Source organism: Blennius ocellaris (assembly GCF_963422515.1).
Source record: "Blennius ocellaris genome assembly, chromosome: 13".
Classification (NCBI taxonomy): Eukaryota; Metazoa; Chordata; class Actinopteri; order Blenniiformes; family Blenniidae; genus Blennius; species Blennius ocellaris.
This window is the reverse complement of record NC_137662.1, coordinates 20707108-20995465: the sequence shown is the minus strand read 5'-3', so window position 1 is coordinate 20995465 and position 288358 is coordinate 20707108. Positions and strand designations below refer to the sequence as shown.

Here is a 288358-nt window from a genome sequence, read left to right as displayed (position 1 = left end):
TGATTATGATTGTCTCCTCCTGGAGTTTGCATGTTCTCTGGGTATTCCAGTTTTGTCTCGCTGTCCACAAACATGCAATTGGGACCAATTGGTGACTGTAATTTTCTTGGTGTGAATGTGTGTGAGTGTCTTGCCTGCTGAGCTGTCCAGGGTGTTCTCTAACTTCCTTGCTGGGATCAGGGCCAGCATCCTGCGAGTCTAAATTGGATGAAGCAGTGTAGAAGATGGATGGATGGGATCAGAAGCCTTGTAAACTGAGCCATAGCCTCATCGTGTGTGAAGCTGTGACTCATCCAACCACTGCCATATTTCTCCAAATGCAACTTCATCTTCTTCTTTCTTTCTTCTTTCAAAGAAAGAAAGACGCATGGCTGAAACAAAACAGTTTTGCATGTTTTTTTTTTTCTTGCTTTGTCTTTGTTCTTTTGTGTTCAGCATGCTGCTAGTGGTGGATTCTACCTGCTTAAAACACTGAAAACTGCCTCTTGATGTGCAAAGAAACACCATGAGTGATAAAGACACTCAATCACAACACCGCCAAACCACAACAATCCGGCAAAACAGGATATTTTTAAAGTCTGTTTTACGCCTCACATTAGAATATGTGAAAAGAGGCTGTGTTAATGAACCAATATATAATTCCTAAATCTTAATTATTGGGTGCACTGACCACTTTCTTAATTAATCATTCCTAATTGGTGTTGAGTCAGCTGCTAAATGGCACATAAAGGATGATCAATCATGACATCCTTATTATGCATATGTAATTTCTATTTTTGTGCCTCTTTAAATACGGCCATGTATCATGCTATTTTTTTGACTTTACATTTTCCTCACTGCTAAAAAAAAATCTCTGCATCCACCAAATAGTGCTTCATCCAATCAAACTGACAAATTACTTGTTTTTGTTTGTTTTTTTTCTTCTTTTTTAATTTCCTGTTACAGTTTAGGGTTCTGTGCACTTCATTCCTACGATACTGCTGCTTCTTTCTTCTCGAGCTAACGGACTCGCAATCAAGATGTATTGTTAAATTTGTCTTTGTCATTGTTATTTTTGGCTGCATTCCTTTTCTTCTCCCTTGTTCATGATTTAATTTTAAACCACTCATTAATTTTCTTTTCATTCCTCCCTCTCCCTCCCCTCTCTTACCCTCCCCTCCCCTGTCTCCTCATGCTTTATTGGTGTTCTGTCACTCAGTATGCCGATCACACCAGCACTCACTGAGGCTGGGCTTCACCTGGATCTGTCGCGCACTAAGACCAAAATAGTATTCAACCTCACAGGCTCTTTGAAATATATTGCTCGCAGCAACGAAATTCAATGGCCATCAAGTGATGGGAGAAAATCAACTTTCATGCTGACGCTTGAGATGCGCTGATGATGGCACCCGCCCTGCAGTAAATTGGGACCTGATTGAGAAAACAGAGAGAAAGCAACGCCGATATGTTCACTTCATGTCAGAGCGGAGGATAAGGGTTTGGGAACCACGCAGTGATCAAGAAGCTTTAGGATGCTCAGTCAAACACGCAGATGCTGCTCAGACGAGTCTGTCATGAAGCCGACCTTGATAGGTGAGATTCTTTGATCTCACGATAGCAGCCAATCGGTATGTAATGAAGTCTCACTGCTATTTGCAGCCACCATGCAGCAACAGGGAAGTATATTGTGCCAATGTGCATGAGCCTAACATTGTTTTTTCAAAAATCTTGACTGATGGGTCCAACAGAAGGACACCATTATATTGTACATCAGTGCAGGACCAGCACAAAGACAATCAGCCACACACATGCCCAGGAAATCACAGAACGCATTCAGAGCATTCCTATTTTAGGAGGAAATGGAAACTTCACATACATTTATTAGCTGTGAATAAGGAGCATTCACTCAGATGCAGCAGCGTTAACCATTGATCCACAGGTCCTTGTGGCTCTATGTAATTGAATCTCCAGGTTTAGTTTTTCTGGAGTTTCTGTTCGCCCCTGCTGAGCCTTTAGTGCAGGAGAGCCCAACCTCAGTCCTCGAGGGCCCCTATCCTGCATGTTGTAACTCTCTTCCAGTTGCAGCACACCTGATTGCAATGAGGGGCTCGTTATTGGGCTTTTTCACAACCTTGGGGATGACATCATCATTGGATTCAGGTATGCTGAAGCAGGGAGAGAGCTAAAAACATGCAGGACAGGGACCCTCGAGGACTGAGGTAGGGCTCCCCGGCTTTAGTGGAAACATCTGTGTGGTCTGAGCATGAACACTCAGGCTTTGAAAGAAGCAAAATGTGGTGCGTAACCTGTTTTATTCAACAATTTTCTCTTGTTAGGATAAATGTGGAGGATAATCCATAATAACGGATTGGGAACAAAAGTTTAAGTTGAGGCATGCGGGTGCCTGCTGATTGTATCTGTAGCCTGAACAGAGCTGCCACAGCAAAGTCTCACTGGCTCCCCGGTATTGTGGCAGCTGCTTCTGCTGAGCGCTCTCTGCAATGGTTGTCTTAGCGGGATTTCCCCCCCAAAACATTTATTTTGATTAGACGGGATAGGTGATCTCCTGTTTACCTCCCAACATCCCAGCGAACCCACTTACTGGCAATCCCAGACATCATTTGCAAGTATGATTTTCAGAGGGGCCTATACAACTCGTGTGAATTGCAAATTGGTAGAAGCAGAGAAACACTTCTGAAGCCCCCCTGAATTTAGCTTCATGTGGAAAATACATTTAGTTGCAGCTGAAAGGAGGCGGGATGGAGTTCAAAATGCTGTGTTGTGTTGCTCCTAATGTTGAATACACATCAGGGGTTAGCGAGACATGGAAGCAGCCATCTGTATCTTGTGCGAAAACATCTGTTTGTTTTACCTTTTATTTCAAAGGCGCCGCGGCTTCGTCCTTCCACCCTCGGATCCCGAGCTCCCAAAGTGAAAGCGGCACAGCAATCTCTAGGCTCATTGACTGCGGGGCCTGAGGGGCTTTGTGGTAAAAGTCGAGGCACGTATTTAGTTCTGCAGGTCTGGCTGACCCAGGCTGGTCCCTGGCCATATCACCGCCGTCTTATGCCTCCTCAAAGGGGCCTCTGTGTTGGAATGTGTCGGCACGGAGCCCGGCCTCTCCGGATTATCATCCCTGGGATGTGCAGAGCTGGCAAGCTGGCTGTCAGGTATGTAGGCACAAGATGGCTGGAGTGTGGCCCTGCTGCCGTGTCTTGAATTACGCAAGGCCTTCGAATGTTAAGTATCATTCCCTCAATCCGGTTTTACACTTGGTCTTTTTATTTGAATCCATCCAATAAGCGAATCCCCACAGACTTCACACTTCCTCTTTGAGTGTCTGTCCTCCTGCTTCTTCTCCTGTCGGAGTGGTCCTTTCCCCACATGATATTGCTATGACTGTCTCTCGCTGCCGTTGTGTGTATAATTAATGTCCCCAGTCCTCCTGTCATCTTCCACTGTTCGACTCCTTCCGTCTTCCCTCTCTTCCCATCTCTCCTGTTATTTCCTTCCGCTCTTTTCATTCCCCACTCATCCCTCCTCTCCCAGCTTCCTTCACTATCCTCCCGCTCGTCCCGTCTTCCACTCGCAGAGTTGTGCCGTTTCCTTACCTAATTAGATATACCCTGTAGGTTTTAGTCACAAAGCAGAATATTTACTGTGAGCGGTTCAGTCATGGGTTTCTGGGTCATGTGAGGGGAAAGTGAGACTGATCAGCCCGAAGACTGAGGCTCAACATGACAAATTCATGACTCAATAAACATGTAGTTAAAGCAAATTGCTCGTCTTGCTTGTACAGACGTGTTTTACATTGTCATCGCATTACAGCGCAAAACAAGCATGACTTGTCTTACGTGTACATTTTCAACAAAACTATTCTATACAACTGCAGTTTGATTTGGTTTCGTCTCCAGTTTAATGCAGTTCTGATTTAAACTTGATATGCGCACACAGGCACGGACCGTTGCCTAGCAACAGCTGGCGCTAAGTGAGATGATGAGTGCCGTAGATGATGCTGAGGGGACAGATGTTGGTGTTAGAAAAGTTTTAGAATGGCGAGAGGGATCGGATGCTTCCAAGTCTGGAGAGATACTCGCCATTTGGATTGACTTCCCAGAAGAGATCAGCTGTAAGTGCTGTATTAAGTTATTAGTAACCACCTCCAAGTCAAAGTGTATGTTTTTGTAGAGCAGGATGAACTTTGCTGTGATATTTACTTTGTACAGATACCCGTCTCGACTTGCTGAGTTCTGTACAAGGGCATCAAATGTACTATTTATGCTATCTGACTTTCTACAGACTTTGCAATACTTCACTTCCTCAAAAAGCACCGAGTTATTTTGATTCTGGTACATATTTCAATATTTCAGTGGCTTTCCTTTAAACCTTTCTTTACCACAGAAACAACAGTGGATGAAATGGCCTCACCTCAAGGTCCATCCAATCGATGGAGTTTGCGGTTTCTGTGAACTGAGAAAAAAAGGAAAGTTTCAACTTTTTTTTTTTTCTTTACTTTTAGGACTTTCCATACAGAATTACAGGCTGTAAATGCAACTTTTAATTCATTTTTTCTGCATTAGGAAATATATAGAGCCCACACATAAAGGGGGGAAAAAACTTCATAAACCTCATTTAAATCTCATTTCGTTACACAACTGTGGGTTAATTTTTTCCTCCTCACAGCAGAAGAAGAAACTACACAGCCTAAACCGTGGCAATGCTCAGAGTCATACATTTTCTGATGAGCTCCCTTTATGCAGTTGCCAGCTGCAATTGTGTGAGCTACTCAATATAGCATATATCTAATCACATGGCAGAAAACAATGGGCAGACTGGTTAAATATGACTGCAACACTCGTTATGGGCAAAATAGAATCTCTGTGTGCATCACTCGTAAAATGTTAAAGCGGGTGAGTAACTGCAGCCCAAGGCTACACAGAAAACTAGGGGTACAATTCACTTGTACTCACCAGAATGGAACAGTAGGAAATGGGGCCTCAATTTGTGAATAATTCCTTGGCTGATCATGTTAAATCTGTTACGAACATGATGTACTGCACCCATCTTCTGGAGGTTATTTCCAGTAGGACAACACACAATCGTAAGAAGGACGAAACCAGTTGCAACGAGTTTCTTAGGAAGGACATTGTACAAATGTGCGCAGCACAGCTTTACGTCATGGCTAACAAGTCTGCAGCCAGTCTGATTCAAGCCAAAATCTTAAGAATATTGAGAAATCACCTTGTTAAATCAATGCACAGGGATTGCACTTTGCGCTTAGCAAAGAGTATTGATATAGTGTTTATAGAGTATTGATTGACTTACTGATACAAAATAGTGTTCCTCTAGCTGCATTCATTGTGATCACACCCATTTTCTTTATTCCCTTCTTGAGTTTAATTACTGTTTAAAAAAATATATTTTGTTATGTTTTGTGCAACTACAGTATTAATGACAAAAGTAGTCACATCCTTAATTCCATATATGTAAAAACTGGTGAAATGTACATAAATGTATGCTGGTACACACAGTTTTATGTTTTTTTTTTCGCAAAGAGGAAATATTGCCATTGAGCCATTACACAGTCTTAACATGGCCTCAGTCTTGGTAACTGTTACTGTTGGTCACTTCACTGTAATTCTGAATATTCCATGCAGAAGCTTAAACTATTTAGTTTTAAGACTGTAAAGAGGATAAAGTACAGATATTTGAGGTTTTTTTTAATTTCTATTTTTAATTGGACAGATTATACAGTCCAGTTTTCTTAACAAATCCAAATCATTCAAATATTACACATCTGTATATATCATCTATAATATCATTCAATAGTCCAAGACATATTTAAATGATATTGAGCTTTCAACTATTGCTCTCCCTTTCATTTTCATGTACTTTCTGATCCAGTATATACATTTCTGAACCTTAAGCAAAAGCAAACAGATGAACGAAAAAGGCTGTCAATGTTGCGCATCTATTTATAAGAGTATACTCAAAGCACCATCGACTTTGTAAGCCTGTAGAGTCGATATTTTATAGAAGAGAAATAAAGGAAAATCTGGTCTCCGTAATATATACGACCCATCTCAATATTTGAGTTGAAAATAAGGATGTGAGTATTTTAACTGTTTTTGTGCTGGAACAGCTTGCGATACATGACTATATAGCAGCTGTGCTCACCAGTTTGGCAAACATTAGCACCAGCTTGTAAACGAACATATCACATCCAAACACGTATATTCCGTATAATAGAGTGAATTCAATCAAAATGATGTGAAATTGTGCCTGTCGGTGTATGTAGTGAAGAAAACATCCTCATCAAGTGGTTATGATTGACTGACAAAACTTCCTGAGTAATCATGTGCATGATGGTTGTCTGCGTCAAACGTTCTGCAAATTTAGTAATGCCGTATATAATTAGCAATCTTACTGTAAACTGCCGTACCCTGCGGCAGATCCACAAACGGCATTCCTCATTACTGCCAGTTTTTTTTTTCAGAAGAGTGACAGGTGAGAGAGGTTGAGCACAGCAAACCTGATTGACACAAATGAAAAGACACAGTCATTTTTTCCCAAGGGGATCAGATTGTGTCATGATTGCCAAGTGATGCAATTAAAGAATTCCCAGTAAAGGATTTTCTGCGAAGCTGGAGGCATTTTATAGGAACCGCTTCAGGAGCCGCACTGAGCTATACACACAATTGTAGTTTAAAGATGGTTAATTTTTTAGATCATTGACGTTTTGCCTCAATGCTTGTTATACCTAGAGATCACTTCCAAGCATGCACAGTGATCATTGTGGATTCAAATAATCCAGTGGCAGGCGTTAAAGCTGCAATATGCTGCTTTAATACAGATCGACTTGCACAGTTGATATTGTCAAAACACACCTTTATCTGAATCTGCCATTAAAAGATAACATTCACAGTGATTTAATTTTCCACTCCTCTTTTCATCAAATCCCTCCACTGAGGAACTGAAGTTTTTATTTTATTAATTCCAGAACTGGAGACAATTTTTCCACTGATCAAGCTGGATTTGTGGATGACACAAATACTTTTGTCAATGAGGAGAGACTAAAACATGGGTAATAAGGGTGCTTATCTCAAGGAGATGGTGCTTTTTTTATTTGTGAAAAGTGATTAGTTTATACAGTAATAACAAGGGGGAAAAAAAGATCTTAAAAGATATGTATAGACTCTGCTTTGTTTCAGTTTATCTCTCCATTATGTCCTTATTCAGTCATCATAATGTGGATAGTTGCACACAACCTGACTATTTCAGACATCTGGAACAGGTTGAGGGTGGATCTTGTTGGATTATTGAACCCATCACTTGCCAAGCATGGGCAAGAAATACAGTGTTTGTAATCAGTGTTTGTTGTTGTGGTTTGATTTTCCAGCTCATTCCTCAATTTTACTGCATGACATTGAACCCCAGGCACACACCTTACATTGCAGTTCCTCTCCTATTGTTCTGAGAGTGAAGCAACATGTGTGAGGGGAACGGAGAAATGCTTTAAGTGATGAAATCACTGTCGGAATGAATTCCATGTACCGTGCCATAGTGGTATTTCTTGTAACTGTGCTTGTGTGTTTTATTGTAAAAAACGGTTGCAAACAGTTTATCGTGGATTTACGTTTGTTACATCTCTAGGAACCTTGACATTGTGTTCAAGATTCCAGGATATAAAAATACAAATGTCCTCTGGTCGTATACCTGTTCTTTTGTTTGGTTTTTTTATTGTATTTTTTTAATAAAAGCATAGATCTCCTCTTGCTATAAAGCCTGCCAAGTCAAATGCAATGGGTGTGATTTATGACAAAATGTTGGCTTTTCTTTACATTTTTCAGTGTATTACATCAGACACACAATTGTTATCTTGTGTTTTTCACTTCTGAACACCATGGATTGCTCTGTTTGCATGCACAAAAGCATATTTATTGATTTCAGTAGCTTTATTTTAATGGTCATGCGTGAATGTGAATACCTGCCTAGATTATTGGGTGCACAAACATGTTTTTCTTTGTGTAAAGAGTGATAGGTGGAGGTGTATCATGTCAGATTTATGCCTTATCTGTAAGATGTGTGTGTGTGTGTGTGGGGGGTTGTTCTTGCGGTTCACCAAAATCCAAAGCAGACTATCTTGTGAATAATGCAGTGCCTTAGGTAGAAATACAGCCTTGGGCATTTTTTATTTTTTATTTTTTTCATTCCTTGCAGTGCGAATGCCCCGGGAATTTGCATACTGAGCAGGTATTTTCACGTGAATTGTGAGTACACTACAAAATCGTGTACTTGAGTGTGTCTAAAATAGCCTTATATTCTAGTAAACAGCAAGCTTTATCATAGCATTACCCTCACATTGCAGAACAGATTGATAATAGTAAACCTGAGACACAGGTGCAACAGACTGAAACTTCAGTCAAGGTAGGACCTCTCTCGGCCCTGCGTGTAAAGAGGCATCGGCCCTGCCTGAGAACGTTCAATTACACGTCTCACAATGGGAGACTGGATTCAAATCAAAGAGCCTTGAAGGCCTCTCATCTTTTGTGTACTGGTCGGCTGAATATGAAGTTGCATTAAAAAAAAACCCCAACCCTTTTTGCTCCCCCTCCTCTTCTGATGCAGTGAAGAACATGCCTTCAGCAGTTCCTCAGAATTCAGAGGAGATTTCCGCTGAGTAGCTCGACCTCACAGCCTAATCACCAGATCTAAAACTCTAGCAGAGCTCTAGGCCGCACCAAGAGGAATAAAGCCCCCTCCTGCTGTTGCTTCCTCCGGCCCCACATGCTAGGACACAATTAATTCATACTGCTGGCAGTTGTAGAACGTCCCAGAAGTATAACTCCCCATCCCTTGCGCTTATTTTCTGTTCATATTTGCATAATATCAATTTGGTTTGTAATGGCCTATTAGGGAACACAGTCTGCAAGTTTGCATAAATAAGACCGAAAGAAACCGCAAACACCTGGCCTAAGTGATGCTTGAGGACTGAGCACAAAGTGACAACTTTCGTTGTTCATTGTGGAGGTGAGGGAGTTTTAAGTGGCAAACTTTCATTGAACTTGGTACAAAAGAAGTTTTCTGTGTCTGCAGCTCTATCTAACGGAGCAGGACCTCTGAAGGCACCACTGCGAGGAGGATCATGTGTTTGTGTGCAAAAGACAGAGAAAATGTTGATAAATTTAATCACAGATAGGCAAACTGGAGGTGTGCTGAGTGAGCGAGCGAGCAAACAAGCAAGCATGTAAGCAGAAAAAAAGAGAAAAAAAACCCCCACTGCATCTTTCCCCTGGATGAATAATCATACAGTCCTGCCACTCTGCTCCTTCGTGAGTTGCTTCTAAGGAACACGCACATAGAAAATACGAAAAGCGAGTCGAGAGTCAGAAACGCAGACAGACAGACAGAAATGGAGAGATGAGGAGAAATAGAGCGAGAATGATGAGATGGGAAGAAACAGAGCAACAGCGCCAAGGAGAAGATTAGGTGAGGGCCAAACTAAATCAAGACAGCAATCCCAAGGCAGGCAGTCACTTACAGTGGCGCCAGAATCTGTATTAACAAAGCTTGTAGAGCTGAGTACAGATAGGCTCACAGTACGTTGCATGACTAAATATAAACCGGCTGCTCTGTTCGGATTTAATCTATACCAATAGCAGAGAGATGGGAGCCAGTGTGAGAAAAGGAGATGTTCGATTCTCTTCATTTATCTTGTTTTTAGAACCAGAACCAGTGCATTTGCATGCCAAGTTGAGTGAATTGGAAGTGTGTGTGTGTTTGTAGGTGTCGTGATGAAACTGATCTCCCTTGGGACTCTCTCGCAAGGAAGAATAATAAACTGAGTAGGGTGTGACTGATGCATGCTCCTGTGCAGAGCACATTTACAGACTGGGAGTATTTCTGGAAATGCGAGTTGACGCCCAAAAGGGAGTAATCCTCTTTCCTCTTGTACCTCCTCCAAGGGGAGGTCAGAGATCAAGCCCTTCACTCTCGGGATGATTGCTCCAGCCAGGAGAAATTCAGCTTCCTGTGCACAAAACACTTGAGCTGTTTGTTGATTTATTTCCCCTCAGCCCAAATGAGCAGCAATACTTTCTCATCAACAACTCCTGTATACAAATACAGTCTTAATAGACTGACTACAACCAAACCAAAGTAGATGTTTGTTTTGATTCAAAACACTGAGATCTGTCTGTGTATGCCGGGTATTTTTTCCCTCTTGTGTGGAGGTTTGGGCACGTTTTTATTTCTCCTTCAGCTTCTCCTACCACTTGAATAGCAGCTGGCAGTTTCCATCACCTATCCATCAGTATTTGCCAGTATGTTTCAACCCCTCAGCTCTTTCTATTTTACTACTTTCTCTTCAATGTATTCTCGGTCTTCACGAATCTGTTTATGTCCACTGAAGTTCTGCCTTCATGCTGTGGTTTTGTTTGAAAGACATGTATTCCTATCATGAGTCCTATTTGTGGTTATGCCTGACAGTAAATGGACTTTGTTTAAGCTTAAGGAAAGATTACAACTTTGTTCACGTGCTACAAGTCATTTTTGCCTGTTATTCCTTTTTCCCCCCCGGTATTTTTTCTCTCATAAAATGATTGAATTGGTACTAATAATGAACTATAATAGTGATCCAGAATCAGCTAAAGTTGCACTAAGAATGAATGGATGGAATAAAGCCACTTATAAAAATGCTTCATTATACTGTTCTTAGAGTACAGAGGGGTGTTACTGTTTCCTTTCAAAATGTGTTTGGAGGAGTTAAGTATGGCATTGTTTAAAAAAATGCATTGAAAAAACATTTATAATTAATGAATGTATCACAAATTAACACGGACATTAATTGATTAGTCCTTAGAAAGTGGTGAAGTGGTTATCACTGTCACTGACGCTATGAGTGAACATCCCTGGGTAGTACCTGCTGGGTGACAAGGTTTCAGTGTGTGGGCTGTGCATGCTCTGCTGGTGTTTGTGGGGGTGTTTCTCCAGGAAGTCTGGCTTCCTGCCACAGTCTGAAGACAAGCTTGTTAGGCTGATTGGAGACTCTAAATTGGATGCAAATGTGAGTGTGAATGAGAGAGTGGCTGCCCGTTTAAGTGTCATTATCATTCTTGTTTTCTACTGTTCCCAGACTTGACTGAGTTTGATTCCACCCTTCTGTGACCAACCATTCATTGATTGCCTATATCTACTTTATCCAGGTGGGGGGGAACTGATGCACAGCCCAACTGACTTTTGTGGCACGTGGAACGGGTGAAAACCCGACAGTCACACATCGGAGAGGCACCAGGAAAGTTTTGCATGGCTGATCAATACACCAGCATGTTGTTAGGGGCCTAAAGTGACCTCTTGAAACCTGAACATTGTACAGTTCACAATCTGCACACAACACATTTGCAGTCCTTGAGTGGCCTACAATGGGTCAATAAGACATTAGGATTGGGCTATTAGTGTCGATGATACATGCAATATCACTGCATCGCTTATATTCGTATCCACTGGAGGTTGCCCACGCTTGTAGCGCACCTCTATCTGAAGATAAGAATTCAAATCACTTTTATCAGACAATACACACGAGGAGGTGGGGGGGGGGGGGGGGGGGGGGGGGGGGGGGGGGGGAGGAGGTTATCATACGCACACTGACTTTGAATGAAGCATATCTTGAATGGAGTTGAATAAGTGTAATGGTTTGGAAGGGAAAAATGACCAAACCTGATCGAAAAAAAATCCCCACAATTTTTCATGAATACGTTTTCTGATGATCTGAAGCACTCGGTGTGTGACCACTGCCCATGTCCTCCCAGAGCGTAATTAAGTTTCATGTACTTCACTTCACCAGGTCACCTTTGATCCACCTTGTTTGCGGATGGTTTACTATAAACAACTTCGCAGATGTTTGACCTCGAAGCTGAATGAGTGTTTGTAACTTTTCTGTGGAGCTGTTGGATAAGCTTCCTCAAATCCCTCTTGTATATTTGACAGTCGCTGCCAATATCCTGACTAAACACTGGTAGCCGCTTACTGATGCAGTTACAGGAAGATCAGATCAAAGCTCTGCTTGCATATTCAAATTATGTAAATGGCCACAGTGTGGTGGTGCATTTTCATATGAGAAATTACCTATGCTAATTAAATTACTCTGGTCTTTGTACTAGAATTGCAAGCTGAATGAACACAAAACATTCACAGACTCTAACAGAAAAATCTCTTTTTCAATTTTCCCGTTTTAGATGATTTAAGAAACTTTATATATTTTTTCCAAGTAATGTTGGAATACACCAGAGAAACTGTACATTTGGTCACCCATTGTTTTGGAGATTTGTGTTTAGAGTCTATTCTTTTTGTATTTCAGAGTTACCAAAGCACCATCATTTTATGGGGATCATGGACTCTGTGCAGTCACCTCAGTTTGAGCTTGAAAACTCAAGTCACACACACTTATATAAGAAACTGCTGCTTTTACGTTTTTGGGACGTCAAATCAAAACAGGATTGTTGTTCGGAAGATCAGAGGGCAGAATCTGGTTTGGTGACTCACCTTGGATACAGACAGAAATAAGAAGTAATGAGTCTCATCAGCACAAGGGATGTTGTGCTGATGTGTCCAAAATGGAAGAAAAATGTCAAAAGACTGCAGTACATATAAAGTTGCTTTTATAAGCTGAGATATAGCTATGTGAGGTTTTAGAAAACTGATGGCTGAATATTGATGGTGTCCAAAACCGACTCTCCATGGTTAGAGACATCCCTGATTTCTGAGTAAAGATTACATGTTCACCCTCTGAATGCATATATTTTCTCCAAATTCACAGTGCAAAAAACATGTATGGTAACTTCACTGGGAACTATGTTGGATGTAGTGTAGTGATCAGCATCTTTAGCCAATAGCAAGAGGATAGTGGTTTGATTTCTGATCCAGCGCTTGTTCATGTGGCGTCTGAGGTGTCAGTGTTTTGGTTACACTCTTGACTCAGTAAGAATTTCCCCTTCAACCTTTCGAAAACAATATCTGTTGACATGGAAATGGCAGAAATGGTGAAAATGATGTCGATTTCATTTACGACCAATAGCAGATGATAGTGGCTGCAATTGGTTGTCTTGGTAATGAAACCAGACCAATGAAGACCCACCCAGGAGAATATGGACTGGGAGTCATGACACCTCTGGAGGCAAACATTGTTATTGTCCATCTACTCATTTCAACTCATGCAGCATTTTTTCCCGTTTCCACAGAGATGGAGTCTGAGCATTTTCAAAAAGTTCCACCTTTGTTGTTGTTCAGTGTTTTCGAGCACCGTTGTCGCATAAATGGACACCCAGAATGCAATATCAGTTAGCATCATTATCAAGGAACAGATGATGGAAGGATAGATTTTGCAACAAAATTAAGACCGGCCAAAAGTATTGGAAATTTTTTTTTTACTATTGACAGCTGGGTGGCTTAAAGTTTGGCACAGATGTTCTTATTGCTGCTTACTATTTTAATTTCTGCCCAAGTATACACATCCCCATCTGTGCTGTATTTAGCTTACAGGAAAATGTTAAAAGATGAAGAACATGGTAAACATCAATATGTCAGTATTGGCACCCAGCATGTTTGTTGGTGGTATTTAACTCAAAGTACAAGTAAACTTCTTGCTGGGACCTTGGATAAACCCTGTATTGAATCATTAACTCAGTGACTTTTCAATGACCTTTAACTTAACTTCCCCATATCTTTTCGGCTTCTGAGATTTAGTTAGCAACCAAACTACGGGGCTAACGTTTCTCCAGTTAGTTTTGCAGACGTCGTATTTTTGGTGCTAGCCATGTGGAAGTGAGGAAAATGGCAACGGAGAGCCACTCAACGAGAGAAGGACACACGAGGACTTCATTGTTTTATTCAGTGCAGATTTTTGTCCCGTGGCACCTCTTTCGTCAAATCCTCTTGTCATAGCATCGCTTTTAAAGATCTCATTTCTGCGCAGGAGTTACTATGATGTTAATAATAACCCTGTGTATTGTTATCATAACCCCGGATACTGGAGGCCACAGATTTCCTCACCTCCTGTCCCATTTCTTTGGTGTTTTTAAGCAAATTGCTGCTGGGATTCTGCAAGGCAGCACAGAAGAGAAGACAGGCGACAAAATGGGCATAATGACTGGCCTTAGGGGGGAGACAGAGACAAAGAGCGCTCAAACTGTTAAGACAGTTTTAACCTCATCAACAGCAAGGCTACATCCGAGGGCAGCAAAGTGACTCGCAGGCTGATTAAAAGACAAAGGTCACCAACAACTTGAGTCCTGTATCACACAGAAATACAAACAAAAGCAAGACATTGCAGTTTAATTGGGATAACAGAAGTATCTGGATGCCAAGAATGAAAAAGGAATAGTTTCAAGCGACTTTTTCCAGTGTTTTGATAACAGCATGATATACAGCAGTCATATACACAGACCCCTACCCCGGAGGGTTGCAACATTATGCCCTTTTTGATAAACTGCATGTGTCCTATATTCCTCCGACGCATGAAGCACTTTATAGGTGATATGAGTCCCCCGCATCCTGCGATATGCATAAATGTCATGACAGTGATGAAACGTGGATATAGGAGGGTTTTAGAACATGGAGCTATATACCTACCCACTCAATCACACAGTGTTAAAAGGATTATACTTGACATTTTAAAAAAATATAAAAACATTGTAGCCAATAGTGATGATTAAGCATTTGTGTCCATGCCATTTAGTCTAATTTGTTTTCATACAGAAAATGATTTAATACAATTCAAATGTTGTAAAACCTAAAAGTGTAAAACTAAATATTGCTCTTCATCAAATGCAGTCACAGTGGTATTTGCTTTCACTCCTGGATCACTTCTGTTGGCTTACATTCCCCCCATGATTCATACAACGTATAAGTGCATATAATACAAACATACAGATAGACAATACTCCTAATATATGTGTCAAGGTAAATGTGTTTGTATGTATAAATAAATATGTATATATGCTGGATATGCAGATAAAGAAGTGCGTACATAACATATAGCTGCCATTAGAAATAGTCTTTTGATGGTCTTTTGTCCAAAGCAAATATATATGTACAATTACCACAGGTTTTTTTTTTTTTTTTTCATTCAATTATGGTTAAACTCACAATGAGGCTACAAGAATGCTGATATTGTGTGCACATCAGACCAAATCGCAACACCTTATAGGTGTATAGCGGTACAAGCAAGCTGATGCACCCAATGTATTCGCACATTTCTGCATGAATAAATGAATATATAAAGAAACGTCGGGTGAATTATTCACACGAACACATGCATTCAGCGAGACAGAAAGCACGCTTTCAGCCTGTTTTGCACATGAACTTATTAATACAAGCACAATTCTTCCCTCGTTCGCATACACGCGTGCCCGTGCAAACAAATGCTTTGTGAAGTGGAGATAAGATGTGACAGAATGTCTCTGGGTTTGTAGCAGCAGCTTAAACTTCCAAAGGCAGCAGGTGATGACAGAAGGAAACAAGACCAGAGACGTCACACACTTACTGTATTTTTTCTCACAGTTCCAGCTACCTGCTGCTTCTCCACTAGTGACTCGGACATATGGACGTAGAGAAATGTGTGAAAGCAATTGAAGGCTGCTCAAGACTACAAGATTGGTCAGTGAACTTTAAGTCCAGCAGAATAGAATAGCTGTGAAGGTGAAAGGATGTTAAAAGTAAAAAATGATGTGTGAGGTGTGCTTCAGGGTTTCATGCACTTTTTTTCTCCAACATTATTTATTAATATCATGGGTGTGCATGTCCAACTGCTTGTATGCGTGGCATCCTCGAAAAAGATATCCAGTTTCACCAATGCTTTCTGTGCACAGCATTTTAAAAACATTCAGGTGCAAACTGCCCCTCTTGACTGAGCGCCTGATCCAACGTTTTTGCTCCCCTTGACAAAAAGTGTCACACAAATTTGTCCAAAAATAGCATTGATGCCAGCTTGATCTTTTCATATTTGTGTAAGGAAATTAAAAAAAAGAATAAATAAGGTATTTAAATAGCCTTTTCCATCTATGTGTGGTGCCTCAACATCCTCCTTCATCAAGAATGTAATCATATATAAAAATGTAGATCATGACATCATGTTGACATGCAAGGCTTATGATTGCTTCTTTTTTGTATACACTACTTGGAGGAATAGCGAACAACGACAATTTAAAATCTCTTTTAACATTTCACTGAAACATCTTCCAGAAAAGACAAGCATTTTCTCCCCCCCCCCCCCCCCCCCACTTAAACCCACACTTTCCAATATCTTTATTTTGCCCTAAAAGACTAATATATACAGTGTTAATGGCAATTTCTACAACTCCAGGACTTCTGCCGCAATAATGTGAGCAAATGAACTAACTGGCAATTTAACGATGTGGCCCAGTCCAGCAGAATGTACTGTAAGCACAGTCCATGAGGGAATGAGCTAATGGATTCTCTCGGACGGCTAAAAAAAGGAAGGGTGATGTGAAGGTTATTGGCTCTGGCTTCCTTTTTTAGTTATAGTCGCAATAAATATCACCTAAACAGAAATATATATGAGCAGGAGCAGCTCAATAATTCTGGTTAGTCTCCGGGGACGCATTGTCTCAGCCAGGTTTAGCTTCAGGCGTTATACTTGTCATGGGAAAAGGGATAACATATGCAAAACTGGGGACCCCATCAGTCGACTCTTCTGCACTCCCTCCCCTGGGGCAATACACATCAGGCAGAGATGAACTACAGTGATACTTAGATCAAGAGTCACTCGACCCTACAAAACAGACTTGATCATCAAACCTACAAGTGAGGTTTCACACTTTCAGACTTTACGTCGTGTGGATTCATTATCATTATTGCAGTTGGTAAAATCATAGTTCTTCATATCTTTAAACTATTTGGAATTAACAAACCATATGTAGTGGTGGAAGAGGTTTCCAGTGGTCACACACCTGCAGAAAAGTTCATTGTTTGGAGGTTAAATACCACTGTATTGTAACGATGGAGCACAGAACAGCAGGCAGACACTGTTATTTTCTCAACGCTGATTATTGCAGAGCATTCAGCAGCTAAACAGCCAGATACGTCCCTCCGGAGTTGGCACACATTAGAAATAGACCTAAAAGGCTGAGTATTGTTGTCAGGTGATCCAACCTCCAAGTAAATGACAATGCGCCTCGACATCTGCCAGATACACAACCGTTTAGCAGAATGCGGGGTGAAAGAAAATAAAATCTAATTTCTTATTTCCTAAATCAACACGAGTGGTGTTCATAATCAAGAAGAATCTATTTTTGACAAAACAATGCAGGGTGAGCTGATGTGATTTATCAGAGACATAAAAATGGGCGTGTGGACAGTGTTGAATATTTAATATTTTGGTATGCAGTGTTCGCACAGGGGGATGTGATGTTGCAGTGTGGATCACTGTGCCTGCCTGCAAGGAGAATTGTGGTTTAAAACTGGCTGATGGGACTTTTCAGAGAGGAGTTTGCATGTTTTGTCTGAGACTGTAGAAAAGGGTGTCAAACAAAATGTTGTTAATTTAGTTCATGCAGCCCAATTTCATCTTGAGTGAGTCAGACTGGTAAAGAAATGCCATAATAGCCTTTAAATTTAAACTTGAATGGTTTTTCTTTGTTGAGATTCAGAATTTGCATGATGAAAATAATGCTCCCAAAAATAATGCCAATATCAACATAAATCCAATCTTAATGCAACTTTCTGGTGCAAAATACATTGGAATGGCCAATAAAAACTTCTCTTAAAGCTGCTGCATCTTAGGTCTTTTTACAAACTCATACTAGTTTGGATTTTCACTACAAGCTTTCTGCAAGCACTGATATCTCAGCTCAAGTCTCATCTCTCTCTACTCTCAAGAGATTTGTTTAAATAAAAAAGAAAAAGATCTTTTCTTTGATATTTCCCAATTAGCTTGGTGATTAAGCTGGCTTGGAGACTTTTGCGGGGCATTTTGGCCCACAGACCTTATGTGTAACACCCATGCTGTAGAGGACTTGTACGGGCTTGTGGACACAAGTAGTGACTTGTTGTTGTTGTTGTTATGATGATGATAATGATGATGTTTTAAATATTGTCTGGAGAGTTCAGAGGTGAGGTTGTTACTTTGCTTAATATTTTTTTTTTCAAATCTGCACTGAAGTATTTATTTTACTGATGACATTTGAACGGCTTACATTCTTTAAACTGGCTGGTTACTTGTTCTGATCCATGACGACAACTTGATCAAAGAGACGTGACAGCACTGGGAGGAAAAGGTCAATATAGAAGAGAAAGTGCAGACTCAATCTGTAATACAAAGAAAGAACGCCAATTGTGATATGAACAGGCTTCCTGTTGACCAAGATCCACTTTAAATGAAAAGTACCAAAAGTTCGCTGCAACTTTCTAATGGCTGGTCCTGAGGGCTTTTATATACACTTTTTTTGTTTATCATATAGCTTAGATTTTTCCTCATTACATTTATTATTTAACGTTTGACCTAAACTCTTTTGCTTTAACACTTCATCTATCAGTGGGCTGGGAGTATGTGTTTGCCCTGTGTCTGCACCCTGCAATCGCACAGAGAGGGGAAATTCATATTCACCAAATAACCTCAACACACGTTCTTAGACTTTGTGAGCAAACTGAAGTTTCCCACAAAAGCCAATTTTCTCATTCAGTTTAATTTCATCTGAAAAATTCAAAGAAGGCTTTCTGAATTCTGGTAATTTATTTTCTACAATAATTGTTTTTCTTCATCTCAATCCACACATGCGTGTCTTCTTCTTACTCAAATACCACAACTCGTACTTTGTCCTCTCCCCTTGATGCTCGATTATTTTAGCAAAAAAAATTCGTGCTTAATGTGAAGCTGCTTGGAAAGTCTATCGTGGATCATTTCGGAGCAGGGTTTTGGATGTGGATGCATCCAGAAGGGGTTCAGTCACCTCTGCCAACATTACATGAAGCACACTGTTGTACTTTGTTGGCAGATTGTTTTTGCGAAAAACTTATTTTACTTGATTCTGGCAGTTCGAGACACAAGTGCAACTATAAATGAAGTGGGCCTTATAGTTTACATGTCTTCTCGAGGCGTAATAAACACACAATTCCCATTAATCTAATAATAGCACCCTGAGATCTGTGTCAGGCGTTTGTGAGAACGGCTATTTTTAAACTTCAACATGATATCAAGTCTGCTTAGATTAGTTTCTATTCAAAAATAGTTTCCATTTTAGGAAATCTGTTTGTGAAAGCTTGTTCCTCCATGTCCGGCAGAGGTTGTGCACCTGTCATCCCTGCACTGGTTCCTTCTGCTCTGTGGCATCAGCTGGCCTGTGTGATTCCTCCAGCATCTCTCCTGTCACAGGAACAAAGAGTTTTAGTGATTTTCCTCTGGGAAAGGCTGGGGTCCTCAGAACATCCTGTTTTCTCTCTAAACTAGAAGGTGACCCGGGTCACTGCTTTTCACGGGTTCATTCTGTGACTCTGTTGGACTTGTATTGAACCTGTCCCTCTTTCTAATGCATGCAAAGACAGTTTCCTCTCCACCACTGTTTTATTGGAGGGTTTTTACCATAGCGAGCACGCTAAGACAGGAGCGGACTGACTTCCAGTTCCGGATGCTCGTGGGGCCTGTAGTGTTTATAGGACATTTGGATACTCATGCTGGCTGTGCCGGACAGACTCCATCCAAATAGTTCTGCAACGCCAGACTTTCTGCTTTGAGACAGGTGGTGGACCTGAACGCGTCCCAGCTGGACGAATCCTGCCGGTCTGGCTGCTCGTCTGGGACTCAGATTCACATGGATCATAAATCAGTTACTGAAACACGGAGAACATGAGCCGACATGATCTGATTGTTGTTTGCTGTAGGATATTACCAATCTATAGAGCTGGCCGTCACAGTGTTTTCTCACTTTGGAGAGAGTTTTTAGCCCGTTGAACTTCATAAAATGATCCCTCACGTCCTGTATGATCTGAGGCTGAAGACTTAAATGGAAGCCGATGAGGTAGAAGTACATTGAGGGTTATGTGTGTGAGGGGGGTTGTTACACAATGTTACCATGATAAATGTGATAGTTGTGAACAAAATGTTGTCTTTAATTTGTTATCTTTAATTTGTTTTTACTGAATTATACCATCCCGTAGCTTTTAGTTTTTGTAATTATAATTATATATTACAAAATAAGATATAATGATACTTTTTAAGATGGAGATTGTATAAACACCTCGCCACAATTTTTTTCTTTTTTTTTTTATAGCTATAACAGTAATGCTAAGCTAATTTGAAATTATGTTTCAAGGATATTTGTGTTTAAGGAAAAAAAATAGACATGTCAGTAATTGTAATTATGTTACAAACTGTGCAAGAATTCATGTTGTCAATGAGATGATTTTTAAAAATTTCTATCAAGGCTACCAATCAGGGACGACTGGAAATCAATAGGATATTAGCCTTTATGCACTGCAGCTTTGCAATAATGTAAAATATTTAAGTGTGCACTCGTGCATTTGTGTGACAGCTTTTTAAGTGCAGGACACATCGTGGATCCAAAATAAAGTTCAATCACTTGTGATTTTTACTTGAATTAAAGGCTGAGGCTTACAGCCTTTAATGAGCTTGTGGTATCTGGTTGTCCTAATGGCCTCTTCTTTTTTCCCCCCGTCATATGAGCATCAATCAAGTTGGCAATAAGAGAGAGAGAGAGAGATGCCTTAAAACACATTGTGTGCATCTGGTCTGAATATAGATGAGACTGAGCGAGTGACAGTAATCATTTGTGGCTGTAATTAATTCCTGTGTTCTCAGATTATGGTAGCCCCATTTGAATACATGTTTCCGTAATTTGGTGCACTCTGGTTTTTACGCCGTTGGGGGCGGTTGCCATGGAGATGGGTCACAACAGTTCAACTAGCCAATAGACCCCAATTACACCAAAACAAAGCAAACCTGAAGGTCATAACAGCCTGGTACTTGGTGTCACTGCTCACTGTAGATGATTAAAAAAAAAAAAAAATGGAATGGGAGAATGGAGCGGCATGTGTGCATGAGTCACATTATAGAGTACAGTACAACTTACGACAATCTCCAGAGAATTGGACAAAATTATCTTCACAAATTATTCAATAGCGTTTATAATAGCCACCGCAGAAACGGGTTCAAAAGCTTCACGTCATACACAAAACATGTATTCAAGGTTAATTATTCAGCTCCTCAACTCAATGAAAAAAATGGAGTGCAGGTGGACAGTGTAATGTAAATGAAGCTTTATTCATGTGATTCACAGAGTAGCTGCTAATCACTGGAGCAATTGATGCAGCAAATGATTTCAGAATGTGACTTAGAAACAAGTTGCATTGAACCTGAAATTGTGGTCCTGTCTTTTCTTTATGCCACACCAACGTTAATCTATACTGCAAGCTTGTGAGCAAGTTATTGACACATTTTTCACATTCCTTGCCGTTACAAAGCGACATCCTCATTCATTTATGCAGCATTGCCGACGGGTAAACGAAAGACCAATACTTATTGACTTTTAGCTGGAGCTGTTCAAATCCCCACCAGCTCCTAGTTGGGATAGCCAGGGTCTTAGCCATTCAATGCGAGACAATGTTCACCAGCTTGTTCTCAATGCTGTGTGTCCAGTCGGTGTTTGGACATTTAAAATGATTTCCTAGCTGCTGGAGACATTCGAGAATAATGCGACAAACTAATAATACAAATTGACCTTAAAAACTTTGATTGTTGAAGGTGAGATATTTGCTCACAGGTCACATACTCTACAACATATTTAGACTGAGTGTAGGGGACCGAAAACTGCAAGACTGCTTTCAAAAACTGATGCGTTAATAGATAGGTTGTTTTTTTTAATCACCCCAATGCTAATTACAGTGGTATTAAGGAGATAAATCAGTATTTGGTGTGACCACCGTTTGAATACAAAACAGTTCTTATCGGCACATTTGCGCAGGGTTGTTGAAGGAACTTGCACAAGGGTTGTTTAAAAAGTAATATGGACATAGGCTCAGACCCTGCCGCCTCTTCACATGAGCTCAAACACTCATAAGTTAAGATCAGAACTCTGCGGGGGGACAACACCATCCAGGACCCCTTGTTCTTTTTCATGTTGAGGGTAATAAACATTAACTGGATGGGATTTTCATACATTTCCCTATATACTTGCTTAGTATCACATTAAAATACAGTATTGAATGCTGTCATGTCATTTGTTTGCCAACCGGTAAAATTAAAAGTATTAAAATCGATAAAGATATGTATCAGAAATTTAGATTTAGATGTGGGGTTTTTTTTGTATCTAGTGGGATTAATATCATAACCACCACTTTTTCAGATGTTCTTGTATTGCATTGTTTTGAAAATAGAATTTGTAATTTGTAATTTTGTAATAATTTGACTTACAGCAGTTTCCTCCAACCTAACCCAAAAACTATCACTAGTTTTTGTGTATGTTACTATTTTTCGGGGGGTTGCTAAAAAGGGTGGAAAATATGCTTTTTTCTTGGATTTATTGAGTGTTTGTGACAGTCACATGTGTCTGTGGTGCAGAGAAGTAGCAAGGTTTGACTACACAGACTTTGATCAGTTATTTTTAGTGCATATATACATCTTTTTTCTAGATGTAGGATTTTTCAACAACAGGAAAATAACCGTGTCCCTGCATGAAATGCGGTGTATGTGGATTTTTCTTATACTCTACAAGGTTTCTCTAACATTTGTTCTCCTCTATTTGATATTTTCTGTCTCCATGCTTCTTTTCAGCTCTGTTTTTATGTCTCAATTCATCTGTAGCCCTAGAAGCAACAGGATTTTTTTTTTTATGTTAAAAAGACTGCTTGAAAGGCAGAAAAAACATTTTTCTAAAATGCTTTTTGCCTTTTTTGATATCCTTTTGTGTGACACGGCTTGTTCGCATCCTTCAGGTGCTTCCCACCTGCTCCTGACATCCCACATTCAAGTTATGCTCACACCGCTGCAAAACAAATTGAAAAACTGGTATTCACATCTTAAATCTGACCTTTCTATTACCCTGGTTCAAAATACTTTCAATTCCGCAAACCTCAGAACTCGCACAGAAACCATAAATTAACAAGAAAAACTGTTAAGCCTCTCATCAAACCTTTTCTTTAGTGGTTCACAAAGACTCACATGGCTGTGAAATGTGACAGATGTCATACACGGTAACAAGCCACAAAATTATTTTTCCCAACTTAGCAGCTTTTCACAACTTTGCAGAGCATTTTATCTGTAGTCAGTGACCTCTTTTCAGCTGCAGCCAGCGGCGGTTTTCTGCTAAAAAGACCTGATAAACCCTTTGTGTGACACCTGCTTCACATCAAACTGCAGACAAAGTCAGTGATCACAGTGGAGCTTTCAGCAGTCGCGGATCCTCACAGTTCCATTGGAACGGGCAACATTTGGACTTGGATTTTCAGAGAAAAAAACTAAACAAAAACATCTTCATATGAGTGGAGATATTAGATCATGTTTTCTGAAGGTGCAAATATTTGCAAACACATAACAGCTTAAGGTGTAGAGGAAGTGTCGGCATGCCAATGTTATGTTTGAAACTTTTCCCAGTCTCCCCACGAGACTTCATGTCTGTGTGTAAAGCCAAAGCAGCTGAGCATTTTTTTTTTGTGCCAAGTGTTTTGCACTGTTTTCTAATCGGCTCACAGGACAAGAAGGCATCAATATTAGTTCATGTACTAATGGATTCAAAAATCTTTTTAGACACAACTGTCAATAGTATCAGTGTATGTATTAAAAACATGTTTTCGCACATGGTTAATGTGGTCAAATCTATTCAAATATGTCATTATTTTGTCTGTATATCATTTATATGCTGTTTTATTAAACTTGAAGGCAATTTGAGGCGTGTGGAGTTGATCCAAGCTGACGATTGAGTGACGGAGTCAGTGTGTCCACCCTGTGATGGACTGAACAGACCTGGCCTTCGTCTCTCATTCATCCATCCATTCGCAATACTGGTTTATCCAATTCAAGGTCATGTCGGGCTGGAGCCAATCCCAGGTGACGAGGGGCATGCGTAGATAGTCCATATCCAGGGAAGGTCACCAGGGCAGAAACAACCACACCACTCAAAACCATAGCTATTGACAAGTAACAGTTTGTTTTGGGGTAAAAAAAAAAACATAGCACAAAGCTCGAAGCCCTGGCTCAAACCTGGAATATTCTCACCGTGCAAACCACTACGTCACCATGCAGCCTCGAGTTTTTGGATCAAAGGGTCACAGCATTTAATTCACTTGCTTCTTTTCTACATGTGTTGAAACGTTTAAACCTGCAACATGTTTGATGACTTCTGCACAAGTGTAGCTTATTATGGCTTGTGGGGGTGTTGTATGCACGGTTTATCTGACTGATGAAGACCTAACCCATCACATTTGATCTGAGGAGAGACTTTGTAGTATGAAAAGCCCCGGGCAACACTTTTAAGAAGAACAGTTGTCTCGCTCTCTGCTTTTTCATATCTGCCACACACACACACACACACACACACACACACACACACACACACACACACACACACACACACACACACACACACACACACACACACACACACACACGTACATTCATCTGCTCCAACGGAGGACCTTTCTTCAAAGGTTCAAAGTTTATTGCAGAGACTGTTTGATCACATTTTGATCTGCCTCGTGAAAATGGAACGAGGGAACATATAATTTTCACTTCACTTGCTTTGACGGTACGAGCGTAAAACCTCAACGCATCAACAGGAGACAAAAGTTTATTTTATATTTTCTCCATTGGAACTCACCACAGCCCATAAAGTTATTCAGGTTTGAGGTTGTGAAATGGAATGAAACCAGTCACTTGTTTATGAGTTTATTATTTCAAGGCATCACAAATTGCGTACGAAATCTACGATCTGATAAAAGACTTGTCATTAAAAGCAAATCAAACACATAAAGACAATGAAGGATATACATCTATGTAAGGAATAGAAGAAACTGTTCAAAGAAATATGGGATGTTGATTAATTAATTGAACTGAATGGGTGAATTAAAGTGAATAAAAACAGCCCGGCCATCTGTTTACAGTTTTAACACAACAAGCCTGTCAGTCTGCTGGCTGTGGTGTGATTGAGGGCGATGCAACCTGAACCATCTCCACATGTTATTGTGTGTAATTAAGTGTTGTGATCTACCAGGGAGAATATCTCTTCACAGCAGCCTGTAATGACTGACTAACTGGGAAAGATGAGTTGAAGTCTCCTGGCTGTGTGGGTGTTGGTGGTGAATATTTTCACACTTGCAGACATTATAAATTAATGAATTTTGTTGATAATTCATGTGTAGTCAGAGCACAATTAAACCAACGTAACAACCAGCCCACTGGGTAATATGGTACAAAAGCATAAGATGCCTTTCCACACTTTAAAATTAAATATAAAAGTAAATGATGGACATCAAGCAACTGTTGTTACTGCTCCCTGCAGCAGGTGAACTAATCTGTTTCTGGAAATTAACATCACAATGCTCGTCTTGTGGAGCGTTGGATGCATTTTGATCAAGTCTTGTTATTCTATCCTTTTAATATTTTGTGGAATTTTGGAAATAATATGATGTGAAAAGTAATGAAGGCATAAAATATATTTTATTGATGGACATAACTAATCCATTTATTAATCTCAACAGGCATTAATGAACCTGATCCCCTGACAAGAACGTCGATATAATTCTGTCCAAATCATGGAAAACGCTCCAACCCACTGGCTTAATCCATAGCCAGAGGCAGATTGTGGGGGATTTCATAAAAAAATTGACACTACACTACTTAAAACCAGTTGATGAATCCACTTAAATGAGTGTATCCATTCAAGACCTCATAATTTGATGTCTGCTGCATGTAATTCCACCATTGTGCCATATATATAGAATCGTGATGTGAGAAGTAATTTGCAATAAAGTTCACCTCTAGATAAAAATATATGAGTTGGACGAAAGGTCATGCATGCAATGCAAAGGTGTGGAGTAATGACTTGACTGTTGAGTGTTGATTTGAATAAAAAAAACAGTAGATCAGACAATGTATTAGATATATTCAAAAAAAGGGGAACTTTGTTCAGGTTGTGGGATTTAGATCCTCATCAGGTATTGAAAAGAAGCTACTAGTTAGGAGAAGTTAAGCCAATTATTTTGTGTTGAAACTATATCATTCTTAAAAAAAACAAAAACAAAACTAAATTACATATTGTGTAAATAATAGCTGTACCTTCAAGACCCACCTGACATCTTGTTGGTCCTCCTTTTTCTTCACGTACGGCACAAATTGCAATGCATTATGTTTTCTGACATGTTTTTAAAAGAAAATCTGAATTGCAGCTGCATGAGCTTGTCTGTAAGATCGGGGCAGTCGTGTTGCCATTCCAGTTTTGGCCTTTTTCATACTCACTCAAAAACTGATGTTTGCTCATTCTTCCTGTGTTTAATACTTGAAAGGAAACATTTTCACTTTTGATGTTGTTCATGCAATTTATCAGTCGTCATAATGTTTGAATTGATCGATCTCTACTAGAAAAATTTTAATTATGTCATTTGTACTTTAAAATGGTCTCCAGCACAAGGTGCATGTGGACCTACTCTTACTCGATCCAATCCAATCCAAAGTATATGTATATTGTATGTGTATTAATGTAAATTGACAATCTCTGGTGTTTTGGAAGTATTACCGGTACATGATTGTGATGAAGGAGAAATTTCCTGAATACTATATTTTTGACTTACCTGATCATGAACCAACTGCAACCTCTGACAAATCAGGAGAAACCACACAGGATAGGATGATTTAGATTGGGAAACTTACTTACCTTTCACAAAAAAAGAACCTTAAAAGCTATGCATTGGTGGTTTATTGTGGGCATCAATGTAATACATTGTAGTATATACCAAAGAAACCTGTGCTGAATCACAAGTAAACAAAACTTCTTACCTCTTGCCTGAAGGAGAGACAAGCAGACTGATGCATTCGGCCCTCATACAGTATCAAGTGTGAAAGAGAAACCAGGTTCATCCTTTCATCTCATCTGCCAGACTCACCTGTAACACTCGGGAAGAGAATTGAAGGCATGCGGCTTCACTCAGAGTCTGAGGGATAGCCATAGTGTTTAACACACCACAATGGTGCAGGACTGCTTCCTCACAGGGAGAGAAAGCCGATACCGAAGACTCTAAACTATGTGCAAGTCATGATCAAGGTTCTAATCTGCCTCTTGACCTTGTGTAAGCTCGTTTGATAAAGCATGCGGACGGTCGACAGATGGACACCTCTACATCTGTTCATTATCACTTCCCTGATGGATTGTGGGGCAAAAATGGTCTACGATTCTTAGTCTGAGGTGTATTTTCACCACCCTCGTCACATTCCAGCACCTCGGGCACGACCTGACTGGAATGTGCCTTGCTTGTCATGAATGCAGCCAAAAGCCACAATGGAAACCAGGCGGTGTAAGAACGAGTGATTCTCCCACCCATCACGCTGATCTTCACACCCTTACTTTCCGCCTTAACACACGGAGAGCGTGCTGCTTCCCACAGTAGAACCCAAAACTGCATTCTTTTCTCACCCTTGGAGTCATATTTGCATCAGCTGGGTAATATCAGTTGCTTTATTTATTCTTCACCAGAGGCATGTTTTTTTTTTTTTTGTTGCTTCACAGTATCCTGACATGTAGCAGAGGGAAAAGGACAGATGTGAATATAGTCATGAGTGACTGCTGAATTCCCTTCGGCTGCTTTGGTGTGACCCGTTTGTATGGAAACTATAATGAAACTTTTACTGTGAAATGGACATGAATTGTTATTTGACATCCAGTTGGCAGGGAATTTGAAAAAGAATTCTTTCTGAGGCAGTCTTGTATTAAGCCACGCCTCCTCCTTGTCTATATGTGCTGAGCTTTAGGTATTGTTGATTCGATTATGATTTCATTTTCATGCACGTTGGCCTGGATTTCTGCTTTCCCCAATGATCTTACCTAAAGGTCCCCATGTGTGTAGCCTGTGATAAAGCTTAGTTGGTTGTGTCCTCTTACCTCAAAGAGTGCTGGAAGGAGCTCCAGACCCGTGGGTACAAATTTATGATAAAATGGACAGATGAGTTGACTTAGCGGAGCAGTGCAGGGATTGTGTAAAGAGAGGTCACTTCAGCCAGGAAGCAGGTGGCTCCTCACCTAACAGAGAGTGGACACTTGGGTTGGCAAAAAAAAAAAAAAAAAAGCCTTTTAGCTACTGCGTATTAATGAAACAATTTCCCACATCTCTTTTTTGGGGGGGGAATAACATAGGCAAATAAATTATGTCTGCACATACAGTCACGGTGACACACTTGGGCGCAAAGATAGACAACCGCTGCAGCCAAAAGGGAGGCTCTGTCGGCGGCTGGCGGGTGGGTGGCAGTGCAAGTCTGTCAAGTCACCCGCAGCCCAGGGTGCAGAGCTGCACAGCAGAGATAGCAGCACGCACGCACACACACACACACAGTCACACTCTTAAATAAATGCGTATATACAGATCCCACTGAGTGGCTGACCTCAGCTGAGGCTCTTGCTGAACTTGAATGGGGTTGAAACACAGACGGCAAAGGGAGGCATATTTAGTGGGCCTCCCTGGGCCACTCTTTTTTTTTTTTTTTTTTTTTTTTTACAAGGTTGTTGTAAATGTTTTTGCTCCACCCCAGGTGGTGCTACAACTTAAACAGCAGAGACTGTATTTGTGCACATTAGAGTGAAACAAGAAATTGTTCAACTCGGTAAAGTGCACCATTTGGCAACGATTTGGTGGAGGCACTTGAAAAAGCCACTCTCGTGGTTGCCTGTCATATAACTGCACCTTGAAAGCAAACGTTTAGAAAAAGAAAAAAAAAAGGGAATGTTTTTCTAAATGTTCTTCATTTTGATTTATAAACAATTTTTCAACATTGTAGAAGATTTTGAAATACAATTATCATCAATCTGGAATCATGCCTAAAGTTTTCCCTAACTAGCAGATTATTTAGACACTTTAATCTCTCAAAATTGGTAGAAATACACTTTTTAAAATGGCATCTTTGGTGATTACGCTTTTGACTGCTGCAGTCACTTTCATCTTTTTTATTCAACTCTCAAAATATCTCTTGTATGTAGGTTTGGCAGGGGGGGGGGGTTGTCACTTCTTGCAATCTTGAATTTAGGCTCATTTTACTGATGTGAATGTGCTTTTGTTTGTCTTTTTCCCCCCCCACTTAAGGCACATTTGTACAGCTTTCCTTTTGTTTCACACAGTTTTGTACTTGTCATTCATTCTTCGCCTAAAATGCGAGTCGCAGTCTTGGTTGTTTGCTGAGGGAAGGATGAAGGCTTGCAGGATACTACATTTTTGTTTTTGTCTGAGAAAAATCCTATGAATAAGATGAAACCTGAGAACCACGAGTTCATCACCAAAAAGGTTCGTATTCCCTCAGGATCTATATTTTGTTCTCAGGTCTAAGTTGTATGTTTTACAATCCTGTTCTTTTCCGCAAATGCTTCTGAAACAGAATTGATAACTGCAGTGATAACAATAAATATGGTGCTGTTAAGAGACTTTATAACACTTTTTATTTTTTTTTCAACCTATGTAACAACATGGACCCAAACCATTGAAATGATGGCTCTGTTGACGTGAAAATTATTATTGGCCACATTTCCACTCCAACAAATTGGCATATAAAAAGCATCATTACAACAGACCTACCAAAGAGTGGTTGGATATGCTGTACAGGTAATACATTATTGATTCCCATAGGGATGTTATCAGCAGGTCGAGGTTAGCCAAGGAGCAGCAGCTGTCTGAGGAGAGGCACCATTCGGCTCAAGGACACCAGCACACATGGACATTTACTAAATCTGTGATTGAACATATACGGAGGAACAGATCAACAATGCTCATCTCTGCGAGTTACTGTCACACTGAATGTACATGTGCTGTTGTATGAACATCATCCTGTAGGGACCCTCCTTTTTTTTTTTTTTTTTTAGCTTTTATTGTTTTCTTATATCAAGGTTATATTTCAGCCTTTCTGCCACGATCTCAGTGGAGCTGGAGCTCAGCTCGGCTGTGTTAATACCCCCAAGTGAAAATCAGATCTTCCTTTTCCCCTATGATTCATTGACAGATTTCCTGATGCATTTGGTTCATAGTGTTTAATCAGTAGTCCCAAGCTGCATATCAAGCCACAGATGGTAGAATAAAAAAAAAAAAGAAAAAGAAGAAGGAAAAAAAATCACACATTTCTTCCTCTAACTGTTCTTAACTTTTTGACTGATGTTCAAGCAAGCATGTCATGAACTGGATCAGTTGATTCTCTGCGGTCTGCAGAGACATTTCTAAAAACATGGAGGCTCGGAGGAGACTGGCTTGCTCCCTCGCGCAACATCTGTTACTCCTGTTTTGCCAGCGTGAGGCTTTTACAGTATTACGGCATGTTCAAGAGTGACTCCATCAATTAACCAAGTCGACATGAATCCTTCTGATGCATTTTGAGCTCGTATGAATTCTAAAACGATGTTTCCACTCAACCTATTACTTCAAAGGACCAGTGACGTCTCTACTCATGCGCGGCTCCTTCATACCTGCACCCTGTAGAATCCACTGACCCCCTCCCCTCTTCTTACATCGCCTCTTCTCCTTGTGGGTTTTTTTTCCATCAAAAATGTGAATGAGCAATTAATGGGTGGAGATGCATTCAGAGGTAAATGCTCACCTCCTCTGCTCATACCCCAATGACTGATGCTGCATTGACTTTGCTTCTGTAATGTAGCATTACTTGATTGATTTGGGTTATGTTTCATGTTTATTTTAGAAGCCGCAGTGGTTTGCTAGTGTGAGACAAACATGGAAGATACATTTCGAGATGGACTAATAGAGATTCTCATTACAGCTGATAGGAGAATTTTTCTCTCAATGCTCCGTCTTTCCCTCTTGCTCGGGGTGTACTGCAGAAAATCATAATCAATTTAACCTTGATTCAGCTGAGAGACCTGTGAGCACTAAATCAGTCTGTCGTAAGCTGTAAAATGTAAAAAAAAAAAAACATCTCTCATTTTCGTACAATATGTCTTTACTGAAGTAAAATGCTCTTATCATATTCAACCCATCTCAGGTGTTACTGTATTGTTTTACTGAAATCCACATTTATAACTCCCGTCCTTTATCATCCAATGTTTCCTCATTACATTTTATGAGCTATTAAGCAGGGTAGCAGGTTTGAAAAAAACCCAAAACAAATTAAAAAAACAAAAAAACACATCAGCACATTTCTTTCCAGTCACTGCCTTTATGTTTCTCAAATGAAGTTAGAAATTAGTTAAAAAAAACAAAAAACAAAAAACAAAATTCAAAAAAAAGTTACAGATATTTGTTATCATGCAGCGCTCCTCATCCTAAAGGTTTAGTCAAATTCATATTTCTATTGGTGGTGAATTATATTGCATCTTTGATGGTAAAGAAAGAGGATCTTTCAATTTTACATCATACATAATTTCCATGTGCGTCATTAGAATCTGAAAATGCGATTTATTTAAAAAAAAAAAAAAAAAACAACATACAACACTGTATTGAAACCCCACCAATTGTTCGAAGGCAGAGGTGTCAAACATGCAATCAAGTCAAGTCAAGCTTGCAATTTTTGGCATTTTTTTGGGCATTTCACGGTATTTTTCACAAGGAGATTTCATTAAAACTGGCTCTATTTTGAGATTGTAGCCATTTTTGAAAGTAATAATTTGGTTTTGTGAAAATATAAACATAGTTTTAATCAGGTATATTCTGTGCCACAGTGAAGAAGAACTTTAAAGCATCAATTTAAAGGTTATTATTGCACAATTTTACCCATTCAACCCACTCAAGATGAAATTGGACTGCATGTGTCCCTGAACTAATGTGTTTAGACACCCTTGCTCTAAGTGTCGTAGGGCGCTGGAGTCTATTTGAACGGATCATGCAGGAGGACACACAGAAACTCAGACACAATCAGTTACATCTATGACTAATTACAGTCTCCAGCGAATATCATATGTGTGGTTGGAACCAAATTACCTCTAGAAAACTCACACACACAGGACATGTCTCTGCAGAAAGACCACAAAACCGAGACTCGAACCAGAGATATTGGCCTCGTAAAGCAAAAATAACCCTGAAAATGAAGTGTGCGCTCTTACGAGGCACAGGTTAAAACTGAACAGTTAACATTTGTCTGAATCTAATTCACTTGTATCGACTGCTTCGTCCACATTAAAAGTTATTGCTGCTGGATGAAGAAAGCCATGCACGGCCAAGTATTCTGCTTGGCTGCTCCACAGGTCACGAAACAGCAGTTATTGAAACAACAAGAACAACTAGCTTATTTAAGCCTTTCTAACTCACTTAGGATGAAATTGTTAACGAGGCAAAAAATCAAATTACTCTGAGAAAATCATATCATATGAGACTGTGGCAGATGGTGGGGTGTGTGTAGTTTTTTTTGCGTATGTGCAAATTCATTGTGTGTTTAAGTTTGCTGTCTGTGCAGGCTACATAAAAAGTATAAAAGCCTCATCATTTTTAAATACATATTGAGCTTGTTTAGCAGTAAGCACCAAACAGTAATTCATATTTAAATGATCAATTTAAGCATAACAGTTGTGCGGGTCAGTGCGCCACTCTGATCCAGACTGAAACAAGCTTGTTCCGACAATTATTGAGTAGATGACCATTATATTTGGTCCAGACAGTTGTAACCATTGTTCCCCTGTGTTGGCTTTTCAATAACTGAAACTCTTCAGGCTGTGATTATAAAACAAAGAAGTTGGAAATAATCAGATTCACTGCTCTTCCATCCAAAACGAGCACCTAAGTATGTCTGGGTGTGTAATTGAAAGAGCCGTTATCACAGGAGCTTTTATTGTATCAACAATTATCGTCATGATTCCATTAAAAGAGTTAATTTTAGGGCCCACAATCATGATGCTTTGTTGATTCTTAATTTTACAATCAAAATAGTCATGCAACAGAAATAATGCTATTTATAAATAAGTGTAATTCTGTGAGTGAGGATTAAAAAGGGGTAACTCTATGGCCAGTATCCATTTGCAGCATTATTTCCTAACAGTTGAATGAGATGTGTGAGTTTGTGTATAAATTAGTGCACGTTAATTAGAATATGGAGAGTCTGGGTGGAGATTTGTATGCTAGTGTTTGCATGTGCATGACGGGCGACACCAGATTATTAGACCTCCATGTAACCGCGGAAGCCATGAAATCCTGCTTTATGGCCACTTGTCAGAAGCAGTGAGACGCTGGTGGTGGCGGTGGGGTGTCTTATGGCCTGTAGTCACTTTAACAGAAATTGAGGATACAGTAGCTGTCTCCTCTCAGGGTGGGAACAGTATATAAGAATATGCATGAGTTCTTTCATAATCTGTCGTGTCCTTTGGCAGAAAGGCAAGTCTGTGCTTATCTCCTCTATGTTCTGTCGGCTGCCCACAGGACACCTGGTAGCTAATTTGTTTCTGCCAGAATGGCCTTGACAGGTGAAGCCAGATTTGAAATGGATGCAGAGTTAATCATACGACCGGACAATATTCCATGCAGACTTATACTCTGTGGGTTTCTTTTTCATTCATAATTAAGAATGCTGAGCAAAATCTCCCTTAGGGAAATAACACTCAGGATCCATCAGCATTGAATGGATGTAATAAGGCATATGTCTGTTGTAAATACACAGAACAGCATCATAGACTATATAAGCTGCTTCCTATCATTTCATAGTCAAAATATTCCCGGGTAATATAGTGATCATTAAACGCTGTAGTTTCTAAAGGTTTATGACATATGCAATATTGCATGTAATGATTTGACGTATCCAAATAAACAGAGACAATAAAATGCCAAACAAGCTTGTAAATAGTTATTGGCTAACAATGGCAGTGTTGTAAAGAAAACATCTGTCACAGACAGTATGTCATAACTTATCGTCTTGGTGTTTTCATAACGTTGCTCATAATTAACAACATATTTGTCCGGCGGTGTTTGGAAATTGCTTCTCCAAATGGTGTTGAAAGTGATACACAAGCTGCAGGAAATATTTTGTGCGTGACTTCCATCGAGAGCTGGCCTGTTAGGCACCTGACCTCAACGTCTTTGCTCTATTGTCCCGCCATTCAAGGGCTCTAAAAACACCAAATACGCTCCACTGCACTGAATGATCGCCTCTAAAGCAAAAATCAATGAGCTTTGTCTCGTTTGTCACTTTTCTTCCTCCTCCCTCCTCTAAGCGTCTCCCCATTTACCTCTCTGTTTCTCTGTCACCTAATGGAGTGATGATTTGGAAACTATTATGAGGCTCAAAATCGGCTCAGTGCGCTGCGCACAACTGCACGGCCCGCTCTCTGATGGATAACCCTTGTTCTGATTGCCTGAGCTTAGTCCTGTATGCGGAATCACTTGCCTGTGCCCCAGCTTGAGAGACTGACGCTGAAATCAGGCCATCTGTCTACTGTAGCGATCAACAACTGGATAATGAAACTCCATCGACACACATGTACCTGCAATGCACTTGTATTACACTCAAGACACACATTCATCTGTTCCATGACAAATCGGCTTCTCCGTGTCTTTATATTGCTCGGTTTAGAGGTGCTATGGTCATATGGCGCTATGTCAGAGGGGAGAAAAATTTACATCAGGGTTGCTTTTTTTTTGTACATTTCATGATCAGAATTTTCCAGAGTGTTTGGCTTTTATGGTGTTGTTCTTATACTTTAAATAAGGTGGGTGGGATCAGGAACAGCTGTGACATGAGTTACCTTTAACACTTGAAATTCCACCAACGAGGAACAAGGAGAGCACATTCCGAGCATGCTAACCTTTTAGCTCACCAGCCATGCGGCTCGTGACCCCAAAAAAACCTCCCACGCAACATTTACACTGTCCACAACCTTTTCACTGACATAATAGGTTATTATGTCATGGAGATCTATCTTATCAAGTGAATGCTGCCCCTGATAGCAGTCTTGCCTGCCTCACCTTCAATTATATATTTTTTTCATTTTTCATTTATCCACCCAGGATGTTCATTATTACAACTGACCATTGTGTCTCACTTGCTGTGTGTAAATAAATTCCATTTGATTTACCCCAGTATGTTAGTATTTGATTTTTGGATCTGAAGTTTGAATTATTATTCTGGTCATTACTCATGATTAATAGTTTGAATCAGTACTGTCGATTCTCCCCCCCACAAAAATATCTTTCCTTTAACAAAAATTAAAAATCTGAGATCTTTTGGAAACTTGTGTTTGTCTAAGAATTGTGCTTTGAATGCAGATATTTTATGGATTGAATCAAAATACATATGGTTGACAGTGCAAGTAAACACTGGATAGTTTGCAGGAATCTCACACTTTGAGTAGTTTTGGAGAAGAAGATTTTATACTTTCACTAAAGTACAATTGTTCATCTCTTGTTCCACATCTAGAGCGTTATTAATACCAGACGCACATACTCTCTGTCTTCACCCCTTTGTTGGCTGGGATTGGCTACAGCACCTGGTGACCCTGAATTGGATGAAGCTGAGGGACAGATGGTTTTAGCATAAGAGGTTTGGCAAATAGTTTGGAATGTAAAAAAACCCCCCATCAAAATAGAATTACCTTCTGTCCAGACATAGGTTTCTTTAAATTTCAGTGTTTCAGTGTTGTCATATACTCACTATGTTGAGTATATGACTAAATGCCTTAGTTTTCTTTTAATCAGCTGAGATAAAGGGATAATGGACATCCCTTATATTGGCTTTTATTCAAAATCTACATGCTTCAAACTGATCTGGTACGAGTTGGATAAGATATCCTTTTTTCTTTATTTTATACAGCTGCGTCAACCCAAAGGGATTTCCCCCATTAAATACACTTTCATGCCCTTTCACATATACAGAAAGCAGCGGTCATACTAATGTCTTTAACACCCTAAAATTGGTAGTCTTGCCTTAAACACCCCAGCAGCTCGGCAGAGTGATGGGTAAACTTTTGAGCAAAGAACATGATGTCTTTCAAAAAGTCAGTTAATTTGCATTTTATCTCAAGGGGAATTTTCAAGAAAGAAAGCAAATGAAGCTCGGCGAATACTAAAAACAAAAGAGCAATGGGTGAGAATACGTGCACACACACACACACACACACAACAAATCACACAATAGTAGAAAATTAACAGGCAGTCTTCTTAGTCTTGTGCACTTTTAAAGCCATAGAGGCTTTTTTTCAGTAACATTTAAAAGCACCATTCGCAGCAGGATAGTGACTGACATGAGTCGGTCTATTTTCTTTGTAGTCATAGTAGCACAGTTGGTATTTTTCTGCGTAATCAGAAATCAGACAAAGAACCGTAATCGATCTTCAATCTCGCTGTAAGTCATTCGGTGCACTGATGCACAGTTTGAGTCAACCGGCAGTGTGAAGTGACTTCAGTCCTTTTTTTGTAGCTTAATAATATTATTCATACACTGGTAGTAAAAATGTTATTTGAAGATGGATGAGGATTTTTTTTTTATTGTGATGTATTTTCTTTGTAACTTCAGTTTCACAATTTTCAGTTTGTTGAGATATAAGGGAACTTTTATTTGTGCTCATTTTACAAGAAGGCCTGTCTAGACTTTAATCAAAGTAGTTAAAACACATCAGAATATGTCTTGGCCTACTTTATATATTTTAGATATTCTGCAAGTCTCATCTGGGCATTCATAATTATTATTGGTTTGCTGATATTCAACTTTCCTGTGCATATTTCCGCTTAAAAGCAAAGCCATATGCATTATCTGATTCAGGGCTTGTGTGTGAGTAGAAGATGGCAAATGAAGGCTTGAGAAGTAGGAGTGGTGTATTTACATCTCCATAAGTAGCAATTACAGGTGTGTAGGGAATTGACGGTTTGAACTTATAGTTGAAGGCAGAGATAATGCATGACATGAAGGCAGATATTATTCATGTCTCATACCGTGGCAGAGGAATGCAACAGAAGGTGAAGCAATCAGCTTGTGATAGAGATGAAGGTGATGTCAGCAAACTGGATGTTGGTTTTGGATTTTGTCTTGCTGGATCGTACGTCATGTAGAGTCAATAGATATCAGTATATCAATCCAACTTCACTACCTGCATGCAACGGACAAGGGTTATGGAGATTATCTGTGACAAAGGTCAGCGAGCACACAAGAGGCCAGAGAGCACACTGGACATTTCACAGATCTATCACAGATTTGACAAATAAACAAGCACAACACGAAATATTGAAACTCACCCAAGAAAAGAAAACATGGCAGCTCCATAAAGAGAAGCCCTGTCAGGCAGCAGGTTCAAACCAAAGGTGTCCTGCTGTGAGGCAACAGTGCAAATCACCGATCTACTGTGTCGCTGTGTGTAGCTCCATGAAGTTAAAATATGCAAATACTTTCTTTTCTCAGTGTGTGAGGTCATTGCAGCAAAGCCATCCCCATGTTAGTTGGCCTATGGGTATTCGTTTTCCCCCCTTGATATCTTATTCAGCTGTGGCAATTAGGCTCTGCAATGTGTTCGGGTGATTTCTGTGTTGGCTTGACCTGGAGAGAGGGAGAGAACAACCTAATAACTAGTCAGAGTTTGAAACTGTAGATTATGTGTTTGGATTATATATTATGGAGGATCAAGTTCAATTCAAGAAACAATAATGCCAGTGACCGTGTACTAAACCAGATGCAAACAATGTCACAGTTCTACAGGGTGTCATCCTCTCTCCACCACATCAGAGATTACACCCAGATCACACCTTTACTGATTTTTAAATGCAGATATCATGAGAGATGTGAATAGCTGTTCCCTTCAGCCTCCTGACCCCTGGTGCCAGTCGTGGTAGTTGTATTACATTTTTCACATGGACCTGATCCGTATTAATAATCAACAACTGCCCCAGATGGGTCTTTCACATATTGATTTCACTAACAGGGAAAACTTCCTTTACAGTTTTCTTTTTCATTATAAAAATCAACAACGATCAAATATTCAAACTGACAGTTCTAATCCAGCAGAGCGTTAAGAACAGAAGCTCAGTAATATAGATTGATAGGGATTTAATACATTACAGCGGCTAATCACCAATTCAAATATCAAGGCTCGCTATTCCCATCAGTCTCTGAATGAGTGAAGTGCCCCAAAAATAATGATTACACCCGACACAAGAGAGTCCAGTTATGGCTCCGATGGAGTTCTTGAATTCCTTATTCGGTACCAAACACCAACAGCTTGCTCTGACGAGGAAGCACCTGAGACACGTCAAAAACATACAGACAAATAATCTCACACACTTCTCAGAGAGACCCAGAGCCATCTTATTTTTCAGAACATTATTCTTAAGAACATTCAATTCTCCCTTGTATAAGCAAATACAAGAAGTTCTGTTCATGTGTCCTTTAAGTTGAATACGTTCCACTCACAAGCCATTCCTATGGCGGGAACATAATGAAACACTTGATTGCCACTGACCATATGCTCGTGCTCCACTATTGCATACTTATTCCCGTCATTGGAAATGGAAACTACCGTTTTTGAGCAAACACACGTTTCTTGGAGTATCCTTCTTCTGCATGAAAACAGACACGGTGACTAACTTAATGGGTTTCAGGGATTGAAAGTGTTGGTTTTGAACAATCTCTGTTTACTGGCCTAATAGAGATTCTGGATGTGGTACAGTTATGCCCAGTCTATGATGGATGTATTATTTTAAAAGATTTTAATCAAAGCTTATCGCAGCATGCCTGCTTTAAGCCAAACTGATGCTGTGTTTGGTAGAAAATTAAAGAATTGAATTTCCCTCAGACAGTGTGAAATTCCTCTTTTTTCTGTTCATAGTAATGTCTTGCTTGCACAGACACCAGTGCATTTATTCATATAACAGAGAAAATGAATTAAATACAGAAAATTACAATTTGATCTGTATTAAACTCTAAACATTCAACAGTGGATCATTGACTGGAATCATTACTGTAACATGTCAGACACTGAAAAGCTGCCATGTTGTAAAAGGCAGGAAATAAATAGCACAGATGGTATTAATGACCGTAAGGCTCCAATTTGTAAACGCAAGTAAAATATGAGTAAACTATAAAATAATGATGAAAAATGTGCATTTTACTGTTGATAGCACAGCAATAATCAATTTCACCCTCATGTGCAAACAAGCCTTAAAGATATTTGACATTGGATTTTAATTTCCAGCTTGGAAAGAGAGCGCTGCCATTTTATCATCAGAGGACCATGGCTTTAGATGTTTTGGTGCCGACTCCCATCCATCCTGCTTCACACTCCGCCACAAATTCCTCCATTGCATGGTGGATATCATGACTTGATAAAGCCGATACGACCACATTTTCAAACCGCAGCGAAGGCACGTCTGCCGTCTCCGGAACCATACTTTTCTCACATCTGTGGCTGCGCCTTGAAATCCTATTGATAAAGATCAGGAGCAGGATCAGAAAATTGGGCCGGCCCTTGAGGCGCCAAACTCCCACTGCTGGACTTCAAGCTACGAATGTGACAAAGGTCTGACTCCTGTTACATAATAACTCACCGGCTCAGAGCAGCGGCTCCAGTGCAGCGCGTCCGTGAGGAGCATAGTCAAGATCTATGTTAAATGAATTCACATGTGGTGAAATATATGGTTTACTGAGCTTTGGCGTACAGGATTCATTTAGCAAAATCACTCTATTTTGCTCTGTCTGTGGTTAGATTACATTTGATTCCATGTGTTGGGCTGATATTTCTTTCAAGCCTTGCATGCACGTATAAAATTTTTAAGAAGAAAAAGAAAGGGCTTTGATGTTGTACCTTGACATTCATTACCGAGTCTATTTAATAGGATTTGAAAGGCTTTGTGCCTTTCTGTTTTCATTGTTAATACTCTCCCCCACAGAGGAGTTGGTGCTTATAATCTTTCAACTGCAACATAAAAAATTACTGAATCCAGTCAGATTTTCTTATGCAACACTAATAAGAAACTTATCTTCATGCAGCTGTCATCAAACCTTTATTCCTCAGTGTACCAATTAAACACAACAAGGTGTGTGTGTGTGTGTGTGTGTGTGTGTGTGTGTGTGTGTGTGTGTGTGTGTGTGTGTGTGTGTGTGTGTGTGTGTGTGTGTGTGTGTGTGCGTGCGTGCGTGCGTGCGTGCGTGCGTGCGTGCGTGCGTGCGTGCGTGCGTGCGTGCGTGCGTGCGTGTGTGTGTGTATGTTCTGCCAATAATTCATCCTATTTGTATTATTGGCCACTGCAGACTGGTTATGATTTAGCTGCGGCTTAGACTGTGTGTGTTTGTCAACCTGCACACAAAGTTGTGTTTCCAGCTCTTCAGAGGACATCATGCTGACCCACATCCATTACCTCGACCTTAAATCATGTCCTCATCCTAAAATTTAATGATTCACACTGTGGGGATTTGCTTTTTTGTCCCTGACAGGGAGGCGAGTCTCCACAATGTGGATGTGTAAACAGATTTATGTTCCCACAGCATGGGCAATACACACACCGCAAAAAATATTGAAGGTGGTTCATCATCTCCTCAAGAATAAATTTAAAAAGAGTAGAAGGTGTGGAGCATGACGGTGGCTTGGCACCAGTTAGAGATGCTGCAACGCTCTCGTCCTCTCACTCTGACACACACACACACACACACACGCACACATTCATTGACTCAGGAAGAAGCCCTCATACAGCTGATTAAGGGTTAAAAATTCAGCAGGTCGCAAAAGAGTGGAACATTTGGATAGATCCTGTTGTGGCTTAGCAATGCTCACACTTTTTTCTTTTTGATATGTGTCCTTCTACATACCTTCTCACTCCTATTAAATGAAATGTATTAGTCTCCAGGTTTATATTGGATATAATCGGTAATAAACATGTTTTCGATCAGGCCTTTGCAGCACGCTTCAGGTCAAGTTTAATTTGGCCATTTTCAAGGCAATTGAAAACAGATTTATACTATTGATTAAGTGCCACCTTGTTACTTGAACTGAATTCTCACATATTGCCAATATATTTCCTGAAAATGGTGATCAAACTGTTGTCACAGCAGAGTTAAAGCAAATTAGAGAGTTACAGAAGGCCCCTTCCATCAAACATTGACAAGTCGAGGTCAAAGTGTAGCCCCGCCCCCTTTCCCCTCCAGGTTCTCGAAAGATTACTGTGGAACTTTAGCCGCAGAGAACCACCATCACCAGTCATTTTCAATAAATACTGTCATCATCCGTCAGCAAGAAGCGAGTTGCCTGCAGCTGAGGCCGACATGGAGACAAAATAAAATATGATCCTCCCACAAAAGGCCCGGGGCAGGCCTAAAACACAAGACACCTCTGGTCAATTATTACGTTTTAAACTGGTATTTATTAACAGCAAAGCATTCCAAATCATGACCATACTATACTAGGACACACACGAGTAGTCTTATGTTTCATAAAAGTAGGATTAAAAAAAATTGGATAAACAGTTTATCTGCCAAACTGTATGTTCTTACAATAATGGCATTATCGTGGTCTCAATACATTTGCCTCGTAGTTCTTTCTCTTCTTGCCTCTATACTTTTATCTTGGGCTGCAGTGTTATATAGAATATAGTAAATAAAGTATGGAGGGGCTTAACAAAGATGTTGAAATACAGGTATTAAAGTACAGATACATAATTCTTAAATATGACTATTATACTACAGCACAAGATTGTAGCTATCAGCATTTATATGAAGACGTAATGGCTTTGAGCTGAATGGAGTGTGTGATAAACTCACTTTCAGAACTTTGCAGAGTCTTGGACTTTCTGTGGCGAGTTTGCATGTTCTTTCTGTGCATGCCTCAGTTTACTCCACTTTATTCTTTCCATACCTCAAAAACATGCATGTTATGTTATTTATTGACTCTACATTGCTTGTGGGTGTCAGATTCTTGATATTTGGTTTGCAGATTTGGCTCTCTTGGTAGAGCGGGTCATCTTCCAGTCCTCCCACGTGTGTTCTCGGCCATGACTCTAAACTCAAAATTGCAACCATTTATGCTGCTCTGATGAAGCTGGTTCAGAAGGCTAATGGATTGTTTTATGTTTCCAAACTTTTGTGGAAGTTAAACAGTCATTTCAGTGTTCGTTCCACCATTGTAGTGAAATGAAAATCTGATCTGAGAACTCCTCAGAGTGAAGGTGGACTTAATTGTTCAGAATGTCAGGATTTATCCATGGCTTACAAGTAGAAGTGAGTTCCCTTCACAGCCTTAGGGGCCGAGACCAGAGGTTTAAAACTGCTGCAACAACGAGGCAGCTCAGTGGTATGGGAAATCTCAACTTCCACTGCTGCCATGTTTGCTGAGAGGATCGGTAATGATGGCTCCCACTGCTCAGATGAACTTTTCCCCCTGACAGAATAAAAAACTCAGTCTCGTACAACATGGGCTTTATAATGCCAAGCACGAGAACACAATTTGGTTAGGAGCAGATGAGTGCATAACCAAAGCTCCATGTTATAGACTAGAGGTGTGAAATTGAAGAGACATTGGCATTTACTCAGTCAGGATTGTCGAACACTCTTGAATCACATCATGGTGAGAAGAAAATGTAGCATTTTAAGGGATCATATACTCAGGCTTACATTCTGGCAGATGTCCAAATGCGTCGTCCTTCAGCGTTGTGGTATGTGCAATACGACTGTGCAAGAATATCTCTTTAAATACCTCGTGGCCACAAAAGGTCCACCTACCAGTGGTCTCATTATGTGGTTCATAGATGGACATGTTAAGTAAAGACAAGGTAATTATATGCTAATAAAGGAAAGGACATACACTGCACCTATGTACAGAGGGACCAACCTTCCATCTGAGTGACAGCTGCATCAGGTCATTTACATTTATCAAAGTTTTCATGACTTTAACATCACTGTTCACTCTCCACAGCCTGTATTAATTATGAGCGAAGGATTTCTCAGTGGCACAATGACCTGTTCCAATCCTGTTTGTGCCACAGAATGGATCTCTTGGCTCCTTGTCATCAAATGTAGGTTGACAGTTAATGTATTATCTGCAAAACACTAGACTGTATCATATGCCAATTAATTAATCCAGTTGAGCCTAGATAGGCCTATTAAATCCAATTCTAATTAATCAGATGTGACCAGGATACTCTGTTATATACCCAAAATATGAAGGATAATCACCCAAGTGGGAGCCAGTAATATAACTGCATTTCAAATAAGTATAATATCTGCTTTTAAATAAGGAAATGAGGCTTATTGCTGCTTGATTTTAATATTAAAGAGACAGATTCACTGTGGTAGCAATAAATCAAAGCGTTAACTGGATGAAAGGAAACATCTGCACAGGAACTAAGGTAACTACCAGGTTAAGTTTCATAAGTAAATAGAGTGGGAAGCAACTGTTTGGATCTCCAGCAAGGAAATCTAATTTGGTTACATATCAAATGATGCTTATTGTGTTACATTTTGTCATTAGGCTTCAGGCTTCAAGTTTTTTAAACCAGCATCATGTGCAGATTTGAAGAGGGAAACCCCATTGAGTTGAAAGAGGAGCAGAAACTGAGCTGAATACTGAGACACTTGTCATATCTGGACTTCATAAATGCAGTTTGAGAAAGAGGAAAAGACCTTTTAGATATATCTGCGAAGACTTCTGGGAGAGGAATTTGAAAGAAAAATGGGATGTTGGAACTTTGAAAGTGTTCAAAAGCAGAGAGGAAAATTGCAGGAATAGATGGACACTTCATTAGTTCATGACATGGGGGCAACTTTCCAGTGCTGAAATTCATCCCGATTGACTTTTTATCTGAATACAAATTAACCTATTAACACATTCAGACAAAAGGCAAAACTTCAGGTTAGTTTCCAATTAAGGAAAGGTACACTGTATGGAGGTTTTACATATGTATCTTTCATAGACAGTATAGTGTCTTTTTCACTTGACACTGCCTGCTTGTTTGCTTGTTTGCTTGTTTGCTTGTTTACTTGTCTGCTTGTTGCTCTTTGTCTCTGTCCTGTCCTTTTCTCTCTTTCTATTCTGTAACTGTTCTAAACTGGAACAGCAGAAAGTCTCTACCTCTGAGTCTGGTTATACACGTTTCTTTTTACCGGAGTTCTTACTTTCCACTTTTCAGGTTTCTGTCTGTAAAAGTGCCTTTGGATGAGTCCGTTCTATTTGCAGCTATATAAATAGAATAGAATAGAATTTATAGTGTATCATTGGAATTAATGCCAGAGGATTTTTTCAAAATCATTTTAATGGGTTTTTTATTTCTGGCTCCTAACTAAATCAAGTTGATACAAACTGAATCATAAATTGATTAATCTGTAATGTTTAACTTGATCTATCCCCACTAAAAAAAAACATAGTGTTAGACCTGTAAGTGAGTTTGACCTCCATCACTTAAAAAAGGGATAAACTAACATTGTGCTTGAATTAATCAAACATTGCCTGTCCTTTCTTGCTTGAATGTAATAGTTTTACCTGGTACTTTTACTTTAGCCAAACTCTTTTCTTACCCAAACACAGTATTTGCACTCATAACTAAGAATGTGAGTACTTTTGCCAACTGAATAATTGTGGCAAAGAGTGGACGTCGTCCACTGTAGAGCTGCCGCTGGATGGGAAATACTGGTTTGTGATGATATTTTACATGTATGGATGGAAGAGTGTAGCATGCTGTTGTCAAAGCAATTTGTACAACACTTGTACACTGTTTTGTTTTGCATAACAGACAAATAAAGAACTTTCATAAGCTTTCTGCCCATAAATATGGTTTAAAATTCCATTTACCTTGGCATGAGCCAAAAAAAATTAAATGTGGATAATTGGAATAATAGATGTTTGCTGGGCAGTAGCATGCTTTTTAAATTGGAGACAGAGCTTCTCGGTGTATCACATTACGTGTGCTCTCCAGTTACCTTTGGTAGTTTTTTTTTTAATGTCAAGTTCCTCAGTAAATCACACCAACCTGTTCTTAAAATCTAAAATGCTCGAAGGATTTTGTTGTTCTAATTTGCAAAGGATACCTCATCACAGGTAGATTTCTACATGTGCTTCTGCTAATTGGCTCCCCTTTAAATAACCCCATCTACTAATGACTGTCTTCCAGGCACAGCTGGAGTGAAATGTAGCTGACACAGGCGTTGGGTTCAATAACACTGCTCAGGGCACACAAAACAAATGGCTGAACGGTCGCTATTAGCTGTATAAATTGTAAACATCTCTGCAGGCGAAATTAATGTTGAGCAGATTCTGTTATTGCTCGATAATAAGGAGTCTGTTGGCTACAATAACAAGTATTTTTCTAAAATTATGAATTCATGAGCAGATTTTGCTGGAACGTTCAGATCCTCAGATTTGTAGGTGGTTTAATTTATTTATTTTTTTTCATTTTTTGACACTTCAGTAAAGTAAAAAAAACAAATATATGGATATTACAAGTACATACTTTAATTTAGTTGCATCCTCAGTAACTGGATAACAGAGAACACTCACCTTATGGCGAATATGTAATTTTCTTCTATTTTCTCACAGGAGGTACCGTCATGTATCCGCTGTCTTATACTGACATGAAGCTGATGGTAATTAATATTAAGAACTGTCTACTTTGTTTAATTTTGAATATTTGTGCTTTACAGTTTTGTTTCTGTTATATTATTTTCTTCATATGGTCCTTCATGAATAGGAAAGCATCCATATTGTATGAGCTATGGAAAGCTTTGAAAACAATAGCTTTAGTTGTGACTAATACAAACTACAGATCAAATCCAAAACAAGATTCGACCTTGTGTGTAACAGGCTTTAAATTCATGAGCGAGTCCATGTCTGAAAGCTGACTGACTCCGGAGTTATTTTTCAGCTGGGAAAACTTACAAAACCTAAACCCATGGCAGCTGTCAAAGTTCTTGACTTGACACGGGCATAGATCGACTTTCTTTTCCCACCCCTTCAAAACTCCTGTCCACCGGTACATATATATTTTCACCCAATATAATCATTTATATATTTATTATAGCGTACATTTTTCACTCTGGCTTAGAGCGGTGTGATGTTAAATTTTTGCTCATAGTCAACAATTCACTCATTGAAATTCTGAGTCTGTGATGGAGGTTGTGCTTATTCTCCCATAACATGATTAATCTATAATGTTACCTCAGGCTGTGTATTTGGAAGAGAGAGCCTTGCTTATTCACCTCTACTGCTGCAGACACTTATTGCTATTCCCCGCACATTTCTGCTTGACATGAATGGATTTTCAACTTGTCTGGGATTTAACCCTCCTCCAAATTGGTGCAGGGGTTTCACATAACTACATCCAGGATCACAAAGGGATGGACGGTGCCAGCTGCCTGGTGACAAACCCTTCAGTCAACTTGTCATTTTAAAGAGTCGTCTCCAGCTATTAATCTTGCACAGCCACATAGTAAATATGTGAATGTACTTCTGTTGTTCTGAAGCTTTGATGCAGCTCACTGTAGATTCCTTATTGGCACTACCATAAATATTAACATGCTACATGCATGCCAGCCGCAAAAGTAACAAGCCTAATTATGTTGACGTTCAGCATACTTGATTGCATGCTGCAGCCACTGTCCTGCTCCCGCTCCACAACGTAGATATGTTTAGATACAGACTAATGAAGCGATTAAGCTCCAAGTTGTTTAACAGCACGATAGTGATGAAACTACTCCAAGTACAAGCATGAATAAAACTACCGGCACCATAAGAAAACTCCATTCACAGTGTTTAAACACAACAATTTCAAATAGACTTCTGTTCTTGGATTCAAAACCTAATGGAGTGGGTTTACATAGTCATGAATACCAATCAATGAAGGCGGATACCATCTACACATGAGAGGTCGTTTCATATTTATACTGTAAATAGCAATTATTGTGCAGGCACAGTGTCCAAGTCAAGCATATGAAAATAATTTGAGATTAAACTGAGAGATGAGACTCAAAAGGACGATTTCCAATGCAAATACGCTGTTGTGTGTGAAAAAAAAATTGTGATTAAAAAAAGTTGTGCTGTAGAGTCTTTTTTCGATGGTAAGTCTATTATTATGGGTAAAGGAAAATAAAGTTTTTCATAGTGTTTGATATGCGTGAGGGGTCACTGTGCAGCTGTGGTACTTATCTATTCATGACAGTCTTTTTTTTTTTTGGTTTTGATACTCCTCAATGTGACAGCCTTTATTCACCAAATTCAGAGTTTGGCCTTGCTCCAAAAAGGAGGAGGAAAAGTCTGTCTTTCTTTTTCATTTCATTGCTCATAGCCATAAACATTAATGACTCAGGTTTGTGTGACAATGAAATTCCACCTTCATTGCTTAGAGCAGGCATGACCTGCGCGCCAATGTCTCGGTGACTGTTTGAGGCACTTTTGAGAGTAACTTATGTTGACACCCTTGGAGATGCATGAGGTGCACTCGTGTACTCCACACCGAGGAATGAAACGCCCAATAAACAATGACTTTTCAAATTCCCAGCCTGATAGTTCAAGGGGGTTTTTGGACGAAGCGCGACACAGGTATGAAAAAAAAAAATTGAATAATGAATCCGCAAAATTGGCGATTATTCATTGCATGGCCTACTTTCTATGAAAAAGAGATTCTGTTTATCTCTTCAGTCTTCTTACCAATGCATGGAACCCACCATTCTACAATCCTGCTCTACTCAAATATCAGACCTTATGTAAGGAATACATATTACCAGACTTACATTATTTTAAACTTTCCTGTCTCATATGATAATGTGTAACATCCTTTTTTATTTTTTAGAAATTGCACTGTCAGCTAGAGCCGCTAAACATTTTCTCAATGTTTCTTAAATAATGATAATGACAGTCAGAATGTTCTGTTCTGATCCAGAATTTGGTTCATGCATGCAAACTGACAGCAAGACTTCCCACTTTAATTACATATCCCTTTCAAAAGAAATACTCCAAGACGGCTAACCTGCAAATCAGAAGCAAAACATCACTTGATAAAATATTTATTTTTCATGCTACACCACAAAATCATGATCTTATTTTTTTTTTTTACATTATCCATCTTCAACTACATGTGCCTGCTCTTACTCAGTATTACTCCACCGTGCTGTTATTTGGCAGCTGGAGCACGTCCTTATTATTCTCATTCAGATTCTACACAAGTTGCACAACATGTATTTACTTTCCTCAGTGGGAGTAAAGAGATAATAGAAACAAATTTACAGCGGTGATAAACACAATATATGAAACCTGTGTGAAATGCCAGTTAAGCCACTATTGAAAGTGAATGATTTATTTATGAAATCGCTGCAACATATTGCTTCATAGATCAGAGAAATTAGGAGATTTATTCCTCTGCCGGGATGTGATGAATTTTTGATGGTGTTTTGGATGTCTGTCAGCTTAAATCCCAAATCTCTGGGTTAATCTTTCTGCTTTGATCCCCATTGAAAAGGAACAGGTTGATCTACCGTGGTGTAGGGACTATAGCTGGACAATGATTCCTCCATACTGTAGGTTTCACCTCTTGTTGTCAATTCGATAAATTGAATTCGTTGTCAATAAATTCGGCCGGATGCCTGTAATATATGGGTTGTATTAACCAAATATTCACAAATACATATCAGATGTTTTCCCCACGTCTGAGATATTTGGAGTGTAATTGGCACAGTTTGTAATCAAAGACAGTGTGTTGTAGAAAGGCTTTTCAGCTTTCATCTCCGATGGTTTATACAAATGACGCAGAAAATGATGAGAGTAATTTAACTGAACACACCACGCATGAAAAACAACATGAACGGTGATGGGGGGGTGGGGGGGGGGGGGGGGGGGTCTTTTGCGCTAAAACAGCTGCAGTATCCACGAATGACCAGTGGGGGTAGTGTGTGATTAAAAAAAAAAAAAAAACTTTGGTGGCATTTGAGTTTTATTTCTCGGCTTCAGAAATCCAGAGAGCGATACAGAACATGTGAAGGCGAATGTGCCGGGGAGCTGCGAGGTGTGTCAGGCATTATTATTATTTTTTTTTTTTGGTTTTCATTTCCAAAATGCAGACTGTAGTGTCACTCCAGAACACTACAGCACAAAGACATGAAGTTGGATTGCTGACTGCTGGCTCTACAGTTGTCTGCTCTGTTTGGAGGAGCTGTCCACTCCCCGTGGTGCTGAAAGTTTTGGCTCTGCGCTTCCGACAGACGTAACCAAACAATTAAGAGACATTTCCGTTTTCATTCCAGCCACGAGAAATATCCTTTAATTGTAAGATTAAGCCCATCTAGAAACTCCTCCTTTGATTCTTCTTTACAGCTCTGCATACACCATTGGCATGGTACCCAATAGGAATTACTTGCGCCCTTGGGATTTTATTTACCAACATGCATGCTCTTGATATTGGCCGCAATATCATATTTCCGTTATAAAAAAACCCCCCCAAAAAACAAAACAATGAATCGAGTACAGAAATCACACAAATAAAAACGCATTTCAGTGTTTATTCCGCTGAAAAAAAACAACAAAAAAAACAAAAAACCCCGGTAACTCCGTCCAGCTGTTCCCGGTTCAGTGAGGCGTTGTGGCTCCTGTCACGTCTGTTCCTCATCCATCAACCCTCGCCGAGCATCACGGCGTGTAAATCCTTTTCTCCGCCACATCAGCCGCGCTCCGTCGCTACTGAAGTGCGCCTCAGTCGTTCCGCTCCTCCACGTCTTTTCCCCGAAAACGGAAACTTCTCCAAAAAGTAAACTGCCGGTCGACTCGTACGTTGGATTTTTTTTTTTCTCTTGAACGTTTTTCCTCGTCGCCTTTTCGTCTTTCTGTGCAAGATTTTTTTTCATTTTTTTTTTTTTTTTTTTATTATTTTTGTTTTCTTCCTAAGAAACCACCCCCCCGGATCGTCTGTTTAATTATCGGGCTCTCCGTGCGTCTTTCTCCGGCTCGTGCGAATCATTTCTACCCGGCTTGTCGGGACAGCAGCGGAGTCGTGAAGTCTCTGCAGTCACGTGATTGAGACAGGACTGAAGAGTGCGCTTTTTTTTTTCCCCTTCCAGGAGTGTGTATGTGAGCGTCTCTCTGTGTGTAGTTAGAGGGGTGTCCCTCCTCCGCATTTCTTTTTTTTCCTTTCTTTTTTTTTTTGCCGCTTGCCATGCTTTAGACGCCGGAGCGCAGGGAGAGAGGCGAGAGTGAGAGAGGTAACGCCGGTCTCTCTCACCGGGATACCTGTCTTTTCAGTCTTACCTCGGGTCCCCGTCGGTTCTTTTTGAGCCCACCTTCCTGCAGTCGGCTTGTGTTGTTGGTTTGAAAAAAAAAAAAAAAAAAAAAAGAGTGGTCATTTCTGTAGGGCTTCACGTCTGCCAGGAGGAGCTTCGTGGTTCTGCTTGGCTCTGGGTTTTGATAATCTTTTTCCCCTTCTTTTTTTTCTTTTTTCTTTGGGTGCTCCATTTGGACAGTATAGGACAGTCAAGCAGAGCTTGGATGAGCTGCCTCACTGAAATCCCGAGATGGAGTTGCTGCTGATCTGCCTTTCCCTGTGGATATTGCAATCCAATTCGGCCAAAGCGGACTCAATCATTCATATTGGTAAGCGTCCGATGGAACGACACGCTGTTTGGGTTAGGCAGGTTTAAAAAGGGGGTGCGGGAATGGAGCTCAGCCTGCTCATACTGCCTTGATCGCAGGATTTTTTAGTGAGAGGGCGGGATAAATAGTGTATTCAGCTTGCATCCTGTGTTTAAGTAACACATTGACTCTCAAATGACTTGGAAAGTTGGTGTTTTGTAAACGTCCATGGCCCTGACCTGTGTTTGCAGGGCTATTCTGTTCTTATTCACGATTGTTATTTATTCTTAGCTGTTTTTCTTGCAGACATTTCCTTCACTTTTCGATGGCAGATCACTGCATTCAAATTGTCTTCAGATGTGAACCATCCACTGCCCGTGGCCTGGAAATTGCGGTCTTCTTTTAAATGAATGCATATATATATATATATATATATATATATATATATATATATATATATATATATATATATAAAACAGATTGCAGTGAGGAGTAAGCCTCCGACTAAATAATGTCCGATAATCAGATTGCAGAAGCTTTTTTCCACACCAAGCTGCCTCTTGTGTACCCGACAAGCCTCAACTTTCACCGGAACGTGACTGCAATGGCAATACGCAGACAGAGGGAATGTCAGTGGAGTTTCGTTTTAGAGATGCAAACTGCATAGAGCCTCTTTGTACTCAAACTTCAAAACCAGAGCTGCAGAAGTGAGGGGAATGCTTTAAAGCCTCTCTGATGTTCAAACAATCTACTGTTTGTCCTTAAAACGTCTCGTTACGTTTAATTTTCGATTGCAAGTTTTGCCACACGGTTCACCCCCCCCCCCCCCCCCCGCGCTCTTTTTGTGCACCCTGAATAATCGCCTTGATTTGCGCGCACCCCTCCTCCCCTCCACTCACACCACCACCACCACCACCACCACCACCACCACCACCTCCACCTCCACCTCCCTATTTCGCAGGCAGCCGCGCACAACGACTGTCCCTTCTAATCTCAGATAAAAATGTCAATGTCACAGTGAGCAAATTTCGTCTCGGTGCTCTTCCGCTGCTGCTGCTGCACAGTTTACCGCAACAGTCTGGCAAGCAGCAGGTGCTCTGTCACTGGCTTAATACAGCGGTGGGACTCCTTCCAGATAATATTCGCTGATGCTCCGCATAGCGTTAGGGTACCCCAATTATACGTCTCGGTTCCGGAAACCTTCTTTTCCGTTGATGTATGTGTTCTCCCGATAGCAGCTGATGCCATTTTGATAAAGAGGGGAGGGAAACTGAGAAAAGGGAGAGTCAGTGGAGAGTCAGTTCAGCCTTCAAGCATGGCTCCTATACAAGGCCTGTAAAGCTTAGTGACTTAGGTGCAATTGATCTTGTTGACAGCGGAGACATTTAGATTCCACGTATGCCTGAAGAGATCAAGTAAAAGCGTTTTGTGTGGCGATGCCAGGTCGCTCTCCATGGTGCTGAAATCCTACCGAGACACACTTGCAATCATTTCAGGAAAAAAAAAAAATACATGCAAACACAATCCACTCTGAAAGAACCTATTATAGACTATTTTACCTATTGCTCAGTAGTGAATCCATTCACTCTGATCGACTTCTTCCACTTCCAACTCCAATGCGAAGTATCATTCCTCCAGAGTTTCCCTCCTGGGGCGACTCTCCAAATGACTTTTTGTTTTATTCAACAGGAGCCATATTCGAGCAAAACGATGGGCGAGATGACGAGATTTTCCAACTTGCGATCTCAGACTTGAGTCTGAACGACGACATTCTGCAGAGTGAAAAAATCACACACTCGGTGAAACTTATTGAACCCAACAACCCTTTCCAGGCTGTGCAGGAAGGTAAGAGCGACCCCCTCCTTATTTGATTACACGAGGAAGGCGGTATGCTTACCCCAGTCGGTTCTCTTTGCAATCAGACAAGAAGTTTGACTGTAATGATCTTTGAAGCCATGAGAGAATACCACTCTTGCAGTGCTTCAGCCAGTGGAGCTGCCGGTGGCGATGCTTCACGTGTCTATGTGAATGAGGGAAATGGGAAATGGCTGTGTGTGCATGCACGCGAGAGTGTGTATGTGCGTGCAAAGTGCCACCTGCAAAGCTCTACACCTCTTGCATCGAAGCAAGGTGTCATCTGTGGTTGAAAAGCTAGGTGGAAGCATTGAGTTAGAGCTCAGCTGCTGAAGATAAGATGTTATGTTAAATAAAAAAATAAAAAAATCACTGGAGATGATCAAATGTAGTTCCAGCACTGATTTTCCACTTACATAATGGCAGGAAGGAGAAGTATTTTCAGCTTTTTAATGTTCTGCTGAATGTTTTTGTTTATGCAAATGTATTATCCCACAACTTTTTTTTTTTTGTCTGGCTCATTTGGATTCCCCACTGTAAGTGCACACCTCTACACGTCAGAGGGAAGAGTGGTAATGAAATTATTTCAGCCAAGGTTATCTCCGTCAGACTTTTAAAGGTAGTCCCATATACTATTGACTGCAAAAAGTGATTAAAGAGTCTTCAGCTGAAATGAATCATTAAGACTTTAATAGGTTTCCCAGAGACCTTCAAATGCTGTTTATGTCCCCTGCACTTAGTTACCAGCCTGTACTTTTGTCCCTAGTTACACAGAGGCCTTGATGACTCATTGCTATTCATAGTGCCCCTGACAGGCACAGAAAGAGGATAATATGTCTTGCCTTTTGCTATAATTATCCCGTGTCGTTTAGCTCTGATCCTTAACAATGTCACACATATCCAGTATTCCATTTCATGTTTTGTGTCTGTAAACTCAATTCCTGATGAAGGCCTACATGGAGCTGGGCACTTGTATGGGTGCTCTAAATAGATCCAAAGTGCAGAGATATTCTGGCAGCTGCAAATATAAGACACAGAATGCCCCAGAGACATGCATGAATTGATGAATGTATCAGTCACTGATGCTTGAGATGTAAAAGTGGAGTAATTAAACTGATTGGCTACCAAATTATTTGTCATTTGATGAGGATGGATGACCGACCACAACTTGAGTTAATCACAGTGGTACAGTAAAGGAGTTCTGCAGCTGCACTTGATGAATACACATACATGGACTCAAACAAAGGCTTCAACAATGCTCTTGACAATGTTTTTACACAGTGCCATTTCTGTACAAAAGCTCATGGACTCAGAGGGTGTTGATGATGCCCAGCTTGTTATTTCTTATTCAAAATGATCCACTTGTTTTTTTTTTGTGTGTGTGTGTTTTTTTCCCTTCCTCATAATGAAAAGCCTTTTGTTAGATTTGGTCGTGTATCATTTCACATCGCTTAATTATTGTTTGCAGCAAAGTTCCTGATAATCAAATATTCATAGAAGTGGGTGATTAGGGGGCTCTCAGTTTGTGAGGAGAGCGGGGGAATGATGTGCCGTCGATGTCGTGGCAATCGATGGGTGGCCTCAGATTCCTGCACTCGACTCAAGGCAGGGTGGTAAGTGTTGAGTGACAACTGGGATAAGTTAACCTTTTGCTTTGCTCTTTTGTTCACTGCCATCCCACTGTGAGTGGCAGTCGGGACCTTGCCATGGCATGTCGAAGAGGGAGGAGAGCGTAGACATAAACAGGGAGGGAATGGGAGGGTGAGTGAGGGGAATGAGGATGAGATGTTGGAGGTAGACAATGCTGCGGTAGAGCAAAGGGAATGCGAAAGAGGTTGAGGGTGAGAAGAGAAAAGCGGAAAAGATTATCCATGACTACCAGTGACAGGAGTGACAACAGTGAGGCAAAAAAAAAAGATGAATGTGCAATTAAGGTCAACATGACTCGCCAAAAAGGGAGGAAGAGTTAAGATAGCAATGATGTGATAGATAGGAGTTGCAGTGTCATTTTTGTCTTCATTTACTTCTTTTGTCCTTGTGCTAGTGGAATATATACTAGCAAGGATGTCACACAGATATGATGTACGTGGAAACACTCAACTATTCAGCTCTCCCACGCTCTTATCGTTTAAAGATGACAGCTCAAGGCTTACTAGATATACCGCCTGACCACACAACTGGCAGATGCTGTCCTATTTATAGGTCGGAGCAACGGACGAGAATTTACAGGACAATTTCAAGACCCGGAGCCAAAACTTAGAAGAATGTCTGTCTCGCAAGTATTGATATCTGTCACCTGTGGTTTTTTACAAGATCAAAAGTAAAAATAGCTACTGTACTTTCAGGGATCTGGGCAAAGAAATAGGGCCAAATCTATGTGCTTTAAGTTACATATAAAACACCCTATGGGTAAGTTGAGTTAATTTTTGGAACCAGAGAAATACATTATTAATTTAAGTCCTGAACATACAGTGCTGAATATCTCATGTATGTAGTATTTCTGGAAAACAGCATGGAGCAAGCCACTAAAATTAGTACTTGAGTACAGTGACTATTAATTAAATTAATAATATTAATTCACTGAAACAGTTCTGATTGAGTAACATCACTGAGGTGGAACTCAAAGATTGAGGTTCACATGCTATTCTGGCCTGTTTGACTTGACCAGTCATCACTAACAGCTTGTATTTTTAGCTACTGTATATGAACTCCCACAGAGGACGATCTCATTTTCAGCAGTGATGCAGAACTTGGCAAAACACCTGTTCTCAAAACAATTTGATTCATAAATGCAGCAACAAAACACCTGGGAAAACTACCAAAATGTAGACAGAAGCAGGCAGCACTTAGAAAGGTAAAAAAAAAAAAAAGTTTAATTGGGATTCTTAATCCTTTGGTGGCATGGTTCGTCTGTAGCTAATATTGAACCTTATAGCTGCTGGACAGAAAGGCAGCAAACAGTTTTAGTCTACTGCAAAAGAACAAAAACTAATTTCAATTGAATTCAATTCATAATAATTACTTATTGTCTCATTAATACCAAACATAGTCGTGTTACAGTCAATTTATAACTTCTTCGTCACAAGTCTCTGAGGAATGACATTCATGAATTAAGTTGGGCTGTGAAAAGTAATGTGCATTTTAACTGGTATCTTTCACTTTGAGATTTGCGTCCTCAGATTTTCCGCTTTGATTTAAAAGTCGAAGCTTGCCCTCAAAGACATAAGTATATACATAAGAAACAGAGCTTTGAAAACTTTTTTTTTTCTATCTTGCATTTCATTCAGAGGAACTGGCAGAAAGGTGACGACAAAGTTGCCGCCTTGCTGTGCCATTATGCAAATCCCAGCATTTACATATTTCAAGAAAAGTTTTGCTTGTAAGGTAGATTTCCTTTCCCCTGTAGTTGCTGCGTGAGCATCGAGTGGATATGCAAAATAATCTAAACATGTCGTAAAAAAGGCCATAATGTCTGAAATCACCATTGCAGCAGATGTACGGTTAAACCTGCATGCTTGACAAAAAGTGAAGTCACACTAGCAGGCTGACTTTCGGCACCATGGTAATCTGAAACAATCTGAAACAGACTTTACTTTACATGGCGGTATATGGCACATTACGCCACTTCAGCAGTCTCAGTATGTTTCAAATGATCATTCACATTCATCCGTTCACACGAAATCTTTCACACACTCACATGCTGACTGTTGGCACACCAACTGGGGAAAACTTAGAAACTTCATTGTCATGTCCTAATTGGAGGAAAAGTTCAACTATGACTAAGGTGAATAAGCTCATTTTGCAAAGTATCTGCCTTTAAAGCACTTGCAATCTGGTCTGCACCAAATCATACGATGTTGAAATGATATGATATGGTTTGCCTTTGAGCTTAAAAATAGCAGCACAGTCTGGAAGAATAATGATACCCCACAACAACTTGAAACTAATCAAAATGGATTTCTTTGACACAAGAGGTTATGATTTCAGTTCAGTTGACATTTAGTGCACCATCTTTGTGGCTGTAGTTTGGAAATAATTATTTTGTGAGCGTCTTATGTTAGTTTTGTAGAGACCCTGCAGCTTTCAAGCACCTTTTAAAGAAACCATTTGGAACAAAGTTGGGAGAAAAGAGTTTCCTGACCCTCTAATGTGCTGTAATTTGTTGAGTGTTTAGTTCCACTGAGTCCTTGTAACGCTCCACACCATGAGTGACCCTCCATTTTTATTCCAGCTTCTGCCAAGTTAATGGCAAGGAGGACTTAATCCTTTGCTGTTTAAATGCCCGTGAGCCAACAGATATTGAAGAACATGCAGTGGAGCACTGTCTTCCCTTTTCTCCATTCCCTTGCCTCAATCTGCAGTGACAAAAGTAAAAATAATCCCTCCTTTGAAAGTGTTGGTGGTGTGTATTTAAATATCTTCCATCTGATTTTCTGTGCATGACAACTAATTACTCTCTGTGCTCTAAATATGATCTAACACTGCCCTTTCACTATTATTGTCCCGGTGAATTTAATAATGCTGTATAAATCTTAGTAATGGAGTTGTTTGTGTTTTTATGTCTTTTCGCCAGCCCCACACAGTGGGAGGATGATCAGGACATTTTACCAGCCCTGTTAATTACCCAACAGTTATTTTAATCTGTCATAAGCTCTTCATTGGGCTGTAGAAAGGCTGCTGGTCCCTTAATCAGCTAAGTGATGTTGTGGCAGTGGTATACCTTTCACTTAATCCCTTCACAATGTGAGGGTCACTTCTCTGCAAGCATGTAAGGCCGAACTTAAATTGATTGCCCGTGTTTGCATGAAATCTACACAAGTGCTTCACTTCATGGTGCAGAAAGTGATTAGTAGGACAGAGTTTTGCTAATTTCAGTCGGTGCACTTTATTAATTGAAAAAAATCCAGTAATGCCCAAATACACTTTATAATTAACAAGGCAGTTACACCGCAAGCAATTTATGACCCTTTTGCCCCAAAATACTAAATCAGACCAGCCAACTGAAGCAGTTTATGTATATCTGGTGATGCTATGGCTCAGCTGTTAAAGTAGGTCCTTCCCAAATCTCGAGATTGGTGGTCTCCATATCTGCACGTCCATGTGTTGAAATGTCCTTGAACAAAGATTCCAGGCTTTTCCCCAATGGTGTACAAGTTCCTTACGTAGCAGCGTGTCCAAGATTGGTCACATAAAGCACAGCCGCGAGAGAAATGTACTGCACGAGTGAAGTGAACTTTCATTCATAAGCTTGAGCTGACAGTTTACTCAAGAGTGAGCATCAATATCATCAGTCAACTTCTCTGTCACTCAGATGACCAAGCTACTATTCCAAGTATAGTTATTTTCAGTAGTTTGTAGAACCTGAAATTGTTAATCCTGGTACATTCAACTTTGGCAGTGGCATTAGATAAAACAAAAGGTTGAAGTTGCTATTTTCTTGAATTATTTTCTTGTTTTCTCTTCATCTGTAGTGATTGTGTTAGGTTGATATGCAGTCAGTACATCAGGGGAATTTTACATCAGGAAAACTGAGTTTTACTACTTCTTTTTTTTTTTTTTTTTTTAACTTTTCCTGAACGTGTAGTGTCTTCAAAACCTCTGTAATAAAAATACTGCATGTCTGCCCTGAATGTCAGTTCATTGTTTGATTCCACAGATTTACAAAGGTGTCTGTCCCAACAGTTGTCAGCGATGAGACAAACTGATTGTGATGAGTGTCTGTGTGTTCACAGATGGAGGATACCACTAAGCCTTTACTTAGTGAGCAGTGAATGAGTGAACAAAGCAGTGTTTTTTGGATTGGACATTATATTTTGCCACCAGGAGTTGGCTTCAGTCGAACTTTTGGTTGCTAGTAGAAACCACTGCTGGCTGGGATCCACAGCAGCTTGATTGACATTGTTACATCCACCATTTTGTCAGTTCTGTGTTCAGGCAAATATTGACAGGCATCCACTGAGGTAGTGATTTTTTTGGTTTGGGAAACTTTGTATAACTGACTTAGCGTGAACAGTGATGCCTCCTGTAGTGAGTGAGCAAATGTTGAATTAAGCTACTTACCAGATGGATTACGTTGTATTGTCTTGAAACTGTTTGATTTTCTTTGTCCAATTTGAAGTCTCTGTCACTGAAATATTTTTTGTACTTTTGCATTTTCACCATGTCACTCATAATTGTTTAAACCTTTCTAAAAGACACCATTGCATCGTATTCAAATGGCACTGCTAAAGCATACTTCATTTGCCAAATAAAACCTACAGCGAATACAGTTTTGAAGAGGTGGTTTAGATTTAAGTCCATGCACATTATGACACATCCACACGCATTCAGAATGAGCGCTCTCCCTACTGATGTATATACCTGAGAAATTTTTATCTTGAATTCATGTCATCCAGCTTGTTTTAAGCTGAAAATCATGCAGCGAGCGATGCATACGTTCCCGCTGGGTTCTTGTGGAGTTTGCATAACTGATGGCATAGCAATAAAGAATGTGCAATTAACAGCGGATCAGAGAACTGCGATACACTGGTGTTTTTAGAGATTTGCGTCGTGGAGAAGTATGTTCCTTGCTGTGCTTGTCTCATTCCCGGCTCACTGCTGCTAATCTACACTCATTTCATTAAGGTTCTTTTCAACTCATTTTTACCTTCTAATATAGATTTCAAAGGTGATGTACTACTTTTCTGGCAGAAGTCATTATTTCCACAATACAGCTGTTATATAACTGACCACACACAGCCCTGTTGATTATACACACTTGTACATCCATACCTGGTCCATTCACAGGACACAGTGTGGACGGCACAGAACAGGTCCTGTGGGAAACTGCAGGCTCACAGTCACGCTAAAGAATATGCATTCCTGAGGCTTTTCTTTAGAATGACTAGAGTCAGCAATGTCTGGCAACTGCTGAGCAGCACCTGCCAGAGAGACAGAGCAGAATACAGAAAAGGAGAGACACGGAGAGGTCAAGGCTGTTAAATGTTGGATCTACTCAGTAGGCCTACAGGTTTTCTCCTCACTGGTGGTGAGGAACAGCTGGCCAGTAGTGCCCTCCGACTGTAGGTTACTTATATGTTGCATAACCTCAACATCTGTAACAGATGCCTCATTTGGCAGATCACAGACTCTTCCTGAAATGAGCTCGGAGACCTTTTTAAGTAGCCAATTATAGAAAACAAAAAACCTTGAGGAATTTGGTAGTCATTTCGGCTTTATGGATAAAGAACCCAGCTGATTAACCTCAGGAAAAGCTTCAATTCACTTTAAATGCCACATCTTATCTGTATTCAAGGAACTCATCTGCGGCATTCTAAATGTCACCACGAGCAGGGATTTTGGTAATCTTTTAATTTACGTAAACAGAAATACATTTTTGCAGTGTCACAGAAAATACATATTATATAGACTAAGAGATGTTGAGAGAAATGCACAGCAGACTTTATGGCATGTTTTTCAGTAAATGGGGGAAGTTGTGTTTCATCTGCAGTGCAATCAAAATGACTGTGTTGCTGTAATTAGAGAGAGTGGCGCTTGTGGTTGGTCTTTGTTCGGATTTTTTATATTCATCAACACTCCCCGTGTTTTGTCATTGGCAGACAGCTGAGGGCTGACTTCAAAGTATTCTCGATGCTTTTCACACTGGCACGTTTGATTGAGGATGTTCTCTGGGGTCATTGTGCATCAGGCTGACTAATGGGTTCTGGGTGGTATGATAGCTGTCGCTCTACGAAGGACAAATACAAGGAAAAAACACATTTGAGGCTCGGTACTTTTCATAGGAGAAGTACATGAAAGTCATAATCGATATCTGACAGTTTAATCCTCCTTGAATATTGCTAAATTCTGAATTATATGACATTATTCGGGTCATTTTGCACTGTCAAGAGGACGACTCCGAACTGGCAGGTAGCATTTATCCAGGATAGCATCTGTAATTGCTTGAAAGTAATTCAGCATCCACATGAATTTTCCAATATGACATCGGCATCAGATGTATGATGGATGGTTGAAAATTCCAAAAAACGTGTGTGGTTTGGAACACCTGCACATGTGCCACGCATAACTCATGGACTCGCCTGTTATACATGCACATTTACACACAACATATGTTTTCCCGACCACAGGTCTCTTGGCCCCATTTCTTATTCATGTTCCTACCTTCTCTGGTGTGACAGATTTATAACAAGCTGCAGAGAACACTGTGACAGATGTTAGTGCTTTGCCACGACCCCAAACAGCCCCCAACCACCACTGGGGAATTGCCATCAATACTACTCTACCTGTTAGAATGAGAGAGAATGAGTGAGAGTCAGACACAGAGAAAGAGGAGGGAAGGAGGGGCCGGGTGGCCTGGAGGAGATGTCCTGTCCAATCAGATTGATGCTGATGAGGCTCTCGGCCTCCGTCTGTTGTAATACATCTCTGTCTCGCATGTTACCAGCATCATTTCTCTTTGTACACGGTGTTATGTTTTGACGCTACTGAGCAGCCTAAAGTATGCTGAGATGACAGAGATAGGATGTAGGGGGGCAGTAGAGTGGGAGTACAAATGCTGGGGGAGGATTTGTTTGTTTGTGCATCGTGGCATGAATACGTGGCTTTATGTGGTCTTGTAATGTGAGAGTGTCTGCACTGGTCTCATAGATGCCAATTTGTGTATGTGGATATGTTTGAAATGTGGTTTCCGTGGTTTGGTGTGAGCTTGTGTTGGTTAGGAAAACAGTTTGGTGATGAGGAGCTTGTAGCTCTCCCTTTCACTCGCTTCTGACGCTGACTAGCTTAGAGGGAAGCATGTATAATTTACTACCCACCACCTGCACCATTGGCTGCGAGAAGACTTCATTCCAGCATGGAAGACAAAGAGCAGAAAATCAGTCGCTGAGTAAATCCTATTAGAAGCTAAACGGGAGTCAGCCAAAGAAGTGTTGTGCGGCTATCTGCGACGCCGCTCTTTCTTTGCAGACAGAAGGAGGAAAAAGATGGTTGATTGGGGGAGTGGGGCGTTAGGGTTTGGCAATGGGAGCCTTGGTGAACGTGAAGGGGTGACGCAGAGTGAACTTGTGAGCCGGCATGACGATGAGGGGCAAAAAAAAAAAAACGGAGCCTGATGGAAACGACTGAATACAGAAGCAAATGATTATATGGGGGGAAAAACACCAGCAGAGGCTGTGAAGTCTCCATATGGAAGACAAGAGGGCTGCAGTCATTTGAAACTGCAGACTCGGCTCACTAGCCTCATCGATGAAGAGATGCCAGAATGTATTTGGGAGCCATTGTTTGCATTACTGCCCCACAGACACGAATACCAAGTGGGGCCATCTGTCATAAGAAGCCCTCCTCAGTCTTCCTCCGACTCACAGTCTCTCTCACTTTGCCATGGGTCCTCTACGATGCCCAGGCAACATGGATTTTATCCAAAGATGAGGCTAAGCTAGTGTGTAAGCTCTCTCTCAGTGAAAGAAAAACCCAGCTTATACCTCATGAGTGAAAGCCTAAGAGAGTTTAGAAGGCAAAACATGCAAATATCACTCAAAAGTGGGTCAAATATACATTTATACAAGTATACATCAATCCGACTGATGAATACAATGTTTATCCTGCAGTTAGTCGCACAAGGTTTACTATGTAGACTTACTCTTGGTTGATTATTATTTGTTGTTCATTCATCAATTTTCACATTACTTGATCCAACATGTCAGCTGAGAGTAAGTGCTTCTCTCATGCATGAAGTGGTGAATAAATGAGTGCATGTGTTCAGTGAAAAAGAACCTCTTTGTCTAATTGGCCTTATGGCACAGGGGCACAAAAAAAGCACTTTCTGACTGCCTGAAGATAATAGATAGGTCTCATATGCTGTAAATAATGCTCCTTTTTTGCAAAAGGACCTTAGCATGCATTTCAGTTTTAAGTAGTCCACATTTTATGTTATCTAATTATTTTGTCTTATCACAATCATTGTGGAAGTGCACATAGGATGCATCGGCCTAAATTCTGCTGTACCTAACATAACCCTCACATAAGTGCTATGTAGGTGGAATCAAAGCAAGTTTTCATTGTGAGGATTTAATCACTGCTTGAACAAGCTTGTGAAAACTTGTGCCAGAGAATTTATTGAATGCCCCTTTTTATTTCTTTAATTATCTCAATGTAAAGCTCAATTAAATAGATGCACCTATCATATCCAAAACCTGCACTAACAGGCACTGTTTGGTTTTTTTAAGCTCTCGTGCTCTAATAAAAAATCCCAAAAGCTTGGGGTTCTTCCAACGGATTACAAGCATCAAGACAGTTTTAAACAATTCAAAACTGTGGCATCCTTCCATTGGATAATATAGCTGTAAACATCTGTAGAGGAAGTATGGCCAAAAAGCATGGAATGGAATACAACATATTTACGTGTGAATTCATGTTGTTTGTTTGGCTTTTCCCCAGCATTACAATTATATATCTACTATATATCACTGTAATGTACCAGTTTGATTTATATTTGTAATACTTTGTTGTTGACTAAAAGTCTCTCAGTTCAGAAACAAACTGTGACGACAGTATAGAGCGGAGGTCAGTAGCCTTAATGACCAAAAGAACCCATAGTTGTGACTTTCCACCAATTCATATTAAACAGGGGCCGCAAAATACTTTTAACCTTTAACATGGGGGCGAACACAGCTTATAAAGTTTCATATACAGTTTCGATACACAAACTGTATGTTATGTTGCAATTATAAAGTTTCAGTTATGATTCAGGATGGTAACCGTCTTATTACATTTCCAGCTGCTTTTGTACCTGATTTAAGCAGACTCACCCTTTTTTCGGGATATAACCTCTCTTTTCAAAGAAGTCCCAACTCATTTTAAGCTGTTTTAAGCTTTTCTTTTTCTTTTCAAACTTCAAGTCATTTTATGCTTCTTAGAGTTGTTTTAGCCCCCCCCCCCCCATTTTAGTCCTGCCATTTTTTTAAAAACTTTTCAGCCAAGAAACAAAAGTCCTTTGAAAATGACTCTGATGTGTAAATTTCAGATTTTGTGAAAGCTTCAGGGAGCCACTACAGACTGGCGAAAGAGCCGCAAGTTGCAGACTCCTGGCAAAGAGTAGTATTGAAGTATTTCTAGTTGTGTAGTTGATTATTGAGGTGAACCTAGTTGTTCAATTCAACCTTTCAAGCACACTTGGTTGTGTTTACGAAAGTTTGAACTTGTCGTCACAGCATCAATGGAGAGGTTTTTAGCAGTCTCAGATGCCATTGACTTTTTAAACTTCACCCACATGACAGTTCAACAAGTTAAGTAGGATATCATTATCTAGAGAAAGAGATGCAGAAGAGAGCAATGTTAATGTGCCGTTTGTGTACTTAAGTTTCTTTAAAGCCAAGGAAACGTAAATGATTCATTCTTTCACTTGATCGAGACAGAAATGGAACATTATCTCACATAATCATGTCACCTCAAGATACAGTCAATTTGCTTTAAAAGCCTTTCACTCTCCAACCAACATTTCAGTCTTTTCATGTTTACTTTTCTTGCAAAGAAGGAAAAACACATCTTTAGATGGGGTCAGTAATTAAACTGCTCATCTCATTGAGTATGTACTGAATGTATCTGTGTCAGTGTGTCCTTGCAGGTTTTGTACATCAATGTATACTTGGACGTGAATCTATTTGTTTTTGGGGCGATGATGTGGATAAAAGCCCACAGCACCTTTTGCCGTGAGCCAGGTTCAACCCCCGACAGTATTGGTGCTTGAATAAACTCAACCTCCAAAGGTCGAGAAGGCCAGGTAGATGCACAAAAAGCGATGGTGCAGCTGGAAGTTACCTATTGTGTATGAGGTGGTGTGATCAGGGTCAACAACAAGTGCAGTGAGCACAAACAGGGCGCCTGACAGGCAGGATGGTGACACAGCTGCTTTGTATTTACAATAGCCATGCTGTTTATATTGCTTGAAGGACACCAGAGCTTGACCATGTGTCCACCACTTTGACCCAAACCTAAATAGCAATGATGCATTCCTGTGACATTTTATAGGATTGTATGACTCCTAAGGGTGAGACATATTGGCCTGTGCCATCTGATGACATTTATAGTTTGAATATGACACGTATTTGAAATCGCAGCTTTACTTCCAGGTTGGGATGGTGCAGGGAAATAATGCCTAAGTAAGTTACAGAGATTTGTGATCTCCATAGTTTTCAAAACCGAGGGTATCTTTCTTGATGTGTGATGGTCATTCAATTGGCAGTAATGCAACCACATGCCATCAGAGATGCTGGCTTTTTGAACTGTGCCATGATAACAGGCTGGATGGTCCCTCTCCTCTTCACAGGACACGGCTTCCTTGGATTTAAAAAATAATTTCAAATTCTGATTTATCTGACTACAGAACAGTTTTCTATTTTGCCTGTGGCCATTTTGAATAATCTGTGGCCAAAAGACAACCTTGGTGGTTTTGGATCAGGTTCACATGTGTCCTCTTCCTTGCCTGATGCCATTTTAACTCAGCACAATGAATTGAACAGCAAACTGTACTCAGACAAAATTGATTTGTTGAAGTGTTTGTGAGGTCATGTAGGTGTTTCCACCACATAATCATATCTATTCTTCATGCAGTGTGGGACGTTTGTTATCATCATGGCATTGATGATACATGTGGATAAGATGGTAGCGTCTTCAAAATCTTCAAAATTGTACATGTACTGAACGTGTTCTATAAATTTGTGATGACCTGAATTATGATGGAAATTATGTTGACTATAGTGCATTAACACCATTGGGGGAACAGCTGGGGTGGGAGCAATTCCCAATAGTCATCACTTACCATTATAATGTCTTCCAGGAAACTGCAAACTATGTATTTATGAGTCCAGGATGTGAAGACACACGATGATTGGATTTACATATTTTAAAAATGTTCTAAACTCCCACATGAAAGGGGCTGCATAATGCATTCTTTCACACATAGTGTGGATTGCATGTATATAGTGATACCTCCACACTGTTACCACTCTTTATAGTGGTCCTTAAAAAGAATAGTGTATCGATCGTTGCAGCATGTGATCATTGGTAGTTTTTGGTGAGACAGAGAAAAAAAAAGCAAGTCTTGATGTTGCTAAAATATGAAAATCAAGCATTTACTTTGAAAAACAGCTATTATATTCTTCATTTTTTGCCAATTTGATACAGCCTTTTTGCAGATAGATAAAAGCAAAGACTGTAGAAGAGAAAATTTCACATGTAACTTCAAATGATGATGTGGTCAGCCCGGTGTGTGGTGCATTCAGGAATGAGGTGATCGAAACTGCATTCAAGCACATTAAAAATAGACTTGGTGCAAGTGGTTTTTGAGCCACTTAGTTGTTATAGAATCTTCACCACTGGCAACAAGAGCAAATATCGTGTCCCGTTCAACAAGAAGAAAATGTAATGAAATGCTTAAATGAGCTGCATTTCCAAAAGGTCATACAAGGGGAACACAAGAATAAGTTTCAGCATGTCGAAGCTCATCTTTCCCCACATACAGCAGTATTGCAATCGGAAAAAGATGCCTCAAGGCGCCATGGAAATATACAAAGTATTAAAAAAAAGAGTAGGAAGAGAAGAGAAGCAGATTGCCTCCAGGGGGAAAGGAGAAGAAGAGTGTTGGAGGAGGAGGAGGTGGCAACATTTCAGATCATGTCTCTTTTTTTCTCTTTTCTCTCAGACAGCAGGAGGATGTCTATCAAGTCGATGTCATAATTTCTGGCAGCGCTAGCTTCCACCTAACAACGTCCGTGCAACCAGGAAGGGATGGTGGAAAAATGAGGCATATCCCCATTGAATAGTTGTGCCTCACTGTCTCACCGCATGCCCACTCACTGTCATGACAAAGCCTCCATTTAAACTGCACAAAAACGGAAAGTGTTGGCCAGGGTCGCATCTATTCTGGCACAGCGTGCATGCATTTGCCACAAGCTCAGTGAAAGTTCACCACACGTGTGTTTGTGCATGAGCAACAGCAACAAAGCTTGTGCCTACATGTTAATGAGCTGCAATCCTTCAAAACCTTATAACAAGATGTTAAGATGCCGCCACTGTATGCTGCTAAGAACTGCTCTTGCATTTTTCCTTTATACATTGCATTGGTTGATATGGCAACCGGTCCATACATTAGAAAACACATTTTCCCTTTTTCTACCTGTTGACAACCAAAAAGTGGGATACTAATGTGAATGCTTGTGACATGAAAGGGAATATGTGAGAGATTGCATTTTGAGAGCAGAGAAAAACGTATCCAACTGTCATCCAGCCATTATTGATCTCTTTTCTTCTTCTAAATAACAGCCTTCTTATATTTTTTTGTTTTCAAATGTAGTTCCATTAATGCCCGTTGATGTGTATCTGCGTCAGTTATTGTGTTGAGATTGAAAACACACATAATCCCTTAGTTCTGTTTCACTCATAGAGAGTTCCATTCATTGTGCACCAAGGAAGTAAAACAGTCCTCATTGTTTCTTTCACAATGATAGATTATTGTCTGGTTTTGGATTCTGTTTGTGTATCCAGTTAGATTATCACTGTATGAAGAGGTTAGTTGTGCACTGCTCTGTTGATAATGATTTGGGGCTTCAACAGTGGGAGACACCTGTGTTTCCTCATACAGTACAAACTATTGAACAATACAGCTGTCCGTGTCTTCATCAGGCCTCTCTTTTACTACTATTTCTCCTGCTAATCTGTGACGTCTTTTGGCTTCTTGTAAAACATTAAAATACATTTGTGCCAAGGGCTTAAAACACGTTATCGTACAAGTTCGATTATCCTTGAAATTAGTCTCAAAAAGTGGGGTCACACTATATTAGGGGTCCAATATTCACCTCCCGGTGTTACGCAGAGTTTTGCTGGATATGATACACGGACGCCTGACTGAGCCAGAAAAAACCTCAGGTACATTCAAGGAACGGTGCCTTTGTGATCATAATGAGGGGATGAAAAGCCTGCTGCAGGCTCGTGGATGTTGGTTCAGGCAAACTGTTCAAAGGATCTAAAATTCCATGTCTTGGATGCTTTCAATGGCAGGGAGAAGGATACAGTATGGGAGGACCAGAGAGTGATGGTAGCTTGAGAGAAACTAGTGTGGGAGGAGATGTGTGTGAGGAATAAGCTGAGGGAAGTGTGTATCAGGCTGTGTGTAACCATTGAGTTTGGTAGTTTTGCTCTGTTAAGGGTGTCTATGTGGATGCCATGTTAAAAAAAAAACCTGGTCATCTTATAATCAGTCTCATATTTAGAATAATATGGTACATAAATCAAGTACACATTTTTCTGAGAGGTTTAGTAGAATATTTTCTTCTCCTCTCAAAAGGAATGGGTTTGAATTCAGGCTGATTTTTCTGAGTGGAGTATACATGTTCCCTCTGTCTGTGCGTGGGTTTCTTCTGGTTTGCACCCACAGCCCAGAGACATGCATGGGATGACTCAAAATTGCCCCGAGGTGTGAATTGAGTTTGTGAGACTGTCTTTCTGTTTTTTTATTTCCCCTGTTATGACCTGGCAACCTGTCGAGGGCTGGACCCTTCCTTTGCAGCTAGTCAGCTTCGATCGGCTCCAGCTCGCTGGGACCATGAACAGGATAAAGTGGTTTGGAAGATGGCTGCATGCAGCACTTCAGTATCTTAAAATCACGACTAATCCCTTGTGTATTGATACACCAAAGCAGCATGCAATTGGAGCAGAAGGACTTTTAAAACATCTGCCATGAGAGAAATGATTTTCCCTCTTAGTAACTCAAAAAGCCCAAGATAAACGCCGGCCTCTTGAACGGGAAGCTTGAACATAGTTTCTAAGTGCTGTGGCAGAATCACAGGGAATTAACATTCTGCATGTCGATATGACAGCACAATGAGCAGCAGTCCACACTTCACATTAGCCTTCTCTTCTCACAAAGGCTTGACATGGCTGAATGCTGTTCTGTGGTGGTGTGCGCAACAGAGGGGATTGGTGGAGTGGTGGAAGGAATATTCACTTTAAATCTGTGTCACAAAAAAGCAAGAGAGCGAGCGCTAATGACCACACTCAGTTCTCTAACCCTCTGAGCCCAGAGGAGAGAAAATGCATCAGCCTGAAAGTCAAAGTTGCTGCATGGTTGTGGGCAGCTGGGATTTTCTTTGTTTTTGCCGGCTCTCCTGGGATGAATGGTGATGGAATCATTTCATTCTGTGCTTATGTACTTTCTTCTCATTTCACCGTGTCAAGGGCCCTGCTCCGATTGGTCTTGTTTTCCATTAATTTTGGAGAGTTTGAAATGCATATCTCCTGAGACTGCGCATCTATTTGGGTTTTTCTGGCTAGTTAAGTGGAATTAAGTGCTTAAGCTAAATTAGTTTTTTATGGTGGCGGTCTTTTCTGGGTTTGTTATGAACAATATTAACATGATTTCTCCTGGAGCAGAGTGAACCTTAACACCACTTGCCAATAGCTGCACCTCCATCCACCCACTCTAAAATTGAAAAACACAACAATAAAGAAAAACATATCTACATTCAATAGTTTTGAGAACAGATTGTCATATTTTGTGTACCTGATCTTACTATTTTTGTAACATTTTACAGGCTTTTGCATTATGTGCATTTTTGTAAAGATTGTTAATCCCTGTTTGGCATCAAGTCGATTCTTTAGAGCTAATAGCAACTTTAGCGATGAGCCAAATCAGGATTGTGCCACTGTTTATATTCATTAATGTGTACACAAATGTTAATACGTTTGTCTGGTGGCGCTTCACAGAGGCTCAATGTCATCCCCTAAGTGAGGGACGGGCTCATGGCTTTTAGGATTTTGCTTTAAACTGTGCAAATCTCTGATTAAGTGTTCCTCTAACAGAGGACAAGGTCTCAATAGGACAGGATCTTGAAATGTGTCATCAATAATCTCAGTAGTCCTGTAATGCCTCTCAATCCTCCATTTTCTGTGCGTCAATGCCAGTCCTGGTATCGCAATTCCCCTTTAAACTAACCCATACCACAGCCTTTATAACCGTTTTTAATCTAACGGCCTATCTTCGTTTTTTTATTGCTTCGTAATGTCGCCCTGTTCCCGTTTTGCTCTCTGTGCGTGCAGCATAAATAGTTTACCCTGCTGCTGAAGGGGAAAAGACTCAAACTTAAAAGGGTGCTGCTCTCAGCAGTAATGGTTACCTCTAGTGCCGGTTCTGGTGCCAATCAATGTTGTGCTTGAGAGGAAGCAAACTGCGGTTCGAGGGTGCACCAGTGTCACTCGATGCTGTTTGACCCTGGATGAGCTGGACAGTGGCAACTATTGATTAAAGTTGATTGTTGCTTAACCACAGACCTTGAATTTAAACTGAGGTATTAAATATAAAGTATTAAGGTCTCCTGCAACGTGGCACTGCTGGTCGAATATGGCCCAGTGGATGTGTCGAATGTGCATTGTTTGCTTTGGATACACGCCACATTTTCCACAATCCTCTTTGTTTTCGGAGCATTAATTTCCACCAGGGCCAGGGAATCGTTGTTTTTATTATCTGAGTTTCAGTGGAATGATTTGACCATTTTTTGTTGTACCTGTTATCACTGCACATATTTTTTGTCTAAATCAATGATTCATTGGTAGGTTTCACCATTATTTTCTAGCCTGAAGATACAGTAGATTACAGCTGTTTTATTGACTATATCGAGACCAACATTAAAGCTGTGTTTAAAAAGCCCTGATGCCTATCAGTGCTTATAGGGAAGGTCAATGTTCAAGAAGCTGGTTTGTAACCCGAAAGACAAAATACCAGGTCGGTTCTTGTGGATTTGTCTTCTTTTGGTAGGCAATAAAGAGTCACACCACCGCTGGCAAGACCAATCCTTTTCCATTTGTAGTTTATATATGACACTCGGTTGCTAAAGCCACAAATTTACTTTAGCTTCATTGTAGGTGTAGTGGCCAACAAAGCTAATTTAGTTTGTCTCTACTGCTGAGAGATTAAAAGTGTCCTTGGATAGTGGATAGTCCACGACTGGTTTAATGTGTTGCAAGCTGCACATCTTTAAATTTCAGCTCCAAGAAAATGGAGCAAACCTGTTCCTGCTTGCAGCGCTGCAGTCAGTTGTACTCATTCATGGGCTGCTGTGCAGGAAGACTGTAAATTCAACTTTTTATTTTTTACATTTTTGTTAAACAGTATAGCACAGAGTTTCCGTATATTCCTCTGGGGATCGGATATCTCTCGGATAATTCTGCACTCACTGTTCCCCAGACTTTTTGCTTTACAAAACACTCACTTTTCAGACCTCAGTACTAAAAGTCATATCAGCAGCCGCCTCAGTGTGAAGGAGATCCTCTTTCATCTACTTTCTCTGCCTGAGGATTTCATCTCAAGAGCTCAGTTCTTGAACCTTGAGGCTACCACGGACTCTCTAATGATGTGTGCGTTTGCTCTTTGTACACAGACTAGGTTAAGGCTGGTAGGTCTCGGTTCACGCAGCCTGGAGAGCAGTTAGTGCCTGTTGGGAATAAAGTTTGTCTCCTTCTCACCTCGGGTTCTCATCATCATCATCATCATCATCATCATCATCATCATCATCATCATCATCATCATCATCATCAGGATGAACTGTCATTGGCTCACAGCATAACAATGCTGTGATTAAGTCTGATCAGCAGTGTTTGACCGAAAGGATTTGACCGTGCTGTTGGAATTGATGATTCCCTCATTTTGTTCTCAATGGGGATCTGGCTTCTAAACGACCTCACCTCCTTCTCCTAAGAGCAAGTAATGATCAAAGGAAGCCATGTCTTTGAATCCACTCAGCAAAAATCGCTGGAGTCCAGAGTTCAGGCCACACAATTAATAAAGATCCTTTGAAGTTCCCTTTTATTACGTATATCTGGTATTTGAGGAACACATTATAGTTATCCATGATCATGAAAAGAGAACACAGTTCATGTGGAGATTGGAACAGAAAACATTCACATTCTTAGCCCTGTGTGGCTATCGATGCTTTTAACAATATTAGGCAAAACGTTTTTGTCTTTGACTTTAAAGAGGGAGAAAAGCCTTTGAGGTGGTGCTTTATGAGCTTTAGAAGGAAGTAGTTTCATATTATAGATGTTGGAGAAATTATTCTATCTTATAGGATGGTACCCTCATGTAATTAAAATGTAATCAAGATTCTTTGGAACATTATTGGAAATAGCTGCAATAAGAAACTTGAATCGAGCTCATCCTTATTTTGAATCACTCTGATTATTGCCAGTGACCAATAATAATACAGTGACCTTAAATGGTTAATGCTTTGCTTTGGTTAATGCTTTGCCCTTTTATAAAAGCAGAAGTGTAGTATACTGATTTTCACTCTGGGAGCCTTTCTCAACATGTTACAATATGGAAGAAAATATATAAAAGGATTAAAAAAAAAAAATAGAATCACAGGGTATGTATTTTAGGCCATTGTTGTGACAATGGTTGGAAGTATACTTGATGAATGGACGAGACACATTGTTCAACAAAATTAAAAAGGGACATTTATTTCTAAATGTTTAACTTCATATTCAATTCAGTTTGAATTTGAACTTCTCATTTTTAATAACAGTTATATTTTTCGGAGGTAAATCAAGTAGTCCGTCATGCTTGAATAGAAATCAGCAGGTGGTCTCCTTCTCGGTATCATATCTTTAGAAACGCACTAGTTACATATTCATTATTCTGTTTTCACAGTCTGAATTTAATGTTACTATCATTTAAATGACAGCCTATTCTTTGTATTAAAATACTCTTTCATGTGGATAAGTAAAAAAGTTACCTTAGTGTGACAGCCTGTTCATTAACTGCAAATATAATAAAAAAAATTTAGGTACCCTGTAAACTTTCCTTGTTTGTGCTGCCAATAATTGATTTGAATTGCTCATGTTGCATGAGACAATAATTCTGAGCATTAATTTATTCTGTATATTTTTTATATTTGTTTTATAGCGACTTGTTTTTATGAAGCTGCTTTTCTAATATTGCTTTGAAGCCAAGAATCCAATTGTATTTTTCATATTGGGGAAATTTTAATGCTAAAAACAAAACAAAAAAAAAACCAAATAAAACTTTCCACCCACACTTTATTGGAATGAAGCAGCTTTAGTTTCTCACTCATGATGATCCATTCACATTTCGTCGATGGAGATACAGCCCTTTTGATATTTACCTCACATTCTTCATTACAAAGGACAAGATATAACCTGATGAGTGTGACCTTTCCATCACACGTGGTAATTGTGCCAAAAAGGGGAGAATGACATTTTACTTTCGTCATCAGGAGAGTGGAGTAGCTGCCCAGCGGCCCCTTCTGGTTTTCACACGTACAGAACAAACTTGGTTGAGGCTCCAACCACCAATTTGTAATTCTTCATCTCTGTTGCTGAACACTGCTGACCCCGTCAGGAACAGAAAAAGAAAAGAAAAAAAAAAGCGATGTTCCTGCTGAGGTGTTCATGATCATTTTTTACATTTCCTACTCCTTCGTCCATGTTCAGCCTCATGAAGCAATCTCATTATAAAGCAAATGTTAAGATTCAGCTTCTCTTGTTTTCTCATCGTAGTCGTTGTTGTTTGTAGTTGTTTTTAACTCTTTGTCTGATGGTGTGTGTTCTCAGTTTCTATTTCCTGTGCAATAATGTGCTCCGTTTCTGCATTTTCTCTCATCATGTACCACTTTGCTCATATGGATTAGTTCTAGGGTCGATTTCCCCAAGGATTGAGGGTAATGCTAAAGACTGCAAGAGGCCTTACCCAGATGATAGCTCTGCCGGTATCACATACATCACAACATGGGTTGATGCTAATTAATTTAACAGTGGATGAACGTCTTCTATTTCACAAGATTTCTTCTTCTTTTTTTTTTTTTTGTCTATTGCAGATATACAGCCTGTGTAAATACCTGAGCCTCTTTCTGCTTACAAGGGAAAATAAAGCACTGGTGTTGTGCCACAAGCTTTTCTAATGTGATTAGACCTTCATTAAGCGATATATACACCCAGAATCTTACAGTTTATGTCCAACAAATCTGTTCAGTTCCCCACACTCAGCCTATATGTTGGGCACAGAGGCAAACACACTCACATTAGCTGAACTCTACATGCTTTTACACACTTTTATAGCACTGTTTTCAGTGTAAAGGGGGTTTTAATAAAGCGATTTTACAACATTTTATCCTCTCACTCAGCCCCTCTCATTTAGTCATTATTGTGCTGTTTGAAGCCGTGCTAATATTTTCCCTGGGTTATTAACCTCAGTGTAACGTTCATGAGGTCTCAACCTTGCTCTGTGTGCTCCAGTTTCCTCCTTTTTATCTGACATTGAAGACATACCATCACACCAATTTAAAAAGAATGATCTGTTTAGAAAATACTGGGAAGTTGACACTTAGTGGACCAGATTTATTAGATTTGCTTTTTATATTACAAAGCGGCCATGAAATCATCTAATCCAGGGCACATGGGGGTTAAAAAATATCAGATTGTTCCTACGTAAATCCTGCCAAAGGGTAAAACCATGTCCTTTAGGGTGGGAAATCGGTAGTGATTTATGTACAGATCATGCAGCCATTTGGTATGGGCTATTATCCTGCATATGATTATCATTATTCTCTTTTGCCTGTTAATCATGGCAATCTCCCAGGGTATGTTGGCAAGGTGATCACATTTAATCTGGCTGTGTAAAGACCACTCCACAGAGGTTGTTTTATCACTTAGAAGAGGAGGCTTGCATTATCCAAATGAAAAACAAGCTGGAGAAGAGGCTGATTTGTCACAGGCTGATTAGACCTCTCTCCGGCACTCCTCTTCGCTCCTACTGGAGCCCTTCAAGGGCATGGCGAGACACACAGGGATTCTGTGTACAACCCACTGCTGTTTATTTCCACATTCAAGCAGATAAAGCGGAACATCTCCCACCCACTGAAGTCTTCATGTCCTCTATGATGGCATGCAACATCGCCTATTACAATATGCTTCTTTGCGTTGATATTAAGTACACAAAATTGTGTTTCAAGTATCATTATGTCAACATGAACTAAGGTATTCATTTTGAGATGAATAATACTTTCATAGAAGCTTTTAAATGGAGAGGCTTGAGGCAGCAGACAGAAATATATCAAATAAACAGCACAGTGGGTGTCAGACATCAAAATTCAAAACAGGCACAAAACAAATGGCAAACAAGAGTGGAAAGAAACATCCATTCTTCTTCACTTATTTATGAATTGCACAGACCTGTCAACATGTCCATGCTGTTCCTCCGTTTTTCTTAGACGCTGTGTTGTGAAAACTATTGTCATGGCACACATATCATTTCATCTACGTTCTATAAGAACATGACCCCAAAAATTGACATTGTTTATCATAGATAAGAAGGGATGTGGCTGTGTATGAGTCACAGACAATGTTTGTATGTCTGAGTATGTGTTTTCAGATGAGCTCACCTAGTAGGATGAGGACATGATCTCACGGTATAACAGGACAAATTACCAGGTTGCATTCTGCATGAAAGGGCATCTCTGTCCTCCTTCCCTCAGGGCTTGATGCTTGCATAATCCATGAAATATATTATGTTGGAGGGGGTCATTTTTCTCCCTGGAGCAATCACAAAGCTCAGCAGCGCTAATTACTCCTCACCCTTTTCCCTCATCATTCGCCAACAGGTTGAGGAAATGAAGCGCCCCCATTCTTCCCAGCCTCCTTTGCAAAATGGCTCACTGGAGGCTGAGGAGTGAGAAAACCACTACTCGTTTAGAGGTCTATGCTTTTTGTCGTCACATGAGCAAACATCTGTCTCATCCACTTGAACATCCTCGAACAGACGCTGAGAGACTTCAAGTTTATCATACATTAGACTGGAGCTGATGAGCAAGCTCTACCACTCTAGTTTGAAGTATTTTACAAAGTACCAACTGTAATTCACAGTTTCTGTTGAGATAACATGTGAATACAGTGACATATATCGAGATATAAACATTCAACCCCTCTTGACATCTACAGATGATTTTTAAAAGTGTTGTCATGCAGGCTAATATTGTGTCAACCAGGATTTTCTTTTTTTCCAGAACCGCTATTAAGCAAATGTTTTTCTAATGAACTAATTACTTTTAGAAAATAAATAATGATGTCTGTCTTTTTTTTGTTCTACCAAGACAAAAAAATCACTGTGTGCTTTCATTAGAGATGAAACAATTATTCGATTGATTGAATCACACAGTGATGAGTCAAAACTTAAAATAATTGTTCAGCCATTTTCAGTCAGAAGTTTTTACGTTCGTCATGTGACCTTCTACCCACCATAACTACATCGGCCTCAGAAAATAATGGTCGAGGGACGACAATAACCTCCCTCCGGGGAACCTTGGACTCTGAGGATGTGGGTCAATGCTGGCAGGGTGTAAGAGCTTATGAAACTCTTTATGCAGCATCTGCAGTGGTGCTTTCGGATGAGCAGTGCAGTAACAAGCAAAGCAGAGCTATTGAGCACAACACTGAGTGTCTTTTTTTTTGCAAAGGATGTGTTGTTCACTGAGCTGAAGTGAATAGAAGCTGTCTACCTATATATATAAGGTATGACTCATCTGACTGATCTGAGTAAGGGATTACAGTTACAAAGTGAAACGCTAAGAGTGAATAATAGCCAAATGGGCATCACCTAATCAAGATCCAATGTTATCCAATGTGCACAACTTCATTAAATTGGAAAAAAGGCATTTGCAGCAATATGACAGACTGCTGCTGAATCTTTGGACTTTTCTTCAGATCTGACTTACATTTTTAGTAAGACATCAGTTTCTCTTCTTGTAAGGAAACCACTTCCTTCCATCAAAGTGAGTTGAAGAGAGTGCCTGTTGAGTTCGGGTCTGCCTTCAGCAGCTGTGAGATGGAAAATGCATAACTGTGTGCCACTTGTGCTTTTTCCCTGGAGTGTTTCTGCTGAAGCAGTAGTTAGCACAGTGTCTTCACAGTAGTAGGGTGAAAATCTGGCCTGGATCCTTTTCTGTGTATTTACATATTCTCCCCATGGCTCGTTTTCTCCAAGTGCTTCTTTCTATAGTCAAAAGACCTGCATGTCACCCCATTTGAAGCCTCAGTATAGTCGCAGGTGTAAATGCATGTGAAAATATGTGCTCATTGTCAGATAGGGGAGGCTTTAGCTACTCATCAGCTACTGCTTCTTTGACTAAGGATGGTGGTGATGGAATATTGTGTATATGCAAAAAGGTTTTTATGAAATGATGATGAAATCCTTCAGTTAATTTATTAATCTATTAGTGATTGAAAATGACTTATTTTGCCCCTAATGCTGATTATCTACAAGCAGTTAATAGATTTTGGCAATAAGGTATTGTGTGCAAAATCAGTTAGTTTGATAAAACAAAGCGATGAGGGGGACTGAACAGTAGAAAGATCAACCAACATGAATCCACTGTGTGTCAAGCAGGGAGGAGGGCAGTGCCATAGCTTTGTTTCCTAGAGCGATGGGCACTCAGGTGAGTTTTAGTATGCAGTGGGTTGTTAGTAGGTGGTCAGAGAGAAAGAAAAAGATAGAGAGAGGTGACCTGAGGGTATCCACACTTGAGAAATATGTTTCACTGATTTGCTATGTACCGATTCCTCTCTACTGTTTTCATTCAGTTCCCCCGTGTCATGCTGTTTTTCCTCTAGTTTGTTGTCATCCCTCTCCCGGGAGGTGTGCTTTTTAGCTTTCATTTTGCTATCGAGCTTCTTCTGCAGACCCCCACAAGCTTACTTTCTCCCATTGAGAAGATGAGGGCTTCTATCTGTCATCCTGGGTCAGTTGTACAGGTGGCAACGAGCTTTTTGCCATCACGCATTTAACAATAAATGTTCTCTCCACTTGTAAATTGACATACTTAATTTTCTCACTTCGTAGTGTTTGCATTCCTGTAGAGCCTCATGTTTTTTTTTTGTTTGTTTTGGGTTTTTTTTTAGCAGCAATGGACTGATGGTATATAGTGAACTTGTTCCTGGGTTGCATTCACAAAACATCTGATGACTAAAAGTAGCGCCAAACTCTTAGACTATTTTTAAGAAAGCAGTTTGACTATATAAAATGCAAAAATGCATTATCAAAAGGCGAAACTGACCTGTCTCAAATCACAAATCTTATTCTGTATGAGATGGCCCCGTTCACAAGACAACATTTTTAATGGAAACCATTGTTGTGTTTTGGGTTCCTGGTTTCATGAAAACAATGCTCTGAGCCAGTGAAAATGCAACTTTGTAAGCAGTCTTATATTTGAGTCACTCGTAATAACAATTCAACTTCATAATCTGTCCTCCATGCGCATATCTGTGTCGTTTCATCACAAAAACAAACAACAGCACCCACTAAATTGTTTTCAGTGTTTCTGCCTTTTCCGTGTAAAAAATTCCGTCTTCAAAATGTTGTGTAAACGCAAACATTTTCTGCAAAATGCATTGTCACTTGAAACGAAAATAGGACCTTAGTCAACAATGAGACACCTGCTTCACAATGACCTGAGGCGCTGAATTCAAAGGCTCATAAGGGTACATCGCTATAAGTGCGAATGCTTTCAGTGCAATGAGAAACCAGTTCAGAAGTAAAATAGAGCAATCCCATAGCAGTGTTAATGAGTCTATTAAACTTGATAAATAAATCAAAAAAAGCTCTTCAAAGCACAGTTTCATTGGCAGTGGGTATAACGTACAGCTACATCAAACGAGTAAAAAGAGTTCTGTGGCCACTGATGGAATGCCAGATAAACGTGCTTCTATTTGAAGCTCGACTCAATTAAAGCAGAAATATTTGTTTGGTAAGTCCTGAAGCATCCTGGGCATTGATACATTTATGACGCACTAATTCACTGACACAGCCTTGTCAAGCCATCGCTGTGGACCACTTCATTCACAAACCATCATTTCATCCACTAAACCGGGACTCGTCCCCAACCCTCCTCCAAGTGTGTCAGTTCTCTGCCTTCTTTACCAAAAATGTCTCTCGGCTCATACTATGTGGGAAGCTCTTAAAAAGAAATCTCTCAGCTGGGAAATTTTACTGTCAATTAGTCTTCCAGTGCTGAGATAAGATCTGCTGTGGATATGACCCAGGGCTATTGTGAATTGTCAATCTGGTACCATCTTTGCTGTGATTTCTCAAAAACTGGAGAGGCTGATGCAGAGGAGGGCAGTGGGTTAGAAGGTCTGAAGAGATTAGAATTGATGGAGCACAGGGACAACAGCCATGCGGTCATGAGTGTCAAAGCCATTAGCCAGCTTATCGCCCCTGCTCTGGTGTGATTAGCTCCATTGCTTTTCCACCATTGTTTGTGGAGATCTTCAGAAGCACTTGTTGCCCTGCACTCCACTCATGTCTTCCTTGTCGTTCTTCATTCTGTCTAAACTGAAAGTGAAGAGACAGCTGGGGTTGTTTGTCTATGAGTTGGCGCTTAAAGGGTGGTTCTTGGTTCTGATTCCATTTATTGATATTGTGGCTCTAACTGCTGCTTTCAGAGTGGTGCTTACAGTATGTTCTTGATCTTCCATGGGCCTACTTTATGTAACATAACGGCATACATTACAATCCCATGATCCCACCAACCACATTGTAAAAATTGCAAAAATAACGGCTTTATGTAAAGATTGCATAAATTTTTGGTACATATTGTTCAGATTAGGAAAATTATAGATTTCTTTTTTTCAAAATGTATATGTTCCCCAAACACTTAAGAGTGTAAATGTAAAAGTTATTATGCTACTATGTCACCGACTTTGACTTTCATTGTTTTTGTTTTTAAACAAGTCAGTTATTTAATTGCTGATTTTAATGGTGCACACACAGATATACACATGCTCAGATTGATAATTTTGAGAAATGTAATAAGAATGATTTATTATGTGAATAATAGTGGAATATGCATCTGCTGCAGGGCTGATTAGATAATGAACAATGATGAGTAATTGTGTATTAAAAGCATTTGTGTGCATGCCAAGGATTCACTTACATATTTCTTTGTTGGCCTGTAATGTCAGTTCGTGTATTTATTTGTGTGGCATGTGGCTGTGCACGTGTATGTGTGTGTGTGTGTGTGTGTGCGTGCGTGTGTGCGTGTGTGACTGTGTTATGCTGCCGAATAAGCAACTGACAACTTTAAAGCCTTTGACTGTGAATCACCAATTGGCTTTCCCTTGACACAATGATAAGGCTGTTTATAAAAAAAAAAAAAAAAAAAATGCTGCAGTCCCTTTTCCTCATTTCGGCTTCTGTTCCTCCCCATTCACTGGACTCCACTCTGACTTAGCTGAAAGCAACAAGATCTGAGGAGCCGACTGCTTATGGCTCATCTCGTCCTCCAGCTCTGTATTGATCACTTTGCTGCATGAGACCCCCAATCATTTAGATGGCTGGATTTATTGGGATTAAAGTGTCAACAGCCAATCCCTGTGGTGCACAAGCAAGAGTGTGGAGATGTGCGCGCGCGCGCACACACACACACACACACACAGACACACACACACACGTATAAAGGCATTGATGCAGTTCTTGAAAAAAACAAAAAACAAAACCCTGATATTCACTCTTGATGTCAGCAGCAGGATAACTGCACAACACCGCACAATACTCCCGTCTTCTGAGAACTGACAGATTAGATGTCTATCAAGGCAGAAATACTTGTGCAGATATATGGCACAGTAATATAGTTTACTACCAGTCTCCAGGTGGTTAAAAAGAAGACACCAGCAAGAAACTTTACTGTTCCATCTGTCGACACAGAGGCTGTAAAATGAAGCTCAACTCGAGTCAAAACAAATTTTATCCATCCACATTTCTTTTTTTTTTTTTTTTTTTTTTGTCAGGACATCGCAAGGTGTCCTGGCTACACTTGTCCTCTACTGTAATGTACTGCAGAAGATAAAACAATAACACCTAACGTTAATTTTCACTGCAGTTGGCAAGTAAGTCACCTCGTAAAAATCACACTCATAAGTTGCTTAAGCGAGTCTCCCATCCAGACTATGCGGTTATGTTTTATAGCCAGGTGACCTCCAGCGGTGTGCCAATCAATCCAAGCAATTACTAAACAAAACAAACCTCTGCTGTACTATTGTGACGTTATAAAATGATTTGTTAATGATTTGTTTGAGTTCTATCTGCTTGTACTGGGGTGCGCCTCTATCAGAAGCGAGAATAAAATGGCTCTTTAACTAAGTTGACTGTTGTAGATTTCACAATCATCAGGGAAATTATTTCCTGAAATACCTTGTCTGACCTAAAATAAATATGAACAATCTTTTTTTTCCTTCTAAACTGTGTCCTAAATCATTGTCTGTCTTATATATTTCTCTCTTTTTTTGTATTTCTCACAGAGCTTGTGGACTTGTTTTCTGTAAAAATATAATAAAGAAAAAAAAAACTATTAATGATTGAAAGTCTAATTAGCTTCTATAGTTGAATTGTTCTGCTTTTGCATGCCGGTTCATACATACTGATACGTTCAATAATTGAAGGAACTGTTTGACATTTTGAGGGGAAAAAAAGCTTAATTTGCTCAGTGTGTATATGAAAAACACGCGCGCCTTTCTCAAAATGTCAAACACTGTTTGACATCTTTTTAAAAGTCAAAGAGTTGGCTGTACAACTGAATATACATACTCAAAGTTTTAATGACAGCAACACTGCAGCATTAGTTTGGAACAAATAAAATATGAGAAGCATAAAGTGGTGATATTTTCTCACCTGCAAGCAACAACAAAGGCGACCACAGACTTAATCAATTACATTCTGTAAATGCCCACGCAGTCGTCAGTGAAACTCTATTTAGGCTACTTAAATGAAAATACCAGTGTGGATTTAACATGAGTGCAAATTAATTTTTAAAACATTAAATCAGAATGTTGTTGCCTTGCTCCTGCAACATCTCATTTTTTAATTAATCCACTTCTTATAATGCTATATCCAACTTCGGGCCGTGATTTTAGGGGCACCAGTAAACGTAAGAATTTTAATTATGGAAACTCAGCACAGAAAATCCCCTGTATCAATCAATAATACAATGATGGGAATTAACATATTAACATAATAACTGACAATGTAAAAAAAAATGGGCCATTTTTAATGTACTAAAACCAGTAAATTGCCAATAATGTAATATTGCAGTTAACATAGTTACAACCTTCAAGTATGTATCCGCAATGAATGAATATGACATATTACTGTTTGTGCACTATAGCAATAGACTTAGCCTATTGCAGTTTATTGACAGCTACTCCTTTATTTACTAAACTTTTTGATTATTAGCAAAATGTTATTAACATAATAGATCAGATATTCTGTTACACTACTGGACAGTCATCACATTATTGGGCTTATCACATTTAAAAAGGTCAAAATTATTTCATTATTGCCAAGTTATTGCATTATTGTTACATATTAATTGTGACAATGCCCTGGTACAAGGTCTAACTCATATTGTTGTTGTTGTTTTTTTTCCACTTTGATGAGTGCTAACCAAAACACCATCACACTAGCACTTGATATAACCTAAAAATGTCTTGGTGTAATTGTTTTGAGACCCTTTTTTTTTTTTTTTTTTTTTAATACCCATGATTATGAAGCCTATCCCACATCCTGAAGCTAAACCACTTCTGTATGCATTCTTTAGGTCATATGTTATATACGTGAGACATTAAAAAGTCAGGTGACAATCCTTCATGGAGCTTTTAATAAAAGAGCACCAAAAGGGTTTTTTTGCATGTATTATTTATAAAGCATGAAACTGGTGTCATGTGGATCAAACATCTCTGAAGTGGAGTGCAGGAAACGGGATTAAAACCGGCTCCCATGCAGGGTGATACTGAAGCAAAGCGCTGTCTCTCTCTGCCCACACAGGCACAAGTCTGTTTGCAGTCTGTTTCATAACGTCCCCGAAATGTCAGAGAGCAGCTGATGATGGTGATGATGGCCGTGATGCGATTGTCGTGGTGACGATAAAGTGACCGCTTATTGTGTTGTACCTATTGTCTACTTAATGTTTAGAGGCTGAACCTCCTTTTTAAGAGTTTGGAGCTGTTATTGAATATCATAGCTTTAAGGTCATAATCCTGAAGTCATTCTCACTTTCATAAACTATGTCGATCTCTTCTGTTTTACTGCATATTGTTTTGTTGTATGCTTATTGTTTTTTAACGTGTTCCTCGTGCCCATTGCTTTGCCTTCCTTGTCAAAATAAAACACTGTCATGGGACAAATACAGCTTGACAGAAACAATGCATTACTTAATAGGCACTGTGGCATAAATGTTATTGGCCACTCCGGTGGAAGAATGATCTGTCAGAGGGATCCTTGTTAACAATATGTGTCAGTACAAACTACTATAACAAAGTGGGGGAAATGTGTCATGTGTAAACAACATCCAGCACTGCAAGACACTAATTAAAATTAATTAACAAGTTACATGAAAGCCTGAATGTCAGCCGGTCAAAATAAGATTTGGTTGAATTTATTTATTTATCTATTATTTTTTGGACGTAAAACATCCATCATTGTAAATGTGCTCCAGTTCTTATAACCATCTGCCTCTTTTCCTCTATGCTTTCCATCTCTGCCTTTGACCAACTTCTTGTGAGTCATCTCCTTCTTCCTGGCACAAAGTCAAGCCTTTAAGGTACTGCATCACCCACTGTCAGTGTGGGTGGGGGGCCGAGATCAATCACTGTGCTTCTAACGCAGTGCTTTAGCATACAACCAGTGCTTTAAGGTTGATACGGTCCATAGGGAAATCATGGAATGCACTATTTATAATGGAGGTACCTGTCGCCCATTTCCCAGCAGTTCTTTTATTTAACTTATCTTTTGTGATTGCTTCCATGACTGGTGTAGTATTATTTTCAATTGCACAGTGTGCATTCAACTGAGCAGAAGGAATGCAAGTTAACCTTTTAAATGTCTTTATTATTAACTGTCAATGGCCAGTAGATTCAAATCACTGGGGGGGGGGGGGGGGGGGGGTCCTCAGCGCACCGCCCGTCAATACCTGTCTTGTGTTTATTTCTGAAGCCCTGCAACTCCCCTGAATTTACCAGTGATGACGTTCATCTTAGTTTTGACCTTTCACAACATGGTCAGTGAATCAGATCATTACACCTCCAATCCCTTGTGCCTGCACACTGATAAATTACGAGCCCAAAATGAAATTGTCATCCTCCTCAACGCCCCTGCCTGTGTTTTGTTTGAGCGAGTGAACGAGATCGGCTGTATACCATTCCTCTGGGAATTCCGGCCCTCCCGAGTAACAAGGCTGTCTGACCAGGAGAAATGAACACTTTCTTTTTTCTTGGCGATGGGGGACATTATCTTAGTTTTAAGTCTTTCTCAATCAAGATCACTCTGACAGATATTGGATATATTTGGTGTTTACATTATAAGTGCCAGCTTCATACTACATACAGGCCTCTCTGGCAGGATGAACTTCTAACTTGTCAATTATACAATGGATTGGATAGAAGGCTGTCTTTTCTCTATGGATTTTCTGTTGCCTGGTGGAGCTCGGATTGATCACATCCAGCAGTTACTTGGAAACGGAAGCAGGAACACCGGCGCTGACGGGCAAACAGCCTTTAACAAACATACCCACGTTTGCAACAAGAATAAAAAAAAATACCCTGCATGCATGCACACACAAACAATTCTGTCAATTGGCATTAAGTGGATTTTAAAGGTTATATTTCAATGAAAGGATTGTATGTTTTGGATTCACGTCCACTTTCTGCACAAGCAGCTGCAACATAGACTCATAAGAGAGCTCTAACTTGTTGCTCCTGCTTCAACGGTTGATTTATTGTTCCTAATCTTCAGGCATTGCCTTAAATGGAATATCACACCCTCGCCATGCCTGTGTTTACTGGAGATATGTCCTGCATTTGTTTGCTGGTCCATTGATTATGTTCATGTATGGGCTTGCATATATAGATAATCCTAAGTGTCAGGCAATTACCCAGTTATCCAGGAGGTGAAAGGCAGGGCACACCAACCCACTGTGACACACACACAGTCAGCAGTGACTGCAAGCGATTTCACTCAGTCATTAAGCTCATCACTGGGTTGGATTTTGTCAGTATTTTTTTTCTCAATTATTATTTCCTGACACTCCACACATTCAAAATATATGATACATGCCTCCATTATCAGCTGACACCGTGAAGGAAAGGTTATTTTAATTTCAAATTGAATCCAAAGGCAAATTCATCCAAACAAGGCCGACTTCACTTATTTATTTATTTACGATTTGGGTAATATATTTGTCTCTTGAATAAAACTCCATGATTTAGATGAATGGTTGTTGGGAAGGTTTCATAAAGCAACAGCAACAGAATCAGCTGCTAATCAAACCTCTTGACAGGAAAGTGGCAATCAACATGTCTGTCTTCAGGAGTGTATTGCATTCACAGCAGAAAATAAATGTTGTTTTCTGAATTAACAAGTTACTGCGGAGGTGTGGTAGCTGCAAGGGGCTCGGGTGGTTAGCACACTTGTCTCACAATGAACGTGTTCTCAATTTGGGCCAGTGTATGGAAATCCTCAATTGAATAATATTGATATTGAAGAAAAATGTGCCTCTACTTTTCTGAATCTACTAATTTAACAATGCCAGTTAACCTATAGTATCTGTATACATGTTAATAAGGAAATAACAGTCCAAACAGAGTTAGTGACTTCAGGCTACTCAGAAGAAACGAGAAGTTCTGATACAATTTTAAGGCTTTTAATCTTTAACTGAGGCAAACCTTTCTAAAACAAATCTTGAATATGGATATCACTCATATAACACTTTTCCTTTGCTGGAGCGTGTCACATGCACTCATTGACACACCAATGGAGGTGGCTGACATGCAAGGCACCCAGTCTATCCATTGGGAGCTATTTAACAACAACAACGACAATGACACCAACAAAAACGACAATATTACATTTAATTTGTGAAGAACTTTACATTTGGAGGTGCGACAAATTGAGGTTAAGAAAAAAAAGCGTACTAATGAAATTAAAGTTGAAATTAGATCAAAGAGTGAGAGATTAGGAAATAAAAGCTGGGTGAAAATACGAGTAAAAATTAAATATAATCTGATAAAAGGAGGTATCAACAGCACTGGTAAAAACCATTAAAAGGAAAAGACGGAAAGTTAATTTGTGGTTCAGTGTCGTGCTCAAGGATATTTCCATATGTGGACGGGGGGAGCTGAATCCCGGGAATTAAACCTGCAGCCTTTCTACCAACCGACCATTCTACCAACCGGGCCGCAGCAGGTCACAGTTTTCCGTATCAGGAATGTTCTCTCAAACAATGACATCAATCAGCTACAAGTTCATATTAATACCTTTTGTGAGGGTTTCATTGATCACTCTTGACATTTTGGAATGCTGAAGATTCATCATATCTGTATGAATGCGAATTTATTCATGTGTTTGTGTTTCCATGTTTGAAATGTACAAATCTATTTTCCAAAGTGAGACTTACATCGCACCTGCTGTCTGAAGGTGACTTTGCATAAAGAGGAGTTACCACCCACTCCGTCAGTGTGTTGCTCTTTGAAGTGATTTGAGCGTCTGGTTATCCCCCCTTAGCCCAGCATGACTTCTCACCGTATCTGATGAAAAAGCTACACTCCAGCAGGTAATAGCGAGAGAGAAAGAGAGATGTTTAATCACCTTCCCAAACATCACTACTTAATTATTCAGCCCAAGATGACTTTGTGGGAAGCGGGATGTTGTCTGACGCTCGCTGACATAAACAACAGGCAGATATGATGAAAAGGGATTTGTTTGAGATACTTATGATCAAAATACTCAGGCACACTGGATGCGTAGGTTGTCCAATTATAAACAAAGCAACATATGACATGTTTCAGATTTAAAATGGACATTAATTGGACAGTCTGAATAGAATTGTTTGCCATTTCTAATCAAATGACAAACCTTAGCAATGAGATGTAAATAGACATCTGTTTTAAATGTTAATGAAAGAAAAACAAGCATGTAATTCTCAGCTCCAAGAAAGAAACCCTATCTCTGGTGAAGCAATTTGATAGTGAATGTAGGATCAATAAAGCCAATCAACTGACGGAAGAAGTATTAATGACATTCAACAAACTAATCAGTAACAAACTTGCATCAGCGTTAAATAGACCTGCAAAAGTTTCTCATAATATATGCATATATTTGTTAGTTTGCAATTATTGATAGATCCATTTATGGATATAATAATCAATATTTATTCAGAATTGTTGTGAACCTGCTACAAAATGATTGAGAGGTGCAGATAGGGATTAAAAATACAATGCTTTCATATGCAAACAAAATATTCTTGTCTGTAAATAAAAAAAAAACAAAGACAACACTATATCAGCCAAAGCTATTTGACTGATTTTAGATCACATTTACATGACGTAATGGCAAACAGGCCCAAGAGTGGAGTTACTTGAATCTAAAAACCATTAAAGAGTGTTAAGAACCTGTAAAAAAAGAAAAATTCATAGTTGTGTATTGGTTAAGAATCTTTTACACAACTCCACACATGTTTATTGTGGTAATTTTCTGAAGTAATTGTGGAAATGTGAATCTTTTCTTCATGTGTCCTCCAGTCCACAATAGAAAGAAAAACTTGCAAGTTTCAAAATGTAAGGTTATCATGGCCCTATTTTACCAGTTTGGCCCACTCAAGATGAACATGAGCTCTATGTGGCTCCTGAACTTAAGTGTGTTTGACACCGCTGATTTAAAATGTCCCTGTGTATAAATGTGGATGTAGTTGTTTGTCTCTCTGTGATGGGCTAGAGCTCTGTCCAGATGTGCCCTGCCTTTACCTACAGTTATGTGGGATCAGCTCCAGTGCCCAGAGGTCTTAGGCTGGATCAATTACTATAGAAAATAGAAGGTTGTAAAAACGTGTACAAAAGCACCACCAGCTTAATGGAAAAATGTCTGTCACTGTGCCATTAATGGATAAAATACGTTGATGAAAACCATAACGAAAGGTGATATTACATGCATTGTCTCTAGTACGTGTAATAAAAGAACAACCTCAGCAGAATACATCCTATATGTGCTACTTTCTTTCCAGGGGCCAACGTTACCAAGCAGTGTTGATCGAGTTACTTAGAAATAGTCATTTGTTTTGGATTACCGATTGCTTCTCTGCGAAAGTAATCCAGTTATTTTACTGATTACCTATTTTCAAAAGTAATTAATTACTTTGCTTTAGTTACTTTTAGATACCTTTCAAAAACATCATGCACAACCTGAATATGCTGTGAAGCAATAGACCTCTCAGTGTCATTCTATTTGTTCTGCTCATTCTGCCATATAAAAATGAATCAAATAAAACATTGTTATTTTTTAAACCTGTTCTGTCCATTTCAACCTTTTAACTTCATGCACGTTGCATCAAGCAGAAGTTAAAATAAATGCAATAAATTCCTTACTTTACTTGTAACCTTTTTAAAAACAGTTATCAGATTACGGTCTATCAGTGTTCGCAAGCTAGTTTTATTTAATTTGTGAAAAAAACCCCATTAAAAATTGTTTGTATTATCCTCAAACTTATTTTTGTTTCTACTTCTGTATAAAAATACTTTGTTGGCAGGGCCAGTACTGCTTTGCAGTGAGACCTGTGTGTGCAACGGCCTGCCTTTGTTTTTCATTGACCTATGCTTCTAATTACAGTGTGAAAATATCAGCTGTCCTCTCACGTAAATGCCGTCCCAGAGCAAGCAAAGTTTAATCGAAACAGAAGCCCTTGCCTGATCTGACACAGAGGTTATGAATGCTGATGGCAGTGATGGGCTGGGAGGAGAACGTGTCCACATCATTTCGTCCTCCCACTCCGGAGAGAATCTACATTAAAACATTATTCATGAATCTTTAACAAAAAATAACATTAAGATATGTTGAATTTCAATGAATTTTGTGTCATTCAAATGCTTTTAAGTGACTTCAAGATTGAGCTTAATTTACTGTTACGCCAATCCATGCAGAAACCCGGGGATTCCCACAATGTGCTTTTCCTGGTGTGGAACGTATTGACAGTCTAAATAAAAACCCTGGATGCTGCTGCGTGTGACTCCGCGTTCAACACTATGCTGTGGAGCACAAATTGCTTGTCACAATTGCATAAGAAAGCTGAAGGTTATACATCAAATAGGGTGTCTTGTCAGAATTTACATTTAGAGAGATTTTCAGCAAGTCTCACGTTGAGATTTTTTTTTTTTTTCACTGACGAAATCTCAGAATATGAAATATGCAGACTGCTCTGTATTCCCGCATGGCGCTTTTGCACTTGCACACTTAGCAGGATTATCCTCTGATGTTGCAACTCAATCAGAGCAGTCATCCTGATAACAACGCATAAAGGCCCAGGTTTCTCGACATTTGACAGCTCACAAATCAGCAGCTAAACAAGCCTTCTACTCTGAAAGGTATTCACTTAACATGAAAGCAGCTGGGATTTTCTGTTTAGGTTGAGCACATGAAGAGATTGCTGTGATACATGAGATATATGCAGTGTCGAGTGTGCATGGACATTTTATTCTAAAATAATTGTGAAAGTCTAGAAATAACAGTTCCTTGTCACAGGTTTCAAAATGTTTCTTTGCATATTAGCTCCTATTTCTTCTCTCCATTTCAAACCCTGCGAACCCAGCATTTTTCATACATGTCGACAGATTTTTTTTTTCTCTTTTTTTGAGGAGGTTCTCATGCATATCAATGATATTACAAGCTGAATTACGAGATCGATAGTGTCTGTCATTGTTTGAATATGCTTAAACAAATGCCACCTACCTTAGTGTGCACTCACTTGTAAAGATCAGGGGGCTTAGTCGTGAAGTAGTTGGAGCACCAAATTCCTCTGTCGTCGCTGTGTGGGAGTTTGTGCGGTGATTCTTTGCATGAGCTGAAATAGTATGGTTTATATATAATAAAAACCAAAGTGCATAAATCTCTCCAATCACTGCTTCTGCTATCACCAAAAGCCCTCCTTCACCCCTGGATGGCCCGCTGAATCTGTTGAAATGCTTCTTCGTGATAAAACTACAGCATGTCCGATGCACGCGGGGAAGGTTTCCCATGTAAATTGAGAAAAATATCTGATGCTGCACAGGAGCCATCATGGAAACTGATGAATTTCCATACAGAAGCATTAGTTACAGCTGCAGTCCTGCTCAGAGTGTGATGAAAATCTTCATCTCTCCAACAGCAGTGTGCTTATTGATAATGTACCATCGTGCTTCAGTGGCTCCCACTCAAACACCCAATTAATTCCTCAAACAGGCTCCATGGCATTTTGAGCATAGCATTTTCTCAATACAATGTAATTCATCAAAGCTGTAACTGGTTATGCATTTACAGCTGAAAGGGGGAAAAAAAGAAGCAATTATACCAAGTATGGATTTTAGTAATATCAGCTGTTTACTTTGCATATTCATTGTGACGAAAAAATAAATACAATTCCGGCATCGTTGACTATCCTTCCATCTCGTTCTCCTCTCATCTCTGTCCTCCTCCCACCATCACGCTCTTATCACTCCCTCCCTGGCTTTCCTTCCAGGGAAGCATGGCCTCACCTGGGGGCTATGATAACACAAGGCAGAGTCACAAATGGCTGCAGAGTGGAGAGGGAAATCAGTAATGGTCAAGCGCTTCGCTAGAGAAAATGCAGCGGTGTGTGTCGCCTGCCACTGCGGCCGGTGGAGGTCTTACTGGTTGATTTCACTCAAGCTCGACCTTTCTCGCGAGGGAGCACGGACTACCGAGTGTCTACTAACCAACTAACACAGCTAATCCCCAAGATCCGCAAACACCATCCTGAGAGGGAGAGAATCACTCATATGAAAAATGTCTCATGCTGAGTTGACACAGGCACATTCACACTTTAGTGAGTCGGACACTGTATGTATTTCTTCCTTACACAAACATTGCACACAAGATATCGTGGGTATTTCCAGCTTCCACATTTTCATGCAATCCTCTTTTCCTTCTCTCATCCATTTGTGGGTTTTCTTGTTTTTCCGGGTGTTTTTTTTCTCTCTCCCAATTTGGGGTACCAGATTGTGTGACTGCTGCAGTCCTGCATTACTACAAACCCTACTGTCAGCCCGAGGTGGGCTTCAGACAGACATCTGCTACTTCTGTGACACATGGCGCTGCCAGCTGCTTCTTTTCACCTGCAAGTGATGAGCAGAGCTGGGAGGATGCCCCAACCATCTAGTGGGCGCCAGTAGTGCAGTGACAAAAAAAAAAAAAAAGAGAGAGAGAGAACCCGTGGCGTTTGCCAGGAAGGATCCTCGGGTCTTGGCAATGGTGGACAGGAACTTTACTCTAGTGCCACCTGTAAGCTGATCACAGCAATTTCCTATTCATCTCCCTCATTTAGGCTCGTCAAACATCTCTTCTCATCACATTGTGACACTCACAAGTACAGCTCCTTCTAAAGCAGTGTAAATTCATCCATAATCACAGTGATGACCAAAGAATTCAATATGTGCTGCTGCCTGATGGTTCAGGCTACGAAGTTGGAAAATGGTGGTTGTGAATAAAGTATGATGATAACAATAATAATGATAAAGTGTATTCAAAAGTCACTTACCAAAGTTATAGAGGGCTTTATAAGACACATGGAAATAGCAAGAATCAAAGAGGCATGTTAAAAACCAGAATGAAAAACGAAATACTATCAACATCTGCATATAGTTTAAATAACGAGTGTACACTCACGGGCCAGTTAAAAAAAACAACTATATGAAATAGCCCTTTGGATGAAAAAAAAAAAATCGTTTTAAATAAACCTCAAAATGCATCACAGTTATAGTGCTCTTAGAGTATTTAATGACATGAGGTGACTCAAAATTATCTTACATGCTGATCACAAAACCTTGAATATTATTCAAGCAGGAGAAAGGGCAGAAATGACGGAGTGCTCTGCAAATGTTGGCAATAGAAATATTTACATTATTCTCTATTTGCTGAGCAACAAGACAAGAATGCGGCAGTGAAGAGCAAACTGTGCTGACAAAAAGGTTTTTTTTTCTGTTTGGTGGTGCTTGTGAGGGTTTTTCAGCTACTCTGCCTTCAGCAGGGTGATTTTATTTCACTTTTTTGTTCTTTGTTGAAAAATCTTCAGATGTTCGTCAGGTTTTTGGTATATTTATTCCCGCATGTTGTCAGTGTACTAACCTACTGTATGCTAACTATGCCGGATAACAGATCACATCGTCATCATATTCCAGGTGCAGTTCAGGTTCATTGTGTCATGATTTTTGTCACAGCACAGATATGTGTTGAGTATGCTTTCCTGTTTCTTTACCTAATCACATATTTGCATCGGAAATAAAAATGTGTTCACACAAAGAAAACGTGTGCAATTACACAGAGACACACTCAGCCAAACACCATCTTGCATGTATATTGTATAATATCTCAGTGACACTGCTACAAGTAGGACAGTCCCTGTAGAGTAAAAACTCACTGATGTTATGTAAAACAAGCTGATGAGAGCTACACAGAAAAAGACAGGAAAAGAGTGGAGGAGACATTAGAAAAATGAGATTCAATTCCCGGCTGGCGACGACACTCGGGTTTCTGGTTAATGCGGCTTTCTTTTCAGTCTTTAAAAGGAGGAAGATGCTGTCTGTTGTGCATGTGGCTTTAGAAGAAAGTGTGATACTGGAGATGGCCTTATTTCAGTTGATGAAGAAAAGTTGACTTAACAGTTGAGTTTTTCTCTTCTCTTCTCTTCTCTTCTCTTCTCTTCTCTTCTCTTCGTTTCCCTCCTCTTCTCTGCTTTCTGTCACAGCTTTGGCTCCTGCTAAAGACAGATAACAGGAACCGGAGGTTTATATTTGCTTTATTGAGCGTTGGATTCACAAGTGTGTATACAGTGCTGATGGATGTTCCTTATGAGCCGTGGCCAGTTTGTGCGAATCTGTGTATGTGCGAGTTGGCGTGTGTGTCATAATGTGTGTAGGTTGTTGAAAGTGATCTGCTTGGAGTATAGAAAGTGGAGGGTGGAAGGCAAAAATAAAAGCAACTGGGGATATGTTAGTGTGTGCTATACATAGGCAAATGTTTTCACAGAGATACATGTGACAGCAGACTGGCTCGGCTCGCGTGTTGTGTAACACGGAGATAACAATGACATCATCGGAGGAAATTCAATTTTGATCCCATTTTACCATTTTCCCTACGGTGTCCGCTGGCTTGTCTTGTTCTCATATGTCTTCATTTTTCTGAGATTAGATAATAGATGGCCTTCCATCTCATTTCTAGGTACAGCTTGACACATTTACACAGCACTTCATTTAACAAGATATCCTTTCTTTTATATTTGACTCAATCTCCCTTCTGCATGGGCAGTGGCTGACTTCGAGAAATTATTAATTTTCTATACGAAAACCATTTTCTCAGAATATGTTCTGTCAACAAAATAGCATTTGATTTTGAAAACTCCTGTGGCTGATACGACGTAAGTCAAATGCAGTCATCCATACCACACATCATGGCTGCCATATGCTTGGACATGCCTGCTTGTTTTAGTGCCTCTCCAGAGAGGCTACCATCACTCTACTTGGCACAGGTCCTTAGTGGTGTAAGGGCTTAAAATGGTAATATAATATGCAATGTGCGCTCAATAGCATAACACACAAGGCCCATAAGAGAGTCAGTTCAGGGCTATCCATCATTTGCATCGTTCATGGAGCTCCAAGAAAAAAAGAAAAAAAGCTCAATATTCTTATGCGCAGGTAATTGCCTCAAACCAGTGCTGCATACACATCTGAGAATCAACATTTGGATCTGAACACTGATACCAATACAACACTGACAGGGTATAGTGGGAAGTAAGCAAGCAGAGCATCAGATGGCTTCCCATTATGCACCATTGGATGTCTCCATAAACCAACATTCAACTGCATGGTTATGGTACCCTGCCGGATATATACCTGAATAAGAGCCACTGCCAGTCATTTAGATGGGCTTTGAGTTTTGTCAGCTTTGCAAAGCCTTATTGCAGTTGTACAAAATGAAGTAGCATTACACATATTTACTGAATATAGTGAGTACTCACAGATATGTAAATGCAGCTCTAATCTCTCCTCTGCATTTCATGCTTACTTTTATGGCCCGTCATCAATACCTGGAGGTGGTCATCACTGGATGAAACGACAAGATCTGCCTTTTACAACTTGGAAGTGGAGGGGGTACACACAATCTATGCTTCCATAAGGAGAGTGATTCATGGTACTTCTCCACCAAATCATAAAATGATATGAAATCATTAAAAAAAAAGTACAATGCTGCATCATCAGTTCTGTTCATTTCTCTATAAAGCTTTCTTCAATTTTTGGCTGCTGGAACCAATGTTTGAACCTTTTTTTTTAAAAGACTTTTTCATGTTGCAGTTGAGTATATTTGTTAGGTCTCTTTTTGTATCTTTGTAAAGTCTCTGTGCATCTGATTTTGACTATGTGTCTCAGACTGGCAGCTGGCCAATAGAGGGCACGGGGGCACCCTCCCTCCCAGGACCCAGGAGAAAAATTAATTATAAAATAAATTGATAAACAGTAATAATGTCCAACATGCCAACAAATGAACAATGGGAAATGAACTATATGCACTTCATTTTCTATAGCTAATCTACAATAAAACAGCAGATATATTGATTTCTTCCTCCTGTGTGTGTGTGTGTGTGTGTGTGTGTGTGTGTGTGTGTGTGTGTGTGTGTGTGTGTGTGAGCAGCTTAGACGCTCAGAAATAGCTCTGAGGAGGCGGGGTTTGCTCGCGGTTTCACCAATTACTGATCAACAATATGATGCCGACATAAAATCAAACCAATCAGCATTGTTTGTCCAAGACTTGGGGCGCTTTTTAAATTGCCCATCGCCAGACATGCTTGATGATTGGCTTATAGTCAGTTGTGGTTTGTTCTTGTGTGTTTCTATGAGATGTCGAAATGTGGCGGTGGCGATAACGAGCAGAGAGTCTCTGTTTATTAACTCTGTCACATCTCTTCTAATTTACCTGTTTGAAATGAGGAATTTGGCTGAAAAGCTGCAGGTCAGGTTGAACCTTCTCCATTATAATTATTTTTACATGCAGACAAACAGAGTTTTGCAAACGTGTACAGGTTTGCTGAAGGTTTATAAATGTTTCGGTACGCTCATATTTTTAAATAAATGAAAAATCTCAGCGCTTCTATTTACTCTCTGTTACAATAATTTCCATCACTGGGGGCCTTTCTCAATCTAAAAAAGGCAAGATTGTTTTAATGTGGTTTATAAGCTCACTGTATTGAAATAAAGTTCAAGTTAGATGAAATTGAAGAATAATGAAGAGCCCCAATCTAAGAAATTTACCACCAGCCACCACTGGTGTCTCACCTGCGTCTCATGGTACCTTTGTGTTCTGGTATTCTGCAAATGTCTTGTGTTCCCTGGTGTTCTCTTGTGCTTTTGACCTTTCGTGTTTTTGGGTTCCACCTTGATCTGTGACGATATTAACAACCGCAGCTCCCATGCCTTGGTGAAGTAATGGGAACTCCTCATCAAAACTTACATTCACAGTCAGTGAGTAATTAACATTCTAGAAAGAAAAAAAAAAAACCCACAGTAATTAACTTTTTAAAGCTACTTTGATCGTAGCTAGTTCATATAAATTTAATTTTTCTCACAAACAAGTATAGACAGTTCAAAGCTGCCTGGTGATTTGCACAACGTGGCACTAATAAAATCAATCTGAAACACTGGAGAACTGGAGCCATCTGTCAACGTGATTGATTAAAACAAAATGCATTGCTTAGTGTTCAGTTTACCTGACAGCATATGAAGTGTGGACCACCACCGGGGCAGTTATGTCAGTTTGTGCTGCTAAAAATGGCTGACCATTCAGCTGCGTGTGCACGGTCACTTTTTTGTTGGTCAATATGAATTCTTTCAGATTGAAGGACCAGATTGATGTGCAGGTTTATACATACTGAGTTCAATCTCAGTGACTCAATCTCAGAATACTTTGCACTGTGACCTTCCCCATTTCTGACATGAGCAGAACTGCACATGATCTCACATCTAATCAATTTGTTGGGGTTTTTTTTAATTACTTTTTTTCAATGATCAGGAAAAGACCAACAGGTACTGCTTTTATTACATGGTGTGGATGACTTGTTTTATAATGTGTCACATGCTGAAATTGTGTAAAGCTCTGTCAGTTTTCTTCTGATTGAAACGTAATTTTTTAATAAACGGGGCAATCTTCTTCTTCTTCTTCTTCTTCTTCTTCTGGATTCAACGACATCTACCGCCATCTGCTGGAGGTAAACTAATCAGATAGAAATGTTTTTATACATAATTGAGTTGTGTTTGAATTGGCGTTTAATCCAATTGTCTGTAGTCATTATTGCATTTTCGGGTCTGAAAAGTTTCATGTTTACACAGCCATGTCTTTAAACTGATGCTCATTTATACAGAAATAGTAGAAACCCTGAAAATGATGTAATTGGTGTGCCAAGCCAGTTAGTGCTGTTGATTGTTTTTGTAATCAAACCACACACACACAACTTTTACAATGGCCAGTAAGTGGACATGCGTATGGACAAATGACCGAGTTGGATTGCTATTTCAGGTGACTTTCAATGATAAAACTCCGAAAAATATGGACAGGGGAGTCATGTTGCCATTGTTGTTGATGTCCATCTACTCCTGGAGGAACTATTTTCTACAGCCAACAGAGTTGGAGTGTTTACAAAAATGTGTTTTACTCTATTTTCCATGTGGCGGAAAATGCAACTTTATTTTCCGTGGCTCCAAGCACCATTGATGTGTGATCGGGCACCCAAATCGCAACAAAGATTTTCCATTTTACTTGTGTAAATAGGAACACTGATAAAATATCATGAGATAAGATCGACTGATAATCATGAAAAAAGATGATTTTTGTGGCCACTACCACCAAAATGTCCTCATCCACAAACATAACCTCATTTATAATTAATTAGTTTTCCCCTTTGTGCTGTTAGGTCTTTGGTAGATGTAAGGAGTATAAAACTCAGGGGGCTCATTCGGAGTCAGTCTGGATGAGACTGAGCAACCGTGAAGTGATGGAGATAAACACTGCACTGAAGAAAAACATAACAGAAGAGAGAAGCACACAAATACTTCTTGATTGGAGCTGACATACTCTTTGTGTTATCCTGTGCTCTGTCATTATCAATTGTATATTTCCAGTTGTTCGCCTAACATTGACTTTTGTGGGCATGCTTGATTTCATAAATGAGTTTGGAGAAGTTTCATGCATAGCTGTTCGGCAGTGCTGGCAAGAAGAAGAAAGATATGAAGAGACAAAGACTCAGACGACGTTTAGACTGTGGTAATCCAACTTTGTGGATCTGCTTCCCATCTCTGGTGGGTTTCTCTGGGATAATCTTTTAATAATTACTTTGACACAGATGCTGGGATCTCCGAGGGCCACATGGAAACACATTTGAACTCCCTGCTCTCATTTTTGAAGCAGCTTACATGTTAGGCAGAGACATGCACTATACAATTAACATGCCAAAACCCTGGTGTGACAGAAGCCCTCATTTTCAATTTTAAATCCATCTCATTCGTTCTGCCAGCCCTCTTAATGGTCATGTGTGAATGTGCACAATGTCAGATTCTTTTGATGAACGTTTTTAAATATCTATGAAAGGTACAGGCAGTAATCATTGTACATGTCTATTTTTTAATGTTTCTAAATACGAGGTCACAGTTGCTCTTAAAATTGTAAGGTGCTTAGTATTTATCTATAATAGAAGGGACGGGGCTTGATAAAGTGTTTAAAATGTATATCTCATGAAGCTGTGTCATGAAAATGAGAACCTATAAGTAAGCACAATTGGAAACACTGAAGTCCTACTCTGGATTAAAGCATTTTAAAATGCATGAACATTTTGAAACCTGTGCAATGACTCGTAATTTTAATTTGGCATTTGGTAAACTCAAAACAATTTTCTGCTGACACCCATCTTGCTATCGGCACTCAGTCCTAAATGACGTTCCTGCGACCGTATAGTATGGACAGCTTTCATTTCTAGTCTCTTTCAGAGAGAATTTACTGTAGAAGAATCCAGGTGAATCACTGGCTATCTAATTTAATATGACCTGGGACTGTTGAGCTGCAGACAAGAAGGCGACAACAGGCTTCTTCCCACTAAACTCCAATACCTTTTCTTGTCAGTTCATTAAGATTTACAGACTGTTGTTACAGAAAGAACAACTGGTACTCAATGATAAGCATGGATCTCACCAACTTATTTGACTGGTGTTGCTTCCCTCAAACAAAAAAATTTACTGATATTTCTCAGTCATTATTAAGTCATTTCTCGGGTCAATGAAAACAATCGAGGGGAATGTGTGTCTTCATCTTCAGTATTTACATGTACCCCCCCATACAAAAATAAACAAATACATAAATACATAGATAAATAAAACATCTTGCTGAGGGACATAAACCATTCAAAAATATACTATTTATTTAACAGTATAACACAAGTGGGATCATCCACATTTCCTTATTCATTATTTGTTTTCATGCCGCTTGTCTTCATTGTTATTTTTGTTGTTCCAGAACTTCAAACCAACATTTTTTTTTTTTTGCAAGATTTCCATTCCCTTTTTCTCAGCATGAAAGAAATGCCGTAAGAAGTTACTCAAGCTTGGGCTTTCAGACAAATGTCAGAAACAGTGTAACAGGGACAGCAGAAGATCACATTTTAGAATAATTGCAACCCCAGAAATAGACAATATTACACACAATCTGAGTTAGAAGGAGCATTAAGTATTGCGCAGTTGCAGCCTGCAACTACTAGTGTTTCCAAGCAACTTTACAGAGACAATCCCAATGAGGTTAATAACAAGTAGATTGGCAACAGTGCCATTCGGAATGAATGTTATCCAGCATTAAGAAAAATGTGCCTATGTTTACTGCTTTTCAGTTTCAACTTTATTCGGCAGGTTATTCTCTCTGTTTACATTTTATTACATTCTTAATTGAAGTTTTGTGGAAGTCATTATCTTAAAAATACAATGAAATTGATAAGTAATGGTTTTGTTTTTGTTTTCTGACTCATTGGGGACATGCTTATGTTCAACATTATAGCTTATTTTTCCACTTCACAATTCTGAGTATTAGGTTTTTTTCTGCTAAATCACTGTCTGATCTCCATTTAAGTGTATTAGAGGATAAAGAAATTAAAATAAGTTTGATTATCGGCTTAAATAATTACTATGAAATGACAGAAAAGCTAATACTAAAGTGAGAAACTACAATGTTGGCAGGAATGCGCCACAATTTGTGACGAATTTTGTTCATTTTGTTCTATGGCAAAATACGGATGAAAAAGCTTCTGGCACTCAACAAAAACAGGAGAAACTAACAAGTTGAAGACAGAGAGACAAAAGAACAGCACTTCAAGTCTCACATCTGCATCATTCTGCAGGCTTTTCTTATCTCTGAGTGTATTTCATCTTGTAAAGTCAACGCCAATGTTCACTCTCCTTTTTGCTCATAGGCAGCCACTTTCCATTTTAAGCCTACGGCTTTCTTGTGTTGCTGAATTTCCTCTTGATATAACAGTTCCTGATCCCCTTTCTCTGTTTGCTGAGTTTTGCCAAATGCTCTTGCAAGTTTTTTGTTAAATTAGTGATGATACAACCACTAAAGTCCTTCATTCACGGTTAAATCATGAACCTCATAAAAATAACGAAACAGACTATAGATCAGTCATTTAATAAATTATGTAATAAAGGTAGTTTCTGTCACAGTTGTTGGAAATCATGTGAAACAAAATTTCTGCTTTGAAATGCAACGCTATATTTATTGAGGACACTTCACATGGAACCATAGAGACTTAAGCACACCATAAAAAGAAACTTCAAGGAAATTAAAGTGTTTCAGCAGGACAGCACGAAGGCTTGAATCAGAATCTGAGGAAACTTAATAATGTACCTAAAAGCCCGCATGTCCTCGCTGCACGAGCTATTGCCATGGTTACGCAGCGGGGAGCAGCCACCCAGTGACGAGGTCTAAACGTTTTCTTAGCTTAAAGGCCACCTGTTGTTCCTCAATTCTTCAAGTGCAACAAAAAAAGGAAGCCAGAGCAGCTGTCTATCTGCCTTACTTCATTCCAATGTACATCCCAAATGTATGATTTCAGTAGAATTTTATGAAACAATGCTATTTCAAAAATGTATAAAGATGAAAATTCAAAAGGACTTTTGCTTGTATATGAAACATAGTGCAATCATACTACTGTAAACATCTACATATCAAGTCACAAGCAGCCTTCATGGTGACCTATTGGTGGTGGACTCTTGTAACGTTCTTCCAAACAATGACATCTTTCTCTCTGTTTGTCTTTATCGTAGGTTTACACTGTTGCAACGCATCATTTGGCTGTTGCATTGCTGTTTGCCCTTCTAACGGGCTCTCCAAATCATGCAGACCACTCAGTGTTCATTGAAGAGGGTGCAGGTGGAGTTTGTCTCTAGAGCAGACATTAGCATGCAGCCCTTTCTATTTAAAAATAATTAAAAAAAAGCAAACATTTTTACAGGTTTTAAATGTCGCAAATTCTATTTTAAGCTAAATCATGGGAGTTTGATTTTTTCATTTTATAAAATGATTTTATTAAATTAATTGCTTGCTTCATATAAGCGACAACTGTTTGAATAATCCACATACATTTTAATTAAATTAACAGTTTCTTCAGTGTCTCTCTTCATAAAACGGAGCAGAATGTGAGCCACGTGTAGCTCGATAACAGGTGCTATTTTTAAGACATTTTCAATTCTACAAGCTATATATACTACTGTTGATATGACTATAAAGCATAGGTTGATGTTGATGTCAGTAATATTTCCTTTTCCCTTCATTTCATCATCTGATTTTAATCTAATGTCACTGTGAAAATTGTTGAAGGCCAAACTGCTGTCCAGTTTCCTATTTGGCATTTCAATTTCGCCAAAGTTGGTGGCTCATGCTGCACAAGTCTGTGTAAGAAAAAAATAAGCAAATCACACAAAAAAAAACAGGGTTAGAAGAAAAGGACGTGTTACAGTTGATCGAGTTTTAGCAAATTTCACTTGAATGTTTCACACAATTACTCATGGCCAATGTTTCCTGCCAAACACACGGAGGATCTAAAAATGACTTGACTTTCGTTAATGTTTTCATCACGGCAAATAAACTGAATTTACCTTATAAATATATAAGCTGCCAGAATCATTTAATAATTTAGTAACAGTAATGATTACCAGTCATAGCCTATGGAATTAAATGGAGCATGTGAACTGATGTCATCACTGAAGGTAATAAATAATTCTTGAGCGGAGCAATCCTGAGTTTTAAAACATGCATGGGAGCAACTTTGTTCTTTTAGGTTTGATTGTGTAACACGGTGCTAAAATTACGGCCCACGCTCTGCAAAACTTTCTCGTCAGTTTATAAGTTGGCAGAGTTGAACAAATATGAACAGCAAGTGGCATCACTGCTTGAAGATCACACCTCACCAGAAAAGTAGTGTGTCCGCCATTTCAGAGCATCATTTTCCATATCAGGTGCGTCTCTGTACCTCAGTCTGCGTGCAGAAATGCCCCCATGCTGTGTAATGCAGTGCTTTTATACCACGATTATACACTCCTCATTGTCCAGTCTGTGAACGACTCTCAGTTCTTCTGATTCAGGAGGAATGTGGCACAGCAGCTAAAATGCTCCCAAAGACACAGGCAACAGCTTGTAGAGTGAACATCATCCAAAGGTAGATTTAAAGTATCATACTGCTTGATTCTTATATTTTTTTCTACTTTCTGTTTTTGTTCAGATATTTATTATTAGTACTCATATTTGGACATTTAGCGAGCAATCATTTAGCTTCTTTTTAGGCAGAAAACAAACAAACAAAAGAAATGTGTTGGTGGATTTACTAATAAAACAGATGTAACACAAACTGAACCATGACACTATGAAGGCTGAGTCTCGGCATTTTTCTTCCACAAAATGCCTTTAATGATTGAATGGAGAATATGAGCCAAATAATGGAGTTTCCAGGTTACTAATGGTGAGTAAAATTATATTTTTAATGTAGCCTTGCTGTGAAATGGAATGCATCCCCTGCTGCTTTTGCTATGTATTCACACCCCCCCCCCCCAAAAAAAAACAGATTACACACTTTTGATTGTTTGTGGTGCATGAGGAAATTGAGTTCACTGAATGATTAAATGAGTAAATGTGAAGATAAACTTTTTTTTAATGTATTGAACTGCCTTTTTTTCCAGTCCATAGTCCGGATTCGCTGAGATAAATGATATCAAGTAAAGTCCATATTATTTGTAGCCATCGTGTAAAATCTCCCGAAACTTAAGAATATGTGTACTATTACACCCTTTCCACTCTTTGGTTCTCACAAAATGTAAAGGAGGCACTTCGGTCCCACTGGATGTGCTCCAGCAATCTTTCACATGCCAAATATAAGACAATGTCATCGTGCTGTAAAGTGCACGACACCCTCCAAACATCGCTTGTTTATTTCTGGGTATTTGACAGCTCATTATTTTTAATCAGCCCGACCTTGTCCATTATCACCGGCTTTACTGAGTTTGTGCTCGTTTCGGTATCCGTTTGTGCTGCCAGTGACATTTAACACGACCCGCCCACGTGGTCTGAATATGAGCTGTTTTAGCAACAAACGGAGGTTTGAAAAACCTTGTGGGCAACGTACGATGAAGGAACCTGTGAAGGCCCGAAATTCCTGCAGGCTTGTCATAGGTGGTCACTAGAGGACAAAGAGCATTTTTCTTGGCGATGAAACAATCCGTGCGCTGTGTGTTGAGCTCAGTAACTGCAGCTTTCTTGCCTTTGTTGCAAAACCTCTCCAGAGATGCAACCGGTGTCCGATTTTAGCGCCTCTATTACTTCTAGGCCATATGAGAACACCAGATTGATGTGTGTGAATGTGTGTTTGTCGTGATTGGTGTTAAGCTTCCTTCACCACACAAACTCTCCTGTGGTCCATTTGGGCCTGACGGTTGCTGATTGGGTTCAAGTGCTCCTCGACTGCAGATGCCATTTTAAGATTGCTTTTATCCCCCCTTGAAACACAAGGACATATAAGAAACAGACTTTTCATCTCTGGAGATTCAAAACGGAGAAAAACACCTTCTCACGTAAACAGAAATACATGTACACAACACTTTACACAACTTTTCTTTACCTCTTTCCCTCCTCTCCTGTGCCATCTGTCAGGCACCGAGACACAAACACATACACGCGCGCAGAGAAAGAAAATACAACAAATTGTATTTGCTTGCTCGAAGGCAGTTCATTTTAGAAAAAAGAAAGAGATGTTGAGAACGATTGGTCTTGAAAACCCTTTTAACTCCACCACTCCTCCATGGCATCTTATCTTCCCCATACAGCAGCATGCTAATCAAAAGCGGTCGCGCCCCGCTATCTCTCGCCGGGATCGCCAGCTTTGTCTAAGCCCATGCCATGAATTAAAAGCAACACCTTATAAATTAGCCCAGGTGTTGTGTTGGCTTTGAAATCTATGTGGCGTGCATCAGAAGATTAGCCATGCTGCCAAAAAAAAATCTTGAAAGTGACAAAACAAATCCTTTGCCTCGGTTTGAGAATGGTGGCCATTATGCCGAGCAGGTTGCCCACTATAAAGCTTTCATCCCCATGAACAATGTGCATCTGTTAAGGCTGTTCACTGAGCCACAAATCTGGCACTACATTGTAATAGGAATCACCTCGTGGTAGCTTGGGGAAAAAATCAAGGCTTACCTGGAAAAGCTTTTCTTGAATGAGTTACATGATAAAACAAAACGCATTTTTTAAGAATAAGATCACTTGGAATCAAGTCACCTTTAAGATGTGTTCATTTGTGACTCAGGAGAAGAAAGAAAGCAACTAAAACCAATCCCAGCAATGCTCAATAGAGCAGAAACGTTCTTATGTAAACTAAGCTGCAAAGAATGATTTATACTCAAAGTGCTCCTTTGAATGATGAGGTGATGCTGTGTTATGACTATCAATCAGATTTATCCTTGTGATTCAGCCTCACATTGACGTTTTTATTTCACTTAAAATGTTCAAGTAGCCTCAAATGACTGACATGTCTGGATATCTTTTGTATTCATAACATCCTAACTGCTTTCAGGATTGTTGAATTTTGAACATTTGACTTTGAATCAGTGTAGAAACCTGTTTTAATTGGTTTTTTGTGATAACATTGTATTCACTTTCAAAAAGACTATTACTTTAGAAAGTGAGAAGGGAACTTGGCGGACCAGACAATGTGTGCTACATCATGTCAAATTAATTTTCATTGGCAGTGGGATTGAGTCCTAAAACCAGCAAATAAGCATGGTTCCACATATTGTGACTTGTGAATATAATAGTTTTATATTTTCTTTTGGAACCATCTTTAATCAAACCTTTCTTGGAATTTAGATTTTTGAAATTTTTTTTTTAAATTATACTGCAAATATGTTATTTCATCATTTTAGACCACCAAAAAATGATCCTGCCTTGAAAGCACTGGGCTCGTATTATAGAGATCTGGGTAAGTAATTTATCACAGTATATTAGGGGAATACAGAATCTTGTATGGTGGTCCAACTTTGGTAGCAGACGATGTGAGCTTGTTACACTGATTTCCATATGACACAGTGCCATAAAACAGCATTTTTTCTTCATATGGTAACCATAGAAAAGTTGCATTTGGAGGAATAACATGGATAATCTGATCTGAGCTGATCTGATTCACAATATTTAAAATCACGTTTAACAACACAGAAACCAATGAAAAATTTGGGGCTTTACCTAAGTGGATAGTTATAAAAACAATTACTATTTATTCGTCTTTTGAACAAGTAAAGACACTGCACAGTGCTGATCGTGATCACGCTACACAAATGTGGTTTGATCTGAAAGCTTTTCCCATTTCTGTTGGCTTTTTCTGACGTGAATACTGCCATGCTGCATGGATGCCGTTTGATGAAGCCCTACTTTCCTCTGTCTGCGTAGACTAAGAAAGAAAACTTTCGACTTCCTGCAACTTTGAAATCCCACGATGTTCTTAGAGTGGATGCTCGTCAAAGAGAAACAGACCACCCATGACACTCCTGGGATTTGTCGATGAGCGTTCAACAAGGTACTGGCAGGCGCTGCAGCATTGTGTGTACATCACACTATTTTATTTTAATAAAATCCGATATGCTTTTCAGGGAACTCTCAACAATTCCCAACTCTGAAGCCTCAAAGCAATAAAGATGTCCACAGGTGGGTGTGTGGAGATGTTGGTTAACACACCAGTTGGAAAGAAAAGGAACAAAAAAACAAAAAACATGTTTCAAAACTGTGCACTTCGAATTCAAGAAGGAGTTGGAAATATATCTCTCCGCGCTCAAAAACAGCTTGTCAAGTTGCATGACTTTGTGATAATGCAGTATTTTGTGGCTTCAAAAGCAGCGAAGCCTGATAATGGGTGACATGTAGAGAGCAGGGAGTGTGGAGATGTGTTGACTGGATTTCAGAACATTTGTCATGTCAGAAGTCAGATATTTATGAGGAACACATTTCAAATGAGCCACGCACACTTTCTCTGAGCGCCCCTGTACACTTGTATCTGGTCCCCTTTTTACATATTTATTTTCCCGCTCCCATCGAGCATAATACCATGCATGTCTTGAATTTCCTTTCTCTCGTTCTATTTTCTTAGACTGTTTTGCATATGTTTGTTCTTTACCGGCCTCTATCTCTCATCTTCATGTCTTTGTTTCTCCTGTTGCCGTCCTATCCAGTTATTTATACCTCTTATTGTTCCACTGTATTATCCCATCATTTCTCTTTACAAGTCCATCTCACCCTTTCCTGCCTATTTTATCTTCCCTTTCTCTTTTTAATAGCCCCTGGATGTCAACCGCCTCTTATGGCTATCGTTTTCCACTCCTTCCTCTAATTTTTTTTTTCTATTCTGTTCTTTGCCCGTGCTCTATACTTCCGTCAATGAGGATTTATACTACTGCTGGGAGCAGCAGGAAGGAGATAGCTGGGAGAGGGCAGGGTGAAAGCGAGAGAAGAGATCAGAGTGACCATCAGATGCATGAAGTGCAAGAATGCAAGGGTGAATAGTAAACAAGAGAGGGCTCCCAAGGCTGAGCTAATTGAATTCCACTCTGCCCTCTGTGTTCGGTTAACGGCGGCAGTCATAGGGAAATAAGAGAGCGAGGAAGATAGCGGGAGAACAAGTGGGAGGGTGGGTTGAGAGATTGGATAATGAAAGAAAGAAAGAAGCAAAGAAGGAAAAGAAGAGCAGGAGAGAAAGGGAAAGAAAGGGAGAGATAGCTCCTCTGGCCAGACTAATTGAATTCCGATTTTCCCTCTGAGATTGGTTAGCAGCAGCAGGCAGGCAGACAGGCTGCCCCCAGCATGGATCAACTCTATCCAACCAATCACACTAATACAGTGTTTATGTCCAATCCAGTGCAGTCCGGTCAATAGCTTCTTCTCCAGTGCAAAGCCAAGAGGGAGTTTACAGGAGCCAAGGCCAACTTAAAAAGTGATACATAATTGAAAAGCCCCACATGTCAGGCGGAGCTACAATTTCACTTCCAAATCATCTCCCCTGAAAACAAGGTGTGGAGGGAATTGCAAGCGCATTCATTTATCTTGGAGATTGCTCAGGTATCAAACAGTGGTTGGGAGCAGCAGTTTAAACCACAGCGAGAAGGTGAAATATCTTCATCGAGGTCAGTGTCGGTCGACTCTCTCCCTGGAGGCTGTGGCCAGTAAGAATCCAATCTCTTGAAGATGTATATAAAACTATTTCACCATGATCTTAAAGGATAAGTGTGAGGATTTCCTCTATTTTATTTAGGGTCACCAGATCCCACACAAAGGCTGAAGTTGAACTCACTGTGCTAACATTTACAGTATGTTGCCAAAGGGTGATAATATTAATAATAGAAATCTGCTCTATAGCACTCCATCCATCCATCCATCCATTGGCTACCGCTTTATCCGGGGCCGGGTCGCGGAGGCAGCAGTCTGAGCAGAGTAGCCCAGACTTCCCTCGCCCCAGACACTTCCTCCAGCTCCTCCGGTGGCACCCCAAGGCGTTCCCAGGCCAGCCGAGAGACATAGTCCCTCCAGCGTGTCCTGGGTCTGCCCCGAGGCCTCCTACCGGAGGGACATGCCCGAAACACCTCCCTCGGGAGGCGTCCGGGGGGCATCCGAAATAGATGCCCGAGCCACCTCAGCTGGCTCCTCTCGATGTGGAGGAGCAGCGGCTCTACTCCGAGCTCCTCCCTGGTGACTGAGCTCCTCACCCTATCTCTAAGGGTACGCCCAGCCACCCTACGGAGGAAGCTCATTTCAGCCGCTTGTATCCGGGATCTCGTTCTTTCGGCCATGACCCATAGTTCATGACCATAGGTGAGGGTAGGAACGAAGATCGACCGGTAAATCGAGAGCTTCGCTTTTTGGCTCAGCTCCTTCTTCACCACGACGGACCGATACAACGTCCGCATAACTGCAGACGCTGCACCGATCCGCCTGTCGATCTCACGCTCCATCTTTCCCCCACTCGTGAACAAGACCCCAAGATACTTAAACTCCTCCACTTGGGACAAGGGCACTCCACCGACCTGGAGGGGGCAAGCCACCTTTTTCCGGTCGAGAACCATGGCCTCGGATTTAGAGGTGCTGATCCTCATCCCAGCTGCTTCACACTCGGCTGCGAACCGTGTCAGTGCACGCTGGAGATCCAGGCTTGATGGGGCCAACAGAACCACATCATCCGCAAATAGCAGAGATGAGATTCTGTGGTCCCCAAGCCGGACCCCCTCCGGCCCCCGGCTGTGCCTAGAAATTCTGTCCATATATATGATGAACAGAACCGGTGACAAAGGACACCCCTGCCGGAGGCCAACGTGCACAGGGAACAGGTCCGACTTACTGCCGGCAATGCGAACCAGACTCCTGCTCCGGGAATACAAGGACCGAACAGCCCTCAACAAGGGACCCCGGACTCCGTACTCCCGGAGCACCCCCCACAGGACATCTCGGGGGACGCGGTCGAACGCCTTCTCCAGATCCACAAAACACATGTGGACTGGTTGGGCGAACTCCCACGAACCCTCAAGCACCTGGCGGAGGGTATAGAGCTGGTCCAGTGTTCCACGACCAGGACGAAAACCGCATTGTTCCTCTTGGATCCGAGGTTCGACTAACGGCCGGACCCTCCTCTCCAGTACCCTGGAATAGACTTTCCCGGGGAGGCTGAGGAGTGTGATCCCTCTGTAGTTGGAACACACCCTCCGATCCCCCTTCTTAAAGAGAGGGACCACCACCCCGGTCTGCCAGTCCAGAGGTACTGTCCCCGCCCGCCACGCGATGTTGCAGAGACGAGTCAGCCACGACAGTCCCTGCACATCCAGAGATTTAAGGAACTCTGGGCGAATCTCATCCACTCCCGGTGCCTTGCCACCGAGGAGCTTCACAACAACCTCGGTGACTTCAGCTTGGGAGATGGACGAGTCCACCTCTGAGAACCCAGTCTCTGCTTCCTCAATGGAAGACGTGGTGGTGGGATTGAGGAGGTCCTCGAAGTATTCCTTCCACCGCCCAACAATGTCCCCAGTTGAGGTCAACAGCTCCCCACTTCCACTGTAAACAGTGTTGGTGGAGAACTGCTTCCCCCGCCTGAGGCGCCGGACGGTTTGCCAGAATTTCCTCGAGGCCGACCGAAAGTCCTCCTCCATGGCCTCTCCGAACTCCTCCCAGACCCGAGTTTTTGCCTCCACCACAGCCCGGGCTGCGGCTCGCTTGGCCTGCCGGTACCTGTCGATTGCCTCGGGAGTCCTATGAGCTAACAGTGCCCGGTAGGACTCCTTCTTCAGCTTGACGGCATAGCACTCCATTGTTTTTTAAAAGCCTCAACTATTATATCATCGAGTTGCACAGTGACACAGATAAATTATTTTTCTTAGACAGTAAACTTTTTCACTTGATTGACTAAGGACTGCAAAACACTTTTTTCTCTTGGGAAAAAGCCATTGTTAAGAAAAGGATAGTAAATGACGGTATTAATGTTCTTGGTATATACTTTGCAAACCTTTAACCGTTTGAACAAGAGCCAATTTTTTTGCTTTAAAATGATGTGTCCAGAAATTAAAAAAAAATAAAAAAGTATACATATCTTCAACCACCAGGTATTGTAGTTTTACAATAAAGTGGCAGGGCGCTGGCATCCAAAATGATGCTATTTCTGTCATTTCTTTTAAACCTTTAATGTGTTTATTTTATTAATATATTTGTTTATTTCTTTGTAAAGTAATCTGTATTTCTTTTATTTCTTTGTAAAGCACTGTGAATTGCTCTGTGTTTGAATTGTGCTCTATAAAATATTTGCTTTGCTTTACAGGATCTTTGGTTTTAGGTCATTCAGATGGTTTGTTTTGGAGTGGTAAAAATAGCTTTGAGATATTCCTACAGTTGAGGTTTTAAAAGTTTGTCTATTACATGTTTAGAGTGAACCTAACTTTTCCTGTGCCGATGTGAAGAATCCATCTGTGTTGTGTGTGGGTAATGCATAAGTTCGCTGGCACGCGTGTGTGTTTGCCTTTTCATAATTGTGCATTTGTATTTGGGAGTCTTGTCTGCACCTCCGCTGCCTGTGTGCCTCCAGCTGTGTCGTAAAGCATGAGGGTGTCGCTCTCTGTGCTCATTATTTGCTTCTTTCTCCTCGGACTCCTCCATCTCCCTCACTGCTCTACGTCACTACCCATCCCCACTCAGGCTTTATGAATATTTAACTTGTCCTCAAGCCTCTCTGCTCTGCTCCCTTCTCATTTTATTTCCTTGCCTTTTTTGGTCTTATCCTCCACCATACCTTTTTGTTGCTGCTCAATACCTTTGTCGCTCTTTACCTCTTGCTGAAACTCTTGTACGTCACATCTTCCTTCCTCTCTTTTATTCCTACTTTTTTTCCTGTCTATCTTTCTTGCCTGTCTCTATTCCAGCACATCATTTGCTCCTCTGTACAGTGAGGAAGGAAACTACTGCGATACACCCTGCCCCTTAACGCCCAGTCGTTGTTTCTTATTTAATCTGTTCCGCTTTATTGAATTTAATTATTTCTAAATGATTAACTCAGAGTTCAGGGTAGGGTGGGGGTCCGGAAGGACATATGTTGGGAGATAGGGTGGAAGGGCTACTGGAAGAGTGATAGTGAGGATTGTGGCTTTTTGTTTTGGAGCCAGGCAGAGTAAATAGCCTGGTATGCACACTCATCAGTCTTTGATTCCATTACTGCGGCGTGACTGCAAATGCATGCCCCTCTCCCACCCGCCAGCCCTGCTCACCCTCAAATGCGCCAAACACAATAGTGAACTGTATGATTACGTGTGGTCACGAGAAAGAAAAAAACTGCATTTGCATATTTATTTATTTTCCCCAAGAAATGTCATCTTGCGTGTCAAAAAGTGTACAGCTTCCCAATAAGTCTATTTCTCAAGGTGTCAATGCATGTGTTTGTTTGTGTGTTTCTATGTGACAAGTGTAAAGGAGAGGCAGCTACTGTTTACCTTCACATTGCTATACCTCAAAAAGAGGTATTCATTACAGTGCCAGGAGGCACGGAAAGCATATCTGTAATGGTGTTCAGTCGGCTGTCAGCTCTTTATATGAAAATGTGACTGGTGGAGAAGCAAAAACCAGAGTGATGGGCTTTCACACTGCAGCAGCACCCCTCCAATCAGAGTGGAAATACACATATTGAGTTGCATCGAGCATACATAGTCAGAGAAATGCATCAACATTCTGTATTTGGGCAGGCTAATATGTACAATGCACACCTTTCTGGAATTACATTCATAATTTCAGCCATAACATTTACCCAAAAAATAAATGGAAAATCAGTTTGCGTGTGTGAGACACATGCAAAATGTTGAGATATTAGCTATTTCTGATAAAACAAAGGTAATTGTGGCCACATTTTTGCTCATACCATAATATTTGTGGTGTGATGTTGTATAGTTAGAGGGGTTTACATACCGCTGTTGTTACAGAAGACAATTCTATTCTATTCTAGATTTGACAGGCCAATGCCAATGACAATATTTTAATATATGAGTTATCTCCCCTGATATTTCCTGTCAAGTACTCTTGCTGCAGCAGTTTGAATCAATTGAAGACTCTGTAGGCAGTTATTGGTCAAAAATAACTCCCAGTTTCTTCAAGCTGAGATCATCTTCTGTCAGAGTCAGAAATTTCATACCCAAGTTCATAAAATCCTCACTACATAGTGTATCAAGATATCTACCCTCAGGACTAGACGCAGGTCTTTTGGAGCCTTTAACCAAAATAAGAAACACTGTTACTTCGGGTTGAGAAACACATTTTGTGGCTCTCATTGATTCATGGATACATTCTTCATGCTCCTGATAGCCACTTAGCCACTTTACGTTTGGATTAAAGGTTAGATTGAAGTACCATTACCACCAAGCCCTGTTGCTCTAACTGAGAAAAATTTCATAAAAGATTAAATAAAAAAAATGAAACTGAAGTGATATTTTGCGATGATAACACAAGTGGGAGGAACTCCACTTGTTCAACAGGTGCGGCACATTTTGTAAATGAGTGGGCTTATGGCTGCTCGGGAGGGAAAGGTGTTGTTTTAGCCTGCCAGACTCGGTGGCTGAAGCAGAAGGTACTGTGCTGTAAAACTGTAAGCTTGAGAAGGTAACAGAGGGAAATTGAGAAAATTAATAGCTAACAGGTGTGGCTTAAACAAGGTAATGATAAATGAGGGAATAGTGGAAATGATGACGTGTTCTTCCTCACTGTCTTTTCATAAAGTGCATCTATTTATTTCCCCCTTGTGGCTCTGCAGTGATTTCACATGCTGCTTCGGTCCCGGACATACACTTGGCTTCCTCAAGGAACAGATCGGCCAGTTGATGATGACCAATGCCTGTTGCTTGCTATTATGCTGAAAAAGACTCGTACAAATGTGGATTTTCAACTTAGTTGCAAGGTTCGATGGAAATTATATAGAGCAACTGTCACCTTGTCGCAGTTGTCGACTTCACAGTGTCACTAAGCAATGCAAAGAGGAGATCCTATAGAGGAAGTGGTTTTATTATGACCATCTTAGGAAATATTTTCTGCTTCAAGTGGAACGTTAAGAAATATCAATTTGCACTGACAAGTTCTCACTTGTTAGTATTTTGGACTGTTTCTTTGACACGTTCCTGTAATATACTGTATATACAACTAATCCCCATCATCTCACAAACGAAAAAAAGAAAACGTACTGATTGTGGTGTCGGTGGGAGCAGAGTCTGTGTTAGGTGACTCCTGCAGCGAGCGCTTCAGTTTCCCTATCAAAGACTTTTGGTTTGGATTATTTGGTCAGGTGAAATCAAGTGAACTCGGGTCGCACCAAATAACTGCCCTGCAATGTCAGAATAGTCTGGTCTCGTTTATCTTCTCGAGTCTTGTAAATAAACCCCTGAAACTCCTTTGATTGCTGTGATGTAAACAGACGGCTGTTGACATCTTGCAGCCTGCGGCTACTCATGCTGGCACGTCAGCAGCATGTGGACTCGGAACAAAACAAGAAGCTTGTAAAAATATGACAATTCACAGATTCCTTTTTATTATCACACTTTCACCATAGGAATGCTTCGCTGCATGATGTCTTGTTTCTCTTTTCCTACAGCGATGTACAGTATTTTTATTGATGTCTGCAGCTGTCGGCTGCCACTGAACATTCAAAGTATGAAAGCTAAAACCTGAGTACATGTGGCATTTCAGTAAAGATACTTGATAGCAGCGGGTGGCTCACATTTCTCTCATAGTGAGTTGACTATGGCCTTGATGTATTTTTCAAGTTTTACAGGACAAATACAAATCTGCATTATGTTTAGCTGCCTAAATCATATCATCGCCTGAAGTTACACTAAAAAAGCTAGGTGCCATGGTGAATAAATGTGCAATGTTCACTTTACATGGGTGGGATATGATGGTAACATTTTGCTGTTAAAGTTGAACTGTTACAATTATTAAAAAAAAAAAAGTCAAGCATAACATTTTAAGCAAATTTAGCATTGTGAAAGCAAGATAACATCTCTAAAACTATAACATCGGTGTGATTAGTCACAAAGAATTGTGGCCAAAGTGTATTACTAGGGTAGCACGTGTGCCCTACCATGATTAGATGGATGAAAGTGAAGTCCATGTCTTGGCAGCACAAGGACAGTCTACACCAGCAGTCTGCAAACTGTGGCTTTTTAGCTCTGGAGTGGTTCTCCAAAGCTTTCAGAATAATATATGTTGAACAATTTTCATCCTATTATTTTTTTCTTTTATTTACATGCCTGGCCTATTTTCAAGAACACTCGCCTGGTGAAAATGATTAAAAGATGAAAGGATAATACTAAAATTGCTCAGAAATAGAAGAACATCGTAAAAGGATGGCAATGAATGAATGAAACTAAATGTTTGAAATGTTTCAAATTGCCAATAATGGGGCAAAAACAGGTGAAATTGTTAAAATGGCCAACATGACTGGAAAAAAAAAGATCAAAAGTCAAAATGGCTAAAACAACCAAACTAACTGAATCAGTTAAAATCAGATGAAAAAATTAAAACTTGCCAAAAAATGAATACAAACGCTAAAACAGAAAATGCATTTTAAATCGTAAAACGTCAGGCATGTGTGTTTAGCAAAACTACATAAATAACTTCATAATATCTCTTTTGATGAGAAAAGTTGCAGAACCCTGGCCTACACCATATTAAACACGTGGTCGTAATGATTTGGCTGATGGATGATGCATGAACATCAACACTGTGTTTGTGTGCACACGGGTGACTGTTGATTTTCCGTAGCATCCTGAAGATGGAGACTCAAAGATAATGTCACAGGAAGCAGGTTTATCGTTGGTGCGCTATATCTCTAAATCAGCCCAGTTAGTGGCTTATATGCCGCTGTTAGTGTTGAATCGGGATTTGAAGGAGTTTGAACACCTAAAAGAGCTGCAGACACGCAGGGCTAGGGCTGCAGTACTGCGGGTGAGAGATTAAACAAAGGCCATGTCAACTCTGTGTGCTGATTACACTCTTAAGCAGAAAGCACCGAGGTCAGTGCCCCTGTTTCAGATGAGCACAGTGTTTATTATATCCTCCTCCAAACGGAAAGAGGCCACAGCATGCTCCTCTGTATTTCTGTCGAACTGAATTTGCTGAGACCAAAAAAAAACAACCCCAAAACCTCTTGTCGTTGTGATAAGCTTTTATTACATTGTGTCAGGAAGCATTGATTTATCTACATCGGTTTATGTGACTTGGAGATGCTAAGTAAAATAAATAAATAAATAAGAGACGTGAGACATTGTGAGAACGACGGGATTTCACTCCTTAAGACGATAACCCATTGTGAGAGCTCAGTGTCTCCACACAAGCCCATACATTATAGATTGTTATTGAGCTGAAGATCATTTTTCACCTGGGATGACACAGCAAGGATTTCTCAAAATGTCAACAGCTCAGCGTGATTGCTCAGTGTGACACCCCCCTCATTTCATAAGGAACCTGGACTTACAGTGGGTAACCGAGCCAACACTTCCGTTTTAAAGTCTGGCCGATTTATGGAACGAAGATTTACTTTTGATAGCGCTAATGGAATGGAGGCACATTTGAAGTTTAGCATGTTTTTTTTCTGCACCTCCTCGCCCTGCCAGAAGATGCAGCCACTTACACAGCGCTCTGCTGGCTGATATATCCACTAGCAAGTCTGCAGTGAACTTGAAAACCCCATGGCACTCAGTGAACCTCCTTAATGCAGTTTCCTCCCCGACCATCACTGCTTTTAATCTCTGTGCTTGATCACAAATAAAATTCAGGAACATGTAGTTAATCACCACAGCAGGGCCGGCGTGCTCTCCCCTCACAGAGCCTGCTTATTGACTGAGGCAGCACCAACAATCATCGAACTAAGCTTTTAATCTAAAACACAATTACCACCTATGACTCAATGGTTCCAGGCAATAATGTTTTCTGTTACTCCATGGAAATGCTTCTATAGCTCTAATTTGCACACTCCATTGGCCAGTTAGGCAAACAGGCCGAAGGACAGTGGAAATATTTATGCAATCATTTATTAGTGCATGTATACATAATGGAACCATTCCTCTATGAGCAGCACTGCTGTGATTATGCACTAAGATAGCCAAAGCTATATTAATAGATAATAGTGCAGTCCAATTGCCCAGGGAACAATGTAACACAATACAAGTGTTCAAAGCAGAGTGGCTTCAGTCATTGGTGATGGGACAGAACAACACGACATCTACAATAAAAAAGAATAAATAATGAAAATAAATAAATGATAATAATAATAAAGCAACCCAAGGCCTGTAATACATCGAATTATCTTTTTATGGCATTTTTTTTTTATCTCTGGCCTCGGAAGGTTTTACTCATGTGGCTGCCATGACGGCAGCGTTTTGCAGAGGTCTTGTAGTTATCTGTGAGAGGTTGCAGGGCAGATGGGAAGTCCGATAGTGTCACAGGTAGCTCCTTCATCCTTCCTGCTCTCTCCTTGATCCATCTTCCACACATTTTATCTTCTTCTCTCTGTGGGAACTGGCCCCCTGCCCCATCTACGTTGCTCCATTTTTTTTTTTTTATATTTGTAGTGAGACCTCATCATACATTAAAGCTACTGTTCAACGATTAGCACAGTGGCCCTCCAGACTCCAAAAACCGTATTAAACCTCACTAAGTGTACAAATGTAAAAAAAAAAAAAAAAATCATGTGGGATACAGTCACAGGCACTTTGTACAGAAAGCAGAAAGTTCTTGTCAGGACTCTTGCTGTGGCATTTGGAATCATTTGAAGACTTTTTTAGCAGTTGTTTGCACTCCTTCATAATCGTGACTGTTATTGATGAATACTGAGGATAAATAAGCAGCAGTTTTACAAATGAATTTCAGAATAAAATAAAAATGATTACACCTATATATAATTTATAACAATACGGTATTTGAATTTAAATAGGGCTTTGACATTAACATGTTCATTTCAAATCATTACTTGAAAAAATACATAAAATTATTAGCACAATAGTATCACGATAATCAATTTTATTTCACTACTGGCAAGTCATTATGGTATGGGTTTATTACAATGAAATAGGCCAGAATTAGAACATTATTGGTTGTTACACACCTGAACTTAAGTTAATGTCAGTTCATTATATTCAAACATGATGCAATCACCAGCATTAGATATTTTAAAGAACTGAATACATCAACATTATTTAGTTGTGTAAACATATGTGCACATAGGACTATTTATTGATTCATTCTTCTATGAAAATGAGTATGAACTGTGAAATGTTGGTTCTTGTCTCGAACATTCAAAGATGGTAAAAATGCAAATAAATATCACAATGCTTTTTAAAAACTTATTTTAAGAAACCACTAATTTTAAGAAATAACCTATGATATATGTGTCAAAGATAAAAGTTGATTTGTAGCCAACTGAAAGTCAGATACTTGATCATCTCAAGTATAGGAGAACGGAGGGTACAAGTAGATTTCTTTCCTAATTCCTCTGCGCTTGACATGCATCAAAACTGGACTGCATTTGAGCAAAATGAAGGTGCACACAGTGGAAATTATTGAACAGCATGTTTTCAAATGACATAATGTGATCATCAAGTCCACCCTTCACATTCCCCCCGGAGGGATACCTGGGTCCACAGGTGTTCTTTGAGAGCAGCAAAGTTGTTTTCGACATCCGGATAAACATGAGTAATCGACTCCCGGTGAATACAGCAGGTCATGTGTTTTTGTCAAGACTTTATCTTCCACAAATAAGTCAAGGAGAAACCCCCTGAAAACAGGAAATAGCTGGGGGGCAACAAAGGATGCATCATGGTCACAGTCACAAGCTGAGTTGAAAAGCAAGGCGCCTGCACACATTCACACAAATAAACGCTTCACTTACTCATATTTTCACAGGCACTCACGTCAACATAAATACAAACCTCTGAAACCAGGGCAAAACTAAACAAGTGAGCTGGAGAGAGCAAGTTACAAAGGAATGATGGTACTTTTCTTTTTTTAGAAGCAAAGTACGCAGGTAAGCTTAAACACACAATTTGCAGTGAATGCAAAGAGAAAAAGCTGGTTTGAGGAACAGATCATCTTGTCAATATATGTGCTGAAATTTTCATTTATTTTTTTTAATCTTTAATACAAAAAGGGACAAGGCAAGCAGGAAAAGAAATACGGTATATGTGTGAGGAGAGATGAAAGGAGTCTAACCAATAACCACAAGCAATATTCTTAGCTGATGTTTACAAGAACACGTCTTTAATCCCCCTGAGACAATACATAGGCTCAATCTCTGATAAAAAGATTAATCAATTAGCTGATCTATCAGCGTTTGTTAGTTTATGAAGTAGGTGTTTTGCAACAGCTGCATGGATCCATCAAAGAAAGACGAGAAAGCAGTGCTCACACTGTTCTCATGGGAGATGTTCAACAGGAAGAGGTCACATGGAGGTGTTTGCATCATCTGGCTCTTCCAACTCATCAGGTATACCTGCAACACTTCATGAATACAAAAAAAAAAAAATACACAACTCAGTGTATTACTTTTTGAAAGGGTGTTTCACGGAATTGTATTACGTTGAAAAAGGCAATTGTTCTCACCTTCTGTAAATCCTGTTTAATGTGCTTCTAATTTCACGTTCAACATTTGCTTTGACAAAAAAGCTACTTTGAAGACGAGCACTGAAATGTTCCATTACTCAACATTAATCAGCAACACCCTTTTTCTGTCCAAGCAAAATTCAATTCGCTTTTTCGCTAATAGTGAAATCTTTCCAAAACGTGGAAAACACGGACTTCTCTGTGTTAGTAGATAAAGACGTATTTAAGCTGCTCCTTTTTAGACTAAGCTTTACAATGGATGTTCAAAAGGTAATTTACGCCATTTGGGAAGAACTCTTTTATTAATTTTTTTTTACCCATGATGTGCCAGTGAGCTTACGGCTTAGCCCTGGAGAGCAGTTGCTTTGAGCCCTAATGAAGAGCAGTATGTCACTGGCCATATGGCAGCGGTCATGGTGTCGGTACAAACACCCGGTGCCAGCTCAGACGTGTTGTTGTGACAATTGTACACGTATGTGTGCTACCACGTATGTGCACCATGCACAAGTTCCTGCTTGTGTCCGTATTTGTGTCTAGTTTAAGTGTGCACATAAATGCGTATCCATTGGTGGCAGTGGGCTGCGCCATGTGCCAACAGGCCTGGCTTGATAAAGCCAACAGACGGCCTGGTTTTTTATCAGCATGGGTCAGTGGCCGAAAGTAAAACCTTAGAGGGCCTGCTGGGTAGACAGACTGTCAGCCACATCGAGTAGACAAATGGGGCTGCCAGCCGCCTCGGGGCATCCAGCAAGGTTAAGGGTCATTAACTGTACATAGATGCATGCGAAGGGGAAAACTCTCATCGATGTGTTTGCTCTTCTTTATTGTGAAGCTGCAGCTACAACTTGAGGCTTCTTTCATTATTGATGATCGTTTCAAGAACTCAAGGTGACATCTTAAATCTTAAAAGTGATTTTATCTCACCATTAAGACCTTTTGGAGCTAGCTTACCGGTGGTGTTCAGTATTGTGATTTTTGTACGCTATATGTCAGGGATAAATGAGATGAGAGAGAAGAATGTTATTTAGATATTTAGAGGAATAAAAATTGACAGAATATGTAAACAAGCTCATCTCCATCTCTTTTTAGTACTGACTTTATCTGCATCAGAGTCACATCGGTCTAAAGTAAAGAAAGAAAATGACACAAAGAACAAAGCTGTTTGTTATATATTCAAGTGTTGCACATTACACTTGAGCCTTCGTGTCATAATCCAGGCATTGCCTGCGTGTATAAAGGACATAACAAATAGACTGTAATGCCCTAAAAGACATTAACAGTAATGACCTTATTCATTTGACACCATTACAATTACTTAGCCGGGAGGATCAGCGGCTCACTTTTTCTCTTTTTCTTCTCCTACTCACTCCATCTCTCTGTCTCTCTGTTGTTTTCTCTCTGGTGCTGCATTTGAACTCTCAGTTTGATTCACGGTGGCTTATCGAGCATGCATCATTCCCGGCAAGATGTGTCTTCATCAGGCGGAGCGCACCGACAAGCATAAACACACACAAATGGACGACAATAGCGCCGACACATTCATCTTTAAACACCTTTTGAGATTTGAGGATGAACGTGAAAGCACTGCAGTAAATGAGTACAAAACTGGGTAGAACTAATTAGCCACTGTTTTGCTGAGGGAGGATGGAGGAGAAAGAGCATGAGAGATGAGATGTGTTTAACAGATGATCTATACGCGGGGTGCTTTGCAGTGATAACCCCCGCTGAGAGAAATTATTGCTGTAAACAGAAGCTTGCATCTCATAAATGTATCTACATTCATTTGACTTGACGGCAGGCCTCATGATGCCATCTTTGGCAGTAGACAATATCTCTCTCAGTAAGAATGGAGTTAGCATTGATTGGCAGCCATGATGAAACCGGGGAAAAATGAGTGCGGAGACCAGAAGAAGGAGGTGAGAATGAGTTTGCCATCTGGCGTGAAGACGGAGAGCCTTGATGACCTCAGTGTCTGCGTTCGCTTATTTGTCCAAAATGCTGCGTCACCCACGGTATAGTCGTAGAGAAACAGGAGGGAGGAAATGACCATAAAAGTTGATGCCAGGCATGCAGTGATTATAATCCGTCCTGTGAGAGTGATTCTTCTATAATGTTCACACTGCTCCAGGATAAGTTTTCCAACCATATGTCGAGGTCGAAAGTCAGCTTCCTGGCAAGAGATTTTCTGCTATTCCAGTGTGGATATGTTCAGTACAAGTTATTAATGCGCTTCCTTTACTTTCTTTGGTAACACGATCATTAACTGCAAGAATTTGCTCTAATAAGTAACCCCTGTGTCTCAAACAATAGATGCTTTCATACAGATGTGTGAATTCCTCGACTGTCAAACATTCGAATGGTCAGCTGATGATGGCAACGGGAGGAGAAGGTGGTTTTAATGCTTCAGTAATATGAAAATGCAGCTTTCTGTGACAGGAGGTTGTAAGTTTGTAAGAGCAATAAATGATGAGAGATTTTTTTTCTCTGGATTGTTTTATTACTTGAAATGTCAGGATATGTAAAGTCAGTTTGAGTTGGGACACATTTATGTTTGCAGGAACCCAAAAAAGAAGGTACAGAATTAAAACAGTTCTAGGCCTCAGATACAGAAAAAAAATAATTACAAAGCACTGAATTTTGTGTTGCACCTGAGTGTTTTCCATTGAAAGAGACAAGAACCAATTGTAAACTGTGTTGATCGGTCTTTTGCTACTAAAACCATCCCGGCCCGTTCAGGTGTGGATACCACAAGACCTGTGGAGGCACAAAGATCTTAGCAGCAGATGCTTTATGTTCTGCAAGTTGTATTGCACATTTTTGCATTCCTTTCTTTTTTTGTGTGTTTTCACTTTGAAGCTGCAAAAACCAAAGAAATGTTCTCCTTGTTCAGAATATCAGTGCACGTCTCCTGCATCAACCAGCTGTGGTCTGCCATCACCATGTTTCATTTCGATTGTCCCAATCCAATCAAGTGTTTACATTACAACAGTGAACTATTGTGTTTAATTGAATGACTTACGGTTCATTTAAGCACAGCTATTTTCAGTTCACTTCCTGTGGTCATAATTGTATGGTTGATGTTTTAAAACAAGTGTTTTACAAAACAACATTTTCGTGCTGGGAAATAACACATCCACCATACTATGAAACCAGATTCCTTTATACAATATAATGATTTATTGCTTAGATTTTTTTAATCTCAAACTGTAATTCAGTATTTCTTGTAAATAACCCACTTATAATAAAACTATCATTTCGTGTATAACATACTATATGTTCACTTCACACTCGAATACTTTCAAGGTCAAATATAATTGCATTTGTTTTCAGAAATCAACCAGTACTTATATACTTTATATTTTATACATTATGTTATTATACTTTATTTTCTATTGTAAACACATGGACAAAATAAGGTAATTCTCATTTAAACAAATTGCTACATGGCTGACTGCAGCAGCGTAATCAAACGCTGACCACGACAGTCATTAATTGCCTCTAATTATGACGGACACTCATCTCACATGTGACATAAACAGACATGCGGTATAAGAAAGGCTAACAATGCTCTTTTATATCGGGCCCACAGAAACAACAAAGGCCCCGCTGCTTCCATTCCACAGAGCTTTAATCGAGTCTATTACCGTTCCGACTGTGGGATTTTTCGCTGGCATAGCAACCTGGGCTTCAGGGAGAAGAATGATCCCACAAAATTGTGAAGCTGGCCTGGAGGAAAGTGGGATCACAGTTTTGTAGTTGCAGGGGATTGACAAAGTGTGCCATTATCTCTTTGGATCCCCCTTACTGGTTTCTGGTTTAGTCTTGTCAGCATTATAAGTAGAAACAACTCCTTCATACAGATTGTCATGCGGACTAAAGAACTGAATGAGAGGATAAAACATTTACTGCTGATGTCAGTGGTGATGAAAGTGATGCTGTTACTCGAGCCAAGAAAATAGCGAATGCACGTTGGCCAGTCTGGCTGATGATTAATTTTGTTTTACTGTTCTGTCTGTGGGGCATTTAAGCTGGTGTCCAAGGTAACATCTCGCCTGATGCACATGTCTAATGTTACTTGTTGCTTCGTAATCTGTGGAGGAATTGGCCCACGAGGGAGTTCAATCTGGCTCTCAAAATGAAATTTGCCAGCTGTGAGACATTATTTTACCTGCAAGACATTTATTTGACCACCAGGGGCGTGCAGAAGGGGTATTCCTTAATCTCTTCCCAGTCTATAAATTGTATTATGTGGTGAGTCACTTGAGGTTATCAGGATTACTACGCATATGTAGAAATGTGTCTATATCAAAGATAATGTGTACAACTTGAGCTATTCTGATCATAATATGGAGTAGTGTACTATATTGTTGACTTCTAGCTACATGTGGCCAAATGTGTTATGTCTTTGAAGATGTAAAGTGTAAACAAATCCACTGTGATTTATAAGTTCTATGCAGATGGTGAACTGAGGCTTACTGCTGTTAAAATTACAATACTTTTAAGTCAAATTTCAGGTCTGTCATGTATTCTAAAAGGATAGTTCATTAAAGCTGAACTCCTTGATGATATTGTTAATGAAGACTTCTAGTTATTTATCTATTATGATGTAATTATTAACTGGACCGGCCTACTTGACATGACATTTTGACATATTTCAAGTTTGACACCCCTGTCATAATTATTAACATTACCAAAAAATATCAAAACAATTCTAACAGCAATTCTGAACTACCAAGGTTTGTTTTTACTCCGTCTCTCCCCAAACAAAATGTGCAATCATCAGTCATCCATCACTCCTTGCCTTCAATCTTCGATCTTGCCATGAATCGAAAGCTTCATTTAGCAGCTCTTGCCATTTAAAATATTTACTTTAATCATTGAGTACAGTGTCATTTATCACTGAGCTACACAAAGAAAGAGATAACCCGGAGGCTTATAATGAGTAGGCAAACAAGCATGATGTGAGCCTAACTGTGTAACTGTTTGAGTACAATCCTCAGAAAGAGCAGCCATTATGAAAACTTTTGTTTTCGTCCCAATTCATTCGTAATTTTACATTTTAGATAGCGATCATTAATATTTTGATCATAAAATGGAAGTGTAAGGCTTGTGTATTTATTGCCCTTGCAAATCTCAAAAGCTTTCTACACAAATACATCCCCACGTATCCGATGACACAATATACCATGCTGTTCTGTTTCTGAAGAGCAACAATGGAAGCAGGAAAAAAAAAAAAAAACTGAAACGCACACAGATTATTGACAATACCCTAATTGCCTGTGTCATCTCCAAAAATTAGTCTTGACTCATTTCTCGTTCCATTTCAATTGTGAGATAACTTTGCGGTCTCAAATGCAAACGAGATAATCAGACTAAATATGACATTGGAGATCATTTGGGAGTCACTCACTTCCATCCACCATATAATACAGTGGGCGGGCTTTGAATCCAGAGCATACAGACTTGCCGCAACAGACTTGCACTTAAGGAAAAGAAATGCTTGAAGCTCTTACAAGTCAACACATTAAAGTAACATTTAAATGTGATACTTCAAAACCTTGGTTTTAGTCTAACTACTGCAAAGCACACTTTGACAGATTGTTAAAAATGACACTGAGTTTTAGCAGATGTGTGGGAAAACAGCTGTTCCGCAGAGATTTGATCTTTCTTTTATTCTCTTCCTTTGCCTGCTCAAAAACATATGTACAAAGAACCAAGAAGGGCTTTCAGAGTATCTTTACCCTATCTGCAAACAGCTGGCCAGCAGCTGAACAGGCACTTGAAACTCAGAGATGGTTTTCTGAAATTTAAGATACAAAATCCCAAGAAGAAAAAGACATGGTACCCCTGAAAATGGATATTGCTCCTGAAAAACCATAAAAAATCAACATGGAGAATAACTATAATTACATGAATAACTCATAATGTTCAGTTTCCACAGAGATAATGGCTTGACTAACTGTACATGAGGTGTTGTCACAACTATAGCAGACTGCAGCATAAACATTTGAGTAGTTTGACTTACTTTCTGGCAGTATTGGGCCGTTTAATCTAAAACCAACTGATACATGAGTCAAACACGCTCTGCACACATGCTTTATTCTAAGAATCTAATTCTAAGAATTCTATTTTAAGCTCTGTGCAAACGCATGCAGTGCTGCCAACACAACATTAATGCATCATTTTAAACAAGATGATTATAGTAATTTTTCCTAATATGGCTAGCAGTAACTAAATCACAATGCTTGAACTGAATACGCAGAAATCCTTTGCAGATCTAAGTTTTGTTTTGCAGTGTGACTGCTTGCTAAGTACCACAGCAGCACACCTTAATAGAGAGTGGTCATTTTCCAAGCAAAAGGGGCAATTACCTGCAAAGGACAATCGTGTCAGGAGGAATAATCACAGCTGTCAGCTCTGATATTGTTGCATTGCGGTCACAGTAAATTAGTAATTGGGTTTAAGAGGGGATTGTCTGAATACGAATGGCAACTAGTATTAGATTTTATTGTTAAAATAATTTCAGGTGGAGCTGATGAGGTTATTTGCTTCTTGTGGGATATTCATTCTGTGTGTGTGTGTGTGTGTGTGTGTGTGTGTGTGTGTGTGTGTGTGTGTGTGTGTGTGTGTGTGTGTGTGTGTGTGTGTGTGTGTGTGTGTGTGTGTGTGTGTGTGTGTGTGTGTGTGTGTGTGTGTGTGTGTGTGTGTGTGTGTGTGTGTGTGAGCAAGTGAAGGAGTATTGAGTGCCTTCTGCGTGTCTTTTCAAATTGGTGAACACAAAATGGACTGGCCTGAAAGTGAAACAAAACAACATTCATGGCTTATGCTAATGTGATAATTTACTGTTTATGTGGGCACATGAATAGTGCAGTTTGCATCATATGTGTTTGTGTGGACGTCGCATTTTTGTCCATGCGGCTGTGTCGTGCACAAGCATTTTTATGCATCTGTGTAGGTGGCTCCATGTGTCTGCTTGAGATTAATCTGATGGTGGGAAATTCAATCAGACCCTGCTGTTGAATGCACCCTGTGAAGATTCATCAGGCAAGCAGGGGACATTTACTCAGCAGCGGCGAGGGGACATTCTTTACAGCACAGACAAAGGGGAGGAGGAACATGCTGGCACTCTGGACTCATTTCAGAAGCCCCCATTTGTGCAGCCATGGTGCTGTGAGTGGAGAGCGGCAAGAAAATGACAAAGTTAACAAAAACAGTGAAAGTCACAGCACATCCATGTGAAATAATGCATGTCATTTATTCATAGCGCTCATAGTGGCTTTGGTCATGCTTTGGTCCTGGTAAATTAAAAAGACCTCACTTGTGCTGTCATGTGGTATTTTTTTCTATTTTATCTCTGGTGCTTCTTTTGCCTCTTTCTCTGCTCCACCATCAGTGGGGAATGGATAGTCCAGTGAAGTCAAAGAAAGACTGATAGAAAGAGAAAACGGTTAAAAGAGACGCAGTCATGAGAGCCTGTAGCTCTATCACCTTTCCAAATACCAGCGGATAATCTTAGTCAAAGACATGCAACATTATTGAATAACGCCTTCATATTCTCTGAAATGCCCCTCTGTTATCTTTTAAGTTTGCTGGGCACAATGGAATGCACTCAACCAACAAGCCATCTCTGTGCCTGATGGCAAAACCTTTCGGCTGTGATCGACTCCAACTTGAGCAAACCGAGAATGTGATGAAGGAATATTGGCTCGTCATTATTTCAGTTAATGGAGTAGTGTGTTATTTCATTTGTGTATGTGAATTTCAAAGCCATTGTTATCTTCCCCCCCCCATCTGTGTTCTGTGGTTTCTTTTTAAAAATTAAACTTGCCAATGATGGTTCCAGTTGAGATCTCGCTGTATGAATACCTCCTCAGCTCCTACACACGAAAGTACTTAATGTGAAGTAGCTATATGTTAATGCGATTTTTTTATTTTTTTAATCACTGTTCTGCTCAGCAATTGGATATTTAATTCATCATTTACGTCGAGCTTATCTGGTAGGTTTCTCCAGAATTGACCTGTGACTTGTTTTCACAGTTGTCACTATGTTTTACTGACTCTATTCCAAGCTGTAGCATCAAATATAAGTTAATTCATTGTCATTCCTTATGCAGCTACATTGCTTTTACCACCTAATTGTTCTTCGCTTTTTAAAAAATACATCGCAAAGCTTCCTCAGTTTTTTTTTTTCCCCCTTGCAAAAGTTATCGGGTCATCTTCGTACAAGTTCCTGCAGCAGATAATTAGCTTGCTTGTCAAGTGAATATAACTAGATGAACATGCGGCTCCCTGCAAATGAAATGAAAGTGTAACCATGGCTATCACTCAATGAAATCAACTTCTCGGCCAATCAGTCAGCGCTGCCTTTTAGGAGCGGCTGCTGGAGACTGCGTCGCTTCAGCACTTAGTGATTTGGGACCACATCCTATCTGGTGTACAAGGGCCACAATTAAATCCCAATGTCAATGTCATTAATGATGCTAATTTATTCATCTATCAGGAAATCTCCTGGCCTCGTCCAATTGAGGGTTAGCCAGCGCTTCGATCAGGCTGCGATACTGAGGGCTCTGCATATGAAGGTAGCATAAGTCAAAAGCGTTGGATGTAATATAATGTACATTGGGGCAGACATAAGCAAAGAGTAATAAAAATCCCCAAATAATCTTTATCTTAAAGCAATAATCCCACGTTTTTACTGAAAATGTGACTTTTAGCCACTGTGTGGAGATGACACAAAGCCTATAGATTTCCAAAGAGACCAGTGCCTTGAGTAGAATCCAGATAATGCTTATGTAAATGTTTCCTTCCACCACTATATAGGATTAGGATTATTCAAATGAGCTTGTTTAAGACCCTGCTACTTTTGTCTGAGACATTTGTACAAGTCAGTGAAGGAAATAATTGAATTAACAATGCGATAATCATTAAGCTATCCCACAGTAATGTATAGCGTGACGTGCCGTCATCAGTGTGTGGGAAACATTTACAAGCGAACATTGGCTGAGAGAGAGAGAGAGAGAGAGAGAGAGAGAGAGAGAGAGAGAGAGAGAGAGAGAGAGAGAGAGAGAGAGAGAGAGAGAGAGAGAGAGAGAGAGAGAGAGAGAGAGAGAGAGAGAGAGAGAGAGAGAGAGAGAGAGAGAGAGAGAGAGAGAGAGAAGGAGAAACAATAGGAAGCATCTGAGTGCCCGTTCCTATTCTTTTCAGTCTGAAGGTAAGGAAGTCTATGAATTAAAAAGGACTGAGAAAGACAAGTAGACACAGATGATGAGAGGGTTTAGGTAACGCTTGTCTCATTAGTCTTCCCCTTGTCTCTCCTCACCTTCTTCATGCTCAACCCGTCCTCTGTTTCTGTGGCCAGTTTTACAAAACAAGCATGCCAGGTACATCTGAAGATGCTTAATTGCATTTGTTTTCATTTGTCTCACATGAAGGCAGAGTCCTTTTGCTCCCCACCCCGGTTCTCTCATAGACTTCACAGAAGACTGGTCACAGAGGGTTTTGAGGTCTGCTCTGGACGAGCTATAAAGTCTCTAGCGGTCAAACCAAACTGCCCCGTGAGACACGGGTATTTGTCAGACATTTCTTTGATTAGAGAGCCTGTTTGATCACGGATTTCCAAATAAGGCAGGAGAAAGGGAGATTTGAGGTTCAAACAGACGCCTGTTGGATTGAGACATTACAACTCTGTAAACACATTTTCATTGGATTTTTTTTTTTTTCTGTTTCATCTCCACACAGTAGAGTGCCAGTTTATCTGTTTTAAGCTTCATGCAGGCACTAGTATTAGTATTAGTAGTATTAGGTGTATGGCAATACAACACTGTTACGCTAAACTCCAAGGTGGTAAATGCAGTTTTTTTCTTGTTGAATTACAGGTTATGGCTAATTATAGTTATACTATTGCCATCCAATTTTAACAGATTTTAAGCTACTTAAAAAAACTTGAAAAAAACAAATCAATGATTTTTGGCATATGCATCCATCTTGTATACCATTTTATCTAATTCAGGGTCATGGAGGGCTGGGGCCAATCTGGCTGACAAGTCACCAGTACAATGCCAGGTAGGCTCAGACACAATAATACTCAAAGCTACCAGCCATTTAAAGAGAGCTGTTATCCGTGAAACATGGGATTTTGGACTGTCGAAGGAAACCAGAATACTTGGGGAAAACCAATGCAAGCACAGAAGTACCTGCACATAAATTTAATCAGGCGAGCTGGACTCGGTCAGATGTTTCACTCAATGGGCTTCATCAGCTCATGCTATTCTCTTGACTAAGCTGCCCATATTCCAGCACAGATATTCCCTCCGGCTGGGCTCGGACAGTGAGGAGAGAGTGAAAGATCAATGTCTGCAAATCCACCAAAGCGCAGATGATATTGATCTCGGATGCATAAGATGGTTTGTTTAATTTTTTTTTTTTTGAAGGAAAGGTTTAAAAAATATTTGTATGTCAAGACCAGGCCTTGAGAGAGTTGGAGTGTTTACCACATTTCCCAATGCACATTATGCAAATTCATCTTCACTCAGAAGCAGAAGAAGTGTTCTTTTCATGCTTTTTCTGCTTGTCTACATTTCTGCCTTTAACTTTGAAAATCTCATAATTTTCCTTCAAGTTTTCTTTTCAGTCTGATAACCTCTCTCCAGTTTATATCCTCTGAACAAATAGGTTTGAAGTTGAATGCGGATGCAAACACATGGTCGCATTTAATGAAAGGTAGTTGTGCTTTGAAATTCCAAGTATTCTTTTCTTCTTCTATTCTCTTTTTGATGGCATCATATTTTTGCACATTTGGCACAAAGCAGACAGAAGCCTATATGTTAATGTTCTATGCCACTTTTCTTGTGAATGACAGCAAATAACTACATTGATATGCCATTTATTCTTTGTCGCTCCTTTGAATCCCATTCTTTGCCGTTATTTTTACTTTTTGAACGTACAGATTGAGATTAATTTACAAATGTTTGAAAATAATTTGCAGTGCAAGTTCAATCACATGGGTGCTAATGCACCTGCATTGTTGTGCTTTTTTTTGTTTTTTAAATCAGACTCAGAGGTCATTCATGCAACAAAGCGTTTTTTTCCTATTCTTACTTATCACTATTGAAAGATAGTTTTTGTTCTGATATTCATTGTCTTTTTAACCTTTCTAGCCTCAATATAATAAAATGGGATTAGGTGGTAGAGGGATATTAAAAGCAGGTATTTCAAATATGCCAACACTTAAAAGGAAGTCTGTAAATGTACATTTTTAAAACCCTTTCAGGGATCACGCTTATTCTGCCAGCCCTTTCTAAATAGGCAAGTTTTTCCAAAGTTGAGGGGCCTTGATGGAAAAGGCTCGGTCACCTTTGGTTATCAACCCCACATTTGTGACAGCCAGTAAGGCCACGTCCAGTGATCTGACGTAGCACACGGGCTCATATGGGTCAGTATCTCAGTGCTGTAGATAGCATATAGATCCAGACTTGATTTTAAAGTTGTACAATTTTTAAATAAGTTCTATAATGGGCCAGAAGCCAGTGTAATGAAGGTATGATTGGGGAGATGTGATAGTAAAATCCCCAATTTATATGGTACATGAACCACATTAATAATAAAAAAAATCGATACAATTTTTAAAACTTAAATGGCCATAGTATGGCTGGTAAAAAAAAAAATATTGCTTGTACACGGTATTCCTTCGTGACACCACTGCCACATTTTGCGAAACGACCTGGACTAGTAAAAAAAAAGCTGTTTTGCTTTTAATCAAATGTGCTCACTGAAGGTCAAAATAATGCTGTGCTGGATCATTTACTGCAAAGTTCCCTCTGCTGTCTCTTCACCGTATAAAGTTATGTGTCATTGCAGAGCCACGGACTGAACAGCTCTACTATGGCCTGAGATCAGCACAACCTGTATAAATGCATGCATGTGCCTTTGATCTTGGAAGAAGGGGTCAGTCTCAGGTTGAGCATTACATCAAGTGGCTCTTGACCCTCAAAATCCAACATCATCACCACAAATGGAAACCGCAACTGCAGCAGCATTCAAAATGTGCTTTTTTTTTTCACTCTCCCTTCCTTTGTTCAGCCTTGTAGATAGATATACAGTGTGTGAGTGACTGAAGAACTCATTACTGTTGACATTGTCACCGCTATAAAACTCATATAAGATTGTTTTTTCCTGGGACCGACAGCTCTTTTACAGCTTCTAAGAGTGATGGCACAGATTATTTATCATCTTGAGAACATTTATGAAATTCATATACCGTCAAATTAATTCCACCTCACTTATAAACTACAAGTGCTTTCTGTTCATTCAAGCAGATTCAAAATAAGCCAGTAGTCCAGTGCAGACTTTCTCTGGTATGTCATTAATCTAAAGGAAAGGAAAGCGCCGCATGGAGACAATGTCATCTCTGCTATTTGAAAGGGAAGTTGGCACTCTTGAATTTCAAATGGCCAAAGGGTAGCACCAGGGATGGCAATTAAAGGGGGGACATATTAATAAAAACAAAGCACTTAATAGTGCTCTCTCTCTCTCTCTCTCTCTCTCTCTCTCTCTCTCTCTCTCTCTCTCTCTCTCTCTCTCTTCTCTCTCTCTCTCTCTCTCTCTCTCTCTCTCTCTCTCTCTCTCTCTCTCTCTCTCTCTCTCTCTCTCTCTCTCTCTCTCTCTCTCTCTCTCTCTCTCTCTCTCTCTCTCTCTCTCTCTCTCTCTCTCTCTCTCTCTCTCTCTCTCTCTCTCTCTCTCTCTCCTCTCTCTCTCTCTCTCTCTCTATATATATATATATATAAAACCTGTGACTCTGACTAATATCAAGCCAATAAAAGCTGCTTTTCATTTCCACATTTTAGCAAGAACAATGCTTGTTTTTGGCAGTAAGAGTATGCCTTGTACTTTTAGGCAGTTTCTTTCTTTTCAGCTTGTCAAGCCCATCAAAAATATTAAATCAAGCAAAAATAGCACAGCAATCATGTCCTGCTTCGATAATGATATGAACAAACAGTGAAAAGCATAATAATCCATTCCCATTCATTATTTTCGTCTTTTAATGCACATGACAGTTCAGCGAGGCAAGTCTTAAGAATATTTGGACGGGACGAAGTAAAGGTGTTTTTTTTTCCCCCCCCTTTGGGTAATATATGGGTTTTCTTTTTAAACAGCAGCAAAAATGTCAAGTGCTAACCTAGAGAGCTGTGACACTGGAGATCTCGCGGCAAACTCCAAGGAATCTGCTGGTTGTCACATGCAATTACACATCATTGTGTGACAGTTACTGTAAAATTAGCAACGGGCAGCTGCTTCCGCTCCATGTGCACTTATGCCGTGTACTAACCTTCCTGGAGTTCGCTGATGAGACAGTGCAGCCATAACTAGACTTGCGAGTGTCTTTTTTAGATACTCCCACAGACAGGTAACATCCTGGAATCTGGGACCAGAAAACGTGTCGAGTGACACGATTATACATTGTGCAAGTGAGAAAGTCAAACTAATTGTCAGGTATTCACATTATGAATACCTGACTTTGAGATAGAATGGCAAGCTAAGTAGTAGAAGAAATGGTGCATTGCTGGAAATTATAATCGCTCCTTTTGTTATTTTCTCTGCACACATCTTTACACTTTACACAACCACGATGAATCGCCGCCGATTTCCCGGAAGCTGTCTCCCAACAGTATTGTAAGGTTTCTACATGGACTGTCACAGGCTGGCAGTCAGCCAGACTGGAAGGAATCTGTTCCTTTATTTCCCTTGTTCATTTGCTTGTTCATGCCCTTTTCCCCTCTACACTGGGATAATCTGGCCTGACAGAGTGGGTGTAAGATTACATAAACCCTTGAGCCATTCTGCCACTTGCTAATTAACTCTGCTCATCAGCCATATTGCTGTATGAGGAGCTGCATTCAGTGCCATGCCAGCGATCACGATCAAGAATGCAAGATGGTTCTACATGAGACGCATTTCGTGGTCGCTTCAATCACACTTGTGGCTGATTCAGAAATGTTATGCAGATAACTGCATCTTAATCATGTGCTTGACCTCAGGCCAAGCATAGGCAATGTTTTTAAGTGAAAATGCAAAACCTTCCTTGTGCTTTTGGGTGTCAATTTACACAACAATGGTGATTGAAGCCATTGAAAATGCACATTTTTGAAAATGCTCTGAATCTGCCTCCATGTTGATGCTCATGGTAAATATACATGTGAAAGTTACCCCCCCCAAACAAAAAAAAACAAAACACAATGACAACGACAGACTCCAAAGTGTCATAACTCCCAGTCTATATTACCCTAGGAGTTAGCGATCCAACTTGGGCGTCTGTCTATACGATTGTCCTTGTACTTGTCATTTTTAACAGCATATTTTTCTCTACATGCATGTGTGTGTGTGTGTGTGGTTTCTTTACAAAAAAACTAAAACAGCACCAACTTGTGGCCCTACAGAAAAAACATCATTTTCAGTCTGTCTGCCACTTCATGCAAATATACTTTGAAAATGATGCATTTTCAATTGAAATGTTGTTGTGTAAACGAGGTCTAAGCTCTTAATGTAACAGACCCTAAAACTATGCAGAAAACACATCATTTTGTTGCTTTGTTTTTCAGACATTCTCAACTTTGCCTTGCGTATTTCTGAAGCACAGGCCTCACCTTCCTCAGTGGGGTTTGATTAGGGCATTTATGAATTCACAAACACAAACTTCAAACCAGCCTCACTGTCACACAGCTCTTAAACTTTACACTTACTCTGCACCTCCCGTTATTTGGGACCCACTTACAGTAAAATGTCTCTCACACACATACTAATCCAGCCTCGTAACACTCCAGTGAGGGTGTGTGATGAACAATGCTATTGTTGCCGTCTGTCTCCATTGTGAAGAGAGCGATCACGAAAGTATTAGTACGCATTCACAACCTCAAGCATCATTCAGGAGACTCATCATAATTAGTGGGAGTGTTGCGGGGGTGCTAGTTTACTGAAATCTATTTTTTAAGGTCTAGAATGTTTGCGTAGGTCGAGGCATACTCACAGCAGAGAACTCTGGGGTGTCGGTCATTAAGGTTCACTCTACAGAGGAGCTGTAACAATCAGCTAATTAAACATTAAGTTGAAGAAAAACAAATACAAAGAAAAGACTGAGCTCCCAGCTGTTTGGATACTTGTTTAATTGTTAGGAGAGGAATATATAGTTATACTTGGTTTTCTGGCTGTATCTCAAAATAAATTATTCATTGATTGCAGCTTTTAACTATGGTTGACAAATTGTATTTGATGAGATGTGCATTTACATGTCATTTTTACACTCTGTTATTTAGAGAAAGATCCACATAATTCACATTAGTTCAGCTTTGTTCAGTGATATAAAAGTATCCTACTGCAGGTGAAAAAAAGTTATTTTTTAGGTTTTTTTTGTGGTGTGTCCTTCTTGTGCCTCTGGTTGTGCTTATTTTGTTTATGCGCTGAACCAGACTTTTTATCACATCCAAGTGTTATACATGTGTGATGTTTTTTTTGTTTTCTTTTGTAAAGAGTCAACACTTTTATCCCACCACACTTTTGCTTCTCAATCTGTGTCCAACATCATCAAAAAGAAATTGGACGACATCACATGCCACAAAAATATGAAGAGCCAAGCCAATTAATTACGTCATGCATTTCAGATCCCTTAGATTTAATGCGCTTGCCAATTACAGCAACTCAGTTTAGGGCTTTCGGGAAAAGTTTGGGAATGCGATCAAAAACACCCTCAATAGTGATCCACTTAATATCATTTGAATAGACAGTATTTACAGAAGCTACCGGTTTTGGGACTGATTCAAACATGACAGCATCATTAAAGAGCACGTCATAAAAAACCCCAGCAACAAAAGCACGGGGGCTTCAACAGAAAAGAGGACACTTGTACTGGAATGAGCTGAGTCAGCAGCGAAGTATTGGCTTCTGTCCAAGTGCCTCAACTGGGGTTGCTTCACAGGTAAAAAGTGGTGAAAGCTGCCATGCCCATGTCTCCATCTCTTTGGAAACACTCAGGAAGAGTGTGACTCAATCCGCCTCAGTTTGACATGCACAGACAGATACCCTGAGGCCTTGTCCTGTGCTCAGCACTTCCTGAGACACTGCTTACCCTGGTAAACACCTTACAGTAGATATAAATAGCATAGCAACCAATAAATATGTGTTTCTTGTTTAAGCGTTACATTGCGATGAATGCAATTGTATTTGTGAAACAAAAGGTGTGGAACTTTTCTTGGAAATATGGAAATGGATCAGCAAAGCATTATCTAATTGGAAAATGGGTCAGAAATGTTTTTTTTTTTTTTTTTTTTACTCTATTGAATAAACAAATGAGGAATTTAATGAGTAGAAATATACAAATATGCAATTTCAGTTCGGATAACACCACATAACTGTCTGTATTTTTTAAATTGTATTGTTTTTGTAATTGAAGTGCTTTCCTTTCACCCCCGAAGAGAATGGTGCTACTATACTTTTTTGGCAATAGGTATATTTGTGATTCACATACATCTTTATGCTCTAAAATACAGAATCATTTGACTTGCATTTTATGTGCTTATATAAATTTACTGAAACAACAGGTTGTGCATGCACAGTTTTTTTTTCTTGTTACCTTTGCGTATCATCTTCCTTTTCCAGGAAACTAGATCCCAGCATACAAGGAAATTGCCTGACACACAATCAATTAGGGTTACCAATACAATTAACAATGAATCCCTTTTAGTTAATTTATAATGATTGGATAATGTCTCTACATGAATATCTGAACAGAGGCAATGCTGATGGGCAACAACAAGGTGACTGTGGCCACAATTGCTATTACCTTGTCTCATCTCGCTTTAGGGGACTCACAAAGCACAATTATAATGTGCTTTTCAGGTTAATTTCACAATTAAAAGCAATGGGACGGTCAGGTTGAGATAAACACTTAGTTGTTATATTAAAGGTTATGGTGTGTGTGTGTGGGGGGGGTCACAAAATTCACCATGTCAATGAGACAATCCCACAAGGATAATACAGTTTGAATCACTGGGTAATGTTAAGAAGCTTGTCCCTGTTGTAGAGAAGGGAAGAGTAGACCTTGTGAGCCTGGAACATGGATCAGCTTTTCTTGAAGTCAGAGGTCTCAAGTTTGACAGTGGTAGTGTTAAACATTATTGGCATCTCCAATGGCTGTTGGCACACCGTGGCAGTTTTAGTAAAGTTGGCAGCATTAGAGGTGAGGCAGCTTAAAAATAATGAGCTGCATGAAATGTAAAACGTCCACTATGTGTACCGTCACATTTATTCCCTCCCAGGCTTTCCTTTTGCTGAGTGCTTTTTGGGTTTTTGGTCCAATTCTGTTTACCCTTGTCATGAACGCTCAGGAAGGAAGATTAAGTGAATTATTAAGTGAAGACTGAATCCAAGATATTGAATGGCTCTAAAAGTAGCAGTAGTTTGTACAAATGGCTTATAAATGGTAATATGGACTTTGCTTATATTAACTTCACTTACTGTATATAGGGCTTTTCAACAGTGTGAGCCGTACCAAAGTGCTTCACATTGTTAATCACATCAACCCATTCACACACCAATGGAGGCTGCGGCCATGCAAGGCGCTGTTACTCCATTGAGAGCAATTTGGGGTTCAGTGTCTTGCCCAAGGACACTTCAGCACGTGGACAAGTGGAGATCGAATCGAATCGAATCTGTAACATTCAGATTGGTAGATGACCACTCTACCAAGCCATGTTGCCCTCATAAACATTAATTGAGATAGTATTATTTGCCTTGAAAGTTTGAGGTTTGGTGAGGGTGACATTGATGTGCCATCAACATCGACAGTAGAATGAAAACATCTTGTACCTTCAGATTTGTGCCCTTTGAAAGGCACAGTCCTCAGCGACTGATCACTTAAAAAAAACAAACAAAAAATAAAAACAACAGCAATCTGTCTTGTACTTGTTGTTTGTCAAATTATGGAAAACGTTAAATGCATGTTGATGTGTGCCTTAAACCTGACAACATCAGGCAGTAGTATTAAAAAAAAAAAAAAAAACTAGCTTGTCATATCTAAGCAGGCTTTTGTTGTGCTTTCAGCCAGCCATCGCTACAACCAGCATAATTGAGGAAAATAGGAAAACTCTGTGAATCATATTGTGATGATCCAGGGCTGAGGCCGCAGCAGTATTACATTTTATAGTATGTGTCTAAGCTGCCTATGAACCATGGTCAATCCACATATTTGGAGCGCCTGTGTACAAAGCTTCCTTTGAGGCTGGGGGCGCTTTTTTGTTCTCAACTTCACGCTTCAGCTCTGCCAGGGTCGCACCTACTTCGGTTTTGTTTGGTATTTTGCATCTCAACACAGCATGCATCATTTACACGTATCCATCTCTTTCACTACTGATAATACTGATGACCATTTATCATTCATTTACACTTTTTGCTTTCATTTTGGAGATATTGAGTTAAATATAACAGGTTTTGATTCCAATATCCAGTGTAGTTTCCATTTTTGTCATGGCCCTGAGCCTGGTCATAACAAAATGTCATTATAATGATGAAATCATGCATAGTGAATTAGTCAAAGTGAAAGCTTCTAATCAGCACATTCACAAAATGCTTTTTTAATATTGCCTATCGATCTTAACAGCTATCAACATTTATATCTTATCATTTTAAAGAACAAGAGTATACCTGTTCATGTGGGAGAGTTGAACAGCCCTGCATTTTTAAGATTTTTTATTATTTGGTGTAATTTAGAGAGGGAATCAGTTGTCTGGCCAAATTAAAACATTAAAACAAGAAGGGGAATATGCAGACTAATGAATTGGGTTTATGTTGAACATGCGAATCTCAATAAATTCTGCTACTATACTGAAAAATGGCAAATAACTGTTTGCATTATTTGACGATTTTAATATACTGCAGATTAAAATAATTGTAACCTTCAGAAATCTTCAGAAAAAACAGAAACATGACATCCTTAGGGTGGAAATACTGCACAGAAAGCTACAGTTTAAGAAGTCACTCTTGTCAGTTGGCATATGAATCTCGTCTCTTTCTTTACTGTATCTGCAGTCAAAACGACAGAGCTCACAGTCGACAATTTGAAGCCTACAGGACATAATCATATTCTCCAGTATGAGTGAACACCTGTGAGACAGACTGAAGATAATGATCAAAGACTTTATAAAAAGCCCAACTTTAAACTCCCAAATGAGACGCTGAACCAAATCTGTTCATAGTCTGGGATCGTGTTCAAACACACCACCCTGGCCCATCACTGCCAAGGTCCAGCCACTTAAAACACAAGAAACTTTTCAAAAGCAAAGTAATGTAGGGCAATCATTGCAGATATGGGCGACTCTGAATGTCTACTGTATTTAGCTGAATATTATAGGTGATAAAGTAACAAGAACATTTAATGACGAGTGGGTAAAAATACTTTATAATAGGATTCTTACACGTCAGCTCACTCTTCGTAACCATGCCGTCAGTTTAGGAGAGAGTGTGGTCTGCGATATTAAAACATTTTGAACCAAACATACACAGTCGCCGGATGTAGTAATGAATGTGGGTAATACTTTCCAAATTGCTTTGCAGAGAGAGAGAGAGAGAGAGAGAGAGAGAGAGAGAAACATCCAAACATCCTTTCACTGCTGAAAACTTAACAGATCTTCTATTCATCAGAATCCAATCATCATGTAGTGCATAAACCTTTTTTTCCATTCTAAATCGCACTTAATGTAATTTTATTTATTTATTTTTTGACTAATAAAAGCAAGATTGTCCATTTGAGTTTTTAACTTGTCATCTTCTCAAGTGTTAATTCTTGCCACACAACTTGCTAATATATTCACAGTGTCTTTTCACATAACAGATGAAATATGTGCATGTTCAAAAATGCTCACTTGTCACATTGGGAAACACCCTCTCTGTTCTTTTTCCATCATTCTCCTCTGATGCGTTCCCTGATCAGTATATTGACACTTCATTTTTAGCCTTTCTGGTTGGCGGCGCCGACAGTGTCGTGTCTATTCAGACCGAGGCAGACTGGCATTACGGGGGTGGTTACAGCCCACCCCGATGCCTCTTATGACAACCTAAATTAGACTGAATGAGCATAATCGGGGAAGTCTGCAAATGGACAAGTAGATTTTTCAGCTTGAATTAAACACTGAACTGGCTGTAGTCCATTTAGTGCATGTGGTAAATACCTTCCGTTCTTTCCCAATGGAAGTATTGATGGTGCCACTTGTTTAAAGTTAATTCCTCTTGGTTAAACACCAAACATGCAAGCAATTACTGGAAAGCACAGACAGTTTGACTGGAAATCTAAAGTTCAGGTTGTTTATAATGTGTGAGAAGCTGCACCATAAAAGCTGTCAAAATGATCCCCGTTTCCTGGTATTTGTTTCACTTTTGTCGTCATTTAAAGAGCTCATCTAATTATTATTATATACAGTATCATGCAATGTGTTACATGACATTTAAGCATCATTTGTGAGTATCCTCTTTGTTGTTCTCTCTCAAATAATGGCACAAGGCTACATAGATGTCATTGAAAGATGTTACAGAAAAGCTCGTCCTTAAATAAAAAACATACACACTTGAACTAGCTTGTCACATTTTAAAAACCATTACGTGTTCTTATAAAACCACATTTGTTTATTGTTTGTTTCATCTGATGTGGCAACTACTTAGGATATACTGATTGGTTGTGTTCAGAAGTTAAGTATTGTTAAAATCTATTAATCAGACTTTTCCCTTAGTACTGCAGTGATGGAGAAAATTACGAGCCGTTTTTTTTTTTTTTTTTTTATTTGTTGTTTGACCAGCATGAAGAAAAAATAAAGAATATCACATATATTTCCACATGCGCACACATTATGCCTTAAGATAAGGAATCTCTGTGATCTTTTTGTGACATGAAAAGAGCCGTGTTGTCATTTTCCATCAAAGACTTCCTGCCTGTAATCATCTGAAAACATCACAGATAATTACCTATAACAGCCAGATGATTACACACAGGAAGGCAGATGGCATATCTGCTCAGAATATGCTAATCTATTTCTACAATGCCACTGAAAAGTATTTGCACATGTAGGACACACCTTAAATATATATTTTACATGAGCTTTATCTACCGTTTCTATTCCCTGGAGAAGTTTGTCCTTTCTGAATCGTATTAGATAAAGTGTTGCATTATGCTTCTTCTATTCACACCAACTGTGGCTCATCATTGTCCTGTCCACCCTCCAATATGATACATGACTATCCTCCTCTGGCTGGCATTAGTGAATCTCTGACAGGTATTGTGCTGCTTTATTGCTGATGATGAATGTATAGGAAGTGGAAAACTTTTTTTTTTTTTTTTTAAGTATTTGGCTTCGGTTGCACTTCTTTTTTTGATGGACATGCTTGTATTTCTGTTACTCTGTGTGTCTGTCATATTGCCCGTGCTCGCTCGTATTGTCTTTTCTGTCATTTTGATAATTATAAAGGAGGCACAATGAGAGAGTGAAGTCGCCCACAACTACAAATATCTAATAGCTGTCCTTCGCTGAGGCTTGTGGCCACGTTATTCATTCAAATTGGCACTTTGTATTGGGCCTGACTTTAATCATCTGCTTTATCTGAAAGCTACTTTGTCCACAGATAAACCCAGTATTGATTGTTTACTTTGTATTCCGCCACTATGGAACTACCTGCTGGAGAAAACTATTCACAATTTCGTAATTATTTTTTGTATTGTCATCATTAGTCATCTAAAACGGTAGTGTAAATACCAAGTGTCACTTTATTCTGCCAGACTTTTTTGAAAATCTTGTACAAACAGACTGAAGTTTTCATGGTAATGATCAGACTGTGAGAGCTTGCAGAGAAGGTGTCAGAGGTGAGAGCAGCCATAGAACAAAATCACACCGAAACACCGACAGGCTCAAAGAACCACACACACACACACACAACGAGCTTGATGCAGAGCCCACCAAGACAGATGCTCACGTGCTATTAGCACGTCATTATGTGCTAATTGTGATTAATCATGTATGTATCTCAGTGCATGTACATACAACGGTGTGTGTGTGTGCGTGCGTGCGTGTGTGTTTGTGTGTTTTCTTTCATTTCCTCAGCCTAGACAGCCGAAAGCGAAGGTCACAGTCAAGGTGTTTAGAAAGGCCCAATGAAGGTAAGGTAAGGGAGGTGAAGGAAAGGCTTAAAAGGGGCTGGATCTAGGCCCCATAGGACCTAATTGAACAATGCAATGACAGGGCAAGTGGGGAGGGAGCAAAGAGCGCTTACTCTCAGGCCACCACTTTTAAAAGTGGTGCTATCAGATGTGCTGATAAGAGCAAACAGAATAGCGTGGCTCAAATAGGAAGAGTGTCTTATCACCTCTCAGAGGGAAAGAGCGAAGGCAGACGAGAAGAGGGGAGGGAATTCTGTTCAAACCAATTTACTTTATTATTCACAGAGGGAAATTCAGCTAGCCCACAATGTCTACAAAATCCTTTCCAATGAGTTATGCATACTACAAAGTGTGCATGCTGTGCTCATGGCAATTTTTCAATATATTTAAAAATGTAGGTTTTTTTTTTTTTTTTTCTTTCTTTATGTTAACATTTATAGCAGTTTGGGAGCCACATGAAACTATTTCCATCTCATGTGTGCCCTATGATGGGATTTCCACAAATTGTGAGAGGGGAAAAGGCTATTCAACCAGATTTGATCGAGACACATATTTTTAGGCAGCCAGCCATCCAGCCATCATTTGGACGGTCATTGTTCGGAAAAGACGGCCCAAAAAAATAATGGGCGTGTTGCTCAAAGCCTTTAAACTATGTTTATAATGTCCATCACTACTTGTCACCCTCTAATTTTGCTTAAATGTATCTTTTTATAGATATATTTTTATAAAATATAGCAAATTATTGGCTCGAGCAAACAACTCGCGACTGACAGAGGAGACGGATTTTGGACATATTTTCATTCCAAAATGCTGAGGAATTATATCTGCAGAATATCTATGATCGATCAAATTTTTTAAATTCTAAAATGTTGTCACGTTTGGATAACTGCACATCGTTCATGCTTTTCATTGAAGAGTAAGTATTCCTTGCTGTGAAAATGCTAATTTTGATATATGTATTGACAATCATGAGCTACAGGAGGCCAGCAGACAACAAATATGCATCTAATATTGAATCAAAACTAATAACAGGATAATAGAAACTGTTTCAGAGTTTAAAGTTTACAGGTGTATAGTATATGGGTGCAGATAGAAGCAATGTGAAACGACAGGGGGCACATGTACAAGTGAAAACCATCAACAATGTAAAGAAGTTATTACCTTACAATAAAAAATAAAACTTTTTAACAAAGCAAAAACATATTATTGGATGCTTACCAAAAATGGAAGAGGAAAAGGACATTTTAAGAGGCACAATCTACCTGTCACAATGTAGTATTTAGTAGCCCAGATTGCATTTTAATGCACCATTTAAGGTCTATCTCTATCATCTATCTTTTTTTTTTTTTACATATACACCCAACATTCAACGTTAAACATATGTGTTGCTGGTGGATTTCAAGCTTTTTCAGTGTGTTTGCAAACTATGACCTGAAATGCCATTCTCTCAACTGGACTGAGATTGCACACAGGCTAAACCCAGTATTTTCTGGAAGGTAAACAAATACACAGAAGCGAAGGAATCAACAAGAACAGTATACAAAGAATGAGTACAGAGACAAGTGGAGAAGCTGAATCTGCTCTGAGGTGAAAATCCAGAGGGAAAGAAGAGCTATGAAGTGCAAGCAAGAGAAGACAGAAGTGATATTGTCTGGCACAATTAACCCATGTTAGGAAGTAACATATGGAGAATATTTGTATTAAAAGTGTTCAGAAAGACATAAGATGTGCATATTTGTGAATGAGGGAAAAGTACAAATGCACAGCAGGCTGTAATTGAAGAGCTAATCTTTAAAATATTGATACAGTAAATTAAGTGCTTGGCGCATTGGTAGTAAATATGAGGTTGCAAGAAGACAGTAGGGTTTATAGTCAGGATTTCTATGATCTCAGCAAGACGATGGCATGCAACCGGCTGGTATGGAGAGGGCCATCCATCTTCTATGCCTACTTATCCAATTCAAGGTCCTCGCGGTGGAACTGATCCCAGCGAACAGGGTCCAACCTGGACAGGTTGTCGGCCCATCACAAGATCATGGGGCAAACACACAAATTCACATTTACACTGCATGTTGATGGACTGACGGAGGAAAACAGTCTCACCACAGAAAACATAAGTACCGGTATACACAGGGAGAACATGCAAATCCCACACAGATGGGACTCGGCAAATATTAAAATCCACTACTGCTATGAGCTGAAAATTCTAACCACTATATATATGAAGTTCAAAGAAGCATCAAGAAAAATGTGTACAAGGTTTCTAGCAGTCCAAGGTGTAACCCTGAACAGAAAGGGCGGTATAGTAGAAAGTAATACAATATATACTATTGATGTGGTTCATCATAACAAATTTGACCTGATCAGTAGATGTATATCAATGACATCATCATAGTGCATTAAGACTAAAATATATAATAATAGTACACCAGTTTCATAAGCAGTGTGAATGAACATTGGCCAAAACATTGGTGGTGGTAACATCAAGGTGTCACACATTGAAACTCGTTTGATTTCTATTTGTATTATAAAGGGCTTCATTCAATCATAACAAAATGTTTCCTGATGGTATTATGATTACATTAAATATTCTGGTTGACAATATTTTCATACTTTGTAAGAACATTTCACTTTGCATTGGAAAGGATGGTAATTCGATTTTTTTTTTTTGTAGAAGCCAAATACAAGACTTAAGAAAATGGCAAAGGACGGATATGTTGTCTGTGTTGCAGACCAGGCTATCAGTCTGGCAATTTGCACTGTGATGATTCCCCAGGTTGATCATAATGATGTAGTTTGCACACTCCAAATGTTCACCTCCTATAAACCGAACCGGTTCTCCAATCACCTGCATCCTACTGAGCTCTAACTCATTAGATCCTAAAAATATTTGTTACCTGTTGTCGCAGTAGTTTGCAGCATTTTTCTTTTCAACAAGAGCGTGGGAGGGTTTTGCACTACCTATTTGTCCTATTGCCTTCAAAAAAAAAGATATAAAAAAGTCAAAAGATGGTTGAGGGTCCCTTTATTATGATGCAGACAAAGAAATGGTGCAAAACGCCTGCAAGCAGGTGCATCATCTCGTGTGAAAAAAAAAAGCAGTTTAGCTGCACTCTGCACCTTGTTATTTTCTGGTATCCTCATGAGTCAGGCACAGTGAAGCAGCAAACAGGCGTCATATCAGCTGAGACTGCCAGATTTTCTGTGATGTGTGCCTCTTCCCAGATGTGCTGTGCACCTGAGGAAGAGAAAGCACCTGTCATTTTTTTTTTTTTTTTTTTTAAACAAAAAGCCTCTTCTTCTGCAATTTGCATGCACTTGCAAGTAATCAGTGAGGTGCTTATTTCACATTCATGCATGATAATTTGAAAAATGATTGTGCTGAAAATGTGTTATACACATTTTTACTCGGGCTTTAATGTTCTGTACAGTCAGCTGGCAGTAATTGTGTGCAACCATGGCAGTTTAGAAATGTTCTCTACAGAGTTTAGAGTGATGGAGTTGTCTCAACACATTGACCTTAGATGGTATTTTTATGCCACTAATATTGCAACTCCCCACTGGTTTCAGTGCTCTGGCTCAGACTGCCAGACGGGCTATTGTACCTGTTCACAGTACCTACAGATTCAATAAAACCCAGTAGTTGCAGAGCACTGTTTGGAACTTGGAAAAACGATTTCTACTCCACTGCCCAGGGTAAAGATTGTTTGGTTTTGAAACCTTGTTTATTGAAATTGTAAACGTGTTAACAAACCAATGCTTTGAATTATTCACAAAACATGTTTGCTGAACATTTCATCACTTTGTAATTTCATATGTGACACACTGTAGTGTTTTTTTCTTTAACTTTAATGTTGTACAAAGCTTGAGAATCCTTTGGGTTGTTCTATTAACGGTGAATGACAGAGACATGACTGAAGGAAATTGTGTTTTCACAAACTGATTTGTAATTTTAACATTTAACCTACCGCAGGGGGGAAAAAAAAGGAGCCATTGTATTACTGAAAAGTTTAAACATTGTATGAAGGTTTGCAAAAGACAAAATTGGTACCAACCTTTGATTTTTTTTCAACCACTTTCTTGAACACAGAAAGCTTCTTCGCTGCCTTAGATATATTATACAACTGAAAAGCAGTGTTAAATCAGTTTAGAAAGGACCTTATTCAGACTCATCATTGTATGAAATTAATTTTCTGAGATGATAAACCCTTAGGCATTTAAACTCACTTCCACATGCCTGTGATTCAGTTTCCATCAGAGGGAATTCTAACATCTGTGTGAGTGAGACTTATGCTGAAGTAGTAGTACTTGTTTTGTTATGGGCAGACGCCCCTTAAAATAGTTCACACTTAACAAATATTCAATATTATACACACTGTGGGTCTTCTGCATGGCAATAAGGGAAATTAGAATTTTGAAATATTCACTTGACCTTTCCAACTTGAGTTGTACAAAGCAGACTGGGTAAGAACGCATAAGAAGATGTACAATAATTCCAGCTGAAACCATAAATTGCTTTTCAGCTAACTTAAATGAAAATTACTGCTGTAACTCTATGAAGTTCTAAGCCTGAGGTGATTAGGTAAGTGAGGGTTTTCACAAGTTTTGGCTGGTAGTATGAGATTAAAAGAAGGATGTTTTTTCTTTCCCCAACAAGGTGTTCATACCAATTATAATCAAGGCTTGGGACTACAATGTGCCATTATGGCTGACATCAGCCAAGACTGAATGATTAATGGCAGTTCAAATATGAATGTGGGAACACCGACATTGATAGATGTCACTTTGCCAGTAATGGTTTTAACTCGAAATAGATTTGGTACAGTGCTTGACTAACTGTGCGTCTCTGTTTTCTCTCCTTTTCTCTCCTTGTCCCATAATCTTCCCTTACACTTCTCCCTTCTGAATTGTTGACATTACTCTACACCAGGTAAGACGATTTTAAAGTTCTACACACACACACACACACACACACACACACACACACACACACACACACACACACACACACACACACACACACACACACACACACACACACACACACACACACACACACACACACACACACACACACACACACACACACACACACACACACACACACACACACACACACACACACACACACACACACTTTATGAGACTGGCCTTTATGCGGTGTAAAAAAAAAAAAAAAAAAAAAGAGAATGGCATTGGTTTTCCAGTACTGCTGCAGAAAAAGACATCATTTCTACTCTTGGACCTTTTGTTTGCCCGTCCGCCTGCAAAAGTCCACACACTCACCAAGATGGCACTGCTGTTTTCCCTGCTGATATGGTTTCAATGGTGAATGGAATCACATTGGCCCACTTTGTCATAATCCCACACTAAGCCACAACACTGGGAGGGTGTGTGGGAAGGAGGAGGGACTCAAGGCTCTCCCCATATGTGCACATAATTACATTTTTTGTATGCCTAAAAAACAGTGTAGGTTGTTTTCCGTTGCTTAATGAGATGCACAGCCTTGGAAGCAGGTGGGGATTGAAAAACAGATGCCGCTATATATTATGGAGGTTTGAAAACATACCAGCATGAGTGAATTTCGGCAAGCTACTTTCTGTTTTACCCCCCCCCTGTGGTACAGAAAAGCAGCCGCCTATCTGCCTTTGGTTTAAGACGGCATGTCATGTGGTTCAGTAAAGAATCAAGGGCGTAAGCAAAAAGTACGATCCACAGGAGATCTGATCTGGTACATGGGGACTGTTTGCGCTGGTTTGCAGAGAAATTGATGTTTTTCACTTGAGCACACAGTGGCATCCCACTCCGGTGGGGACAGAGTTTGAGCCCATATTAGGAGGAGCATATTCTGGGGGAAAATGTGCTCATGTGTCTCTTCACTACGGATTAAGGGCTCATTGAATAAGCCGTGGACTCTTAATTGAGATGGCAAAGCTAGAGGGACTGCTAAGTCTTGCTTAAGCTAACAAGCATTTAGAGATAGTGGCTAAGAGGGAAATGAGGTGAGCGATAGTGATGGACAGTGAGACACGGTAATATGCTAGGTAGAAGAATCTGAAATGGATTAGATAAAGAAGTATTTACGTGTGGGGATGTTGACCAAGGAGGGAAACTGCAATTCTAGAAATGAAGCATTTTGAGAGTGCATGAATCCAAATGAGAGAAAATGCCTGAAATGGGGATGGGTAGATCAGGGTTAGAGCACAGAGCAGGGGTTGCAGATAGAGAGATAGGAGCCATTGGAGTGTGAAGAATCTGGATTTCTCTATCAGTATTCTGTCTATGTGACTGGGCTCGAGGGGCCTCGAGCAGCCATGCTTCCACTTCTACTCAGTCTCTTTCATACATACACATGTGCACATAAGTATGGCTGCAAACACACCAAGGGGACACACTGTGTTGCAAACACAATCACACACAGCCACACACTTAATACACACCCTTGTGTAGCTTTTCCCCTTACAACTTAACTCAAGCCACCAGAGTATAGTATCCACTTCATATTCTACATACAGTAAGTGTACATATACTCTGAACTATACTTCAATATTTTATTTCTATTTTTAGGATCATGCCATAGTAAGAGGCTGTTAGCTAAAAGCCTAAATAATCCCATGGAGGAAGATGTACTGCTGAAAGTTTGCACCTAATGGATTTTAATGGAAATCAGTTTTTGTGCTTTATGTGGACAATCATTTTTAAGTGTACACCATTTGGCTGTTTCGTAGCTTGCTTTTAAAAGTCCTCAGATGCAGAAAATCATGTCCAAATTCTCCAGTGGGTCCAAGTATAGTGCGATTTACTTTGAAACTTTTCAAGGCAACAACTCTGACACTTAAATGCCAACCAGAAATTGGCTATTCCGTGTATCTTCTATAGTCAAGTATAATCAATTTAGGATCACCAGTCCCAGCTGGACATTTCACCAGTCTATCAGATAAGACAGACACTAATCAACCGAATAAGCATTTCTTTGCATGTGAGACTCCCAGAATCAAAATGGGGATTTTCTGAGAGAAATGAGTGCACACCACTATACAGCTCCCATTCATAGAATTTACTTTGCCCATTTTTTTTGTTCTTTTTTTTTTTTGCATACGGACACTGGCAATGCATGGCTGCAGTGTTTTTATTGCTTGTCTTCATTTCTTATTTTGATTAATGTACCATGACTTTACTATTAAACCAATATAAATTGCGTAAGGTTTATGTCGGAGTAAACACTTGTACTCCTCCGTGGTTTTATTCCGGATTTAAAGTTTTAAAATATGAACACGACTTTCTTGAAAAGCCAGCTCTGATAGGACACACATTCAATTAAAACCTCTGATTGATTGTTTTTGATCCCTTCCTCTCTCTTTATAGTGATACATTGGCACAACTTAAAAACAAATCCCTGTTGTTGTGGATGTATGGTGGTTAGTTTTTCTGTATTTTTCCTGCGATAAACCTTTCCTGGGTGTTCCCCCATCTTTGTCACCTGGAATTGGCGCAAGCACCCAACGGCCATACGTTGGATGAATGGGTATAGAGGATGGATGTTTGGCTGAAACGTAGTGGAAAAGCAAAGAGTGTATGGTCATCTACTCTTTCTTTAAATCGCCGGGAGAAAACCTGAATCCTCTGCCAGGTATAAAAAACTGTGCTGTCTCAGTGGTTATGTTGTTTTATTGTGTATCGTGAAAGTATGTACTTGGTGTGACACCCAGCTTGTCCAGAAAGCCAGCTCTGCTTTTAATAGAACAAGTGGTATTGTGAGTCAGGGCAGCTACAGCCTGAAAACCCGCACTTGTCAGCAGTCGAATGTGGACAATATCATTCAATGTAGGCAATTGTGCCGGGCTTGGTTTCATATTTTGTTATGTTTACTTCACGTCATTTCTTTTCATGTGGTGCGATGGCTATGATTTGGATGCTGTGCATCTCTGAAATACAGGCTACTTTAGTTTTCAGCCCAGTGCAAAGCGAGTGGCCACTCACTTTTGGTAAAAGCTATCTTCTGAGATGATTTTATATTTATTTTTTTCCTGAACCTTTCCCCCTGAACATCAAGCAAACTCACTGATACAGGTTGAACCAATGAGGCTGGAGAAACATTTTTAGACAGGTTTAAATTATAATCTCTCATGGGTATATCTTTCAGACATCTTTCAGCTGTGAGTTCAGTATAACGAAGGTGTCATTTGCTGTGAGTGATGGAGCGATATACAGCTCTCTGTAATCAATGCATCCCTCCTGAATCTGAGTTACCTTTTTTAGGACAGGGTGTAATAAACCGTGGCGGACCTCTCAACATTAAAGTCACCAAGATGTTTTCCTTGGTCATCGCTAAAACAACAAAATACAAATGCATATATGTTATTCCATTTAAAAATATGCTTCAAGTGTATTCATTTGTATATTAAACTATAATTTAGGCATTGTTTCACTGTCCAACATCAGCTTTCAGCAGCAGGTATGCTAACAGTGAATCATTCAATCAAACTGCTTAAATTCAGAGCGTATCGACACACAGATGATTAATTGTTGTTGGGTCAGGGAAAATCGGTATAACAAGCTCCATTTACCATCCAATCTGAATTACCCACAGTCATGTGTGGCCCGATGAACATTGACAAAATTCAAGACATATGACTGAATTTATGAGCATAAATTGATTATAATGATAGATAACTGAGGTATTTTACTGGATGTAAGTATACATGATGTGTAGGGGAAATATGTATAATTGGCCTGCCTTGTACTGTAATTACCCACTCTCTGTAGAGGTGTGAAAACAGCACAAAATGTTCCAGTTAATCTCAGTGACTGAGAAAAACACGTCTCATTTAACTACTATTGGTATATAAAATATAGAATTATGAAAGGCTGCACTGTGGCACAATAGTTAGTGCTCTCACCTCACAGCAAGAAGGTCGTGGATTCAAATACCAGCCAGGCCTTTCTGTGTGAAGTGTGCATGTTCTCCCCGTGTGCGTTTGGGTTTCCTCCAGGTACTCAGGTTTTCTTCCCAAAACCAAAAAAAATGCATGTGGTTAATTGATGACCCAAAATCACCCCAAGGTGTGAATATGTATGTGTGGTGGGTGTTTGTCTGTCTCTATGTGTTTGCTTTGTGATGACCTAGTGTCCTGTCCAGGGTGCATCTCACCCTCACCGAGTGACCAGCAAACCCGCGCAGGATTAATTGGTATTGAAGATAGATGGATAGACAGTCTAAAGCACTATAAGACTGCTGAAGCTCTGAATATATGCTATATAAATCAAGCTCATTTACTGTTGTTGAAAGTAGATGCTATAGTAAGCCTTGACTTCAAGTAATTATTTTACCAAAACTGAAACACTTTACAAGCTTTGTCTTCATATTGCTTACATTCTATACACTTTTATACTTATATACTGTCATTTCACCCACATATTGTTAGCTTTTAGAGTTATTCTTGGAGCACACTTCAGCTAAATGTATGTGTATTACACCATTTTGTATTGATCTAAAGACACATTGCAGTAGTTGTAGTTTTTCTGGGAAAAAGCAAAACAAAAAACAAAAGATTACATAGTTATGTGGGCATAATAATTACTAGATTCATTGCTGAGGAACTGGGACCAATCCTCAAAACTGTTTCAACCCGCAACCTTTTCAGCATGCAGGGTCTCTTGAAACAAGTTTCAGTTTTGACTTGGTAAACGATGGAGTTTATCATGAGAACGATTACAAAGAAGGAAGAAGAAGGGTGAGATTCAACACATTTTTATGTTTTGAACGAAGGCGCAGAACAGGAAAACAAAGATGAAAAAAGATGAGAACAGAATAAAAAAAAAATGTTTTTCTCATTCTGTGCCTTCTGTTTTAGGTCAAAGGAAGTGATGACCTTATTGCACCTGAATCTGTAAAAGGACTCGCATACCAAAAATACCCCTGATCTACTTTCCACCCAAACACCGTGTGATTGACATATCTTTCACTGTCAGCTTCTAATACGTGCTAATTGGAGTGTGAAACGCTTCCAGCGTATCCGCAGTTATTTACATGATTGTTACTTTGACGTACCGGCGTGCAATAATAAATCAGGTGCGTTTCTCAGTGACCTACCGCAATGTTCACTCAATCTTTGGGATGCATGAAGCAGAAGAAAAGCATTTAGATGGAGCCATTTTTATTCAGCACACCATGCGTGTAATTGACCTCTTCCTCACTTATTCTTTATTTTCTTCTTTTTCCATTTGCTTCAATTCTTACTTTCTCCTTGCCATATCTAATGAAAACACTTGACTTTGCTGACTGGAATTCAATATATTTTTAATACTTTGCACATTCAAAAAAGCATACGGAAATTTAAAGTATTTTGATTGATATTGACATTAACTGGATTGAGTTTGAATAGTCTAGATTTTTACAGAGTGATTTTGCAGCTTACTATGAGGATCATGAGGGCAGAAGCAAGGTTTCTTTCTTGTTTTACTTGAATTATATTTCTGATTGCAACTCAGATTTGATTCCTATTTTGTACACCAGCAGATCTCACCCCTTGCCATGGCTCGACTTCATTTTCCAGCAACTTATTTCTTTCCCCCCACCCCCTGAGAGAGGACGTATGTCATGATATCAGCAGACTTGGGTGACCTCTGAAGTTCCTTGGTCATGAGAGTCAGAGGTCTGCTGAGCTCTTCTTCCCTGCCCTGGGTTTGCTTCTCAGTTTCCCACACTGACAGCCACACATGGCAGAGGTTGTCACATACTTTAATGATTTATGTTTTCTCTCAGAAACCTCCGGCCAAAAGACAAAACCACACAGTTTTCACAGGTCAGAGGAAAGACTTGGTCAGTCGCTCTTATAGACACAGCAAATAGAGTGAGGTAAAATGAAGAGATGTAAAAAAAAAAAAGATATATATATATTAAAAAGAGTTTGACTATTTGTTATTGTGATTGAATACAACCCTATTTACTCTTTCTAACCTCAGTTTAAATCCCAGTTTAATATTAACCCTCATCTCTCTCTGTAGTTTAGTAAATGCCGTCAAGCTACTCAACATGTCAACAGCGTCTCTCATCTGCTGCAGGAGCTTGCGTGCAAATATTCATTGTGTGTGCTCTGCTAGTGACACCCGTCCTGTTGGGGTAAATGAGGCGTTGAAAAAGGGGTGCCGCTGACTCGCTGCCATCTCACCCACTAGATGAGACGACTCCAGGAGATGCTGATGGTATAATGAGCACTTGATGGCTTGCTATCTGTGTGCGTCAGGATGTGTTTGTTCGTTTTTCTTGTTTACCCAAGCCACTGAGTATTTTTGGGAGGCTGTTTTTGAAGCAGCCGAACATCCTCTGTGCAAATCCTTTGCAGGGATTTTTAAAAATTTTATTTTAAAGTGTGGGGTCCATTAGCACAGTAGGATGCAGTCATGCCCCCACAAGGCTCGACAGGTGCAGCTGAGGGTTAGGTGTGGAGATGTGCAGAACTCCCATTGACTGCTCATTATACTTGTGGCGTTGACAAAATACAAATCTGTCTCTTATGACCACTTCATTTGTGTTTGAAAGACCATTCAGAATTGTTGACCCTGTGAGTCCGGGTCTTTCCACCATGGCCGATGAGGGACGTGTGTGTGACTGTTCTTCTGCTGTGCAGCTTGTTATCCTCTCTGCTTTGCTGGATACCTCGTTAATGGTGGTATACAAAGTTTGTTTATAATGTAAGGCGGCGGTGCTCATCCAGACTGCAGTGTGTGTTGGGTGCAGGGTGGAGTTTTGTGGCCAACTTCCCCCGAGATTCAAATAAATTCAGTTTTGTTGCTGGTGAAAGCCTTGAGAAAGGAGTATGTTTCCAAACAACAATTACATGTCTGGGATTTGAATTATTTAAATTTCCAAATTGTTTTTTTGTGTGTTTTTTCTATAGCTCAAATTAAATCATCACAGTGACAATTTAGGCTTAAATCTCGATATATATGGAGTTGGTACAATAAAAGAAACATTGCAGCGCAACATTTATGTTTTTGTTGCAGAGATATAATACATAATACTGAATTTTTTCATATGTGTTGAACATGAAAAAAAAACTTTTAACTGTCTTTGAATTTATTGACTAAAATCATATACAATTCTTATTCTGGACAGCTATATAAAATCTAACCGTTTAGACTGAGAAGCTTCTTAGAAAAAACCCAAAACCCTTACAATTGAATTAACCAGAGAAATTAGTGTCCATTGAGCATGCTTGTATGTGTAGGGTAATGCATGTTGTCTGTTGTATTTTTTGGCAAAGTGGTTAAAACTAGTTCTGATACTGTGACTGTGACTACAAAGTGGTGATTGTTATATAAACCAAGTAAGATTTTGTTGGCTTTCACTTCACAAGTGCCTTGATTTGCAAAGAAGTTGAGTCTCACTGTTCATTTATTTCCTTTAACCTGTTCGGTTTGTACAGGGCTGTGAAACTATAAAACATAATGATTATGTTTCTTTGTATAGAATTGAGATCACACCCCTGCTTTTCTTTCACGATATATACATAGATTCATTCTACTTGTTTGCTTAAAGTTGATGCAATTAAAGATAAGATTGTGTTTGCTATAGGAGCAGAAAATAAAGAATAATGAATGAGACCTGACACATAACAAGTAATCAACCTCTCGCATTGAAATGTTGCATCATCTTTCAATCAATTAAAGAAACAATTTTGCATGTGCTTCTAGGCATATAAAGACCATTTTTTAATTCCATATTATGTGTTGCTGGGCTTATTCCAGTTATGTTCAGTTTCTGCTGTATTGCATCACATGGTCCTACTCTGCATTGTAATTACTGGAAGGAAGGGAAAGTGCTATGTTAAATGAATCTTGTGTACCAAATGTGAATGTTGCAGAATCACTGTTAATTACCGTTAAGATCAAATCAAGGTATGAACTTGAGCTTCATTGTCAAATATGTACTTTGCACCTTATTTCTCCAGGGTTGTTTGCTGGACCAGTGTAAAACACTTTCTTCACTTTCCTCAAGACCTGATCCCACAGTTCAATACAAATCAAATCTTTTCCAGAGTGACCTGATATCACTATTTATTGCAGTTTTTTCTGCGTCACATAACCATAATTGACACTGCTCATTTTGTTCTGACCTTTTTATTTCCAAAGTCATTTAGATAAGTTAAATTGAGTTTTCTACGTCCTCTGTGACCCTTTTTTCTTATTTTTGCCTAATACCAAGCAAGCAAGCAAAGTGGTGTATGCAAACGCTGGTAGAAAAAACAAAATCCATCACTTGGAGAAAACCTCAGTCAGACTTTTGCAGAAGGTGATTTGAGATACAGAAGCTGGATCATAAAATAACCGCGTCCATATTCCAATGTGGGCTAATTTTTTGTTGCCACATTTTCAAAACAACAAGCATGAGAACCATTTAGTTTAAATGTTTGATGACTAAAATGGCACGCATATTAAAGTATTGCAGATTAATATTAGGATCATTATTTCTTTTCTTTCCTCTGTGACAATTTTGTCATTGTTCTTTCAACTCTTTGACAATTTCCAACATACTAATCACAATAAACTTAGGGGTTTGTATTTACTGATGATACAGCTAGAATACACTTGTTGATGCTTCATACACTTTATCATTTATTTTTTTTAATATAATAAATAACCCTATAAATCAGTCATCAAAAGGGCAGAACTATGTGAAACCTCATCGCAGCATCACTCTTTCTCTATAACCTTCTGACATTGGTCCTCAGCTGAGTCCCAGAATGACTGTTTTAATCTAATCTAAAAGTCATCTCGCAAATGAAGAAATTCTAAGTAAGTGGCTCTTCTCCACAGATTACAATTTGATAAACAATCATGCTCTCTCTTCAATTCAGTCTCTCTTAACAACAGGTGGTTCCTCTTGTTTGTGATGATGCAAAAGTTCTGCAGACAGAACTCTTGCACTCTTGAGAGTTTTGACAGTTTCATAACTTGCAGCCTTTTTTTTAAAAACCCCTATAGGTTTGTCCGCACACTCAGGTGCTTTGGTGTCATTTACACTGTCATCTAGTCATTGATTGCTTACTGGAACTTTTTGCACTGCTGTGAAGTGACGTTTATCCAGCTGAGTGATGTTGAGGTCTGATAATGAACCACTTATTAAAGCACTTGCTGGGGGCAAGGCAGCCCCCACCCCACTGTCTCCATTTTTCACAATCTCCAAAGCAACTTGTAAAAGATTATTCTCTGTATTGTTTTGTCACGTTTCACTGCCACGGTTTACTACTGCAAAATCATATCTCTGCTTAAAGTTGTGCCCACTGGACCGCACAACCAGCTTAAAGGGTATTGGCCCACATGGGATTCACCCGGAGCAGCAAGTGATGGCTGCTTGGATCCAGAGATTCCCATTCTTAAGGTTGGTCTCACTCCTGTTGGATCAGTGATGGATCATTTTGAATCAACATTCTGTAGTAAAGGCACATAACTGTGACTGTTGTATAGAAGCTTCAATGGGAATTTGGCTGTAACACACAAACAGGTATTCTGCAATAGTAATTCAAATGAACATATATACATATATACATATATATATATATATATATATATATATATATATAGCGCTGATTCACAAGACAACTATCTCAGAGGATAGAGTTCAAGACTGTATAGCAAAATAAAAGGAAAGTTATTGATTTCATATGTAACAATTCTGAACAAAGGCCCCGAGACGAAGCCTCTGAAAAAAGTCATTGCAGAGGTGGGTGGGCATTTGCCTCAGCTGGGTGTGGAGAGGGGAAAGGAAGTGACAAGGGAACAGAGCCACAAAGAGCAACAACAAACAATAACTAGTCCAAAGAGAACAACAGTACCTGCCAATGGCTGACATTACAAGCGCTCATTATTAACCACAGGCTGTCCCGACACTGTTGATTTCTTTTTGTTTATTTCCAAACAGGCCCATTGGTTTCCTCATTGGTGATTTTACTTTAAGATTTAAAAAAGAAAAAAAGAAAAGGCAGCCTTCCCATCAGAACCACCGTGGGAGTTTCATTGCTTTGAAATATGAGGATATTACTCGAGATGGGATTTCAGTTATAGGATCATATAATCACTTAAGTTTACTTAATCCTTGTCACTCCCATCCTGTCACCACTGACAGACGTTGGCATATTTATTTCTCAGAGCCATAACTCCCAGACTGTGATCTTGATAAATTCAAAAAACTGCCAGAAAGAAGAGAATTACAGCTGTTGCCCAGATACTAATCATCATAGTGGCTTCCAGGCTTTCTGCAGTATCATGTCTGATCACGCATAAAATTCACCAGCATTTCCTATATCTGTAAAACCATCTTCATCATCATCCTTTTCTCAAGATATCTTGAGAAAAAGAACAACCACTGTTTCATTTTCATTGTATTTCTACCACAATTCTACAGCAATGAACCAAATAAATCTGTGCAGCATCAGGGGTGTCAAACTTATTTACCACAAATGCCCTGGTTTGAGCTAATTGGGGCCAAGGCAGCAAAAACATAATATAATGTAATATTAACAAGGGCTGCATGATGGATAACAAATTTAGTACGATCATAATATCACCATCACAATATTGAATATTCTAAAATAATTAAAGCAATTTAATGTTTTCAAGTAATGTCTATCCATGCTCTGCATGTCAACATATGTGTTTAATCAGATCTACTGAACCAGATTGTGTTGGCAACATAAAATATTTTGGCTAATTATTTCAAAATACCCTGCGATAACAAGCCAGAAGTCACAAGCACAAAAATAAAAGGAAAAAAAATACATAAAATTAATACATTCAACAATAGTTTTTCTGATGGAAGCTGCAAATGTTCAGGTCTTTAAAGCACAAAAAGAAAACCAAACCTGTGGCTGTGTCCCAAAGCACAAACACATTAACCTTGTATACTTTTGTAATATTCATTTATCCTTATATCACAATTGCAATACTCAACATTATTGCATTTCACCGATTTGACTCATATTGTACAGTGATAATATAAAACAATCTGAGATGCCTGGAATCCAGCTTGTGGGTTTATATGTGACCCTTTGTGCTATCATTACAAGCACTAAGACAGCCATCGTTATTTCTGCTTTACAGACTTTTCTGCTATGGAAAATTTCAGAATAGAAGTTTCTTTTGTTCAAATAATTTAACACTTCATGTATTCTCTGTCATTTTCACACCATGTAAGGTCAGTCCGTGGGCTGGATTGGACCAGCATGCTGCTCAATGTTAGTCCAATGAGACGCATGCAAATTTAGATAGAATGGTTTGAGAGTCAGTCCAGTCCAAAGGCAATCTAACTCACACTGTTACAACTTCATCAATTCCAGTCAGAGCAATTCAGCAGTAAGATTCATTTGAGACAAAAACCTCAGAGAGTGGAGCCTTATTTATTTGAAAGTATAACTGATTGTGGAATATTAGTCCGAAAAGACAAGAACTACTTATCAGAGGACTGTATTTGGATTATTTTAAGTGTAGGGATGATGATTGATTTGTGAGGCAGCAGCTCTGTCTTTAAATAAAGTCTTTCTCTCTCCTGATTCCACACTTAACTAGAGTGGGCTGCTTAAGAGAGGATGCCAAAGGTCAGCTTAAAAAGTGATTTCAGTTTGTGAATCAACAACACAACCTGGTTCTGAGATGATTTATCTAGACTGACACTTTCTGCCAAAAAATTGGATTTATATTTGGAGTAGTTTGGTGAAATGCCACTTTCTAAACACCATGGAATCATCATATAAGTTATGTCATGCTAATACAAACGTACAAACATTTTGCGCTGGCTTTGGAGAAGTGGGAAATTAAGAGAGCGAGTGTTTATTCTCCCGATAGTGAATTTAATTAAGAAATGTGAACAAAACAACATTAAGAAACTAAAAAGAGTTCTGTGAAACATCAAGGTGACTGAAAATGAAACTTTCCCCTTTTGTGACGGCAATTATGAACTTCCACATTAAGAAATTCCTAATGCACTGCAGAGCTTAACTTTGCCTTGCCTTTCACACTGTGCAGCGAAGGCTAACCTGTGTTGGCAAGGTGCTATGGTTTTACTCTTCACTGCGCTTGGTGGGCAGCCCTCCACATGCATTTTTTTTTCCCGCTCCTTTTTCACAAACAAGGCTGACACTGCCTCAACACCCGGCTATTCATCTTTGCTAATTAAGTCGGACAACACGTTAGTCACAGTTATGCTGACTATCAATCACGGCAGAACCCCATGAAACTGGGGGGCGGGAGGAAAGGCACATGATGAATGTTATGTCCTGAGTGTCTCTTGGTTGGTGAGGATGGTTGCGCCTTTATCTGGTCCTTGTTTTGCATGCAGCATGCTTTTGAATAATGACACTTTTTTTTTTTTACATGAACTTAAAGTTGCTGTAAACTCTATATTTAAAACTTTCATATTGTATATCTTAAGTGTGTTCAAAACTACAAATAGAAATAAGTGCATGTGAGCGTGCATGTGAGCGTGCGTGTCTACAGATGTAGAACTTTGACGAAATGATAAAGTGATTGATGTTGCTTGCGTTTGCATCAATTTGAAACTACAGCTCCCTCTTTGAAGAACAAAGGCAAAAAATATATATTTAGAACAGGTTTCATAAATATTACTTGTGTTCATTACTCATGCTGTCCATTAGGCTTGTCTGTGCTCCAAATCCCCTTTGAGAGGAAAAATTCTTCAAGTAAATCACATAGAAATACATATTCAAAGTGCAGGACAATACAAGTTTATATTTTGTTGGGTTGTTAAATGCTTATTAAAGCAGTGTGGAAGGGAAACAGTGCAATACATAGATGCACAGAAGACCCCAAAATACACAGAGAGAACACACAGACACAAACGGAAAATGATCTTTGAGAAAACCTAGATTTTATTATACTTTAGAGACTTTCATTGTCATCATTTGCTATTGATATTGATTATTTCCACTGAATTGCCCAATAATTTATCTAATCAACCTAGTTTATTTGGGTGAAAGACACCAAATTATTAATGTTGATTAGAAGCATTACACAAAGTTATAATTCATGACAAAAAACAAAGTACACAATTGAAGTGTCCAAAGTCCCACACTTGTAATGAATGGATAACAGTGCAGGGACAATGAAAAGCTCTTTAACAAACAGTCATATTCCTCAATACTGCCTGTATATAACTTCTCTTTGATGAGTGTAGTGCTTACAGCATATCTAAATATGCTTGGATTTAGGTATTGATTATTTAACAATGGTTGGGGCATATTTATTTTGCGTGTTTATGTTGACCTGAGTCGCACTGTTGTGCAGATGTTTTTTTTTAAACAATTGCTTGTATTTCATCTGTTATGTTGCTTCTGTGTATTTTCTTATTCATTTTTGGTTTTGTTTTGTTTTTGTGTCAGTAGAGCTGTGTGATGTTTCTTCAGTTTGGCCTGAAAACAAGGTCTCATAGCACATTGCAGCCTTAATGGCTCAGTTGGCTCAAAGCCTCAACGGCGAGGAGAAACAACACTCTGATGTCAAGGCACAGAAAAGTTGTGCATTTTCCATAAAACATTAGAGACAAGCCTCTGGTGTTTTCCCTCTCAACCACTGCACACTGTCTCATCACAACTGTTGCGTTTCTTCCGGTAGAGACTCAGTGAGAGAACCTGCATATGCAGCGTTCACCTTTCAACAGTGGCTGCATCCCCTTGGAGTGTTCGATTCCTGTCTGGATGTTGAGTGGATGTGTATAAAACTATTTAAAAAATAAGTAGTCGAATTGAGAAAGAAATACTGAGGCATATAAGCCAAGTAAATCTTCCATCTGACATAGTCTGAAAATACCATCTGTATGTTTGCAATGAATATTTTTTATTTCCCTTTTAATGGTAACGTTGTATAACATATGCCATCTTGGCATATCTCGCTATAGATATGTTTTTAAATTGTTTTTACATTCACCACCCACAACCTAGATAATTAGTGAATATTTTACACTTGATGAAAGCAAGAGTGTGCATATGCACTTCTGCAGAAGGGAATATAATAAGACCTTGCTCTTGTTATTCACACGGCGGCACTCAAGCCAGATGGAGGCAGTTAAGGTGAAGTCAGCTGGGAAAGTAAAGGGTCAAAGACTGTCATGGATCATGTGCCCTTCGGCAACCTTGGAAGACCCGCAGAGAAGCCAATATACAGTTTATTGTATGGCCAATTCAGTTATTTAAAAGCAGGATTTTTGCATGTGCTTTCACTTCAGTTCCATTTACAATGTTTTTTGACAGACACCAATATGCAATATGAGGCTTGCTTGCTTATTATGGACTCCATTTATAGAATTTTATATATTAATACTTTACATCTTGATATAACTTGTATCATGGCTATGTGTGCATGCACCATTTCAAAATACAAAACTTAAAAATAACTGTGTTACACCTGTGACCACATTATGGCCCTGCTAGCAAATCGTTAGCCTCAAAGCAATATTGTCACGGTGAGTTTGTAAAAACATGCAACAGACATTTTCTTGACATTTCACTGAACTTTGTACCAGAATATGTCATTAAAATTGACTTGATGTTGACGTTGTAGTCATTTCTGGTAGCGATGGTTTGGTTTTGTGAAACCTCCTCATTCCCATCTCATATTCTCTGCACCACATCAAAGAAAACTTTAAAGTTTAAACCTAAAGGTTGTTATGACATTGGGCTATATAAGGCCCCTGAACTGAGATGTGTTTCACACCTCTGGGTTATATAAAGACCAACGTCATTATCACATACATGTACGGTGATATAGAAATAATGGTGCCTATGAACTGGAAGGCATTGCATTAAATGTGTGGTGTGCAGCTAAAAGGTCCAAAACGCCACACGAGTAGTACTGAAAGAAAAGATAATTACTAGCATCTAACAGTGCTAAAAGAGAGCCATCATCGCCAGAGTCACACAGAGTGGTTATATGGAAAGTCGAGTGTCCTCCTACTCTAATTCTTTGGTCTGCAGGTCCTGCTTTCATTTATATCTCTTCCTCTCTTTCCATTTGAGCAGCAATCCATCTTCCCCAATCGGCTCAAGGTCAGTCCATCAACATAGTGTGGAGGGGCCAAAAAAATGGAAAGTGAGATTGGACTGAGGTGGAATAAAAGAATCAAAGATGTGTACTCATAAATGCAAGTGTGGCGGGGGTCAAGCAACGATAATATTAACAGGAAAAAAGTGAAACTCATAAAGTGACAATCAGGTCACAAAGTGATGTCACTAGTTTCTCCTTGTCCCTTTAACAGTGGGATCAACGTGATGGCAGGTTACTGCCACCCCCCCCCTGCTGGTCTAAATTGTAGGAGAGGAACCTTCACTTACATTGCATCACCTCTCCAATCCTACCGCAGGCCAGATGATCTTTACTCCCCTTCATTTCAGCTTTCAGCAGGTTGGCGAGGGCAGGTCGCTGTTGTGACATCACAGGAGGTGGGACAGTTCCACATCATCCATCAAAGCTAAAGTGCCTATGAGAGGCCTTTAATATTTTACTAATTAAGATTGCTGAGTGCTCAACTATCATTTACTCTTGCTAAAGTGGGTCAGATTTACTGGAAAGTGTGAAGTGACATTGATTGGCCCACCACGACCTCCCCTCTGGAATGTGTTTCAGGTGATTCGCCCTTCTTCTCGACTGTCTTGCTGTGCTTGATAGGCAAAACCATAGTCGTCTATTGAATATGTAATTGATGTAGTTTGTTTCGATCTGCCTCCAGTCTGACTCTGACCTTTGGCCTCGCATTGCGGCAAAGATGGATCCTGTCCTCTGCCGGTTGCCTCTAAAGCAGGATTTTTCCTTGACATTATCCATTGGATAATTGATTTGGAACAGCCTCAGGTGGTCCAACCATGCAGCCTGTCTCTGGGGCTGTTAATTTTGAGGCTAACAAGCTCTGAGATTTGACATCGCAGGACCGTCCGGTCTCCTCTCTGATGACTAAGCAGTTTCTAATACAGAGGCCTCCCTCTTGGAAAGAGTCAAAATGCGATCACACACTGAAAGCGCTAAGCCAGCTTGGCTCAGCTAAGCATGGCATTTTTCTTCTTTTTTTCTTCCAAAGGATTGACAGTTCATACACTCGTTTTTTTACGCTCAAATCCTCAGCTTAGTTTTCACCTCTCAGCCTTGACACAAATAACAGAACAAGCCAAGATAATGCAGCTCTCTAGTGAAGGGGGGGGGGGGGGGGATTGCTTGGCAAACCAACAAATGCATAATTACAAATTCTGTAGTGATTGAAGGGGGAAACAAAGGAGTTTTTGGTAGACCAGTCCTTTGGTGTTTTATTCATTTAGTTAAAGTGAGCTGAATGTAAAATTTCACTTTAAAAAAGTATATGTCAAACTTCATCTGATGAGTCAAAGCTGGCAGCATTTTATATGTTTAATTATTTAGAAGTGAAGACAGTGCGAGGGGAGTACTTGCTGATGCATCATTCAGGATTTCTGACTCGTTGAATATTTAGCCAATATTAGTTACTGATGTCTGTGTGAGATATCGTGTTATAACCCCCACGCGCTTTTTGTGACGGTCTTCCATTAAGACTGTGTGGCGACGGCATTAGCTTGTTTGCCCTCATGATGTAGTAGCAATTCAGTCATGTTTAGTCACAGTTTTCAAATGTGAACATCATTACGGGGCATAATTGAAAAGAAGCTCAAGGTAAACATGAGTGTGGAGTAAAGGTAATGAAAATGTACAATTTACATTTAAAACCCCTCATTTAGGATGATGAACGTATCTCATATGCTTTTCACTACACGTTTCATCAATACTTGATTTCATAATAGGGCTATGAAAATGGGGTAACTTCACGTTGTGGGCAACAGGAGACTATTTGAGATGGCTGTTTAGTTGTGGGTGCATGAAAGGGGGATAATCCTGGCAACTCCTGCAGTGGAGCCAATGGATTTACTTCATATCTGTGAGCACAGTTGCAGTGGAATTATGCCAGTGATATAAGTCTGTCAGCATATTTGCACAGTTCAGGAGGAAAAATCTTTACAATTTAGAAAAAAAATAAAATCAAGAACATGGAACACTTTTGGAACTGTGCAGTTAGTTAGTTACTACTGAGAACCAATTAAAACGGAATAATTGCAAGAGGCTGATTTTGGTTGTAATAGCCAGACTTCTGATTCTCCTCTAATTATTGCATCTTTGTAATTTGAAGAACAGATAACCGGCAGCTTCTTTGTTCCCATTGGCCTGTTTAACTTGGTGAAAAAGGTGCCGAAAATGGCAGGAAAGCAAAGAACGAGAAAGTGGAGGATTAAAAAGGAAAAGAAGGATTAATTGTCCGTCGTCCTAAGATTGGCTTTCAGCGAGCAGCTCCGTGTTGCACAATTTCACAATGTGGAGATGAAAAGGATCCTTCGTGTCCCACATTCCCAGGCTGATGGAAATGACCCCCGCGCTCAGAAAACTTGAAAGATGTGCAGACCTGCAGTGACGCTGACATGAAAAACACAACGTATGATGGAAGCTCACACTTGAGTTAAAAAAGAAGTGAAATAAAGCTGGAACAGGATTACAAAATGGACATGTCTATTTCGACACTCTTTGTATTAATTCAGTCCCCACTTGACCTGTTCAATGAACAAGAAAAAAGGAATTCTGATCATATTATAAGGACTTACATACTGTATAGTTTTTGAAACCTTTCCATTAATCCCTTCAGCTCTTCAAACTGTTACAAGCTCAAATGCAGTTTTTTGTTATTTTAAATTATTGTAATCCTTCTGGTAAGAGTGGTAGTACAATGTGTGATAAGTGGCAGTCAACTAAACCCCCCGCCAATTGTGTGACTTTGAAATTACAATTGAAAACACAGAACTACTTGAGTGAGGAAACATGTCTGTTAAATCCTATTCGCATTAATTCCCACTAGGTACCCTGGTCCAACCAACCAGCCAGTAGTTTTTGTTTATAGTGATTCTCAAACATTTTCTGGACAGATTTTATTTCAAGACACTAAACAGATTTTTGTTTCTGTGGTTCATATGCCATGGATTTTATATCTATCTATCTATCTATCTATCTATCTATCTATCTATCTATCTATCTATCTATCTATCTATCTATCTATATATATATATATATATATATATATATATATATATCTCAGGAGGCAACATCTAATAACACATCAAACATTTCTTAATATTATTGAAATAAAATCAACAGCAGAGAAAACCTGGTCTGCTCTGAAAATGTCAGAGGAACTGTGAACGTGCATGTGGCAGTGGTGGGAAGCAGTCATAAATGCACCTTATCAGAATTCTACCGTCATTTAAAATTTGAATGGCAGTGACATGAACATATAAATAGCCAGAGGTGAGAGCTTCTCACCGATTACTCTGAAAAATAGGAGAAATTCAATTATAGCTGTGCATGCATGTGTGAAGGGATTTGGAGGTGAGGCATTCTTGAGTTGTTTCAATGGCAGCAGTGGGCTTAAAAATCCAAGCTAAATTCACCTTAAACATGAAAATGATAAAAGAATTAAGACAAAACTGCACGTATTTAACAATTCTTGTTTACACACAGAGTATGAATTTCATGTCCAATCCAGCCTTCCTCGAGCGCACTCATTTCTACTTTTTTTTTTTTTACTTGCTACATTTCAGCATTGTATTATGCACAATAAGATTTGAGACAAATTCTTCCACTTTTGAGAGATTCATTTGTGAGCAGATCTCTTGTTGCTAATAGCCTGCTGAAGTGTATAATCAGGGACTGGGTGACCTTTATGAGAAATTCCCAACTCCCTCTTCCTATATATTCACACACACACACACACACACACACACACACACACACACACACACACACACACACACACACACACACACACACACACACACACACACACACACACACACACACACACACACACACACACACACACACACACACACACACACACACACACAGTAAAGGACTATAAATCCAGTTGAGCTACCATGTGATCATCTTACCATACGGCACTTTGATCAGATGTGTCATCTTCAGGTTCCACTGAAAATGTCAGAAATGACACTGACATTTGCTGTTGAGGAATACTTTGCTTTAATGAAACCTTTTACTTTACTTGTTAGAATCAAATCATTTGAGCATGATGATCTCGTCAACATTGGTTCCTGCAGAAATTGTAAGACAAAAGAGAATCCAAAAACTCAAAATAAATCAAAATAAATATTAATCTTTTACACAATCTGTACCACGTCTTGAGTGTGGCTCTCTTCTGCAGGCCATTGTATTGAGTTGCATTGAAATGAAAACGCCTCGATCTATCCTAATTGACTGGGAGGCTTCTTACAGGTCAGAGAATCCTCACAATAAGTTGGTCTGAGTGGAAAAATGCTTAAAAATGTGAATGACTTTTCATAACTTCACTCTTTCTGTGTGCAAAATTACTCTTCATGAGCGAGTCTGAAAGTGGCCTATTGAGCCCACCTTTCCAAATAGTGGATCATAACATTTTCCATAAATAGTTTAATTAACTCAACTTTTATAACTCCAACAGTATTATTAGAATGTGTCGATTCACTCACAACAGTTTCCTAACTTTTTAAAGACCTAATTTCCGTGTGTATGTGGACAAATCAGAAAAGCGGACTATGACCAAGAGGTACTTTCACCCATGCTGCTTGTCATACCTGTTGATATTAACTAATTTAAGTGGGCACTTGAGGAGCATTTTACTCCTGCAAAGAACAGGCATTATGAAAGCAAAATCCAGCTATAGCATTTTGCTCTTGGAGAGCGGAAAATAATCCAGTACAGTAAGTTTGATTAGTTTCTGTGATGTTCACTATATTTCAGACTAATTTGGTGTCCTCACAATGTGGCACTACTTTGTAACACATTGCAATTTATATCTTATATGGACTTCAGTTGTGTTGTTTCTCAAACTCTACGTCTTAATGTAAACTAATCTGTCCCAAACTTGATTCTCTAAAAAAAAAAATCACTATTTGTGTACAAATGCAGATACACCCAATCAAGAAACCCTCCTAAATTAATAATCCTGGCAGCATTACAATACACCATCATTTACCAAGCAGATACAAAATGATATACAAAATCTTGCAACAAGATACCTGAAATGTCCTGCTTACATCTCATCCATTATATAGACCGGAGGGTTTGGAGCCTTTGTGAGACAACAATACTGAACAACAAAAAGTAGGAAACAGTCTATAAATTCTGCTAGTTCACAGAATGACTCCACAAGAGTGCCAACTGTAATTATGACTTTTGTCCGCATCCACTAAAATGCTGCTGTGTTTCCGTGATCAGACCTAAACGTACCTGTGTGTCAGATATCCCGGTATCTGTTCCGTAGCAAATTTTTGTTTGCACTTCTGAGTTATTTCAGATGGCTTCTGGCCACAACTTCAAAGGAGCTCCATGTGTGAACTTCTGCTTCCCTGAAAGAACGGCACTGACTTTGAATTAAGCCTCGCTCTGTGTGTGCTCTTTTAGAGTTAGAGCCTCTTCCGCACCCACACAATCCTTCTGCTTCCCCCCTGCGTGTCCATTGTTGCTTCTTTATAGTTAGAGCTATATTGGTTCACTTGCATGCATTCGCAAATATACACAGACAGAGACATGCACATTTACATATACACACATTACTGAACTATGTCACTGCTTTTCTTGCCTGTATGACTGTGTAATTGAGTTTTGGGGATGCAGTCTGGCGCTTCCTCCTTGTGTGCAGCTACCCTCATTACAGAAGCCTAATTGGGATTAGTGCAGCATTTTGTTTTGGCATTGTTAACGAGGCCTGTGGTCAATGCCAGTATCTCGCTTGTTCCTCCCCTAACTCCAGGACCAGAACCCCTTTGTATGTTCATGCGTTTCTTTTTTGTTTTGTTCTTTTAGTGTGCATATTGTAGCACGTTTTCCAATTTCAATGTTAAATATGACTTTCACATTGAATGAAATGTGTGTGTGTGGGGGGGGGGGGGGGGGGGGGGGGTTTCTAAAGAAGTGAATGTCTGCCAATATATGTAGATCAGTGGAAGAAACATTCATTTTGCACATAGCAATCCATCCCCACTGTGACTTTTCTTGAAACCGCAGCATGAAATCTTCCATTATATAAAGGCAGTAGTGTCATTCATAAGGCCTGTGGGCAAAAACCGGCATGCAAGAGGCTCTGATCAGGCCTGTCAAACCGCAAAGCAATTTCTAAAATTTTGAAAAAAAGAAATATAAACAGATTTCTTAGGAGTAGCAAACACAACACATTGAGACCAGAGTGGAGATATCAGTGATGCTGCCATAAAAACTAGCTACCTCATCGCTATCAAACAATTGAGTATGTAAAAACATGCATAATGCAATAGCTATAGGACTTTATTTATTTATTTATTTATATTCTTTCTATTTTTGTGGGGGGGGGTCCCACTTTATAGCCAGAAGATATCAATATAATTGACTTTATGTTCAGATTGTAGTAATTGTTGATAATAATTGTTTAGTCTTGCGGTTATATAGACATTTTTATCACATATACTCTGCATCACAGCAAAGCCAGCTTTTAAAGTATAAAGGTTATTATTGCACTGTTTTAGTGGTCGAGCCAACTCAAGATGAAATTGGGCTGCATGTGGCCCCTGAATTAAAATGTGTTTGGCAATGCTAAAATAAGGGGGGGGGGGGGGGGATTGACTGTATGTTTATAAAACGATAACATATTTTACATGGAAACAGATAATAGATTGGTATGCCCCTGCTCTCTCATGGAAGCAAATTATTAAGGCTGGCCATAACGCTTAGTGCTTCAAAAAATGATGTCTGGTTACGCCAATGTTTAACTTTGCTAAGTTTAAAGAAAAAAAAGGTCACATAACCGAACTAATCACAAAGAATGAGATGTCATTAGAACGTTGCTGAGGGGGAGGCACATCCACTTCATTTAACCATCATAAAAATATCCAGGGAAGAGTTGTCATCTTAATGAAGGGCCTATCATCTCTGTCACATTACTCTTCTTAGCCTGTTAAAGTTAGCTTTCTTTATTCACCTCTGAAGCTAATAAGTACTTCCAGATGTGTCATGGGCCTTATCATGCATGAATGCGCAATGTAGAAGACCTATTTCCCATTTTGTGTTCAGGTCAATGTATGATATGGGAAGCCTACATAAAACCAGCTGCTAAAGAAATGTTTAGTTTTGACAAGGGTATCTTTGAATACTCACAGTTTTAGTAATATGGAAAATGTATCCCTTTTTGATGCATTGAGGCCAGATATTGAAAATGGTTGTCACAGCCACAGGAATGCAGTGCCCAGAGTTCAGCCCTGGCCAAGGGGCTTTGTGCCGTAGCTCTCATCTTTCACCCTGTATCTCTTGTCAGCTTTTGTACCATCCACTGTCAAGTAAAAAAAACTCTGAAAGAAAAAAAACTGCCCCTCCCCACCCAAAAAAAAAAAATACTATATATGCTAACTAATGAGGTTGTGTGCAAACCTTTCACTGGGTGACAATTCTTACTATACTACCAGTTGAGTTACATCATTGTAACTCAACTGGTTACATCATTGTAACTCAACTACCAGTTGAGTTACATTGATGTGCAGTTTTTTCTTTCTTCCTTTCACGTGTGTGCATCGATAGATAAATAGAGCAGATGAAGCTTGTTTTTGGCATTACTTTGATCCATCGCGGCAGCAGAAGTGCCGCCTTCCAAACGAACCCCTCCAACGAGTGACAACTCTTTGCTAAAAATTATAATAATAAATAAATTAAAAAAAACATCTGCTCATTACATCTCATGAATCAGGTATCATCTTTTACAGTAATGAAGAATATAGCTGATGGATCAATTATAGATTTTTGCAATCTAATATCGATATTCACACACTGAAGAAGAGAACGTATTCTGAGTGATGCTTTTCTTGATAAGTGTCCTGTCAATCAGACCAATCGCGCACAACCACCCTGGCTTAAAACTACATTGTGTGTCAGTCTGACCCCATTAGGGGGAAAAAAAAAATAGGATGATTTCCAACAGCTTCATCAATAACTACTTGTTTATCTAAACCTCTTGAAATGACTAGGTAATTGGATTTGAAGATATTAGGATGTCCCGGGATCAATTGTCACCTCAGCGTTATATTGTGTTGGACAGAAATCAATGGTTGTTAGCCACTTAAAGTTGGATGAAGATCAATGTGCAAAACACTGACAACTGATATCTCTAATACCCACATAGAGTGTGAAATTCAGGAAGAAAAAAAACCCCAAAAAACAAAGTTTATGCTCGTCCGTTGCCAAGGTCTGTGCTTGTAGCTGATCAGCTCTTGCTTTTTCATTTTAAATCCTCCACACACACACATACACACACACACACAAAAAAAAAGTTGGGATTTTTCTCCTTGTCAGTCTTGTTATTTCTGAAAATGAGTCACCGAGACTTCACCTTTCTCTGCACCTCCACGACATCCTGAGCCAAGCAAGATTTTTAAAGCTCACTGATGAGAGAAAGAAAGACCTTGAACCTGCTCATTACTGAAGAATCTCACCAACCAGGGAGAGCATCAAAGAATGCTCCAAATTGACTCCATAATACCTCAGAATCAACACCGGCATGCCGTGCTGCCCTGATATGACATATTTACACCATCTTGGAATAAAAGTTGGTTTGCAAATCTTAATGACAGTGTGGCACATGATGTAAAGTCATGGCCATGTCCACGTATACACTTTTTCTCCTTGTCTTTCTGGAAATAAATGATCTTATTTTTTTTTTTTTTTAGAAATAACAGTTTACTCTTGTTGGATTCAATTTGTGTGTTTTCATGATGTGTATATTCCCTGGCAACAGACAGAGTGACAACATAGTTGAGAGCAAATGTCTTCTCAAAATTTGCTAAAACCACTCCTCACTGTGCCAAAAATAGCATATCATCACAGTGCTAAAGCCTCGTCAAAGTAGCACAGTGGGTACGATTCCTTGCAAACAGCTCACATGTATGTTTTGTTAACAGCAAGATGGTTTTATAAGAGCACCAGATTTTGTTTGCAGATTTGTTTTCTCATTAAATATTCCCATGTCCACAGCATATGAGCTCACTTGAGGCTTGAACAGATCTCTTCTCCCTCCCCCTGAAATCATTTACTTCACATGATGCTTCTTCTATTGTCTTTTGAACTACGTGATATCTTTTTGGCATTGGTTCATGCTATAAAAAATACGCTGTGGAAAATAACCCTCTAAATCCTGAACAAGAACCAAATATGTTTACTTGGCATAGGGGGAGTATACCATGTTGACGGCACAATGTCACTGTTGTTTACTCTGGTACTCTGAGCACTTCTCTGATCATTTTAGAAGCCATTTCCAGAACGGTTACCCCTAATGAGTTCTAAAATAGCTCATTTTGTCAACAAGAAGACAATAAGAACCAGAGCAAAGTACATGGTTAAGACATTTTAGCAGGCAGATCTGTTCTACCACTTGATTCCTGCAGAACTGAACATCATGGAGAAAGTACTCAGTGTTTGACGAGGTTGTCATAGAAGATATAATGGAGCAGTACCGTTCAGCAGACCAGTACAGGGTCATTTTTGATAAACATTTTAGCTTTGTCAAACTCTTATATGAGAGATATTGCTTTTGGAGTTGAAGTGGGTTGAAAGCACTTATTTAGACCCACTAAAAGTAATATGTTGCACCGCTGAGCAGAAGACACTATTTGAGGAGTAGGAGGTGGAAAACGAGTGATGTCTTTAGATTACTCAACCAAGTCCATTCTGACTTTGGGAATCCAGAATCATCCAGATCTAATGAAAGTAGGGACAATTTATATAATTTTCACACTATTGAGGAGATTTTAAAAGAAAGCAGAGTGGACTCACGCACCTTTTTGAACAGTCACTTACTGGGACTGTTTTATCCATCACTGTTTAGTTGTGTTGTGACTGCATAAGTTGGAGTCGTTGCTTTGGCTGCTATGTTAATCATGAACATTTCATCATGATTAACATATAACCAGTCCCTTTGACCATCAAGTGGTGTCAAACATTTACACACATACAACTGAGCCACCAGATGATAAAAGCAAGCCTCATAGTAAACATTCCTCCTTGGACACTATTTTCAACGAGAAGTATGTGAGATGTCAGCCTGCCAACGTTTACCTATTTGCCAGAACTCCACCAATAGCTACTTGACTTCTCCCTGATTGAAACAGTCTATATATTTGAGTTCCTGAGGAGTTTGAGTGTCGCAAGGTTGGAAGGTTCTGCAGACGTGAAACATCTTTGCCAGTTTGGTGCAGGACCACTATGTTTACAAGCCGGTTTGAGGGGCTGTTTGTAACAGAGAGCACTTCCTTCCTATGAAAGTGAATGCAATGGACTTAAATGTTTAAAAAAAATGTTTAAGTAAAAGTATGTCCATGTACAGTATATAAATACCTGATAACATCATGGTCAAATAGTATAATGAAGGTGTAGCTAAGGGGTGACTCACACCAGAAGCATGGTCTACAACAGTCATGATAATCACATTTTGTTGTAAATTAGTGGTTAACTTTGCAATCATCGCAATTTCTAGTCTCATTTCCAGGGAAAAAAAGATAATTGTTATTCATCCTCTTAATTGCCAATGTGCGATCTAATCCCCTTCGCACGTTCACATTTACCTCTACGGACCATTTCCATGTAAAATTACAAGCTTGATTCCTATTTGTGAAAGGAAGCCCACTATTCACCATACTTGTTACTCCTTTTTAATACACATTTATATAAATCTGTTCTCAGGGTCAAATTAGCAACAGCATTTATGTTATATGTGATTTTTTTTTTTTTTTTTACTATTTGTTAAATATATTCATATTAGAAATACTTATTCTATTTGTCAACAAGAGGTCAGAAAGGAGTTCTGTTATGTCTACCATTTATCTTGATACAACTTGGTTAAACAGACAAAGTACAAATAACCACATGTCTCAAAATATCAATCTGTCACAATTAGGTGTAATCCACCAAGAATTTGTAAATAGTCCACTTAATCTTATGGGACAATAATTACATGGAACATTTTCTGTTTTAGTTCAGTAAATCTTTTTGGCGAAGAACCCAGTAGAAAATGATGACCACAAGAAACTGCAATAAATTAATGTACTCGCATTGAGTTACTCACGTTGTGTTCTTTTAGCCAGCTCAGTCCTCAAGAGCCCATTAGGGTTTTGTTTTTTTCCTGGCCCTGCCAGTAGAGTCTTGAAGCATTTGTTTTGACCGAGCAAATTAAAATGTCTTCTCTTATCAATGCCCACGGGTCTAGAGGGAAGGTAGAGGGAGATGTCGTTGTCCGTCCTTGTCAGGTCAGTGGTCTGTCGCACATCACTCGAGTTACCACAAACCTGCTGTCAGACAAAATAGCGTTTTTATTTTGCCATCACTGTGTGTGTGTGTGTGTGTGTGTGTGTGTGTGTGTGTGTGTGTGTGTGTGTGTGTGTGTGTGTGTGTGTGTGTGTGTGTGTGTGTGTGTGCTTGCAGGTGTGTGGGAGAGAGATACACTTTAAAAGATGACAGAGAAGGCAATGTTTATGATAGAAAATCATTTTCCCCATACAAACATATGAGCTTTTTTTATAGCTTTTTTTATAGAACTACAATTAATGAATGACAAGTAGATTATGTCAAACTCACAGAAAGACATGAAAGATCCACAGTTTCTCTTATGTTCTGCTTCTTTACATCTTTAGATTCTTTCATGAGTCTGTCACAATCACTGGAGTCGTTCTCTGGGTTTTGGACTGTCCTTTCCATTTTTTTTCCCAGCATTAACCTTGTCTCTGGGCAGTGTTGGACAAGAATCTGAAACAGCGACGTCTGCATGCTATTTTAGGTTCAATATATTCTGGCTAACACTGTTATTTTTAGTCTCTTTTGTGGGTTTTTGCCTACTTGCGTGCACTTTTCGTGCCAGCAAACGGGCATGCCACTGTGAGTGTAACTCCTCCCAACATTTTGTGTGTGTTTTTTCGTACGCGGTTCTGCTGATGTATGTTTGGGGCGGCAGCAGGGCTCCTAATGAGGATGCATGGCCCTCGGTGCAGAGTGCCATCCGGCTGCACGGCTGCAGAAATGCATACAATTTCAGTCACAGTTCTCTCTCTCTCTCTCTCTCTTTCTCATTACCCCGTCTTCCATCTGCCATTCCTTTAACTCTGTCGTTTTCTCTTTCCTCTGTAAGGTAACTTCCTATGATTTTCTTTTTCTCTTACTCCAATGCTTTTTCTTCATGTTGCACTCACAATCGTCCTCTTGTTAGTACGTGCCTTAGTAGTCAGTTCATGTGGGTGGAAAATGTGCTAGAGGTCGGTCAAAGGTGAAATACTCACGCGGCATATTAATAGACTGGCTGCTGCTGGCAGCTTGACTACCTCATTGTGAAAAGCAACTCACACATGTGTTGATTTCTTCCTTTTGGGTTCATCTTTTAATTTCTCCCATTATTTCATGGTTTTCCTTTCGCCAAGCAGCCATATGTGAGATTCCCCTCATTTCCACTATCCTTCAACCTTTTTATTTTAAAGCCCTGTCAGGTCGGATTAGTCTACTTGGTCCTCAGCATCACCCAGTAACTCTCTTCCTGGTGGGATATTGTTGCTCTCCCTCTCATCCTTGGTCTCTTTTATTTTAGTTCTTTCTTCATGCGTCTCCCAGGATCGATTTGACAAAAATCTGGAGTTCTGCTATTACCCTACGGGGACGGCCATTTGACAGATCCAGTTCCTGGCAGCATGAGCCCGCCAACACAATGGAGCAGGGATGAAGGTAGATAGTCACTGACAGCTAACAAATAGGCCCACGGGATTCAACAGGATAAGATGGCCACATTCTACACGCATTAAACTCCTGATGTGTTCACTGATAGTGAATGAACAGAAGTGGCAGTGAATGAAACAGATATGAGCCTGATAAAGGATGAATGTGTTGTGTTAACCAGCTGTGTGCAGTGCACTTCTCCTCAGCACATCAAACAAGTCAGAAGTATATTTTTGTTTCATTTTTATTAAAAAAAATTAATAAATAAATAAATTTAATGATACATTTATCAATTCATTTTCTTCATATTAACAAAAGATCTCATTCAAAGCCCCGGGAACAATGCCTAGAGCGATCAATGTTTCGAAAAGGTAGGCAAAATACAAGTCAAGAAGATGTAAAACGAAACCCCAGGCAGTGGATCAGAGGGAGTCTGAAATAATCGTAAATGTAATCCTCTGAAAACCTCCCGTGTCAACACAAAGGAGCTGGAAATTGACTTAAAGACGTGAAATGCACATGGAGGAAATGCAGAGGGAGATGATCACTTTTGTTTACACTTTCAAATAAAGTTAGAGGTGTTGTTAATAATACTGCACTGTACACATATTACCATTTCAATGAGGCAGAAATATTCCACAATTAGCTGAAGTAAAAGTTCCAAGTAGTCATCTGGTCTAACATGTTCTTCTGCATGTGCAGAAGAACTGTTTGCTACTGCTGTGATGCAGTACACGCAGTAGTGGCATTTCAGATAATTTGCATTCACCCGTTTCCATGGAGATAGAGTTAAAAGCATTTTCCAAATATTTCACCCTCAGTGCCATTTTGAAAAAAGCTCTGAAAGTTTTCACCTTTCACTCATCTAAAGAGGGCCTAAACCAATAATCTGTGGAGTTGAGCCAAAACGTTTCCTCTAAGTTCTAAACTTTTTGAAGTAATAATTTGGGTAACGGTATTGTTATTGCTTTGTACAAATGAGGGTCACAGGGCACTGGAGCTGATCTTATCTGGCAATGTACAAATTCAGTGTAAACCCTTATCAGTTCCCCACAGGGCAAACTTAGAGCATCACAAATCAGCCTTTAAAAACACGTTTTTGGACTGTGAAAATAAACCTTGGTTCCCAGAGAAATGTACACGCAAACTTCAGACAAAAAAGCCCCAAAGCCCAACCTGAAATCAAACCTTCTCAATTTGAGGCCAAAATACTAACAACTACAACACAATGAATATATGCCATGTCATAAGAACAGTGTGTGTTGATACCTCCAAACCTTGACATTATTCATTAATGGATTATTTCACACTGAGTCGTAAAATCAGCTAAATCAATTTAACTGATCTTGAAGAAAATTGAACGGGCACTCTCTAAACTGGAAACACAAGACTCAGCAGTTTATTCAGGATTGACTGAAAGACTCTTTTATGCACCAGTTAATCACAAAATTTAGCACGCAAGCCCAGATCAGTTGCTTGCAAACAGACCTGCCTGTCTCTGTCAACGAAAAAATAAATAAATAGACCCAGCTAACCATTAGGTAACATCATAATCATCATCATTATCATCACAATCATCATCAGCAGCTCATCTGATCCACACATCGACTATATGTTTCAATATAACTTCAGATAAAAGAACATTAGTTGTTCTTAGATGATTGATTCTGGCAGGTAGCTGTATATACTGTCAAGTCAGCACGTCTTTGCTGCCGAGTTTATTCGACAGCGCTCAGGTGGTGTCAGACGTCCCTCCTGGTTTCCTTAAACCAAATGCCTCGTGGTGGGAATGTAAGAAAGCTGTTCTCCCCCCAAGGCGGGGGGAGGGGGGTGTTTAATTTTCACATATTAGTCATGGCTGAGTTGTCCACCAACAGGTGCCCGACATGTTGGACTGTGCATACAAATGCTTAGTTTTCGGTGACCCTGCAGACAAGAACGAGTCAATCATTTCCAATCCATTAATGGTGCCGATGGAGCACAGATCTTGCTCGCAGTGTCATCAGCAGCTTGTTAATCCAGGCCAGCCACTTCACATTGCATCAAGGCCTAATGCATTGTTTTATCTATTTTCAAACAGAATAGAGGACAAGTTCAAAGATGTGAAGTATCAGTATTCCGTACGAATACAAGGCACAATTTTACACTAAGATTTTATACATGAGTCAAATATAGTGGTGGAAAATACACATTCCTACAGATTTGTACTCTCGTCTGCTGAGAATTCAGGAGGGATCAAATGAAATAACACACACATATGATGTACAGTTCATCATAGACGATCCCATTCAGGGCGCACGCACTACCTGTGAGAGGATTTCAGTAGAACATACTATGGGATTGGAAAATCACAAAGCCTATACAACAACGGCATGGGGCTTGCAAATATAATAACGTGCGGACAAACAAATAGGTGAGCAGCTGTTTGATGGATACTGAAGAATAGGAATTTATGGTGGTCCAGCATACCCTTAACCTAGTTAACATCAGAATTCCTTGTTAAACATTTATTGTGTGGAATTGTGTGCATGCACTGCAATACAGTGAGAAGATATATTGATTAAATAAATTCACTTATATTTTCAATGTTTTTACCCAGTTTGAGGGTAACAACAGACAAAAACAGTGAGTTCAGATCTGTCCCCCCAAAATATGTATTTTCTTTAAATAAATGTCCAATAGGTGAATTTATGTGACCAAGGTCGTTTTTTCTTCTTCCTCTTGTCAACCACTCTCTTTATTGTTCTTCGTGACAAGTTGATCTGCTTCTAAAAATATTCAATATTCTTTTCATCATCAAGATGTGTCTTCATTTGCTTATATGTGTGGACAGACTCATGGTTTGAAATTATTCTCTGAACTGTAAATTCCCTCAAGATTTCACTGATTCAGCTGATCTCAGGCTCCTTCAGTCCCTCTGCTCTCACTTTGAATTCAGGGCTAAACAGCTACAAAGCCAGTGGGAAATTGAGTGTACTCTCCCTTGTTGCACTTATTTGCAATACAGAGGGAGAGAGACGGGACAGACGGGGAGAGAAAGATGGCATAGAGCAAAAGGGACTTGCAGACGAAGCCAAGAATTGAAAAGTACACTCACAGAGAGTACAAGATAAAAATCTGCAGGGTGAATCGTTGTTTTTCAGCCCGAGCCTCTTGGGATGCATGCCCTGCATGTGTTAGATGTTTTCTCTGGTTCAACTCACCCTGGTTTAAATGAAAGGATTGTCATTGAGCTTTTCAGGAGCCTGTTAATGACACATTCAGTTAATTTGATGATTCATTTGAATCAAGTCAGGAGACAGAGGGAGACCGCAGGGAAATATGATCGCGAGGATTCCCACAGACGAGTATTGGGAAATACTGGATCTCTGGGGGAAAGGGGAGGACATAAAGGGAAATGAAAGGCAGTTTTAATGGGGAATAAAACAACAACAACAACATAATGTAGTTGCACCTAACATGGCATTTTGTATGTTGTCGCCATTGAGGTAAACCTTGAGAAAAGTCGAATACAGCATCTGTGCTAAGCCCTTTTAGAGTCATGTAGATTTAAAGAGTCTTTCCTGTGCTGTCTGCATACTTTCAATTATAAGCAGACAGACAGAAACTCATGAGGTCAGCTAGAGACCTTCATTAATTCCCCTTAAAACCTTGAATACAATATTCCAGGGCTTGCAGATAAAACACCCCCTATGCAAGTCAGTGCCTGTAGAAGTGGATGTCATTTAGCTTTTACTTTACACACTTTTACAGGGGAAGTATGTTTGCAATCCTAATGAGCAATGATTTATCTGGTCCATTGCATTGTGGGAAGAAACTATTAAAAGCGCTGGTGGTTGAGGGATGGATCAAATTGTATTAAAATTAGGGCAAATACGCACATCGCAGAAAGTGCAGGTTGTATATTGAAGCAGGGAGGTTCAAAGGAGTGGGATTTAGAAACAACACACGGAGAACATTGGAAGATGTTCGACAGATGGCACGTCAGGTCTTCTGGGTCATTCTGTGACTACTGAAGTAGACAGGAAGTGTGATTCAGCAATAAGCCACCTGTGTCTCACGCCCCACAAAATGTACATAAAGTGGGCAGCAAGCAAATAATCGCCAAAAATAACAGATTCATTAGATTTTCCAATGCAAGATTTAACCAATTTAATACATGTGCTGACAGCTCGCCATTATGCGTATTTTATAATACCAATCAATTGTATTTAGTATCACATTCAATCCCCACCTGCACTGTTTGTTATCCTGCTCATTTACTTTACTACTACTGCAAGCATTTAATAAGAATCTCTGTTCACTCATATTGATTTACAGAATAATGGGAAACCTGCAGACCTGCGGTAAGTAAAACTTTTAAAAGTTGAAGTCTAAATACAAAAACTGACTGTCCAACAGTCCTTACTTTGCTTTCCACTGAACCACCACTACTACAGAGGGGCATCGACCTCAAACCACCGAGTCTGTCTAATGGGGTAAAAGCCTTCCAAACAAAAAAATCACCATTGGTGACATTTCTGCCAGTTGCCGCAGCACCCTAAGGCAAAAGTGAAATGCCCGGGGGGTATTAAATAAATCTTATCGCTACTGGAGGTAGTGGGCTGAAAGGTGCATTGGAAGAATGGCTGTGTTATGATTTTAATCAAGGCAGAGCCCCCATGGCCGAGGAGACGAGAGAGCAGCCTTGCAGGACGGCAGTATTAGTTCGCCCCATACTGACACTTCAAATTGATGTTATCAACATGGTAATAGGCCTACTTTTGCCAGCTCTCTTCATGCATTATGAGGGATGACAGCTTACTTAGGGACAACATAAACTAAATCATATTTCCACTATCTTCTCTGTCTGCTCACATTTACCTCAGGACCTACAAGCAGATGGGATGGCCTGTGTGTCTCCCATGCCACCAGTGGAATTGGCATGCTGAAAAAATATGTGGCATTGAGTCTCTTTGAACAGAACCTACAAAACATGAAGGACATTAAAGTTAGTCTTGGGTTGGAAGAAACTCCTTTGGTGCCCTTGGAGATTGTTCTATCCTAGCAGTCACAGAGGGCAAACGCATGGTGAGAAACAATACATGACCACAGGATGAGTTTTACTGACTATTGGCAATGAAAGTTACACCATAGTTTACTGTTTCCTAAATTTGAAAGTCATTGGAATTACTGGCATATACACTAAATTGGAGATGGGCGAATATGTATGGAGTATACTTTTAAACTACTATTAATGTTGTGTTGCTCATTCATTATTACTTGGATACAAAAACAGCACAATTTTAATGCATGTTATACATTTGGAACAGCTCTAAAATATTTCTTAGTTCTTTTGATACATTTGCCAGGCTTTTCGGCCACGACTGAAAATGAATGCACTGCGTAATAGGCATATTGTCAGGTGGGCTAAAGATGCCTGGCACCATGAAACTCACTTTATTGTCAAAAAGGGGAACCAAAAATGCGAAAGCCAAAGTCCACCAGTTAACGGGAGCAAAGTACAGACAAAATACACTGAGGCACCGAAGCGCTGAAGCACAGGTGGGCACGAACACAGACTGACCGACAACCAGAACACACAAAAAAAGCCTATTATATACTAAAGCCACGAGGTGACGACAATCACACACTCAGGCACAGGCGAAAGACATCATGGTGGGGAATAGGAATAAAAAACCAGGAGGGGAAGCCAAGCAGCTTGAAATGAGAGTTAGGATCTCACAAAAAGCACCAGAGACAAGCATGAACACATTCAACTCTCCATTTTAGCAACCATAAAATAACAAGTGCTTTGAAAAAGGTTGGAATCTCTATAAATGAGTGTAATAAAGCCATGCAGCAAAGCGATCAAAACAGAGGTGTTCTTGGTATCTCAGGCCGGTACAGTGGTCAGCTGGTCAGCAGCAACACCGCTTCAGTCTTCAATCCAAAGAGACAGGTGCTGCCTTGACAGGTGACTTTAAATTGGTTGAAGTGTCAATATATGTTGACCATTGTCTCATTGTGCCACTCAGATGAACAGGTGCTTTTGGAAAAATCTCCAACTTTGTTCTGCGCACACTTGGACTGCCAGCTGAAGTAAATCACGAGCAGCTAGATGTGGGAATGTCGGCCATTTTCTGCAAGTTATTGCTTCTTCAAAGAAACAGATTTATAGAGTAATTACAATGAGAAGTAGCAGCAACAAAAGGGATGAGACAAACTACAAACCTACACAGATGCTGTGTTCATAGCTTAATGTTTCTAACGGTCCAACATCGTTCATGCTCCTGTCAGGAGAGGTGAATAAATTCCTGGATTAATAATTGCTCTCATCACTAACTAAACAGGTTTTAGTGAACTGCATTTGTGTGTGTGTGTGTGGAGAGTAGATTTTACTAACACTTTGCAGCTTCTGCAACAGTTTGACAGTTTACATTTATTTGTCAGTCACTTTGAGTGATGGCTAATGGTTAAATGTTGGAAGAATAAAGTGAAAGTTGTTAAAGTTAAGATCAGTTATTGTAAACTTGATAAATAAATGTATTTTAACTGTAGACCAACCAAATAAACAGCATAGGTGTACAATATGTAAAAAAAGATGTAGCGCAGAGCCAGCAACCAACATTTAATGACGGTCTGCTCCCAGTCAGACAAAACACCATAATTTTTCTCTTTCTGTTTGTAAACTTTTTCACATAAGCAGGCTCATACACATAAACAAGCACAGGAATATGATTATAATGGAACATTCAGTGAATCATTAAATATAAATGTTTTCTGCATTCTCGAAGGTGACGAGTACTGAAATCACTGGCATTTCACTAATTGTAATTGCATTAGAGATTTCAACAGGCAATACGTTGCTGAAAGTATCTGGGCTGTAATAATACTGAGCTTTGTGAGGCATTATTCCCAAACCTGCACACAACTTAACAAACCAGCAGATGTGTTGATGGCGATGAATTGGGGATTAAACGAGAAATAACATGCAGATGCCTGTTTACGACAATAAAAAATGATGGAGATGGGTGTGAAATGTTTGTGTTGTTGCCTGTGAAATGATTAAACCTTTCTTAACAAGCACATGCAGGACGTCCAGTTGCTGTGAATTAATATGGATTCAAAAAACTGTTTGCGAGAGAGAGAGAGAGCGAGAGAGAGAGACCCGGAGAGGGAGTACATCTGTTTGTAGCACCTGCTCGTGTAATGTCTTCTGCAGGACTATAATATGAAATCGTATCACATTTGCCGTAAAAATATCACAAAAATGTGTTGTGAGGTCTGTTCAAATATGTTTTAACGCATATTATTTTCTCTCACTTATTTTGTTGACCATTTACATAAGGGCAACAGAAACACTTTGCATGATTCACTTGTAGTCAAGCTGTGACAAAAAAAAAGTATGTGTTGCTCAGAGGATGCAGTTTTGTTTTACCATAAAACTTCCTCGTAAACAAATGTGCTATCGCCCAAAACAGTGTACATGCAGGGAAACGCGCATCCACAGCTCCATGTATAAAAGTATGGCTAACATCTTGAATGGGCCTGTTACCAGGGAAACAGCTTTCAAGTGGTTGCCAGGGAGCTCCCCCGTGTTGTAAGGTGACATCCTGCGCTCCCATGTCAAGTTGAAGAGGACAAAAATAGAGGATCTATGTTTTGGAGGCCGTCTTCACCCACTGCTGTATATAGTGTGCAGCAGGAGACGAATCTGACCGCAATCTTTTACCTTTGGAGAATATGTCAATGTCAGCCACTACAGGAGGGCTAAGCTCCCTTTCATTTCATGCATGAGGGACCTCCCTTCCGCATTTTGTTGTTCCTTTGTTCACTACTCATTTCCCAAAAGAGGAAATTAATAAAAACTGGAGTGCAGAACACAACAGAACAAAAAGAAGAGGCAGGCGAGTAGGAAATTGGATCCCAATTCAAGAAATGATTAGAAGTTTGTTATTTAGGATATGAGACAATAGCAACCACTGAACATTCACTAATAATTGCTGGAGCAGCATACAAAGGTTACAGGTTTTATTGTAAATAGTTTGGAATACAATATTTTGTCATGGCCACAAATAAAGGCCAATAATAATAAGTAACCGTCAAACACTGACTACACTGATAATGATAAAGTACATTTCTTTCTAACATTCCAACATTCTTGACTGATTTTATGGAAAAAATAAGCTTTGGCACCACATCCTGCTGGGAGGAATGACTTATTGCGAAATGCTGACTGTCATATGGTTCTCTGCATGTTGTGCAGTGTGAGTGCACAGATGAGAGAAGGGAGGTCATGCGACACCTGTGCAAACCCATTATTTGCCGCATTTGGGAATTAAAATTATGGTCCTGAACATACTTTGTCCTTGATCACGTAGAGGACCTTGAGCTTTCTCCTCTAGTCATGCAAATGCCTGCAGAAAAACATAGCAACAAAAGCATTTTTGGCACACGTCTGCTAAAGTCAATACCTAATGAACTCAGGAACTTGTTTTGGTGGCTACATGATGCACAGTGTGTCACCTTGGCATTTATCTACAGATGTTCATTGTGAACTTTAAAAATCCTGCTCATTGTTGGGGGTTTTTTTTCTCCCTTTCCTGTTCTTTTTTCCCCCTCATTGGAAATGAGTGTGGTGCAGTAATGGACTTGATAATAGGGATCTGTCTTGTGACAGCCATTACCGGCTGAGTTTAATGCGCACTCTCAAGGTAGTGTGTTGACATTTTCAGCTTGGCACAAGCAAAGGCTTGGCTCGTCACGCATGCTGCTTCTATGTGCTCAGTCTTTCAAGGATAATGAGCTAATTTGTTTTTCAACAAGACAGTGCTAATGTTAAAAAGGGAGCAGATTTCTGGGGAAAAGTCTGTTCCTCTTAACAATGAAGGCCCATCTCCTTTATATGACAAAGAATTGTTCTGAATTCCAAGTGCTCATTCTTCAGCCAGTTTTGTGCTCGGTTGTTTGGGATTCATGACTTGGTGGAAGAATTGAAAGCTCATTATATGGTGAGGCGACAGGCCAACATGTTTAAGTTGTGTCATGTAACAGTGCTATATTTTTACAAAACACAGTGAATTGTGAATGTTTTCATGCTTCACAGGGGTTTTGCGGATAATTTCGCAAATGAATAGATGTTGATTGACGGGCACTCAGTGATACCATCCACTAAGCAGATAAGCTAAAGGTAATTTCTCAAGGAGCTGACATCTCACATAGTGCCAAAGCACACACCAAAGCAAACTTACTCAAAGTTGACTGGATGGACAAACTGAAGTGCACAAACAGTCCGGATGGCAAACTGATTATAGACAAAGAAGAATCCTCAGTAAGGGAGGTCAAAAGTTGGAATTAGTGCATCAAAAGCCACCACATGCAGAGGTGTCTATGGAATGAACTGCAAGTGTCATATTCCTCGGGTAGAGCCTCTGGAGAACCAGTGACAATGCCAGAAACATCCTATCTATGCAGGAAAGAGGAAAAACAACCATTATCCATTGAGCCAAAGTCATCTTCGCATGGAAGTGAATGTTACATTTTATTTTGAAATGAAGATTCCAGAGTGTGGAGGAAGAATCCAAGCAGTGTCTAGTCTGGTGTGCAGTGTACACAGTCACTCATGGTTTTGAGAGGAATGTCAGTTGCTGTGGTTGGTCCAATGCATTTCATCAAGTCCAAAGTCAACACAGCAGTCGAGCACACTTGATTTGGGAACACAAAAGGCTCTGTCTGCTGACAAGCTTTCTGGATAGGCTGAGTTGCTTTTCCAGCAGGATTTGGCCCCTTTTCACAGTGGCAAACCTACACAGGACTGCTCATATTAGTGTCCAAATAATTGGTTAATAGTGAATGAACTTTAGTTTTTCAGTGCATTTTTACCCATACAAATGCAGTCACAACAATTGCAACAACTGCCGTTCTAACTGCTGACACAGCAACGTAGTAAAAACTTGGGAGTTCTGTGTCTTACACAAGGATACATGAGAAGGCAAAGATTGGAAACAAACCACTAACCCCAAGAGTCAAAGACCAGCCTCTCTACTAGGGATGCACCAATACCAGCATCGGGTTTCAGTTTCAATAATGTACTCGTACTCATGAAAGTTTCCTGAAACGACCCGGTGAGTATTATGTGATGTGACATATCGGCAACAGCATCTACAGGTACTCAAAAGAGCCTAAGCAATGTCCACGGTTTGGAGAGTCTTATATATTGATGAGAATGAAAAAAGAGAGGCAGACTATTAATTACGTTCTGCAGGATCCCCATTATAATGCCTCAACATATACCTCTTACAAGTAGGAAAAAAAAAAAAATTTCTTGTTTACCAAAAAAATAAAACATTTTCCACAATGATGAATAAATATGCACAATTGACTTAAATCTCTCAAAATTGCTTGTCTGAGGGCAGCCTTTGAAGAGTATAACATTGTTTAGAGTGGAGAGCAGGTTTAATAGATTATTTTTCTCTGTGCGTCTTTGTTGTTTGTTTACTGTTACTCAGACAATTAACCTCATATGAAGACCTTCCTTGTGCTAATTGGAATTTCATTAATATTTACTTGTTTCAAAAACTCCTAAGTGCCGAAAGAGTTTACAAAGAGGCACAGAGGAAAAAGAAAAGTACTAATAAAAAAACATTGTGCAGAGTATGTTTGTAAAGAAACGCCTAAACTCAGCAGAGGTGATAAGAGTCAACATTAACAGCTCGGCAATTTAAAAGCAAGTGGCTGACAACTCCCTTCACCTCTCTGATTTTTATTTTTTTGTCAAAGAGCTTGACACTAATTTTGTGATTTGGATCTTTAGCATTCAGATGGCTGGAAGAAGCCCCTTACTGTCCAGTTCATGTGCCAAAAGCAGCATGATGTTTCATTTCTGTGTCTAAACTCAGTAGAGTGAATCAGCAACATAAGGCCATCCAGCGAATTTAACGCTTAAGAAGAAGGCTGTTCCTCACTATGGAGTCAGATCCTAGTTAAATGATGGTGGTGGGTTTCAAAGCGGGTTTACTTTGCAAAGTAGGTGGTTGTCCATCTGCCACCAGGCTTTCATAAGAGCACATGTCCAGCTTTGTTCAAGCTGTGGGAACAGGTGGCTGTGATCTTGTGTGCCAATGTGAGCTTTAGTGGTGCTGGAGGAGTAACGCACCGTGGAAGCTACAGTCTTTACAAGCTGAACTGCAGACACTAGTCACAAGGTGAAAGTATAGTGAGTACAGATACAAATAACTGCTAACTGTTAAGAATTTATGTATTTTGAGTTAACCTCTAAGACATTCTGCTACACTGCCAAACCAAAAATGTTTGCTATGCTTTTTTGTTTTGTTTTTTTGCAACACAACGTGATCCTGACGTGTAACATTACACTGCAAGCATTCCATCTTGCAGGAGAAAAGATTCACACAATGGCATGTAGTCAAAGTCAGGGTCATGTAGTCCAGTCCATGTTGGTTTCTGCTTTTACACAGATGTTGTATCTGCTAATATCATAGCAGCGGGGTGGATTGCAGAAACGAAACAAAAACTATTATCTCAAACTCTCATCACTTCAGTTTTTGATATTGATTTCTGTCCACTTAACATTAAACTGTGTTTGTGCTCACAGATGTAATAGAGCATGTATGCCCACTCTTTTTGTCATCTCATGTTCACAATAGTCTGCTTGAACGTCTTATTTACCACAACACAAACCTACGACTGTTGTTTTGATCAATAGTCTGATCTTTAACCCTGTACTCGAGCTTGAATAACTTTCTTAAAACAACATGTGTTATATTATCCTCATGAAATTCTAACAGAAACTATGTTGAATAAAGTAATGTTAACATATTAGTCACAGCAATGCCTTAATGCTTGTTTGACATCTAACCCTAGTAAAAGGGCCCTCAGACCAATCCCTGACTCAAATCTAAAATCTGCTCAATCCCAGCAGCTCACCAACATCAATGATGGAAACGAAGCGTTGGTTTAAAAAAGTGAAGTAAAGAAAGAAAAACGTTTGTATTAGTGAAATGTGGTGTGCAAATTTTAAATCACTTGGGCATAACATGGATATATTTCAATATTTCTAACTACCTCTTAACATTACATAAATTGTGTTAAGTTTTAACACTTTTTTTTTCACACATTTCAAATTTATACTGGCAGAACTTCACAGTTTCCATTTGGCTTATTATAATAGAAAAGTTATGGGCTTTACTCTTTGAGAATTATTAACCCAACCTTTGTTTTAACTTGCTAATTTTGTATTTTTATTCCTCCCTGCAGAGCTCCCTCATATATTTGACCACTGTTGTTTCATGTGTTCATTTAAAAAGCTCTTTGGAGAAAAAGAAAGAAATATTATAATTGTTGTTAAATATATGATCTCTGTTCTCCCAGATCCAGCTACTGCAGCACAGAGGAGGATGGCAAGTGGACCTATGTTTGATTATTTATCAAGTTTCAGGCTTGCTTGACATCTGGATGGTCAAAGACGGACATGAGCAGGTTGTGATAAGCAGCATGTCGGGTGGCAGGACAAGTAGGAGGCAAACACTGGGGGAATCGGAAGAGAGGAAAAAGGTGTCAACAGGGAGAAAGATTGCGAAAGCAGAGAACTGCGGACAGAAAGACACAAAGGAGACAATGTCAGAGCAAATGACACATTACCAAGAGTGAGCGTGAGCTGTTTCGTAAATCCTCGCAGCATGTCCCCGTCCTGCTGGTGAGAGAGTTGTGATTATCCTCTAAAAACGTGAGCCAAACTTTCTTGATAACGCCATCCAAATCAATCATCTCAAAAAAAACAAACACATGTTCACTATGCAAGAAAAACACGGCTCCCTGTTATTCACCTGTTTCAACATTCCGCGTACCACTGCCAGTCGAGTAACCGTATTCCAAAAGGGAATGACTGCATGGCAATTACAAGAAGACTAATCAGTGTACAAGTAAATAGAAACAACAACAAATATCCATATCAATCGAATACACAAAGGACGATTTGATGCACATTTAACCAGTTGCATTAGGTCTCTGAGAAGAAGTAGTGCTGAGTTGATGGGAGAATAAATGAGTCGAAAGCACTCTTTCAAAAGGAAGAAAAGGAGGGGAGCGATAACAAGGAAAATTAAGTGGTAGGTATTCATTCAAATTGCTTGATATAAATGCAGGTTTTACAATGACATTTGTATTTTTGTTCAAACAAACATCAAGATAACGTGAGAAGTAAAATCTGCATCGTTTATGCTACAGCCTGAGACTCCCCACATGCGTCTGCTCAGTGACATACATCAAAAGCTCAGTGCTTTGGGGAAAAGGGTTAAGTCACTACCAATTGTTCAACAGTTGAAACTGATGCCACAAGACATGGCAGCTAGTTGTATCACTTTTTTTTTTTTTTTTAGTTTTTTATCGTTGTCTGCTTGTATCGGATTCACTGTTGGAACAGCAAAGAATGAATCAGCACTTTCTGCTTCCCCAATGTGTTTTATTTTTAACGTACATTTCCTCTTTGCTTGTTTACAGTGTTTGCTGAATGTATAAGTAGTGAGGTGCAAAGGGTCAAACTCTTCTCCCATACTGCGGGGAATTACACTACAGGCCTTTTTTTTTGTTCAGCTGATATCCCTCAGGTGCCAGCTGTTAAAAAAATATCCCCAAGCATGAATTTCACAGTCCACACACATTACAACATCCATGTTATTTTGTCAGCTCTTGTGTCATAAATAATAAGGACCAGCTCTCAAATGCATATTCAACCTGGAGACAGATGAGAGAACATGAAGGGACTTCAGAAAACACTGGGTTTCGTTGTTTATGAACAAACCATTATGATTTGATGGGTTGGTTTGGTTTTTTGTTTGTACAAGAGCCGCTGTAACACAAAAACCTCAGACAAAAGACTGAAAGAAAATACAGTATGAAAGCTTTCAAAACAATACAAAATGCACTGTTGTATGTGATGCTTCATTAGCTTTCATCTGGAGCAAAACAACAGTCGTTTCTTCTGTGAGGCACTTCAGCCACTCTCTGCATGGCCAGGCAACAATTGTAAATGTATACACACAATATATTTGTATAAAGGATTGCTGAGGTCAACACCTCATCTTTTCAAGTAAAAAAGAAGTATAGTTTCAAAAAAAAGAGTGGATATGCAAAATTGTTCAATTACAGTTCACCACAGAAGAGACTGGTGAAATCACTGTCAAATTCACAATTTTGCCCCCCCCCCAAAAAAAAGACTTGAAAATTACTAATTTATTGAGACATGATAATACAAATTCTGCTCAATGTAGTCAAAAACAAATGTGTGCATTATGAAATCAGAAGGCTCCACAGATCTATTAAATCCAACTCCCAACTCAAAAAAATGAAGAGAAAATTCACCTGCTCCCAATCAGACCCAGTTAGCAGGACCCTCAACGGAATGTGAAATGAACTATCATTTCAATAAAGTGTGACTATGCATGAAATTATAGTAAACTTGGCGAAAGTGGTTAGAATTGACTGAAGCCATGCTTTGGCAGATAACCAGCTATAACCAATTCCCGGAGGTCAGAAGAAACAAAAGGTTTGTACATAACATTGAAGAGCTGCAAAGTATCACTGTGGAGAGGGGAAAGTGTTCATTTGGCACTATTGTGTTTTTTAAACATAAGCTGCCTTTAACTATTTATGTAGCTGTAGGAAGCTGGTGCAATGGTAGGATTCATGTGAAACTATTTAGTAAAAATGAATGCTCATCTATAGCAAAGGAGTTCAACCTTAAACTCGACTGAGCAAACAACGAAGAAGGAGAGAGGATGATGGATTTTTCTGGCCCATAGCTTCGACTTCTTGTATTTATTTAAAATTTTTCAATTTCATTGTTACATGGTGTCAAAATGTGTATAGAAGGAGCCTGAATGTTTACATCATCTGCATGTCAGTCTGCATGCATGTTTTTTTTAAATAATAACTAGTGGACTGGCATCCAACCTAAAGGGTTTCTGAAGCCGTATGTGCAGGGGGTAGAGTTTATTTCAAGAACAGATCCTTTTCTCCTCCCTTTAACTTGCTTTTTCTTTCGCAAGATATGAAGGTCTTTCCACTTGTGAAAGCTCTGAGTATTCGTATTACAGGTCTGCTACCATTGCAGTGAAACTGTTATACCTTTCTCAGCCACGCCAAATTGAGGACACTTTTGTTAGTGGTAGCACATTTTCTGTGGCAGTCAAAAGCCATCGCCCGGTGAGCTCTTGCTTGGAGTGGAAATTGAATTTGGTTTTTGAAATCCGAGAATATGAATATTAACAGCTTGAATGGCACTATTAACTTAAGTCTGTCTGATTTTAGTCAGGCTAGAAGTCTTTTTCTTGACCAGTAGAATGTCTAATCATGTGTCTGACCTTCAATACAGTATATATGAATTATATACAGTCCATGTGATCTATATTGTGATTGCATGGATTATTTTAGAGGGTGTAGGTTGCAATGATGATTGAATTACATTGTATTTTCAGGTTTCCCTCAGCCATTTGGACACATGTTTTGAATTTGTTGGTATAGAACCTCCTTTAAATGTCACCACCCTTGGAAATACATAGCGCCCATGTGCACTTCTGCTGCCTGTCACTTGTCTGTAGGGTATAATTTACTCCAACAAAATCCCAATCACAGCTCAGATGACATGGTCAGTCTTGGCATCAATAGTATTGACTTGGATATGTGCCCTTATCATCGTCTGACAGCAGGAGCAAAGGTAGCGTGAAGGGGCCACGGATGTTTATCTTTCCAAAAGAGAGCACAAGACAGTATTGAGTGAGAGGGAGTGATCCAGATGTGATTCATTCCAGAGGTGCAGTGTTGCCGTACACTTAAAAGTTGAAGTACGCTCATGGTCCAGCTGCCACACAATACCGATCTCTCCCATTTCTTTCCTCCTGTGTGGTGAAGAGCTATTATATCGTGGAAAGCTGCCAATAGTGCAGCATTAAGAGGCAAGTCATAAGGAAACCATATCTCCTCTTTGCTGAGTATGACGTGGATCTCTCATAGCTTTTATGAATCTTTGACCGAGCTGAGGATTAAAAAGTACACCGTGGGGCCAGTTTTCCCTGATGAATGCTTAAAAACCATGACTAATTTATCGGTAGGATATCTCAACCATTGCACTTCCTGCTGTCGTCAGCAGTTGAACAGTTTCATTCTAACCTCATAATGCAAATGTAAAGTAGATGTTAATTTTCTTCACCATTTTCTTCCTCTGATGAGTAGGATTATAATGTTGGCAAAGCCTTTTCAAACACGAAGTGATTAATATAACAGACGGCATTTCATTATGAATCACAAAGTGCAAGTTGTCTCAATTAGATCAGAGTTACACGACTGTCACTGCAGGGTAGAGTGGTGTTGACAATATTGCAGCATTTATCTCTGTGGTGACTCTCTCCTTCGAATGTGGGGACTGCATTCGGAGTCAGAGCAAACTAAATGAGACTGTCTTATTGAGACTGTGAAATCAGTGAGACAGACCCAATTTATGCAACATTCACTACAGCACTGGTGTGGTGGTTTGTTTCGTCCCTTCAGATTACATTGGTTAAAATGAGGGCAAGACACTGATGGCAGCCAGTTTTCATGGGAAAACAGATTGTGTGGCAAAATGCTGTAATATCTTTATTTTATTTTATTTTTTTCAGCCTGGTGTCTTGATGATAATTTTCTTGCTCCCGAGCCCATCTGTGCATAACTTAACTGGTCTGATGAGGCAAGGACTTGAACAGAAAAATGCCATGTGCTTGTGCTGATCAGCCCTAATCCACATGCCAGATGTCCTTTTCGAACTGTTTCAGTTGCAGGCACAGGAACATGAAAGACACGTCTTGCACTTTCGCTGTCTTTTCGCTGGTCTGGCCACCACATTTGCTGCTAGTTTGTGGAAATATGCATGATCTGAGCTTACTTGTAATTGTGTCAGTGTTTTAAGGCTATGCGGTGATTAGAAGTGTTTAAAAATGCATACACCTCTTCTGAATTCATCATTCATTGAACTACTGTACCATTACTAAGAGGGAATAATAAACGCTGCTTCTAAACTAAGGAAGAAAGATTATATCACTCTCTTCAAAGAAAGCTGGTATTGTTTGCTTCACCCTTGTGTAACATTTTTACCTTGTCATTATTCCACTTCAAATGCCTACATTCATTAGTTTAATTAATATCAAGGCATAGTATGATTTTAGCATCCATCATCACACGCATTATACTGGCAGAGCTGTACATTTATGATGCATGTGTAAGAGCAGTCCTATATGCGGGCGTGTCAGATCGCTTGCAAGGAATGAATGATGGCCTGTGTCCATTTCAGGGGGAACATTTAAGAATCATTATTCCACCATTATCATCCTTGCCAATGACTGTACAGCACTCCTCCCTCTTGTCGGTTGGCTGTCTGCTGTATAATGGGCCTGGGGTGTCCATTATGGAGCTAAAATGGCTGCAGATGCACTTTAGCCACAGACTGCTAAAAGTAGCTGAGGGAGAAGTGGAAGGGGCCATGGCTCTTAAAAGAAAAGTTTGAGTAGCAAAGAGCCCATTTTGCACTGGCAGGCGGTTCGACATGTGAAGTAAATGATAAATACGATATTGCACCAGTGTTCAAGAAGCATTAACAGGCACATAATGCTTGGAATCAATCACTCTGACTACAATCTTATTTTATTGCAGGAACTATTGCAGAGTTTCATCTCACTGCAGTCTGGACTGTCATCAGTAATTATAACACTTATCAATCCCTCCTGCAGAGGAGCACTTGGAACTTTTATGAAATGACATATTCCTCATTAGTGTTCCTGATTCTTTGCATGATCTTTGTGTGTCTGATTTAGCTTTCCCTGGCCACTATGGCAGGTTATTTGTTTTTTTTTTTCCTTCTAAATCCACCATAGACGGGAATTTGTGATTTAGGTAGACCACAGACACTTAGAAACTAGTAAACACAAACCATAGAAGTTAAGTAACCAAACTGAATGTCACTGTTATCAGAAGTAATCATTCACACACTAAAGTACATACGTGTAGACACATTTCTTCCTGTAAAAGCATGCACTATTTTGGAATGAGAAAGCCAGAATAATAATATACAATACAAAACGGTCGAAACAGACTAAGTCTAAAACACTTTTGCACGAAATAGCACCAAACATAAATTAAATACAGACACTTCACATGAATTCCGTCATGTATACTACTTCATCCTACTCCTAATGGAAAACCATATAAAAAACAGGAAAGTAGCAAAACTCTCATATAGGAAAATCAAACATTAAAAAAATGACTTTTGTTGTTTTGACTTTAGTCATTTCTAAGCAGAATATTTTCAGAATAAGATTTTTTTTTTTTTAAAGAAGAAATACCACAACACTAACGTTAATACTAAACAAAAAATAATAAATATAATGCTTTTGAGGAAAGAGAAGCAGGAAGGGATAGTCAAGTACAAAATGTCTCTACTTTCAAGGTGTGACATCATACATGTAACTAGTTTAATGAAATAACTGGATTCCTAATACTGTCAAACCCACAGGTTTCTATTGAGAAGAGCTTTTCCATTTCACAATGCTCCACACAAGACATTTTCATTGCCCACCCGCCCGCCCACACACACACACACACACACACACACACACACACACACACACACACACACACACACACACACACACACACACACACACACACACACACACACACACACACACACACACACACACACACACACACACACACACACACACACACACACACACACACACACACACACACACACACACACACACACACACACACACGCCATAACACACTGCCCTGGAGAAGGTAATTGCCAGTCTAGCACTCTCCAGATCCTTCTTGAAAAATAAACTACAAATATTGTCTCCATTTCTCTCAAATCCCTTCGCTTCACTCCCAGCTCTCTCTTCCTCACGTTCCATCCAACTACAGAAACCACAGTGCATCTCCATCGCCTCTAAAGGTCTCAGATCTCCACTTTGCTTCTCCTCCTATGCATGTTATTCAGTTTCGCTGCACTCCCATCACTCATGATTTACAGTGCCTTAATGTAGTCTTTTGCTGGCAGTCAGCAGATGAAATCGTCATTTGTCACATTAATAGTAATTCACCTCCACCCATACATTCAAACACACATATACACAAATTCTTTTCCTCCCGTATGTCTCCATTTAGAAGCTTCTCTTGTCCTACTGTATCGTCCTTGCCCCATGTTTCAACTCTTTCACTTCTCCCTTATGCCAGTTTTCCCTCCATCGCTTTCCCTATTTTTCCACTCACACTTTCCAATTCCAGATAGTAGAATATTTACCGTTGCAGTATTATGTGATATTTTGTACATGCATGTTCAAGACGTGTCCAACCTGTGGTGCAACTCTGTGAGCATCTCAAAGGTTTTTAATGACTGAAGCTGGTCTCAGACTGCAGTGCTGTTTCTCTGCGCTAAATTTTGCAGATATGGTGGAAGACTATACAATTAGGCAGGATTACAAAATGCAGTGAGAGCACGTTTGATTGCTGTTTTGTACAATGTGCTGTTGATGCCAAAATTAGAAAGGTTCTGCTGCGTGAGGAATAGTTGAATTTTAAAGCCATTGTTTGGCGTGGCCTGCCCTGCATCACATGCGAAATTAGGCAATCTCTGGAGTCCATGATTGTGCAGCTCATAACAAAGATAGAGCTTAAAATTAAATGCAAATTCAATATTCTTAATTCAACTGCCATGCATTTATTTGAATTCACATGACTTTCTCCTTTGTGGTAATTCCCTTTTATTTATTTAATTTTTTTAATGTTTATTGCATCTTGCAAATATATTTTGCTGTTATATTGCAGGCAAGATAAGTCAGGAATGTAAGGTTAAAAACAAGTGTGATTCTTTATTTTTGAAACATGTTAGCAAGACAAACGTGGAAAGTGATTGTGGATTAAGATAATTAGTAATTGTGTTTTGTAAAACGTGTTTTAGTCAGCCCTCATTATCAGTAATAGAGCATCTTACCCACTTACAAAATGCTCAAAATGAAGAAGGTTGGGTAAGAAAATCTTAGCTTTCTAATTTAGTACTCTTGGTCATCCACTGTTATTAAACATTTATCACTTATACAGATGACATTTTCCCCTGAAAGATATTTGGCATTTCATTCCACCAGACATAGTGACCTTCCCCCTAAGATGATATAAAAACAGATTTTGCCCAAATTACATGTGTAGATGAAAATGTAGGGATGTTAAAACCCACCACAGACATTACAAGCATGTGTCTGCAGCCTTAATCCCAGCTTGTTTATAGAATTGCATCATCGCCATGCATGAAAGTAAGAGTCTGAGAATGACGGATATGTGGGACAATATTTAGATAGGACTGGTGCAAGGCAAACTATCCACCATCCGTCCATCTTAAATACTCCTTTATTTCTATTTCTGGTGGACTGAACAAACTCAGTTGCCACTTGAGCTTTTTTCTTTACTTTTGGAGAAGTGCTCGGTTCCCCCGCAGCTCTGTGATTTATCTGCTGTTTTCAAGTGGCTGTTACCTTTAGCATTTTTGCTTTAATCAGCCGTCTCTGCTCCCTGGACGAGTGACAGAGGCAACCCCCTACTGGATCTTTCATTGGAGCACTTTACGACAACTTCTATGCCAACCTCCTACATTCTGAGATCTGCTTTCAACTTGTGAGTCTCAGACATAATCTTAAGTAGGCAACACAAAGAGCCGTCTTACATTGCTGAGCCTGGTTGACTGCACTTTCTTTTGTGTAATATGCAATGGTATTAAAACTTCAGAATGACTACATGAGTTAATTCCATGTTGGTAGTGTGTACATTTTAAATGTCTTGAAATACATATCCACTATCCGATGCTTTTATTGCTCCTCGTCCTTGCATTTTCAATTTACCCCTTTGTAATAATTCATTCCTCTGTGTTCATTTCCTCTGTCCAGCCTGCGAGCTGATGAACCAGGGGATCCTCGCTCTGGTTACTTCCACGGGCTGTGCAGCCGCCAGCGCCCTGCAGTCTCTGACAGACGCGATGCACATCCCGCACCTCTTCATTCAGAGAAACGGAGACGGCGCACCCCGCACCGCCTGCCAGCTCAACCCCAGCCCAGACGGAGAGAGCTACACGTTGGCCGCCCGTCCACCTGTTCGTATCTGCGACGTCTTGCTCACCCTGGTCTCCGAGCTGCACTGGCAGAAGTTCATCATCTTTTACGAGAGCGACTACGGTGAGTCGGGACACATGAGAGCGGCCGATTGGCAAACGTCCCCCTATAAGCATGACATTTGTATACAAGAGGATCTCTGTATTTTCATTTCAATGTAAAAGCTCCAGAGCCATCTCAAGTCTCAGGGGAAGCTCAGACAGCCGACGAAGTAAAGCCGAATTAACATTGAGAAATCATAATGTTGAAAATAATAAACCAAGTGGGTGCTAAGATGAAAGAACATCATCACTCCCACACAGACACACACACATAGTGTACTTGCGCACTGCTAAAAAATAAATCAAAAGTTCAGTAGAAATTGGGAGAAAGGAAAAAAAAACAGCATTCACCATGAGTAGCATCTTCCTGAAAAGACAAGTCTGAGCATAATTGGCTCATTTGCGACACTGGTTCTGTGAGGGTGTGTCCCAACAGTATTTTCTATATCCTCAGATGTTCTTCATTTCGGTTTGGTTATTCTCGTCATGATGTCCTTAAGGACCAGACCTTTCCTGGCCCACATTTGGTTGAAAGCACTATGGATCAGGGCATGACTGTCAATGCAGTACAGGAGCAGAAAGATGGAGAGAGTGCGTATTGCTGCATTGCTGTTTCCGAGATGAGACTTTACCTCTGCTGCCTAATCCTTTTTACTACTCGGAAGTGTGCAATCTAGAAGGCAGTATAAATCTGTTTTATTTTCCCAGAACTGGAAACGGCTTGATATAGTGTAATGTGGGAGCTCGTGCTCAAGGGAACACAGCCGCCCACGAAAGGCCATGCAGGTTTCTACACTAGTTTGTATAGCACATCACTGCGTGCCAGGACGTGCTACTTTCATGTGTTCGGAGATCTGTCCTTGCATTTCTTTGTGACATTGGCAGTCTTTGTGGAAAGTGCACTGTCAGCATTGAACCAGATCGATTTAAAATCTCACCTGTCTGTTTGTCCATGTCAAAGAAACTGTCGTTCTTCCTACTTTATTTTTTTTCCTCCATCTGACGAGCTGCCTCCCTGACTTGCCAGCTCTTATACAGTATGTCGGTCTCTCTAAGTCACCATGTGTCCAACCATCTGCTTCACAATAGATCTTCCTTTGTGACTGGCCTGCTCACTATCTGTATGAGTAGCTGTCTTGCTATCTATCTTTTTTTTTTCTGCCTCTCCGTGTAACCTGGGACAGAGTCAATAATGTTCATTTCAGGGCTCTATGGTGGCTTTGCCATCTGTTGCAAGACTTCTTTTTTGCCCCTTTTTTTTCAGTTCCTGTGAAAGCTTCTTTATGACTCCAGCAGTATGTTTGGACTCGTTGTCAAGCATCAGAATGAATTCAGGACTAATTAGACACCTGGTGATGAAAGATGGATAATAGTACAGAAAAAAAAAAAATCCAAAGAGCCTCAGAGTTCTGCACAGTAATGCATGTCTAATACATGAAGGCTTGGTTTAACAAGCCAGCATTAGCGCGGCAAAAAAAAAAAGCTTTTTTTTAAATCTGCTAAATTAGGTGCTACAAAGTCGGTACCATTGACATTTGTGCTCATGTTACACTGTTTAACTCTGCACTCATTTAATTAAGGAATGTAGCGGCTAATTAAGATCCTCGTCACAGAAGAGTCAAAATACCCGTGGTGCCTGCCTCAAAGCAGTTCTACAGTGACCCGCAGCAATATTCAGAGAGTGGGAGCGCTGTCTAAAAAGCTGTGCTGACACCTAATAAGTTTTGAATCTATACTTGCCACATGTGAGTGGAGAGTAACAGCTGCAGCAGTTCACTCAGTTCGCTTCATTTATTATATATTTTCTGGTGCACAATGTTTCGCGAGACTCTGTGTGAGAGAAATGTAATCAAAGTTTACTTTCTCAAGCGTTACTTGAATTATCTTTGCTCTCTGAACATTTTCTGTTATAGTGCGATTGTTTTCCCCTCCCAATACCTGGATTTATAAAAAAAAACAAAAAACATTTTTGACAGTTTACCTTTATAAAAAAAAAAAAAAAAAAAAAAAAAAAAAAACTTTTTTTCCTCAACAGAAAGCCAGGAGTTCCAAAATCTAAAATGTAACACAGGCAACCACACATGAAGTTTCTCATATTTAAAAAGTTTGAAAGTGGGACTTGATCAAAGAAGTTAAGAAGACAATAAATTAGATGCTTGATTTGGGCACAAAACGTTTGTACTCTAGACTGTTTTATATGTGGAATTTGGTCCAGAAGCACTAATATGAAGGTTTACCAGTGCTGCACATCCACACAGTAACTCTCCTTCGTCTCACTGATGAGGTGTCCCTTCTATTTCAGATCTGGTAGAATATATTCTGCGAAATCTAGGTAACAGAAGATTGCATACCTAAAAGATTCATATAGTTGAAAGGCGAGACGGAGAGATGTCAGTGTGCACATGCAGAGCTTCAATTCTCATTGTAAAGGAAATGTTTAATCAAAAGAAATGCCAAACATCTTTGATGTGGTCTGACATTGGCCGGGGGATTGTGATCATGGACTTGTTAAGAAACTGGGTTTAAAGGCTAGCAGTTATCAAAAGTAGATTCAAGGCAAGGCACATTTATTTATAAGGCACCATTCAAACACAAGGCAATTCACAGTGTTTTACAACAAAATTAAAGAAATACAGAAAAACTTTACAAAGACATAAGAAATATAAAGTATAAAAGAAATACACTCAAGCTTTAAAAGAAATGAAATAAACGCATTAAAACAAATAATGAAGAAAAGCAGAATAAGGTAAGAGATTTATGAAGATAAATTTAATAAAGTAAGTAAAATCTATAGTTTATTTTTACTCAGGCCTGTAAACACACCGTCAGAATAAACTAACCTAGTGAAAATAAATGCATGAAAAAGTTTATCAGAATCTTGTTGGGTCACAAATCCTTTGATTCTTGCAATATTTTTCAGATGGTAGTACGCATCAGAAATAAAGTTCAGAAAAAAAGTTAATTCCTCCTCATTAAATTGATGATTGTCTGAGTAAACAGTAAAAATGATTGAAATGTATACATGCCAAATGTTTATTTTCTTTAATATATATCATTAGAAGACAAGGGGGATATGTATTCCGACACAACTCTGAGTGAATTTAGACTGGATTTCTAAAGACATGTATTTTCAAATCTGCCGTTTTTCCATCACATCAATCCATTCCTTAAGCTGCTATCGCTCTTGGTGTTTTGAATTACTTTTTTTTTTTTTTTAAGTACTGTATGCCAATGTATCCCACCACATTAGTACTGCAAATATTGTTTCTCTCCTGGCTGTTTACTGGTTATATGACGCAGGCCTGCAAACTCGTCCCAAACTTTAAATTGCCAGAAAGCTTTTTCATTACCAAGCTATGACTACCTATAAAGCAAATGCATCCTGCAAAGCATTAAATAGTATTAAGTAGCCATTTAGTTAACCACCTTGTGATTAAGCCCTTAACTGTACCCCTTTTAAAATGATCTTGTTTTCATTGTAGTGTTCAAATTATCGAAAGCAATTTGAGTTTCCATTAAAGATGCTATAAAGTAAGCAATTTCCTGTACTTGCCCCCCACCACCCCAGGACGAGCATTTTGCACTAAGTTCATTCAGTTTGCTTACCTTGTCATAAAATAATCATAACATTTAATTAGACAACATATGGCCTATTGCATTGAGCTTCTATTCAATAATGTGTTACTGAATATGTTAATGATAGCACTTTCAAACTTCGGTGGACCATGCTGTGATTTCTGAGACCCCTTATATCCATATTTGTTGTATTAATAAAGGGTGACATTTTCATCTAAGTCAGGCGATGTCAACAAGTTTTGTTTTGACTTGGTTTTGCTTTATTTTATGTACTCGTGTAGACAAAATTGCAATTTATAAACTTTTAGCCCCGACTTGAGCTCCCATCATTGCAAAATCTCATAAGAACCGGTCGGTTTTGAACATCGCCTCCCTTCAAGTACACGCTGTCAGATCGGTGATAACTGATCAGTGGAAATGAGATTATGTAACTTCACTCACAGCAAAGGAGCTCAGATCAGATTCTCTGTGCGATCTTGTCAAATCCTGGCTTCTCTCCTCGGCTTTGCCTCTGTTCAGCATGGAGAGGGCAGGAAGCACAACTTCTCAGCATCCCCTCATATTTGGCACATTCCTAACTCATCACCGGTGATTGAAGCATATCTGCTCTCATGCTTGTGTATTTTCTATCTTATTATGTGCCAATCTTTTCAAATAGCGTACATAGCAGTGACGTGCTGAATGAAACACCATCCTGAAATGTTTGCCAAGTACACCTGCTTCAAGCAAATACAGAAATTGTGATGAATGTAGCTGCTTGTAGCATTCAAATCCAAAGTATGATTTAAATAAATGTCAAGTTTTACCAATTTTCCAGTTGTTTTAAAAATAATAATAGTCCATGTCTTCAGCTTCAAAGCCTGTAGTTTCAGCACTTAGTCTAAAAGCAGGTGTGTGCAAACATTTGACAAGCACAACTGAATTAAACATCTTAACAACTGCAGAAATAAAACACATTTATGCAATAATGCTGTTTGTTATATATTCTTATTTGTTTCATGTCCACTCAAAAGTAAGCAATGTTGTAGAGGCTTGTGTATTAACAAAAACTTTGTTTGCCACAAAATAAGGATAAATGTTTGTTTGTTTGTTTTTTTACATTTTTTTCCTTATTGATTGTTTGATGATTTAAGGTATTTGTTACACGATCTGCTGCATTTCAGGATCTAGTAGACCCTTTCCTTGAGGAAGGTAGCTATGCTTAAATCTGTGCACGAATTTACAGGGACAAATTTGAAAGTGGCAGCTGAAGCTCCAGTGTAGCAAATCACTATGTATCACAGGTCAGAGCTGAAGTGAGGAAAAGAAGACCACATTATCTAATATTTGACTCTGACTGAACCTGTTCACAGCATCCCGATAAGTAAATAATGATATCTACACATCTGCACTTTTAATGTTATCGTCCTCACTTTGGCGATGCACATTAAAACGTCTATAAACAGCCACAGATAATGTTTTGGTAGGCTCTTTGTATAAACAGAGCAGTTTCTGAGCCGTACAGAGTTTCAGAGTCATTCTGTGCGTCGATGCACAGCTAAAAATTAAGAATACACTTTGCGACTGACTCACAACCTTGTGTAGTTGGTTTATAGTGCAGTCACTTTCCATTTCATGAAGGTAGCAACATGCTATGGATGCCGCTGACCAGAGCCCATGCTAGGCCCCACACAAATGTGGGCATGAAGTACAATGGATAGTTAAGCAAAATACAAACCGCACAGAACGAATAAAATTCAAACTCTGTGAAGCTAGCAGACATTTGACCTGTTTTGTCCTTTGGAAGATAAGAATGAGGATTGATCATGATATTGCCTCAAGATGTGATAGACAAAATAACGCTTTGAATTGTAAAAAATAAAATAAAATAAAGCACTGCCAAAGGATTATTTCCCATCCATCATCAGACTTTCCAATTGGCTGTGACTATGACAAAGCACCGTGGTAATTTGGAAGCATCAGAGCATTCAGTCTGTGTATCTTTAACCATTGTGGAGTATAAAACGACCGTCTACGCTGAAGAGATTTCTTCAGAGGTTTGAAGGATCGGCTTGTTCTTGTATTTATTCATCTATTAATCTTTCCTCTTCTCCAAAACTCCTCACCCAAATGTACTGTAAGAATGAACGCGATGAGAAAAGAAATTTAATTTACCAAATAATGAGAAGCATGATTGTGGCACCAAGGCCATTTTTCTATGTGGAGTGGGCGTGATCGTTCAGTGATGGATTTCTAGGTCTAGCCTGATAAGGTTGTCTTTTTCTGGGTGTCTGTCATCAGTTGTTGATGGTGCATTGATTTGTAAAATAAAAAAAAGGTCCCTAAATCTGAATATTACATTTGCCTGCAAATTGCCACCATAATTTGTCATATTTTCAAAGGCTCAGCTTGCATAAAGTGACAGTGCATCTGGGCTGTGCAGAAGGAGATTTTATTTCATGACAGCTTAGACGACTGGCCGCCATGACCTTGAGGCCATAGTATAGCTCAGTGTAATGAAGTATGTCAGAGTCGCCAATTCATTCCCGTCTACACCAGTGCATCAGCTGCATAAAAAGCACATAATGTAAACAACTTCTAAAGGCCCAGCTCTTCTGGTCTCATTTGTCATTGTGCATTTTCAACACATAATATGATTCTCTGTTGTGCGGCAGCGCCTTCCGTAATTCCTTTTACAAGCAACAAACACAACCTTATTCCCGCACTACTATAGAGCCATAAGAAGTGGGATGACATTGTATTACAACACAAAGCATCCTTGTGTCATTTTACCTTTGATTCCTTCAGGCAAATACGACAAAACGAAACTACACAACAATCCCATAACAGCCCATTGCTAACAAAAAGACTCTTTCTGTTATTACTTTTTTTTTTTCTTCGTTTGCTTGTGGTTAACCCCTTCCTTCTCACTTTCCACTTTGTTCCATCAATTTAAAGAAAAAAAGTCATTTACTTCCTATTGAATACTGTTTGGCTTTAGACAATAGTCCGTTGGCTGATGTGGGCGCGCTCACAGACAGCAGAGTAGCGTATGGCCTAACGCTTGAACACAAAGGACAATATAAACGCTGTGCAGGTGAAGGAGATGGAAACTCTTCGTTTCTTGTGAAACCCAAGGCTTCGCCATCAACGATGAGGTTGTCTCTTGTGCATCATGAGCATTCTGGTAAACAAGGTTTATTTCCTTTTGTGAAATTTGTGCTTTCATCTCATGTTATTGGATTTGAACATGGCCTCACCCCCAACAGTGGTCCATACACGTTTGCTTTTTGTAATGCAATCGCACACACATGCACACAGAGAACCATACACGACAGATATTAAAAACAGCGAGTACACAGACATTCATATGGACAGACGATGAAGTTGGATTACTGCCTCTCAACTATAAAATGTCCAAGTCCCAGGAAAATATAGACTGAAATTCTGGAGGCCACCATATTATTGTTCTTCTCCTTGTGCATGTGCAAAAATACAATGACTGTGATGCACATGGACAGTAGGAGCATTTTTAAAAAGTGGATTTTTCCCAATTGATATGGAAATGGAATCAAAGCATTTGCTGAAAGTTCCACCTTGGGAGCAATTTTGGAAAAAGTGTCATTTTTATCAGCTCTAAGCACCGTTGTCTCATAAACAGACACACAAAATGCAACACAAATGTTCTGTATGAGTCAGTTATGCCAGTCTTTTCCAAATCCTACATATTTCTGTCGAGCGACAGAGACTTCAGTAACAAGATGATAGCATTTCTATCCATAGTCATGAGGCCTACATTCAAATTTAGCTATGATCCCATTGACATGAAAGCTGCGCTGATGCACAACAGGAACCTATTAGTGCTTTTCAGTTCAATGGCTTACAAGCTTTGTCTGCATTACTATTAAATGAGATACATTCAAATATTCTGTCAGAGCATGAATCTTGGTGACCTACATGGCGCCGTAACTTTTCAAAAATTTCACCAAACTAAATGTGAAAAATCCTTGTCAGCTTTATTTAGGGGCCATCCACATGAGTTTGCCAGTTAACTGAAACAAGCAATTGTGGCCTACCGTCCACATAAGGCTTGTTTTAGAAACGTGAAAACATTTCTAAAACAACACCCCGGGTGTGGACCGCGAAGACGATCATCTGTGGGATAAAGATGACGTAATCAACTGTATTGTTTTGTAATCTTTTTCATTGGTTTTCTCACAGAATACCTGAAAAGCCTCAAGTGAGTCCACCAGACCTATCATTGTCATTGTGAACGTTTTGCAGTCTTGTCCAGTCAGCTTAAAGCTCTGTGCCTATGTAGACCGCACTGCTAACATGGCTGTAGACTCTGAGTCATGTTTAAAAAAAATGTGTTAATGTTTTTTTTTTTTTTTTTTAATGCTGTGGTTAAGAGAGTACTTGCAGTTGCTCGTATATAAATGAAAGCCAGCTATTGATTCTGGCGGGGTGGGTGGACAGTGGATAGACTATCTGCAAACAAAAGCTTGGGTAAAATTGCCTTGTCATTTTATCATAACAAGGAGAGCATAAAAGACAACTGAAGCACGATTATAGGAAATCTTTAAGAAGGGTCGATTTTCTTGAACATCAGTGGTCTCCTTGGCAGGTCTGTCTGAGTTAACCTGCACTTAGTAATGACTGTGAAGCAGCTACATCTGTCTCTGTCCTCCCCGTGGTGATGGTCTCTCTGTAAGAGGAGGGGGAAAATAGGCTGGTATTAGGTGTGAGATTGATTAAGCTGCTTTTGGTGCCAAGTGAGAGGTGATTCCTAATGTAACACATGCATTTATACTACAGACCAGATCTCGAACAAAGACAAACACAAAGAATATGCTCCGCTTTTATCAGGTCTGCAGTGTGTAATCTGAAGGTGATATGTTCCAGAGGGTGTGCTGAAGATGTTTCTTCATGATGACACACTCTGTCATACATTTTTTTTCTCCTGTTGCTTTATTCTATTGAAGTTCAAGTACGAATTTGTGCAGAAGGCCCTTAACAAAGCCAACATGAATGTCAGATAATTTCACGGAGCTGAATTGTACATGGAACCCTAATTTAATTGGCTTTTAATAAGAAGAAAGAATATAACACAGAAAATTGATTCGATAAGGAAAGGTGCAGGAAGTACAAAGAATCGTGGGGGGAAAAAGGACATTTCGACATGCTATGCAGAGTTAAAGATTACAGGTTTATGTCTTACGCAAGTGTTGCTGAGAAAATTATGGTATGTATTTAAAACAGGCAAATTCTGCCTTTTTTTACGCAATTCCCCATTTTCCACAAAATAGTAGGTCAGTCAGTCAAACCATGGCCACATCAGAAAAAGAAGGGAGTACAACTTTAACGGAAATAAAGGTGTTTCAACGTAGTCTCAAAACTATATCATTTAGCCCAAAAATAACAGTGCAAGGTTTGAGCATTCATTTTCATTGTATTCTATTTTATTGACCGTTTCTATCATCGTGCGTCTTATGGTTTCCATTGTAGCATCCTTGTCTGTCTTCCTTGTAAGCGCATACAGTAAGTTTGTATCATCCCAAAAGCATGTCAGCCAAATTTAAGTAGGGCAATTAATTTTATTTCCCTCTTGGATAAAAACTCACATGGTGGTGCTGCCGGCCAAAAACAAATGTTCTGCACACTATCTTTCAGACCATTCACAGCCCAGACTGCGATAATAAGTCCAGCTTCAGCCAGCTCTGTGCAGTTACACCAGGCAGCTCCCTGGAAACATTTTGTTGATGGTGATTTCCTTTTGTTTTTGTTTTGTATGTTTTTTTTTTACAGTTTTTTAACCACTAAACAAAATTTTAATCGATATATGCATGGTCATCAATAGTGTAACAGAGGAAAATAGCTTTCTAAAACTTGCAGGTACAACTCAAATATTCACCCACGAACAGTATAAAAGTACAGCAAGATCAACAAAACAGTACATTTTTCATTACATTTGACTGAGAGTGTTTTGCTGTTGATTTTTTTTATTATTCTACTTTAATATGTCAAACTGTTTTTGTTTGTTTCTCATTAAGTTGATTACGAAACAGAAATTTGCCCATCATTTCTCAGACGATCTGCACACTGAGGCTTGTGAAAGCATCATTTTGAAAAGTTGCCATGGTTACAGGATTTATTCTGATCTTTGGTAAGGTTTAATGGGAAGACCTCAGTGTCACCGTCCCTCTGCTTTACTGCCATACAACAGATGGACCCTCCAAGTGAAGTTAACATTATTATGCACCCAACTGCAAGTCAAACGCTTCTCTTCCTCCATAGGTCTTCCTCATGTGGTATTAGCATGACCATTTGAAAAGCTATCTGCTTGAGGAAGCAGATTCTTTCAGAGTAAAACTAATATAGTGTCTGATTTAAGAGATGAGAAGCAAAATCATCTGACAGCAATATTGTAATGATTTTTATCAGCAAATAGTGATAAGAATCTTGTGTTTTTACTATTCACTTTCACAATTACGTGGAGCATTATTCTCTGTTTATCTCATGTATTTCTTCTGCAAGATTGCTTTATCCATCTAACATTTAAATGACATGCAAACAAAGACTGAGAGCACATATATACATGCACATAGACAAAATCAATGACCTGTGCAATGAGTGACCTAATTATGGTTCCAAAACTATTCTAAATAAATTATTTACATGCATTTTGCATGTAGGCGCATAAAAGCGGCTATGTCACTGTGGTATGGAGCCCATCAGTTGTAATATTATTTCATTTGGTTTGCTGACGCAAACAAAAGATGTCAGACAGTGAACCTGAAATATAAGAAAAAAAAATGTTTTGTAACTGTGCAGCACTAGCACTTGATCATTTTCATTACTTAGAGGGACTCAAACATTCCCACTTTCACATTGCTTATTAGTGAAATTTCTATGTTTGCAGATATTGAATATGCTTTTTAATGGCATCCATCACTCTACTTTAAAAGAAAGAAAACAAAAATTTCAAGCCCAAAAAATTCCCCACGCAACAAACAGATAGAGCCAAGTTTAAATGTTGTACCATCTGGCAATATAAGCAATATTAGATATTACAACTTTCAGTTTTGTATTTGGCTGGCACTCCGAGCAAACATAATCATTAAGAGATTTACTGTCGCAAAGACATGATATATGGCGTTAATAATCATGCTGTAATGTATATTTTGTTGTCCTTCCAGTGGGAGAATGTCATATTTGCCTTAAATCATCAACACAGTGCTCACACAGTTGAATTCAGTAAAACGAAGGGGGATTGAAACTCATGCAGTCATTTCCATGCTTCTCTACATGCTACTGTAATTAACATATAATATATGTTGCATGTAATTAACTAAAGTTATATCAACTAGAATAACAGTGATTACTTGAACAGAATCCCCTCAGTTTTGAGTAAACAGGCTGGTAGCACAGCCACTTCTCTGGCTTTTCTGCTTGAATTGCAACACAGCTTGACAGCTCAGTAAAAACCTCTGAGCCCTTTGATCATGATATGCTCATTTCTGAATTGCTCCAACCCAAGAGGGAGCCCCGCTTTAGTTTCAACAGGAGCAAGATAGAGCTGAAAAGAACGTTAGAGCATCTTCATGGGGCATTTCTCAGTCTCTCTCAATCTACCTTCGCTCTTCACTCTTGAACAGATACTGTTGAGACGAGGATAAGTACAGGATGGACAGACGCCAAAAAGGAGTGGGCAAGTCACCAGTTGTAAAAGTGAGAATGAGGATTTTGATGGAAAGGACCCAGAGAAGGGTTGAGTTTTAATATCTAAAACTTTCAGAAGCAGATTTGTGTTCAGAATTGACGCTTGAGTAAACATGTCCAGAAATCAGACCTTTAATTCCACGTTAATCCTCTTTTCTGCAGGGCTGTCCATGGCTGACACGGTTGCCCCGTGGAAAAGCCTGCTATGGGTTTGGAACGCTGACTTTGAAGTCCGGTGTTTCTATCAAAGTCCGAGAGAAGTTATCGCTTGATAGCTTTCCCTTGGCTCTTCTTGGGATTAACAAACTTTTGTTTGTTTGTTACAGTATTTTTTTTTTTCTCATTTCATTCAAGTTTCAACCCAACAGAGTATGTCACTTGAAGGAACTGTTGATCACTTCCCCAGATCGTTTGTTCCGTTGAGCCGATGTGAAGTAGTGAACTAAGCCTACGCATTGATAACTTGTGGATTCTTCTATGTATCTGGCAAGGTTATCACTCTTTCCTGTAGATTTCTGTAGCATTCTTTCCTGCCCAGTCGCTCATGGACATCAGTGTGGATAACAATCCAAGCTGTTTTCCATATCTCAGGCTGCACATCAGTCAGCACAGTCAGCTGTGCTTTGTGGATGACTAATAAGAAGCCTCCTCGGCCTTTTAATTCATGTGTATGACTTAGTGATTTGTTTGCTTACTGAGTCAGCAGAATGTATGTGTACTCATTTATAGCCCCTGGGTTTGATACAAAAGAAATAGTTCAGACTGAACAACAGTGTCGGGGTGGGAATTTGTTCATATCTTTCTACAGTCATAACCAGAGATCACAATAGACGATCAGATCATGAGAATCCAGTTGCCTGCAGCAGCAGAGAGTGGAGAATGCGTCAAAGTCTTTATTTCACTGTTCATATTAAACGTCACCATAACTGATCTCTTGACACTGGGCTGTCATGAACTTGGATTGTGTTTCATTTTACTACACAATGCAGTATTATTAGATCTGACAAAAGAGATTTTATGATACCACTGACACTACTAAGCACATATACCTTCATCTACATGTGCTGTGTTTACACTCTTACCAATACAAACGCTAACCAGGCACTTCATTTGATAAATCAGCTATTGACGGCAACTCAGTGCATTCAAGCTGACTTGTTCAGTCGAGAATAAAAGGTGATTTATTTGACATTGGTTGTTGATTCCAGACTGGCTGGTCAGAATATTTCAACAACTGCCAATCTACGGAGATTTTCACTCACACACAGCAATCTGTAGCGTTTCCAGAGAATTGGCTGAAAAAGTGAGCACTATCCAGTGAGAGGCAGTTATCTGGGCCAAAATGCCTTGTTGATGCCAGAGGTCAGGGGACAATAGCTAGATTGCTTCAAGATGATAGAAAAGAAACAATAGTCCAAATAACCATTGGTTACAACCAAGCTATGGTGAAGACCATCTCTTACTGCACAATATTAGTGAACCTTGAAGCTGATGGGCTACAGCAGCAGCAGAACACACCGGGATTCTCTCCTAACAGCCAAGAACAGGAAACTGAGGCTGCAGTTCACAAAGGCTCAACAAAATCGACCAATAGAAGATCGGAAAGAGATTTCATTTTGTGATGAGTCTCATTTCCTGTCGCCAGATTAAGGTGGTAGGGACAGAAGTTATCGTGAATAATGTGAAAGCCGAGATCCATCCTGGGGTGGGGTTTTTTTTGGCATAATTTGGGCTTCTTAGTAGCTACCGAGTATTATTCCATTGCCACAGGCTACCAGAGAACTGTTGACTCTGTCCACCCCTTCATGACAACAGTTCTAAGAATGTGCTCTTCCCTGTGGTTATATTTTCTTATGTGGATATTTTTTTTATCATGAAGAAGAGGACATTGCGGGCCAGGGCATTTATCATTTTAATAAAACTCAAACACACCCACCCCCATATATCTAAATGGAAAGCTTTGGATGGATGATGGAACAAAAAACCCCCCAAAAAACAGTAGTGAGTTCAGCTGCATTAAATGAAACAGTCTGGCTTTGCTAATGTTTTATGTGACCATCTCTCTTTCTTCCTCATGGTATTTATTTTTTTAGTATCTATATAATATACAGGCTGTTTTGTTGCATATGAATTGAAAAGAGGTCAGTGTAAAGTGTAATGAGCTGAGATAAGATATAAATGTAAAAATTATTTCTGCCAACAATCACAGATTAGTTGTATGGAAAAGATATGCGTTTATTTGTGTGTTTGTTTTTTTCAGATGGCACAGTGAACTTGTTTTAAACAAATCTGTGACTTTGGCCCCAAGTCGCTAATTAACAGTAATTATATTCATTATTACTTAACATATGTGCAATGTGTTCATACCAGAAAAGAAACAAAACACAGTGGCCAAATAGTGCATTTAAAAAAAAATATTGTAACCACACAGTAATGGTCCAGTCACAAGTAAGGGAAGTGAGTTTGTTATTAATTTACAAATTATGTTTGTCCTTTCACTAAAGGAGAGATTTTCTGGAGTGTTTTACCATTATGTTGAAAATCCATCACTAAGGGTAACCATTTCAATTTGGACACTAAAGGAAGTGTGTGTGTGTGTGTGTGTGTGTGTGTGTGTGTGTGTGTGTGTGTGTGTGTGTGTGTGTGTGTGTGTGTGTGTGCGTGTGCGCGCGTGTGTGCGCGCGTGTGTGCGAAGAAAGACTTTTCAAAAGATTCCACAGTAAGAGTTTGGCCACGCTTCAAAATGATGAATGATTTAATTTCATGTTTTGTTCTGCCCTTTGAGCAGTTTTACTCAGAAGAGATTCAAAGTGCAACTGTGAGTATTTATGTTGCCCCAAAATAAATTGCAGCACGACAATTTCAGGGGGGAAAGAAATCAAACATTGCATCTAATTCGTATGATTTGTTTTCCATGGTACTTAGTCATATTGCTACCTCAGTTCGCTCCAAGGTAGAGGCTGAGAAATGGGGAGCGATGTACCATTATGTTGCCTCTGCTTAAACCTGGTCAACGGGTTTTCCTATTGGCCTGATTTCCAGCTTTGGCCCTCAGCATTAAACATATGTGAAACTTATTTTTCCATATATTCTCAACCTGCACCAAAACACCTTGACATTGTGTGTTTATGCATATACAGAGTGTGCATGTGTGAATTGGTGTATCTATCGCCAGTTTGTTTTTTTCCTTGACCTTGTACATTATACTGTATGTTCTCTATACTTAAGCACTGGAGCAGTTGATGACTCATCAAACTTTCAAAGATTGAAAAAGAGAAAATTTAACATCCACACACTTGTTCCCATGTTCACAGGAGGCAGCGCGGCTCTAATGATTTTACCTAACCTCTCTTTAACAATGCAGCATGAGTTGGCACATGCTGGGCAGCTGTTCCCCCTGTGACTTCAGGGATTGGTGCACTTATTGTTAGTGCTCCACTGCACATCACCTTTGATTTGGGAGTGCAGTGCAGGCTTTTTAAAGTGGTTTCCTGTATAGTGAACGCCGACACACACACACAAATCTCTCGGGACATCAACACCTGCCCGCGGTTTCATATCCTGTAAACCCCAGGAAACAGAAAGACAGGGGCGCTTGTTGTGTTTTGTCACGCTTTAGAACAGGCGCAAGGAACGAAACCTGCCTTGAAGCTCTTGGAATGAAGCCTGAAAGTATAGAGTCGGGAATGCAGGTGTTGAAAGTACATGTTATTTACCCACAATTCTGATTAAATTCTCCAGGAATAAAACATAGTGTAAGACAGCCCATGCCTGAAGTGTTATTCTCCCTCTGCTTGTGTCACTGCCCCTGTCACAATCTCATGCCACCTGTTTTTTTTTCTTCCTTTTCTCCTTCCATCAGATATCCGTGGCTTGCAAAGCTTCATGGACCAGGCATCTCGGCAGGGTCTAGATGTCTCCTTGCAGAGGGTGGATCGCAACGTCAGTCGTGTGTTTACTGACCTCTTCAACACAATGCGCACCGAGGAACTCAACCGGTATCGAGACACCTTACGGCGGGCTGTGCTACTCATGAGCCCTCGAGGTGCCCAGGTTTTCATCCATCAGGTAGGCTCTTCAGCCTTTTGTCTTCATGAACAAATCAGGAGCACAAGTCGCAGAAGTGATGCAAAAAAAACACATTTAAATAATAAGTAAATTAGAAATAATTCACAACATGAGCAGTAACGGTTGATACGATTCAGTGTTATATTGTTTCAAGTAAAAAAAAGCATGGCGATAAACTGCGTAACTCTCATCACCCGGGTGACCTTTCCCTTTAAAATGGATGAAAAAAGATCCACAGGCCTGCTCGCACCTGCTTTGAGATCTGACACCACCCACAGCAGATGGCAGGGATCAGACTCGAAGGTTTCACCTTTGATGATGAGTTGGCCAGAAAATAAACAATATTCTGCATCAAAACTCGCAGGAACATCTTTGGACAGCCAAAATGTTATGAGCACAATGAAAGATTCATTCATTTCTCAATGCATGAAGGTTTGAATCAGATGCACTGCAAATAACCCCAGGCAAAGTAAAAAAAAGAAGTCAAAGGAAACCGAGGATCTGCATCTTTCTCAACACACACGAGCCGACACCATCCAGTTTAGAAGTTGCTAACCTGCCCTGCATTTGCACTTTATAAGTCAGATAATCTGATAATTACTGTGTGTGGAATCAAGGTGTATGTATATATTATATACATTTTTTTCTCTTTGCTCTTTCATATCACCTTGCCAAGTCCACCACTTAATTAGTTGCCCTTCTCTCACAACAGTTAAAAGATGAACAAAAAGGTTTGCCTGTTTTTCTCATTAAGGGCTATTAGAAGTGGACGATTTTCTCGAGTCCTTTACAAGGTTTTTCTACATAATGGCCACTTGGTCAAACCATGTTGAGTTATTTTGTGGTGTAGAGCTTTGGCATTGTTGAAGATTAGGCATGCGTGGCATTGGCAATGTTGGAGACAGAGAAAAATATGGCAACATAAAAGTGAGCTGAGTAGCTTGTTCTGCCCAGCAAACACATTACAGTCCGACACTTAATCTTCAGCTCATCTGGCAAGGACAGTGGAACACTAATAAAAAAAAAAAAACACCAAAGACTTTCCAACACAGAAGGAATATTTGGACCTCAGTCAGGCTGATAGACAAAGAAATGTTAAATAATGGCTGTAGATAACAGGAAGTGTGTTGATTATTCACCCTATTTAACAAAAATGAAAATCAAAACATGAAATATTTTCCCTTATTGGGAATTCTTTCAAAACGGTTTGTTGTGATACACAATCTTCATTGTAATACACTTCTGCCGCATCAATTAACAGGCTAGATCATGAAAATATTGAGACAATTGTACACGGTTGGCTCTTCTCGCTCAATTTGAGAAGAATATGAATAATGGATTGGATTGCCAATATTACTTTGCGGAGGTTTGCATGTGAAGTGAACAGCAATCCAAACGCTGAGGTTAAAATGTAATTGACAAAAACACACAAGGGTGACCACTTTTTTTTGTTATTTTCATGACCTTATTGTTTTAGATTCATTATCTCAAATAAAGAAACTCCATAGAAGGAGAAGAGATTTTCAGATATTCAGATAATATCAGTTTTCAGTTTCATAGGTCATAAAAACTGCCAACCTATTACTTGGTTGGCTAGATTTTGCATATTATTTAGAACCTTTTGCTTGAGTGACAATAATTTAACACAAAGTGATCATTGTTTGAATTTCCAGGAAACAAAAAGGTGTGAATTGTCTCAGCGTAGGAATCAGATCAGCCCAAGAAGTGTTTTATTATTTATTCTTATTACAGTTTCACTATTCACAGGACACCACGCTAGAAGTTCTTTTTTTCTTGGTGGAAAGCTTTTTCATATTCTCTTCAATATAACTTGCCTTAAAAGACTAAACCTTTGTGCTGAGTGATGACTTCCACAGAAGCACATGTATCTATGTTTCTTGGTTAGAGATGAGCGAGTGTTGGAGTGCAGGTAGAATCTTTTTGATTTGGCCTACTAAAGAAGCCTTCAATACAGTATATACCTATCTATATCTTTTTTTAGTTTTATTGCTTATTGCATTCAGTTGTGTTTAAAGATACTGGAGGAATAGAGAGAATCCCTCTGCGATATCTGAAGCCACTATAGTGCGGCTTATGCTGTAATCGTATCATTCTCATGAAATCATAAAAAGTGTATTGTGTGCATGGCCTGAAGCATGTTCATCTTTTACTGTTTCAAAAACATGTTATGCCGTCTAGTCCACCTCTGTATATCCTCAATATTCTGGACTGACCTATTTAATCACTCTATCTATTATAAGCAAATAACACAGTAAAATACAGATAAACAATGCCTTAGAAATATGACTTCATTCTGATTAGCTTCTTGTCAGTTTCCTGCTTCTAATCTAAAAGAGAAACACTTGCAAATAAATCAGAAATTGAGAATGGACACTGTTTTTTTATAGCATAATTCTTTGTTCTTCTTTTTCAGTAAAGACACTCTCGCACGTATCCACACACATCTGTTCAGTCTTTTGGACCCCTTTTTTTTCTCCACATAAGATCACATTTAATCTGACAAGTACTTGCCTTATTTTTTACCTTTATACAATTATAATACTTTGAGACGGAGAAATAAACACGACTTCATATTCAGCACAACCCCGGTCGCTCCTCTGAATATGTTAATATATTAGAAGTGGTGGAGATTTGTAAATTCATCAAAGCTTCATTAGTATCTCGGTGGTTGTTGTCACGGAGTGTACCCACTCCTCCTTGCCAGAAGAGGCTGAAAATGTAAATATGCTTAGATCAGAATGGGGAATGAAGATGAGGCCTTGGGGAATTGGGTACTCATGAACTGCAGGATCAAAGATTTGTCAGTGTGATGTACATATTAAAGTGTGGTCAATGACTTGCTGGGATTAATGGTATCAAGTCATTTCAGTCATTCATGCACGGTGGTGTGAAACTATGTGAAGATGTAGTGAAGCTCCTGTTTACTTCAGAGACCTGCTCTGCTTCATGCTGTTGCTGAATTTGTCATCAGTCTGCTCCAGAGTTTGTTGAGCTCCATTATTATTGTGACCTCTGCTCTGCTCTGTTCTGCTCTGCTGTACTCCGTTCTTATTTATTCTCACAGCACACACACATGGCTGGGTTATTGAACAGGCTTAGAGAGGTGTGGAGAACAAACCACAAAGAGATGCAAAACAGAAACCAGAAACACAAAGTTTAGAGATGCAATAGGACTTCAGTGAAAACTAAGATTGTTACAAATGACCACAAATAGATGCAAAAGGGCCACAAAGAGAACCAAGATGATTAAAGAGATGCAGAAGAACTACAAAGACGCCCAAGACAACTGCAAAGAGATACAAGATCACCACAAAGAGATAACATAGTAAGATAAAAAAGACCCCGAAGGGCTATGAAGAGATGCACCACAACTACCACAAGGCACAGAACTCAAAGAAAGAGGTTGAAACTACACACAAAAATCTGAGTATGAAGTGGTGGGAAACACAATCTTTCACTCGATTACATGAGGATGATAAAATGTCTCAATTTCTATAGAGCTCAAATAAAAAGGCCTTTTTTGTCATTGTAGCCCGATCCGCACAAACTGTTCCCATGCATATGAATCAGCAGAAATCACTCCTTCTTTTCTGATCTATACTATTCCGAAGTTGCTCTATTTCTTTCACTTCCCATCACAAGTCACTTGTCACTTGACTCGTCTCCTCTTGGGCCACAGTCGTTCCTCATAGTATGAACAAGCTGCATATGTCATTGACAGTGACTGCGGTTTTAACGCCGCAATCTCCGGCACTTGTTTTCTCTCGGCGAGACAGTTGCCATCTCGTCTCTCGCTCACTTCAGGAATAAGAGGATGTAGCGTCTTGTGTCAGTTTCAGTGTCGCTTCGTTCCTGACACCCAGCCACTGTCTGTTCGCTCCAGTCACGCAAGCCTTTTAGAAGGCCATAAAAGTGAAATTTTAAGCATTAAAATGGTTCAATTTGTACGTCCTTGGATTGTATCAGTAAGCATTTGCTAAATCACTCACTTAAAATGATGCACATTTAAGGTGCAAAAACGTGACACATTTTATGGGTTACCAAAGTCACTCACCAATTAATTGTCAACGGAGAAGTTCCGAGCGATATATCTTGGAGACACCCGAATTAGATTTTTGGCTCTCTGAACTTGGGTTTTGCGACATAATCATTCATTTTCACCAACACTGATTAAAATGCTTTAAGCGACTGGACTACCTGTATCAAATGGGAATTCTTAAAATGACTAATGTTTCTTAGGAGTAAGACTAATATCCGCTTACCTTAAATACTACACTATGATACCAGCATACATGCACTGCACAATCTTTTCAAAGGGAGGATGGAGGTTTTTTTTTGTTTGTTTGTTTTTTTTTTACCTCTGTAGTGCTTTATGTTACTATTTATTTTTACTGTTGGTGGCCTCCCAAAGTTGTTGATATGAGAGAAAGTAGAATAGGTGGTGTCAGCTGCCATGCCAGCTCCGCCGGGCAGTTGATGGATTGAGCGGCGGGCCAGACTGAGGTGTAGCCCCGGCGCAGCGCCTTCCACCGTGCTACAAAAGTGACAAGCACTGCTGCCTGCTGCCAGGTAACGTGAGAGGGAGAAAGAGACACCGCTCAGCACGGTGGCAGCAGGGTTAAAGGAGGAAGACAGGAACCGAGAGAGAGGGAGAGACAGCCCACAAATAAGAGGTGTACAAAGGCAGAAGGAGAAATTTAGGACAGGAGGGAGATGGATGTAGAAAAGAAAGGTCAACAATGAGAAAGAGATGGAACGCTACAGAGGGCTGCTCCGACATAATAAAGCAACCCTGTATGAAACACTAATGGTTGAATTCTAATGGAAGGGACAGCGGCGTGGCAAGACAAAAGGAAAGAAATGTTGAGAGACTGTGTGCTACGTGATGAGCACTATCCATTGAAATTATAAAAATAGATAGCACATAATCAAATAATGGAGTTTGGCTGCTTTGAGAATTTTAATCTATTATATGGATTACATTAATATTTCCATCTAACATTAAAAACAAAAGGAAACTCAAGTTTGCTTTGAGGTTTGGCAATTCAGATTATGTTGTAACTTGTTTATATCAATGTTGTTTATATATATATATATCATTTGTATTGTTAAAGAGAATCATGTATAGAGATTCCACTCAGACAGTAGTGATATTAACACAGATGAAGTTCCACAGAAAAGAAAAAAAAAAAATACACTTTCAGTTCAGTTCAGGGACAGCTATTAGTATTTCCAACTTGAGATGTCTTTTGAAAATATTGTATGACCAGTGAACAGATCATAAAAGGACTTTTTCCCCCCGACAATCTGTTCAAACTTTAGGCAAATGTAAAAGTAAATCAACACAAGTTTACCTGAATCCCCGACATCCAGATGGTCACGTTATGAATCACTGACACGAAGCCCAGAAAATAGCACGGTACATTTCAATTCTACAGACATTGTGGTTATGTCTGAGTTCGTAACGCAGGTCCTCTTCAAATCCTAAGGGCTTTTTATTCAGTTCTATCTCTATTTCTACCTGCCTCTGTCTGTGTCAAAATGCCCCGAGGGGAAATACTCCAGGTTGCATCTATTGGTGAGAAAGCAACTTGCATGGCTGCTGTCACCATTGTTGTGCCTAAACGTGTGTGAATATGTGAATGTGCCTGATCTATTAAAAGCGCATTTAGACTATGCGATACTATATGTTTTTTCTAGGTTTCATATGAATGATTTACGGATGTCCAGTTCGTTTTTCAGATGTGTTTAGGCAGCAATGAAATGTTCTCATAAACAGTGACTCAGCTGTGCCATTGTGCCACAAAGCACCTGTCTTTTCAGGTAAACATGATCATTATTCAGCTTTGTCACAGACCTCAGATTTAAAAGCAGATATCCTCAATCTGTCACCCCCACCAGTATATTGGATTTCCTAGCCTGGATAAAAGCTGTGTTTAAAGCAAAATATGCCATTTAATGTCAGTAGGGCTCCATGTGAACTCCCAAACACTTTTAAGACTTGCAGTATGTGACCTTCACCTGCCAGACTTTCGATTGTGGATTACTGCATTTCACTTTTAAGTTGTTACTGGTCCCCTTGAGTATTTTGCCTTTTCCTTCATGGACCTTCATTTCTGCCAACAGATGCATGTTGTTCAAGATCGTAGTATTCGTTTCAAAGGGTACAAGGCAATATAAATGCCATTACTGAGTGAATATACTGGAGCTGTTTGTGTACTCCTTCAAGGTCGTATCATTGTGCAGAACTGAGGCATAAAACATACTTTTTATTTGGTCGACCTATCCCAAAATAACTCTAGCAGCGTACAAGTGATATGGTGTGACGCTTAAAATGATTTATGTCAATAGATAAGTCTCAGCATCTTTCCTTTTTGACATATTTTTTTTAAATCTATGAGTGACAAGTATTTAACAACTATACTGAGAAAGAAATGTTGTTTTCTGAAGAAACAACGTGCAGAAGAGTTTGAAACAGATTCACTTGTCAGACTTTGAGACCATCAATTACTGATTAAACACGGACGGTTGTGACACTTCAGTTTGAGACGCAATAAACACATTTGCCCTTGCTATAAATTGTGGTGTGACGCCAAGGACTCGTCAGTCCCATTGTCATCAAAGCTTGTGGATGGTGATTTAAAAGAAGTCCACTTTGACATGCTATTATGAGATGCTTTAGGAAAAGACAGCCGTGATGATTTTTCTCATTTGGAAAATTTAGTGCCGCTGACATGACAGCTTTGTGAGGCACAGTACAGACACACACATACATGCACTGCAAGCCTCACTCGGTTCACCCGCAAGCCTCTTGACTGTAAGCTTCTGCTGTATCGCTAACAATTATTTTGTCAACTTCAGTGTCACAGATTGAATAACGGTGTGGAAAATAAGAAGAAAACTAATGTTTTCTTTGATTTTCTGGTTATAGCTTTGAAAAGAAAGTCTCTCATGAATTGCTGCGGTTAGTAAAGTCAGGAGACATTTATTGAAGTTTAATATGCCACATTTCTAAATATCAGATATCATTCCATTTTGTAAGCAGCTGCTTTTTATGTTATCAAGCTGTGACAAAAAGCTAAAACCATTTTCCACCTTTAGCACCTCTCAGCAAGAAAAGTTAATAACCTTGGTGTCTAGACTGTCTTCATTTCCTGCACCCTGTGCTTTTTATTTTGCCTACTTTTTGCCGTTTTCCACTAGATTTTGACAACGTTTCCTAGTTTCACAGATGGCACATGTAAAGATGCGATGCATTTCTCAAAATTAGAGTTAGTTGGAGTAATTCTACTGGATGGATCTCCTCTTGTCATAAGACAAAATATTCCAGGATGCATCACAGTTGTGTCTTGGCACCTGCACTTTCCCTCCCTCTCTCAGATGGAATAAAGCTGGCCATGACCTGGAAGTGTTTATCGCAGCATGATTCATTAAGCTGACACAGAGAGCATGGTGCTGGTGCAGGGGAGCGTAGTACTGGCACAAACAACATCCTTTAGGTTTGTACGCACACAGAAGGAAGCCCAAACACATGCACACCTTCGCTGTGTCGCCCCCTCACTCTTTCTCAAGATCTATCACTGCCAGTTCAGTCTACACCCCCTCCCTTAGTGCTAATGAGTGAGGCCAGGAATAATTAAAAAGCTTCAAAAAGTACTGTATCGGACTGTTGTTGTTTTTTTTTTGTTTTTTTTTTTAAGAGGATAGGAAAAACATTTGCAGTCAACCAGATAATTTAATTTGAGTGGCTCTGAATACCAATGAAGGCCACTGCTTGCATACTGGATGTGTGAAATCATGTGAAAAGTTAGGTTGGATAAACTCACAGAGTTGACGAACACCGCAACACATAAAGCAAAGCTAGTACTTAACACAGAGTTTTAAATAGAAACAGAGCTCAACTGTCAAGCATTAAAGAAATGTTAACTGAATAAAAAGTGTGGAGGTGCAATTAGGACATAATTTTACTTTAACTAATAAGAACCACAATTTATATCTCCAATACACTTTGGGAGATTTACACTATGTCTCGATCATACATACACAATATCTAAACTCTTATTGAGGGAAATTATTGTTTATGGAAATTGTGTTGAAAATGATCAGCATTTGTATTGTTTTCATTGTATTTGAGGCATATTTCAGTGAAAATATCAGAGCCTGATAATGTAATTAAAACATCGAGATATCATTGTAACATCACAAGCTGTGTTTTTTGGCACACATGTAAAGAACATTTCTTAAAATTTCTGCCGCTGACGGCTACCTCCAAAATAACAGAATGTTTGGCAAATTAAGTGAATGGAATGAGTTCAATTGAGCTATTTAATTATCAGTCGCACTAGGCTTTGGTGTAGGAACCTCTGTCTGTTCTCCTCTACAGAACTTACTGGGGATTTCCATTGAAGAGACATTATGAATCACCAGCTAGAAACACAAGTATTGTGTATAATGGCCATGTATCACACACACGGCTTCTGAGTTGCCTCGCCCGGTGTGAACCAGGCAATTGCAATTTCTGTATGCATCCTTAAAGTGAGAAAAAAAAGTTGATCCTTATGATCAGATCGACACAAGTCTGGTACATAATTGGCCGTCAGATTCACTGACTTGCCTTTGTTTATCTGAGAAAAGCTTCGAAAAGACGTCCTCCTTTACACTGATGTGATTACCTGCTCTGCTGAGAGAACAAGGTTGGCTCTGCCTGAAATCCGATACTGGTACTGCTATTCATGCATCCCTAATAGTCACTAGAAACTTTATTTAGCAACCTCTTTTGTGATGCTGTTCCACAAATGGACCAGAAAGTTTGTATTTGTAAAGGTAATAGTGTTGCATCTTGTTAAAAATCTTAGGCTGGACATGCCTTGTAATGACAATGTTGTAATGTAATGTTTCTATATGCTGCATCTTTCCTGCATGTTAATATGGTCACGAAGTTACTCCCATACCAACCACATATTGCACAATATAGCTCAGCTCACCAATCAACACTGCATTTTAAAGATCAATTAAAAACTCTCTGATTATTAATTTTGTAAAGACTGATGTTCTGGATCATACTATTGTAAATAAGCACCTAATGAAGTAACTAGTCAGTGTATGTGGGAACCATGGAATGGTTAATATGATCAGATCAGCAGTTTAATATCGCTACATGTCACTGACAATTCAGTTTATACTGCTCTTGTGCACACTTGTAAACCCAATTTTGTTAATTTATGCATTCATTCTTGGGGTTCAGAAAGCTGTAATTATACTTAACCACAGCCACAAAGAGATAATAGGTTTTGACACTGCGTGTGTGTAATAAGTGGGTTAATTTTACAGCTCTTGTCAGAGCTACCTGATGAAGTTATATCACAGAAAAGTGCCCTCATATTCCAAAAACTCATTTTTTTCATCAATACCTCAACCCTCTTCATCTTTTTTGGTTATCATAGTGGAGTGCACACAGAGGAAATTGGCTTTTTAAAACTCAATGGGAATCATGTTGATGCATGACAACAACTGCTAGTTACAAAGACAGCTGGGTATGTGATTGTGACATTTGATGCTGGAACCCAAATAAACTTGTTACTCATTAAACTAAGTGTGATTCTGGCATGCTGTAATTCATTTCCTCTTGGTACTCCAGCTTCCTTCACCAATAGCCAAGATAGGTCACATCGTGACTTCCAGTTGTTTGGGTTTGCTTAAAGATTGTCTGTCACTCCGGTTTCGACCTGTGATAAACTGATTGCCGGATGGATGTAATAGCAAAATATCCTGACTTAAAGTACTTTTGGGTCCAGTCAAAAAGTCTCGAAACACCCGACAGTCAATGCAATTTTTGCCCAGTTGTCCAATTTACATGCATTTAATAGCGTTGCTTTGTCTGCCGGAAAGACAAAGAAACGGTCCCCTCATTGCCTTTAAATACATGAAACAGGGAAGAAAACCTCATTTGTAGGTGATACATTGATCCTGATGTGTAAAATTGTGCAAAAACGTTGTTGCTGCTTCTATATAAACCAAGACTGTGTTTCAAAAACAACAAGGACAAAGGACATGTAGACACAGGGAACTTGAGTTGAAACAGCGACTGGTTAACTATCATGTGCTGGGTGACTAGTATGAAGTTGTCAAGAGATCTGGAATCTCGGCGGCTATTTGGTGAATGGTGGAGGTGAGAAGGTGTGTGGAGTTTATCTCGCTCACTGTCTGCTGGTGTTGCTCCCCCTCTGGCTTAACGCTCCCACCTCTGGACCCCTGTCCTCTTCCCCTGACCCTCGGTGCTGCTCTTCTATTCCATTTTCCTCCCAATAACAGCATGACAAATTGAGGCTGCCAGAAAACGATCTATCATTGTCCTACATCTCATCCTCCGCTGCCCTCCGTCCCCTCCTCTTCTCTCTTTTTGTCTCTTTCCCCTTCTGTCCCTGTTATAGGACATTCCCTCTTTTCCTCTTTGTATTATTCCCATCGTAATGGCTTCATGTTTTTCCCCTCTCTACACTGGCACTTTATCTTTCTGCCCTTGCTTTTCTTTCTTTTCTTTTTTTTTTTTCTTGCTGTAACCTCATCTCCTATGGTGTGCTCTCTTATTGCGCTGTATAGTTTTATCTCCAACACCATTTCTCTTACTGGGTTCATTTCTGCTCACCTCCTCTACAAACCTGTTTTCTTTGGTAATATTCTCCTTCCATTTGTTGTGTCATCGTTCTGCTAGCCAGACAAGCAGGTACATAATACTTGAGATTTATTCACTTTTTATGCCAGTTGTTCAATAACACGAAAATAGTCACAGGAGAAACATACTGGGCTTTACTGCAAGTATCATTTTGCCGTCTTCGTTTCCTCTAAATGAGTACATGAATCCCGTCGCCGGCCTGAAGCAAAGCAGTTTAGTTGGCCGTGACTAAAATTAGCCACTCCGGTTCTTCGTCCTAACAAGTCACGTGTTTTTTTTATGGAGCATGGAAAACCTGTAATGCAGACAGTGAAAATATTAATTGCTCTGCATGACGAATAAATGCTACAGTTTGTCAGGTGAATAATAGATGACTTCCCCCTCTGTCTGTGATCAATTAATGGAGCCTCCCAGGAGCTCGTGCGAACAGCATTCACTGACATTCAGCAACCGTGACTATAAAATATTAAGGATAATTTTGCCCAAGTGCACAATAGGTTCCCTCCTGTGAAACTGCAGCACGGTGTAACAAAGTAGTTTAGTGAAAAATCTAAACAAATCCACCATTTCATGCCCATATCTCATGGGTGAGGTGAATAATCAAGAGAAATGCTTGTATACCCAAACCCTGGTATTAAAATTGAAACCGGGGCAGTTGGCAAGCTCTTTACTTGATGGATTGTTATTACTTGCACCAGTATGAATCATCTGCTGAAGTTAAAGAGCTTTTCATAAATAATTTGCCTTTTCATAAGTAATGCTAGAGTATTGAAACAGCAGTGTATTTGAGGTGATGCTTCTTTCCCTGCATTAATAAATGCCAAAATGTGGTAAAGGTCCTTGAAAGGGTACATAACTTGGTGTTACTGATCGTGAAAGTTGAAGTGATAAAAATTATCATCCTCGTGATAATGAGCAAAGTGATGAAAGCTGTCTCCGCTCACTCCAATCTCACCCTTTATGTTTTTAGTGTTGCCAGAGGATGAAATATTGAATAGATCCTGCTTTCCAGCACAAACCTCTGCTTCGTTTCTGTATTTCAGTTGCAAATGCCCAAAACACATTCTTGCACTGACAGTGGGTGATAAACTTTGATTAATGTTTGTGATTATGAATCATGCTTACCATTATTGAAACAGTAAACCTCTTGGGCAACTTTTATTTCTTCAGGAGGGAGAACGGTTAATCTCGTACAAGGTACCCGGTGAAGTCTATCTCATTTATCTAGTGACCTCTAGAGTTATACATAAGTGTCAGGAGTTCTTTAAATAGCAGAGCTGCTCATGCACAGCCAGTTTTTTTTTCTTTTTCTTTATTTTTGTTTGAGCGAGTTCAGCTTACAGAAGGATCCGAGCCCAAAGGGCAACTGATTAGCATTTCTTAAGTGTGCTCTTCTGTGTCTGATTATTATTGTCACAGTTGTAGCAATTTTCTAAACTCTTCTTCTTCGCTTTTGTGTAACTCATATCCTTGTTTAATTGGAGCAGTCATAACGCAGTTACTTTGTCTGTATACGTTAATGGCTTTATCTCTCGCTATAGTTGTCTCCCCGCAGCATAATATAAGATGCAATTATACCAAAACTCCACAATATTGTCGGAAAGTTCTGTCTCTGTGAAATTGTTGCTGTGGGCTCAGGATTATTGCCCAATTCCCAAATGGCGTACTCAAAATACAGTACGAGTTATAAGGGTAATTGCAAAGCCAACCACTTGGAAAACAAGTACTGTATTGGTACCCAGCACACAGTCTTTCACAGCCCCAAAGCTCTAGAGAAAATGTTCAATTAAAGTACAGCCCCAGTGGAAGGAATATTAATACAAATGCCAGTTCAGGTGTCCTTTTATCCCATTTTGCACCTGCTTCAGTTGCCTGGTTTTACCTTTTCACCATTTTGCTCTTACACAACTATAAATAAGTTACTGATCAACATGTGCACATGCATATTCATTTATTCTTTTCATGTTTCATTTGTAGGTCCGTGTTAACACCAACATTCAAAAGATAAGGACATACATGTATTTCATCTATGCACAATGTGAAGATAAGTTTAATGTGTTATACATGGAGAGTTTTTAGTCTGTAAAAGGTACATTGTTTTATTTACATGATCCAAAAAGTAAAAAAAAAAAAAATTATATATATATATATATATACATATACATATACATATACATATATATATACATATATACATATATACACTGCGCAGGACCCTCAAGCTCCCAGGCCTCTGGTAGAGGACCCGAGCTTGGAATAGAAAAACAGGTGACCGCCCGTGGTCACCTATATATATATATATATATATATATATATATATATATATATATATATATATATATATATATATATATATGATACCATTTTCAATACCTCCCACTTGTATCACAGTTTCATCTGCAATTACCAGAATAGATACTGCTTCTCCTTTATTTCATTTGGATAGCAAAGGCTTGTTATAATTTAATTTAAATACAACAATACACTTTTCAGTTTTTCTATAACATGTAGGGTTTTCTTTTTCTTTACTGTTTTTTTTTTTATATATCTGAAAAGATTGTAGCTTTTCACGTATCTTTAATTATGGTGTCATGAATACTTTTGCTGTTATTTAGTCATGAAGTGCTTCACAGCAGAAACCTGAGTAAAGCCTTTCCCATGAACCAGTGAGGGTTTCATCAGGCTCTGAGTGATTCTGCAATTGCATTAGTGGATTTGAGCATTGTGTGAAATCTTTAACTGACTTTGTGTAAACAAATTAAAAATAAATAAATAAATAAACAAAGGGAAGAGAAAGAGAAAAATCCCAAACCAAGGCAGCACTCTTGATAAAATCCCAGCAAGTGTGATTGCGTAAATGAGCTGTAATTTCACACCTTGCTTCAACTTTAGTGGTATCCATCATGCAAACTCTTACCGTTTATCTCCTATTCAATTTCGGTGAAGTTTGGATCTGATTTAGACTTTATCTCATCAATCCCTCTATTGAATTCTTGACCCTTCTAAAATTGGACTAAATTGAAGGAGGCACTTTTTGTCCTGCTTCCAACCATTTGGCCCTCTAAACTTTTGTCCACCTTTCTCCCAGAGGTGATGCCTGTAGTTTTCACGAAACCCTTTTAACTGGAACACACACACACACACACACACACACACACACACACACACACACACACACACACACACACACACACACACACACACACACACACACACACACACACACACACACACACACACACACACACACACACACACACACACACACACACACACACACACACACACACACACACACACCAGCACGACACAGCTGGTCTCTATGGTGCTATAGTCAACCACAGGCTGTGTGACTGTGACTCTGATTTCATCCAAAGCAGATAAAGAAACTGAAGAGTTCACAGGCCTCCCAGGCTTGACAGGAAATAGGCAATTGCTTTTTCATTGCCGTCATAATCAAGACCTTCCCACAGAGCCAAGAAATGTAGTCAGAGTCGGAACAGAGAGGTGGATGAAAAGTAGTTATTATCCAAAACCACACAGACTGGATGGCATTTAAGTAAAGGTTTTCCTGCCCTTTCTGCTTTCCAGAAGAGTCACCAAACACCTTGCTCAAATACATTGGATTACAAAGATTTTGACAAGCATGAATGCCCCTCTCCCTCTCTCTCTCTCTCTCTCTCTCTCTGACTGTGATGGTCTCTTTCCTTTGAGTCACTTTACTTTGTTTTTCTCTTCCCTCCCACCTCTAGGGGTGTGGCACAGTGATTTGTGCTCATTAGCAAAGTTGAAGTAAGAAACCAATTTGTAGTTTTATCTCTTGTGGACTGCATCCCACACACGTTGGCTCATAAAGGCAGCTCGGATTGGGCAATGGGGGTTTAACTGTTTCACTGATATCTGTTGTGAAGGTCACCAAGGATTACGATCAGATAAAAAAAGTTTGTCCAAGGGCTTTAGTAAATCTTTAAAACATTTCTCCAGGTGGCACATATATCTTTGACTACTGTATATGTGCTCATCTAAAAGTATCTTTAACTCAAATTCTGCAGATTTGTGTCCAATATATAATCAACTGTTGTGTGTCGTTACATTATTAAACAGATCACAGACTTTAGATATGGTTTTTAAGAAGAGGATGAAGCACCCTCTTTTGTTAGCATTTTGTGTAATTATATCCAACCAATTAAGGTGGAGATTTTAAAGTGTTTGAAGATAACCGTCACAGTGTTTCATTAAAACATCTTTGAAAGTGACTCTTGAGACTTTTCTGTTATGGCTGTAATCACTCAAGAGGTTTACATAATATCCTTTTCATATTGCTCAATGAGTGTTTGAGCAATATTAGTATGCTGAAATACATGTTGTCAAAAAAAAGATGAAGAAAGAAACATTAAATGAATAAAGAACACCTCGAGGGGATGGAGAGGGGCATCATCTGATTGTTAAACAAAATGTGACACAAACATCGAAAGAAGCTGTGGCTGCATATTAATCACAATTTATACTGTAATGTGCTCCCCCCCCCAGCTTTGAGGGGCCCAATGAAGCATGCAGTAAAGCCTGATGAGAGATGCCTTGCAGGGGAAAGGTTAGAGTAGTGCTGCGAGGCTTCAAGGTGTGTGGCAGGATGGTGTGTGGAATGGATGGATGAAGAGGAGAAAGTCTGCTGTCCAGGATGCCCTGTAGAATCTCCTCAAGATCCTTCTTTCAAACAGGCCTTTTCAGCCCTCTATTCAAAAAGCAGTAATTGCATCATTTTTCAAGCCCCTTGCCTCTGTCTGGCTGTGAAGCTGGCCCCATTAATCAAACTAATGGAGAAGTAAGTGATTTCAAAATATAGGCTTTGATCATGCACCCCCTATCGTCTCCCACGACTCCACCTTCTCCTCAGCTTTGGGAACCCCTCTCCTTCCACCCTCCCATATACATATCCTTCCTTTCTCACAGCCGTCCCCGTGCGCTTCACGACATACTGTACAAAAAAAAAAAAAAAAAAATGGTTGGTAGAGTGAAAGATGAAACTTCATACAATTCCCTCTCAGGCTTCCCATATTGTATGAAAGAACCCTGCTTTTGCACATCCGGGCGGTGCTGCGGCCCTCCGCCTTGATCAGAGTTGACGTTCAGTGCAGCCAAAGAACCAAACTGTGTGTGAGAGGTTGGAGAAAATGGTCACTCTAAAATCATTGTGGCCTATTAACGGGCAGTATGTCCCAAAGAGTCACAGTTCAGACACATTTATTGATCTTGATGAGACAGATTAAATTAAAGTGCTCCTCAGGTGTATTGGAAAGCTTGTGCCAGCTATAAAGCAGCATAACCATTACTTGAGGCCGCTACCAGAGCACGCTGGCAAATTAGATACCTTCCGAGCTCAGGCGTAAACCACATCTTATAAGAGAAATTCTCTCTGTATCTCTGATGCAACCGCTGTGGTCTGAGGAGGATAGGAATAATAATAAAAAAATGTTTCATTTACAGTGATTTTTACTAATTTATTGTCCGTAGAGTCGTAGTCTATCCAGGCTTTCCCCGAATTGCCCCAGGATGTGGTTTACTGGGAATTCATGTCTCAAAAAGTACTAGCAGCCCTCGACAAGTATTATTAACAGTATGCGCGCTCTCCTCGGCCCACCGTTGTATGCACAACGCTGATTAAACAAATGGCACCAAAGGATTTTCGGAAACAAACCTATCTCTTGACAGTATCACCCAGTGTGTCATCACCACCGCCTCCTCTTTCTTTCCACGTAGCGTCCGCGGATGTCAGTGATGTTTGGCATTAGTATGATGTCAAAATGTAAACGTTCACACTCCCACTCTCCTTAACGCGTCTCCTTTCCCATGGTGCTCAGAGAAGACATGCCTCACCCTGTTCTGCAATAATTAGGATGAGACTCATGTTCGTCTTTGGCCCAGCTAACCTCCTACAGTTACCTCTCTCGCTCCCACTTTTTTTTGTCCTTCTTTTTTTTTTTTCACTCTATATTTGTCTGCCCACTTGTCTTGCTTACTTGCACCTAATCAGGCAGAGTTTGGTGTGCAGGAGCAGTGTTTTTACCTTAACCTTTGATACTCAGCAGCGTGGAAAAACTCCTTGATTTCTCAGAAGAGGGAAAGAGAGTATCAGCGCAGACCCATTAGGCACATTGCGGTGATTTATAAAATAGCTCTAGTTAGTCATGTTTTTTTAGGAGAAAAGGAAAACATTGGTACGATGTACCCAGTGTGCCTGTTTCTCATTTATTATGGCCTCAGTTTTTGTTGTTTTGTTGTCTTTTTTCCCTCCCTGCTTTAGCCTCTGCCTTCCTAGGCTATTCACTTCAAAGCATCCTTGTTTACTGTGCTAAAGATTAGAGGCAGTGTGAAGTCACACTTTTATAGTATATTAGGGGGAAAAAGCTGCAGTAAGCCACACAAACCAAAGCAAAAGCATGGGTACTATTATGAAAAAGTCGCTTTACTATCAGCAGGTCCATTTATTTTGTAGGCAAAAGTATCAGTGAGATGCATTTCTACACAGATGTACCATGCCCATCTCACTGTTTATATGCATGAAAACTAGTTTATTTGTTGTATTGTGCAGAGGCATCGTTTTCAACGAACATTACATGTACTTGGATGAGTGTGTGATGTATATTAGTGTAACGGAATACAAACCTGTTCAACTTCACCAAAATGTGTAAACAAATATTGGGGTGTGCATGTGGATAGAGCGAAGGTCAGAACAACAGACAGTCTAACAGATGCAGAATGACATAAGACAGTCGGATGACACCCAGGGATCGGCTTATCTTGCGTTTATACACCTGGCAGGCTGGTCAAATGCACCTAAATATGGTGATCAGCAGCACCTGCCAAGTACCTGCAAAGGCATAAAGTGGACAAAAGTGAAAAGTAAGGTGCTGTCACACAGTATGCAATGTGCAAAATTTACAGTTGGTACTGCAGCATGACATGTTGAAGAGTGGATAATGTATATTTTTGGTTGATGTTATTAAATAATGTGGAAAAATAAAATGCCTCCTGGGTGCCAGGAAGAATTCAACATTCAGACATACAGATTCAAGTTAGAAAAGTTTGCAGAAGTGCCTTCTCAATAGGTATTACTACTACAACTTTTTCTTTTTCCTACATCTAAATTGGAGTTCGTGACAGGCTCTTAAAACTCTATTTTACAAGTGTTTCATCAGCGCCGTCCTTCGCGGCCTCACACGCTGCATTACCTTGATGCAGGTCACCACAATTAAGTAGACAGACCACCTGGCATTTATTAAATATTTAGACTAGAAGAGAGTGTTCACGGAGTAAAAAACAATGACAAGGTGTGGATGATGTGCTGTAAAATCATGTCTGACAGAGTTCTTTTCATCTTGTCCCGACGAAGCTGTCATGTCTTAATACCACCTTTTGGGTTTTCAAGTTTCTCACCAGACTTTTGTTTTCACCTTCCTTTCCCTGGCTGCCTTTTGTGAGCAGTGACTTTGAGGTCTTTTCAGCAGCACAGTATGAAAGTGGAGCCCAAAGCAGAGATTACAGAAGTGGAGTCCTCCGAATGAGCCTGGCTACCTTGCGGGCAGTGCTACCTTAAAGGCAATGAGAATGACGAATCCACAGAACATAAAGGTACCGACGGGGCTTTGGACGTCTCACAAGGTCACTGGCATGGGTGTCACGTAGAGATTTGTAGTGATGATGGATTCCTGCTATGAGAGAGCTATTTAAGTAATGCTCCACATGTGATTAAAACTGTTTGTTAGTGGCAAAACATAATGTACCAATTAGGCTTTAGCCTGAGGAAAAGCCAAGGAGTTTGACTAAAGAACTTGAGGGATTCCTTTTGTTCCTGCTTTTGTGAAGAGCTAACTACCCTCCTTGAATTCATCATCGACTAAAGGGACACTTAATTATTTATATGTTTCCAAATAAAAATCGCTTACCTCTTTTCTTTCTTTTTTTTTTTGGGGGGGGGGGTGTGAAGTTCAGTGTGAAAGGAAAGTTCCGTGATTCACTATCCAAAGCTAATGGGCTGGAATAGTACAAAGTGCTTTTATAGAAAACAATTATTGTATTTCATTCACCTTAAGTCAGTCAACTAATGTTTGGTAATGGTGGCAATGTATTATTCAGCTGCATTTAAATAGCATTCCTTTGCCCCCACGAATCATAGATTTTTTTTTTCTTTCATTATATATCATTTGTCACAGCCATTTTAAGTTGCATCATTTTGTCAGAGCATCTGGTTCCTGGTAATTTGCCAGTACTTCTCCAAAACCATTTTTTTTCTGATTGATGGCACCAAATATATGTTTCAAAGACAACCACAGGGATGTTTGAGATGTTAGGGAAAAAGAAGTTCAAATATTTTCTAAAACACAGTTTTAATTCAAGTATAATTTTTGAAATTGTATTGCATTATGCTTGTGTTTGTTCATGCAGTTTATTGTTTGCACTATAAAGGAGCGTCACATTGAAGCAAATAAATAAAAAATCCAATCACTTCTGTATTTTAGTTAGGATTCTGACAATTATTGTCCTCCCCACTGGAAACCATTTTCAAATCTAAAATATCCCTTTGTCCTTGTGTTGTAACTGAAGCCAGAGATGAACAAAATAACTTTTTTCGTGAGGTAATCACTTTCCTCTCTGTTAATTATCCTCGGTTATTACATCCATCAGCTGTGCAATAAAAATTCAATTGCAAATATCATCAAAGATCCACAACATAAATTTCCCCCAGGTGCAGGGCTTTAGTTTATGTTCGGCACATCCCCAAGGGCACCCCACAGAAAAGAAAAGTAATTCATCCACTGTTAAAGCGTATTGTTCAGCAGGAACACTTCGGTGTCTTGTTGAAATTGTAACTGAGGCTGAATCGTGCTGCTCACAATTTCACAGGGCTGCTCTCTTACTGGAATAGTTTGGCGATCCATTCGTCAGCCTTGACCGGGGGGGGGGATTCATCCGGGTTTAACCACAGACTGCATCTAATCAGTTTCTCCTGCATCCATTGACTATCTTTAGTCTTTACCTTCAAAGCAGGTCAATTAGTTCTGTATTCTCTGTTCAAAACAAATGATGCAATATTTAATTTCCATAGAGTAACCGATCCAGTACTTTGATGCTTGTTTTCAAAATTTGGGGTACTACGTTGGTTTTAATATACAAATGCGTAAATAATTGTTTGAGCAAAAATAACAATCACAGCTGAGCTAATGAGGTGTTGGCGAGGAGGGGGAGGCTTTGACAGCTTAAATATTTCATCAGATTGGTTGCAGAGAAGCATCGGAACAATATACCAGGATCCAGTTGGAGCTTGTTTTGCGTCCTCTCACTATGAGGCTGTCTCAAAACAGGTGGGTGAAATCCCCGCGCATGCTGCATCCCATGCACTGTTCAAGGAGTCAAAACGGCTCCGAAACCCTCGCCCTAAATGGTCCTGCGGCCACAGTGAATGCCGTCACTCAGGAAGCTCCTTAGCCGGCTATGGTATTCGTAAAAATGTCACACCTAGTCCTAATCCTGTTAGTGAGTCTCAGAAATCCCCCTCACAACATTATGGCTCACAATAAGTGCAGCAGCCCACAGAGGGGATATGTGACAGGGTAAGTTAAAATGTAGCCTCTTCATAAACTGAAGTTATTACTGCAGCATCTGACATTTTTACATTTCCTTGTTTTTCTACGTGAAACTGTGTGCGATATTAATGCTGCTTCCCCAGAATGTGCCCATCTTTACCTATTTCAGAGGCGGGTTGCAGTAGAAGACTAGATTGTAGGCCATTTTTTTTTCCATCTCGTTCCTCTTCAAACTATTATTTGAAAAAATAACAAAAATAACAAGTCTTTTTATCACTGCAAAACTAAGTAAACACCTCCTTTAAACACTAAATAAAAATAAAAAAAATTGTACAAACAGCCTGTATGGTAGCCATAGGCGCACAGCTAATGTTAATCTAATTATAGTTTATACGATAAGGCTAATGTGACAACTGGTGAATCCTCTTGCGGGGACATTAGCGATTCAACTAGTGTCTATAGCATAAGCCTGTGGGAAGCGAACTCCATGCAGAGACAGAAGCCAGCAGCCTTAATGCCATGCCAGGTGGGAGTCATGATTTGTTTTTAATGTGACACACATGCGCCATCTTCCTGGGTGGGCTTCCTGGTCCGGAATACTGACAATGTAAGGTCAGAAGCGATTTGTTCGGGTGTTGTGTTATCTCTGAGGACTACAGATCAGTGGCCCTCCTAAGTTTTCCCTTGATTTTATCAGCCACGGTCTCTTTTCAGCATTAAGACTCCAGTGACAAGTCCCCACTAATGAACACGTGTGAGGTTTGAGTCAGGTCGGACCGGCATGCAGAGGGCACCTTTTTTTTCATCGGATGCTGCATCAATGGTGCAGATTAAGTGTTCTGGAGGTGTGTTTCCACAGCAACTGTAGGAAGCCCGGGTTCACAGGGACTATTGTGAATCTTTTATGACAGACCTCATTACTCCTTCCTGTGGTCTTTATGGGATTCTAACACACAAAGAACACAGGAGGTGTGACGCTTACCAAAACGTTTTCATTGTCCACACTCTTCAAATTATAGCCAAATCGTGAGGCTCGGTGAAAGGCACCCACTTAAAGTCAGCACAAGCCTTTGGTTGCTGTGCACTGAGACCTGACCTTAAAACCATGGTGCAGTGCTTCGAACAAGGAAAAAAATGTGTTGAACTCACAGACTGAGCAAGAGGAAGCAAAGATAGAAAAGACGACGGGACACAAAGTCACATCTGCAGTTGCATAGTCTTTCACTTTTCTTTTCTTTCTTTTTTTTAACCCTCCATGCATGAATGTACTGCTTATCTGGATGTGAGAAACATGCAAAGGCACTGGCTTTTTGAAACTGATCAGATCAGCTTGAGTACTTTTGTCGATAGTTAGACCTACATTGTGATCTGTTATTCATTTTGTATCTGGTATATTTACGAAAAAACAAAAAAACAAACTCCAACTGCATTTTATTTTGTGTCAAGATACACTCAAATGTTAATACACGATATAAATGTGGGTTGCTGGGCATATATTTCTTTCATGTTTTATCAATCAAACACCAGGAAATGCCATAGTTGCTACCTTCACATAACAAAGATCCACTGATTCCGGTTTGGTTTCAATTGTCACAAGCTGTATATTAAATATTGCTCACCTCTGTGTTATTCTTGTGAATTCAGTACTTTACATGACGCCACAATGATTTTTGAGCCAATCTATCTGTGAACATATCTGCATATGGCTCTTTATGAGGTCAAACCAGTTAGGGTTGGCTTTAATCTAATAGCTCAGTAAAAAAAGTCTGTTGCCTTAGGTGAACTGAGTATTTAGACACAAAATGCCATGAGCATATTTAAGTGCATTTAAGGACTGCGAATGTACAGTTGAAAACAATCAAGTAATTCTCAAAGCTTTGGAAGAAATATGTGACAATTGCAATAATGTATTCTATGCATATAGGCTTTAACAATGTGAATGAGATAAGCATTTGCGAGTGAAATAAGTCAGAACATCTTGATTAATTTGTCTTGATTTAGGGAAATCGGTAACTGCAAACTTATTCTGCAACTCAATAACAAGTAGACAGAAACATAACACATTGATTCAACTGGTAATGCTTTATATTCTTTGTTTGTGAAGAGGTGTTCTTGTTCTTTCCACATGCTGATACTGTAGATACTTTACCTCTTCTCAATACATTTGATTTTGAATTGTGTTCACACAAAGCCCTGTGCGTTTACTACACTCATTATCTTGCTTTGTTCCTTTTCGCAAGTAGAAAGTGCTCCATGTGAAACTCACAATGTAGTTGTTTTATTTTCCTGTGAAGATGTAGAGCAAGTAAACTGCCAATCATAACAAATTATGATTGTAATCAGTCTTGGAGTACAGTTTGGTTTGTCTTGCTGCACTTTCACTCACTCATTGATGAGTCAAGTATGAGCTACAGGTTGTAATAAATATATCCGTTGATGGAATTAAAGTCTTGATTAGTTTGTTAATTACTGTCATCAACATTAAATGAATCATCAGATGGTTTGCATTACTTTTGTTTCAATAATATGAAACTTTTTGGGGGATCTCATGAAGTGAAAATTGACTGAGATGCTGCCAAGAAAAGATCTTTCATAAAAGAAAGAAGTTCTTTTTTTGTAGCATAATCTTAGTATTTAATTTTGGGATAATGTGCAACCCTTCACCTGTGATTATAAGATGTGCTTTTGTGTATTCTGTTATTATCTCTAGTTGATGCTGTAATTATGTGGGGGTGAGGCCTCGTGTTCCTGAACTCGTGTTACATCTTTCGTTGCGGTTACTTAAATCTGTAAGACTGGTTGTGTGTTTAAGTTCATTCTGATTTCTGAGTATTATTGATCTGTTTATGGCCATGACACCTGGATGGTGGCTGTGGCTTGAGCTCATGCTTCATTTCTCTATGTGAAATGACAGTTTCTCAGGCAGCTGCCCATCTGGATTAAAAACACGTCCAAAATACAAAAAGCCCCTTGTGTTCGAGTACAATTTTAACTTTCTTTTTTTTTTTTTGCTTAATCGGTCCCACGTCTAATTGCTTTGCATTCTAGATTCAGTTCAACTGGGCAAAGATTTTCCCTTCTGCTTGAAATGCATCACTCCAAAAGCCTGGAAATCCATTTGATAACTTAAATGTTATCGACATCCAGGCAGAGTAATTTTGTCTTTGTGTGTTTCCTTTTCTTCTATTCACTTCAGGATGTGATGAAACAGTGAAACTCCGAGGAGCAATGTGGTTTTGCAGGAGGAGGCGTAGACAAGAGCCTGGAGTAACATCTGAGGAAAATTCTATACTGTTGATGCAGCCAATGCCTGGTGACAGTAAGATCTCCAATCAGAGAGGCGAAGTACCCCAGGCATGTTCTTATACAGTAGCTCCGCCACAAATACAGCCAGGGAATGGCAACACCAATTTAAAACCATGACAGCTGAAAAAGGATTGAGAGGGATTGCGGTTGGAAGGAAGTTACAGTAGGTGGGGGGAGGATGAGTCTCCTGGAAGTGGAAAGATGAGAGTGCTTGTTGTGAACTGATTCAATACAATTATTATGTTTACTGAACAGATTGTGCTTTGAATGTTTAAAAGCAGAGACAATACGAACTGTGTGCTCAGCTGTCTGATACCTTACTGTTTTTAAAGCAGAGCCATTGGCAACAACAGGCTTGAGATACATTAGATCCGATGAAATCGAGATCAGAAGAAGAACAAGTTGTCCTGCCTTTCAATTGTAGTAAAATATATGTTTTAAATATGTTGTCACCTTCTAAATACTTTGTCCACCTTGTTGTTTGTATGACCTTCCTCAATTAAACAGGTCGAAATGAGTAGGACCGAGTAGGGATTAATGAACAAATAGATGCCTATTAAGTGATTCGATTTGTGTCAGTTATGTAGTACCATCAAAAAGGTATAGTATATTTGGCATGCATACTTCTCATAAATGTAACTCCAAGGCAGTTTATCATATTTCTTCTAAAAACCACCCAAGCACAAACAATATGTACCATCAGTTTCCATCCATCAAATACTCACAATAATAATGATTTTGGAAGGTGAAAGTTATCTTTGGGAAAGGGGTTCATTTTTTACACTTATTTTATGACAAATCTAAAGCCATAAAATGAGTCTGAAACAAGTGACAGACATAGAAAACAATGCATGTTGCTTTACTATACCAAGACATGCCATATGTATACATTTCCACTTGACAAACATAAGTGCTTTTCACCTTCTCCACACAAATAAACAATAAGTGAGTTCACAACGTCAAGCCACACAGGTATGTTTACCAAGTGTGCATCAAGGTAAACTTACACATCAGTTTGCAAACATCATTGCAGTTTATTTCTGGAGTGACTTAAGTTGTTGCTGTTCATTTCTGCTGTGAAGTAAAGCTGAACTTCTCAAGTGTCGGGTTCCACTGTGCCCAGGGCTTCAACGAAACACAGCTTCCCAGCTGGTACACATTAACTCACCCACACCATAGCACTTGGGTTTGTTTTTACCATTATGGCATCTGACAGATTTTGTCTGGAACAATGCATACAGTTCAAGGAGCTGTCATCCCTATTGAATGTCAAGCTTATTCTTCAAGGCAGGCAATAGTTATCATTGTCAGATTTTGTTTTGGGCCAGAATGACATCATCATAATTTGAACACAAGGATTATTCGCACATGAAAGGAGAAAAGTGATATTTTCTCGTCATGTGAGGATGACAGGAATGCAAGGTCGTGGCCTTTCCTGGGTTTAATCTATAGATAAACAGTGACTACAGCCTTTTAAGTCTGGTTCAACTGATGATAAAATCAGCCTTTGGGTTTTGAAGCAACAGTTCCAGTGCTGACGCAATTGTTTATTTTTTCCTTTTTCAAAAACAACTTCACAACTTCTGAAAAAGACATTGTTGCTGCGGATTAGCAACCAGAAAGCTGATTCTGAAAGAGTTGAAATTCATACATAGAATTGAAACACTTCCACATAAATGTATTCATTACAAGTATGCTCCATTTACAAAAATAACTCTCTCTAGAGTGGATTTCAAAAAACTTTCCATTTTGAAACCCACACACATACAGCGTGTGTGTGTGTGTGTCTGTGTGTGTGCGTGTGAGAGAGAGAGACAGAAAATTACATTTTCTATCACTTTCTTCTTTTTGTTCACCTTTTTATCTCATGTGGCCCCTCAGCTCAACCTTGATCACTGCCATCTTATTTTTCTCTCATGAATTTGTACACATCCAGAACCAAAATGCAAAATACACAAAAATACACATGCCCTCCTGTGTTTTAGTTCAGGGATTTTTTGCGACACACTTTCTTCTGTATTTGTCGCACTAAACTTTGCTTTCTGTACGATAATCAAATGTTGTAGAAAGGAAATGCGACAGAAATGAAGTCTTGCAAATGCTTACAATCTGCTCTCAGCGATACATTGTGACTATAGTGACCATGGTGACCATAGTGGTATGTTGGGTTTGGACCTGCAACAAGTTTGTAACGGACTACTGGTTAATTAAAGACTTGTCATCATCACCCTTCTAGCTTCCTGTGCCAACATTATATGAGTATATAAATATAGTTCGACCCTTGTTATAAATACACCATGATCATTTGTGATTTTAATAACATGCTGATGACTTGAATTTAAAACTGTAGTAATTAATTCAGGGTTTGGTTTTTTTTCCTTTCACATTTACATTTACATTTGGAGTTTTCTTTATCTTATATTGCTATACGGATTGTATTTCATTCTCCTTGAAGTGAACATCACAAATAAACATATCTACAATGTAAAAGTTGAATCATTTTGTCTCTGCTATAAGAAATATTGCATATAAATCCTGTTAGATGTTAAATTGTGAATTTGAACTGATTAGAGGCACTATTAAACTTTGATTTGTCTGGCTTCAAGGCAAATATTCATAACTCATAGTCTTGTGGCTCAAACCTTTAGTCTGGCTGGTCTTTCATCGCATGCATGATGATATTGGCCGATCCATTTGAATCTCAAGGTAATTTCTAAAGGCATATGGTCCCTGCTCTTTAATTTTATGTATACACTGTGGTATGTCAGCCATGGAGGTAAATAATTCTTCCATCCACTGGTACGATCATCTTGCAGTTTGATGAGATCAATCTGGCGATGCAAGGAGCATTAAAATAAAATCATAACTCTTCCAAGGTTAAGATCGATGTGCCGTTTTTCGGCACTCTACTCTGCACCGGCTATTATTGATGAGCATGGTGTTGTTGAGTAAAATTGCAGCAAGATTTTTTCGGTTATATGACAAGGCTTCAGTCTTCATTGCTTTTGTGCAAAAGAGGTTCATTTAGACACTAATGATAGCAATTTGCAGAAAAGGGCATGCACTAAGACAGTAACCATAACAGATGCCACACGTGTGCGGTCGTCTGACAGGTGGACTGACTCCATTATGACATGGATGGTGATGATAATCCCAAAGGCACGTGTTTTCACCTGTAGTGAGATATTTTATGACATTGGGTTAATTTACATACACTTCAACCACATTACAACCTGCCTGCTGCTTTAAAAGTGGTTATATATAACTGGGTTAGACAGGGGTATATTGCTGTGACTGCAGTGCAGTGGAATTAAAAAGAAAGATTAATACATGCTGAGCTGTGTCTTTGTATTCGACCGATTCTGTTCAATGTGTGAAAGCCAAAAGGCTCACAGAACAGCCATTATGCGTCTAAATATGGTCTCTACCTCATGACATTTGACCATTTATATAATTTAGACACAGTTGCAGTGTGCCAGAAAGCTGGCAGCTTTCATTATATAGGCTGTCCTCTCAGTAAAAATGTGGGTTTCAAAATAATAAAAAAGAAGGAAAAAAACAAACAAAACCGTGGTCATACAGATATGGTAACTTAATTTGATAGCTGTGGAAACAGGTGATCTGACTTGGTTTTATTTTTTTTATCTGTGTCACAACAACAATGCCCGTCATGTCAGCATTTGGTCAACACAGCACCCACCATGTTATTCGTTATCCCCTGAATGGATGTTAGAGGGCCAGTCAAAATTAGTCTGGCAGTTACCATAAAACTCAGTACAGAGCATATTATATGCCTCTATACTGATGGCTTCCTCTCACCGCCGAGGATCACATCATGTTTAAAAGCTGCGTTGTCTAAAATGCTACAGAAATTGTGATGTTTCTGTTTTCCCTTATGATTACAGCACCTTTCCTTCGTCTCATTTACGGATGAAGCGACGGAGACACCTGATTGTTGACTGACATGTACTTTTTGTAACATCTAAACGAGTTTGCTCACTGCTTTTCTCACTTGTTCTCTCTGTTTGATTTGTCACTACAGGCTCTGGAAACCAACCTGGCATCCAAAGACAGCCACTGGGTCTATGCCAATGAGGTAAGGCCACGCACAGTGCGTTTCTGTACGCCTGAGTGAAGTTGAACTTTTTTAATCTATGTTCAACTATTATGATTTCAAGCACTGACAAATGAAAGCCTGCAGTATAAGATGATTGATTAATTATTTAAATAAGCGAGACATTATTTGTTCTTATTTTATCCTGCCTCGGGGACTGGCCATTTATTTGATATAGATTGCATAGATGCCTTCTCTTTAATTGTTATTAGCGTGTCTTTTTTTTCTCTCTCCGTGGATCAGTCCTCTGTCGGCCTGACATGAATGTAATTGGTCTTCTAAAGTGGCTGTAACAGCACAAAATTCAGACGCACTTTGTGAATACAGAGCAGTAGGCTCACAGGGATCTTTAGCGCCCGAAAACTGCACTTCCACTGATTCAAAGTGATTTGAAGATGAAGCAGCGCAGGATTGGCCGGATATTAAAAGCATTGGATAAAAGATGTTAGCTAAAAGGCTGCTCCCATAAGATTTACCTGGAATATTAACATAGCTGGGCTTAATAATTGCGCTCAGTTGCAGACGTAATTTCACACATACACATACATCTGTGTCCACGTTTTTAATATTTCTTTAAATCTGCTATATCAGGATCGACCTTTTGCAACCACCCACCTTGTATTCAAGGAAATGTCAATACAAATAAATGAAAGGTTGTGTCCTCTCTTGTAGGAACATGTCATCAGATCCCAAAACATGACACATATTGATTCATAATCTATATAGCATGATAAATGTATCTGTTTTCCCGCTGACAGTCGCTTTATTTAGACAGCATCTGAAAAATTGAGCTTCTAGAGGGAGAAGCTGAAATCTCCCACTGTGCTGCAGAAGCCGAAAATGCACTATGGTGGCAATGTTGACTATTGACTGCCTGTAAATAAATAAATAAATAAATAATCTAAGTTGTTTATATATGACTTATAAATTCTCTGTTTGGATTAATAATAATATTTCCATAGTTTGTATGTTGATTTACAAAACGTTAGCGAGGTGCACTGCATTGAAAACTCTCCTCTTTCCGACAGCTAATTGTCACATATAATGAGCGCTCATCCAGTAGAGACCTTGTCACACAATGTATGGCATGCATTTTCAGAATACCTGCAGAATTGATTCACAGAAGTTAATGAGACTTTGAGTTCTTTTAAATAATTTTTCCAATTCACCATCCTAAGCCGCATTGTTGAGTTTGAAAGGCTTTTGTAGTTTCAAACAAGATGATATGATGAGGGCTTAATGTTGAAGTGGTATTTACATAGAAATGTATGCATGTCTCTCAATCAATTACTCCAGACCTCCACAAAGACATGAGTTTTAATTACACAAGACCCTGGGAGAGTTTAAACTAACGGCATGTTAATTTCCAAGGTGCTTGCCTAAGTGCTTGTTACGATGTGGCTTACCATTGTGTTATCTCTCATATCTATAAAGGCGGGCGGTTTTGTTTGCGCTTTGTGCACAAAAATTGTCATATTGCCCTTTTACATTTTTTTACCCGATTTCCTTTTTGTTCTCTACCAAGAAGGTGAAGACACTGCTTATCCTTCACATTCCCCGTAACTTTTGCTTTTCTTTTTTTTCCTCTATGTCTTTCATTTCACCACCCAGAATGAACTACCGATTAAGCTGGCAATCACCTTGAAAGCAAAATAACATAGACATGTTGAGAACACTGACGAGAAAATTCAATTACTACTCATGCCGACCTATTTTTCTTCTCCAACGTTGGCCTCTGGAGCTCTTCTCACACACACACACACACACACACACACACACACACACACACACACACACACACACACACACACACACACACACACACACACACACACACACACACACACACACACACACACACACACACACACACACACACACACACACACACACACACACAGAAAACGCAACGCTGCTAACAGGCCGATGTTGGTTTTTTGAATTCTGTTTTTCCTCACCTTACACTGTTGCTGAGAAGTAAAAGCACCTTGTACATTGACTCTGACTGCAAAGAATTTAGTCACAATGCATGCTTATCTCTAAATGGGAAGAAGATATAAATGGAGGCGCAAAACTAATTAGTTTTTATCAGTCTTTGATTACATTCATAAGAAGCTCTCAACTTGTCTCATGGCAAAAAAGACTATAATGCTATTTTTTATGTTTCTTTTTAACCCATACTAGAATGGGTTAAAAAGTAGACTTCTGAGCTATTTTACAAACTGCTTCGCAGAGTCACTTGCTTTTTATAGCAGCAGCCGGTCAATTCTGTAATCCTACCCTGCAAAGTGGCTGTAGTATACCTAGATACTGTTTTCTGCACTCAAAATGCAACAGCTCCCTGTTGCATTATCAGTCCCTGTGGACAGTTGTGACTATTCATCTGGTCACGACAGAGCTGTGACATACATTTTAACCAGGTGATCTCAAGGCTCTCGGTTGCTCTCCCATCCTGACTGGATCCCTGCTTGCCTCCCAGCCCGCCCATTGTGAGTTCTTGCATATCATTCAACTACCAGTGCAAGCAGTTGTTACACGATGAATAATGTGCGAGTATGATCAAGAGTTGCAAAACAATAATGTTAAACAGACACATATGAGGAATAAAAGTGATGTTTTGTCTGGACAAGCCATTGTATTCGTGAAGCACCGAGCCATTATACTTGCATTGCATTATAGAATGATAGCATTTGTTACTTAGCTCTCTGTGGGTCAAACTACATATTCATCTAAATTTCTCAGGAATGTAACTCAATGGCATTTTTCAGTACACGTTCCCAGACTGATCCACATTTTCTGTCACTGCAGGTTTTCAGCTTCAAAATGAAATGGCTGGAGTAATGCCACTTGTCATGTTGTCACCAATGTTCCCTTCAGAGACACAGGACACATTATCAGCCAATGATTATTTTCATTTTTCATTAATCTGCAGGTTATTGTCTGAGGTTTGTTTTTTCTCTCAAAAAATGCTTGGTATAATTCCCAAATGCCCAAGGTGACATTTTCAGATTCTATATTCAATCTATATTGGGGAAACAAGCTTTTGAAGTTATAGTCATTTTCTTTGTTCAGAAGAAGAAAAAAAACTGGTGATGAGAGGAGATACGAAAATATCTCATAAATTTAGTTGGAGATTCCTTACATGTCTCAACAAGAACGGGCACTCGGTAGGGCGCATACCTTCGCCAATGCCACATTTCTTTGTGGAACTGAGTTACCGTTGCTAGCATGATAGTCATTAACACATGTCAATGCTTAATTGGTCAGTCAGGTGGCAACATTACTGAGCAGGGAGCGTCTCAATGGCAACAGACACTCCTTTGATTTCCTCCATGAGGCGCCTCTCCCATCCGCTTGGTACGGAGCACATTTTCACAGTTTTTTGGGATGTCTTCGGAAACGGTTATCTGTTAACATCCAAAAATCTAATCATTTGTCCTTTGATTTCAAATTTCATTCAATTTATATATATATATATACCTCAATGTAGTCACCTCAGCCAGCCTCACCTGGACAACACATATCTTCTAGGAGCAGAGACTGTCCTTCCTCAGGAAGATGGAGCGAGCTCGACTTCCTCATCCCCCTCTGACTAATACCCAGAAACCCTCCAGACCTGCTGCCCCTGGGGGTAGTTTTGTGCTCAGAGCAAGAAGGGCTTGTACAGTGGTGGTGATGGTGGCAGACCACATCAGCTGTAGGTTGAATGACTCCACAACGAGCATGTCCTACTTTCCTTGCCGTCAGTAAAAGGACATACAGACTCTATGAAACCTCAACAAATGGACTGGAAAAACTGTCCAAGCCGCACACACACTCTTTTTTTTTTTTTTTTTTTTTTAAATGGCAATTATTAAAATTTTCCTGTGTTTTGTGTCAATCGTAGACATTTCAGTTTTGAACTTTGACACCATTATTTGCCTTGAAAGTCAAAGTTGCAGCTTTGAATGACACAGAGTTCCTGAGCTCTCGGGATAAGAAACGCCCTCCACAAAGGAGTGCCGATGCAATCTTTAAGGGAGAAAAGACGATATTTGAAATTGGTGTGTCACGGGGAGCGAAAGGACTGGATATGTGCAGGAGGGTGTGCAGAGATGATGAGAGGCAGGCGTGTGTCTCGCTAAACTACCCACGAAACCAGGATGCTGCAGCTGCTCACACACAGACGGCTGTCTGCTGGTGACACCATCGAGTCAAGTCAGATAGATCGCACTTCCTGGGAGGATTTGCTGGCTTTTTTTTTTTTTCCTTTCAAAGGCGGAACGGTGACACTTGAGAATGTTTGATGGATTAGGTGGTTGTGCCTGCTGTGACAGACGGAGTCATGGAGGACAGTCGTAATGTGACTGATGTCCTGGGTGACTGCCCATCAAGCAGCTGAAAAGGAAACCCAATTCACAACAATTTCAGCCACACCAAATTATGGGATGGGAAGGTGGATTCACCAAGAGACCATTAAAGCATTAAAGAGTATATAATCTTTAATTATTGTGTTGCATTGCATTCATCAAGTCAATTGATTCTTTGCTACGGTTCTTTATATCATTAACCGCAATGATCATCCATGCAGAAATCCAATTCGTATGTCAAATATTATGTATTAACCCCAGAAGTGGTGACCACAGTAGACAGCCAGCGTGATGGTCATAAATCTGAAAGACCTCAGACAGGCGACTCCTTTCATTGACCACCTTATCTAAATGTTACAGCAGTTACATTCACAGTCATTTTATGTCATCGGATTTAATAAGTGGGCCATTTAAATTATACACCAGCTCCAGGCTGAAACATAAGTGCCACCACAGCGATGGAACTCTTAGTACCAACATAAGAACAGTAGCGCTTTGCACTTTACTTACAGATGGTTTATCCCACTATCACTTATTCAGTTTACACTTGTGAAATGAACAATAATCAGTGTAATGGAATGTCTTTCCGAGTTGTTCTGTACTGTTTATAAAACCTACAAATGATAATTAATTCCAAGTGATTCTATCTGATGTCATGTATAAGATATCCTCTTCTCATGAAGCTGTCTTAGATCCAAATGGATTTCATCACAGTGATATGGCTCACTCTTTGAGGTCTTTGTTTTTGTACTTAAGCTGGATTTGTGTAGTTCGGTCCAAAACAAACTGGCTAGCACAGTGGTGGCTGAGAGCTTGAGGTTATACTGATGTTGATCAAGCGGCGAAGTGCAGTTTGGCATGAAATTAGGTTGCATTAACGCCTGCTCACACCATATGTTGTGGCAAATGTCTGCTTTGTTTGAGCTTTTTCCTGCCAGGCTGCCATGAATTGTGAAGAGCTAGACTTCAGACAGTTCAGAACTTGCTTCTTATAGCGTTTCTGGTTTGGACGTATGTTTGGATGGAGACCCGCATATAATAGTTTTTTTAATTGAAGTTTTTTTAGTTGTTAGCTTCCAATGGAAGTATCAACCCATTAAAATTAAACATTTTAGAAAAATATAAACCTGTATCCTCCTCATTAATCACACTTTACATCTTTACATTTACACCTATAGGACTTATGGACTTGTAAAGCAAGATGTGTCTTTATTTGGAAGTGACTCAGTGCTGCGAAATCTGCTGTTGTGGTTTTCTTCACAAATCAGTTTTTATTGGCACTGCTTCAGAGCATCATCAATGAAGCCCTGTAATGTCCTTGCTTAATCACCATTAAATTAATTCACCAATTTGAGGATTAAACAATCCTCAAGTGATGACGGGAGGTACTGATGCAGGTTTGTTGTTGATTGCGCAGAAACCCCAAGCACAACAAACTCTGTGACGCACATAATTTCCTTTCCATATGGCCTGTTTTGCATTTAATATAGAATCTCTTCATTGACTTACACTTGCAGATGCATTTTGTCATCAAGTGAAATGCAAACTCCTCTGCGAAACTTGGCAAATAATGTTATATGGCTATATAAATAATATTGCATGCATGAATTTAGCTAGTTTCTGAAGTTTGTACGTGACCGGTGTGTGCATGAATGGGTTTTCATAGGTTTTCTTGAGTTTCCTCCCACAATCCAGAAAGATTTTAGGCTGACTGATGACGAATTGAGGACTTATTTGCTGGCAGGGCTAAATGTGAATGTGTGTGACTGTCTGTCATTCTGTGATTATCCTGTGACGAAATTGTGACATGTCCAAGCTCTACCCTGCCTTTATCCATAATTGGCTGTGGTCAACTCCAGTCCCTTGTGATCCAAAGTTGGATTCATTTGATTGGAACAGGAGAGAGACAAATATTCAGTTGTAACCACAAATTCCCTCAAAGTAGCTCATTTCTACCAGGTTACTACATTTGATAGAGGCATTATGCATTTCTAAGTTGTCTCCTTCAAAACACCCCCTGTCTACTGCTGTAGCAACTTGTGGACCTATTGAGTACTTTTTGTTTGTTTGTATGTTATCAGTATGACTGCTTCATCATTGCACTTTTGATCTGGATGGATGGATGGATGGATGGATGGATGGATTGAATGGCCAGTAAGTAATTTAGATTATGGATCCAATACTGTAAATAATGTATATCACCTTACATTAATATTGTTGAAACACCAACGTCAGTGATGGCTGTGCTCAGTGCTTTACATAGCAGTAGTATCATTATATACTGTGATAGATTTTCACTGTTGCTACTGACAATTATACTGTATAGTCTATACTCTCCTGTAGCTTCTCTGTGATTGATGCTAATCAATGCAAAGCAAATACATGATAATTAATTATCATCCTCACTGTGCAACATTCTGTGAATACAGCATCCGAATAAGAAACCCTTCAATTTTACATAATTTATGGATTGTTATAATTTCAATTGTTTGATGTGGAAGAAGAAAGCTTCAATTTCACACTGGATAAATGTTGATGTATTGAATAGTATAACCCCCATAATATATAGGTCATGGTTTCACACATCAGCAAAAGCATGTGCTTTGGGATTTTTGACGTTTGAATCGTTTTCTTCCATAACAAAAAGATAATTGGATGTCAATTATTCTTTTATAGCATAAGATAATAGGATGATAGAACTTTGAGGTTATTTTCTGGATACCAATTATGTTTTCTATGCAAAATGAATTCAAACCACATTAAAGGACATATACATGCTATCAGTATCTTAAAGTGAAGAACAACTCAGTTTGATGTAATACTACAGTAATTTGCTCTTCCTTTCTTCAAGGCTCAAAATCAGCAGAATTGCCTCCAGCCTCAAAAAGTACCTTAATTTCCAATTAAATGACATGTCCTGCTTGCTTGTAAAGATTTTTTTTATTTACGTGTAGTAAAGATTTAATAGCAGTGACGAAGCAGCACAAATATAATATTTTCCCTATGTGTCAGCTTGATTTGTTTGTATTTATGTTTTAGGTGGTCTGCTGAAACCTTGAGTGGTTTTACACAGAGCTCCATCATTGGAGTAATTGTGCAATAGATTTTAAGAGCAGTGTGCGTGTTATCAGCCGGTGTCAGAAATAATTCTCTAATTTAATTTATAGGCTATCAAGCAGTGCCTCATTTATATTAAAAATGAAAGAAAAAAAAAGCCTTGTAGTAAATTTAACATGCCTGGGATGACCACTGTGGTCACTAGCCTTGAAGTAAGTGGTAATTTTTGTGTGCAAGCGGTCTGTGAGAAATTTATGGTCGCACTGTCTAAATGGTGACTTAATGGTCTGCAGTTTTTCCTCAAACAGAGGTTAAAAGGCACTCATTTTGTGAGCCATGTCCCATTGGCCAGCGTCACCACTGGGTCAGGTTTTGACATAAGTGTCATCTCTGATAGTGACAGAATACTCGGACTGGATGGCACAAGAAGTTATTAACTCGGACGTGAGGGTTCAGCTCTGTGAACCGTGTGACATAATTTGTCTGATTAATGTGTCGTGGCAACTCATGAATATTCATGTTTTCCCCCTGACTGACTGTGAGGAATCAGAAAAGAAGAACTGGATGTGCCAGAAATCACCTGAGGAGTCTTTTACTCATGCTATGCAAAGATGGGAGCTCTGAAGAGTTGGGAAATTACTTTGATGTCACTTTCTTTCACTTTTTATGAAGTAATTTTGCAGTTTTATCAAATGAGTATGCAAGGAGTGATTTATGACAAAACCAGAGGGGGGATGTTTGTGACAGGAGGTGCTATGTGAGGTGGAGATGTTTTCCCAGCATGCCTCGATCTAAGTTTTTGAGAAGAATTTATGAGGAAAGAATATATTTGAAGTTTAAAGCCTATTTTATTAAAACACACATTTGAGAACTGTATGTACTGAAGACCAATTGCAGTTGAAAATGAGGTTTTATAACAAAACCATACATATAAAAAGCATTTTGATAAGAACAAGCAAGCTTTGTACATTCTTGTTTATATAATTTCTTGCGAACTTACAGAGAGTTCAGCATTCGCCCAAAAACCGAGTGTGAGTTCAGAGTTAATTTGGTGTGTTTCGATGTGTGAGAGTTGGCAGTATCACTTCACTTAAGTTTTATCCATCCATCCATCTTCTCGACCACTTTATCCAATTCTGGGTCGTTGGGTGCTGGAGCTGATCCCAACTGACTGAGGGTGAAGGCAGAGCATACCCCGGACACATCATCAGTCCATCACAGGGCAAATACACTTACATTAACTCCTATGGCAAATTTAAAGGCTCTAATTGACCCAAACCACACACTTTTTGACTGTGGATAAAGCACACGAAGAAGATGCAGAACATGCAAACTCCACATAAAAAGCCTAGGATGTTTTCAATGTGAGGCGAGAGCACTAATCACAGTCAATGCTAAACAGAGTGCTCATCTAATTATCATCCCCAGCGGTAAAAACAATCTAACAGGTGTGGAAATGTAGACAAAGGAGAAATATATGCCAACAAGCCTCACCCTGAGTGTATGTAACAATAACATGCCTGAAAACAACAGAGTTGAATAAAGGGAAAGTGAAAAGGCCACTAAAACTCAAATTTCATGAAACAAACAAGACTGGCAGCCCATTAAATTAAGATAAAGCTTTAAAGGAGACTGAAAATGAGTGATTGAAAGATAATAGGATAATTAAATTCACCTCGGGCTGAAAGCAAGCAGAAAGGCTCTATTCAATGGCAGAAGCTCAGAGAAATTTACATTGAGTGCGGACAGATACCAGCTGTAACAACAAGGAGGTTGATGCAAAAAGGTAAAGATCAAAATGTCCGATAAGGAAAGCGGACAGCAAGCACGTGTTCATGGATGTGAGGAGAAGTATTGCTGAAGCCTGGAGCTGCTTAGGTTTTTGACCCGGCCGTAACCTCGTAGCTCTATTGTCAGATAGTATATGAACCCAACGTTTTCCCATGAGACTCACTGTCTGCCTCAGCATTGACCACCCTCCTGCTCTGGAGACTCGCGGGCAGCTCAGTGTCTCATGAATATTGATCCCATCCTCTCCACAAGCGCCCCCCACAGAATCAGACCAAGGGTCACCTGCACGATTATCCTGAAGGATACACTTGAGACAATCATTGATTTGTCACTTTCATGGGAATAATAGAATAAGAAAGTGTCCCACATTGTGTATTACATTTGAATTTTTCATAAAATGACTATTTGAATACAATAAAATATACTTACTTTTCTTTTTTTTTATAAATCACAGCAATTTCAGAAATGCATGAATGCTTGAGCACATGTTAGCATTTCAAAACTTGCCTTTAACAGTTGTTGTGATTTAAATAACTTGACATTCTCCTCACTTAGTTTCTCCATTATGCAGAATCATCTCTCTTTAAGATTCCCCTATCCAACCTCTCAGACAAATGAGAGCTTCTTGCCATGCATCCACACTCAGCAAGAGTCAAGAATGATCAAATGTGCCACAACACTTGACCTGCATGACAAGCAAGGTTAAAAAAAAACAACAAAAAAAAAAACAACTCTTCCTCTGTCTGTCTTTGTGTTCAGGAGGTGAGCGATGCAGACATCATGGAGCTGGCTTACAGCTCTCTGGGGCGGATGACCATCATTCGACAAATCTTCCCTCTGTGGAGAGACACTAACGTCCGGTGTATGAGGAACAATCACCGCATCTCCTCTCTGCTCTGTGACCCGCAGGAAGGCTATCTGCAGTCCCTGGAGGTAAAAGCCACTCCAAGATTCACTAATGAAGCTCCTAAATATTGTTGCGGTAGGACTGGTCTGTTTTTATTAACAGCAAATGTCTCTCCGTGGCCCCATCGTCTGCCAAATTAAATCAAAAGATATTAACTAGACACCTGATTTACCTTGTTAAAAACAATTAAGCAGCATCCTGTCTGGAAAGTGGTATAATTCTGCCAGTTTATCAATATGTGACCATGCTTTCAGATTAGACCTTCTAACTGGCCTACCAAACCATTTTTACTCGCTGTTTTTGCTCCCAACAAACATTACCATATTCTAATTTCTTGTTAAACACTTTAGAAAGTCAAGAACTTGGATAAAAAGTTCTATGTGGGTGCAGCGTCAGGGAGTTTAAAGTAATATTGCATGACTTTCATCTATAAATTATGTGTGTTTTTGCTGTTTGATAAGTGGAATTATTCATTGTAAGGGTGTGATGGATTTTGTTACCACAGCAACAAGCAAAAGTGAAATAAAGACATATAGCACACTAAAGGGCACTTGTCTTTTCAAACTTAAATAATAGCAAATGACATTTTTTTTTAAAGGGCTACATCATGTAATGTAAAGTTAATGGTTATATACATACATTTCTTGGTTGTCAAAAGGTTGTTTAAAGTAGATTTGAAAGCCTGCTTTAACTGATTATATCAGTGAAAAAAGCTGTGTTTTTCTTCTTTTTTTTTTTCATTTTTGGTTGATAGATAGATTCAGATCTGGAGCTTTTTGATGTTTAACACAGGCTTGGAAACCTTATGATGGATCAGGCTGTGTTGAGTATTCCACGAGTGGCGAAGTTCCATTTTTTGCCACGCGGATTTTATCCCGTCTGCTTTGAGTATTTATAGGACAGTGACCCTGCTCGAGGAGCAGGTAGCATGTTTCATCCAATTTTCTCCAGCAGCCAACAGAAATATCACATAAAACAAGCATGGTGCGGCTCCTCTTGGTTCTTTGTACATCACTTACACCGTGACGGGCCATGAGCGTGATTCCTGTTTGATTCTATACATTCTCCACAGTTTTAGTGGCGACTGTAAAGCAAAAGCATGCATGCAAGGTACAGGGCAGTGCAGGAACGCATCTGCCGAGTGCCACGTGAATACAAATATTAACTGATTGTGTATGCAGTTGAATATATATCAAACCCCCTAGGTGAGATAATTATGAGGGGTATGAATGCCCATGAATATAAATCACTGCAACGCAGTGTATCTGGGGAGTAATTGACAGTACAGAGTTGATTATTGTTTTGAATGAGGGACAAGCTTGTTATTTTGCGTGTTTTTTTTTTTATTGACATGTAAAATCTGTTTAAAGATGGCAACATTCCCAGATTAGAGATGACCTAAAATCAATAAATTACCTGTTAATATAAAATGCAGAGATAGGACAAGGATTTTGTAGTGAACAGTACTATATGCTGTAAAGACAAATTCTCTTATCTATGATTTGTATTACGGATTTATCAACCAGAGACCCAACCAAAGGTAAATTCAGTCAATGACAAAAGGGATCAATGGAGACGATATGCAGCAGAGCTTTGTTATCTCTCCAACACAATGTCATTCTCCACTTTGAGTCTTCAAAGTGACCTTGCTCACCTCACCACTTATTACTTTCTATACAGAGTGACGAGTGCTTCCTTACACCTCTCAGACTTTTTTTTATATTTTTTTTATTTCGCTCAATCCATCTGGAGTGCAATGGCTGTGTTCCCTGCAGCTCTACTGAAATGTTCACATTGCTTTTTGTCCATACTCTGGACAGATGGCAAAACCATGTGGCTCTCGCACCCACAGTCCTCAATAATTCACATGAAAGAGGGTTAAATATCGGGTAATGGCAGTTTAAGCATTCATCAGAATAGGAAAACAGTGAGGAGTGGCCCTCTGCGCTAATTCCGTTCATACGCCATTGGCTGTGGCTGACCTGAGACGTTCGGAGCTGCCAGGTTACATTTCACCTGGCCTCAGCTCTCGACTCCATGACCTTGCGGCAAGCTAAGTTGACTTGTAGGTTGTCTTGCAACTGAGAGGCTTCGAGAGAAGTATAAACATGTCACAGACTTAAAGCCTGGAGTGGCAGCTTGTAATGCTTCCCTGGGACGACTTCACTTGACTCGACCGTGAGGACTCATCAACTTCACTGTCACATGAAGACACGAGGCAGTGGACAGATGCACTGATGGTAGTTCGGAAATTTGTTTGACAAATGATCAGTGAACGAGAAATAATCGCGGTTTCCAGTATCAGACCACAGTAGTATTGCTCCCCTTGTCTCATGCACGTTGTTTCACCAGCTGCCGAGAGTCACATCCCGTAAGTGTGCAGCAAATCACCCCCAGTGCTTGACCAGAAAGTTTCCTCCAAATCCAGAACTGGGCCATGGTGAATCAAGACAGAAAGTAGGTCTTCATCATGGCACCAAAAGGTTGCATTGACATTGTCATATATAGAAAAACCACTCTATTTCCAAGTGAGACTTTTTTTTTTTTACCTTTATCTTCCAACCTCACAGACTGCAGTCAGACTGACAGACAAGTACTTTTGTGTCACAGTTTCACTGAAAAGGTTCACTGTGGGGATGTGTTGGATTTCTTGGAACACCCAAAAATGAATATATTTTATAACCAGAGTTGGTGCTCCGTGTTACCAAAACAAACTTTTAAAAGAGTTCCAAGAACTGACTCTATTTTGTTTTTGTTTGTTTTTTTCATCCCACCAGGTTTCCAACCTCTACTTGTACGACAGCGTGTTGATGCTGGCCAATGCCTTTTATAGGAAGCTGGAAGACCGAAAGTGGCACAGTATGGCCAGTCTTAATTGCATGAGGAAGTCAACCAAACCATGGAACGGAGGATGGTCCATGTTGGACACTATCCAAAAGGTATTTGAATGAAAGAAATATGTTGTTGCTTTTCATTTGCCATTGTTTAAAAAAAAAAAAAAAAACAGCCACCTGTCATGAATGATCATGAGTAATCTCTCATGAGAGATCTGCTGCTAAGGTTTTGATAAATGTGTTAGTCAGTGGAAAGGTAGTTTAAACAGTCAAAACGCTCCACAGGAAAGTGTGTTCAGCTGCTATGATCCCTGCAGGAAACTCCGATTCAGATGCAGTTATTTTTAAAATGCCCTGAAGGAAGCAGAATTTTAAATGTGAGCTCCACGTTTGGCGTTAGGATGGATTTGTGGCAGATTCGAGGCTTTGATCTCGTTGTGCTTGTGTAACTCTTTCGGTTCCCACATTGAAAGAAAGCCTCATATACTGGATAGTGGCTCGATGGCATCCATTTCAATCTGATAATGGAATTTTTCATTGCTGTGTCGAGAATCATGCTGGTTTAATCTAATGTGTAACATAAGATGACATGGAGCATGAAGAAGGAACACACCCTCACATTGTTTTGTTGATGTATTTGAAACCGAATCCTGACTCAAAATGTTACTTTCTATTACAGGCTTCAATTATTTGAAAATGCTCAATGATGTAATTTTGAATCTTATCAACAAGACAGTATTGATCTGATTTTATGTAGGTTTCCTTTGAATATCTCACATTATTGAGTTAAAAGGCTCACAAAGAGCTTGTGGATGTAAAATTGAAGGGATCATTTGGAAACATTTTGTGGTGTGACACATGGTGAATGACGATAATTACATGTCGCCCCACATCACAGTAATGCACAATAAAGCCTGCGCTTTTCGTTCACATTTGCATTGCTTATTCAGAATGTTTTTTCTTTGAATTCATTATTGTCATTAAATGTGCCAATAGCATAAAAAAATAATCAACTCAACATAAATAGGATTTTGTGAATCGCTCTCAAAGAAAAGCCTTGCAAGCAATTCATGCATGGGCTTGTTGGTCGCGAAGTTTTGACCTTGCAGTCTTTTTTTGTTTTTTTCTTAACCAGAACCACCTGAATAAAGACTACAATAAGAAGTCACTCTTCTCCTCTTCCTCTCCTGTGCACCTCTCACACTAACCGTATTTTGCCGTTGTTGTGACAGGGGCGGATCAGTGGGCTGACAGGATTGATGGACTTCCGAGCTGAAGGCTCTAATTCTCATGTACAATTTGAGATTCTTGGGACCAGCTACAGTGAGACATTCGGGAAAGATGTAAAGCGGGTAAGTCACTATAAAACATTTATTTTTTCATAGTCTTATCTGTTTGAATGTTCGGGAAATGTTGTGCACAAAGCTAAATGTCTTAATGTGTTTTTCTTCCACTTTTTTCACATCCTTTTTGAGCTTGGTTGTTTTCTCCTTTCACCATGTCTTTAGAAAGAATTGTGCCTGTGCTATATGTTTGAGCAATTTATTCCACAGCAGGGTGCCATGCCTTTTTCTATCTCGGACTGCATGATGTCACAGTTGTATAGTCCATGCATTAAACCACATGGCATTCAGCAAGAGCTTCAACACAGAGGTATATTTCAGAAGGTTTTTGTTGGTGGAGGCAATTTTGCACGGACTTACATAACTGTCCATTATGTAGGTGTTGAGGGAAGAGCGGGTACTGATAAGAATAAGCTTTCTTGGACTTTGTTTTAATGTGTTTCGTTCTCTGAAAGAAGAGTGATCAAAGTTTAATTGAACCATTTGTCATTATTCCAAAGCAACAATGTAAAGCACTTACGTTTTTGTGGTCAGTTCTGTGTATTAAGAACTAGATTGGAGCCAGTTTTTCAGTTTTATTTTCTTTCATCCATACTGTTTGTCAGGCAGGATAATGGCATGCCATGTTTGGCTTTGGGCGTGTTCACAATCCCCTGTTTGATGCGTACCAGAGTTGTCATCAGGGACTTTCTGGGAAAGTCTGTTTCGTTTGGGGAAATATGAACGCACCCCAAACTCGGGTCCGTATTTTTCAAGCGCAACCTAGTCCCCTTCAAAACAGCGTTTTCGGATCTTGTTTCAAACGGACTTTCAAGTGGGCGGGGCGAGGGTTGAGAGGATGTGACGTAGAACGCAATGCATTTTTTTTGGGGGGGGGGGGGGGGGGGGGGTTCCAAAATGTTATTGTGTTTTGCTCCAGAACAGATCAATAAAATAATATTTATGTTGAGATTATAGTCAATTCTGGTAGTAACTGTTTGGTTTTTGCAAGAATATAGACATTTTCAATCACGTCAAGTGTACTCTTAACCACCACAATAAATAAACCTTTAAAATGTGTTATAAAAGGTTATTATGGCACTATTTTACCGGTCCTGCACACTCCCGATGGAAGTCGGCTGTATGCAGCTGCTGGACTGAAATGTGTTTGACATCCCAGTTCTATAGTGTTTATTGCAGTTTGTGGCAGAATATCCTGGTGTCATTTTTCCTGGTTATTTATATATTTTTGTGTAGCTTTAGTTTCAAAACTGTTGTAAAGATCTGTGAAAATTCAGAAAATGATACATAGATTTATAATTAAAAAATTGTGAATTAATTACAGTTACATATCAGATATCTTAAATCTTACTATTTCATGAAAAATAGGCTATTTGATGGGGCAGTACAGTCAAAATGCTGAGGATGTGGCCATGGTCACCACAGTGTAGCGTTCAGTCATATTTAAACAACAGCTCTGATACCGGCAGACCGAGTGGTATTGTATTTGGAGAGTCTTTTCAAACAGGCTTGTTTGATCGAGGTGAAGGACAATGGTCAATGACATTTCTATTACAACCTGGGTTTGATTATTATATTACAACATACGGCATACCTTGTTGAAATCATGGTCGCAAATACAATTTTGCAGTCTTATTTCTGAGGACCTAAAATCCTTGGATATCTTTTGTTGAAACTATTGTGTGTGCGTGTGCGTGTGTGTGTGTGTGTGTGTGTGTGTGTGTGTGTGTGTGTGTGTGTGTGTGTTAAATTAGCTTACCTGACAGACAAAAAAGAAAGAAAAATCATCTAAATCATCTTCTCTCTGATCTGTAAGCACTGTGGTCACAGGGTTTAACATTTGTCAGTGAGATGTCAGGTATATGGGTGCCCTCTACTGGAGCTCCTGAATTAAACAGCTCTCTCAGCTCTAATCTTCCATTTCATCACACCAACCATTTTGGCTTGTCATGACCTGAGAGTTAAATAAATAAACCCGGTACTCACAGCTAAGTGTTTATGTCAAGCTTTGTCGCAGAACACAATACAATCACTTCAATTTAGCTGGTTTAACGCTGGCAGTGTGATGACCAGAGAAATTTACATGCAGATTATTTACAGAAATGTGTTGTCGTTTTTTTTTTTTTTTTTTTTTAGATTAAAAGCATCATTTGTGTAGTCATCTCTCAGCAGTCATTTATTTGTGTCTGTTTGTCCTGATTCAGTCAGAGGCTTCTTGCAGAAATGAAGAAGAATTGAGGTTCTTGGCAATCTATGTAGAGCAGGACTGACCAGAAGCGGTAATGAAGATTTAATCACCACTCAGCCTAACTGAAATCATGAAGCCAATTCATCATATTGTGACCATTAGCATTAGCTCAGAGGACAGAGAGCGATACAGACACAAACATAAAAAGCACATCGATGTTTGTCAGCGAGATCACACGCTGAAACAGTCTGATCTAATGCAAACTTGCCGAGCCCCGAGGTGAATTCACAAATGAACTTGTCTTGTACAGGCTGGTTGGGATCACAGATGGTGGGAGCATGTCACCAGGCAAACACAAAACGAAGGCCGGGGAGTACGCAAACATGTGGGCGCTTGTATCTCAAAATCATTAGAGACACAAGGGGACGGCAAGGGCAGATAATGGGTTGCCAAATGCATTCAGTACTGTTGTTCATTACCTGCCATGTCGCAGTGCCAGAACCATTCACTGTGCAAAAACAGAGCTGAATTCATACACCCTTCTTCTCTGTGTCTTTATAATAGGTTATCTATCTGTACTTTCAGCAGTTTTCTCGGCCCGCTTTGTGTAAAACACATGACCACGGCTGCAAAACACCCCACCATTACTTGATTTGTACTGCAATATAATAACGCGCTCCCCACTTTTTTGATTTGTTAGGTTTTTTTTTCCCCAAGTAGAGTGTAACACTGATTTCATGTTGTACTCCAGCTGCCAACCCATATCCATCTCCTCAGAGCCATCCTGATTTTGTCCTTTTCTCGTCCCTTTTATCTTTTCACTCTATCTTCCAATCCTGCTCATCCTCTCCTCTCTGGTCACCCTCTCCTCTCTGGTCACCCCCCCCCCCCCCCCCCCATCTTTCCTAACACTTACTCCTCATTTCTCAGCACCGTTTTCCTCCCTCTCCATCATCATTTATCTGCATTCAGACCATTTTCTTCCCAGCCTGATGGTTCTTAGATGAGGCGTCTTTCTGGTTAGAAACTGTAATGAAGACTGAAATACTATTTCCTGGATGGCTACTGTGAGTTTTCGCCACCATCCAGTGCTGATGCAGAGTGATCGATGCTGTTGTTGTTGTTTTGGTTTCCCGGTTTGCTCTTATTGATGTGTCAGCTCGTCTCTAAGCAGATATTGCTAATGACTTCCAGCTTACACCAAGCTCTCATGGAGAAAAGTCAATTCATTTGAATGTAATTGTTCCTCTTACCCAGGCATGCATGCATCACTCCTCAGTTATTTTTCAAACGTCTTCACATTGGGGGTATTGTACACGCACACGCAGACGCACACACACACACACACACACACACACACACACACACACAAATCCTCGACCATATGTGTGTTTGATAGTCTGCATATGCGCCATAATAGCCATCTGAAAATTGTCCTCTCTCAAATTTTCTGGTCGTAGTGTGTGTCAAAATGCATATTTCGGGATGTGTAATGCACAGTAAATTGTACTATACATGTATCATTGCATGCCATCTCTGAAGACCCTGAGCTGTTGGTAATAACCTGAAAAAGCGGCCTATAACCCTCTGTAGGAAAGTGAAAAACAAGCTCACATTTAATAAATGAAAGCCATTTTTATGAAAGTGAAATATGATGCCGGTGCGTTGCTTAAAATAGATCTGGAGTCTTGGTTGCTTTTTCGATTTACCTCATTATTATTACTTCTATGTTTCACTGAAGTGGTTTTACCAATGTGACACATACAGCCGCTACTCTGTGAAACAAGACATGAGATCTGGGTTGTCAAACACAAGGCCCATGGGCCAAAACTGGCCAACAAGAGGCTGCAATCTGGCCAACGAGCCCATATAGCAAAAACATCGAATGACCAGTTTCCTATCCACCATCACTGCCACTACTACTTTCCAGGTGGGAGGCAATAATTACAGTGGTGATGAGAAACAGATTATATTGCGAAAAAACGTTTTTTAATTGAAACAAGGCAGTAGTTGATCACACATGTATTCCTTCTACCTCTGAACCCTACTAATCAATTACTCACAAAGCACAAATGACATTAAAATGCCTCTAAAGGGCACTTCTCTGTTTCCAACAATAAATCTGCAGGGGGTAGATTGTGCTGTTTATCCTGCAATTAATTTGCATTGAGCTGTCATCCTTGTGGAGGTTCATTTCCTGGTTCCCACAGTGTTTTGAAACCTCCCCTATCTGCTGGGGTTCTCATCCACAGGTGGATAACGATAAGTTGGATAAGTGGATAAAGTGACTCAGTGGCCAAAACAGAAAACCGGAATTATCATTACATGAATTTACATATTCATTATACTGTTGTAATGGTGCAGTTGCTCCCTATTTCTACCTTCAATGTATAATTTCCCATCTCTAACATAATAATTAGATGTTTATGTTAATGTTATTGCAAGCTATTCTACATGGTGCCAGACACCTGTAGAGCAGAAATTCCTCCGTAGACAATTTGCATCAACCAAATCAACAAATTATTTAAAGCTTCTTTTTAGCAATGATTAATTCTATTATGATCACTGTTATCAGCACTATCCAATTTAGCTATATGGACTGCAGTAATACAGTCACAGTCACATTCTAATTCTGTGCTATGGTAATACTGTAATGTGTTTTAATGTCATCGTTTGCAAATTGCTTTTCCTCACAACTGTCTGCAATAAGAGGGAAGCACTAAACTGGACGTAGCCACTAACAATTGCTCCTGCTGCCTCACTGTTCTGCCTGAAAGGAAATCCTCTGGAGAGTCTCAAATAATTGGATGAAAAGTGGATGGTATCTCTCAACATCCCTTAATGTATGCTCTCTCATGCCTCCCAATCCATCTTATAAACAGTACCAAACAAATGCCACCAGCCTTAGTTTTGGGGTTTATTGCAAATGCATCACATCTTCTACACTATCTGCTCTTTGTCGCACTCGTATCTTCAAAAGGTGAAGTCGAACAGGTTTTTCCAGTCAGAAGTGATTCTAATGAGTTGGGAACAGAGTCAGTGCTTTACACTGGCTCACTGTGTATTTATACCCTATGTGCAGATCTTTATTTCTTTGTTAATGCATTATATGCAAAAAAATGTAAAGGAATAATAAATGCCTTTTATGCTGCATTGATCTCACTTCTGTAACAGATAATGTGCTTAGTGTTTTTCTTCGAATACCACAAACTGCACTCGGCATAAGGAGCAATTACAGTAAATGAATGCAAAAATGACAAAAAAAAACAACAACAAAAACTGGGAAAATGTAAACATCAAGATAATTGACATGGATGGCAGTTTTCTTATTGCGGATTTTCAGTTTGAGTGTTTTCTGTTTGAACTCACTTCAACTTGATTCCTCTTTGCATCTTTCTTTTCCTTTCCTTTCCCTCCTTTCATCTAAATTTCCCCATTTTGCTGTATGACATAGTTTTATAGAGTGAATCCTGCCTCGTGTTGCTTATTAGAGACTTCAGTGATAGACTGGCGCCATGTCTGCCAAAGTCATTTGGAGTATATCAGGACAGATAAGATGGCTCGTGTTTGGACTCATTTAAATTGCCAGAATTAAGATTTTATTTTTTTTTTTTTTTGCTGTGTGTCTGGTGATCAGAGATAATGTGGCCTTCGCCACTACTGCCCTTTTCTGGATGGAGGAAGCAAACGAGGAACATGAAGAAAATAAGTGGACGTTGCATAAGTCGTATGATACAATGGATTTTTGAAGAGAAGCAGAAACAGTCACAGAGGCCACCGGTGGTATGAGAAGGACATGTACAATCATGTGCAGCTTTGAGCCCGAGCACTGAATGGTACTTAAGTGAAGCATATCAATTTCACATGCTGCAAATGTAAAATCATCACCTCAAAACAACCCAGTAATTGTGCTGCCCATCAATGTCAAGCCAGCCCGTTCTTGTATTGTTCTAGTTTATTATAGAGAACAAAGTACATGATGCAATACCACCGCCCACTGCTGGAAGTTTTCACTTTAGTTTACAACTTCCTGCTTGATATCACAAATTGATTTTTTCAAAATTAACAACTTGTATTTATGTATTTGTTTGTTTGTTTGAGAAGTTTTGTCACCATTACAAACTATGAAAGCAGTTTGAAATAGGATGTATTTATTCCAAGACACCTCGTGCAAGCTGTAAGTTAGACAAGCAATAACTGTGTGATGGACGTACACAGATGCAGTACACGGTCATGTCAGTCCGCTCGCTGAGTCAGACAAAAGAGCTTTGCTCGATAAGGTGCGTGCCATTGTGATAGGCTTGTCGAACTGTAAGTGTCTGATTGGCTGAACGTGCTGAATGGATGCAGCTCTTGCAGGCTACAGATGCAACTCCACACAATGTATGTTTCTATGAAATTGAACCCAGTACTTGCTGTGTGAAAAAGTAAACAAGTTGAACAAGGGAGGGCTATTCTCTTCCCTTTGTTGTTCTCAAAATAGTCAATGGCATCTACTCAGCCTCATTGCAGACCATTCGTTAAACAGTTTCACTGTTATCACGGTGACTTTTTAAACTGCATAATGTGAAACCCACTTGGTGCAGTTTGGAGTTTTGAGAAATGTTTTATGTTTTTTCATTCTACTACATTCCTCTATGGTATTGTACTTTGTCCTGTCTTGATGGTTAACCTTATGCATATTCATGGGATGACTCTCTAAATCTTTAAAACCTCATTGAGCTGACATTTCAAAGACACAACCAGGAAAAAGTGAGAAAATCTTTTTTTTTTTTTTTTTTAACAGGTTTGATGTCCAGGAACAGGGTAGATCTCGATCTAAATGCACCTTCATTTTTCAGTGCCACGTCCTTGCACATGTCTTCATATTTCATTTGTCGGAAATAGATTTACATAAAGCAAATATTGATCTGCAGTACTGCTTCCTCAGCTGGTAATAAGAGACTGCAGCGTGTCTATCCATGTGTTACATCCTCAGTTACTGGGTGTGTGGCTTTCATCTATGTATTGTTTGTAACCTTCCCGGTGGCGTGCTGGTGTGCAAAGCTCTGTGAAGTAAAAGGGTTCCTCTTCAGTGTTCTTCACATTGCCCAGCAGAGATTGCTCAGTGTTTTGTTTTTTTTCCCCACCGAGGACAAAGCTGCTCATGGGGAAAATAGCCCCCCTATGAAGCGGGCAACGAAGACTGACACTTTGCCCTAACACACGCCCAGCAACACAAACACACAGGCACGGCTGCAAACACACTTGAGCCAAAACATTCTGAACACTTACTGTACGTACTGATGAGGCAAATCCTGCGACAAAGAGTCAGCAAACTCGATGCGAGGCTAATAGGGGAGTGTAACGACCTTAGCATTGACGCTCTGGGGGTTCCCTGTGGTCCCTTCTGAGAAAGTGGATAACATATGCAAGGGGATATGATTGATTAAGTCTTATCTTCAGTAGTTTCTTGCTGCAACTTACAGAATGTGCTGCTCACATCCTAATGGCACATTTTACAGGTTCCATTTTCAGTCCGTGCTTTGGTGGTCACAATCATTTGCACCCTTTAAAAGTCTGACAATGTTGCAGCCATACTTACTAATATAAACACGCTATTTGAATTAGCAGTGAGATTATGGAATGGACTTAACGATGCACTGTAAAGGTGTAATTCTCTGTGTGATTTAAAAAAGCGTTTAAGATGTTAGTTGAGTCAACGTTATGGTGTGAATTGTAAAAGTGATTTTTAACTTAAACTGTCATTTAGTTATGTGTTTAATTATTGATTTTTGTTTGTCATCTTTTAATAGTGGATCGGCAAAATAAGCCTCATGCTTCAGCCACTTCTGTTTTTAGGTTGCCATACAGTTAATTTTTTGTAATAATGTTATTGTTTACTGCTTTATATCAATAAAAACTAACTAATCGAAATTGTAATGCAACACAAGCAGAAAACAGAGGTCTTTCAGGTTAGACTGTACTGCATGTCCTGACATTATATTAAAAAGTAACAGCTCGTCCAGATAACACTGATACAGATTTAAAACATGCAGTGGGAACATTTATGTGTGATAGCTTGCACGCGAAGAAACTGTTTACACACACCTACACAAGTTGGCAGGTTGATCGTATGATTCACCTCATTAGTCAGTTTAAAAAGAAATTATACATAGTAATGCAACATATTCTTGTTTGTCAGATCAATGTTTTGAAAAACAAACGATTCAACTCACCAAATGAGGAATATGGTCCTGATTTTATATTCAGAGTTGCACATCTTTGTTGATTCCTATTGTATTTTTTGTAACTGTTGTTTTTCCTTTTCCGTTTTTGCAAATACGACTTAGATTAGGTACACTCACTTTGATTATTTCAACCTGTCCATAATTTGGTGCGGTTAAAAAGAGTTTAACATATTGGGCCAATTTAGAAACAACCAACATCAGGAGATGAGCATAAAGAAGCGGCGACTTCATTTAAGTAATAAACTTGATTAAGCCTGTGTTCTTATCTTGTCTCACTTCATATTCTGTATTTTTCTGCTTTTTTAGTATAGATATTTTTATTTCTTTTAAACACAATACAAGTTTTTTGTTTTTGTTTTTCCAAAAAAGACTTCCATTTTTATTACTTTACTACTTTTGACTTAAAAAAAAAAAGAAAATCTACAAATCATCTTGAAAATATTACTATCATTAGTATTTTTACCTTTTATATGATACATATCTATGTGAGATAAACATAGTGAAAAAGGACTTGCTCTTTCTATGGTTTGTGCCTCGGTTTTCAATTTTTTAAGGAGATCTATTACTATAAACTAACTACAAGAAAGTATTCTGTATCTCTTGTATTTGTGTTTTGTATTGTATTAAAAAAAAACTTTAAAAAAAAGAAAGATAACAACAACTGCAATAATAGGTTGCACATGTAAATAGGGTGAAAATAATAGGAGTTAGAATTGACAACAATGGAAGGGAAATGCAATTATGATTTTTCTGGTCTCTGCAATTCAGTTACTGCAAAGGTCCAAATGAGCAGTATTGTAAATTAAATACAGAAATCGTTTTGCATACCATCTTAACTCTGCTCTGTTTCTTTCCATTGTGAAGTTCATTGTGTTTGTGTTGGGGGGGGAAAGGCTGTTTGTTATGGCCAGAAAAGCCTGTTGTTTAACCTTGGGCCACTATTCTTGTCCTGTCAACGCAAATCTCAAAAGACCGCTCCAGATGACGTGTCAGATCCTTGAGAAACCATGTCCTGCTCGCAGCGCTGATTAAGAATTTAACAAACATCAGCTTCTCGACTCAAGACATACTTCAAAATGTTGGCAGCACGGAATGAGAGTTTTGAAACTGAGGGATGGTTTCGACTCAAGGAACAAACTCAAGCTAGCATGTATTGTGTTTAAAACCTCCTCTGTTTGGGTTTTAAATAGTTTTTGTTTATTCCAGATGTGCAAATTGAGAAGTACAGACTGTGAATTGGATAGCGAATGTGGTTCTTTGAGTGTTGAGTTTCGTGTTAAATGGTTAACGAAAACGTGTGATTTTATCAATCACAGTTTAAACGGACTTTGCTAAGTAGGAGCTATTTTCCTCACGAGTTGATGGACAACGTCAATGCTTGCTGGTGCCGACAATGGCTGATGAAGTGGTCATGCTTGGAGACTTTTCAACTGTGAAAACTGCAACAACACTGCGTGCAATCATGCTGAAAAAAAAAAGCAAACAAATAAAAACTATGCACATATTTAGTTAAATACACATATTTTCACTAAAACTCAGCCATGCACATTACTATTCACAACTGTTTGCAGAGCTTTCAGGTTGGACGTCACAGGTTTGTGTCACTTTTAAGAACAGTTCCCACACAACATGCAAAGGTTCATCACAAGTCTGACAGTCACCATGTGTCACTGTTCCTGTTGCCCACCTTCCAAGCAACCTAATGCCACATAATGTCCGCAAGAGGATCAAAAAAGTATGCTTCATTTCTTTTTCGCACTAGTAAGAAATCAGTCATAGGATTTTTCTGAGTCGGATCTTTTGCTGACTTTCAACCCACACATGCTTTTGTTCAGAATATCTATATGAGATCAGCGATACTAGAGTTGGTTTTACTTTGTGTTGGATTGGAAAGAAAATCTCTGGTATTGTTGCACATCACTGGTTCACATGATCTGCATCAAGTCTGCTTAAAGCTCGGATTATGTGATACCGTTCTTTGCGCTTTCCTTCTGTGATCATTGCCTCGGCTTGCATCTTCATCACGGCCTCCATCTGTATGATTACTGGTAAAGTTCGGCGCAGATTGCTCACTGAGTGTGTCAATAATACATTTCAGTATTCTGCTTTGAAACTCAAAGAGATGGTCTTGATAGCATGCTAATGGCCAACTCTTGTTGTCTTGGTAACCGGCTCAGATGTTAACTTAACCCCTCAGCACTGCTTATCACCACAAACTGAGTCACATAATGGCAACTTGGATGATGAGCTGAGCTACAGCCCTCTTTTTTTGTTTCCCTGCACAGCATCATGCATTTGATGGATTTATTAACGAGGTGTTTAGTGCTTTTGTCCATTGGAGGGCAGCTCCATTTTCTGTTATTACATGCTTTTCTTCATTTATGTGATTTTTTTCTTTTTTCTTTCCTATTAGCTGGCATCATGGGACTCCACTCGTGGTCTGAATGGTAGCCTGAAGGAAAATCGGATAGAGAGTGGTATGCAGGGGGTGACGCTCAAGATCGTAACACTACTGGTGAGTTGTGGGAGTCCACTGAATCCATTAACACCTGAACTGAGTAGGCAAACACCTCAGAAAGAAAAGACAGCACAAATTAGGAGGAAACACATCAACACATTTATTTGGATTATTTTTGTATCCATTTAACTCTACATGTTCGCTCCTGCATTGTTCTTGTTTCTTTCAAATTAATAATTTAATATTTGATACAGATCACGTTACTTTTGCAGAGCACAGCTACCACAGTGTGCTTATATTATATGGATTATGAACGTTTCTGTGAGAATTTTATCCCAGTTATTCCTTTGTGAGTCATTTACCAGCCGTCAGGTCTTGTGTGAGGTTTGCATGTTCTCCCCATGTGGACATGACACAGTCCCAAAACATGCATATGAGGTTAATTTGTGACCCTAAATTGCTCATAATATTATGTAAAATTGGCTTTAGAAAGTAACACAAGTAGAAACTGTAAGATTTTCTGAGTCTTACACAGGAACATTTTTTCAACATAAGTAAGGACAATCATAAACTATTCTTATTTAGTTTTGTTTTCCATTATTCAATTGTTAATGGCACCCTGTTGTCACAGATATCACAATGAAGGGTTCTCCTTCAGAGGAAGATCTGTAGCAATCTGACAAGAATAAATGGTACATATAGAAAGTTTTGCTTCTCTTTGAAGGAAACTGCAGGAAAAATAAATTGCCAGAAACATGAACGGAGCAAACATTTGAAAGCCTCGTAACTGAAACATGATCAAACAAACACAAAACATGTGGACTGAAATCCATGTTGCACAGTGTAGCAGGTAATAAGCTCCTAATCGCTTTTAGATTGCACGCTATTTAAAGATGCCTCAGGGTAAAAAAACAGGTAAGTTCAAATGTATATTTCCATGGACCTTTTATTTGGCATTGTAGATCATCTCAAAATATGAAGATGATCATAATGACAGGAGATGCCACACACCAAAAACACACACTTTTTCATTAAACACAGAAACATTAAATCACCGTCTACATCAAAAGTGGAGCTTTTGCAGTCCACTAACATCGTTCCCATACTGCAGCTACTTTCCTCAAAGTAACTTTTGTGCTTGTTCCAGCAGCAAAGTCTCGTCTCTCATCCTCCCCGTCAGTAGCCTCACCTCCCCCTCTTTCCATTTTTCCTCTTCTTCACACTTGATTTACCAGCACCATATTTATTCACATAAGTTCTGCTCAGCTCTTTCCTGGCAGTGTCACTTAATCAAGTCATTTGCCCCTGCCCGCTTTAACCCCCTCCCCTCCTACTCCCCCTGCCCATCTCCCCACCTCGTCTACCTCTGCTCCCTTTACTCCACCTTCAACCATTTAATTTTGCCCTGACACTTTCAACCCATAAAGAAGAGCCATGGGTGGGTGCAATAAATTTAAAATGGCAATTTCCACGTTGATGAACCATAGCAGTTGCCATTGCGCCATGTGTTACGGGTCAAGAGTTGCTAAGGAAACTATTTTATTATGATGAAGTTTAACTCAGATCACCTAGAAGCTCTTTATAATGGTGTCACCCCACTATTCTTAAGATGACGGAATATGTCCTCGCTTCAGTCACCAATATGGCCCCGTGGAGGTTTTGGTGCATCTTGATAAATGGCATTGCTGTGATTGAATGGACGCCCATTCTTTTCAGAGTTTGAGCCTCAGAGATAACGGTCCATGTACATCCACATTTCTCAGCATCATCAGCTATGCACTGTGTGAAAATGCCTTTCACCAATCCAACGATATTTATTCAAACAGGAGGAGCCTTTTGTGATGGTGGCAGAAAACATTCTGGGCCAGCCCAAGAGATACAAGGGCTTCTCCATTGATGTCCTGGACGCCCTCGCCAAGATACTTGGTTTTAAGTATGACATCTACCAAGTCGCAGACGGGAAGTATGGCACAGCACTCCCTAATGGATCCTGGAATGGCATGATTGGAGAACTTATTGGCAAGGTTAGTCAGTTCCCTTTTTATCCCACTCTGTCAAGGTCCAGATTTGAGTCCAAATAATATTTCTGGGAATTTGGCCACTTGATGCTGTTTTGAAATCGGAGCCCATTTTCAAGGCAGAGCAAAAGTGGAAAAGATCAGACAAACATTATACAGGCCAAAAGCCTCTATCCACAAATCAGTTTTTTCCAGTGGGTGGCGTCCCCCTTTGATTGAAGTGTGTCTGATTTCTGCTGTTTGAAGGAATGTTTGACAAATTCAGACACGAGTCGTAATGGCAACGAGATTCACTAGAGTCCAAAACAAAACTGTGTTTTTTGTGGCCAGTACCGATAACGTGGGGAAATAAAACTGACTTCGAGCAATTCAGTACAACAGCGCAGCTATAAATATACATAGCGCAAAGGCAGTACGTTTTAACTTAAAAGCACTGGACATGCTTCAGTTCAGTTTTCACTGCTGTTTAGCTAGAATCTCTTATTCTCAGATCTATTTCTAAAATGTTATGACACAGGCATGGATATGGTTGGTGTAACAGTAGAGGTGATAGAACAAGATGGAGGCAGATGATTCGCTGTGGCAATCCCTGAAGGGAGAACCTGAGAGTCACACAAGGATGTAAACCTGAGTAGGCTCAATTTATAAGTCTAATCCAAAACTGCAACTGGTTGCAGCTTTGATTACAATTCTGAATAAAACTGTAAAGTTTGGTAGAGTGTTTGTGGCTTTTAATATCCCCATTAAATGTTATTAAAAAAAACTAAAACGTTTATACATACTACTTTGACATTGTTAATGCAAATAGTCAAAGGGAGATGGTAAAGCCATCTGAATTTCCAAAATGATTCATGCTGAATAACATTTGAAGGTGTTATATATAATTCCGCCATTCAAAAAAGAAATCTTTTGAAGTTCCTAATGTGGAAACATGTGACTGTTCCTTCACAGCGAGCTGACTTGGCTGTGTCAGCCATCACGATCACCCCGGAGCGGGAGAGCGTGGTGGATTTCAGCAAGCGCTACCTGGACTATTCAGTGGGAATTCTGATGCGCAAGTCTGAGGAAAAGATCAACATATTTTCTTTACTTGCACCATTTGACCTGGCTGTGTGGGCCTGCATCGCTGCAGCCATCCCGGTGGTGGGAATCATGATCTTTCTGCTCAGGCGGATTCAGGCGGTCCGCTGTCAGAACAACACTGGAGGCCATCCGCCACCTTCCGTCTCCACTTCACTTCAGAGCGCCATCTGGATTGTCTACGGCGCTTTTGTGCAACAAGGTGGGTGTTGAAGCTTGTGTTAGTCAATGACCTAATGACCAAAAACTGCTTCTTGTCTTGCCTTCACTGGCACATCAGTGGACACCAAGCAGCAGTCATGCAGTTCCAAAATGTCAAAGTCTAAATGAAGCAGAGTCAAAGGAAGAAACACACACACACACACACACACACAAAAAAAAACTGTTACAGGCGATTAAAGACAGAGGAGTAAGACAAATGTTCAATCAAGTGAAACACATGTGGATGTCACTAGCAGCAAATGCTGATTCAGTAGAGACTTGGTTTGAGGGGCAGCATTTTCTAAAGGTGCCCTTCTCAAGGAGAACATCCCATTTTTAGCTCTGGTGGAGATCCAGGTTTGTCCATTTTGAATAAATGACTGCTTCAGCAACTGATGTTAAAGCCTGAACAGCATCTATCAAAGTCTGGCAAACTGCCTGCAAGCTTCTTTTCTCTTTTTTTCTTTAACCCAACGCCCACTATATTTCAAGAGAAGCTAAATTCATGTTTCCTCTGTCTTCTTTCTTTCCCCTCGTCATTTTCTGGCTCATGTTTCAATGTTGCCACTTTCTGTTTCAGTCAAGTGGATTGCTTTTTGTCTCAGGAATGACGTAGGTCACTTTGATATGGATCTGACTGCTGATGCATGCTGTTGCCATTGTCAAGAGTACGTACACTTAGCAAACACGTTCACCCAATGATTTCTTAATGATATGGCAGTAGTTGGCAAGTTTTTGTTCCTCGTATGTTCATTGCAGAATACACCGTCCATCTCCCGATTCAAACATGGACTGCTTTTCATCTGGGTTCTTGAGGATTCACTGCCAAAAGATGAATATAACCCCTTTCTCTTATGATTAAAGGGCTAAATCAATTAATTTCAGAGATGAGGGAGACTCCAAGACAGTGCCAGACCTTTGCAGTCAGGGAAGATCCAGCAAACTTACAAGACGCACATTTCACATTCAATGACCTTAAGAAATCAGTCAAAGCCATATGCAATAAAGATGACTGATGCCAGAATGTTATGTGTCCGACAAGCCTCCTGTTTTCCCCAACGCTGTCCTCAGGGTGCAGCAACGTTGATTGTCACACTTTCAGACAAATATTTTTTCATCACATTTGATATCCGTGAATCTTTCAGATGACATTTATATAGCTCTGCTCTCCAAAATTACAATATGTGCCGACATTCTTCTCAGGCACCTCATGATCTGTTTTGGGGATCTTTGGGTAGAATGAGATCATTGTGGAAGAAAAAGAGTGACAAGGAAAAGGATATGCTGGGGAAAAGATGAAGAATGCATGAATTTCAACGGCTAAAAGCAAGTAGTTATGGATGTCAAATGAAATGTAAAAGTATGCAAGTAACATTTCAAAAGGCATGGAGTTGAATACACATCGACTTTGTCATAATAAATTATTAAAAATAAATGCAATTACTTTAAATTATTCTGAGTGCCCAATGGTGCATTGCCAGTCCAACTGGCCCAAGTTGACCCCCGACAGACTAAAACATCTGGGATTTTTTTTTTTTTAATGTGTTTTGAATATTTTTTTAATTTTTAAACTACACTTAGATAGAAGACTCTCCGTTGCACACTGATATATTGGATCGAAAATCTAGCAGCAACATATGTTGCCAACAATCACAGCCACATTGAATCAACAGTATTAGCCCAGCTGTGGCTTGGTGAAGCACAGCTGGCGAGCACCGTAGCTTCAGTAACACTTGAAGAACAAGAGGATCGATAAAGTCTTTCTTTCTTTCTTTCTCTTTCTTTCTTTCTTTCCACTCAAACAAATCTGAATGCATTGTCTTGGGCTCAGGGCATCACAACAATCCATTAACTGAGGAAAAAAAAAGATATCAGACAAATCAATGAAAGTAATTGTTGTTTGTAGTTCTGAGGCAATGCAAGAGAACAGATGAAGATGTGTCTTTGAGGCCAGTTTTTAACCCTAAATGTGCCAACCCCACAGGCAGTGACTCCATCCTGGGATCCGTGGCTCTGCGTATCGTCATGGGCAGCTGGTGGCTCTTCACCCTCATCGTGTGCTCGTCCTACACCGCCAACCTGGCTGCTTACCTCACTGTGTCTCGGATGGACAATGCCGTCCGGTAAAACATATTTATTTTATTAATCTCGTTGTTTCACTACAATCAGACGGGAAAAGAAACTGAACTCCATTTGGAAAAACTCATTCAATTTGAACATTTTAAAAAACATAATAAGATTAACAACCTTGAGTAGTCAAAAGGAGTCCTGCGCCAGGATTTTGAACAAATGATCAAAATCATTACATGCATATAATAACCTCCTTGTATTTTTACTTCATCCAAGTTATTTTCCATTGGAACGTTTTCAGCCTTTAGACTCAGCTGAGGTAAATCAAATGATACCACTTTGGGCATTTATTGCATTTCATGCAGGCACAAAAGATTTTTGTAAGCCTGCGTATACACAGCTGCACCGTGACGTTTATATTTAAGGTGCATGCTTGTCGACAGTTATTATGAGCATTAACCTTGGATACATGTATGGACTTATAGTTGAGGTACATCTATAGTAAGGTTGTTGTTGAATGGGAACACGAAGAAATATATCGAGGTAGTACGCAGAGCATTTTAAACTATTTCAACAATGGGAACAAGGGCAAGATTGAAAAAGTATTCGCATGCATCAGTTCTCAGCTTCACTTGGCACAGTGTTCCTGTAATTTTTGACCTGCTGCCTAACAACTAGCCTTTCCACACAGTCCAAATGTTATTTGTAAGTGAATCCAATTTGGTGTGCTGTCTCTCCCCAAAGAGTGGACCAAGAGAGATTTGATTGCATTCGGTCTGTCTTCTACTGAACAAATAGCCACATGTGGACATGTGAGTGGAGGGGTCGAATGCCAAGCAGCACACATCTCACCTCGTCAGTGTGTTTGTGTGCCTGTTGGCGGATCATTCAGAGAGGCAGCAACTCTTTTTGATGGCTCAATCACTGCAGTTAAGCAAAAAGAATTAAGAAAATATAGGGTGGGGAAAACATTGTAAGCATTTTTATTTTTAGGTGCTGAAATGTACATATTGCACTTGTCATTTTCTGTTTTCTCAAGTCCAATTACTTCATTAAGCTGTCCGTATTCAGCTTTGCTGTGGTACAAGTGAGTTCTACGAATACAGCATGGAGGAGTATGTCAATGGATTGAAAAAGACACTTGAAGTACTCAGAAAAAACACACAAAAGACACTGCCAGCCTGAAGGTTGAGGCCATGAACCATTTTTCTTGATTAAACCACAACTCCATCATGCAGTCCATCAAATGATTATGATTCCCCCAAAAACAGTTTACCACTGATAATCCTTTTTAAGCTGCACCTATCCCAGGACATGCCTTCGTCATATGTTAAAATGTGGATTCATGACTAGTTTTGCTAATATACATTTAACAAAAAAAAAAAAAAAACTTTCTAAATAAGCTTTTTGTACGTATGAGAAATGCAACCTAAACATGTACTGTATGTCAGCAATCTTCTGGCAAGCAAGCTATGATCATGTCTTTTTTAATGAGACATAAAGAAGCATCACTTTAAAGGAAACCCCTTGACTAAAATAATTTATAGTAATATTTCTCCTCCGTTTGGTTCTGTATCTGCCCATTTGACGTTTGTCCAAAATCCTTAAAGACGCAACGTGAGCCCTACTTATTTATTCTAACAAATAAATGTTGACACAATTCTCTCTACTTTAATTGTGTTGAATAATACTTTTTAAGACAATACTGAAGGGAATGCTCACTGCCTGTGCACCATTTCCAGAGACACCTTTAAAGGTCATGCAGTATGCATGCCTCCTTCGAGAGAGGTAACTGTTTTACACCACTGTGGACAGATGGTCATGGAAATTGTACACAAAATTGCTGTCTTTTTTGTGAGATACGTGCTTCAGACCGGCTGGGGGAAAGAAACACATCTCAAGCTCCATGTTCAAGAATCTTTCTGCTGTCAAGTACGCAGCAATTCATGGGTAGACAGGTATAAAGCTGGTTCAGAAAACTGGTGAAAACATAATGTATTTTCTTACAAAAGCCACAAACCAGATTCGTGCTGTTTATTTAGAAAAGCTTAGATGTTGAAATCCACATTGAAGACAACCAAATTATTATTATTATTATTATTATTAATATTATTATTGTTTTATTTCATTCTACACTATATGCAATATTCCTAGAAGACTGCAGGATATAAATAAATAGGTTTCCCTGTATTTTTCCTGGAGCTACCAGTTAATTGTGAATGTATTTGTTGAGTTCTGTCAGTTAATTGTCAAAGAGAAAAAAACACGAGAGGAATATTTTCTGGGCACATTGTTTTGTTCTCAAGATGAAATCTTTTTGTGGTTTATCTCACGCTGGCGTCTCTCCAGTCTCAGCCCTATAGGAATGTCTTTTTTTTTTTTTTTTAGCATCGCCTGGTGTCTCCTCTGCAACCAGCTGAAGGTTCATTTATGCTCGACATAAATCCTTCCGTCTTTACTCTGACACATGAAGGGGTTTATTAGCCTGAACAAACCACCGTCACCTGGAACCCTGCCTTCTATTGTGGCTCTTTCCTAACGTCACCATCCGTAACAATGGTTGACCCTTCTTCTCCGACGCCGTTGGATTGAATGACAAACGCTCATTTAAATGCATGGATGTATAAAGGAGGTGACGTTTAAGCTGTATGAAGTACAAGCATCTGTTTTTATACATAGAGTATAAATGAGCTTTTAATCTGGTTTAATATAATATAATGATAATATAATTTTTCAATGACTGCTTTGTGTCATTATGAAGATTATGCCAAAGGATAAACAGTTTTTTGCTGTTCGCCACAACAGTAGTTTGTTCTACATCATAAGCCTTGGATTGGACAGGGCTTGAGTTTTAAATTTATGTGGGATACATTTCAACTTCCTTCATTTTAATAGCATTAAAAGCCAAGACGTTGTTAGGATTTTTGGACAGATCGACTCTTTCCCCCCTTTACAAGTGAGTTATCGGCACTGCGATACAGCCAAAAAGCAACAGCTGGGGCTTTTACTGCCATACTCTCATTTTAGATTCAGTATTCATGCCCATGTTCCTCTGTGGATTTCAAAATGTATTTCTGCATGATACATTAGTGCAGTGTGATGGGAACAATATATGTAATGTATATAATGTAATAATTGTATGATTATTTAAAGTAAGATTTGCATTTATGAGAATGTATTTTAACAGCACATGGTTTTTTTCCACTTGTGTTCTTTCTGAACAAAATAAGCCTTTAGGACATCCTTCGTGCCTAAAGACAAATCATGTTTGCCCTATGATGCTGCAGCACAAAATGAATCCTCTGGTTTTTGTTCGGGTCGTCTGAGTAGAAGATTCAGATTGGTTTCACAACATGTTCTGTCCTCCAGGTTAGCGCATGGATTAACACTAATTAGATGAACCTTTTGGCTGAAATGCTGTTTTTTTAGTTGTCATTGTTTTGGACAGTAAAATTTGTATCGGTAGAAATGCACTCATACATAATCTAATGGTTCTTGTTGGATTTGATTATTATTATGTAATAATTCTTTACATCCATACACGTCATTAGCACTGAAGGGAAAATCATAACGGGAAGATGGTCAAAGGAGACCAATAATGCAGGTGACCAATTTAGTTTTTGACGTTTATTCATCATCAGATGGGTAGGCTTCACAAAAATATCCAGTCAGAATATGGCAACCAATCCAGTATGAGGGGATGTAATAAGGGGCAAATTGGGACAACCATGCAACCTTAAACACATGTTTTTGGAATGTAACAGGAATGCCATGGTTAAAAAAACAAACAAACAAATAAGGCAAAGAGAGATCATTCAGACTGCACAGAAGGTGTAAGTTGGGAGCACCAACCCGTACACTACAGTACATCCATCTTTCTAACTCCCTCTAGCCGTTCAAAGAAATAAACAAGAGGGCTTTCTCACACTGTTGTCAGTGAAGTTTAAAGTACATTTATTTGATAAAGGTAGGGTAAACATGAGGGAAAACTTAAAATTCTGGCCAACTGTGTGTATTGAACATATTTCATACGGTTTTGGCCTGAAGTTTTGCGTTTACACAGCAACATTTTGAAGTTGGTATGCCAGAACACACATGCCCACAGAATACAATAAATTAAAAACATTAACAATGGTGAGTATATTTGCGTGGACAAAGTAACAGGTTACTCTTCTCTATAAGATTACAGGTCCCAGGTGAATACGGACTGGGAGTCATGACACTCTTGAGACAAACATTGTTGTTATTGTCCATCAACTGAGCATGTGTAAAAAACTATGTACTACGGCCGTGGCGCGCATGTACAGTTGCAGCATATAAGACCAGTTAGACTTCACCCCTTTCCATGGAGGTGACGTCAGAGTGTTTTCTGAAAGTTCCACCTCGGAAGCCGTTTTCAAAAAGTTGCGTTTTCAGTAGCTTAGAGGAACGTCGTCATATAAACACACACATAAAACACCAAAAAAGTTGTGCACCTTCACTTGAAAACATTACGTAAACAGGGATTTAAAGCTGCACTTGCTAGTGGCTGAGATTTTTTAAATATATTTTCAGTATGTACCGCCATCTGTGTATTGTTATACAGATTTCTATTACCAAGATAAACTGCCTTTACCTTCATTAATTTTTTTTTTTTTCTTTATTCCATTTACTCCAGGTAGTGCATTTAAATATATCCATCGTGCTGATACAAATTAACTCCATATTCCTACAACGCCCTACAGGTCACATTGCGTATGTAGTTACATAAAAGTAAGCTGTTGCGGAAAATAAATGCTGCATATTTTACTCAGTGCAGGAAAGCTTGTAGTTTATTTAATTTGACTTCATGAGCTGGGAATCATGCAATATCTAATCAGTTGTTTCCTTCTCTCGCCCTTCTTTTTTTTTGTCTCCCCACAACAAACACTTCCACGGCATATAGGCTTCTGATTAAATGGTGGAATTAGTCCTGCTTCATCATTTGGAGATGAGGCATTTGATTTCCTCACTAAGTAGAGAATTGGATATAAAACAAGTTAAATAATAGAAATAGTCCTGGGTTAATTTTTCCAAACTGATGTCACCAAATGTACAGAGCAGCAGGATATACGATTTTAAAACTGGTCAAGGAAGTGGATCATCACCGTGATAGATGGCTATTCAAATGAATCTGGAAACACTTATTGCAAGGACATTGGTATTCAGCAAATACGATACTGTAGAAAATTGCCAATTATCTTTGCATATGAAATACAGCTGCCGCAACTATCCCTTTTTCTGACTTCCCACACAGTATGACTGCCTTGATTGGTATTGTGAGGAGAGTCGACTGGAAAGCGAAGTGTGACGCAGGCTCTGCAAAGGGTTAATGGCCAATTATTGGGATGAGCTTGATTATCGCTGAGGAAGACACTACCTCCTTCCTTTGAATCTGGCTGGAATACCAAGATTCAAGTCTTTGCGTTGCCATCAGAAGCAGCAAGCAGCATGTTGCAGGTGCAGCTAAATTAGCTGATAAAGACTACACTGATGGGTGATTTGCTCCAATGTGCTTTTGGAGAGGCAGACGAGGTTTTCAGGCATCCTGGTTGGTTGGAGTAAACCAGAAGGGAGATAAATCTTGAATTTTAAACAGAGGGAAATTTCTGTGTATGAAGGGATACAAGCCAAGAGGCTTATGGAGAGTAATGAATGAAAGGGAGTGCTTGGCAGCAGCTTGAATTACTGTTTACCATATAGTCTCGTTTCGGGTTCTTTAACACGTGGGTGCAAAAATGTAGATCAAATCCTACGTATAAAGTGGTTTCATGTGTAGTTCAAATGTGCAGATTGTTCATAAACTATTCATAAAATATTCTGCAAAGCAGTGACTGTCACTATGAGGCTTTTCTGGTAGGGATGTGAGGGATATGCCTTTTTTTTTTTCTACACTTCTGCTCTTTACTTAATCTTGTGTTTTTTTTACTAAAAGGAAATAACATTTTCCTCCCTTGCAAAGAGATTAAAGCTACTTAACCAGCATACTAGACAAAACACATTAAATAAATTATGTTATTTAGAATTATAATAAAGTAAAACTGCTTAATCTGGTTCCGTGTCATCGGGTCCAGATTTGTTTGCTTCAGGATTCAAATATTTAACTACATTCTCAAATATATTAAAGTAGTGAAAAGAGCACAAGTACATCATAAGTTATTCTACGAGTTTCAAATTGTTTGTGTTTGAATATGTTCAAGATCAATACCACAAGTGTTTCTCAAATTTGTGATTTCTTGCATCACAGTCATAGGAAAACACAGTAGTAATTTTACAAACCGGCATATTGTAAGCAGTGGCAGCTTTGTTGGCAACAAACATTAACAACAGTCTGTTTATGTGGAAAAAAAAATCTGGGAAAGAGATCATAACAATATTTACAAACAGTAATTATATAGTTGAATTAGTAGAATTTACACATTTCTCTGTGATTATTTGCAAACACAAGCTCAGTGGGATGATGTATATTAACAAATATTCGGGGGTGTTTAAATTATAGCTTGTTTTTGATGTAATTTCTGTGGCACCATGTTGTAGGTCGTTCCAGGATCTGTCCAAGCAGGTGGACATGGTATACGGGACAGTGAGGGAATCGGCTGTGTACGAGTATTTCCGGGCCAAAGGGACCAACCCTCTGGAGCAGGACAGCACATTCGCAGAACTCTGGAAGATTGTGAACAAGAACAATGGTTTCGATCACTCGGTTTCCAGTCCATCCGAGGGCATCAATAGGGTGAGCTTCTGTTTTGTCTGTACAGCATAAGTTATTAGATGATTGATGGATGTAGCAATGCAAAAGTATTTCAAAATGTAATAACTGTAACATGTTATAATAATCCATAAATAGGGAGGCATTTTTGTTTTAAATATTTGCTTTTTTTTTTGGCAGGTTGTGTGCAGTTTGCTTATCAAAAACCGATAACGTGGATGGAATAGTCATCATATTCAATACGCTTTCTTTCAGACGTGGTTGGAAAAAATATTTTTCTTTTTTTATAACATTTTATGCCAAGTTATTTCATTTTTTGGCATTATTATACTCAGAATATCTAAAATTATAGTGTAAATGGCCGTTATTACGTTATTGGTTTTCATAATCCCTCTGGTGGCTTCTTTTCATATGAACAAATGCAATAAGTAAAGGTGCAAATGAACAATTCTTGTGTTAGCTATTAAACAATTTTTTGAATTTTGAAAAGAAACTGCAAATTCTGGAAACAGAGGGTTTGTTGAATAAAAATGTGCAATATTTATCCAAAAGCTCCCTTTTCAGTTCAAGAAGCAATTGTTTTGCAAAATATAAGCTCAGCCTTGATAACGATTAAGTATATTTTTTCACTCTCACACAGCCAGGTATAAATAAAGTGAGAGTTTGTTCAATTATTCTCATGCCTGTTCCACAGAGGCCTGTGAGTAAGTGTTGACCGGAATATAATGAATGCTGAGATGTGCGTGGCACCAGATTAATATTTTGCTCATTCTTTCTTGCCTCTTTGTTTATCGCACAAACACACACTTGCAAAGCCAGACTGCACAATAATCCATAATTAGACAAATTACAGTAGAGTGTGACATGTGCACTTGGCATTAAACAGCTTTTTTATATGAGCAGTTAATTGCATCAAGTGTAGTCAGGCCAGTTGGCAATGTACTGATTCATACATCAAAGGAAGGCTATTCTGTTTTAATTTCATGAGAACTGCTATTGTAATGACTTATTATGTTGATCTTCATAGCAAACAAATACTTCTTTCAACCCATCCACAGTATTATAGATTTGTAGATACTCCAGCACGTGTTTATTTATTAAAAAGGTGAGTGAAAATGAGATGAGGGTTTTTGTTGTCCTAACGAGACGTGTGCAAGAAAGTGTGTTCATCTTTGGTGTGAGTACAGTCTTACTCCGGGAAGATGTAGAAGGTAGGGACACCACCCGGGGGGGAAAGTCAGAGAAATGTGTTCAAAAACAATAAATAAATAAATGAAAGTTAGAACTTCAGCTGTGGATGCCGTACAAACTATGCACAGTGTACCCTGCAGGCAACACCGCGCAGTTGTGTTTCTGAAAATATGCTACAAGCAGAGAAACGCAAAGGTAAAAGCAGGGGAGAAAAAGATGCAGCTATTTTTATAATCGTTGTGTAAAACTATGATACAGTATAAAGTTTGGCAGACTATACAGTTTTCATTTTGAGTGGACAAAGTGTTTATGCTAATTTCTGTACAAAATATTTAGCTATTATTTGGTCTATTCATTGCATTGTACTGGGGACAATCTTGCAGATGCATACTTTACCAGCCTTGGCAGATGAATCCTCGATGTAAAAATAAAGAGGGTAAATAATGTGACATGTCTTAATCACATACTGCATAATATGTGTTTGTCTAAGAAAGATAAATGACTTTTGCATCCATTTAGCCGAGCCAAAAAGTTCACACTTCATTGTGTCTAATTTATATGATCTAATATATATATAATGGCAACTTTGTCATATTTCCAGGCAAAGCGGGAGTCGTACGCCTTCCTGTGGGACATGGCAGTGGTGGAGTATGCTGCGCTAACAGACGATGACTGCACGCTCACTATAGCTGGAAACAGCATGAGCACCAGAGGCTATGGCATGGCGCTGCAGCACGGCAGTCCGTACCGAGACCTCTTCTCTCAGAAGTACGTGTGGCTGCATACATTCTGTTATTTGATGATGTAGTTAGCCTCTGAAAACATTGGAGCCGAGCCCAGCTAACTAAGTGCAACGGCAGGAAGCAACCTGGACCGAACACCCGTGAACTGATTTACCCAATATTACAAATAAGTGTATTCGTTTGCTTATTCATTCACACATATGTGGCCAACCTTAGAAAAATTGCATTCTATGAATAATGTTTGCACACACATGCATACGCCATTGTTGTAACAGTTATGATTCTACAGAGAAACCATAAGTACAGATAATGCTGAACTCAAGTTTTTTTTTCACAACTTGAAGGTTTGTGAATTCATTTTAATGCTCATGCTTAACATATTTGCAGTCTGTGTCCATGGATCTCAGCAATTTCTCCACTGAACACATGAACAGCCACAGATATGAAAGCAAAACAAATAAATATTAAAAAAAAGAAAAAATGCTCCATTAAGTGAAAGATTTTCTTTCTGGATGGCTGCTGGCTCATATCTGAATTTATTCGACGATGAAGGTGGAATTTCCATATGAGTGATGCTAACATTGTTTAATTTAAATCAAAGTGTGTTTATTGTGCATTTTTAGTGAAGTCTAATTGATGAATGATTTGAAAAAGGCAAACAGATCTTTGTCCAAATTACATTTGGAAACATCAGGGGTTGTGATGCTTCATGTTGCGTATAAATGACTCGATGTCAAAAGCTTTGTCAGCTGTGCATGCTCACCATATGCCTGTGTGTGAATCTTTATCTGAATGGATGTAAAGGGTTATGCACAAAGACTTGTGGCAGTCACTGTTGAACAGGTTGAATTATCACTGTGCAGGAAGTTAACTGCTCCGGAGGGACAGACTTACTGTCTTGCTGATGTTTGCACTCAGCTGTCATCATGCAGCCGTTCGTCCCTGCTGTGTGTGTGTGTGTGTGTGTGTGTGTGTGTGTGTGTGTGTGTGTGTGTGTGTGTGTGTGTGTGTGTGTGTGTGTGTGTGTGTGTGTGTGTGTGTGTGTGTGTGTTTTTTTTTTTTGTGTGAGTGTGTGTGTGTGTGTGTGTGTGTGTTAGCTAATGGGCTGACTGTAGTGTTTGATCATCTTTGTTTTAATGCTCATACAGTCTGATATGAAACTGATTACGCTTGAAGTTGTGATTGTTCTTCTTTGCCTTGTTTTCATAGAACCGGTCTTTAGCTCTTGTTTACAATCAATCAGCAATCTGGCTCCATGCAGCTTCAAACTGAAAACTGCAGTGTTTAATAGCGTTTTACTCTCTGTGGAACTTTAATGAGTTAACAGTTAATGCTAATTATGTGCATTAGTGGTGTGTTTTTATTGTTTTTAACTCATGAGCTTCACTATATTATCATTTAATTACAGCTATGTGACAATGGTGTAGCTATCATTTACAGCAATTATATTCATTGTTTTCATTCGTTTTATATTCTCTGACTGAGAGTCATTGAAGGATGTGTTTAGTGTCCTGGCAGTTTGAGAGTCACTTCCTTTTCTTTTTGCTTTTCCGCAGGATTTTGGAGCTTCAGGAAAAAGGCGACCTTGATATTCTGAAACAGAAATGGTGGCCAAAGAAAGGCCGCTGTGACCTGCAGAGCCATGCAGACGCCCAGCCGGAGGGACGGGCGCTGCGTCTCCACAGCTTTGCGGGTGTCTTTTGCATCCTGGCTGCGGGGCTGCTGCTGGCCCTTCTGGTGGCCGCGCTGGAGACGTGGTGGAACAGCAACCACTGCCGGCGAGAGCAGCCCAAAGAGGTGACCACTGTCAACTCGCCGGGCCAGGGCCCTGGCCCGGGCCTGCTAAACCAGAACCGGGCCATGGTGGCCACCTCGGGTCCCCCTGCCCCGCCAAGGCCCCGGTCGAGACCCAGACCCCCGGGCCCCCCGGTCCTGCCCAGAGATGCCACTGCCACACTCTACTTTATGGATCCAGCAGGCGCTGACGCAGGCCCCGATTTAGTAGAGCTGCAGTACACCCAGTTATAATAGGTGTGCCCCTGATGATAGTCCAGACATCATGTGATCAATCTACTCATTCCTTCTCATGATGGGAAAGAGGTTGGGGTGATTTTTTTTGGTTTGTTTTGGTTTTAGGGACTTTTCTGAGGCTCCTCTCTCATGCGGGCACAAAGCGAGTTGATAAGTCGAAACGATCCTCAGCCACTGGCGCTCACATGAGAGAGCCACAGACGAAAAGATAACAGGAAACATTGAACAAATTCAAAACCGCACACTGGAATTGTACTTCTGAGTCGACAAGTGCTTCAGTTGTACAATAGCTCTCTTTAGCTAATCCATTCAAGTCTTAATGCTTTAGATCTCTGACTTTATCTTGATGCTGTCGAATGGGCTGCCCCTCTGCATGAGGCGTCCAGACAACTAAGGCTTGACATGGATCCCTAAACTAAAGTGTGAGCAAAAGCAGATAATGATAAAAAAAAAAAAGAAAAAGAAAAAAAATCTTAGCCTTGACCTGCCTGTTTGGCTTGACAGTCCAACAATACTGGATAAAAACACCCATTTAAGACCCAGTTCTGTCCTTAGAACACAGTAAATCAAACTCCACCAACGTTGGCTCTTGGTGTATATCAGAGTTTGAGTTACTGCCGTCGATTGCTACTCCAGTCTTTGTATGCAGCTGCTTTCATAACAACCACATACTGCTGTCATGCGAGATTCATAATAGACGGACACCGTCTCATTATAGATAAAAACCTCGATGTTTTGAACGTGTTGTAATCACAGTTGTGTGCCTTCTTCAGTGTGTTTGTAGCTATGTCTACAAGATGTTTTCACCCAAAACCTATTTTGAACTCAAAATACTTGTGCTCTGTATGTACGAAATGCGACTGCAGAGGATTTTACGGCAGAAATGGGGAAGAAATAAAATATACGAGGATGTTTGCCAGCAGCTCTGAGGTATATAAATAAAAAGCCAGTCAGATTCCCAGAGCTGCAGAGAATTTGTACTCAGAAGATGCAGTAATGCAACGTTCGACTGATTCACAAAAGTAGCTTTTTAGACAATATATAGACATCATAGGTATAATTTAAAAAGGAGAGAAGGATCGACTAAAAAAAAACCTGTAGTTTCTCACCTTCACTTGGTACAGTTCAATGAAGCAAAATCAAAGTAATTTGAGCAACCTCTCATTTAAAAAAACGATAATATGGTATTCAAGCTGTCAAGCTGTGACAGCAGGTTATGCCATTATGGTCATAGGATTGGCTGATGAATGGAGACATAGAGAAGATAATATATCGACTCCAGATCGATGTCTGTCTTATGAGAGGGGAGATGTCTCCCAGCTTCTTCACAGACTGTAAAAAGAAATGGTCTCGTTCACAACAAATCCACACACTTTTTCTTTTTTAATTTCTGTGTGTTTTTCAATGTTAACATTTGAATTAAAAATTAGGTTTCATTCCAACAGCTTTATCTGACAAAACAGTCATTTTAATACTTAAAATGAAACCAAAGAAGGTCTCAATTGCTTAATTTCAGATATTTTATAGACTACATAATCTTAAAAGTTGTTTTTTTTTTAACAAACATCGATGCTCAGTGTTTGCTGTGAATGAATAGGATTGTTTTCACAAAAACATAATTAAAAACCGTCTAAACAGCGGCGAATTCATGTCGACTGCAGCTGCTGTTATTTGTTTTCAAGCCTACGGGAGATAACTGATTAATGTTCAAAAAATTTTGGGTGAAGTATCATTTTTATTTTATTTTTTCAAGCTTTGCTGGCACCATGACAGCAGAGAAAGACAGTATGTGGGCATTATGACAGCCACTTCGATTGAATCTCTACCGTAAGTCAAAAAGTTTGATATTGAGGGAAATACACCAATATAAAGAAGTTAATGTGGGAGATCTTATAGGACTACATTTTGATCTGATGAAGAAGATGCTACTGAATAGACATTGGGTAACAAATAGAAGTAGAGGTTTCTTATTGTTAATTAACACATAGTTAAAGCCAGTGAGTTTCTTATAGCGGCACAGAATATTGTCTTGAATTAGACATTTGATCTAATGTTTCAAGTTACATTCTGATATTAACAGACACTTCTGAATTGGTAGTTTTACCAATAATTTTATTTCAAACTTCTGATTATTTTCACAGACGACATGACAGGTGGCAGAATTGTGAATATGTCACACACACCATCATTATTATACTTGGGCTAAATTAATCCATGTTGATTTGAGAAAAAGAAACACTCAAATTGTTTAACGAGTTCTTTTCCCAACAACATCCACAGTATCCCATAAGCCTCATGCAAATGTGCAGCATACATCTAATAATGTTTACAAGGGCAGACATGAGTATTTCCCAAAATGTCAAACCATGTCTTATATTAACCTAGCACTAATTGGTTGCAATTATATGTCAATGTCCGGATTGTCCCTTTTGGTTATGTTTGGTTGTCTATGATTTCCAGCAGGTGACTAAGGATTACGCTCTGCAAAGGGTTTCTGGTCCATTGACATATAATGATTTAACAAGCTCTTCACCGGTTGGGAGGAGGGACATGTGGACAGACAGAGAGAGAGACTGGGAAGAGGCCGAGGCTCTTGACACAGGTCAGGAGAGGCCTGGCATACAGTAAATGATGGTCATTGGCTGTGACAGGGCAAAGGGGCGGGGCATGGGGCTGGGCAGGGGTACATTGTAGTTGCTTCATCTGTCATCTCACCCCATGGTCTCTCCCGTTACTCGTGTGTCTCTGGTGTTGTCTGTCTTCGGTGTGGCTCAACTTAAATGGGTGCATGGTGATGGATTAAAAGCTAAAAGGCAAGCATAGCAACACGTGTGTGTTTGTAAGGACATGTCATGTCCTCTTTATTTGGCTTTACCCCCTCCTCTCCCATGTGTATTTATGTGCTGACTTTTTGTTTTTAAATGTATATTTTTGATGATTCGATTTGATGAAGAATACATTTTCTAATTGACTAAAAACTAATTACCTAAATTGGATTTTTAAAGTCTCACAAGGTCAGAGTCACAGATTTGTGTGTCCACTGGAGCCTGTCTTGTTAACAGCGGACGCTCTTCATGCAAGACTCACCTCCTGCAGACGTGTGCTCGCCTAATTGTGCAAAAGATTTCAACGCTTCTGCATGAAGTGACTTCTTCATTTTAGTTCATCCCAGAAGCAGAGACATTACCTTTTATGACTTCATATTTGAGGGCGACTGTTTTAAGGTAATGTCTCTTTTGATGTTGGCTGCTTCAATTATCTAGTTTATTATTAATTTCTAGTTTGATCTGAACGGAGCTGAAATAAGCTGCTGTGTTATTTCAGCATCCCTAAAACCTGTGTGACTATTTTTAGACCTGTTAGACTTGGGAGAGTAGACTGCATTGCATGTACAGAAGCTGACTAGTCCTGGTGGTGATAATGGAACAACCATTATAACCTGTCTTTTTCTGTCTTTTTTTCCACTTTCTATCTTCACTCTTCATCTCCATTGCCTCATTTAACCTCTAACCCCTTTTCACTGCGCATTCATCCTCACTTTTATTCTTTATCACACGCCTCCCTAATTGCACCCATCAACTCTCTTCCATTAAAACTACAATCTGCTCTCCTTTCTATGGGATTCTTTTACTCCGCGCTTTCTCTCTCTCTCTCTCTCTGGCTCTGCCTTTCTCTTTGTCTATCTTTAGGACAAAGAGGTGAACCTGGAACAGGTCCACCATCGTTTGAACAGCCTCCTGGACGAGGACTTGGCCCACAAGCAGCTGCCAGGTCAGTCTATCGAGATCTCTGCCCTGGACATTGGCAGCATGCAGCCCAGCCAATCCCTGGAGGCTTTGTCCATTCGGGACTACCCAGCCCACCGGGGGCCTCCGCCACTGTCTGTGACCACCTTCCTCCAGGAGGGTCGTGGAAGGACACTGGGCGCAGCCGCTGGCAGGACCTTGCCCCTGCCCCTCAGCAGTGCCACCATGCCATCTATTCGCTGCAAACACAGGGCACCCAACGGGGGGCTCTTCCGGCAGAGTCCAGTCAAGACACCCATGCCAATGTCCTACCAACCAGTGCCAGGAGGACCCATCCCAGAAGCCAGTGAGCCCAGCCACGGGACATCCATCTGAGCACGCCAAACATTCACAGACACTCGAGCTCCAGCAACATAGTGGCGAGCTGAACAGAGTGCTAACAGTGTGAGGAGATATGAATAAAACACTATTAAAAAAAGGATTTTTATTACCAGTGAAGAAGAGTCAGTGGGACAACACATGACAATACACTAAGACTTTAATGTACATATTTGTAAGTACAAAGAGAGAGAGAGAGAAGCAACATTAAAAAGTGTATTTTGAATATTCTCAACAGTTGAGTTTAAAAAATATAAAAGTATCACAAAAAAAAAATGACTGTTTGAATGGCTTTGTAAATTTTGTTCTAAATGAATAAAGGTGACGATTCTTTGTGGTTGTTTTCTAAGTGCCAAGTTCAAAGATGTTTTCTTTCAGATCAACATTAACTGAATGTACTGTGAGAATTCATGAATAAGACGTTTCACACCTTCAAACACATTGGAAGAATTGATTTGTTTCATATGAAAAAAATAAAAAGTATATGACAAAAACACCCAAATGTGTGCTTGAATGCATATTTATGTGATATCAGGCTGCGCTCTCGGTGACTCAGGAACCGTTGACTCAATTGTGCATGGGAGGCAATATTTTTTTCTATAAATACAACACTACATTTTTTGTTAATGGATTTCACATTTACCATTTAAGGCGGAAAAGGATGATTTAGTCATTGCAATGGTTGTGGTACGTTTTGGCTTTTTCCATCTGGGGTTGCTACAGCGGATCACATAATCCACACATTTGAATTGGCCCGAGTTGAAGAACGTGCTAAAATGCGTCTAAAAAATACTGCAAGCCTGTTCTGCCGACATTTTACTGACATTTGTGTGCAATGTAAGCATTTCATTTTGGACTTCATTTTAGTTGCTTGGATATTTCTAGCAGCAATACATAAAGTAAAAGTAGATAAAGAAGGAACAGAAAAAAAACCAAGCATTTTGGCCAAATCTCAAGAATCTCTCTTTAAAAATGCAGTTGGCACTCGCTGACTGATTGACTCCATTTACCAAGTTGTTGGCACAGTGCTATGAATCCCTGTATTTCCTCTGACGTAATTTACCTTTATCTTCATTTCATTTGACTAGTTTAGCGATGATTCCCTTATGCACTACAGCTGCATAGAATGATTTCTCATGCTCTTGTTTGATAAAAATCTAAAATTAGTGAGAACATCGAAATGTGTTGCTCCAAAGTAGTCATTTTGCTGTCAAGACATTAGACTGCAAAAGAATAATGATGCATAAAACCAATCATAATGCCCATTTTTTTTTATCATATTTCTTTTTCCACGGAAAGTCCAGGTTTCACTTTGAAAGCTTCACAGGCTGTGAAGCTGGATCAACAGAATCAACTCATAACCCACTTTGACAGAGCCACTGCTCTAATCAGGCACATATGAGGTCTGCATGAGCAAAGTGAACCAGTAACAATATGGCGAAAGGAAAAGTTGAGAGTAACCTTGGGCAGACGCTAGTCTGTGTCATCCAGTGTATATAGAAGGATGCACTCTAAATGGGCCCATGTAACTAAAAATTACTTGAAAGCATTCAATTTGAAACACTCTTTAAACTTTAAAGCTTGCTATATTTTCATTTTTTTTATATTTCCCACTGATACAATAGCCAAAGGACCATCTTCAGTCTTGATCACAATAAAAACATGATCTGTCAGATAAATGGACCCTATGGTAAAATCCTTGTTGTGTACAATTCAGTTATTTCTGTATGTATGCAGTGACTGAACAAAAGGTTGTTTTTCTTATATCTATGAAGCACAAAAGAAACTATTGAGCAGTACCTTCAGGGACAGAGATTTGAGCAAGTACAGGGATGAGGTTTGGTAAACAAAACATTCTCCTCCACTGTTGATTTCCCTGACCTGCTGACTCTTGTCCACACACAGCTCACAGCTGATGTCTCTTCATAAGCTACACAATCCTGGTTCTAATCTCGCAGACTGCCACTGCAGATAACCGCTCAGCGAGAAACTTGTGGCAAGCCTGTCAAATTCAACCCAAAGCCCCAGTTTTTTCAACACCAAACACATCCAGCTTGTACTGTACATCTGAAGTCAAATATAGTGAAATGGAAAGAGCAACCTGCTTTTATTCCCATATCCATTCATCCATTGTCTCTACCTTTTTTTATCCAGTTTAGGGTCACATTCTAACACATTGGTTTGCATGTTCTTCCAATGGCTACAGTTTTTCTCCTGGTAGTTATTGCAAACACTTATGAATAGGTGTGAGATTGTGCCAGTCTATCGCTTTGTTCAGGATGTAATAACAAAGCCCGACATTCACTGGTAGCAGAAGTAATTTATGTAACATTTAGTTGATGAGATGCATGGGTGAATGTACTGCATTATCAGTGTGAATAAGATTGACTTTCCACCATGAAAACAGCTGAAAATACACAGAGTGGGTGGGTGTAGACATGAATATAGCAAATCAGTCAGTCCATTAAGAGATTATACCAAACAAAATCAATAAAACACCAATCTTCCCAGACAAGGTATGAATAATATTCTGAGAGTTTCCTACTTGGTAATGGATTATGATGAACTTCTTCTGTGCCGAATGTGTGTAAATGAAGGGATTGGATTAGATTGAATTGAATGATTATTCATATTCAAAGCACAACTCAGTCAGGTGGTGTTTGTGTACATAAAAAAACAAACACAAAATTGATATTGCGCACACACATATGGAAGCCGCTCTGCAAACATGACACATGGAGAGTCATGTCTGACAGACACAAACTATCATTGCAATGTGTTTGCCTTCATGAATCCAGATCATGTGCAATACAAGCAATGTTGATTCACAACGTCTAAAAAGATTTGTATAGTCTATAATTGTGTCGACAATCTTGTCTCAGCTTCAAGCAGATATTCTGTTCTTACTGTGGTGATAAAATTGCTCACAACGACATCTATTTGTCGACTTTATTAAGAAACATTTTATATGGTTCATAAATTCTGGGATATTAAAATCTGCTGTTGGTCTACCTCCATAGCATCAGCCATGATATTGGCAATTGCATCACTCAATGGCAAAAAAAAATTAAAATACAGAAGCAGTCCAGTTTCCAGCAGCTCGAGTTCATGTAAACAGCATCAAAAGGCTTGTAAAATGTTGATTTGTAAACCATCTCATATATGAGGTGTCACTCACACTATTATCATTAGTGGACTATCCGCAAAACACATTCAAACTGAAAAAAGCATGCAATTCACTATGCTTTATGCAGGATCTTGGGAAATCAGGCCCTTATAGTAATGATAAAGTTAGATTTACTTCACTCAGTTACTGATGCAGGAGTCTCAGTTTCAAACACATTTTCACCTTTAGTGGGTTGGATGTTTAAAACAGTCTTAGAACAGCCTATGAATTTAAACTTTTCTTTCATGGGACGAATGTTGAAAATGTCTGTATTTTCACAAAAACCAAACAATCACTAATTAAAACGATCACAATCTCAACATAAAGACAATGTTAATGAAACTTTCTTATGCAAACAAAAAACTGAAATATTACCAACAACAACAAAAAAAAACTTATTTTATAAATGTTGCATTATGCATACAAACCCATCCTGACTTTGAGGCTAGTTTGCTGTTAATGGGGTAACTATGTTTCATAGCAGCATCACCAATATCTCAGCTCAGGTCTCAGTATTGTGTTGCGTTCGCTACTCTTAAGAAATGTGTTGAAAAAAAATATAAATTTGCTTTTACAACTTGCTCTGTGATTTGCTGGGCTTGATTAGATCCTCCTGCATTCTTGTTTGCACACTAGTAATGGATACACCCTGAAGGTTTTGAATATTTATTACGCTAACTTGGAAAAAATCTTTACACAGAGCCATTCTACACTTGAAATAGGTAGATACATAAATACAAGATAAAGATAAATATTAACTTGGCTTGAATGACTACTACTGCTTGCAACAATTTACTCTGATTCTCAGATCTTCAGCTTTTGAAAGCAAAGCAAGTACTTCTGCCATAATCATCACAGTTGGCACCAGTGAGTCAGCTCTGCTTGTACAAGTGGAAAGTAGTTGCACAAAGGCTTTTAGTCGTTAGGTCAACTGGGAATTATCGTTGGTCTGTTGTGAGCGTGTGCTGGTCACCATGACCAGTGACCCACACTGCAGATCGGGTGAGAGTGTATACGAGCATCTGCCTCTTCTAACACACAGGGTAGTCACCAGCTGTTTGTTTACCACAGAAGGCAAAGAGTCTCACCAGGAGAATACAGTGAAACTTCCTGGAAGAGTCACTGCAGCAGAAATAAGGACACGATCCTTTACTGCAAACACGTCCCAACACGTTGGCAGCTTGCCTGTTTTTTCTTTCTTTTTTTCCATCTTTTTTTTTTTTGGCAATAGTGGGTGAATGCTTGTCCAAGTTTTCTATCTAAGGTGGCCCCACTTCACTGCACTGTGCTCCTAATGATAGAAACGTCAGAAAAGGAAGTAAAGACGTAAAATTTAGTTTGAGTGTGTGCACTCTCAAGCACACTCGAACGGGGAGATGTACTTTGTGTTCATATGTGTGTTGAGATTGCTGATTTGCCCCCGTCACCCTCTCCTGTCCAGGCGTCCTGCCTGCCAGTGTTGGACGTGTTGCTGAGCGGCGTTGCAAAAGTCTCCATTCCTGCGCTTGAAGGAACTACTGACCTTGTTCTGAGAGCCGAGCTGAGTCCTGTCAGGGACATACTTCCTGTTTTTGCCTAACACAAACAGTCCACTGCCACCACTTTATGTCAAGATTCATCTCTTGACATGGGCCCTTTCACCTCCACATCAGATACAGAAGCCTTGCCTCACTTCTGAAAAAAAGAAAAAGGGGGGGGGGAATCCAATTCCCCAGAGGATGTCATTACATTACTCTCATCCGAGAAGATTATTGAAAAGGTCACTTTTAAAGACATGTCCAATATAAAGTACAGTTGGAAAAAAAATGCATGGTAGAATAAAATGAAACCAGTTGAAAGTTAAACATCTTAATGGAAAATAGAGATAGGGTACTGTGCAAGGGAGAAAATCACACAATCAACACCGTCCTACATGTAAAATAAAGATCTCCATCAGTTTTTTACATAGAACATTTCCACAGGAACAGGGACTCTGTAATTATACAATTTTGCCATACATGGCTCGCATGAATAGTCTGTATAATTAGCTCGTGTGGGCAGTGTGAGGCAATCTGCTGTAAAATAACTTCTATTCTCCCTGCGGGAAGATCACTGACCGTCTGTCCAGACTGCCTCTGCAGCCTTATTACCCATTCACTGAGCCTTAAACTGCACACAGGGCTTTCACCTTGTTGTCCACAGGGAAGTACTTTGTCTTCTTTGCCCGCAAAACTTTAGATTTCGATGAAGTATAATTTTTTTTTGTTGAATGTTCAGTACCTGTCCAGGAAAAAAAAAAAAAAAGCATTACTGCTGGACGTGGAAACTTTGGACACCATCCAACATTGCCTTGACGTTGATCAGTTCATACATAAGTCATGGCTTTACTACATTTGAAAGATCTTAAAAGTGATCTCTCACTTTCTTTTCATGGCAGTACGTCTTTAGGTGATAAAGATATCTTAAAAGCCCATCTGTTACTAAAAAAGTCATCGATAGGCACTGTAATAATTCACTCTTCAGTGAACAACAGCAGACCCTGAGGTCTTTAATTGGAAAACATAAATTCACTTAAATATGTGCCTTTCAAGTAACAGTTTGACATTTTCAGAAATCCCCTTAATTGTGGCCGTTACGAAGAGTTAGCGGGGATAATTAATAGCCCTCCCATGCTACTCATTGTAATGTCTGCACAGTGAATAACAGGCCACAGACATTCACTGGCTATCTAAAGCTTAGCTTTGCAAGTAAAATAGTATACAATAGTGATGAAAAGCAACAAATTATTATCATCTACAATGTGAAAATCATTTTTAACATCAAACCAATACCAAGAAGTATAAATAGTATTATGAATATACAAAATGCATGAGAGAAATAGCAGCAGTTGACAATTCAACAAATTGTCTGTTTGTCCTATAACTCTTTTAAAAAAAAATGTTTTTAATTCCTATTGCAGATAATTCCGATTGCATTTGAAAGCGAACTGCAGGAGAAATACAGGGGGAAAGCACTCCACCACCACTTGTATCAATCTTAATTTTGGAAAGAAATTCAGATTGAACTATTGTAGATTTCCCTCCAAACCAGAACAGATGTGAGAACATTATTCATCATGCCTCAAATGTGGTTGCAGATGGATAAATATACCAACAAATATTCCTCAAATCTCTTACACAGGTTTCCTGCCGCCCAGCAAGCACCTGGAAATGCATATGCACATGTGCATGAAAGTGTCTCATCTGCTTTTGTTTTTGCTAATTTTCTCAGATTCTTCTCCTCCCACCAACTGCCAGGTGAACAAAAACAAGTCTATGCAGACAG

General features: G+C 39.5%; 1 protein-coding gene across 1 annotated transcript; it reads left to right on the top strand.

Moving 5' to 3' along the window:
* Positions 1–50569: 50569 nt before the first annotated feature.
* grid1a (glutamate receptor, ionotropic, delta 1a) lies at positions 50570–281886 on the top strand (the record flags this gene model as incomplete). Its single annotated transcript, XM_080508038.1, has 16 exons — positions 50570–50648; positions 52317–52472; positions 193246–193530; positions 208648–208853; positions 236476–236529; positions 246504–246677; positions 249429–249590; positions 250718–250837; positions 261660–261761; positions 263531–263728; positions 264674–265008; positions 266992–267126; positions 273629–273824; positions 275593–275759; positions 277291–277531; positions 281455–281886. 16 exons carry the CDS (start codon positions 50570–50572, stop codon positions 281884–281886), a joined length of 3042 nt encoding a protein of 1013 aa, XP_080364164.1.
* Positions 281887–288358: the final 6472 nt, after the last annotated feature.